At 43.3% G+C, this 288,358-nt stretch overlaps 2 protein-coding genes across 5 annotated transcripts; one reads left to right on the forward strand and one right to left on the reverse strand.

Annotated features, from left to right (window-relative positions):
* The first annotated feature begins 17,298 nt into the window (after positions 1 to 17,298).
* Positions 17,299 to 160,575, forward strand: LOC141133853 (interleukin-6 receptor subunit beta-like). Of its 2 annotated transcripts, XM_073623446.1 has the most exons (16): positions 17,299 to 17,383; positions 18,088 to 18,140; positions 65,773 to 65,820; positions 80,569 to 80,713; positions 92,202 to 92,374; positions 100,783 to 100,901; positions 106,824 to 106,953; positions 109,575 to 109,654; positions 119,088 to 119,295; positions 126,282 to 126,443; positions 126,982 to 127,101; positions 129,010 to 129,162; positions 131,560 to 131,706; positions 149,734 to 149,830; positions 154,845 to 154,926; positions 159,803 to 160,575. In XM_073623446.1, exons 2-16 carry the CDS (start codon positions 18,095 to 18,097, stop codon positions 160,070 to 160,072), a joined length of 1,980 nt encoding a protein of 659 aa, XP_073479547.1. In that variant the 5' UTR covers positions 17,299 to 17,383; positions 18,088 to 18,094; the 3' UTR covers positions 160,073 to 160,575. The 2 variants fall into 2 exon arrangements, with proteins under 2 accessions (XP_073479547.1, XP_073479541.1); XM_073623440.1 differs by lacking the exons at positions 17,299 to 17,383; positions 18,088 to 18,140; positions 65,773 to 65,820 and having other exon boundaries at positions 80,360 to 80,713.
* A 25,926-nt stretch (positions 160,576 to 186,501) lies between these two features.
* On the reverse strand, positions 186,502 to 274,370 carry SREK1 (splicing regulatory glutamic acid and lysine rich protein 1). 3 transcript variants are annotated; one of them, XR_012243129.1, is made up of 12 exons: positions 274,108 to 274,370; positions 261,402 to 261,535; positions 233,557 to 233,684; positions 226,664 to 226,696; positions 225,465 to 225,671; positions 223,436 to 223,614; positions 221,701 to 221,831; positions 220,420 to 220,525; positions 216,080 to 216,199; positions 212,359 to 212,502; positions 204,188 to 204,348; positions 186,502 to 192,529 (listed from the first exon to the last, which is right to left on the reverse strand). XR_012243129.1 is itself a non-coding variant. In XM_073623458.1 (12 exons), exons 1-12 carry the CDS (start codon positions 274,335 to 274,337, stop codon positions 192,514 to 192,516), a joined length of 1,521 nt encoding a protein of 506 aa, XP_073479559.1. In that variant the 5' UTR covers positions 274,338 to 274,369; the 3' UTR covers positions 186,502 to 192,513. The 3 variants fall into 3 exon arrangements, 2 of the variants coding, with proteins under 2 accessions (XP_073479559.1, XP_073479570.1); XM_073623458.1 differs by having other exon boundaries at positions 204,256 to 204,348; positions 274,108 to 274,369; XM_073623469.1 differs by lacking the exon at positions 225,465 to 225,671 and having other exon boundaries at positions 204,256 to 204,348; positions 274,108 to 274,367.
* Between the last annotated feature and the right edge of the window lie 13,988 nt (positions 274,371 to 288,358).

Consider the following 288,358-nt stretch of genomic DNA (forward strand, 5'->3'; position numbering starts at 1 on the left):
CAAGCAGATCTTGTGTTTGTTCTCCCAGGAACAGTCAAAGTGGGTTTGTTCAGCAAGGCAGCTAACAAACATAGGGGTTGATTTACTAAAACTGGAGCGTGCAAGATCTGGTATAGCTGTGAATAGAAACCAATCAGTTTCCAGTTCCAGTCAAAGCTTAATTGAACAAGCTGAAGTTAAAAGCTGATTGGCTGCCATGCACAGCTGCACCAGATTTTGCACTCTCTTAAATACAGGGGAGGGCTGGCAGCCTTAGGCCTGGGGGGCAAGTCTAGTCAAATGGCCCATTGAACCAGCTCACCATCCATCTGCTCCACATTACCCGCACAGAGAGAGAGAGAGACACACACAGGGAGACTGCTCCACAATGCCCGCACAGAGAGAGAGAGACAGTTCCACATTGCATGCACAGAGAGAGAAATCACTCCACATTGCAGTTTCTCTCTGGAAGCAATGTTTCGCAGCCCCTCTCTCTGTGTGGGCAGTGCTGTGCATGTGCAGGCACAGGCCTGGCCCTGTGCACTGGCCCCCCGGGTCAAGATTAAGGGCATTGTGGGCCTGGTGCGGCAGTGGAGCAGGTTTAGGCGTAGCAGGGATATGATGTAAGTAATGTCCTATCCCAGCTTTCATAGTTGCCAACATTGTAAAAAAAAAAATGTGGGACACTTTTGTGGCTGTAGGCGGAGCTGTCCAATAATTAGGGGGCGGGGCATTCGTCAGCAGGCGTGGCCTAGCAAAAATAGACGCCGAAAAATGGGCGTGGTTTACGCTAAATTGTGGGCGTGGCTTAAATGGGCGTGGCTCTAGAGCGTGTGGTTAGAGTCTGAAATGAATGAGGGATGGAGAGGGGGAGAGAGGGGGAGAGAGAGGGAAATGACGGGACAGCAGCCCCAGATCCTACACAATAGAAATATGTGTATTCTAGAAAGTTTAACAATCAGCAGATAAAGATACTCCAAACACCTGGTGTTAGCACTTCAATCATCCCGGCACCATGGTTGTTATGGTGTCAGGATGATTGAAGCGCATTATTTCTATTATTATATTGTAATATAAAATGAAATCATTCAACTCACCATAATGCAGAATCAGTGGGATCCCTGAGCGTGTCACCAGCCACGTCGCCTGCCACCAGCCGTCCGTCCTTGCTTCAGATGTCCGAACAGAGTCCGATCTTGCATCAGATGTCCCCAGCGGAGCCCCCCCTCACACCAGGAGTCCCCGGCGGAGCCCCCCCTCACACCAGGAGTCCCCGGCGGAGCCCCCCCTCACACCAGGAGTCCCCGGCGGCGCCCCCCTCACACCAGGAGTCCCCGGCGGAGCCCCCCCTCACACCAGGAGTCCCCGGCGGAGCCCCCCCTCACATCAGGAGTCCCCGGCGGAGCCCCCCCTCACATCAGGAGTTCCCGGCGGAGCCCCCCTCACATCAGGGGTCCCCGGCGGAGCCCCCCCTCACATCAGGTGTCCCCGGCGGAGCTCCCCCTCACATCAGGAGCCCCTGGCGGAGCCCCCCCTCACATCAGGAGTCCCCGGCGGAGCCCCTCCTCACATCAGGAGTCCCCGGCGGAGCCCCCCCTCACATCAGGCGTCCCCGGCGGAGCTCCCCCTCACATCAGGAGCCCCTGGCGGAGCCCCCCCTCACATCAGGAGTCCCCGGCGGAGCCCCTCCTCACATCAGGAGTCCCCGGCGGAGCTCCCCTCACATCAGGTGTCCCCGGCAGAGCCCCCCCTCACATCAGGAGTCCCCGGCGGAGCTCCCCCTCACATCAGGAGTCCCCAGTGGAGCCCCCCCTCACATCAGGAGTCCCCGGCGGAGCCCCCCCTCACATCAGGAGTCCCCGGCGGAGCTCCCCCTCACATCAGGTGTCCCCGGCGGAGCTCCCCCTCACATCAGGAGTCCCCGGCGGAGCCCCCCCTCACATCAGGAGTCCCCGGCGGAGCCCCCCTCACATCAGGAGTCCCCGGTAGAGCTCCCCCTCACATCAGGAGTCCCCGGCGGAGCCCCCCCTCACAATCAGGAGTCCCCCCTCACATCAGGAGTCCCCGGCGGAGCCCCCCCTCACAATCAGGAGTCCCCCCTCACATCAGGAGTCCCCGGCGGAGCCCCCCTCACATCAGGTGTCCCCGGTAGAGCCCCCCCTCACATCAGGAGTCCCCGGCGGAGCCCCCCTCACATCAGGTGTCCCCGGCAGAGCTCCCCCTCACATCAGGAGTGCCCCGGCGGAGCCCCCCCTCACATCAGGTGTTCCCGGCGGAGCTCCCCCTCACATTAGGAGTCCCCAGTGCCCCCCCTCACATCAGGTGTCCCCAGTGCCCCCCCCTCACATCAGGTGTCCCCAGTGCCCCCCCTCACATCAGGTGTCCCCAGTGCCCCCCCCCACTCACATCAGGTGTCCCCAGTGCCCCCCCCACTCACATCAGGTGTCCCCAGTGCCCCCCCACTCACATCAGGTGTCCCCAGTGCCCCCCCCACTCACATCAGGTGTCCCCAGTGCCCCCCCATTCACATCAGGTGTCCCACAACGGTGCGCGCGCTCCCCCCCCCCACCTCAGAGGTGTGTCTGCAGCATGGCTAGAACCCCCGCCCCTTTCCATATCAGACTGGCAGCGGGGCGGGGGGTAGGCGGGCCGAGGCGGAGCGGGGCGAGGCGGAGCGGGGCGGGCCGAGGCGGAGCGGGGCAGGGGGTGGGCGGCGACGCAGAAGCTTCATCTAGCCCCCCCCCAGCCGTCTTCCTGAACTTCCACAAAATGGCGGCCGGCAGAGACATCTCTAGCGGCGGCGGCGGTTTCGAAAACGGGAACCGGATTTTTCGGGACATTTCCCGGGACACCACAAATCCGGGAATGAAGTCCAAGTCCCGGGAATGTCCCGGGAAATCCGGGACAGTTGGCAGCTATGAGCTTTCCTCTAACTGGCCACCCTCCTGCGTTTCCAGGAGCCTGTGCTGGCTTGTGCCCAGACTTGGTTGCAGCCACACAGGTGTAATGCTAGGGAAGCCTGGCATTTGATTTACCAAGCTTCCGTAAGAGCCATGTGTTGGTGTGTGCTCTAAGGATGAGCTCCGGCGTGTTCGCACAGCCCACGTGCAGAGCCCGCCAGGAAGTCGGCACTGTGCTGCACTAATCACAGGCAGTGAGACATTTCCCGATCTCTGCAGCCGCGCATCGGGAAATGTCTCACTGCCTGTGATTAGCGCAGCGCTGTGCCGACTTCCTGGCGGGCTCTGCATGTGGGGTGTGCGAACACGCTTGAGCTCATCCTTAGTGTGCTCTGAGTGGAACGTTTCCCAGCCATCAGAATACAGTGATCACTGCCGGCAGCTATAGCAGCCAGGAGTGATCAACAAAAAGAAAAAAGGACACGCTGGTTGTACTGAAGTCAATTGATAGATTGGATTTTGTATAACCAGTCTGCACATTGATAGATTGAAATTGATTGAAATTCTGCCGGTTTGCCAGTCCACCAGTCTGACTTTAATAATATTCTAAAATCTTCTGAAAGGGGTGCTCCATTTAGGTGTAGAAATTCACTTTGAACTCCACCTTATTTATGTATTAGATGTGCAAAGAATAAGGTGAGAGAACATCTAATACCCACAGAGAATAATGGAAATAAGGTGGAGTTCGAAGTGAAAGTGATTACCTGGAGGGACTGACATTTAGGAGGTTAAAACAGGGAGGGAGGAAATTAGATATCACCTCCTCACTGCCTGTCAAATGCCTTTGAAAAGTGACCTGAGCTTTGATCACTTTTCAGTGGAGCGGCAGTGCCTGCTAAGAGTGGGGGGGGGGGGCGTGCAAGCAAACTAAAAAAAAAAAAACATCAATTGCAGCCACTATGCCGCACCAAATACAGCCACTGTGCCCATCATATGCAGCCACTGTGCCCATCATATGTAGCCACTGTGCCCATCATATGCAGCCACTGTGCCCATCATATGCAGCCACTGTGCCCATCATATGCAGCCACTGTGCCCATCATATGCAGCCTCACCGTGACACCCCCTCGGGACACGGACACCTAAATAGGGGGTGGGCACGGTGGCCATTGATAGATTCATGCAATGCATGAATCTATCCATTTTACATATAGGGGGTGGTATGATGGAGGGGTGCGCCCTTAATGGACGAGCCGCCACTGTGCTGGCGGTTTTCCACAGCCGCAGTCCCTCAGACTTCTTTTAGGTTGTGCGTTTTTGCTGCACTTTCTGGAATTGCACCAAAGATGCAGCATGCAGGACTTTGTGCACTTTCAGAACATGCAGCAAAGATGTACAACCTAATAGAAGTCTATGGGACGGGGGGGGGGGGGGTAACATGCAGGAAGACTGCCAGCACACCAGCCAAACCGCAGCATGCAGGCATGAACCCAGATCATAAAACCTAGGAGGGCAATCAACTGTCACAGGCTGCCAGTAACATACAGAGAGGGGGAGAGAGAGCAGGAAGGCGGGGAGGAGAAGCTCACTTGACTTACTTAGACGCAATGGACAGTCCCAGGAGGCTCACTTTTTTTTTTTAAGGCTGTGGCTGCCAAGCTTAGCCGAGTCCGACTGCTCAGTTTTAACTTTGCCGCCCACACATCCTCTTTACAGACAACGCACGGGCTGCCCGGAGTGTGGGTGGGGAAAGAGAAAGCAGATCCATCCTCTGATAGAGCGTCGTGTGGAGGAGGGAGGGGCCGTGCTAAACTCTGTAAACAGACTGTCAGCACTGTGACAGAGCTCATCTCTGAGCTTGCAGTACTTAATCCGGCCGTGCCCGCCACCCGAGCTGCCACACTCGGCCTTTGTACAGGACATGAGAGCGGCCCGGAGGGCAATTGCATCCTTGCCCCCTGGCCCAGCCCGCCCCTGCTTAAATAGTAGGTAAGGTTGAAAAAAGACAGTCCAACCTATGTGTGATTTTATGTCAGTATTACATTGTATATCCCTGTATATTGTGGTCGTTCAGGTGCTTATCTAATCGTTTTTTGAAACCATCGATGCTCCCCGCTGAAACCACCACCTGTGGAAGGGAATTCTACATCCTTGCCGCTCTTACAGTAAAGAACTCTTTTCACAGTTTAAGGTTAAACCTCTTTTCTTCTAATTTTAATGAGTGGCTACGTGTCTTATTACGCTCCCTTCCACAGAAAAGTTTTATCCCTATTGTGGGGTCACCAGTATGGTATTTGTAAATTAAAATCATATCCCCTCTCAAGCGTCTCTTCTACAGAGAGAATAAGTTCAGTGTTTGTAACTTTTCCTCATAACTAAGATCCTCCAGTCCCTTTATTAGTTTTGTTGCCCTTCTTTGTACTCGCTCCATTTCCAGCACATCCTTCCTGAGGACTGGTGCCCAGAACGTGACAGCATACGCTAGGTGAGGCCGGACCAGAGTCTCGTAGAGTGGGAGAATTATCGCTTTTTCTTGTAGAGTGGGAGAATTATCGTTTTATCTCTGGAGTTAATCCCCTTTTTAATGCATGCCAATATTCTGTTCGCTTTGTTAGCAGCAGCTTGGCATTGCATGCCATTGCTGAGCATATCATCTACTAGGACCCCCAGGTCCTTTTCCACCCTTTATTCCCCCAGAGGTTCTCCCCCCAGTGTATAGATTGCATTCACATATTTGCCAACCAAAAGCATTATTTTACATTTTTCCACATTAAACCTCATTTGCCATGTAGTTGCCCACCCCATTAATTTGCTCAGATCTTTTTGCAAGGTTTCCACATCCTGCGGAGAAGTTATTGCCCTGCTTAGCTTAGTATTGTCCGCAAATACAGAGATTGAACTGCTTACCCCATCCTCCAGGTCATTTATGAACAAAATAAATAGGATTGGTCTCAGGACAGAACCCTGGGGGACCCCACTATCCACCCCTGACCATTTCGAGTACTCCCCATTTATTACCACCCTCTGAACTCGCCCTTGTAGCCAGTTTTCAATGCATGTACTCACCCTATGGTCCATGCCAACTGACCTTACTTTGTACAGTAAACGTTTATGGGGAACTGTGTCAAATGCTTTTGCAAAATCCAGATACACCACGTCTACGGGCCTTCCTTTATCTAGATGGCAACTCACCTTCTCATAGAGGATTAACCACTTCAGCCCCGGAAGGATTTACCCCCTTCCTGACCAGAGCACTTTTTACAATTTGGCACTGCGTCGCTTTAACTGCTAATTGCGCGGTCATGTAATGCTGTACCCAAACGAAATTTGCGTCCTTTTCTTCCCACAAATAGAGCTTTCTTTTGATGGTATTTGATCACCTCTGCCATTTTTATTTTTTGCGCTATAAATGAAAAAAGACCGAAAATTTTGAAAAAAAATGATATTTTCTACTTTTTGTTATAAAAAAATCCAATAAACTCAATTTTAGTCATACATTTAGGCCAAAATGTATTCGGCCACATATCTTTGGTAAAAAAAATGTCAATAAGTGTATATTTATTGGTTTGCGCAAAAGTTATAGCGTCTACAAGCTAGGGTACATTTTCTGGAATTTACACAGCTTTTAGTTTATGACTGCCTATGTCATTTCTTGAGGTGCTAAAATGGCAGGGCAGTACAAACCCCCCCCCCCCCAAATGACCCTATTTTGGAAAGTAGACACCCCAAGGAAATTGCTGAGAGGCATGTTGAGCTCATTGAATATTAATTTTTTTTGTCCCAAGTGATTGAATAATGACAACAAAAAAAAAAAAATTACAAAAAGTTGTCACTAAATGATATATTGCTCACACAGGCCATGGGCATATGTGGAATTGCACCCCAAAATACATTCAGCTGCGTCTTTTGAGTACGGGGATACCACATGTGTGGGACTTTTTAGTAGCCTAGCCGCGTACAGGGCCCACCGAAAACCAATCACCGCCTTCAGGATTTCTAAGGGCGTAAATTTTTGATTTCACTCCTCACTACCTATCACAGTTTTGAAGGCCATAAAATGCCCAGATGGCACAACCCCCCCCCAAATGACCCCATTTTGGAAAGTAGACACCCCAAGCTATTTGCTGAGAGGCATGTTGAGTCAATGGAATATTTTATATTTTGACACAAGTTGCGGGAAAGTGACACATTTTTTTTTTTTTTTTGCACAAAGTTGTCACTAAATGATATATTGCTCACACAGGCCATGGGCATATGTGGAATTGCACCCCAAAATACATTTAGCTGCTTCTCCTGAGTATGGGGATACCACATGTGTGGGACTTTTTGGGAGCCTAGCCGCGTACGGGGCCCCGAAAACCAATCTCTGCCTTCAGGTTTTCTAAGGGTGTAAATTTTTGATTTTACTCTTCACTGCCTATCACAGTTTCGGAGGCCATGGAATGCCCAGGTGGCACAAACATACCCCCCCCCAAATGACCCCATTTTGGAAAGTAGACACCCTAAGCTATTTGCTGAGAGGCATGGTGAGTATTTTGCAGCTCTCATTTGTTTTTGAAAATGAAGAAAGACAAGAAAAAACATTTTTTTTTCTTTTTTCAGTTTTCAAAACTTTGTGACAAAAAGTGAGGTTTGCAAAATACTCACTATACCTCTCAGCAAATAGATTGGGGTGTCTACTTTCCAAAATAGGGTCATTTGGGGGGGGGGGGGGTTGTGCCACCTGGGCATTCCATTGCCTCCGAAACTGTGATAGGTACGCCTTTAGAAAGCCTGAAGGCGGTGCTTGGTTTTCGGGGTCCTGTACGCGGCTAGGCTCCCAAAAAGTCTCACACATGTGGTATCCCGTACTCAGGAGAAGCAACAGAATGTATTTTGGGGTGTAATTTCACATATTCCCATGGCATGTTTGAGCAATATATCATTTAGTGACAACTTTGTGCAAAAAAAAAATTTGTCTCTTTCCCGCAACTTGTGTCACAATATAAAATATTCCATGGACTCGACATGCCTCTCAGCAAATAGCTTGGAGTGTCTACTTTCCAAAATGGGGTAATTTGGGGGAGGTTTGAACTGTCCTGGCATTTTATGCACAACATTTAGAAGCTTATGTCACACATCACCCACTCTTCTAACCACTTGAAGACAAAGCCCTTTCTGACACTTTTTGTTTACATGAAAAAATTATTTTTTTTGCAAGAAAATTACTTTGAACCCCCAAACATTATATATTTTTTTAAGGCAAATGCCCTACAGATTAAAATGGTGGGTGTTTCATTTTTTTTTTCACACAGTATTTGCGCAGCGATTTTTTAAATGCATTTTTTGGGGAAAAAACACACTTTTTAAAATTTTAATGCACTAAAACACACTATATTGCCCAAATGTTTGATGAAATAAAAAAGATGATCTTAGGCCGAGTACATGGATACCAAACATGACATGCTTTAAAATTGCGCACAAACGTGCAGTGGCAACAAAATAAATACATTTTTAAAAGGCTTTAAAAGCCTTTACAGGTTACCACTTTAGATTTACAGAGGAGGTCTGCTGCTAAAATTACTGCTCTCGATCTGACCTTCGTGGTGATACCTCACATGCATGGTGCAATTGCTGTTTACATTTGACGCCAAACCAAAGCTTGCATTCACCTTAGCGCGAGAGCAGGGGGGGACAGGGGTGCTTTTTATTTTTTTTTTTTTTCTTTATTATTTTTTTGCTTTTTTATCTTATTTTTAAACTGTTCCTTTCATTTTTTTTTTAATCATTTTTATTGTTATCTCAGGGAATGTAAATATCCCTTATGATAGCAATAGGTAGTGACAGGTACTCTTTTTTGAAAAAATTGGGGTCTATTAGACCTTAGATCTCTCCTCTGCCCTCAAAGCATCTGACCACACAAAGATCGGTGTGATAAAATGCTTTCCCAATTTCCCAATGGCGCTGTTTACATCCGGCGAAATCTAAGTCATGAAATGCTCGTAGCTTCCGGTTTCTTAGGCCATAGAGATGTTTGGAGCCACTCTGGTCTCTGATCAGCTCTATGGTCAGCTGGCTGAACCAGCGGCTGCATTCTTAGGTTCCCTGTTGAGACAGGAGAGCCAGAGAAAAACACGGAAGACGGTGGGGGGGGGGGGCATGCTCTCCCACTGCTTGTAAAAGCAGTCTAGAGGCTAATTAGTCACTAGGATTGCTTTTACATGAAAGCCGACCGCTGGCTGAAAAGAACGATACCAAGATGATACCTAAACCTGCAGGCATCATTCTGGTATAACCACTCAAAGTCGTGAATGGCGTACCTGAAGACATAAAAATGGTTAACAATAAAACACAGTAAACGGTAAAGTATAAAAAATTGCATACCTGAAAAGCAAACATGATAAAACATAATAACAATAAAACATTGCAGAATAGAATACAGTAAAAAAGAGCAGATCAATAGAGAGAGAATAGAGAGAGAACAATAAAACGACAACTATTTTTTTTAACTTTTATATATATTTTTTTTTTTTTACACTTTTTTTGTAACTAACTTTTATAACTGTAACCGGTTTCAGGTTCGGGTCTCTCAAAATGCGATGGCATCTTGGGAGACCCTGTGAAAGTGTGCCTAGTCTGTGCAATGTTGTACCCTACGCTAATACTCAACTAGTGTATGGTAGCGTTCAAAACATTCACCAATGCAAAGACCAGAATTGTCAGGACAGGAGGGACAATAATAGCGGGTGTCACGCCTATATCCGCGCTTGCTGCAGACACGACATCTTTTTTGGTGGGGTTCGTTGGGTAGGGGTACTCGGGAGGACATAAAGAAAATGCCTCTCATGCAGCCGACTGCATTTGGTTGGGGATGTGAATGGGGGAAGTACGGGCGCTGCAGAAGTGGTGGGTTCCCAATTAGGATTGGCGAATGCAGCAGGAAGGGCACTATGGGCACAACGGGCCTGTGTTTGTCTTTTTGGTGGCAGCGGGACACTACTTGTGCTTGCCACCCCACCAGCTTGAACTGCACTTATGGGACTCGCCACGTCACCAAGTGTTACTGCGGTGCTGGTTTGACTACGACCGGGGTGTACTAGGCCGCTGGTGCTTGCCAGTTCAACAAAACAATACCAAAAAAACTGTTAGCGATCGCAGGGATCAGGCCTGACTCTGCGAACGCTGCAGTTATGTGTTTAGTGTTTTGTAAGTGACAGTGATCGATTGATACTGCACTTGGGTGGGCTGGGCTGGGCCGGGCGGAGGGTCAAAACGCAGGTGCTAGCAGGTATCTGGGCTGATCCCGCTAACATTGCATTTTTGGGAACCCTAAACTGCTGGGGATGCTAGTATAGATCTGATCCGTTCAGATACTACACCACTAAGGGAGGTGTACGGTGCGTGCATGGGTGTTAGCGGTACTGGCACTAACCTGACGCTGCCTGAGGCTGGTGCTTGCCAGTTCACCAAAACGCTACCAAAAAAACTGTTAGCGATCAGGCCTGACTCTGCAAACGCTGCAGCTATGCGCTTAGTGTTTTGTAAGTGACAGTGATCGATCGATACTGCACTTGGGTGGGCTGGGCTGGGCGGAGGGGCAAAACGCAGGTGCTAGCAGGTATCTGGGCTGATCCCGCTAACACTGCATTTTTGGGAACCCTAAACTGCTGGGGACGCTAGTATAGATCTGATCGGATCAGATATTGATCCGCTCAGATACTATACCACTAAGGGAGGTGTACGGTGCGTGCGTGCGTGGGTGTTAGCGGTACTGGCGCTAACCTGACGCTGCCTGGGGCTGGTGCTTGCCAGTTCACCAAAATGCTACCAAAAAAACTGTTAGCGATCGCAGGGATCAGGCCTGACTCTGCGAACGCTGCAGTTATGCATTTAGTGTTTTGTAAGTGACAGTGATCGATCGATACTGCACTTGGGTGGGCTGGGCCGGGCGGAGGGGCAAAACGCAGGTGCTAGCAGGTATCTGGGCTGATCCCGCTAACACTGCGTTTTTGGGAACCCTAAACTGCTGGGGACGCTAGTACAGATCTGATCGGATCAGATATTGATCCGATCAGATACTATACCACTAAGGGAGGTGTATGCTGCGTGCGTGGGTGTTAGCGGTACTGGCGCTAATCTGACGCTGCCTGGGGCGACGCATATCACCGCCGGGCGATCAGGGGGCTAAACCTTTATTCGGTAATAAACGGCGGGTGCCCTGACACTATAAAAAATAAACGAACTAACCAGTGTCACCCGTAACGGTTATACAGTGATCAGTGGTGAAAGGGTTAACTAGGGGGTAATCAAGGGGTTAAAACCTTATTAGGTAGTATATGGGGGTCCCTGTCGCTATAAAACGCTAACGGCGAACCTAAATATTTACCTCCCTAACTAGCGTCACCAGTGACACTAATACAGCGATCAGAAAAATGATCGCTTAGTGACACTGGTGACGGGGGTGATCAAGGGGTTAAAACTTTATTGGGGGTTAGGGGGGTACCCTAGACCTAAAGGGGGCTAACCCTAACTGCCCTAACACACTAACTGTCACAAACTGACACCATGCAGTAATCAGAAAAAAAAAAAACTGCTTGGTGTCAGTGTGACAGGGGGGGGGGGGTGATCGGGGGGTGATCGGGGGGTAATCGGGGGGGGGATCGGGGTTGTAATGTATGCCTGGCATGTTCTACTGTGTGTGTTGACATTACATTACAGTCTTCTCTCCTCAGCGCTGGAACGGAAAATGCCGAGCCGAGGAGAGATGACATCATTTCCTCTGCCTCTGTGTACAATACAGAGGCAGGGAAATGATCCCATTGGCCAGGAGCGATCGCGAGGGGCGGGCCACGAATGGATGGCCTCCCCCTCACCACCGATCGCCGAAGAGGATTTGCCGACCGCCGCAGGCACCGGGGGGGGGGTCCGATCGTACGTACCTGTAAGTCCTTTTGCCTGCCTGTGCCATTCTGCCGACGTACATTGTCGTGCGGCGGTCGACAACTGGTTAATAGATTGGTTTGGCAAGAACGATTCTTCATGAATCCATGCTGATTACTGCTAATGATACCATTTTCATTACTAAAATCTTGTATATAGTCCCTTATCATCCCCTCCAAGAGATTGCATACTATTGATGTTAGGCTAACTGGTCTGTAATTCCCGGGGATGTATTTTGGCCCTTTTTTAAATATTGGTGCTACATTGGCTTTTCTCCAATCAGCTGGTACCATTCCAGTCAGTAGACTATCATTGCTATGATAAATATCCCCAAAAAATATATTAAAAAAATGTTTTTCCTCAGTTTAGGCTGATACGTATTCTTCTACATAGTTTTGGTAAAAAAAATCGCAATAAGCTTTTATTGATTTGTTTGCGCAAAAGTTATAGCGTCTACAAAATAGGGGATAGTTTTCTGGTATTTTTGTTTTTAATTTTTTCTTTTACTAGTAATGGCGGCGATCTGCGATCTTTATCGGGACTGCGAAATTATGGCGGACACATCGGACATTTTTGACACATTTTTGGGACCATTGTCATTTATATAGCAATCAGTGCTATACAAATGCATTGATTCCTGTGTAAATGACACTGGCAGTGAAGGGGTTAACCACTAGGGGCCAGTGAAGGGGTTAAGTGTGTCCTAGGGAGTGATTCTAACTGTGGGGGGCGTGGCTATGTGTGACATGACACTGATCACCGCTCCCGATTACAGGGAGCTGTGATCAGTGTCCTGTCACTAGGCAGAACGGGGATATGTTTGTTTACATCAGCATTTCCCCGTTCTTCCTCTCCATGAGATGATCGCGGGTATCCCCGCGGACATCGAATCCGTGGGACCCGCGATCACACTTAAGTTTTTTAAGTCTATTCCTAATTCTGTCCTCTGTTAGCCATGAGGGTGCTTCCTGTGATGTGTCATGAGGAAAACACTGCAGTTTTGGTTATTGAAGCCCCCCGATTCCTTCGTGAAGGCTGAGGAGAAGAATAAATTCAATACCTTCGCCATCTCAGCATACTTTGTAACCGGATTTCCTTCCTCCTTCTTTATGGGGCCAATATGGTCTGTCCTCACTCTTTTACTGTTTATATACTTAAAGAATTTCTTGGGATTATTGCTCTCCTCCACTATGTGTCTTTCGTGTTCTATCTTAGTTGCCCTAATTGCACCCTTACATTTCTTGTTGCATTCTTTGTAAAGTTTGAATGCTGATGATGATCCCTTCAGCCTTGTATTTTTTGAAGGGCTTCTCCTTTGCTTTTATATGCATTTTTACATTGGAGTTAAGCCACCCAGGACTTTTGTTTGCTCTTTTAAATTTATTTCCCAATGGGATGCACTGGCTAATGGCCTTATTTAATATGCTCTTAAAGCAAACACATCTCTCCTCCGTGTTCTTTGTTGCTAAGATTTTATCCCAATTAATATCTTCTATCTTCTAGGTTTGTAGTTTAGGGAAGTTGGCTCTTTTGAAATTCAGCGTCTTTGTATTCCCCTTATGTTTCCTATTTGTGTGATTTATACTGAAGCTATTTGACCTGTGATTGCTGTTTCCCCCATTATGATGACACTTCCAATCCTTGCCGCTAATCCTAATTGTGATAGTAGGTCTGTCTCCCCCTCCTACCCCAGGTTACGGGGCCTAAAGCATTCTCCCAGTATTACTTTCCCCTTAGTTTCCTCCCTTTGAAGCTCTACCCATAAGGATTCCCAAACCCCTCTTTTATACACCAGCTCCTCAGCCACTTGTTTACTTCCCTAATCTCTCTCTGCCTTTCTGGTGTGGCTCGTGGTACCGGTAGTATTTCTGAGAATACTACCTTGGAGGTCCTTTTCCTCAGTTTAGCTCCTAAGTCCCTAAAATCGTTCTTTAGGACACTTCATCTTCCTTTGACTTTGTCACTGGTGCCAACGTGCACCATGACAGCCGGGTCTTCCCCAGCCCCTCCCAGTAATCTTTCCACCAGATCCGTGATGTGCTGAACCCGAGCGCCTGGTAGCCGGTAGACACCATATAGTTTGGTGCTTTAGGTCTTTGACACAGATTGCAGTCTCTGTCCTTCTAAGAATTGAGTCCCCTACCCCTAGATTCTGTCTTTCCTTTCTTTCCCTTCGCTCCCCCCCCCCCCCCCCCCCCCGCTCTCACTGGAGGAGTTATTCTCCTGGCAGTGCTGGTCCCTGACTGGTTTCACCAATGTCACTCAAAGGGGCGTACTTATTGGGATGTTCCAGCCCACGATCAGCCTCCCTGGCACTCTCCCCTCTACCCTTCCTGACTGTCACCCATCTACTCTTTTCTAGTGCCTGCACCTCTTTGCCTCCACCCACCTCTGTGCTGACCCCTGTCAGCACCTGCCGGGTACGTTTCCAGTTCTCCTTTAGTATGGTCTTCTCAGTGCTGACAGTTGCTTCCCTAGATTCAGAACTTGGGCTTCCAGGGAAACAATGTGCTTACATTTTGCACAGCAGTATTTGCCCTTGTTCGGATGATCAAGGAACGCATACATGCCGCAAGGTATACACCGAGTCGCATCTCCACACCCGCCAGGCATCATACCTACTAATTGAATAAGGATTGGGGATTATACCCTATCCAAATTAACTAACAACTAGCTTCCTGACACTAATACTCAACAATACACAGGTACTCAACAATACAATACACAGGTACTCACAGCCCACGTACACACACAGCCCACGTGCACTCGCAGCCCACTGCGAGTGCACGTGTTTTAGAAAATCTTGTTTTAGAAAATCAACCCCTATGTTTGCTGCCTTCCGGAGCAAACCTACTTGGATTGTTATGGCCCTGTTTTTTTGCATGGTTTACCGCTACCACTACCAATGGGCCCCATTCCAAAGAATGACAGTTTGCATTCTTAAGACCCACAAAGCATAAGCTAGATGATGTTGCCATTTTTAGTCCTGTCTGGGATTCCCACCTTTAGAAGTAGTTTCAGATTCCATTCATAAGTCCCAGTCTCCCTTACCTATGTTAAAGAAATATATAAAGGGCGCAAAGGCAAATACACTCAAATAGCAAATAATCATATACAGTGTATAACCTAATTAGTACTGCACAATAGAATGAACCATCAGAAATGTCCATAATAAGCATATGTGATCAAATCTTCTTATGTATGTATGCTCCAACACCGTGAATAATAAAGTGCAAATGTGCTTCAATAATCTTATTTAAAAGTGCTTCACCCGAAGTGATAACACAATGCGCTCACCAGATCGCCTCGGCCACAGAGTGACCACAAAGCATGACTTTTTAGAGAGGAATCCTCAATTCAATGGTATATCTCCTTCACGTATCCCATTCCAAACAAGCAATCATGTGTGGAGAAAGCTGGATCCCAATCCAATATGCAGATTGTAAACGTAGGTATTTCCGCCTTTATATTCTCTCCACTGCATATACCAACTTGCTTCAAGTATGTCTGTGAAATAGCTCCACAACAAAGAGCCACAGACGGCAGGATATAGTGTAATACCGCTTAGTTTTTTAAAAGAGCACTTACATAGTCCAGCATGGGATCGCAAACAATCCGCTCAAGGGGAAGCAGAAGCCGGTCTGACGCCGCTATAAGGCTCGCGGTATGCGTGGCATATCTCAGCTGTTCAAACGGAAGTAAAGGGCTCCTATGGTTGTAAGTGTCAGACCTCACTTCTATGCATTTCCACTAGAGCGCGCGTCATCAGAAGTTTTTTCTTCTGATTAACACTGTGGTGCTGATAACTTAACACCTCCCCTTTTTTCCTTATCTATGTAGCTATATATGTGTGTGTCCTCCACCTTCATAAAGATGACACACAAACAAGGATCCAGTTTGTTGGTCCTGTAACATTCTTGAAAGCCTACCTTCAGACAAAGACTCTGACCTCCCATACCATCGACCCATACCTATTCACGAAAAAAAAAAAAACCTCCTCCTGTGATCCGCCAGTCTCTGCAATCAGTCTTCTTGTCATACATTGTGCCACAGGAAGTCTTCACAACCCTGTGAGGGCCCTGCCAAAGATTACAGAATTACAGTGGCGGGGTGTTTTTTTTGAAGCACCTGATTAGAGCCAGAGGTTCTAATAAGCTTTAAAATAGGGTGGCCTCCGAACGCAGAGCATTGCGTCCAGAGCCCACCCAGGTGTGTTGCAATAGCGAATGAATATTCACTGTTGTAACACTGATCCTCCTCCCAGGAAGCAGATCCTCTTCCCAGGAAACCCATCACCCAATCGTCTGAAAGGACAGGCGATCCTATTGGACACCTAGGAGGAGGGGAGGAGATGCACGGCAGAAGCGAGGAGGAGGAGAAGATACAGGAGCCCGATTCCCGTCGCTGCCTGATGCCCGCCAATGCCAGATGATCGCCACTGCCTGATGCCCGCCTCTGCATGATGCCTGATGCCTGCCGTTGGTAGAGTTGAATATTTTTATTTAATAAACCACCCCTACAGGTCTTGTATGTCTGCCAAGAGATTCAGCTTTAAAGTGTTACTATATCCAGGACCCTGCATTCACTATATCTGGTTTCCCACAGTGCACAGAGCATGGAAATGCAATAGTTTTAGTAAATATAAACTGCTAAATACCTTTTCTCATCAGCAGTTAGCGCAGTCTTGTGACTTCTATCAGTATCTGGTTAAAAAGCTTGTAGGAGGAGTTTTCATTTCTCCCTGATTGTCCTATGAGGCTGCAGGACCCCTGACCTTCTGTCTGGACAGTGCTGATTGGCCCTGTGCTGATCACATACACATGTGCAGCTTGCCCCCAAGGCTCTGTTCTATCAGGAGATGGATTGGGGACTGTGGAAGAAGGGGAGGATCAGAGAAGACGGGATCAAATAGCCTTTCTACAGAATGCGGAGGATTACCCCTTAGGTTCCACAGTTAGTATAACAAGCATGCTTTACTGCATATACAGACTGATTTTACTGTTGTGGGTTTAGTAACACTTTAAGTGCTTTTAATACATTTTGGGGTTTTCCATCTCTTTATTAACAGTATTTTGCATGTTATGTTTATCTGTGCAATATCGACTAATAGCAAAAAAAAAAAAAACACTTGTTTTTTATTTAATTTTGTGTGTTTCATTTTGATCTTTGAGATCTTTTCCAGTTATCTCTAGCTTTATTTTTATACCGCAATGGTATACCTTATCATAAAAATGTAAATATGTGTTGTGAAATGAAGCTAGCTCATAGCTGTATATAACCACTGGCTGTTAAACTTCCTTTACAAGATAGAATCTACTACCTACACTGCTTCTCTTTTAGTGATGGCAATCACTACGCTATGTGAAAAAGGAAGATCATCTGCAAAATATATTCCTAGGAGTGGCTTGTAGTTTGATAGGTTGGTCTCTGCCAGTATGTTTTTTATCAGATCGGCAAATGGTTTGTTGTCATAAAGGGGCATTACCAAATTGTCATCTATAAATGCATAATAAATGCGCCTGCTGACAGACTTGTAACATTTGTCACTCGTGTGCACTCATTCACTGGGAACAACAGTGCTTCAGGTAAGGAGGTCTGATCTGTGCTTAGACACAAAACAGCGGGCAGTTCCAGTATATATGTTGTACTGTCCCTAGGTCACTCCTACGTCTCCAGCATCTATCATCAGCAGGGCGATATATAGTACGTAGCAGTTCTGGTGTTTGGTGCCAGTGGAAGAGGATTTTATACTGATTTTCTTTATATAAATTGCATATTGAGCTTTTAGAAGCTTGTGGCCATACAATTAGCCACAATTCCAAAGGTATTTCTTCTCCAAGAATTTGCTCCCGTCTCTGGTTTTATAAGCAAAGCAGAGCCTATTATTATAACCTTTCCCCAGGAAATAATAATTGGGTTGTATAAATGTTGAAAAAACTAAGTTGCCACCTGTGGAAAAAACTGGAAATGCAGTGAAATAATTGTTCTTTCCTCTGTGTAAAAAATGTAACAATTATTGCATAGATTTTCCTACCCCTTGGAAAGTTTATGTGAACAGCATCAAGAATTTCTGACACTAATACTTATGATCAGGGCACATTGCTAATTTCTTTATCAAAATATTGGTCAAGCTACTTACCATATTTATTTTAGGATATGTATATGAAGTATCTTCAAAGCTGTGTGTGTAGCTTTGACAGGTTCTCTTTTTCTATGCATTATAATCTTTTTATCATTTCAGTATTACTGGTTTGTTATGCTGAATTTAACGTTGTATTTTTGCCTTTAGGACAAGCATGATCTGTATTTTTCTGGTCTTACTGACAATATATTGCAAGCCAGGTAAGCCATTTATCCATTTATTATGTCAACTTCTCAACTTATGGTTAGGCAAACATAACCAAAAACTCTTCCTATAAAATACTGAATATGAGTTTAACTCCAGCCCCTGCCACAATCCATCCTTAATTTTTCATCCTCCAAAGCCAGCAACTATTACTTGTAAAAGATCTGTTTCCATCCTCTTGAAAAACTCACAAATTCTACCTAATGGGGGGCCAGTGAATATTCTCCCTGTCTCCTCAGAGCTCTGCTTCTGGCATTACCCTAGTTGACTAATGCCGTGTATACACGGGCGGACTTTTCGGCATCAAAGGTCCGACAGTCTTTCCAACAGACTTTCGAACGAACGGACTTGCCTACACACGATCACCAAAGTCCGACGGATTTGTACGTGATGACGTACGACCGAACTAAAATAAGGAAGTTGATAGACAGTAGTCAATAGCTGCCCTAGCGTCGGTTTTCGTCCGTCGGACTAGCATACCGATGAGCAGATTTTTCGTCCGGACTAGAGTCCATTGGAAAGATTTGAAACATGTTCCAAATGTAAAGTTCGTCTGATTTTCGACTGAAAAAGTCCACTGCAGGTCCGATGAAGCCCACACACAGTCGGATTGTTCAGTCCGACCAGTTCGGTCAAAAAGTCTGCCCGTGTGTACACGGCATAAGGGATTTTCCAGATCACACCAGCCCATTGCCAGGGAACTAGAAAACTTTGTAGGACTATAGTAGGCTATAGAACTATAGCTGTTTTGTGGTATTATTTTTTGCTTGTGATAATACTGGTCTTGAGTTTTGTTTGCGTGCAAAGACCTAGATGTGTTCAGATTAGTGCCAGGCATTGCCATAAAGAGGAACTTCAGCCTCCTCATGAGAGTGACTCTTGCACCGCTCTCCTCCTGCAGCTGCCTCTACAGCTGGCCCCTCAGTGATGCCGTGCCAGACCTCACACATTCGCAGACAGAAATCTGGAGCTGTGTTATGATTTTCTATACATGAAGGATAGTCATTTCTCCAGGAATACCAATGTCACATATCCCAGGAGGCATTAATCTCCTTCATATATAGAATATGTAAACAGACATGGTGCCAGATGCCTGCTCACTTACAAGATCTGCTACTGCCTCTATTTACATAAATGGAAAGTAATGCCTGCGATACATAATGTTGACATCCCAGGAGGCAGCAGCAGGAGTCTTAAAGATAATTCTTGCCTACGGTGAAGAATGGTGGCAGGGTGCAGGGCCAGCAGGTAGGTAAAAAGTAAAAAAGAAATTAAAAAAAGATTAGCATTTTTGAAAAAGAGGAGGGTGAGGATTAGAAATCTGCAGTGTTTTATTTTTGAGTGAAGGTCCGCTTTATCCTACAGGAAATAATGGTTACTTATCCTCCTAAATACCTAACCTACTAGCTGCTGCACTTATACCTTTAAAAAAAGTTTTTATATATAGTTTGCTAATATATATATATATATATATATATATATATATATATATATATATATATATATATATTGTGGCAGAGCAAGGCTCTGTCCCTATGAAAATGGGGTTCAAGTGGACACAGAGTCTGCATATTGGCTGAGTGCAGAGCTACAGAGCGTAAATTTGAAAAAGAGAAAACTGCTCTGGCAGTTCTCTCCAGGTTTTGCTAGTTCCTTATGGGGCTCTGTAGTTTGGAGATCCTTCAGATCCTTGGGTGGGATGGGATCTCCAACCCTGTGTACGGGTTTGTGCCCGGGTGCACACAGCCCATATAACGAAGGGCTGGTGAGAACAGAAGGAGAAGGAAGGTGGAGTTGGAGCAGTGGCTGCTAGTAAGTGTCTCTGTGTGAGGATAGATGCTGTGTGCATTAAGAAGCTTCAAAGCTGTGTGCGTCCAGGGAGCCAGAAGCTGTGTGCGTTGAAGGGCTTTCAAGCTGTGTGCGTCCAAGGAGCCCAAAGCTGTGTGCGTTGAAGGGCTTCGAAGCTGTGTGCAGCCAAGGAGCCTAAGACTGTGTGCATCCAAGCAGCTCATTTGAGGGGCCTGTATCTATAGCAGAAGTACTGCTGAAGAGTAGCCAGGTGGGCTAGCATTTTCATTTGGATTTTGTGTATTTAATTGAAGCTTGGACCCTTGCGTGGGATTCCTGGATGGACTTTTGTTTTGTTTTTCCCTTTTAATAAATGTGGGATACCAGGCCCTTAACTATAAATGCCTCTCTGATGTGGACTCACTGCACCAAAACGCATCTATCCACTTGAGCTGAACAATCCCCAATGCCACTATATATATATATATATATATATATATATATATATATATATATATATATATATATATATATATATATACACGCACAGTGCCTTGAAAAAGTATTCACACCCCTTCAAATTTTCCACATTTTGTCATGTTACAACCAAAAAAGTAAATGTATTTTATTGGGATTTTATGTGATAGACCAACACAAAGTGGCACATAATTGTGAAGTGGAAGGAAAATTATAATTGATTTTCAACATTTTATTAGAAATAAATATGGAAAAAGTGTGGCGTGCATTTGTATTCAGCCCCCTCTACTCTGATAACCCTAACTAAAATCTAGTGGAACCAATTGCCTTCAGAAGTCGCCTAATTAGTAAATAGAGTGTGTGCAATTTAATTTCAGTATAAATACAGCTGCTCTGTGAAGCCCTCAGAGGTTTGTTAGAGAACCTTAATGAACAAACAGCATCATGAAGGCCAAGGAACGCACCAGACAGGTCAGGGATAAAGTTGTGGAGAAGTTTAAAGCAGGGTTAGATTATAAAAAATATATACACAAAAGTTTTAAGAATGCTTTCAGAAATAAAAGTGTTAACTTTTTTGATTAAAAAATAAAAACTATTAACAAAACGGAAAGTAGATGAACAGAAGAGAAATTCAAATCAAATAATTTATTGTGACCACCCTTTGCCTTCAAAACAGCATCAATTCTTGTAGTTTTTGAAGAAACTCAGCAGGTAGGTTGTTCCAGACACCTTGAAGAACTAACCACAGATATTCTGTGAATGTAGGCTGCCTCAAATCCTTATGTCTCCTCGTGTAATCCCAGACAGACTTCATGATGTTAAGATCAGGACTCTGGGGGCCAAACCATCACTTTCAGGACTTCTTGATCTTTACACTGAAGATCGTTCTTAATGTCTTAATGACATTGGCTGTATTTTTGAGGTCGTTGTCCTGTTGCAGAATACATTGGGGCCAATCACACGTCTCCTTGATACTATGGCATGATGAATAAGTATCTGTCTGTATTTCTCAGCATTGAGGACACAATTGATCCTGACCAAATCTCCAACTCCATTAGCAGAAATGCAGCCCCAAACTTGCAAGGAACCTCCACCTGTGTCACTGTTGCCTGCAGACACTCATTATTGTACCACTTTGCAGGGCTTCGGTGCAGTGGCGTCACTAGGGTTGCTGTCACCTGGTAGGCTAAAACATGGTGTCACCTCCCCCATTCCAGTCTAAGCTGCCCATCACCCTGCAGGCAGCACACGGTCACGGGGCGCACCCCAAACCGGCCCCTGTAAATGATAGTATAGTGTGGTATAGTGGCAGGTTATGGTAGTATAAGGTGGAATAGTGGCAGGTTTGGGTGGCATAGGGCAGGTTGAGGTGGCACAGGGCAGGTTGGGGTGGTAGAGGGAGTGTTGGGGTAGTATAGGGGCAAGTTAGGACTCTAGGTAGTGACACTGCACTGCATTTACTTACAGCATGCTTCATGCCTGCAGATGGGCCCTCTTAATCCTCTTGTATTTTATTGCTTTGTAACTGTACTGTCTCCCTTTTTATATTGTAAAGTGCCACGTAAACTGTTGGCACTATATAAATTCTGTATAATAATAATTCTGTACACATGTCCCAAATGGAGCCAACACTAACGTGTTTCAGCCTATCAAGGTCCTACTCATACTTAGTCTGACATAAGCAACTAAACAGATGTATAGCAAGTCAAGCGCCCCCCCCAGCTGGGATCACAATGGGTCATTTAACCATTAAGGACTCTGCTGGGGAGAAAAGGCAAGCCATCATTAAATGCATCTGCCTCAACAAACAATAAACACAACATATACTGAATCAAACAAATATTGAATCAAAATAAAGTAAAAAAGTACATATACAGTTGTGCTCATAAGTTTACATACCCTGGCAGAATGTATGATTTCAATCAACTGTGTTTACTCTTTTTTTAAATCATAATGGCAACAGAAACTACCCAAATGACCCTGATCAAAAGTTTACATACCCCAGGTCTTAATACTGTGTATTGCGTCCTTTAACATCAATGACAGCTTGAAGTCTTTTGTGGTATTTGTGGATGAGGGGCTTTATCTTCTCAGATGGTAAAGCTGCCTATTCCTCTTGGCAAAAAGACTCCCAGTTGCTGTAAATTTTTGGGCTGTCTTGCATGAACTGCACGTTTGAGATCTCCCCAGAGTGGCTCAATGATATTGAGATCAGAAGACTGAGATGGCCACTCCAGAACCTTCACTTTATTCTGCTGTAGTCAATGACAGGTCGACTTGGCCTTGTGTTTTGGATCATTGTCATGTTGGAATGTCCAAGTACGTCCCATGCGCAGCTTCCTGGCTGATGAATGCAAATGTTCCTCCAGTATTTTTTGATAACCTACTGCATTCATCTTGCAACAATTTTAATCAAATTTCCTGTGCCTTTGTAGCTCACACATCCCCAAAACATCAGCAATAAACCTCTGTGTTTCACAGTAGGAATGGTGTATCTTTCATCATAGTTGACTCCTCTCCAAATGTAGTGTTTAACTGTTTATGGTTGTGGCCAAAAAGCTAAATTTTAGTCTCATCACTCCAAATGACTTTGTGCCAGAAGGTTTGAGGCTTGTCTCTGTGCTGTTTGGCGTATTGTAAGCGGGATACTTTGTGGCATTTGCGTAGTAATGGCTTTTTTTCTAGCGACTCGACCATGCAGCCCATCTTTCTTCAAGTGCCTCCTTATTGTGCATCTTGAAACAGCCACACCACATGTTTTCAGAGAGTCCTGTAGTTATTTGTGGGTTTTTCTTTGCATCCCAAACAATTTTCCTGGCAGTTGTGGCTGAAATTTTAGTTGGTCTACCTGACCTTGGTTTGGTTTCAATAGAACCCCTCATTTTCCACTTCTTGATTGGAGTTTGAACACTACTGATTGGCATTCTCAATTTCTTGGATATCTTTTTAAATCCCTTTCCTGTTTTCAACTACCTTTTCCTGCAGATCCTTTGACAATTCTATTGCTTTCCCCATGACTCAGAATCCAGAAACGTCAGTGCCGCACTGGATGAAAGATGCAAGGGTCTGCCAGGAGCCCAGAAACTCATTGACCTTTTATACACACACACACACACACACACACTAATTTACAAGCAAACAGATCACAGGTGAGGATGGTTACCTTTAACCACTTCCCTACACTCCCATTGTCATATGACATCCGCAGATGGGATCTCCCATCCTGGGCGGACGTCATATGACGGCCTCGGCTTCCCGGCGGTATAGGGGGCCGCGATCGCTCGTTACAGAGCAGGACCGTGGATCTGTGTGTGTAAACACACAGATCCACATCCTATCAGGGGAAAGGAGACAGACTGTGTGTTCCTAGTATATAAGAACATCGATCGGTCTCCTCCCCAAGTCAGTCCCCTCCCCCTACAGTTAAATCACCCCCTAGGTAACACATTTAACCCCTTGATCGCCCCCTAGGTGTTAACGCCTTCTAACTCCTGCCAATGACATTTATACAGTAATCAGTGTATTTTTTTTTAGCACTGATCGCTGTATAAATGTGAATGGTCCCAAAATAGTGTCAAAAGTGTCTGATTATATCCACCGCAATGTCACAGTCACGATAAAAATTGCCGCCATTACTAGTAAAAAATTGGTATATTTATTAAAGCAAAAACTTAGTAATCAGTAATTAGTTTTGTTTTTTCAAACTTGTCGCTCTTCTTTTGTTTATAGCGCAAAAAATAAAAACCGCAGAGACAATCAAATACCACCAAAAGAAAGCTCTATTTGTGGGGAAAAAAAATAATGATAAAAATGTCATTTAGGTAGAGTTTTGCATGACCGCGCAATTGTCATTCAAAATGTTACAGCGATGAAAACTAAAAATTGGCCTGGGCAGGAAGGGGGTGAAAATGCCCGGTATTGAAGTGGTTAATAGCCCTTCGAACCCCTTTGTGTTAACTTGTGTGCATGTTATCAGGCCAAAATCACCAGGGTATGTAAACATTCTATCAGGGTCATTTGGGTAGTTTCTGTTGCCATTATGATTTAAAACGAGTAAACACAGGTGATTGATAATAAATGGCTTCAGCCAAACACTAACCATGAGTGAAAGAAAAGTTTTTGTGTTATCATTCATATTCTCTGAAAAATGTCCAAGAAATCATAAATGCTGCCAGGGTATGTAAACTTATGAGCACAACTGTATACTACAATCATAGTGGAATATCAAATAAATCAATTCAATCAAAGAGCTGCAAGAACCTAATATTTTCATGGGGGATACAGTTGGATAATGCACAGTTGGATAATGTACAATTGGATGACATACAGTTGGATAATGTACAGCTGGATACCGTGCAGTTGGAAATTGTTTAACCTGTGACTAAAGATTGAAAACTCTGTGCACAAGTTGAAATGACAATACCTGCATGTGTTCAAACCACAAACATAAGAGCCCATACAAGTGAGCCAAGGGGGAGATTTGTCTTTTGAGGTGAACATACTTGGAGAAAGGAGTGAGTCCAAAGCAGAGAACCTACAGCTAGAAAACCTACAGCCCTGTTGTAAGAGAAGATGTAATTTTTTATCTGTGTACAATATGGTAAGGTTTTTTGTTTTTTTTTTGATGATATGAATAATCTGATGATTATGTTTAGAAAATGTGAGACAAAAGAAACTGTCTGTTTATCTAAAACTTTTTTTCCACACTGTATTTTTTTCTTTTGTTGTTTCCACCTGCTGCTAAAAGTTCACTACGATTCCACTGTCTAACTAACCTAATACCTCGGTCAATGCTCCATGCAGGCCAAGAGCCGAGTAAGAAAGTATTGCAAAAGCTATTTTGGCTGTACTTCTGTTATGGATCACAGGAGTGCAGTTCATTCTGGTAGGGTTTTTCAAGCGTTCTAAAGCTCTTACTTCATATGCTGATAAATTAGGGGTATTAGGTGTCTGACTGCGCTCATGTATAACTCATTTTCTAACACTGATTGAAATATTTCTACAGCGACACTTCTAGCATTTACTGGATAAAAATACTTGTCACCTGAGGTTAAAGCAATGCTGTTTACACCAGGGCTTGACAAATCCCAGGCACCAAGTCGCCATGGCAGTTATAAATAGCCTCCTGACACCTGGGCTTTTGTCAGCTCATTCACTGTTCCGCACCCGCTATCCCGACTCCCAAGTGTGCTGCGCGCTCACACTGAGCATCAGCCTGTCACTCTTTGCACTGACTGCGCTCCAACCAGCACTCTCCATCCATTGGCAGCCTGAGCCTCCCTTGCTGTCTGAGCTCAGTGATGGGCACCCTGTGATTGGCCCAAACTGGTCACGTGCGGCAAGGGACAGTTGGCTAGCTTGTCTGTGATTTTGCTTCTGCCTCACTGTCTTGGCCTCCGCTCCAGATCTCCTCGCCCCTCACAGGAGAGCATGGTAGGCAAAAATAACCCTGCCAGGTGAGCGGTGCCAGGGGACATGGCTGCATCCCCTCCTCTCCTCTGTGCATCTGGCTCTGTCCTCCCCTCCACCGGGCTGTATCCCCCCTCTCCTGTCCATCTGGCTCTGTCTTCTGTCCAACTGGCTCCATCCTTCTCTTCACCTGGCTGCATCCCTCCTCTCCTAGCCACATGGCCTTGTCTTCCCATCCACCTGGCTGTATTCCCACCTCTCCTCTGTCCACCTGGCTGCATCCCCTCCTCTTCAGTCCACCTGACTCCATCCTCCCCTCAACCCGGCTCTGTTCCCCCTCAACACTTTCCTCCCCAGCTGTATACTGCTTAAAGCCCCCCCCTCCACACACACTGTATACTGCTTATTGCTACCCCCTCCCACTGTACATCCGGGTTATAGGCTAGCGGCTGGACACTCCACTGTGATGGATTAGTAAGGGCTCCGCCTCCTCAGTATTCACAGCCGGGGTCTCTGATTGGCGCCCGCAGCCTGCAGCCTTTTATTGGCTAAATCTGAGATAGCTCTATGACTACCATAGTCAAAGAGCTATCACTCAGACTCAACTAATAATAAAAGGTTGTGGGGCCAATCAGAGGCTAAGGCTTTGAATAACGAGGAGCTCTTAATAATCCATCACAGCAAAAATAGTGGAAGGGACTCGGGGAGTGCTAAAAGTCCATGGGTTAAGGGGCGCAAATGACTTGCCTTGCCCCGACGCTGACAAACCATGCTATACCACTGCAGGTATGAGCAATTTATATTGCCAGATGCCCCGGACATGCAGTTTCGGGTGCCTGGCTCCTAACTTTGTTTAGCTGGCTCCTAGATTCAAAGCAAAGTTGTCAAGCCCTGGTTTACACTATATAAACCACCCATTGGTTCAATGTGTAATTGCTCTAAATTTATTTTACTGCAGAGATCAGAAAAGAAAAAAGACTCATTGATCATATGAGAATCTGGATCATGTAAGTCTGGGGGTCTCTCACTTCCCTCCTTCACTTTGAAATATTTCCTAAGAATGAGATTTCTTACAAATCTAATGTCTATAACCCCTGGTTCACACTGACTGCGGGAATGAAATTGTGCGAGTTCAGCTGAACTCGCACGATTTCATTCCCGCATGTCAGTCCCGACTTCGGGGGCAATTTCAGAGACCTCTTTCTGCACAGATGTCAATGGAAATCGCACCCTGAAATCGCCAAAAGTAGTACAGAAACTACTTTTGTGAATCGGTGCGGCCCCACACCAATTTGGACGCTGCCATTGCTGGCAATTGCTGCCGATTTGACATCTCAAATGCCAAATCGCATCAATGTGAACTAGGGCTTAATGTGAAAAATAAATAAAGGTGGTATGTAGGGGAAAATTAGAGGCCATGAGACAGCAAGGATGATTCATGATCGCTGAGAGGAACACCAGATACATTCACCACATTATGAACAAATAACTTCAAGTCTTTTTCCTTTATGGGTACCTTCTCCTCTTCTTATTCTTTTTCAACACCCTTTTTGGTTCTCTTCTTGGGTAACTTGCAGTTACTGGGTGGTGTTGCTTTTTTTGGAGGTAATTCCCTAGTGTCGTCATCTGAAAAGACTGAGGTGACAGAGGCTCTGAAGGTGGAAGGCACCCTGAAATCAGCGGTATCATAAGCCTCTGTGGAGCTGAAGTTAACCCTTTTGTTCAGTTGTTTATGCTTGTGTTTGCCTTTTTGCTTTAAAATGGAGCGCAGTGTTTTCTGAAATGTAGCACTCTTCTGCTCCCACTCATAAACTGACTTCTCATTATAATCCTGTACATCTCTGCGGAATTTTGATCTTTTTGTTTCCATGATATCATTTTCTGACTTTTCCACAATTGCTTGTAATTTTACATTTAAATCTTCATAAAGACACCTGCCTACACACTACTGTTCTTAAAAATTTGGCTTTCAGATGCACTTGTACAGTATACGCTTTGCTCAATTTCCATGAACATTGTTATGTATTTGTAATGAACTTTTCATATGTGTAAATATTTGCTTTGTTGGATGCACTAGCACATTTAGGTAGACTTGGCTATACTTCTCCTATGAATCACAGGAGTGCAGTTCATTCTGCACTCCTGTGATCCGATTTCAGCTGACAGCAGGCTGAAGCCCGCTGTCAGCTGACGTCACTGAGCCGGTCCAGGCTCTGAAAAGATCCCAACCATATGATCGGAATCCATTCAGAAGCCTAGACCCACAGCTGGCTCACCCTCTCCACAGCCCAGCGATTCAGTGAGTGCTGGAGGGGCAGAGCAGAGAGCTGGAGGCTGACAGTCCCCAGCTCTCTGCTCTCAGAATGCTGACTACTGAGCGATCAGTGCAGAGTCGGTGGGGTACAGATGCAGCTTTAGATTGATTCTGCATCCACCTAGGTAAGTATAATTTTTTTTTTCTAAATCCTGTACTTCTTCTTTTTTTAGCAGTTACACCACCGTTTTTTCCCCCTTTGGATAAAGGTTTTACCTAAATGAAACCTGACTATTGTAACCCCTGCCAGTGTTAAAATGTTATCTCAACCCTGTTAACTGCCAACTTTACTGGACAGCTCAGTCTAATAAAAGGAAGTTGAAAGATAACAGACTTACTGGCAGGATCACCAGGTGAAAATAAAGGAATACATTCTAAAAATAGAAAATAATACAGCCGCCACATCTAAGAATTGGTAAGCTGCAATATATTAAGTTTTTGTTTTAGGTTTAATACCAGTTTAAATATATGATTAAAATAATTTTTGTTATACGTGTCCAATAAGTGCTAAAAATACTCACTGAACTTGCTAGAAATCTTGTGAGCTAATAACCTCCTCTGCATAGTGAGAGAGCATTGTCTAAAAAAACGAATGCAGTCTCCACATTTAAGGACTAGTAAGCTACAATATATAAAATGTTTGTTCTTGGGATTAGATATGCTGTTATTGTAAAATACAGCATTTTTACTGTTTCTTTACATGCTAAAATGAATAGCTTAATGTAAATGATTGTATCAGAGTTTTAATATTTAAAATCCTTGTTCTAATATAATTTCTAATTATGTATGTACATGGGACAGCCATATTTGGTTATAACATGTGTTTTTTCTGACCCTTTTATTCTAACTGTAATTCCAATTAAAGTCTAATTAAAAATAGCCATAATGTAGTGAAGTTTATTAATGAAATGACGATGTGATCTAGAAAGCCTAAGCCAGGAACTCCCTTTAATCAGCAGTACGTCACGTCTTGTCTTGTCATTGAAACAGTTGTGTGAAGCTGGAGCGACACTTTTTATTTTAACTTCTTTAGTTATGTAACAGTCCTGAAAACAATGTGTTTGGTGTTCAATGAGGCCTGTAGTATATTTGTGGCTTAGGTATTGGGGAGGAATGCATGGGTTCAGCCACAGATAAGGATGTGGTATTATGGGTGTGTGATACAGGAAACAGGCAGATTTTAAAGTGTAAAATGACATTAACTGCTGTTAAGATAAGATTGCAAAACTACAAATTTTCCCTGCTGGGAACTGCAATTTTTTTAAATAAATGTATGTAAGGTTACTAATTGGGACATGTCTGATCTTTGCATGAGGATTCAGATGAGCTTTATTGACTTCATAAAAATGGATGCTGTGAGGCTGAAAATATGCCCAGCATAAAATTCCGGGTGTTTTCCTGCACCTGGGGAGCTGTGGTTGCTGAGTACAACCTACCATACAATTAAATCACTGAACGCAGCCATTCTCTTGTACTCACTTGGAGCTTGGTTTGATGAGTCCTCTGTTCTCTGCCACAACTCCGTAAACTGCTTTGTATAATTGTGTGCAGCAAGGACCCATGTTAGCTAAGGTATTAATATACTACCACAACTGTATCAGCATATGAAATCAGATACCAGACTACTTAAAGTGTTTGTTTATCAAAAATAAAATAGATCCTGTTCCCTTAAAGCTCCAATAACAGCACAGTGCTTGTGCTGTGTAATTTGGCCCTGCCTAGTTCTGCCCTCCAACCTGTAAACTGACCACGGTTTATCATGGCTGCTGAGCCCTGACACTGTGGTAAGTTTACATGCCTCTGTCATCCGCTGCTCTTCTCTGTCCTCCACTCCCCCCTCCCTCCCTGCCTGTCAGCTCTGATCGCTCCCCCTCCCCTCCTGCTGCAATCATAACTTAGTGTTGGTGCTACAATCCCCACAGTTATAATAAATGATTTGCCCCAGTGTATGTGTTTTGTAAAAAGTACGCCGCCATATACCTTATTTTATAGCGCCACTCGGCGCTCACGTGACCGGCCGCCTCTCTCCTCCTCTTCTCTCCTCCTCCTCCTAGTTGACGTCAGCACGGGAATTTCGGCCCTGCTCGCTTTGCTGTCAGATCGAGAGAGGCAGCCGGTCACGTGAGCGGTGGTATAAAACAAGGTATATTGCGGCGTATTTTTTACAAAACACATACACTGGGGCAAATCATTTATTATTTCAGAGGGGATTGTAGCACTGACACTAAGTGGCTTAACAACCACTTTAACTGTAAACAAAGTAAATATATTATTGCTGCTGCTTGTAGTTTTAAAGAGATGGTAGTAAGCACCACAATACAGATTTGGCCCCACCATAAGCCGGCTAAGGAAGCAAGTCAGGTGCCATATACTGAACAGTTATTTAATATTAATAGCGGTAGATAGGTCTCAGGAGAAAAAAAAAAAAAAAATATATATATATATATATATATATATATATATATATATATATATATTTATTTATATATTCACCTCCCTTGGCTTTTTACTTTTATCGTATTACATTACAGCCTTTAGTTCAATGTTTTTTTAATCTGAATTATATGTGATGGATCAGAACACAATAGTCTAAGTTGGTGAAGTAAAATTAAAAAAATATATCCATAAAACTATTTTTCAGAAATAAAAAACTGATAATTGGATTGTGCATACAGTATGTATTCACCCCCTTTGTTATGAAGCCCATAAAAAGCTCTGGTGCAACCTATTACCTTCAGAAGTCCCATAATTAGTGAAATGATGTCTACCTGTGTGCAATCTAAGTGTCACATGATCTGTCATTACATATACACACCTTTTTGAAAGGCCCCAGAGGCTGCAACACCTAAGCAAAAGGCACTACTAACCAAACCCAAAGGAGGGCATTAATCAGAGAGGCAGCACCGAGAACTAAAGTAACCCTGGAGGAGCTGCAGAGTTCCACAACAGAGAGTGGTGTATCTGTACATAGGACAATAAGCCGTACACTCCATAGAGTTGGGATTTATGGCAGAGTGGCCAGAAGAAAGCCATTTTTTTCAGCAAAAACCAAAATGGCACATTCTGAGTTTGTGAAAAAAGGCACAAGGGAGACTCCCAAAATGTATGGAGGAAGGTGCTCTGATCTGATGAGACTAAAATTGAACTTTTTGGCCATCAAAGAAAACGCTATGTCTGGCGCAAACCCAACACATCACATCACCCAAAGAACACCATGGTGGTGGCAGCATCATGCTGTGCGATGTTTTTCAGCAGTCGGGACTGGGAAACTGGTCAGGGTTGAGGGAAAGATGGATGGTGCTAAATACAGGGATATTCTTGAGCAAAACCTGTACCACTCTGTGTGTGATTTGAGGCTAGGACGGAGGTTCACTTTCCAGCAGGACAATGACCCCAAACACACTGCTAAAGCAACACTTGAGTGGTTTAAGGGGAAACATGTAACTGTGTTGGAATGGCCTAGTAAAAGCCCAGACCTCAATCCAATAGAAAATCTGTGGTCACACTTAAAGATTGCTGTTCACAAGCGCAAACCATCCAACTTGAAGGAACTGGAGCAGTTTTGCAAGGAGAAATGGGCAAAAATCCCAGTGGTAAGATGTGGAAAGCTCATAGAAACTTATTATTATTAAACAGGATTTATATAGCGCCAACAGTTTGCGCATCGCTTTAAAACATGGGGCAGACAGTACACTTACATTACAAATCAATACAGGAGGAATCAGAGGGCCCTGCTCATTGGAGCTTACAATCTAGAAGGGAGGGTCAAGTGGAAACAAAAGGTAATAACTGTGGGGGGTGAGCTGATGGAGGAAATAAAAAAAACGGTTGTTAGGTGTGGGTAGGGTAGGCTTCTCTGAAGAGAAGGGTTTTCAGGGATCGTCTAAAAGCTAATGGAGTAGGAGATAACCGGACAGATTGGGGTAAGGCATTCCATAGGATTGGAGAGACTTTGGAAAAGTCCTGGAGGCGAGCATGGGAGTAGGTGATGAGGGAGCTAGAGAGCAGAAGGTCTTGAGTGGAACAAAGAGAACGAGTAGGTTGGTAGATTTAGAGACTAGGCTAGTGATGTAGCTGGGGGATAAATTGTGGATGGCTTTGTACGAAGTTAGTATTTTGAATTTAATTCTTTGGCCGACCAAAAGCCAGTGGAGGGATTGACAGAGAGGGGCAGCAGAGACAGAGCGATTGGTAAGGTTGATGAGTCTGGCAGCAGCATTCATGACGGATTGAAGAGTTGATAGACTATGTAGAGGTAAGCCAATGAGAAGGGAGTTGCAGTAGTCAAGGCGAGAGATGACCAGTGAGTGAATTAAGAGCTTTGTTGTGTCATTGGTTAGAAAGGGGAGTATTTTGGAGATGTTGCGGAGGTTGAGGCGACAGGATTTGGACAGTGATTGGACGTGGTGCTTGAAGGAAAGTTCAGAGTCCAGGATGACACCTAAAACCTTGGGGATGTGCTTATAGTTGTGCCATCGATTTTGACCGAGAGATCAGGGGAAGGGGTATATGGGGGAGGAAAAATTATAAGTTTGGTTTTGGATAGATTGAGTTTTAGGAAGTGGTGTGACATCCGGACTGATATATCTGATAGTAAATTAGTGATACGTGAAGAGACAGAGGGAGTGGGCTGAGGGTTAGAGAAATAGATTTGGGTGTCGTCAGCGTAGAGGTGGTATTGGAAGCCATGGGATGCTATCAGCTGACCCAGGGAGGAGGTGTAGATTGAAAATAGGAGAGGTCCAAGAACAGAACCTTGGGGGACCCCAACTAAGAAAAGAAGAGGAGAAGAGGAAATAGAGTTGTAGGAAACGCTAAAGGTGTGGTTGGATAAGTAGGAAGAGAACCAGCGAAGAGTACAGTCACGGAGACCAAAGGCGTGGAGTTTTTTGAGGAGGAGGGGGTGGTCAACCGTATCAAGGGCAGCAGAGAGGTCCAGAAGTAGGAGTACAGAATAGTGTCGATTGGTTTTAGCTGTTAGTAGATTGTTTGTTAGTTTTAGGAGAGCAGTTTCTGTGGAGTGTTGAGAACGAAATCCAAACTGAAGGGGATCAAGAAGGCAATTATTAGCAAGGTGGACGCTCAGTCGGTTGTAGACCAGACGTTCGAGGAGTTTGGATAAGAAGGGAGCAAGGAGATGGGGCGTAGGTTGTTAAGATTGGATGGGTCCAGTGAGGGCTTTTTAAGTATGGGTATGATAAGTGCATGTTTTAGAGAGTTGGGGAAGATGCCAGAAGAGAGGGAGAAATTGAAGATGTGGGTTAGAGAGTGTAGCATAGAGCCAGAGGGTGAACGTAGCATTTGTGAGGGAACAGGATCCAGAGGGCAGGTGGTAAGGTGGACATTAGCAAGTAGTTTAGCTACCTCGTCTATAGTGGTGGGGTTGAAAGAGGGAAGTAATGATTGTGCCTGTGGGCATGAAGTGTGAAGCGTGGAGGGTATCGGAACAGTAGAGATCTCCTCACGAATTGTATCAATCTTCTGTTTGAAGTGATTGGCGATCTCCTGGGCAGTAATTGAGTTGGCGGGTGGAGGCGGTGGAGGGCGAAGTAGAGAGTTGAAGGCAGAGAAGAGTTGATGGGGACGGATGATAAGTTGCTAATGAGAGTGATAAAGTAGGTCTGCTTGGCAGTGAGGATGATGGAATTGTATTTTTGGAGGGCAGATTTATATTGGTTGAAATCTCTCTGAGACTTAGTCTTATGCCACTGGCGCTCGTGAGCACGACTACATTTTTTCAGACTTCTAATCACCTGTTTGCCAAGGTTGAAGGGGTCGGGGCCTGATTCTGTGTGTAGTGAGGAGGGCCATGAGTCCAGTGAGGCTAGAAGTGAGGTGTTGTAGACAGAAGTGGCTAGGTTGGTGCAGGTTAGAGGTGAGATTTTGTCGTAGAGGTTGTCGATAGCAGAGAAGAGAAGGGTTGAGATGACGTAGGTTTCTGTGGGTAACTTTTAGGTGGTTGGAGGGAGAGGAGGTGGAGGAGAGGGAGGGAGTAAAGCTTATAAGGTGGAGATCAGAGAGAGGGAATGGATAGTTAGAGAGGTTGCATGGAGTGCAAAGGTGAGAGAAAACGAGGTCAAGGGTATTGCCTTCGGAGTGAGTAGGAGCATGTATCCACTGCTTCAGGTCAAAGGAGGATGTTAGGCTGAGAAGTTTGGAAGTGGCGGGAGTGTTAGTATTAATAGGGATATTGAAGTCCCCGAGAATGATTGTGGGGATTTCAGAAGAAAGAAAGTAGGGTAGCCAGGCAGAGAAGTCATCAAGAAAGGTTGATACTGGTCCAGGGGGCCTGTAGATCCAAAGCGACTTGAGCTGTGATAGCTCTACAAAGTATTGACTTTAGGGGGGTGAATAGTTATGCACATGACTTTTTCTGTTATTTTGTCCTATTTGTTGTTTGCTTCACAATAAAAAAAAAACATCTTCAAAGTTGTGGGTATGTTTTGTAAATTAAATGATGCAAATCCTCAAACAATCCATGTTAATTCCAGGATGTGAGGCAACAAAACACAAAAAATGCCAAGGGGGTGAATACTTTTGCAAAGCACTGTGTGTATATGTATATGTGTAATAAATAAATATATATATATATATATATATATATATATATATATATATATATATATATATATATATATACCGGTATATATTCTCCTGAGACCTATCTACCCCTATTAAATAAATGTTCAGTATATGGCACTTGACTTGGTGCACTTGCTACCATCTCTTTAAAACTACAAGCAGTGAACTACTTTTAGGCTATTAGGTAAATGAACAGTCTCTTGGTGTGCTGCACTTGCTAGAGTGGTGAAATAAGCACAGTTGCAACCGCTTACCAGTCCTCACGCACAGCATACAACAAAAAACTAAAATGCCCATGGGACTTTTAAAGAGCACACCTCAAAACATACCAAGTAAAATTTATAAATGATTTATTCAATGCACATTTAACCACTTCAATACAGGACACTTAGACACCTTTCTGCCCAGACCAATTTTCAGCTTTCAGCGCTGTCGCAGTTTGAATGACAATTGCGCGGTCATGCTACACTGTGCCCAAACTAAATTTTTATCATTTTGTTCCCACAAATAGAGTTTTCTTTTGGTGGTATTTGATCACCTCTGCGTTTTTTATTTTTTGCTAAACAAATAAAAAAAGACCGAAAATTTTGAAAAAAATAAAAGTTTTGCTTTTGTTTCTGTTAAAAAAAATTGTAAATAAGTAAGTTTTCTCTTTCACTGATGGGCACTGATAAGGCAGCACTGACAGGCACTGATACGGCGGCACCGATGAGGTGGCACCAATGAGCGGGCACTGACAATGGGCACTGAAATGCTGCACTGATGGGCACTGGTAGGTGGCACTGATGGGTGGCACTCATATGCAGCACTGATGGGCATTGATAGGCGGCACTGATGGGCACTGATGGGTGGCACTGGTTGGCACTGATGAGCGACACTGATGGGCGACGCTGATGGGCACTGCTAGGCACTGATAGGCGGCACTGATGGGCACTGATAGGTGGCACTGCTGGGCACTGATACGTGGCACTGATGGGCACTGATACGCGGCACTAAAATGAGGCACTGATGGGCATCCCTGGTGGCACTGGCAGTGGTAGGCATTGCAGTGGGCACTGACTGGCAGCTGCCTGGGCACAGATTGGTAGCTGCCTGGGCACACAGTGACATTTCCCTGGTGGTCTAGGGGCATACCTGGTGGTCCAGTGTGGATCGCTTCCCTGGTGGTCCTGGGCGGCTTCCCTGGTGGTCCTGGGTAGGATCCGAGGGGGGGCTGTGCTGATAAACAATCAGCACAGACCCCCCCCTGTCAGGAGAGCAGCCGATCGGCTCTCCTCTACTCGCGTCTGTCAGAGCCGATCACCGGCTCTTCCTATTTACATCGTGATCAGCCGTGATTGGACACGGCTGATCACGTGGTAAAGAGTCTCCGTCGGAGACACCCCGCAACAACGATTGCCGTGATGCACGCCCCCGGGGGCACGCAGCGGCTAGATATTCATGATCACGTCATATGACGTCCGTTCAGGAATATCAAACCACTTTGCCGCCGTCATTCTGTAATAGGGCGGGCGGCAAGTGATTAAAAACGTTATACAGAAAGAAAAAAGTATATTAAATGTCATTATATTGGTAAATTTTGCATTCATGTAATCAACCTTTCCATGAGACCTAGATGTGTCACAAAGATGACTGTCAGTAGTCTGAAATAGCGTGCTAGGTCACAACGCGTTTTGCGAAAAAAGTCTTGCTTCTTCGGGAGAAGCACAGATAGATGGAATTGATGAAACACTCCTGGCCTACTGATGTAGTATAGATGACTCTTTTTAAAGTAGTCAGAGCATTTCTGTATTTGGGCGGATATATCACCCTAAATTATAGAAGCCACTTCAAACCAAAACGTCCATAGAGGTAAAATTATTAATGCATGAAAAGCCAACCATGCCAACAAACTTCCCCCCTGGGAGCTGTGTGAGGGTGGAGAGATGGAAATCAGTAGCAGCCTCAAGAGACTAGAACCTGGGCGGAAGATGTATATCTCACCAAGAAGGTACCCACACCCTCAGAGGGAAACGTATTCCACAGCTGATGGCTGGTATTATGGCAGGCTCACGCACAGCATACCTTGTCCTAGACACTTGTCAGGTTGCAGTCTTCAGGATCCCGATCCTTGGTGGCTTGTCTCCAGAACTCTGTTCCTCACAGGCTCAGTCCCTCTGGTGTAGTCACAGACAGGTCCAAGCAGCAGGTCTGTACTCTATAGTCATCAGCAGCAAGACAAGAGGCTCACACAGCACACAGTTCTCTCCAGCTGTGCTCCCCACACAGCAGCCCTCCATGGTTCTCTCCCTCTGGTGGAGGCACTGGCAAACAGGCAAACAGTTCTCACAAGCTCCAGTCCCCAGCAGCAAAAGGAAGTTCAAAGCCCAGGAGAAAAACTTGCTCATATCTCTTCCTATTACAAAGTGTCCTTTGTAGTTCACAACCATATTCACTTTCACAATGCAGGTCTCCTTCTGAACTTTGTTTCCCAATGTCCTGTGTGGTTGCCTCATCCAGGAGGGAGGGGAGAATCTGCTCCATTAGCAAGTCTCCTTAACCCTCTCAGGCTCACTACTCTGCAAAGTTCATCAGTGATCAAAATAATAGTAAAATAATATACAATAAATATTATATACACAGATATATACAGTATCTCACAAAAGTGAGTACACCCCTCACATTTGTGTAATTATTTTATTATATCTTTTCATGTGACAACACTGAAGAAATGACACTTTGCTACAATGTAAAGTAGTGAGTGTACAGCTTGTATAACAGTGTAAATTTTCTGTCCCCTCAAAATAACTCAACACACAGCCATTAATGTCTAAACCGCTGGCAACAAAAGTGAGTACACCCCTAAGTGAAAATGTCCAAATTTAGCCCAAAGTGTCAATATTTTGTGTGACCACCATTATTTTTCAGCACTGCCTTGACCCTCTTGGGCATGGAGTTCACCAGAGCTTCACAGGTTGCCACTGGAGTCCTCTTCCACTCCTCCATGACGACATCACGGAGCTGGTGGATGTTAGAGACCTTGCGCTCCTCCACCTTCCATTTGAGGATGTCCCACAGATGCTCAATAGGGTTTAGGTCTAGAGAAATGCTTGGCTAGTCCATCACCTTTACCCTCAGCTTCTTTAACAAGGCAGTGGTCATCTTGGAGGTGTGTTTTGGGTCTTTACCATGTTGGAATAATGCCCTGTGGCCCAGTCTCAGAAGGGACACAGTCACAGTACATGTTGGCATTCATGGTTCCCTCAATGAACTGTAGTTCCCCAGTTCCGGCAGCACTCTTGCAGCCCCAGACCAGGATACTCCCAGCACTATACTTGACTGTAGGCAAGACACACTTGTTTTTGTTCTCCTCACCTGGTTGCCACCACACACACTTGGCACCATCTGAAATGAATAAGTTTATCTTGGTCTCATCAGACCATAGGACATGGTTTCTGTAATCCATGTTCTTAGTCTGCTTGTCTTCAGCAAACTGTTTGCGGGCTTTCTTGTGCATTATTTTTAGAAGAGGCTTTCTTCTGGGATGACAACCATGCAGACCAATTTGATGCACTGTGCGGCGTATGGTCTGAGCACTGACGGGCTGACCTCCCACCCCTTCAACCTCTGCAAAAATGCTGGCAACACTCATACGTCTATTTCCCAAAGACAACCTCTGGATATAACCGGGCTTTCATCGTTATTTATATAGATTATCACATCTCTCTCCATGTTCAGCCCACAAGCTGATTGGTTGATGTTGACCCTTCCCCACCTGGATGTTATAGTGGTACCATTCTTTTTAATAACATTCTTTTATATCAGTATCTATCAGTGGCGTCACTATGGGGGTGCGGGGGGTGCGGTCCGCACCCGGGTGACACCCGCAAGAGGGGTGACACCAGGACTTTTTTCAGCTGGAACGTTGTGGAAGAGAGTTCCGCCATCTAAGTTGCTGCCCTGTGCTTTCCGCTCAGTATTGTCACTTCTGAACACGGAAGCCAGGCTTCTGTATTTAGAAGTGACACAGCGCTCCTGTCCGGCCGGATTCTCGGCACCTGTCCACACTCCCGCAGCAAGCATCGCTCGCCGCTGCCTGTCACACTAGAGCCGGGGAGGGGAAGCTTTTGCTAGGTGGCTCCTCCCCAGCTCTGACGTGTCTTACAGGTCATGAGAGGAGCCTGTGAGGAGAGACATCTCTCTGGATTGAGAAGCGCTGTATCTGAGGTCTGTGTTCACAGGGGAAAGTTTAATATGTGCTAATTGTACAGGAAGGGAGATGGGTGTCTGTGCTGGGAGGGGGAAGACAGTTCTTTCCAGGATGGTGATTTAGTGGTGGAACTCTGCACCCTGTACCTACCTGCACCTGCACCATGTACCTACCTGCACCCTGTACCTACCTGCACCTGCACCATGTACCTACCTGCACCCTGTACCTACCTGCACCCTATACCTGCACCATGTACCTACCTGCACCCTGTACCTGCACCATGTACCTATCTGCACCCCGTACTTACCTGCACCCTGTACCTACCTGCACCCTGTACCTGCACCATGTACCTACCTGCACCCTGTACCTGCACCATGTGCCTATCTGCACCCTGTACCTACCTGCACCCTGTACCTGCACCATGTACCTATCTGCACCCTGTACCTACCTGCACCCTGTACCATGTACCTACCTGCACCCTGTACCTACCTCTAACTCTGCACCCACCTGAACTCTGCACCCTGCACTCACCTAAACTCTGCACCCACCTGCACTCTGCATCCTTCACCCACCTGAACTCTGCACCCACCTGAACTCTGCACCCTGCACCCACATGAACTCTGCACCCACCTGAACTCTGCACCCACCTGCACCATGCACTCTGCAGCCACCTGAACTCCTCACCCACCTGAACTCTGCACCCTGCACCCACCTGAACTCTGCACCCTGCACCCACCTGAACTCTCCACCCTGCACCCACCTAAATTCTGCACCCTGCACCCACCTAAACTCTGCACCCTGCACCCACCTAAACTCTGCACCCTGCACCCACCTAAACTCTGCACCCACCTGCACTTTGCATCCTTCACCCACCTGAACTCTGCACCCTGCACACACCTGAACTCTGCACCCGCCTGCACTCTGCACCCTGCACCCACCTGAACTCTGCACTCTGCACCCACCTGAACTCTGCACCCACCTGAACTCTGCACTCTGCACCCACCTGCACTCGGCACCCTGCACCCACCTGAACTCTGCACTATGCACCCACCTGCACTCTGCACCCTGCACCCACCTGAACTCTGCACCCACCTGAACTCTGCACTCTGCACTTGCAATCAATCAAGCAGGTAGTGAGGAGCGTTTACTTCACCGCAGCAGAAAGACGCCCTCTGTCGAAAGTCAGGATGTGACGAAACGCGTCAGTGCATGGCTTACGCGACGTAGGAAGTGACGTGTGCGCTCCAACATAACCAGCCACACAACCAGGTAGTGGACAACGTCTTCTGTATAGCGGTACTGGCTTGTTGCGGTGAAGTAAACGCTCCTCACTACCTGCTTGATTGATTGTAAGTTTATTAAAGATTATTGATGTACGTATATTTATTGAAGGGGGGTGTATGTATGTTTTGGAAGGGACTACAGTCAATAAACAGGATTACGCTATGTGCGCTTCTCTCTTTGTTTTTTTGACTTATTGTGAGCCCTGAACATTTATGATCCCTCCGGAGTGGTGTTAACAGCAGCTGCTGGTGTGAAGTACTATTTTGAATGCTTTATTATTTTCCAGCTCTGGTGAGTTTAACCCCCTGAGGGGAGTGTGTTCGCACTGAGTGGAATCTGGAGTGATCGGTGGAAGGTGCACGTTGAGGAATTTTTTCATGATCACCTGGTGAACGCTTTATGAACTACACTCTGAACTCTGCATCACTTTTCTTTTTAAGGGACTTTCTTTTAAAGGACTTTCTTTTTGCATGTGTAGTTGGCCACATGTTTATCATACTATTGCTCAACATTAGCGCTGTTTAGTGTGACAATTTAGTCTGGTTTTAGATTATTTTTAATACACTGTTTTTACATTTTATGGAGTTATTTTTAAACAGCTGCTCTCCCTGCCTTAGGGCTTTATACCTCTTTACATGTTTGTAGATTGGGTTTTACTTATATATATATATATATGAATTTTATTTGGATTTTTATATATATTAATTCTTTTCTGCATTGAGAATAGTATCGTGACCTGGCGCTGAGTGGTGTATCTGCAGGCCTGGTAAAAACACCTATTTTTCCAATAAATTTTAATACCTACTACACCATCGGAGATCCTCTTCTATTTTTTACCCACCTCCCTCTGGGTTAAGTGGGCTTATCACCCCTCCTCAGGTGGACGAGTTGGTTCACGCCAGGTCGGAGACGCACGGTACACCAGCGGATTCGGATACCATCTACCTACAGTCCCTGTAGAGGGCTAAGTCTGCCTGCACGTAAGACCTCGCCAGAAGGTAAGGCACGTAAGACCTTACCATTGAGGGTAAGGGTCCATCTTCTAATATTGTTGGATTCAGTGAGAGTTTTTGTCTACACATTCCCTCCTTCTCCATTTATTTGTGTGGCTTCTGACCTGATGGATTGTGGATGTCTTCCCCTGCTTTCATGAAGCGGCTATTTACCTATGGAACTTTTCCTTCTGTCATCCATTCTATGGACTACCTCCTTTCCTTTTACAGCTGAGAAGCCTGTTTATACTTGAGGACTTGTTTATTTTACAACTTATTTAGTGCGGGAAGTTCCAAGTAGTGCATTGATATATGGTTTTTAGTACACCGGCACACATTTCACTATATATATCATTCATTGACAGCACTTGGACCTATGTTTGATTTAAGTTTTTTATTTTAATTGTATTGATTTGGATCACTTCATTATGATCCGTTTTGCACATTTATTTCTTTGAATTATTTGTATAGATTGGGATTGCTTCAATACGAGTTTCTTTTTTACACTGATTATGAGCGCACGTTTTTTTGTTTTACTTGATTTAATTTAAGCACAGATATTGGTGTTATATTCGTGCAGCTATAAGTATTGAATATAATTATTTCTTTAGCGCGGTTTTATTTTTTATTTTATGTATATGCTTTTATGACTGCCTTTGCAACCTGTGCAAGTTTTTATCATTGACAGTTGTGGTTTGTTTCTCAGAAGTGCAATAAATTAATTTTATACTTAGCCAAAGGTCTACAAGTACTTATGCTCTACCTATAGAGCTCTGCTTCTTTGTTTTTAACCTCTGGATATGAGGCTGACCACGTGCACTCAACTTCTTTGGTCGACCATGGCGAGGCCTGTTCTGAGTGGAACCTGTCCTGTTAAATTGGTGTATGGTCTTGGCCACCATGCTGCAGCTCAGTTTCAGGGTCTTGGCAATCTTCTTATAGCCTAGGCCATCTTTATATAGAGCAACAATTCTTTTTTTCCGCTCCTCAGAGAGTTCTTTGCCATAAGGTGCCATGTTGAACTTCCAGTGACCAGTATGAGAGAGTGAGAGCGGTAACACCAAATTTCCCACACCTGCTCCCCATTCACACCTCAGACCTTGTAACACTAATGAATCACATGACACCAGGGAGGGAAAATGGCTAATTGGGCCCAATTTGGACATTTTCACTTAGGGGGTGTACTCACTTTTGTTTCCAGTGGTTTAGACATTAATGGCTGCGTATTGAGGGGACAGCAAATTTACACTGTTATACAAGCTGTACACTCACTACTTTACATTGTAGCAAAGTGAATTTCTTCAGTGTTGTCACATGAAAAGATATAATAAAATATTTACAAAAATGTAAGGGGTGTACTCACTTTTGTGAGATACTGTATGTGTATCTATATCTATCTAGATAGATGGATATATCAAAGTGAGTCCATTTTCAGTGCCAGTCTGTAAAGATATATATATATATATGTATAAAATCAATGAATCGTGTAATCCCATACACCAAAAACAATCCTGTGTGTGTCGGCCTATGTTCACCACGGTGCCCTTCACCCCACCTAAGGGTGTCTTCTCACCTGCTTGAGTGGACCCCCCTACCTAAAGGAGGTCAGTATGCGTCTTTGAACTGTAAAAGGGGCACTGCTTCCACTGACAGATCACATCCAGTCCACAGCTCTAAGCATAGTGCCATATATGTAAGAGGCAAGAGGAAAAAAAACATAGTGCAGATCCTCCATACAATGTAATTTATTAAGAGTAAAAATATCACTCACAATTCAGAAGTTAAATGCAGGCATATTTCAGTACTATCCTCGGCTTGCACAGCTCCACCTGGCTCCGTCCAGCGTGATTACGTCAGCGTCCATCTCACGTGTAGCGCCCAGTGGGCTTTCTCAAAGGTCTAGGTCCGCAGTATCGTATGAGCCAACAGCCTGCTGCATCTTACCTCGGCACTATACATGCTGTTTATCATCTGTAAAAAAATACTTTACATTTTTGATGGGCTTCACTATGGCAGTTTTTTCTTCCTAACCTCTTCGAGTCACTCTATGGGATCTGTGATCCATTGACGGGCGCTCTCCCCCTTGGATGTTCAGCTGCTTTTGCCATTTTAACTTATGGTCCTGCAAATCTGGTAAGAGGCTTGCCTAGGAGGGTGCTTCTGGTGACGAATCCCTTTACCTGTTTACATATGCACTGTGCCCTTTCTGGATGGATTGATTTACTTGTTGACTTTTCACTAATTATGGACTGTTCATTGTTGCTTTGTTGATTGCTGGTTATTATTATTGTGCTGCATACTTATTGTTTGCACATGGTCACACTTGCACTTTATTATACATCTGGATGTTTTTTAATGCAGTATATGATGCCTTTTTAGGAGGTATTTCTTGCACTTCATATGGTCTTTATTTGAGCGTTGTTTGCACAATCTTTGAGCGCTGCTTATTTACCTCTTTTTTATTATAAATTGGCTGGTTACACAGGTAAATAAGCGGCTTCCAATAGTTTTCTTTCCTTTTTTTTTTAATATATGACCGAGCGCGGATCTTTCACAGTTTTTTCTTTGTATATATTAATTGCATTTGAACAGGTGGTTGGATGCAGACTGTTGTTCAGCTGCCTCCTATATCATTTAGTTTTCTAGCATGGTGTTCTTAGATTTAGACCCCATTCACACAGGGACGACTTGTCAGGCGACCTAGTCGCCTGACAAGTCACCTCCCGTTCTGTACTATGGAGCCGTTCTAAGGGGAGCCGCTCCGACTTAGAAAAAGGTTCCTGTACGACTTCGGGGGCGACTTGGGGCGACTTGCATAGACTTCTATGCAGAAGTCGTTTTGCAAGTCGCCCGGGCATTCGTTTGCAGGTCGCCTCGCTGAGGCGACCTGCAAGTCGTGTTGCCCCTGTGTGAATGGGGTCTTAGCTAAATGGATAGCGTGGAAGGTTTGTTTATATATACATGTATATAAAATGCACTTTTTATCTTTTAAAAAGTGTTTCTCAAGGCAGATCTTTTGTCCAATGTTTAGATTGCTGCACTTGTAAATTTCAAAAGCCAGTATAAAGGAATAATAGTGGTTAAAAAAAAAACTATTTCTTTTTGTATAATTCTCCTTTAGGGGAACGTGGCAGGAGGAGTATCCTATACCCCCTCTTGATGCAGGGGCTGAGTGAGGTTGAGCAGCTCTGTCATCTCCTTCCCTCGTGATTCTCCCTTTATAATGGTTAAGTCCAGCCCCCTGGGGTCTGGTGGGTTCCCTCTTTCACAGCAGTCTGCGCCTTCCTCCTGTTTCGTGTCCTGGGGTTCTGGGTTTCTGGTCACCTTTTCACAGTGTCTAGTGGATTGCCGCAAAATCCAGGGTAAGGACCGCACTGTCTTTTCTCCCCATCTTTGCTCTGCTCTGCTCTCCAAAACAGTCTCCCTCTTCTTGCTGGCTTCATATCAGCTCTCTCTTCTGCTTATGTGTAATACCACCTCCATTGCAAAGTGACAGGGTCAGGGGCTGATCCAGAGCCTAGTCTCGGGAGGGGCACTGCCATAAAATTTTGCGGCCAATTTGTCGGGGCAATGGCTGGTGTTGGCGCTTCAATCATCACAGCACCATGGTTGATGTGGTGTCAGGATGATTGAAGCGCATTATTTATATTATTACATTGTAATGTAAAATGAAATCGTTCAACTCACCATAATGCAGAATCATTGGGAGCCCTGAGCGTGTCATTTGCTACCGTCGCCTGCCACCAGATGCAGCGTGTCACTTGCCACTGTTGGCTGCCACCAGATGTGGATTGTCACTTGCCAATGTCGTCTGCCACAAGATGCGGATTGTCACTTGCCAATGTCGCCTGCCACAACATGCGGATTGTCACTTGCCAATGTCGCCTGCCACGTGGTGGCCTGTACTTTAGTGTGGACAACATGGAGGGAGCCAGGAGGAGGGTGCCGGTGGGTGGGGTCAACACAGTCAGGGGCGGAGAAAGCCTGTGTTGGATGGGCTGGCAGCCTGGCTGGACGTGTGCTGTGCTGTGCAGTGCACTCTCAGTTGTTATATACTTGTTAGTTAGTACTAGTAGTTACTGCTGTCTGCTGTATTGTAAGGAGGCGCCGCTCCAGGCTGTGTCACACTGTCACCGTCACGTCGGGACCGGGTCGGTCGGCTCTGAGTCTGAGAGAGACTCGAGTCCGACCTCCGACATGACGCCCTGACTCTCACTCACACATGCAGTGTGACTGACGTCACTCATTGCTAACGCCATGGCCGCCTGGCGTCTAGCAATGAGTGCAGGGAAGAGGCTCCACCCACCTCCTTCCTTCAGTGTCAGACAGTGACCGCCGCCGCCCGTACCACACGCGAGTCTCTCTCTCGGCGCCGCTGATCGGCACATGTGAGAGAGAGACTCGGGCCGGCAGCGGAGCGGCAGGAGGAGGATACAATAACATTCAGAGTTATTTCGGGGGGGGGGGGCAATTGCCCTGTTGCCCCCCCCTGGATCCTCCCCTGGACAGGGTAGAGGCTGAAGTTCCCAGGTGTCAATGCAGCCAATCAGAGTCCAACTTACTCTCCTTAACTCCCTTTTCCCCCAGCAGTCTGTCAATCAGTGGCCAAGAAAGCAAAGAGATCTTGCAGCATGGCGGTAATTATGTCTGGACTGTGCTTCTTGCATTCCCTTAAAGGGGATACCCATTATTGTTATCACAATGGTGATAGAAAGTGATCTGGCTTGCTTTAGAGCTGTCCAATTACTTTTACAGTACACTGACCCCCTCCCACCCCACAAGCCAAATAAACAGTGGTGGTTCCCAGGCTCTCCCCTCTTTCAGGGGAGCCAAAAAACCGAGGTAAATGGCTTTAGAATCTGAAGTAGGAGGAGATCAAGGAAAATTTGTTCCCCAATCTACTCTGCAATTAATGAACAAACTATTTTTTTTGTCATTTCCAGGTTCTCCATTGTCATTCACTGGCTGTGGCTGGGGAAGCAGCTAAACAAATGCAATCTGGAGTGAAAGGCAGGGGTGACATTAGGGGTCTAATAGACTCCTGATGTCTCCGAAAAGAGGATCTCTCACCTGCTATCACATAGGGTGCTTGTTAGTCCTCTTGCTATCGCAATAAAGTTATTAAAAGTGGAAATATAATAAAATAAATTAAAATAATATAAACACTTGAAAAGCACCCTGTTGCCCTGCGCATAAACCTGAATGCAAATGCAAAGTATCTCCATGAACGTAGGTGTAATAATTCTAGGCCCATAGTTCACGGTTAACTTTGATAATCTGTAAAGGCTTTTAGAGCACCATCTATAAACAATTTATGGGTACCATAGTTTTTCACCATTTAACAGGCGTGCATAAAATATTATATAGTGTTTTTTGCACTATAATTAATTTTAGTGTACTTTTTCCTGGCACTATGCATTTGATAAACAGTTGCACAAATGTTATGCTATATAAAATTTGCAACTGCCAACATTTTATTCTACAGGGCCTCTGCTTTCCGAAAATATAAAATTGTTTGGGCATTTAATGTAATTTTCTAGCAAAAAGTGCATATTTTAACATGTGTGTGAAAAACTGCTCTGGTAGCAAAGTGGTTAAAGCAGTATTAAACCCAAAACCAAAAATGTATTATCAGGTCACTGTCGCATTTTTTTTTTTGAAGGTAAGCCATTTTTGGCCAGTGTGTCTTTGGGGTCAGCATCAGCATTTTTTTAATGATGGTTTAGAAAAGCACTTGTAGGTTAAACCAATCATTTTTTTGCTTATTAATTCTTCATGGTTCACATAAAACAGGTGTAACAGGGGTTTTACCTTATGATTACTACTTTTTGTTATTAACCACTTCAATACAGGGCACTTATACACCTTCCTGCCCAGACCAATTTTCAGCTTTCAGCGCTGTCGCACTTTGAATGACAATTGCGTGGTCATGCTACACTGTACCCAAACTAAATTTTTATCATTTTGTTCCCACAAATAGAGCTTTCTTTTGGTGGTTTTTGATCACCACCTGGAATTTGTATTTTCTGCTAAACAAATTAAAAAAAGACCGAAAATTTTGAAAAAAAAGTTTTTTTGTTTTGTTTCTGTTACAAAACTTTGTAAATATTACATAATTTACTGATGGGGCTGCACTGACGGGCACTGATAAGGCAGCACTGATGGGCACTGATAAGGCAGCACTGATATGCGGCACTGATATGCGCCATGGATGGGCACTGATAGGTGGCACTGATGTACACTAATGGATGGTACTGATGGGCATTACTGATTGGCAGGCATTATTGTTTGGCACTGATTGGCATCGCTGGAAGCCAAGGGTGGCCTACCTGGTGGTGACTAGTGGTGGGCATCCCTGGTGGACATCCCTGGTGGTCCTGGTGGCGTTCCTGGTTGTCCAGTGTGGGCATCCTCGGGGGGGGCTGCGCTGATAATCAAGCACAGACTCCCCCTGTCAGAGGAGAAGCCGATCGGTTCTCCTCTACTCGCATCTGACAGACGCGAGTGAGGAAAAGCCGATCAACGGCTCTTCCTGTTTACACTGTGATCAGCCGTGATTGGACACGGCTGATCACATGGTAAAGAGTCTCCATCAGAGACTCTTTACCTAGATCGGTGTTGCGGTGTGTCAGACTGACACAACGCAATAACGATCGCCACGGTGCGCGCCCCCGGGGGCGAGCAGCTGCTTGATATCCTGGCGACGTCATATGACCTCCGGTCAGGATATCGCAACCATTTTGCCGACGTCATATTGCTATATGGCGGGCGGCAAGTGGTTAATATTCTTATTAAAAATGAAATGTGGCTATTTTGTGTTACGGGTGGAGCTGGTGCAAGTAATATGACTGTTGTTAATATTATTGTTGTTTAAAGCTGTATTTATCTCCACTACATTTTTTTTAAATGGGCCCCTGGGTGGTTTATGCTATAATGTGCTAGTATGCACCACATATTGGCACATTATGACAGACTTACCTAACAAAAGGTGCGCTCCAGAGCTGGTCCCATCATTTCCATCTTGTAACGCTTACCCCTAATGCAGGTTGTCAGACACTATAGCTGGCTACTGGGCTACTGTGTTCTTCACCTATAGCAGCCCCCTTCCTCATAAGGCAGGCAGGTACTCGGTTGCCCCCAGGACTTATACACAATGCTATAGTGCCTGCAATATGCAATGTCACAAGCATGAGACTGCAGGCCTGGCTGGCTTAAATCAGGTTTGGTCTCCACCCAGAGACTAGCCACATCAATCGCCTTGCAGGTGGACAGACAAGGAGCATGCCACAGCCAAAACCATGAAGCTGGAATGAGGATTAGGTTATGATTAACTGCTTCCAGACCGCCCACCTCACATTTACGTTGTTCGCTCCTTCTGGGTCTGGGGTGTGCGCACGTGCCGCCAGCGACCTGCTCCCGCTGTGATTGGACACAGCAGGAGCCAATCAGCGGGTCCAGCGGCCGCAATAGCTGTCAGGACCCACCGATCGTTCGCTGGAGAGGCAGAATGGTGGTCTGCCTATGTAAACAAGACAGACCGCCGCTCTGTCATAGGGGAAGAGAGAGATCTTGTGTTCCTGCTAATCAGGTTTGTGATTGGACACAGCGGGAGCCAATCAACGGGTCCAGTGGCCGCAACAGCCAACAGGACCCGCTGATCGTTCGCTGGAGAGGCAGAACGGTGGTCTGCCTATGTAAACAAGGCAGACCACTGCTCTGTCATAGAGGAAGAAAGAGATCTTGTGTTCCTGCTAATCTCTCATCCTCCAGTTAAAGCATCCCCCACACAGTTAGAAATCATTCCCTAGGAGCATACTTGCCCTTTGATCGACCCCTGATGTTAGCCCCTTCCCTGCCAGGGTCATTTATACAGTGACAGTGCATTTTTTTAGCAGTGATCACCGTATTAGTGCCAGTAGTCCCCAAAAAGTGTCACTTAGTGTCCAATTTGTCTGCCACAATTTCGCAGTACCGCTAAAAATCACTAAACGCTGCTATTACTAGTAAAAAATAAATAAAAATGCCATAAAAATATTCCATAGTTTGTAGACACGATAAAGTTTGCGCAAACCAATCAATATACACTTATTTGGATTTTTTTTTTAACAAAAATATGTGGAAGAATACACATTGGCCTAAATTGATGAAGAAATTAGATTTTTTTAAATGTTGTTATCGGATGTGTTTTATAGCAGAAAGTAAAAAACATTGTTTTTTTTGTTTTTTGTTTTTTTTTCAGAATTGTTGTTTTTTTTTGTTGATAGCACAAAAATTAAAAACCGCAGAGGTGATCAAATACAACCAAAAAAAAGCTCTATTTGTGGAAAAAAAAGACACATAAATTTTGTTTGGGTACAGCATCGCAATTGTCAGTTAAAGCAACGCAGTGCTGTATCGCAAAAAATGGTCTGGTCATGAAGGGGATGAAACCTTCTGGGGCTGAAGTGGTTAAGTGAAATTTAACCATGCAGCTTTCTGTCTGTATCATGACTGTATTGTAATTACTTTTTGATATTTTATGGAATAAAAGATTCTCATCCTCTGCATCTTGGAGTGCTATCACTCTTTTCCACTTGGATTACATAATCAGACCACAGACTGGACCAGCACCCAGTCGTCAGAGGGAAGATTACTCTCACCCGGAGTGGTGTTACCTTTATCTTCCATTGCATGCTGGAATGAGGAGCAGGAGCATTACACGCTCCTGATACATGTGTGCTAGGTCTTCCAGGTTCCGTCTGTCTGGTCACTTGAATGGACGGGGCATGATGACGTCACTCTTATGCATGCACATCAGCACGGCACAGATCGAGTGCTGTAAAAGGTACACTAAGCTGGACATGCAGTGTATATGACAGCAGACAGGGAAGCATTTGACAAAAGAGACCGATATCTGTCAGCAAGTTTTATTATTTTCTTTTCTTTCACTTCATTTTTTTTTTTTTTAAAGAAAGAAATGAGGTAGTACATATACAACGTACAGCAAGTCTCAGAGAAAAATAGAGAACAATTGTTGTATCCAGTTCATACAAAAATACAGAAAGATAAAAATAGAGACACAACGCAGTAAAAAAAAAAACTCCCTCTCCAGTGCAAAGGGCTAGGAGTGTATTAATCAGACAACCCTGAGTGGTAGCAGTCGAACACAAAAATGCGATATTCATCTACTGGTATGACAACAACTAGATAAAGAATATGCTAGGACGTGATTTCACAAGAAGATCTGCCAAAAAGTGTAAAGTGTAAATGTGACATATCATGATTTAGGGTGGTGGCTTTATAGGTGAGACTGTTATAGCAACTTTTCTGCGGTACCTCTCAGCAAGTTTTACCACTTTTACATACTGTTCCTTATATGGAGGGCAGTCTTTCTTTTTGAACCAAATGCCCCTCCTTCCTCCTCATTAGGGATGAGCTTCGAGTTTGAGTCGAACCCATGTTCGACTCGAACATCGCCTGTCCGACCGTTCATCGAATTGTGAACGATATGGGCCTTTTGCGCCAAATTCGAGTGGCGCGTCACGGCCCATAATTCACTGCGGCATCGCAGTGCATTGCTGGCTGATGCTTGCCCAATCACAGCACCGTGTGTACAGAGAGCTGTAATTGGCCAAAGCCAGGGTGGCTTTGTCCAATTATGGCTCAGGGGGTTTAGTACACGCCCCACACTATATAAGGCCGCTTGCGTGGTGGCCTTGTGTAGTGTGTTGCGGCGGTGGAGAGAGCTAGATAGACAGACAGTGTCATTTGATTTAAGTTAGATAGAGTGGGCAGGTCGAGTCAGTTAGCTGCACCTACAGTGTATTGTGTATATATATATATATATATATATATATATATATGCATCCGTGGTGTGTGTGTGTATGTATGTGTGTGTATGTATATATATATATATATATATATATATATATATATATATATATATATACTGTTTTCAGTTTAGCTAGATCCATTCCTGTTATTCTCTTCCTAATATACTGGCAGACAGGTGTTTTTACAGTATTTACAGTTAGTGTACTGTGTACTCTGCACAGTTGCACCTACAGTATAGCTACCTGAAGACAAGTGTTTGTGTTCTTCTTCTGATCCTATTAATAGCACAGACAGGCTCTTGAAGTATTTACAGTTAGTGTACTGTGTACCCTGCACAGTTGCACCTATAGCTACCTGAAGACAAGTGCTTGTGTTCTTCTGATCCTATTAATAGCACAGGTAGGCTCTTGAAGTATTTACAGTTAGTGTACTGTGTACCCTGCACAGTTGCACCTACAGTATAGCTACCTGAAGACAAGTGCTGGTGTTCTTCTTCTGATCCTATTAATACCACAGGCAGGCAGCTTGAAGTATTTCCAGTTAGTGTTCTGTGTACCCTGCACAGTTGCACCTATAGCTACCTGAAGACAAGTGCTGGTGTGCTTCTTCTGATCCTATTAATACCACAGGCAGGCATTCTGCTAACTGCTGTATAATCAGTATATATATATACATCCCAGTTTTGTGCAGCTGCATCTCACTGCAGTGCTGGCCATTAGTATGTCTGGAAGGCCAACAAGGAGAGGCAGACAGTCACAAGCCAATAAAAGAGGGCAAGCAGGCTCTGTGTCTAGAGGCAACAGTGCTGGTCGTGGACACGGTGCATCCTCATCAGCACGTGGCTGTGGGACACGCTTGTCCTTTTTTTCGGCAGCTGGCCGCATTGAGCCGCAACATGTGGAAGACTTGGTAGAGTGGATGACCAAGCCGTCCTCATCCTCCTCATCCTCTCTCACCCAGGCTCAGGGTACATTGTCTGGCAAAGCAGCTGCCAACGCGGCCTCTTCCTTTGGCTCAATGGCATCAGTCACTCCTTCCCTAGCCCCACCATGTCCTCCTGAGGAGTCCCCCGAACTGTTTGACCACAGTGTTGGGTACATGCTCCAGGAGGATGCCCAGCATTTTGAAGGCTCCGATGATGGTACTCAGCTAGAGGAAGGCAGTAACGTGAGCCCAGACAGAGGGGGTGCCCAAGAAGGACAGCAATCTGGCAGTCATGTTCCCCCAGCTTCAGCATACTGCCAGCTTTGGTCCAGTGATGAGGAGGGAGGGGATGATGAGGTCACTGACTCCACGTGGGTGACTGATAGGAGAGTGGAGGAGGAGGCACATCACCAACGAGGCAGGCCCTCCAGGGGCCAGCTTAAAGGCAGCATAACGACTGCAGAGCTCCGCATGTGCAGGGCGCTGCTGTCTCTGAGCGTTATTCCAAAAGTTCTTTGGTGTGGGCCTTTTTTGAGACGAGTGCATCAGATCCCACTGCTGCTATTTGCAACATATGTCTCAAGCGTATCTCGCGTGGCCAAAACATCACCCACTTGGGCACCACATGCTTGACCAGACATATGTTGACCTGCCATGCAGTTCGTTGGCAATCGTACCTAAAAGACCCACACCAAAGAACAAAGAGGACCTCTCCTTGCTCATCATCAGCTGGGATCTCCAACCCCACTATACCTTCAGTCCTCTTTGAGACCTGCACTGAGAGGAATGAAGGTGTAGAATTAGGTGTGTCACAGCCAATTACTTGCGGGCAATGTACTATCAGTACACCAACGTCAGATTGTACCAGGCAAATTTACCTGCCCCAGCAGCTGCACCGCCGAAAGAAGTTCGCTCCCAGCCATCCACATGCCCAGCGGTTGAATGCTAGCTTGGCTAAATTGCTAGCACTTCAACTGCTGCCTTTTCAGTTGGTAGACTCTGCCCCCTTCCGTGAGTTTGTGGAATGTGCGGTTACTCAGTGGAAAGTTCCCAAACGCCACTTTTTCTCACGGAAGGCGATTCCGTCTCTCTACCGGCATGTGGAAGGCAATGTCTTGGCCTCGCTGGACAGGGCGGTCAGCGGTAAGGTGCATATTACCGCTGACTTATGGTCCAGCAGGCATGGACAGGGACGTTACCTATCTTTCCCAGCGCATTGGGTGACTCTTCTGGCAGCTGGGAAGGATGCAGGACAAGGTGTAGTAGTGTTGGAGGTTGTTCCGCCACCACGCCTCCAAAATGCTACTACTGGTGATTCTGACACACCTCTCTCCTCCACCCCCTCCTCTTCTTCTTCCTCCATGGCCTCTTCCTGTGCTTTGCCCTCGGAACCAGTGGTGCTCCGTAGGCGTTCAAGGGGCTACGCAAGTACGCAGGCCAAAAGATGCCATGTGGTGCTTGAGCTGGTGTGCTTGGGGGACAGGAGCCACACTGGGGCAGAGATTCTGTCAGCTCTGCAGGGGCAGATTCAGAGGTGGTTGATGCCACACCAACTTAAGGCAGGAATGGTGGTTTGCGACAATGGCACCAACCTCCTCTCCGCCCTCCGACAGGGACAACTGACCCATGCGCCCTGTTTGGCTCACGTCCTTAACTTGGTGGTGCAGCGGTTCTTGGGCAGGCACCCGGGCTTACAGGATGTCCTGAGGCAGGCCAGGAAAGTCTGTGTGCATTTCCACAGGTCATATAATGCCAGTGCTCAGCTGGCTAACCTCCAAAAGGAATTTAACCTGCCCAAGAACCGCCTAATCTGTGACATGCCCACCAGGTGGAACTCAACGTTGGCCATGCTGCAGCGGCTGCACACGCAGCAGAGGGCCATCAATGAGTACCTGTGTGACTATGGCACCAGGACAGGGTCAGGGGAGCTTGTTTTTTTTTCCCACGCCAGTGGGCCATGATCAGGGATGCATGCACTGTCATCACCATTTGAGGAGGCCACGAGGATGGTGAGCAGTGACAGTGCATGCATCAGTGACACTGTCCCCCTTGTCCACCTGTTGGAGCGCACGCTGCGTGGAATAATGGACAGGGCACTTGAGGCAGAACAGAGGCAGGAAGAGGAGGACTTCCTTACCTCTCAAGGCCCCCTTTGTCCAGACAGTGTTCCTGCGTGCCCGCCGATCACACAGGAAGAGGACGAGGAGGAGGATTGTGTCAGCATGGAGGTGGAGCCTGGCACTCAGCATCAGCAGCAGTCTTCAAGGGATCATTTACAGTCCCAAGAAATCCATGGACTTGTACGTGGCTGGGAGGAGGTGGCTGCGGATCATGTCATGCTTAGTGACCCAGAGGACCGAATGCCTCAGCAAATCTACGCTGCATGGCCTCCCTGATCCTGCAAAGCCTGCGGAAGGATCCTCGTATTCGTGGTATCAAGGAGAGGGATCGTTACTGGCTGGCAACCCTCCTTGATCCACGTTACAAGTGTAAGGTTGAGGACCTTATCTTGCCGTCGCAGAGGATGAAACCTCTTCGGGAGGCCTTGCAGAAAGGTCTGTGCAACGCGTTCCCAGAGACTGGGAGGTTACAAACTCCTGTTCCTGTACAACGTGTTGCTGAGGCTTCGGTCAGTCAAAGAAGGAGTGGTGGAGGAGGTGGCCGTCTGATCGATGCGTTCAGACAATATTTTAGTCTGCAGCCCCAAGGTATGATCGGTTCCAGCAACCATCACCACCAGTGTCTGTTTTACATGGTGCAGGAATACCTAGGGGCAAGATCTGACTTGGAAACCTTTCCTACCAAAAATGCTCTGGGTTACTGGGTCTTGAGGATGGACCACTGGCCAGAGCTTGCACAGTATGCAATTGAGCTACTGGCCTGTCCTGCATCCAGTGTTCTTTCGGAACGCACATTCAGTGCTGCTGGAGGCTTTGTAACCGATCACAGGGTGCGCCTTTCCACCAACTGGGACGATCGACTGACCTTCATAAAAATGAATCAGTCTTGGATCACCACCAGCTACCAAGCACCTGATGCTTATGTAACCGAATAATTTTTTTTGAAATGTCAGATCCCTTCAAGACTGCCTATGCTGATGCTGAGTGACTATCCTGTTATGCTGAGTGACTATCCTCTTTCTCCTCAATGATCATGCTGATAGCTTGTAAGAATATTTTTGGTTCTGGGCACCGCCACCAGTGGCTAAGGCCCAATTTTTCAGCCCCTGTTTAACAGGGGTGTGTAAGGGGCGTGTAATTACAATTTTTGATGCAATATTTTGCAAGCAGGGTTCGTTGCTGCGCTCAACTAGAGTATTTGTGAGGGGTTGCAGTGTTGTGGCACCAGCACCAGTGCCTAAGGCCCAATTTATCAGCCCTTGTTTAACAGGGGCGTGTAATTACAATTTTTGATGCAAAACTTTGCAGCAGGGCTCGTTCCTGCACTCCAACTAGAGTATCTGTGAGGGGTTGCAGTGTTGTGGCACCAGTGCTTAAGGCCCTATTTTTCTGCCCCTGTTCAACAGGGACATGTAATTACAATTCTTGATCTAATATTTCACAGCAGGGCCCGTTTCTGCGCCCACCAAGAGTAACTGTGAGGACTTACAGTGTTATGGCACCAGCACCACCACCACCAAAGGCCCAATTTTTCTGCCCCTGTTCAACAGGTGCATGTAATTACAATTCTTGATCTAATATTTCACAGCAGGGCCCGTTCCAGCGCCCACCAAGAGTAACTGTGAGGACTTACAGTGTTGTGACACCAGCACCACCACCACCACCACCAAAGGCCCAATTTTTCTGACCCTGTTCAACAGGGGCATGTAATTACAATTCTTGATCTAATATTTCACAGAAGGGCCCGTTCCTGCGCCCACCAAGAGTAACTGTGAGGGCTTACAGTGTTGTGGCAACACCAACACCTAAGGCCCCAATTTCTACATATATAGGGCAGGCTCCTACTTTCAAACATTCAACTTACAAATGACTCCTACTTGCAAACGGAAGGAGACAACAGGAAGTGAGTTGAAATCTACCCCTAGGAAGTGAAATTCTCTCCTGTAAGAGTTAATATGGGAAAAACGTTTCTTCTCTCCACTGATGCTTTATCAACAATCCTTGTTTCACTAAAATCCCCAAATTGTCAAAAAAACATGTCATTGGGACAGAAAGTGAGGTGAAATCTTCTGAAGAGGTGCACAGACAGCATGTCACAGGGGTGATAACCCTTCCCTATGTTTTCCAAAAAGCTTAAAATAGATTTTTTGGTTGGAGCTACACTTTAAAAATGTACCAGTTCAAAATTACAAACAGATTCTACTTAACAGCAAACCTGCAGTCCCTGTCTTGTTTGCACCGCCTGTATACTGCTTTTCAGAGGGCCTGGGGCCCCACACCTTTCGTTTTTTTAATTTGGGTGCGGGATTCCCCCTAATATCCATACAAGACCCAAAGGGCCTGGTAATGGACTGGGGGAGGGGGGGTACCCATGCCGTTTGTCTCACTGATGTTCATCCATATTGCCGGGACCCAACATTACATTAAAGCCGCAAATCGTTTTAAATGACTTTTATTCCTTTAAAAATGTCATTTTGTGCAGGGACTGTTGTAAACACGGGAAACACGCACCACTTTACAGGCATACTATAGACGCCCCCAGGTACGATATTTAGAGGAATATTTCACTTTTTTTTTTTTTTTCACTTTAAGCATCATTAAAATCACTGCTCCCGAAAAAACCTCAGTTTTTAAACCTTTTTTTTGCATTGGTACATGTCCCCTGGGGCAGGACCCGGGTCCCCAAACCCTTTTTAGGACAATACCATGCAAATTAGCCTTTAAAATTAGCACTTTTGATTTTGAACGTTCAATTCCCATAGACTTCAATGGGGTTCTAAAGTTTGCGCAAATTTTCGGTCCGTTCGCAGGTTCTGGTGCGAACTAAATCGGGGGGGGTGTTTGGCTCATCCCTACTCCTCATTGGTCCTCTTTTTATTCTGATTATATAGACCTTTAAAGACAAAATGTATTATTTAACTCCTGAAAATGTGATACACTGCATTTCCTACATTTTCTAAATATTTTAGTTAGTTATTTTCATAAGCCGGCTTAAAGTAAAAGTAGTGCTAAAAAAAACACTTGTGGGTTCAGTTCTTCTTTATTATTTCTTAGGCACTGTTCAAATCTTGCGTAGCGGGAACAAGCACTCCCATTTGTGATTTTTAAAGCATTATTTACATGTGTTTCCGTGTGTCGCGCATAAGGAAGCCTATTTACTATTTGCCTATTCAGTGGACTGCCCTATGTGCTTTTGTTGCCCAAAAGAAGCCCCTGCTCCTTTTTGGGCAACGAGCTTCATGCAATTTTTTTCACACAATTTTTCATTTTAAGGGTGAATAGCACCCAAAAGCATGTTGCACGTTTTAACTGTGATTTAAAATTGCAGGCAGAATTACAGCAATTCCAAATCGCCAAGTGTGAATGGGGCCTTAGTGTTAAGAGGTCTGTCAGGGTTGTGTCCCTTGCTTAAAGTGATATTAACCCCTTGGCAGCGGCTACCATCGGCCCTTTAAGGGATTTGCTATGCCGGGAGGCAGGGCTTATGGCCATGTGACCGCTGCGATTGGCGGTCACATGATGATTGGGAACTTTCCGTGAGCTGTCAGTCACTGTGCGGGAGCGTGCAAGGCGTGCGCTCTTCACACAGCACTGTCGGCGATATTGCACGCAAGAATGCGGCTGCTCGGGTGCCAAGGCTCGGCCGCCAAGAGGCTGCATATTTGTGCAAAGTGGTTAAAGCCTTGCTTTTTTTTCCAAAATAACAAACATGTTATACTTGCCTGCTCTGTGCAGTGGTTTTGCACAGAGCAGCCCAGAGCCTCCTCTTCTTGGGTCCCAGCACTCCTGGCTTCTCCCTCCTTCCGGGTGCCCCCACAGCAAGCAGCTTGCTGTGGGGGCACCCAAGCAGGCGCACTCCCATGCCACGGCTGTATTCACACATGGAGCCGCAGCTTGGCCCCGCCCCAGCCGTATCCTGATTGGCTCACTGGCTGTGATTGACAGCAGCAGGAGCAAATGGCTCCTGCTGCTACCAAAAGCCAAGCAGGAGTGCGAGTCCCTGGAGAGTCAAGGCTCTCGTGGACATTGCTGGATCGAGAGGGGGCTCAGGTAAGTCTTAGAAGGGGTTGGGGGGGGCTGCTGCACACAGAAGGTTTTTTTTATCTTCATGCATAGAATGCATGAAGGTAAAAAAAATTTCAGCCTTTAAAACCACTTTAACCGCTTCAGCCTCTGAAGATTTTACCCCCTTCCTGACCAGAGCACTTTTCACAATTTGGCACTGCATTGCTTTAACTGACAATTGCGCAGTCATGCAATGCTGTACCCAAACAAAATTTGCCTCCTTTTTTTCCCAAAATAGAGCTTTCCTTTGGTGGTATTTGATCACTTCTGCGGTTTTTATTTTTTGCACTATAAACAAGAAAAGAGCGACAATTTTGAACAAAAAACAATATTTTTTACTTTTTGCTATAATAAATACCCCAAAAAATGTTTTTAAAATACAAATTTCTTCATCAGTTTAGGCCCATATATATTCTTCTGCATATTTTTGATAAAAAAAATCACAATAAGCATATATTGATTGGTTTGCGCAAAAGTTATAACATCTACAAACTATGGGAACGATTTATGGCATTTTTATTATTTTTTTTTCTATTTTACTAGTAATGGAGGTGACCAACGATTTTTAGCGGTACTGCGACATTGCGGCGGACAGATCAGACACTTTTGACACATTTTTGGGACCATTGACATTTATACAGCGATCAGTGCTATAAAAATGCACTGATTACTGTGTAAATGTCACTGGTAGGGAAGGGGTGAACACTAGAGGGCAATCCAGGGGTTAAATGTGTTCCCTAGTTAGTGTTTCTAACTGTATGGGGATAGGACTAACTGGGGGAGGAAACATATCGCTGTTCCTACTTACTAGGAACAAACGATATGTCTCCTCTCCCCTGACAGAACAGGGATTTGTGTGTTTACACACACAAATCCCGTGCTGCCTCTCATGCCCATGATCGCCGCCGGCCTCCTGCGATCGCGGGCATGAGAGGCAGCACGGGATTTCTGTGTATAAACACACAAATCCCTGTTCTGTCAGGGGAGAGGAGACATATCGTTTGTTCCTAGTAAGTAGGAACAGCGATACGTCTCCTCCCCCCGCCAGCCACGAGCATCAGGTCCCCCGCCGTGCAGCGGGTGCCCGCGCCTCTGGTGGCTCTTAAAGGGAACAACGTACCCATACGTTGTTTTGCCCAGCCGTGCCATTCTGCTGACGTATATCGGTGTGAGCCGGTCGGCAAGTGGTTAAATATATCTATGTCCCTTGAAACCTCCAATGTACCTGCACAGATATTGTGCTGTACATTCCCTATTCAACACTCAGTCTATACTATGTAAGTCAAGTCAGACTCTATGTAACCACATCTCTTTAAGCCACACCTAATACACCAAAGCAGGTCCGGACCGCAGTCAGCCATTTAGTGATGCCTGTCCTAAACACTTTTGCTATTGAAAAACGGTTGTAAACATTATCAACAATGCTTTTCACATCACAAATCCCTTAGATCCCTGTTAATGTTTTTTGGGCTCTCTAGAGGAAGAAGAATTCCCTGCTGATGGGTGCACCCTAGTTATCAGGCTTGTTGGTGCAAAAATTGATAGCCCAAAATGCTTGTCTCCCAACCCACCAAACTTTATGGAGTGAAGAACCCTAGTCACCTTTCTTAGAGAAAAATTTGTTTCAAGGGTATCAAGCTCTGAGACCCATGGTTGTCTGTTCCACTCCATCACATCACAGCCCCCCTTCACGTCACATTCCTCCCCTTACATCACCATTCCCCTTCACAACACAGTCCCCACTTTTTACATCAAGCCCCTTCACATCACAGTCCTCCCCTTTACATCACAGCCCCCCTTTTACATCACAGCCCCCTTCTACATCAGTGTCCTCAGCCCTCCGTTTTACATCACAGCCCCCACTTTTACATCACAGCCCCCTTCTACATCAGTGTCCTCAGCCCTCCGTTTTACATCACAGCCCCCCTTTTACATCACAGCCCCCTTCTACATCAGTGTCCTCAGCCCTCCGTTTTACATCACAGCCCCCACTTTTACATCACAGCCTCCCTTTCACATCACAGCCCCCTTCTACATCAATGTCCTCAGCCCTCCTCTTTACACCACAGCCCCCACATTTACATCACAGCCTCCCTTTATATCACATGACCCCTTCACATCACAGCTCCCCTTTATATCACATGACCCTCTTCACATCACAGCCCCTCTTTACATCATAGTACTCCTCCACATCTATTCTCTGTGCACAGAATGATAGGCTAAAAATGGTTGTCTCACAACTAACCAAACTTTATGGTGGTGAGAACTCCAGTCACCTTGCTTAGAGAAAAACTTGTTTTCCAATATAGTGGGAGAACACAGACATTTATCAAGCTCTGGGACCCATAGTTGTCTGTTCCAGGCCAAGCACCCATGGTCCTCATCACCCAGAGGTAATTACAATATTCCAGTGATCCTTGGGTACTAGTGGTCGATTAAACATGCATAACACATAAATATGATCCAGGTTCAGTGTAACTTTATTCATGAGACGTAAATAAAGTGCCATCAAACCATAATGGTACTCAGTAGACAAATACTTTGTATGTTACTTTTTTGTTTATCCCAAGGTGCACCCCTGACAATATACTGTATATACTCGAGTATAAGTCGACCCGAATATAAGCCCAGGCACCTAATTTTACCACAAAAAACTAGGAAAACTTATTGACTCGAGTATAAGCCTAGGGTGAGAAATGCGCAGCTACTGTAAGTTGTAAAGAGGGTCAACAATGCCCATTTGCAGCCTCACTGTGCCCATTTGCAGCCATAGGTCCCCCGAACTTCAAACTCGGTAGTTAAGGGTTCCTAGATGCCCTGTAGCTGCAGACAAAATTTGGGGTCTCTGGACCCAAAGGGCCCCAAAATGACATTGCTGCAGATGGACACAGTTGACCGATTTTGGGACCCCGTATCTTGGGGCCACTTAGTGCTAGGAACCCCAAATTTGGTATGCAAACCCAGTGGGGTTCCTAGCACCAAGTGGCCCCGAGATACAGGGCCCCAAAAATCGGTTCAGAAAATGTCAAGCACTTTTCTGCAGCAGAGAATGACATTTTCCGAACCGACTTTGGGGCCCCATATCTTGGGGCCACTTGGTGCTAGGGACCCCAAATATGGTGTGCAAACCCAGTGGAACTAGCACTACATTATATCCAAACCTGGGGTTCCTAGTACCAAGTGGCCCCGAGATACAGGGCCCCAAATTCGGTTCAGAAAATGTCAAGCACTTCTGCAGCAGAGAATTACATTTTCCAAACCGAATTTGGGGCCCCGTATCTCGGGGCCACTTAGTGCTAGGAACCCCAGCTTTAGTTATATTGTGGTGCTAGTTCCACTGGGTTAGCATACCAAATTTGGGGTTCCTATCACCAAGTGGCCCGAGATACGGGGCCCCAGATTCGGTTCGGAAAATGACATTGTTTGCTGCAGGGGGCACTTTCAGCACAAAAAAATGTGCTGAAAAACTCGGCTTATACTCGAGCATATACGGGTAACTTGTTGGCATTGTCTGTCATATGATTGATCGATTTGATTTTTAGATTAATGTGATTGATCAATAAGGTATATTAAAGTGAAGAAACAAAGGATTGGAAAATTGCATACCCAGTAATTAGGCAAATAGTGTCACTGAATATGACGAGGATGATGACCAGTGGTACAAAGCTGAAATCACTGGATTAACCAGACCCCAAGATTTTGACATTAGTTATGTAGACTTTAGCAATGTTTTCTGAGCCAAGGCACACTTCAACTGTACCTACATTTTTTTCAGTTTAAAGGGCAAGTGGTGGCACCCCCTTTACAATAGCTTTTAGACATATTTATTACTGGCTTTGTTACCCCTCATTTTACTCTCTTATGATATGTTACTGGGCAATTTTATATTTGTAAGGGCAGCAGGTGGTAGAATCAGAATGTTCGAATGGTTTTGTAAATGCTTAACTTTTAACTTTGAAAAAACATGCAATCACAACTTAGAATAGAACTATAGGCAAAACTTGTTTTTTTAATTTTGCATAGAGCAAAGAGGGTTAATAACTTCTGTCAGATCTTTTTTGCCATCTGTGTGCCATTGTGGAGATTTCCCTTTACTTCCTGTCCTATAGCCAAACAGTTAGAGGAAATCCCTGAAAATTAAGGGAACTTCTTGGGGACCCCCAGGTCACCAGTACTAGTGTCCGCACTGGAAGATTTCTCTTCTATTATTTTTCTGGGTACAACCCAAAATTTGGAATTTTCTTTTACTTTCACTTTCAATGATAATGGTAAACAGGTCAAATAGAGAATCTCCTTAACGGGGGCACAGACAGCAATAAAAACTGACAGGTGTTCTAAATCCTCTCCACTCTATCCAAAAACTAAAACATAAGTTTTGCTTTTAGTAATACTTTAATATATATCAGTTATGTACTTGGCAATTTATGTATCTCCAAATCTTTGTCAGACCCTGTAACCTGTAGGAGCACACAATCTAATATCTTGCGCACACTAAGGGCACTAGGGGCAGTAAAGGGGGATGCCAATTAACTTACGAGCATGATTTTAGAATATGAATAGAAACTCTAACACCCAGGGAAAATACATCCAAACACAAGAAAAACACACAAACTTTGTGTAAATTATATCCATGTAGGATTCAAACCTAGGACTTCTTTTTTAAGTTATGTATACAGTCAGGTCCATAAATATTGGGACATCGACACAATTCTAATCTTTTTGGCTCTATATACCACCACAATGGATTTGAAATGAAACGAACAAGATGTGCTTTAACTGCAGACTTTCAGCTTTAATTTGGGGGTATTTACAACCAAATCAGGTGAACGGTGTAGGAATTACAACAGTTTATATATGTGCCTCCTACTTTTTAAGGGACCAAAAGTAATGGGATAGATTAACAATCATCCATCAAACTTTCACTTTTTAATACTTGGTTGCAAATCTTTTGCAGTCAATTGCAGCCTGAAGTCTGGAACGCATAGACATCACCAGACGCCTCCCACTTTTTAAGGGACCAAAAGTAATGGGACAATTGGCTGCTCAGCTGTTCCATGGCCAGGTGTGTGTTTTTCCCTCATTATCCCATTTACAAGGAGCAGATAAAAGGTCCAGAGTTAATTTCAAGTGTGCTATTTGCATTTGGAATCTGTTGCTGTGAACTCTCAATATGAGATCCAAAGAGCTGTCACTATCAGTTAAGCAAGCCATCATTAGGCTGAAAAAACAAAACAAACCCATCAGAGAGATAGCAAAAACATTAGATGTGGCCAAATCAACTGTTTGGAACATTCTTAAAAAGAAATTACGCACTGGTGAGCTCACCAACACCAAAAGAGCCGGAAGACCATGGAAAACAACTGTGATGGATGACCGAAGAATTCTTTCCCTGGTGAAGAAAACACCTTTCACAACAGTTTGCCAGATCAAGAACACTCTCCAGGAGGTAGGTGTAAGTGTGTCAAAGTCAACAATCAAGAGAAGACTTCACCAGAGTGAATACAGAGGGTTCACCACAAGCTGTAAACCATTGGTGAGCCTCAAAAACAGGAAGGCCAGATTAGAGTTTGCCAAACAACATCTAAAAAAGCCTTCACAGTTCTGGAACAACATCCTATGGACAGATGTAACCAAGATCAACTTGTACCAGAGTGATGGGAAGAGAAGAGTTTGGAGAAGGAAAGGAACTGCTCTTGATCCAAAGCATACCACCTCATCAGTGAAGCATGGTGGTGGTAGTGTCATGGCGTGGGCATGTATGGCTGCCAATGGAACTGGTTCTCTTGTATTTATTGATGATGTGACTGCTGACAAAAGCAGCAGGATGAATTCTGAAGTGTTTCGGGCAATATTATCTGCTCATGTTCAGCAAAATGCTTCAGAACTCATTGGACGACGCTTCACAGTGCAGATTGACAATGACCTAAAGCACACTGCAAAAGCAACCAAAGAATTTTTTAAGGGAAAGAAGTGGAATGTTATGCAATGGCCAAGACGATCACCTGATCTGAATCTGATTGAGCATGCATTTCACTTGCTGAAGACAAAACTGAAGGGAAAATGCCCCAAAAACAAACAGGAACTGAAGACATTTGCAGTAGAGGCCTGACAGAGCATCACCAGGGATGAAACCCAGCGTCTGGTGATGTCTATGCGTTCCAGACTTCAGGCTGCAATTGACTGCAAAAGATTTGCAACCAAGTATTAAAAAGTGAAAGTTTGATGGATGATTGTTAATCTGTCCCATTACTTTTGGTCCCTTAAAAAGTGGGAGGCACATATATAAACTGTTGTAATTCCTACACCGTTCACCTGATTTGGATGTAAATACCCCCAAATTAAAGCTGAAAGTCTGCAGTTAAAGCACATCTTGTTCGTTTCATTTCAAATCCATTGTGGTGGTATATAGAGCCAAAAAGATTAGAATTGTGTCGATGTCCCAATATTTATGGACCTGACTATATATTGCTTAACCACTTGACATCCGCGCTATGGCCGAATGACGGCCACAGCGGGGACCTGAATTCCCGGGAGCCTGTCATAGGACGGCCTCCCCTGTGCACGCACCCTGCGGGGCGCACGCCAAGCGCGCTGTGATCACCGAGTCACTGAGACTCGGCTGATCACCGATCCGAGTAAGGGGCCGGTCCCGGCCCCTTACCATGTGATCAGCTGTCAGCCAATGACAGCTGATCACATGATGTAAACAAAAGAACGGTAATCATTTTTTTTTTCTACTCACGCTAATAGCGTGAGTAGAAAAAAAAGCCGATCACCGGCTCAGATGCGAGGGACAAAGGTCCCGAAGTGGAAGAGGCACATCTGCCTCATCTGTGCCACCTAACAGTGCCCACAGTGCCACCTAACAGTGGCCACAAGTGCTACCTAACAGTGCCACCTATCAATGTCCACAAGTGCCAGCTATCAATGCCCACCAGTAGTGCCAATCAGTGCCACCTAGCAGTGCTGCCTATCAGTGGAACTGCCGATCACTGCCACCCATCAGTGCCCATCACTGCCACCCATCAGTGCCCATCACTGTCGCCTATCAGTCCCATCACTGCTGCTTCATCAGCGTACATCAATGAAGGAGAATAATTACCTGTTTTAAATTTTTTATAACAAAATATAAAAAAATATATATATATATATATTTTTTTTAATTCAGTCTTTTTACATTTTTTTAACAAAAAATAAAAACCGCAGAGGTGATCAAATACCACCAAAAGAAAGCTCTATTTGTGGGGAAAAAATGATAAAAATTTCATTTGGGTACAGTGTTGTATGACCGCGCAATTGTCATTCAAAATGCGTCAACGCTGAAAGCTAAAAATTGGTCTGGATAGGAGGGGGGTTTAAGTGCCCAGTAAGCAAGTGGTTAAATAGGCATGGTGCACAAATTGCGTATAATTCAGTGGCTGGTCTGTCCAATCTAGCATTTTGGGTGCCAGGAAACTGAACAAACAGATATTTTTTTTAGGTTTACTGCCTACACGGCTCTTATATTTGTTCAGTCCTGATGTAAAGAACCGTGCAGGTCCTAAGGTTGTAGTAAAAATATTTTATTGGTCTTTTATTGCTCTATGATTAGATCTGTACATAGCAATAATCCCTTTAGTTTTAACTTTAGAATGGTATAATAATGTTCTGCATGCCTCTTTCTTTGCTTAGGTTATGCAGATGATTGTGTTGTCCTCCCAAATTGTCATGAATCCCCAGGTAAGTAAGTTGATTTAAAATGTCAGAGACTATTTAGGAATTCATGTTTTTAATCTGTTTTCTTGGGATTATCTCATCTGTAATTTAGCATTCAAACTTGTATGGAATTTTGGCAAAAATTCTGCCAGATAAACCAATGTTATATACATCATGAATCTGTCCCTTTTCATGTTAAAACTGTTATTGAATCATATATGATTTACAGTATCATATGGTATTGGTAAGTGAAGGGTTAGTGTGTGGGTGTGGCGCTGTCCTAATTCATAGAATACTTGGTAGATCGTGTGTAGCCAAATCCCATATGTAAAGTCGCATATAAAGTATAGACCAAAATTGCAAATAAAAAATTCAACGAAAATAAAACCAAACATAAAACAGCAAAGTGACCCCCTTTGGAGTGTATAGGTGTAACGTTGTCCTAGTGGAGAAAAAAGTTGAGAAAATGGAAAAAAATGGAAACAATGGAAGAAATCGCATAAAGGACTGCTGCCTCCACAGATGTGATTTCCACCAAGGTGGAAAAAACAGAAAGTAAGTGAAGGGTTAGTGTGTGGGTGTGGCGCTGTCCTAATTCATAGAAATACTTGGTAAATCGTGTGTAACCAAATCCCATATGTAAAGTCGCATATAAAGTATAGACCAAAATTGTAAAAAAAAAATTCAACGAAAATAGGTGTATCGTTGTCCTAGTTTAAAAAATACTTTATAAGTTGTGTGTAGCCAAATCCCACATGTAAAGTCGCATGTAAATTATAAACAAAATATAAACAAAATCGCATATAGCAAATTTAACGGCTAGGTTGGCCCCCTTTGAATTGGGGGAGGGGGAAGGGGAACAGGGGATGAAATCAAAAAATAACTTTAGCCAAAACTATTCCATCCGCATAAAAACCCCATATAGTGATTGATTTAAAAGTCTTTGACAAACATAACATTGCTGAATAATTACATAGGTTAAATCGTGACTAGTGCTCAGTGCAACTTAAGTGAAAAACTTGACATCTTTGTAAAACAAGGCAGGTATTTGTATTAATCTTGGTGACCAGGTGCTCATGTCTTGTGATCATGCGGACACTCACCAGCTTCTTTAACCCCTGCGGGAGTAATGCGCAGTCACAGTGTATGCCACTGTGCGGCAATCCACAGGCTGTTTCTGGGTCACGGTGAAGTTTTAGGCAGCTTCTTTAACCCCTGTGAGGGTAATGCGCAGTCACAGTGTATGCCACTGTGCGGCAATCCACAGGCTGTTTCTGGGTCACGGTGATGTTTTAGGTATAAGAGAAGAGAGAGGAGATTCCATAGCGTAAAACCATAAAACACTCTTTATTGAATGCAGATGACAGAATGGTACTCACATTTAAGCAGTTTATAATAGGCAACCAAATGTCATCAAAACAGGAGAGCGTCAGATTTAAGTTGGTGATCCTCTGGGAGATGATGCAAAAGCGTCAAAATAGGCCATTCCCTACGCATTTCATCATAGGGACGTCAACTGGAGCGTGCCCCCTTTGTGTCACCTCCCCTCCTTTTATACTGTGCGATGCCTGCACACCGGAAACCTCCGGCGGCCATTTTCCCTTAGGTTTTTGCGCGGCCATCTTGCATGTGGCTATTGCAGATCGGAGCCATGTGTATAAACCTTTAGTGGAATATCCCTAGTGTTGTAAAAACACGAAATAGAACAAAGGGAAATCCGTGGCCATTTTGTGAGAGATTTTGCAGACCGAAGCCCAATAGAGCAATTGATAGGTATATGCTATTTTGCAGGCCGAAGTCCGTGGCCATTTTCTTGTAGGTTCTGCAAGATCTATGTAGGCTATAGGTTATTTAACATGCCTGAGTCCGCAGCCATTTTCTTGTAGAATGCGCGGGGTATGTTTGGATTATACGGTGACCCAGTACGAAAAAACTTCTCCGTTCGAGTATGTGTCACTATGAGGCACAGATTTACTCTTATCAAGATGGAACATAAACCCGTAAAGAATCATCATAGGCAGGGGCAGTATTAATTACTCGCACAGTATAATTAAGTATACCTGACGAATTATACATAGAAATATAAAATATAAAATTTAAAATACATATACATAGAAATGTTTAATATTTATTGCTCCAAAGTACTAAAAATAAATTGCATGTCACTATGTACATGCAATATTGTAAAATAAAAAGTTAACTAAATATGAAAAAAATGTATACAAATTTTTATAATAAAATTAAAATAAAAATGATAAAAAGGGGGATAAAATAAGAGGGGTAGGAAGGAGACCAAGGGAAGATGGTGTTTGTGTCATCATGGAGCCTAAAATTAATGTCATACGTCAGGAACCTTTTTTATTTTTCACGTCAAAAAAGATTAAGCTTACTAATAGTGGTAGTTTACTGGTAGTACTAATAGTTAGTGAGAAAGCAATTTAGGTCGACATCTATATTCATTCCTGATGGTTGTAGTGTGTCTAGCTGGAAAATCCATCTAGTTTCGTTTTGCGACACTTAAATTTTCTTGTTGTCGCCCCTCCAGTGCCCTTTGATTTTATCAATAGCATAAAAAACAAGGCCTGAGGGGTCCCTGTTGTGGTGGTCTCTAAAGTGTCTTGATACACTGTGCTTTTTAAACCCGTTTTTTATATTTGTAATGTGTTCTCTGATCCTTATGTGCAATTTTCTAGTTGTACGCCCCACGTACTGTTTCCGACACGGGCATTATACATAATACATAAGTGATGTGTGTATTATTGCACTAGATCAGGTCCCTGATGGTATATCAATTTCCATTAGATGTCGACCTGAATTTAGTTGTCTTTTTACTTGTTTTCTTACCTACTCTACATGGTAAACATTTGCCACATTTGTAAAAGCCTCTAAGGTTATTCCCTATTTTAATTTGTTTTGGGGGGTCAAGGGCATTGTGCACTAGTTTGTTCCTAAGGGTTGGGGCCTTCCTGTAAATAAAAATAGGTTTGTTTGGTAATATTGGTTTAAGAATCTGATCTGATTGGAGAATTGGCCAATATTTTTTAATGATTGATTCCATAGTTTTATATTGCCTGTTGTATCCTGTCAGGAAAGCAAAGCCTATATTTCTATTCTTTTCTTGTTTTATGTGAATTTTGTGTTCCTTCTATCAGCCCGTTTCTATCCATACTTTTCACTTTTTGTTTCAATAATAATAGGTCCCTTCTTTTATATTCTTTATCGGTGAACCTGTTGATTAAGACGTCTGCTTGTTCCTCAAAATCAGTGATGCTACTGCAATTTCTGCGTATTCGCATCAATTGCCCCTTTGGGATGTTACCTATCCACATCGGGTGATGGCAGCTACTTGTTGCTATGTAGCCGTTTCTATCTGTATTCTTGAAGAACGTTTTTGTATTAAGCTGCCCGTTTTCTTTGTATATCTGGAGGTCGAGGTAACTTATGTCTTGTTTACTCCAGTTACCAGAGAAAGTTAAACCGTAGATGTTATTGTTAATTTCTTCGAGAAATACTTGTAGTTCTTCTGTGCCTCCCCATACTACAACGATGTCATCTATATATCGTCTATATAGCTTCATATTTGGCCTATTGGTACTATAGATTTGTTCTTCTTCCCATTTGTTAAGGAGCAGGTTGGCTACACTGGGGGCATACTTAGCCCCCATGGCCACTCCCTTCTCTTGCGTGTAGAAGTCTCCCTTATGCCAGAAGTAATTATGGCTCATGGCTAACTTTTAACCTTCTAATATGTATTTTATTTGTTCTTCTTTCATATTGGTTTGTTGGTGTAATGCCCATTCTGCTCTGCTAAGGCCATCTGATTGTATGATGTTAGTGTATAGGGAGTTGATGTCAATAGTCACAAGTATGTCTTCCTCCTTTATGTTGAAATTTTTTAACTCCTTAATCAGCTGTTTACTGTCTTTCAGGTAGGATTTCCCTCCGGTTACCTACGGTTGCAAATAGCTGTCCAAATATGCCCCCAGTCTAGAGAATAGGCCATCAATCCCACTTATTATGGGTCTACCTGGGGGGTTAAATTGGTTCTTATGGATTTTTGGGACATAATATATTACATAATATATTACGGGGGTCTTGGCTGCTTCAGGTAATAGAAATTTTGCTTCTTTTTTATTTTATTTTTTTATTATTTTTTATTCTTTTTTTTATTCATTCACACTAACCCTTCACTTACCTTCTGTTTTTTCCACCTTGGTGGAAATCACATCTGTGGAGGCAGCAGTCCTTTATGTGATTTCTTCCATTGTTTCCATTTTTTTCCATTTTCTCCACTTTTTTCTCCACTAGGACAACGTTACACCTATACACTCCAAAGGGGGTCACTTTGCTGTTTTATGTTTGGTTTTATTTTTGTTGAATTTTTTATTTGCAATTTTGGTCTATACTTTATATGCGACTTTACATATGGGATTTGGCTACACACGATCTACCAAGTATTCTATGAATTAGGACAGCACCACACCCACACACTAACCCTTACCTTCTGTTTTTTCCACCTTGGTGGAAATCACATCTGTGGAGGCAGCAGTCCTTTATGCGATTTCTTCCTTTTGGTTCCATTTTTTTCCATTTTCTCCACTTTTTTAATTTTCTGTTCCATTGCGCGGATACACCACTCATATTTCATTACTATTTGACTTGGGCCCTTAGAGTACCAAGTAGTCATCTGCTGCAATGGATATTTTCAAATATCTAAACAATAGGAATATCAATCTCACTGAAGTCTTTAACCAGGAACATGTAGTCAATAAAAAAGATATGGATAGCCTTTTTAAACAGCTCAGACATACCATAGAAAAACAGATCAGAGTTTGGTGGGACATAGCCACGATAGAAATGTATATTACAGAGAAAATCACCCCTAGGAGGCTCAGGTGGGATGTCTCACCTAACGATGCGATTAATGAAAAAGGGAACATCGAATCAGAAATATTACAAATAAAAGACCAATTATTACCATTCCATGAAACCAGAGAATACAAAGACAAAGAAAACAACTTACAAGAAGCAGCAAAGAAATATGATAAGGAAATACAATTAAAAAAACAAAAGAAATTTAAAGAGACGTACTAGATTACAAAAATCAACAGGTATACAAGTGGCAGACCGATGAAACGTATATGGAAGAAGACCTGAATATCTCAATGGTAGATGACACTAATGAGAGCATAACGGAAGAAGACGCAACAATATGGCAAGAAACAGAACCTGTACCAGTAAGAAGTATGAGAGAACCACTAGGGCAGACACCGACATCTGAGTATAGAAAAGGAGGATACAGTCCAAAAAGAAGAAACCATAGACAACAAGATATACATGGAAATAGAACACATGCAAATGCTCCAACACCAAGAACGCCTAGGTATAGGAATAGGTATTCACCTTTAAGGCGTGAACAAGATTACACACCATATAGAGAACCCCAATACAGGAGGGTTTTTTTTCCCAGGGAATACAGAGGGAGACCCCCGGCCCCCAGAAGAAGACCATTTCTACACAGGAAAGACAGAGACCCTCAAGGTTGGAAACCCTTCAGATTCCCAGAAAGGAACCGAAACAACAGATACCCCTACAGGGGGTGGAACCCAAGAAGTACCCGAGACACAGAAGCGGGAATGAAGAACAGAGCACCAGAAGAAATGCAATGGGGAGAGAGAATGGACCAAGAATACAGAATGGAGAGAGGAGGAAGAGAAAACGGACCAGAGGAAAGAGGAGGGGCAAAGAAAAAGAAGGCGAGAGTATTAGGTGGTGGTATCTTCAACTTAAGCGAAGCGACCTTCAACGAAGAAGAAATGAAGACACTTGACCTGGGACTTAAGTATGCTCCAGAAAAATGCCTGGACCCTTTTGAAGCATATATCGACCTGCAAAAATTCATTAGAAAATTAAACATAAGGACATTTTTTGCAATAAAAGGAGAAAATAAATTACTCACGGAAAAAGAAGCCCCAATTTATAAGCACTCGCAGTTGAAGAACAACTCCGTATTCAATCCCAATACTCAACAGAATGAAAGCCTTACAACTTTTAAAAAGATGGTGGAACAAGATATAAGAAAGCTAAAACCAAAGAAGGTAAAAGCAAAAATCTGGAAGACCATCAAAGAAATAAAAAGAAAAAAAGAAAAATACCGTCATACGTCCGGCGGACAAGGGCGGTGGACTTGTTATCCTAAACAAAAAGGATTATGAATCAGAAATGGAGAAACTGCTAGCTATTCCTAACACATACAAAAAGCTAAGGGACAACCCGAAGGCAGAATATAAGAAGAAGCTCAAAGCTTATATACAGAAAGGAGAGAAAAAAGGAATCCTGAATAAAAAAGAAGCAAAATTTCTATTACCTGAAGCAGCCAAGACCCCCGTAATATATTATGTCCCAAAAATCCATAAGTACCAATTTAACCCCCCAGGTAGACCCATAATAAGTGGGATTGATGGCCTATTCTCTAGACTGGGGGCATATTTGGACAGCTATTTGCAACCGTTGGTAACCGGAGGGAAATCCTACCTGAAAGACAGTAAACAGCTGATTAAGGAGTTAAAAAATTTCAACATAAAGGAGGAAGACATACTTGTGACTATTGACATCAACTCCCTATACACTAACATCATACAATCAGATGGCCTTAGCAGAGCAGAATGGGCATTACACCAACAAACCAATATGAAAGAAGAACAAATAAAATACATATTAGAAGGTTTAAAGTTAGCCATGAGCCATAATTACTTCTGGCATAAGGGAGACTTCTACACGCAAGAGAAGGGAGTGGCCATGGGGGCTAAGTATGCCCCCAGTGTAGCCAACCTGCTCCTTAACAAATGGGAAGAAGAACAAATCTATAGTACCAATAGGCCAAATATGAAGCTATATAGACGATATATAGATGACATCGTTGTAGTATGGGGAGGCACAGAAGAAGAACTACAAGTATTTCTCGAAGAAATTAACAATAACATCTACGGTTTAACTTTCTCTGGTAACTGGAGTAAACAAGACATAAGTTACCTCGACCTCCAGATATACAAAGAAAACGGGCAGCTTAATACAAAAACGTTCTTCAAGAATACAGATAGAAACGGCTACATAGCAACAAGTAGCTGCCATCACCCGAAGTGGATAGGTAACATCCCAAAGGGGCAATTGATGCGAATACGCAGAAATTGCAGTAGCATCACTGATTTTGAGGAACAAGCAGACGTTTTAATCAACAGGTTCACCGATAAAGAATATAAAAGAAGGGACCTATTATTATTGAAACAAAAAGTGAAAAGTATGGATAGAAACGGGCTGATAGAAGGAACACAAAATTCGTGTAAACAAGAAAAGAATAGAAATATAGGCTTTGCTTTCCTGACAGGATACAACAGGCAATATAAAACTATGGAATCAATCATTAAAAAATATTGGCCAATTCTCCAATCAGATCAGATTCTTAAACCAATATTACCAAACAAACCTATTTTTATTTACAGGAAGGCCCCACCCCTTCGGAACAAACTAGTGCACAATGCCCTTGACCCCCCAAAACAAATTAAAATAGGGAATAATCTTAGAGGCTTTTACAAATGTGGCAAATGTTTACCATGTAGAGTAAGTAAGAAAACAAGTAAAAAGTTAACTAAATTTAGGTCGACATCTAATGGAAACGAATACACCATCAGGGACCTGATCACGTGCAATAATACACACGTCACTTATGTATTAGAATGCCCGTGTCGGAAACAGTACGTGGGGCGTACAACTAGAAAATTGCACATAAGGATCAGAGAACACATTACAAATATAAAAAACGGGTTTAAATAGCACAGTGTATCCAGACACTTTAGAGATCACCACAACAGGGACCCCTCAGGCCTTGTTTTTTATGCTATTGATAAAATCAAAGGGCACTGGAGGGGCGACAACAAGAAAATTAAAGTGTCGCAAAACGAAACTAGATGGATTTTCCAGCTAGACACACTACAACCATCAGGAATGAATATAGATGTCGACCTAAATTGCTTTCTCACTAACTATTAGTACTACCACTATTAGTAAGCTTAATCTTTTTTGACGTGAAAAATAAAAAAGGTTCCTGACGTATGACATTAATTTTAGGCTCCATGATGACACAAACACCATCTTCCCTCGGGCTCCTTCCTAACCCTCTTATTTTATCCCCCTTTTTATCATTTTTATTTTAATTTTATTATAAAAATTTTTATAAATTTTTTTCATATTTAGTTAACTTTTTATTTTACAATATTGCATGTACATAGTGACATGCAATTTATTTTTAGTACTTTGGAGCAATAAATATTAAACATTTCTATGTATATGTATTTTAAATTTTATATTTTATATTTCTATGTATAATTCGTCAGGTATACTTAATTATACTGTGCAAGTAATTAATACTGCCCCTGCCTATGATGATTCTTTACGGGTTTATGTTCCATCTTGATAGAGTAAATCTGTGGCTCAGAGTGACACATACTCGAACGGAGAAGTTTTTTTGTACGGGGTCACCGTATAATCCAAACATACCCCGCACATTCTACAAGAAAATGGCTGCGGACTCAGGCATTTTAAATAACCTATAGCCTACATAGATCTTGCAGAACCTACAAGAAAATGGCCGCGGACTTCCCTTTGTTCTATTTCCTGTTTTTACAACACTAGGGATATTCCACTAAAGGTTTATACACATGGCTCCGGTCTGCAATAGCCACATGCAAGATGGCCGCGCAAAAACCTAAGGGAAAATGGCCGCCGGAGGTTTCCGGTGTGCAGGCATGCAGCACATCGCACAGTATAAAAGGAGGGGAGGTGACGCAAAGGGGGCACGCTCCAGTTGACGTCCCTATGACGAAACGCGTAGGGCGTGGCCTATTTTGACGCTTTTGCATCATCTCCGAGAGGATCACCAACTTAAATCTGACGCTCTCCTGTTTTGATGACATTTGGTTGCCTATTATAAACTGCTTAAATGTGAGTACCATTCTGTCATCTGCATTCAATAAAGAGTGTTTTATGGTTTTACGCTATGGAATCTCCTCTCTCTTCTCTTATGCCTAAAACGTCACCGTGACCCAGAAACAGCCTGTGGATTGCCACACAGTGGCATACACTGTGACTGCGCATTATCCCCGCAGGGGTTAAAGAAGCTGCCTAAAACTTCACCGTTCCCAGAAACAGCCTGTGGATTGCCGCACAGTGGCATACACTGTGACTGCGCATTACCCCCGCAGGGGTTAAAGAAGCTGGTGAGTGTCCGCATGATTACAAGACACGAGCACCTGGTCACCAAGATTAATACAAATACCTGCCTTGTTTTACAAAGATGTCAAGTTTTTCACTTAAGTTGCACTGAGCACTAGTCATGATTTAACCTATGTAATTATTCAGCAATGTTATGTTTGTCAAAGACTTTTAAATCAATCACTATATGGGGTTTTTATGCGGATGGAATAGTTTTGGCTAAAGTCATTTTTTGATTTCATCCCCTGTTCCCCTTCCCCCTCCCCCAATTCAAAGGGGGCCAACCTAGCCGTTAAATTTGCTATATGTGATTTTGTTTATATTTTGTTTATAATTTACATGCGACTTTACATGTAGGATTTGGCTACACACGACTTATAAAGTATTTTTTAAACTAGGACAATGCTACACCTACACACTCCAAAGGGGGTCACTTTGCTGTTTTATGTTTGGTTTTATTTTCGTTGAATTTTTTATTTACAATTTTGGTCTATACTTTATATGCGACTTTACATATGGGATTTGGCTACACACGATTTACTAAGTATTTCTATGAATTAGGACAGCGCCACACCCACACACTAACGCTTCACTTATATGGTACTGGGTATCACCACCATTGAAAACGAATGTTGTGCTACAATGTTGTATGATCGATTGATGTTTTTAATATATTGGAGCCTCATGGAGGTTCTCTTTCTTTTTTTAATGATGAACAATAATAAAATTTATATTTTTATATAACAAATGTAGTAGTTTGGTTGCCGTATAAAAGTCCTACAAAAGAGGAATTTTAATTATTTGGACATACTGATCAGGATGATGGCAACCTTTGCCCAAAACTAAGTAAACATATTTTTTCTATTAATATACATCATGTATCTGCCATGTATAGAATCATGAAACACACATGCTACACTCCTTTCTTGCCATCCAGTTTTGTAATTTTTTCATTGTACGGTGGTTTAATGTAATGTCTTATAAAGATAATCTGATATAAATAAGAATGTGCGCTGGTGCCTTATAATATCATGCCTCCCTCCCCTATTGTTCGCACAAGAGTAGAATTTATGTTTTGCTCAACAAAGGGCTTTTTCAGCTTGATCAGTGGCCAACAAGTCCAATTCCGCTACAAAGGCATCTCGAGCCTTTTAGAGTCGCAATTGGAGAGGATTTCCAGGCCTCATCCGCTGCCCCCAATTGAGTATTAAGGTCTCGAAGCCTCTCCTCCAGTTTTGAGATGTAAGAAGGGACTCATTAACCACTTAAGCTCCGGACCATTTGGCTGGCAAAAGACCAGAGCGTTTTTTGCGATTCGGCATTGTGTTGCTTTAACTGACAATTGCACGGTCTTTCTTTTGGTGGTATTTGATCACCTCTGCGGTTCTTATTTTTTGTGCTATAAACAAAAAAATAGCAACAATTTTGAAAAAAACGCATTATTTTTTACTTTTTGTTATAATAAATATCCCCCAAAAAAATATATATAAAAAAAGAAAAAAATTTCCCCAGTTTAGGCCGATACGTATTCTTCTACATATTTTTGGTAAAATATGCAAATATGCAAATTGCAATACCCGTTTATTGATTGATTTGCGCCAAAGTTATAATTTCTACAAAATAGGGGATAGTTTTATGGCATTTTTATTAATATTTTTTTTTTTTTACTAGTAATGGCGGTGATCAGCGATTTTTATCATTACTGCGACATTATGGCGGACAGATCGGACACTTTTGGCGCTATTTTGGGACCATTCACATTTATACAGCGATCAGTGCGATTAAAAATGCATTGATTACTGAGTAAATGTGACTGGCAGTGAAGGGGTTAACCACTAGGGGGCGCTGTACGGGTTAAGTGTGTCCTAGTGAGTGATTCTAACTGTGGAGGGAGGGGCTATGTGTGACATGACACTGATCACCGCTCCCAATTACAGGGAGCGGTGATCAGTGTCAGTGTCACTAGGCAGAACGGGGAGATGCTTGTTTACATCAGCATTTCCCTGTTCTTTCTCTCCGTGAGACAATCGCGGGTATCGAGTCCGTGTGGACCCGCGATTATGGTCACAGAGCTCACGGCGGCGCGTGCGCGCCCGCAAACCGCTTCTTAAAGGGCCACGTACAGGTACGTTAATATGCCTGTACGCGCCCTTCTGCTGATGTATATGGGCGTGAGCCGGTTGGCAAGCGGTTAAGTCTCCAATGGAGGGGGGGGGGACGAGGGGAGCAAGCAAGCGAAAAAAACAAGGGGGTCATGATCGGACCAGGGTGAGGAACGAATCAAGGTGTTTCCAATACAGGAGAGGAATCGGAGAGGGACCAGTACATGGTCTATTCTACAGAAGCTCTTATGTGGGTTGGAAAAATAAGTGAAGTCGCAATCGCGTGGGTGGTGTTCCCGTCAGGCATCAACAAGCTCATGAGAGCGCAACAGTGTGCGCATTTGTTCCTCCACTGATCGATTGTATTAGGGACAACCCAGGGGCATATGCCTGTCGACCGACAAGTTCAAGGCCACGTTAGAGTCTCTCATGAGGAGCAGGGTTCCAGAACTATGACGGGCTACAACCCGAAGTAGGAGGGAGAAGAACTTATGTTGGAAACGATTCGGAGCATAGTACGTCACTATAGTAATGTCATGACCATTAAGGGTGCCCTGAAGGAGTAGGTATCTGCCTGTTGGATCTGCGATTTCCTTAACATAATCAAAAATCAGGTGGCGACGAAAAGCAGTGAGGATCCCCCTATGTTTCTCAGGGGCTGAGGCTAGATAAAAGGTGAGGTTGTGAGACGAAAGGTATTTGGGGGCCGAGAAGGAGGAAAACCTGGTCTCTTGCAGGCATACAAGGTCAACCTGGCTGGACCTGAGGAAATGAAACACTTTAGATCGCTTGTTCAGGGCATATGCAGATGACATGCTTTTTTCACTAACAAACCCAATGATATCCCTCCCTAACCTCTTTCAGGAAATAGAGAAATATGTTTTTTTATCATATTTTAAGATTAACTTTTCAAAGTTAGAGGCAATAGGAATAGCCGTCCCTAATACTTTAATAAAAACACTAAAATCTAGTTATAAATTTAATTGGACGGATCAAGCATTGAAATATCTGGGGACTAAGATGCCAGTAGACCTTACACGCACATTTGAGCTTAATTTTCCACCACTTCTATGCAAAGTGTGGATACTTTTGGAGAAATCGCATAGAGGGTTCCATTCCTGGTTTGGGAGGTGCAGTATTATAAAAATGAACATCCTACCAAAGCTCTTGAACCTGCTCCAGGCTTTACCTATTTAAAAGTATTTTAAACAGATACACAAATTGTTCACTAAACAAATATGCTCAAATACAATCCAGCATTAGCAGCGCTCAAAATCATGAAAGAAGCCGTCCAAATATTTAAAGGACTTAATCATATATGAAAAATAAATAAATGAAAGTTCATCCATGTGCTTCCATGCGATCTGTATCTTATATTTCGACCGTCACCACATCTCGTGCATTAACACCCCTATGGTCATGAACTCACTAGATGAATGGTGATAGTGAGCCCGTATGATGATCCCTTCACGGAGCAGCAAACAGCGGTCCTTCCATCTATGTGTTACTTCTATATTGCAGCCATAACGATTGGTTAAACATTTAGGTCATTCCTGCTATCATGCTGAAACAGGCATGTGATCCATTAGGCAGATAGTTGATAATTAAAAAAGAAGAATCCTTTCATAGATTTAGTTTGGGCTCCACACAGTGGGTCTCTTGATCTGGTGCCAGCTCAAATTTTGAGTTTACCCTCACTTTCTGTATCACCCTGGGTTCACACCTGAGCCTCCCTGTGTTCCAGCAGAGCTGAATGATCACACGGGAGGACCTGATCGGACCTTGCAGTCTCCCCTATGGAGCGGCGGATTTCAGCACACACGTCCGCTGACATCTGCAGCTATCTGATCCGATCCTGTCCTCAAAATCCAGAGGGATGGTGGTCCTATTTTCCATCCATCTAGCGGATTGGATGAAAACATACAGGCAGTCCGTTTCCATCTAATTTCCCCATAGAGGAGAGCAGGTCTGTGTCCATGTCTGCCCTGCACAAGGTCCTTTCATCCGCCTGCTCAGCGGGGATCAGCCGAGCGATCCCCCGCTGAGGAAGTGGAATCCATTGCACAGAGGTGCCCGTGTGAAAGAGGCCAAAGGGTGGAGTGGATGTGGTATATGTGTGTGTGTGTGTGTGTATATACAGTATGTCCATTAATAGAACAATACTTACAAATCAGGTATATAGCAATCTAAGATAACACCTCCAAATGGAAACCGCTTACAGGTGTCTGGCTCGGGAGTTGTGGGAGGAGGATATGACACCTAAATATACCTAAAATTATATCCATGGGATTAGAAAGCTAATACCCATCAGGAACAGATGAAGAATCCTATTAAACATGGACAAAACAATATACATATATATATATATATATATATATATATATATATATATATATATATCATCTGTGTCTTTTTTTTTTTTTTATTAAAACAAGGAGCCAACAAGCTGGCTACAGTCCCTGGGGGTGCCGTCCAACAGCATAACAGCCTACATCTTGTCAGTATTTCCAGCAGCTCTCTTCTGGGGCACTGAGAGGCCCCTTTTATGTGTATATGTGGAAAATTGGCGGGAAAATCTAGCCAATCAATCCCTCAGATCCACCACACATCTACAGTTTCACAGGAAAAACTCACATAATTGAAGAACATGAGTCAGCACAGGAAAAACGACCCTTCTGTAGGCACCTGCCTACATGCAGCATGGCCAGGAAGGGCTGGGAGCCCTCCTGGCTAAGAACCTCTCCTACAGACAAAAACCATGTACTCTGGTGCACCAAACTATTTATGCCCTCCCCAGCCACCATCTGGGCACACCTCTTCAGGTATTGGCTGGAGCTGCATAAATATTCTGGCTGCTCATCTGACTCTCCCACCCACTATGCTCTGGAAATCTCAGAAAAACAGGAAGAAGCAGTGGGACTTGCAGCCTGAAGAGCCCAGAACAGCCCAAAGCAATCATACACACACAGCTCTGCAAATTATAGGAGAGCCCATAAAAAATTAATCTGCCTAACCAAACCTAGTGGCCTAACAAGGAAGGTGCTACATCTGCAAAAAATATACATGAAATTCAGCTTTAAGTGATCACTATCATTGCCCAATTCTGACAGGTATTGCCTAGTCAAAGTCTGGTACCGCAGCTCAGCAGTCTAATAGCAGAAATGATAACTACGGTTCTCCTGGGCACAGGGAATCTGATGAGAGAACGATAATATACAGCTTGCAGTTGCAAATGGGGTAATACACCACTGCCATTGTTATTGAAGTAAGGTAAATTGAAGTTTGTACAATATGAACAAATCTGGGTTATCTTTTATTTTTTCTATCTCTCAAACTCTGAGGAACCATGGAAAAAATGTAGAAATAAAGGTCTATGCATCTGAAGGTAAATCTCTTCTTACAGACAATACAGACAGAGAATGGCAAGATGGGATCTTTTGTTATCCAGTGTTATCCGAAAGCGGTGTGTCTTTGAGATATGTGAATTGCTCTTGGTTACCTTATCAATCATTTCCCTCAAAAGAGTACAAGCAACAACTAGTGTGGTGGTGAGTCGATCATTCAATGGTATCCTTATAACAATGTCATAGATTACAGTGACACTGTTGTTATCTGAAAAATGAAACTAGCAGCAGCTTGCAGACGAATACTTAACTTCTACAGTGGGTGGTGAATCTTTGCTGTCTTGCAGAGCTACAGTGAGGGAAAAAAATATTTGATCCCCTGCTGATTTTGTATGTTTGCCCACTGACAGAGAAATGATCAGTCTATAATTTTAATGGTAGTTTTTTTTTAACAGTGAGACAAAATAACAACAAAAAAAAAAAAAAAACGGATATCAAAAACGTTATAAAATTGATTTGCATTTTAATGAGTGAAATAAGTATTGAACTCCTTCACAAAACATGACTTAGTACTTTGTGACAAAACTCTTGTTGGCAATCACAGAGCTCAGACGTTTCTTGTAGTTGGCCACCAGGTTTGTACATATCTTGAGTGATTTTGTCCCACTCCTCTTTGCAGATCCTCTCCAAGTCATTAAGGTTTCGAGGCTGACATTTGATAATTCGAACCCTGAGCTCCCTCCACATTTTTTCTAGGGGATTATGGTCTGGAGACATGCTAGGCCACTCCAGGACCTTAATGTGCTTCTTCTTGAGCCTCTCCTTTGTTGCCTTAACCGTGTGTTTTGGGTCATTGCCATGCTGGAATACCCACCCACGACCCATTTTTAATGCCCTGGCTGAGGGAGGGAGGTTCTCACCCAAGATTTGACGGTACATGGCTCCGTCCATCGTCCATTTGATGCGGTGAAGTTGTCCTGTCCCCTGAGCAGAAAAACACCCCCAAAACATAATGTTTCTACCTCCATGTTTGACAGTGGGGATAGTGTTCTTGGGGTCAAAGGCAGCATTCCTCCTCCTCTAAACACGGCGAGTTGAGTTGATGCCAAAGATCTTTATTTTGGCATCATCTGACCACAACACTTTCACCCAGTTCTCCTCTGAATCATTCAGATGCCCATTAGCAAACTTCAGATGGGCCTGTACATGTGCTTTCTTGAGCAGGGGGACCTTGCGGGTGCTGCAGGATTTCAGTCCTTTACGGTGTAGTGTGTTACCAATTGTTTTCTTTGTGACTATGGTCCTGGCTGCCTTGAGATCATTGAAACTCCACGAGGTGAGATCTTGCTTGGAGCCCCAGACCAAGGTAAATTGACAGTTATTTTGCGTTTTTTCCATTTGCGAATAATTGCACCAACTGTTGTCACCCTCTCAGCAAGCTGCTTGGCGATGGTCTTGTAACCCATTCCAGCCTTACCCAGACACTAGCACCGGGTACTTTTTTCTTTTTCAGCCTTGTATAGGTCTATAATCTTGTGCCTGACATGCTTGGACAGCTCTTTGGCCTTGGCCATGGTGGAGAGATTGGAATCTGATTGATTGCTTCTGTGGACACTTGTCTTTTATACAGGTAACAAGCTGAGATTAGGAGCATTCCCTTTAAGAGAGTGCTCCTAATCTCAGCGTGTTACCTGTATAGAAGACACCTGGGAGCCAGAATTCTTGCTGATTGATAGGGGATCAAATACTTATTTCACTCATTAAAATGCAAATCAATTTATCACTTTTGTGAAATGTGTTTTTCTGGATATTTTTGTTGTTCTGTCTCTCGCTGTTAAAATAAACCTACCATTAAAATTATAGACTGATGGGGAGCATGTCCGGATGTAAGCGGCGGCGGACGTGTCAGAGAGGAGCTCCGGGTATCCTGAACTCAATCCTTCGCCATCCATGCACATAACTGCCTAATAAAGACAAGCCAACCTTCCTACCCGTTCCTCCTGAGTCCTGAGCTGATATTGAGCAGAGATTCCGCCATGGTGGTCCGGGGGGCCATGCATCAATCAAGCCTTTAGCTACCGCCATTTTGCCGGCCTGTACCTGGATGGAGCAAGCTGATCCCAGCCTGCCGTGCGGTAAGAGCCCCTCATCCATTCTCCTGCCTGCTCCTCCACCTGCCTGGCGCGGTCTGGCAGCCTGCTGGTCCTCTGGGAGCGCTCGCGGCGGCCGCGGCCTAACGGAGCCAGCCCGATACCGCTGTTTTCTGAGCCGCAGCCGGCCCAGCTTCACATCGAGAGCGCGGATCTTGCTGCCCTCACCTGCCTCATTACCCATCCACCTCCCTGCAGTGGCCTGGTGTGCTGAACAATGGAGACTGCCTTTGCGGGCTGCTGAGGGTGCCCAGGGGCCTGGTATCTCTGCCATCCTTCCACCTGAGTCCCCCTGCTTTGGGCCTTCCCTAATCTGACACTCCCAGCCTACCACCCTTACTGGACTGCCTCTGCTTGGGTGATTGCTGAAAGGTGGGGGGCTACGGGTGATCGCTGTCTGCCAGTCTGGACTGTGCTCACCCTGGGCTCAATACCTGCTGCTCATTTGGGCCACCCCCAGCTGCCTCCTGGACACTGATCTGGGCACGAGTTGTGCCTCTGTTGGGGTCCCCTTTAGAGATTCATCTGATGTCCCCCCCTTCCAAAAAGTGGAAGAAGAACCCCAAGTTCGCTGGGACCGCCTCATCGCCCCGGCAGCCACAACTCCCTTCACCGCAGTCAGACCCCATACTGATTGGAAGACTCCGGGCTTTATTAGCTGAATTTGAGATGGGTCCTGGAGAGGTTCCAGTGATGGAGGAGTCAGCCCCGATATTGCAAGATAGTACAGCCATGATCCTCGCTGCAATGGAGCAGAGTAAGACCTCGCTGCTTGTGCACATCGACCATCTTGCTGAGGCGTGCAATCGTATAAGGAACGACCTCGACAAAATAAGGGGAAGAATGACCGAAACTGAGACCAGAGTATCCGCCACCGAAGATCTTACCGCAACTCATGCCTCCTCCATTGCTGAGTTGCAGCACACAGTACAGTCCCTTGTCGCAAAATCTGATGACGCTGAAAACTGACTCAGACGCAACAATGTCAGAGTCCTGGGGCTACCTGAGAACTGAGAAAGAGGAAGGGACAGAATTTGCAGAAAAGTTCTTTAAAAATCTCCTGGGCCTTACAGATGTCCCTCCTACCTATGTGGTTGTAAGGGCCCATCGGGTGTCCACGGGACACGCCAATCCAGGGAACCTTCCCAGGCCTTTTATGGTCCGCTTCCTTAATTATCGGGACAGGGACAAGATTCTCTCTGAAGCCCGCAAACATCCCACTGTCAATTATAGTAACACCTCTGTTCTTCTTTTCCCCGACTTTCGGCTGATTTGCAGCCGAAGAGAAAAACCTTCAACGATGTTCATAGACGACTCAGAGATAAGAACATAAAATATAGCATGCTTTACCCCAGCTGCCTGCGGATCCAAAATGATGGAGCAATCCGATTCTTTGCCAACCCAGCGTATGCTGACCACCTTGCATTGAAGACCTATTCCCATAAAGTTATCAGATGCACGGATTCCCCACATCCTTGCCTGTTGTATCCTACTAAAATTTCCTGTAAATACCGGAGCCACCTCAAAAGTACCTTGACAAGTGACCCGCATTCAACCCCCACGGTTTGTTTGGTTTACAAGAAGCGGGAGACCTGGTGCTCTCCATCTACCTGTAGGAATTATTGCCCGGCCCCTTTTACCGTGAGGGGATACACGTCCCCCCAATCTTGCCTACTGTTTTTGGTCGAACACGAGCTGGGAATCCCCCTGGGAACTCTGAATCTCAAGTAGACGCTCTATATTATCAAGTTTCGGGTTTGAAACTGCTTTGGCGACTGTTGGGGTTATGTCAGGCAGTAGGGAATTATATGCACCTTTAACCGGTTACCAAGTCTACCCAGGTTTTCTACACTGTTTTTGTTGCTAGACTGTGTGTTATGTTTTTCCTATTTTATTGTTTTTTTATTATTATATTTATTATTATTTTTTGGACGGCAACATCATCTAGACTTCAGGGCAAGATTGGGTATGGGCCTTCTATGCTCCTAGGGTTACTAAATGTTTCTTTCTTAAATGGGTACAGATCTGAAGCTGATCTCTTGGAATATAAGGGGACTGAACGGCAAGGGGTAAAAAAAGCTTTGCTGTTTAAGTTCCATGCAGTCTCATAAACCTCACATTCTGTTTCTACAGGAAACCCACCTCATAGGCAGTCAGATCCTAACTCTTAAGAGGGCATGGGCTAAACAAGGATTTCATGTCACATACTCCTCCTATGCGAGGGGGGTTACCATTCTACTGAACAAGTCACTACCTTGCTTGGTGGAACAGGTTTTCCTTGATCCTGGGGGACGTTATGTCATTTTAATTCTTGAAATGTATGCTCCACGCTGGGCAATGGTTAATGTGTATATCCCTCCTCCGTCTGATCCCACCATTCTGTATAACATTTTTACAAAACTCGCCCCCCTCCAGATCAACAAAATTATAGTTGGGGGGGACTTTAACGCCATCCTAGACCATACTAAAGACACTTCTAACCCTTTTAGGTCTGCCCACCCTGAATTGGTACTATGGGCAGACACTCTTGGTCTTCAAGAGCTTTGGCGGTGGAGGCATCCGGAGGACAGGACTTATTCGCATGTCTCAGCTACACATAAATCGGGATCACGCATAGATTTGTTGTTTGGGTCTGCTTCAACTCTATCACATGTTGGGGCGGCCTCCTACCTTCCAACAGGCCTTTCCGACCACTCCCTGACTCTGGGAGTCTCCCGTGAGCCGGGATGCTGGAGGCTCGCGTCACATTGGATACACAATCCTCAAATCCAGGAGGTGGTGGGGCCCGAGCTTACAGAATATTGGACGCTTAAGGAGGGTTCATCTTCCCTTGAAGTGGTTTGGGAGGCAGGCAAGGCTCATGCCCGAGGAGAGTATATCTCCGCTCTTAGGGCTGTGAGATCTAGCTATGCAACACAGACCACTCAACTGGAACAAGATGAAAAAATGGCATTGGAGCTCTTCACGGCGCATCTCACACCTGAAAACTTTTCCTCCCTGGCCCAAACGAGGAGAGATTTGAAACTCCATTACACCTGTCTAGTGCAATCTGATACGCGGAAGTTTGTTGCTAAACTTTTCAAGTCAGGAGACAAGAATGGCAAATTATTGGCCAACTTGGTGGCAGAACCCTCACTCCAAAACAGTAATTCCAAGGATCCAGACTTCCACGGGTGGCCAACTTACAGACCCTTAGGGTATACTGAGGGAATTTCATCTTTTCTATAGCAAATTATATGATGATCCGAACCCGGTTGAAGCCATACTTGAGGAACTGGGGGGGAATCACCTTGCCCTTTCTTTCGGAGGACAGGGACACACTAGATAAGCCCTTAACATGCCAAGAGATATCAAATGCAATCTATCTACTCTTTACCCAACAACAAATCTCCGGGTCCGGATGGACTACCCGGGGAATGGTATAAAACCCACGCAACTCTACTGGTTCCCAGGCTAACTCAACTCCTTGCAGAGTGCCTGGAAACTGGGAGGTTGCCAGATAGTATGTACCAGGCACACATTGTATTGCTACCAAAGCCAGGGAAGGACCCCCCTTTGTTGTTCATCATATAGACCCATATCGTTATTGAATTATGACTTTAAGATACTTACCAAGGTGCTAGCCAATAGGATTATGCAGGTGTTACCATCCCTTGTCAATATAGACCAGACTGGCTTCATGCCGGGCACATCTACGGATATAAATCTTAGACAAGTCTTCACCTATCTCCAGCTCCCAGTCGAGGAGAACGCCTCTCGGGTCTTGGTAGCCCTCGACATAGAGAAGGCCTGCGACACAGTCCGATGGTCATATATGATGCAGGTTCTTGAGGGTTTCGGCCCAAACTTCTGGAAATTGATTACTTTACTCTACAAATCCCCTATGGTCTATATTAAATTGAACGGGGAACAAGGCAGGGGTGTCCTCTGCCCTGCACTGTTCGCCCTGATGATGGAGCCTTTGGCAGAAGCCTTACGGAAGTCAGATGAGGTATCTGGGGTCCGGGTTGGCTCAATAGTTGAGAAACTAGCACTATACGCTGTCGAACTCATCCTCTCTTTGCAAGAACCTGGCCCCTCACTTTCTGCGGCGCTCCAGATCCTGGATCGCTTTGCAACTCTTTCAGGCCTCCACGCCAACTGGAACAAATCCCTCATTCTTCCCATAGATCCAGGGGCAAAGCAGCTGAGTAATTCTAATTTACCTCTGCAATGGGCAAGTACCATTAGATACTTAGGGATCAATATCTCTGCCAACACTAAGGACTTCAGTAAACTTAATTTGTCTCCGGCACTGCAATGGTGTAAATCTAAGTTAAAGGCCTGGGCAAATATCCCCCTAACCCTTATAGGGAAAATTAATTTAATTAAAATGAAACTGCTTCCAGTTCTATTGTATATTTTAAGGCAGTGCCCTGGTCTGGATACCTAAAACCCTCTTTCATCAACTTGATTCCCTAGTAGCTTCATTCTTGTGGCAATCACATCCAGCCAGATTTAGTAGGAAAGTTCTGCGCAGGCCCTGGACGCAGGGGGGACTTGATTGCCCCGACTTCCACACGTACTATTTGGCGGCTATGCTTACTCACACCCACAATTGGCTGGTCTTGAACGATGCCAGTGCATCAGTAGTTCTAGAGGCAGCGCCTTTGGGATCCTTTGAGGCCCTTCAGAACGCCCTTTATAGGGGGGATGGGAGGCTCTCTGATACCTTTAACACAGGCTATGAAAGAGGTCATTAAGGCTTGGCATACAGTAGTAATAAAACCCAACCTGGTAGAAGCCATATGGCCCCTAGTACACCGCTATGGTGTAATCCCAGATTAAAGGAATTTCACTCTTTACAAGACCCCGGACTATGGGCAGGCAGGGGCATCAAATACTTGAAGGATATCTGCGATGGTTCTGGGTTGTTCACTTTTGACAGACTGAAAAACAATTTTCAACTTCAAAAATTCTTTCTTCTTCAGGTTCCTGCAGCTCCGTCACGCCTTTGACTCACAGTTTAAATTGGTCCAGCTCCGGATAGAGCATGACGACCTCGAAACCCTGCTGAAAGCCGCTGTCTCAAATATACTGAGCACTGCTGCCGTCCATTCAGGTTGGATTGGATGGGTTGCGTGATCTGTGGTGCGTGGAGGTGCAGGAACTGGACAGTGAGGACTGGGAGGACATGTGGGATTATCCGCTTCAATCATTAGTTGCAACTAGGGACAAGCTAATCCAATTCAAAATCCTGCATAGAATATACTATACGCCCCATCGCATTAACCGCATATACCCAACCTCATCAGCTGCTTGCTGGAGATGCTCTGGTATCCTTGTGGGCTTTCTACATATATTCTGGGAGTGCCCACAGGTCCAAGAGTATTGGAGGGAGGTTTGTCCAGGGGTTAACTATCATACCTATTCCTTTGACAATCAGCATCTGTCTCCTCGGCCTTGTGGAACAACTGGCATTAGCTAAAGCAATCCGCACTCTAATAGGTATCCTATTTTACGCGAGGAAAGCTATTGTACTAAAATGGAAGTCAGCTGTCCCCCTACCCTGTCCTCATGGAAAAAGTTAATCAATACAATGATACCCCTCTATAAAACAACATATTTGTCCCAAGGATGCCCCCAAAAATATGAAAAAGTCTGGAACCTGTGGACAGACTCTTGAGTCTACTACGGATGGCCAGTCCATTGGGGATCGCCCTGGTTAGATATCCTCCATACTTACCTGGCCCTGTTGAGTGCTGAGGCCCATGCCCCAGAGTGGTGGTGTTAGTCCAGAGGTCATATGTTCACACTTAATCCTAACTGTTCTTGTAAAGTCGAACTCAGACAGAAGAGAGAGAGAAGTAGTCCCGCAGGGACAGATATCTCCTGCCGTCATCCTACTATGCGAAACCTGTTTTTTTTATGTTTTTTTGTTTTTTGTTTAGTTAGAATGTTTAGTCTAGTGATGCATGGTGAGTTGTACACTTTTATGCACATGGCTATGTGCACCAATTGGCCGGGGTATGCCCCAAAGGCCGTTCTGTACTTTCAATAAAAAAGAACTTTCAAAATAAAAAAAAATATATTATAGACTGATCATTTCTTTGTCAGTGGGCAAACGTACAAAACCAGCAGGGGATTAAATACTGTTTTCCCTCACTGTATGGCTGCCAGGGCACAGTAGTGACATAGGGATCAGCAGATGGAATCACAGCGAGGAGCGCAGGGTACAAGGTATCCAACACCCCTGGAATTGTTGTATACCAGCAGCAGCCAGTGTTTGGACCTGTGCATTGGACAAATAGGTTTACTGTTTTACAGGCTGCTTCCCAGTAATTTGTTTTTCAGATAATGACAGGGTTAAGGCAGTGCTGGAAAATAATGGTGGCCACACAAAATATTGACACTTTGGTCCCAATTTGGACATTTTCACTTAGGGGTGTACTCACTTTTGTTGCCAGGAGTTTAGACATTAATGGCTGTGTGTTGAGTTATTTTGAGGGGACAGCAAATTTAGACCCCTTTCACACTGAGGCGCTTTGCAGGCGCTATAGCGTTAAAAATAGCGCCTGCAAAGAGCCCTGAAACAGCGGCTCCATTCACTCCAGTGTGAAAGCCCAAGGTATTTCACACTGGAGCGGTGCGCTGGCAGGGCGTCAGAAAAAGTCCTGCTAGCAGCGTCTTTGGAGCGGTGAACTCACCGCTCCTAAAGCGCCCCTGCCCATTGAAAACAATGGGGCAGCACTGCATTACCGCTGCGGCAGCATTTTGCGTGCTGATTTAACCCCTTTTCGGCCGCTAGCGGGGGTTAAAACCACCCCGCTAGCGGCCGAATAGCGACGCTTTACTGTCATTTTAGCGACGCCTGCAAAACGCCGCTTTACAGCTGATGCCCGGGGCGGCTCAGTGTGAAAGGGGTCCTATACAGTTATGCAAGCTGCACACTCACCACTTTATATTGTAGCAAAGTGTAATTTCTTCAGTGTTGTCACATGGAAAGATATAATAAATCATTTAAAAAAATGTGAGGGGTGAACTCACTTTGTGAGATATATATATATATATATATATATATATATATATATACACACCGTATGTGTGTGTGTGTGTGTATATATATATATATATGTGTGTGTGTATATACACACACACACACACACACACAGTTGAGCCATAACATTATGACCACTCATTATAACCCAGCAAGGCAGGCATTAAAGAGATTGTAAACCTCCAAAAAAAAATTCAAAAAAAAAATAAAAAACAACCTGCAAGACGTTCTAAGGTGAAATACTTACCTTAGAACGATGCCCTCCAGTGCCGCCCGCACTCTGCTCACGACATCTTTTCCAGAGTTACTTCCGGGTTCATGGGCTGCGGCGCTGTGATTGGCTGGAGCCGTGATGATGTCACTCCCGCACAAGCACATGGGTGCCGCCGGTCAAGGCACGGGTCCTGAAGAAACGGCACGAGCGCGCGTTTCCTTCAGTGTGCATGTACTGATGACGTCGGCGGCAGCGTGTATAGTAAATATCTCCTAAACGGTGCAAGTTTAGGAGATATGTACAGTACCTACAGGTAAGCCTTACTATGGGCTTACCTGTAGGTACAATTAAAGAGGAAGACTTTACTTTCTCTTTGACTCCAATAGACCTCTGAAGGTATGCTGTGGTATCTGGCACGAAGCTGTTAATAGCAGATCCTTTAAGTCCTGTAAGCTGCGAGGTGGGGCTGCCATGGATCGGACTTATTTTTTCCAGCACATCCCACAAGTTCTTGATTGAATTGAGATCTGGAAAATTTGAAGGCCAGCTTAACGCCTCAAACTCATTGTAGTGTCCTAGTGTTCAGATGTGGTGTTTACAAGTTAAAAACATTTTTTTTTGCTAGAAAATTACTTAGAACCCCCAAACATTATACATTTTTTTTCGAACCCCCTAGAGAATAAAATGGCGGTCATTGCAATACTTTCTGTCACACGGTATTTGCGCAGCGGTCTTACAAGCGCACTTTTTTTTAAAAAAATACACTTTTTTGAATTAAAAAATAAGACAACAGTAAAGTTAGCCCAATTTTTTTTATTGTGAAAGATAATCTTACACCAAGTAACTTGATACCCAACATGTCATGCTTCAAAATTGCGCCCGCTCGTGGAATGGCGACAAACTTTTACCCTTAAAAACCTCCACAAGCGACATTTAAAAAATTCTACCGGTTGCATGTTTTGCGTTACAAAGGATTAAAATTACTGCTCTCGCTCTACCAATCACGGTGATACATCACATGTGTGGTTTGAACATTGTTTTCATATGCGGGCGTTACTCATGTATGCGTTCTGCACGCGAGCTCGGCGGGACGTGGTGCATTTAAAACATTTTTTTTCTTATTTATTTTACTTTTCATTTTTTATTTTTACACTGTTTTAAAAAAAAAAAATTGTGTCACTTTTATTCCTATTACAAGGAATGTAAACATCCCTTGGTGGTTAAATTCATCAGACCAGGCCAACTTCTTCCATTGCTTCATGGTCCAATTCCGATGCTCATGTGCCCAATGTAGGCACTTTTGGCTGTGGACACAGGTCAGCATGGGCACTCTGACCAGTCTGCGGCTACGCAGCCCCATACATAACAAACTGTGATGTACTGTGTGTTCTGACACCTTTCTCATGAAACCAGCATTCACTCTTTCAGTAATTTAAGCTACATTAGCTCTTCTAATGGATCGGACTACATGGGCCAGCTGGCTAATATATTCCACCCACATTCAGGTGCCATTGTAATGAGATAATGAATGTTATTCTCTTTACCTTTCAGTGGTCATAATGTTATTGCTAATTGTGCGTGTGTATATATATATATATATATATATATATATATATATATATATATATACACACATATATATATATACACACACACAGCGGGTAAAATAAGTATTGAACACATCACCACCATTTTTCTAGGTAAATATATTTCTAAAGGTGCTATTGACATGAAATTATCACCACATGTCAGTAACAACCCTTGCAAGCCATACATACAAAAACCAAAACAAATGAGTTCAGAAATGAAGTTGTGTAATAAAATGAAATGACAAAGGGAAAAAGTATTGAACACATGAAGAAAGGGAGGTGCAAAAAGGCATAGAAAGCCAAGACACCAGCTGAAATCTATCAGTAATTAAAAAGCAATCCTGTCTGTCAGTGCAAATTAATATCAGTGTATGTAACAATCAGCGCCACCACTAACTATTAATAAAGTGCTAATATATATATATATATATATATATATATATATATATATATATATATATATATATATATATATATATATACTCACACAGTATATATAATTACTTGGACATATTTTACACACTTATAAAACATAGTTTAAAATTATTTACACTTGCCTGATTGTACAGATTTATTGTTTTTTTCTGTGTCTGATGCAAAAGCCGGTCATTCACGTGGAAATTTACTGGCAGTTTTGATCACCTTATTGACATCAGACTCTGTCATGAAGAAATACGCTAATATTTTTCTTTGTTTTATCAAGGAACGACATTGATTCTGGTTGCATGGAGCTTGATGCAGGAGAAACCACAAAACGCATATCAAATACCATATTTAGTGGAAAGGAAGACAAGCTAGTTCACAAGATTTGGGTGTCACATCAAATCTCTGAACATGAGTGTTTGAAGACAAATAATTTCACTATTATACCTTGGGGTCAGTATATAATTTACAGGGTTAATCATCTGTTTGTCTATCTATCCAAGCCTGCCTGACATACAGATGTGCAAATTAAGAGTATATTTGCACCACATTGTGCACTGACATGCATTTTAATTGAGTGTTGTGGTACATTTTTAGTGTATTTCTTCCTTCCTGATTTTATCATTACACAAAGATCCAAGATGCAGTTTTTAGATTATTATTTCATTTATTAAGGGGAAAAAAAGCTGTTCAAACCTGCTTGGCCCTATGTGAAAAAGTAATTTTTCCATGCTGAATCATAAATGAACTGTGATTAAGCACAATTTTTTGGATAGCTGAGTTAAATTTCACTTGCCTCACCCAGGCCTGATTGCTGCCAGACCTGTTGAATCAAGAAATCACATAAATAGAAGCTGTCTGACAGAGTGAAGCACGCTAACAGATCACAAAAAGACACACATCATGCCACAATCTAAAAAAAAAAAATACAAGAAAAGATTAGAAACAAACATGTATCAGTCTAGGAAGGATTTCAAAGCTATTTCTAAGGCTTTGGAACTCCAGGGAACCACGGGGAGAACCATTATCCACTAATGGAGATAACTTGGAACAGTGGTGAACCTTCCCAGGAGTGGCCGGCCTACAAAAATTACTCCAAGAGCATGACGATGACTCATCCAGGAGGTCATAAAAGAACCCAGAACAACATCTAAAGAACTGCAGGCCTCACTTGCCTCAGGTAAGGTCAGTGTTCATGATTCAACAATAAGAAAGAGACTGGGCAAAAATGGTATCCATGGGAGAGTTCCAAGGCCAAAGCCACTGCTGACCAAAAAGAACACATTTACCAAAAAAAATCTTGATTATCCCTAATGCCCCGTACACACGGTCGGATTTTCTGACGGAAAATGTGCGATCGGAGCGTGTTGTCGGAAATTCCGACCGTGTGTGGGCTCCATCGAACATTTTCCATCGGATTTTCCGACACACAATGTTTGAGAGCAGGCTATAAAATTTTCCGACAACAAAATCCGATCGCGTCAGTTCCGACCGTGTGTGGACAATTCCGACGCACAAAGTGCCACGCACGCTCAGAAGAAATTCCGAGACAGAACGACTTGGTCTGGTAAAATTAGCGTTCGGAATGGATAGAGCACTTTTGTCACGCTGCAATGTTTTAAATTGTTTAATACAGCACACTCTCTTCTTCTTAATAATGTGAGAAGAATGAAGTAGTTTTGCTGCTCATATTCACACAGACTTCTCACAAACTTCTTTCTTTATTATTTATCGCGATTCCCGCAATATATTTTGATTTGTCACATCTGACCAAATTTCTTTGTTGTTGTTTTATTTTTGTTTTGTATTTTTTTCAAGGCTGATTTTATTTTAGTTTTGTTTGTTTTTTTTTTTTTCAAGCCTGATTTTTTTTTTGGGGGGTTTTACTCCATAATATTTGTGTGTGTGTTTTGTGTGTCAAGTTACCACAACACCACTGATATCTTGTATTATTTAATCTCAAGGAGGTTGCTTGGTGTTGGTGTCTCTTGTTAATTTCACATTGTATTTTTGAAATGTACCTGCCTCCAGTCCTCACAAATAAACTGTCCTTTTTGAAGGAAAACACACATAGGCGAGTATAATTGAAACAAAAAATCCTTTATTAAGGGCTCAGAACCAAACAAAGAGGGAGGCAACACTGGAGAAACAGCAGAAATTGGCGAAGCCTTTGTCCCCCAGGGCACACATCAATTCTTTTCCGGCAAAATTGGTGGCCTGAGGAGTCCATATCTAAGGGAGTGCAGTCTGGTCCAGAAGTCCCAGAGATCATGAAAGCAGCAGATGATATGTATGTCCCCAGGCTGTGGTACTACAAGAGACTGCATATTTTGCCAGACCAGACTGAGCCCAGGGCCATCACTCTCTGGTCTTCCTTCCACGCTTCCTTCCCGGCTGTGGCTCTGGTGTTGGAGATGTGGCAGGAGGAGGGGTAGGACCTGGAGGAGGAGGAGGAGGAGTAGGACCTGGAGGAGGAGGAGGAGGACTATGTGTGAGGTCACAAATGTGGGTAACACATGTTATTTGGCCCCTCAACCCCTTATTGAGAGCTTCCAAAATTAAGGACTCACACAGGAGTCGTTGTCCCTCCTCCATCTGCATCATTTTGCAGGCAGTTATGCCAGCAAAGTCCTCCTCCACACTGTGGGGGGTTCTCAGGGCCTCTGTAGCCTTCCAAAATAGGCCTATGGCAGCCTCCTCCAGGTTACTCCTCTTCCTGCCACTTTGTCTTTGAAGGTGTAGGGGAGGGACCTGGATATCAGGCAGCCTGCTTGGCCCAGCCACCTCCTGGCTGAGACTTCCCTGTGTATGAAAAAGGGACATGGTTTTATTTTTTGCATCATCAATCCCAATCATACATTAGTACTCCAAACTAACATCTAGTTAACATCATTGATTGGACAACCATGAAGATTTAGAGGAATGCTATACCTGGCTCAAGCTGGGCTCCTCCACATGTTGCTGCCTGGAAGGCCCAGGTTGGGCGTCAGAAGCCTCAGCTGGGGGGGAAGGAAGCGTGAAAGGAGGAGTGGAGAGTGCTGACCTGCCAGAAAATGCAGTCTGTCATAGTACCACAGCCTGAGGACATAAATGTCATCTTCAGCTCCTGATCTCTGGGAATCCTGGACCTTCTTGTGCTCCCTTAGATAAGTGCTCCTCAGCCCACCAATTAGGATCTTCAAATAGGTGATGTCTGCCGTGGGGATCACCGACTTCATAAATTACAGCAATTTATCCAGCGCTGCCTGCCTCTTTGTTTGGTTCTTATATTCAGGGTGGTTTATCTCCCATAGACAGGGCAGCTCCCTGAACATATCAATGAAGATTGGTATAAAGTCCTTATCTTTCAAGATATCCATTTTCACTGCAAGACACAACACAAGACAAACCCTAATGTCAGCCTAAAGTCTTCTAAACTTGTGCAAATTCAGGCCTCAATCTAGAAGCAGTATAGGCCCAATGTTAAATCTTACCCTCGCAATCACGATCGGCACCTTCGTTACTCCTTCCTCAGCTTACAGGTCGTACGTACTACGCACGCATGTTACGCTTTATAGACACTGCGCATGCGTGAAACTCCGCCCGCCCCTGACGTTCCTTCTAGTCTATTCCCCGCCCCTTCTCGTTCGTCGCAGTGGGGAAGAGCACATGGTGGAGACACAGCAGGTGTCAGATAATTACACCAACGAGGAGGAGAAGGAAAGCCCGGAGGCAGAAATGTCCCGATCCAGAAGGAGACCATTTAAGGCATCAAATATTTCCTTTGGGGAGATGTTGGAGATGGTCATCATCCTGAAGAAGGCGGACTATGACGGGAAGTATGGACCTTACCCACACCCCAATGTAAGAAAGGCTAAGATCATGGTGAAAGTGGTCAAGAGTCTGCACCGGAATTTCGGGGTATGACGATCGAAGGATCAGCTCAGGAAACGGTGGTCGGACCTCAAATTAAGAGAGCCCGAGCAGTACAGAAAGATTCGGAGAGTGCTGCAAAAAAGTAAGTAGTTGTGCTGTGTTCCTATTTTTTTTATGTTTATTAAGTTCGTGCTGCTCCATGTGCTTTTCTTAACTGTTATCCAGTTTAAAATGTCAACTTTCATGTTCATGGGCACATTATTCGTTCATATCAAACATTTTTCGTTCGGCCTAGAAAACACCATTGTTTTGGCCATATGCATTTGCCCACATTTTTTAGGGCCTACTTGTCTGAAAATAATTTGGTTATGTAGATGGGTTTGTTACTAGAATGAAATGCAAACTAGATTCTGTGTAAGGAGAGGACACTCGGCAGCTGTTTACACATCTGGACGCTGGAGCACTAGTGTGGGACACAAGAACACCCTTTTTATTAGGGGGCCCACACAGGTGCTCCAGTGTATACTATAGGGGTGTCTCCATCTGTGAAGCTTGTACAAAACAGGTAATGTATTGAAGCTTGACAAAGGACAAGAAAAATGCAACATCTTGGAACTCTGCCAAAACAGACAATTGTACCCCACTTCCAAGCAATGTTTCATATTTATAGTTCTGCCATCAAATATCTGTGTGCTAATTATACCTATTTTTTTTTACATAGGGGGTAAAAGACTCAGAGGACACCCCTCATCCGAGGAGACCACAGACCCCCCACCTCTGGAAGAAGGGGAAATCCACCCAAGCCAAGCAGAGCAGGAGGAGGAAGACGTGGTGGAAATTGGCACCACAACAGGTGAGTGTCTGCGATCACAGGCTCAGGTAAGAGATGGATGCCGGCATATTTATAATACATGGTGTTTTTTGGTTTCTATCTTTTTAGGTGATCGTGATGTTGTGGATCCTGATCGGGGAGATCATGGGGTGTAATAGGGACTTGGAAAACATCCTTAAAAACATCAGTGATGTTCAACAAAAAATGAAGAACATCATTGATGTTTTAGGGAGAGTTTAAAACCCCTCCAAATTCCTTTGTTTTTTTTGTATGCTAAAAATTATTGACATTTTTTTGACAAATTTGAGAAAAGCCAAATTTTGAAGATGCACACAGTGTGTCAACATGTGCTATCTGCCATCACGGGAGATCAATGTAGGCGTTTTGGGGGTGCAACCCCTTCCTCAATAATAAAGTAGCTGTGAGGAAGGGGTTGCACCCCCAAAACACGTTCCTTGATCCCCCATGATGGCAGGTAGCACATGTTGACATTCGGAAATTTGTGTGCATCTTCAAAATTTGGCTTTTCCTGGGGTGACTTCACCCCATCTGAATGCAATATCAAACACAGTTTGTAAATACTCATGTCTGATATTGCCTTCAAGTTCTACCAAATGTGAACTTTCTAAGTTCAAGATTTGTGTCTTTCTTGTTGCTTTTAAACATGCCTGTTTTATCTTAAATGGACATTTTTACTTTTTCTAATGTGACCCCAAAAATTGTTATACAACAAACATGTTGTTTTGTTTTAAAAACCTTTTCTAAATGCACATGTGCTGGTATTAAAAAGATTGATAATCAAGAATGTGTGGATTATTGTTTCAACGCTCCAACACTTTTGTGGTGCTCTAATTGGTGTTTTCTGTGACAATGGGTGTTATTTCCTAAGGGCAAATCCACTTTGCACTACAAGTGCAGTTTCAACTGCACTTGTAGTGCAAAGTGTCTTTGCCTTTAGTAAATAACACCCAACAATGCTTTGTAAGGTTACACAATCACGCCATTTTCAGGACTCATCACATTTCTGTCAGGGTCAGCTAAAACAAACACAAGCAGTAAAAGTCACTAAAGATTTTAGTAGTTATTTTTTTTTTATTTGAAAAAGGTTTCAGACATTGTCTGGCATATTGATAGCCCCCCTACCCGCAAAGAATTCAAGGTATCTTAGCCGGACATCACGGGCACTCAGGGGGGGGCAAGCCAGAACGGCCACTTTCAAGCGCCGTCAGGGTTGTTTCATTTTGAATTCCAGCCTCAGGCCCAACTGAGCCAGCATAGTTGGCAGAATGTTGCCGTAAAAAGTTGTGTAGAACATAGCACGCCAGGATTATATGAGTCAGTTTATACTCCGCCATATGTATGGGTGTAAGAAATAGGCAGAACCGGCTGGCCATGGTTCCAAACGTGTTCTCCACCACTCTTCTGGCTCTGGCCAGCTGGTAATTAAAAACCCTGTGGTCCGGGGTGAGGGTCCTCATCGGGAATGGCCGCATAAGATGGTCCCCCAGCGCAAACGCTTCATCCGCAATGAAGACGAAAGGGAGTCCTTCCACATTGTCTTCTGGAGGTGGCAAGTCCAAGCTGCCATTCTGGAGACGCCTGTAGAACTCCGTCTGGGCGATGACTCCACCATCGGACATCCGGCCATTCTTCCCCACATCCACATACAGGAACTCATAAGTAGCCGACACCACCGCCAACATCACAATACTATTGAACCCCTTATAATTATAGTATGACCCCAAGTTGGGTGGTGGGACGATGTGGACGTGTTTCCCATCAATTGCCCCTCCGCAGTTAGGAAAGTCCCACCGCTGGGCAAAGTGGGAGGCCACAGTCTGCCATTCCTGTGGCGTGGAAGGAAACTGTGGAGTCAAACAAAAAAAATGTAGTCATTTTGCACATAAACAGGGAAAGCTGATTAGACACAAACATTCTTAGCCAACATCAAGATAACATTTATTTGAGGGAGTTCTTAAAGACCAAAGTATAAGGTACACCTATCAGATGAGGTGGGTATAGTGTGTATGGGTTTGGCAAAGTCAGCAGATAGATGATTGAGGATAGATAGAGAATTGTTATCAGCTGACTTAGCAGTTGGGGGGAGGGAGGGTTCAAAATGATTTGGGGACCCCCCAAAAAAGCCTCTGGCACTCTGCCTGAATTTAAAGCACAAATCACATTTAAAAACATTTTAGGGGGTGTTTGGGGTAAAGCACTACTATGGAGCTGATAAAATACATTGTTAAGTGACTACACAAGATGAATATAGGACCAGGAGACCATGCTGGGGAGGTAAGTGAAGGCAAATATGTATGAAGGACAACAAAAATAATTACATAAAAATCCAGCATGCATGAGGACAAAGGGGACATTCACAGCATATTACAATCATGGTAATTAGGGAATGAGGAAAGAAATACAATACATTAGCAAACATTCCATACAATAACGTGATATTAAAGGATAAAAATCTTAGCTTAATATACTCCTTCTGCGGGACCTGGATGATGGCAGAACAGGTCTCTGGGATAATGATTCCCAGAGCCTGGGGGGAGATGCCTGTCGAGAACCTCAAGTCCTGCAGGCTTCTCCCAGTCGCCAAGTACCGCAGGGTGGCGACTAACCTCTGCTCCGGAGTGATGGCTTGCCTCATGCAGGTACCCTGCCTGCTAATATGGGGGGTAAGCAAAGCCAACAAACGGTGAAATACGGGGTCCGTGATCCGGAGAAAGTTCCTGAAATCATCAGGATTATTCTCACGGATCTCATGGAGCAAAGACATATGACAGAACTTGTCACGCTGAAGCAACCAATTCTTGGTCCATGAACTCCTCCCCACCCTGTTCATGGACTGGACTTGTGTCAAGGTAGGGACCCCAACACCAAGCCCCCGCACAGCACGAACTCTACGAGGAGTACGTATACACAACATGGCTAGAAAACGGTCGGCTGCTCAGAGCAATGTAACAGAACGCACTGAAGAACAGCAAGGTCTGTGAAAAGCGCCCTGAAAAACAGTAACGAGCGGACAAGATCGCACTGAATAGTAAAATACGAACTGACTGCACGCACTGAAGAGCAGATACAAACCCACAGCACAAACTGTACAACAGAAAACGATCTGAAAACCACGAGTCTGAAAAAAGGGTGAATCGTCTCTCACCAAACTTTTACTAACACGAGATTAGCAAAAGGAGCCCAAAGGGTACCGCGCTTGGTTCTGAACTGGCCTTTTCTAGTCTCGTCATACGTGGTGTACGTCACCGCGTTCTTGGTGATCGGAAATTCCAACAACTTTGTTCGACCGTGTGTACGCAAAATAACTTTGAGCCAACATCCGTCTGAAAAAATCCATGGATTTTGTTGTCTGAATGTCCGATCAATGTCCGATCGTGTGTACGGGGCATTAGACTTTTAGGCAAATATTCTGTGGCCTAATGAGACAAAAATGTAACTTTTTGGAAGGTGTGCATTCCAATTCAGCATTTCATAACAAGAACATCATGTCAGACATGATGGTGATAGGGGGTCGTCTGGGACTGGACGACTTACCATAATTGATGGAACCAGGAATTCTGAGCTCTACCAGAAAATCCTAAAAGAGAATGTCCGGCCATCAGGTCCTGACTTCAAGCTAGTCTATATAGATTTATAAGTACCGAAGTTTGGCGCCATTCCACAAGTGTGCACAATTTTAAAGCGTGACATGTGAGGTATCTATTTACTCAGCGTAACATGATCTTTTACATTATACAAAAAAATTGGTCTAACTTTAGTGCTTTGTTTTGTTTAATTCATGAAACAGTTTTTTTTCCCCAAAAAAATACATTTGGAAAATTGCTGCGCAAATACCATGAAATAAAAAGTTGCAACGACCACCATTTTATTCCCTAGGGTCTCTGCTAAAAAAGCACATATTTTTATTATTTGGGGGTTCTGAGTAATTTTCTAGCAAAAAAAAAATATCATTTTTACATGTAGGAGAGGAGTGCCAGAATTGGCTTGGGCTGGAAGTGGTTAAAGAGTTGCATCTTTCTAAAATAGAATCCGTAAATTGTGAGCATAGCTAGGCGCATTGAATATTCTGTGTTCATTCAGTATGTTCTTTACCTTTTCTCCGATTTGAAAAGTTTGGGGTTTATCATGACACTTATTAAATGTTCAATTCTAGTGAACTGCCCAACACCTCGTATCCAATATGCAGCTCAATCAGCCAATGTATTCAAATTTCAGCTGGATAACAATGGACAGCTCAGGTACAGAGAAATGGAAACAAATCACTGGTACACTGTAAGTAAAAAAAATAAGTAAAAACTTTTAATTCATATTTTGTTTTTTTTCTTTTCAAGGAATAACTTGTACTCACTTACTGTGGGTAAATTGTAATGTTATTATCATAGTTTATCACTCATTATTTGGTAAAGTGACCCATTATTTGAGGAAAGTTTATTATGCTAAGTTTTTTAAAACTGTCACTGTTGCACTTTGTAATATTTCATTAAATTTCTTTCTTTAAAGTCATATTTACACTTCAGTGAAAGTCTTTTCTACTTTCTAGTAAATCACATAAGGAGCGTGATATTACATTTATTAACCAAAAAATATTTTCCTATGCCCCTTTTTTTTGGCTTAGGGACACTTTATCATTGGGGCATGACATTTCCTGATTTCATGGTTAAGGCCTAGCATTTTCCATTTTTCTATCCAGCAAGACTGCCTCAGTGGTAATCAGGGTCACTGTCAGAGGATTTGGACAAAAGGAGGTTACCCCAGCTCCACTGCTAATATATAAGTCCATAGACTGGAGTCCGGTGCTCAAGCCAGGGCGTTCAACTCCCATAGATAGATAATCTGAACAGAAGGGTTGGCGACTTGGAGTGCTCTTGAATAAAAGTACTTTATTACTGCAAGTTACAGAGTATATATACTGACGCGTTTTGACTAGAGCCTTCATCAAAGCATATCAAATTATTTAATAACTGATAAAAAAAAGTATAACAAATCCTCTATATACAAGGGGAGATAGCCTCACTAATTAAGAACAAATTAATCCATTAAAAACACATGGAGAAAAGACAACTGCACAGAAAAAAAACAAAAGGAAAATGACATATAAGATGTTGTTCAGTGTATATCATACAGGCCAATATAGCAGTATATTATTTATTGAACAATATTAACTCAAAAATTCTGTACTATATATCAGTTTTTAAATAATTTTGCATTCTTTGATGAAGGCTCTATAGCCGAAACGCGTCAACTTTATACTTTGTACCTTGCAGTAATAAAGTACTTTTATTCAAGAGCACGCCGAGTCATAAGCCCTTCTGTTCAGAGTGTGAGACGATTTGATTTCATAATCTAATGACAGGGCTGTTAATGGCAATTATGAAATAATATAGGGACGCGACTCCAAATCTTTAAAGTGGTTCTAAAGCCTTAAGGTTTTTCACCTTGCATTCTAAGGTGAAAAATCTTTTGTGCTGTAGCTTCCCTGCAGAACCAGCCCCACCTCCCCGGCTTCTGCTGGGCACATCCTTTCGCTATTCAGTGCATCCAACAGATGTGTGTGTGTGTGTGTGTGTATAAATGTATGTGTGTGTGTGTGTGTGTGTATATATATATATATATATATCCCCCTGCTTCCTCAAAGCACCCCACCAATCTCATGTGCCCTTTGGAACGCCCGCTCCATCTGTAACAAGCTAACATCTGTACATGACCTCTTCATCTCTCATGGCTTGAACATACTCGCCATAACAGAAACCTGGCTGCAAAATTTTGACTCAGCTTCTCCTGCTGCCCTCTCCCATGGTGGTCTCCATTGGACTCACTCCTCCAGACCCAACAGACAGAAAGGAGGTGGAGTTGGCTTCCTTCTGTCCCCACAAAGCACCTTCCAAGTCCTTCCTGTCCCTCCCTCTCTATCCCTCTCTTCTTTCGAGATGCACTGTATTCGTCTGTTTTCTCCCATTTCTCTGAGGATTGCAGCAATTTATAGGCCTCCAGGACCGGTATCGCGCTTTATTGATGACTTTGCTGCCTGGCTACCCTACTTTCTCTCCTCTGAAATACCCACCATTATTCTTGGTGACTTTAACATTCCTGTCAATGTTAACAGCCCAACTACAGCTCAACTTCTCAACTTAACCTCATCTTTTGACCTAACCCAATGGACACATACTTCCACTCACTCCAATGGTAATACCCTTGACCTTGTATTCTCCCATCTCTGCAACCCTGGCAACCTCACCAACACCCCCTTTCCTCTATCTGATCACAACCTCATTACTTTCACTGTATCCTTGCCTCCAACCACCCATCCCTCCAAGCAGCAAACAATTACTTGTAGAAACCTTCGCCACTTTAACCCTTCTCTTCTCTATTCTGCTACTGACCACCTATATGACATAATCTCTCCCCTGTCCTGTCCTGACCTGGCCACTTCTGTCTACAACAGTTCACTCTCATCATCACTAGATGCACTTGCTCCCCTAACTACACGCAGAATTAGGCAACGACCGTTACAACCCTGGCAAACTGACAACACTAGAAATCTCTAGAGACATTGCCGTGCTCTTGAACGACTGTGGCGTAAAACCAAATGCCTGCAAGACTTTACCCTATATAAATCTGCCCTTCTAAAATACAATTCATGCCTCCATGCTGCCAAACAAGCCTACTTTGTCTCTCTTATTAATTCCTTGTCATCCAGTCCCCGTCGGCTCTTCTCAACCTTTAACTTTCTGCTTCGTCCACCACCCCCTCTACCCACTAACTCACTCACTGCCCAAGAGATTGCCAATCACTTCAAAGACAAGATCGATGCAATTTGTGAGGACATCTCCACTGTGCGTACGTCTTCCCCACCCATCATACCTTGCCCAGCAGCACATTCAACACTCTCCTCTTTTGAATTGGCTACTACGGAAGAGGTAACAAAAATTTTCTCAGATGCCCACCTAACCAATTGTCCCTTGGATCCTGTTCCCTCACAACTACTACGGTCACCCTCTTCTTCTATCCTATGCTCCCTCACCCACATCTTCAATCTCTCCCTTTCTAATGGCATTTTTCCCTCCCCTCCCCTCTAAAACATGCGCAGATCACTCCCATTCTTAAAAAGCCCTCACTGGACCCTACCGACCTGAACAACTTAAGACCCATCTCATTACTCCCATTCACCTCTAAACTTCTAGAACGCTTAGTCTACAACCGTCTTAGCTCCTACCTCAATGAAAATAACCTTCTTGACCCCTTACAGTCTGGCTTTCGCTCGCAGCACTCCACGGAAACTACCTTACTAAAACTCACTAAGGATTTACTAACTGCTAAAACCAACAGCCAGTACTCCATACTCCTACTACTTGACCTCTCTGTGGCCTTTGATACTGTTGACCACCCGCTCCTTCTCAATAAACTACATTCCCTTGGCCTCCGAGATTCTGCTCTATCCTGGTTCTCTGGCTATTTATCACAGCGCTCCTTCAGTGTCACCTACAACTCTGTCTCCTCCTCTCCATTGCCCCTTTCTGTGGGGGTCCCCCAAGGCTCGGTTCTTGGACCCCTTCTCTTCTCTATCTACACCTCCTCCCTTGGTCACTTAACTGCCCAAGGCTTCCAATACCACTTATACGCTGATGACACCCAAATCTATCTGTCTACTCCTCACCTCACTCCTTCAGTCTCCTCTCGCATTACTAACTTACTAACTGACATATCAGCATGGATGTCGCACCACTTCCTTAAACTAAATCTCTCTAAAACTGAGCTATTAATATTCCCCCCCAACCGTGCCCCCCTCCATGACTTTTCCATCAAAATCAACAATGCAACCATCAGTCCCTCCCCTCACACCAGGGTACTAGGTGTAATCCTAGACTCTGACTTGTCATTTCAGCCTCAAATCCAATCGCTGTCAAAAGTTTGTAGAATTCACCTCCGTAACATCTCTAAAATTCGCCCTTTTTTAACACATGAAACCACCAAGCTCCTCATTCACTCCCTTGTTATCTCTCGCCTTGACTATTGCAACTCCCTTCTCATTGGCCTACCGCTCCATAGGCTATCCCCTCTTCAGTCTATCATGAATGCTGCTGCCAGACTTATCCACCTTACCAACCGCTCAGTGTCTGCCAGCCCTCTACTTCAATCCCTACACTGGCTCCCAATCACCCAGCGAATTAAATTCAAAATTCTAACCACAACATACAAAGCCATTCACAACTCTGCCCCAAGCTACATCACTAATCTTGTCTCCAAATATCACCCAAATCGACCTCTCCGCTCTTCTCAAGACCTCCTGCTTTCAAGCTCTCTCATCTCCTCCTCCCATGCTCGTCTCCAGGATTTCTCCAGAGCCTCTCCCATCCTCTGGAACTCACTTCCTCCATCTATCCGGGTATCCCCTACTCTTGCTACCTTCAGGCAATCCCTGAAAACTCATCTCTTCAGGAAAGCCTATCACGTCTCCAACTAATCTCCTACCACTTCCACCAGCTCATTCCCCACAGTTACAACCTTTTGTACCACCTGCCCCACCCTATTAGATTGTAAGCTCTTCTGAGCAGGGCCCTCTTAATCCTATTGTATTGTATTATAACTGTATTGTCTCCCTTTTATATTGTAAAGCGCTGCGTAAACTGTTGGCGCTATATAAATCTTGAATAATAATAATAATAATAATAATAATAATATATATATATACACACACACACACACACATCTCCACTTGCCAACCGCAATACGTATATATGCGTTGCGACTTGCAAGTGGCCGGTGTTGGGCTTTCTCATGAAAGTGGTTTGCGTGGCTAATTAGCCACTGGATCGCCTTCAGAAGCAGGTCCCCCTCTCCCGATGCTGTTTCCCAGGCTTACCATTTATACCGGTGAGCCCGGGAAATGATCTAGCGGTTTGCTCGACTGACCATAGAGGTGAAAAAACACCAGATCGTCTCTGATCACCTCTATGATCTTGGAAGACCGTAGCAATGTCATGATCTACGGCAGAAGTAAACCCTTTTTTTTTTTTTTTTTTTTTTTTTATCTTTTGCTTTTAAAGGTAGAGGAGAGATTTGGGGTCCATCTCTCCATAAGGGGGACCTCTTATTCCTTACTTCTATTACAAGGGATGTTTACATTCCTTGTAATAGAAACAGAAGTGATGAAAAATAAATTAAAAAGGAAAAGTGTAAAAATAAATAAGAAAAAATAAATTGAAAAGCGCCCCTGTCCCCCCTGTGCTCACGCGCAGAAGTGAACGCATACATAAGTCGCGCACACATATGTAAATGGTGTTCGCAACACGCGTGTGAGCTATCACCACAAACATTATAGCCAGAGTAATAATTCTAGTGCAAGACCTCCTCTGTCTAAACAGGTAACCGCTAAAAAATAAATGTTGTCTATGGAGATTTTTAAGTGTCATAGTTTGTCAGCATTCCACAAGCTCACGCAATTTTAAAGCGTGACATGTTAGGCATCCAATTACTCAACATAGGATCTTTTATATATTACCAAAAAATTGGATTATATATTGTTTTTTTATTTTTTTGCTTTGTGCACTAGTACGCAGTCTTGTTGGAACAGGAAGGAGCCATCCCCAAACTGTTCCCACAGAGTTGGGAGCATGAAATTGTCCAAAATGTCTTGGTATGCTGACGCCTTAAGAGTTCCCTTCACTGGAACTAAGGGGCCAAGCCCAACCCCTGAAAAACAACCCCACACCATAATCCCCCCTCCACCAAATGATTTGGACCAGTCCACAAAGCAAGGTCCATAAAGACATGGATGAGCGAGTTTGGGGTGAAGGAACTTGACTCGCCTGCACAGAGTCCTGACCTCAACCTGAAAGAACACATTTGGGATGAATTAGAGCGGAGACTGAGAGGTAGGCCTTCTCGTCCAACATCAGTGCTATAACTCACAAATGTGCTTTTGGAAGAATGGTCAAACACTCCCATAGACACACTCCTAAACCTTGTGGACAGCCTTCCCAGAAGAGTTGAAGATATTATAGCTGGGCTATCTCAATATCGAACCCTACAGGCTAAGACTGGGATGCCATTAAAGGCAGACGTCCCAATACTTTTGATAAGTGTGTGTGTATGTTTATTTATACAGCTGGAGTTTAGTTGTAACACTCAAATGCCTTACTCGTTGGAGTGGAAAGAAATACAGGATTTAAACACTTAGATATTAAAATTTTTCAGATTAATGCAACAAATCGCCCAACCAACGTATCACTGCCAGAAACATCAAAGCCATTTGTATTTCAGCAAAGATGTTTAAGTGAGTCGTGTTTTCACTGCAGATGGACGCAAGAGAAACCAATTCCACGTGGTAAGCCTGTGCATTCATCTATTTCATGTTATTGTTGACTGCAACTGAAAACCAATTTCTAATGAGCTGAATTGTTAAAGAAATGCATATATTTCTACACTGTCTCTGCTTCCTTGTTGCTGTTATTTCTGGTATAATCTTAGCAGAACTTTTAGGCCGGGTTCACACTGGAACCGGCTGCAGATCGCACAGGAGCACTGTGCGTCCCTGTTCCCCGTTTCAGGGACGATCCAGGGACGAATATATATGCCTGAATTCGGCCCTGAAACTGAGCCAAAGACGCACTGTGTTTTGTGCAGTGCGCTCCGCAGTCGCAAAGGAGATATGTGAACCGGCTCCATAGGGAGTCAATCACCTTCTCCTGCTATGCAAATTGGATGCGGGTAAACCCACATCTAATTCGCATAGGTGTGAACCCGGCCTAAAGGGCCTACTGACCAGAGGGTAAGTAGACATTGACAATGCTTTTTTTTCAAGAACAAAACAAAAAATGAATTAATGGAGTTATACTGCCATCACTGACATCTCCTTTGGAAAATTAGAGTCTACCTGCTGTCATTTTGATGCTGTAAATTCTGAAATGACGTTGGCACATGTTTACAAGGAGGCATCATTGACAGCCCTTGTACTTTCTCTTGACTGAGTCACTTTAAAGAGAACCTGTGAGCCAGGGGCGTAGCTAGGTCTGCAAAAGATCTGCAGCTAGAGCCCATAGCAGCAGTCACCAACCTTTTTGCATGTCCGGGGGGGGGGCGAGACAGGGTGATTGAAGTGCATTATTTCTATTGTTACATTCTAATATATAATGAAGTGGTTCAACTCACTATACTGCAGAATCAGTGTGAGCCCTGGGCATGTCACTTGCCACATCTCCTGTCACCAGATGCAGTGTGTCACTTGCCACCATCACCCGTCCACAATTTGCAGATTGTCACTTGCCTGTTCTCCTACCACCATTTGCAGATTGTCACTTGCCTGTTCTCCTACCACCATTTGCAGATTGTCACTTGCCACCGTCACCTGCCACCATTTGCAGATTGTTACTTGCCACGTCACCTGCCACCATTTGCAGATTGTTATTTGCCTGTTCTCCTACCACCATTTGCAGATTGTCACTTGCCACGTCTCCTGCCCCTATTTGCAGATTGTCACTTGCCACATCTCTTGCCACCATTTGCAGATTGTCACTTGCCACGTCACCTGCCACCATTTGCAGATTGTCATTTGCCACGTCTCCTGGCTCCATTTGCAGATTGCCACATCTCCTGCCACCATTTGCAGATTGTCACTTGCCATGTCACTTGCCAATTGATGTGGATTGTCACTTGCCATGCCAGCCAGTGCCACCAAATGTGCATTGATGCTGCATTGGTGGCAGGCTGACAGCACTTGTCCATTTAGTGAGAGCAGGAGAGCGGTGATGCGGGGGGCGGGCAGTGAGAGATGATGTAATCTCGCTGCTCCCCGCCGCACCCGGTCTGGCTGCAAAGTGCTCCACGATGACAGGAAGCACGTGACCTCCACTCCACTGTGCTGTGAGGGCGGAAAAGTGCTGATGTGTGGAGGACAGTGAGAGATGATGTCATCTCTCTGCTGCTCGCCGCACCTCACTTCCAAATTGAAGAGGCCTGGCTGTGAAGAGCGCTGATGTGGAGTGGGCGAAGAGAGATGTCATCTCTGCTCGTCCATCCGCTCGCTTCTCTCCTTTCCTCTGCCTCTCTCATGCAGCTAGCCCATCCCGCCGTAGCAGTCGCAACCCGCTGGTTAGGCAGGGACCCTGCAGCAATAGACTCGGGGCTATGGCCCCCAGATTCAGGGCTATAGCCCCAGTAGCCACCCCCTAGCAACGCCCCTGCTGTGAGCCATCACAAGCTTTTACACTGACCCTGGATTCTCTACTTAGCAAGTCAATAATCCAAAATGCACAAGCAGGATTTCATTATTTTGCATACTTCAGTGACTGCATACTTGTTCCAGATAAATGACTAACTAGGTAGTAAAGCTAGGATAAGTTAGCAGCCTATTTAAAAACAAACCGCTAATGGAAGTTCTTTTCTCTGTGCTTTTCCTCTAAGTTCACTTTGTTATGCAAGAAAAGTTGTTTGGAATTCCAGAAGTTCACTTAAGCCGGCCATAGATGGTTCAAATCTTGGCCAGTTCAGCAGGCTGATTATTCCCAAGTCAATCCATTGATCAACTTGGGTACAACCAGTATTTTTACATACGATTATTGCCAGTGGCTAGAGTTGCTAGCAGCAATCAATACTCAATAGCTCTGTGGGAGGGATTCCCCCATCAATGCTGACTGTACTGATGGAGGAATTAAGTGATTTTCTTTCCTGCAACCCTTTGGTTGCAGGCAGGGCTGGGACAAGGGGAGGGCAGGAGCGGGCGGCTGCCCTGGGCACAATGGTTTATTTCAGGGATGGGGTGTCTTGACGCTAACTTTAAGGGAATGGTGCAGTTTGACATCTTTGCCCTGGGCGCTGGATGACCTTGTCCCGGCACTGGTTGCTGGAAAGAAAATTGCATCAACTGTGGCCAGCTTTAGTTGCGGGCATCAATAAAGCATCACATGAGCACTGATCTAATCAATCCCATTTATACTTTATTTGTTTTAGAACTGACTGGATCCCCTGAAGTTGCCGTTATCACAGAGAAATTATCTCCTGGCAAACAAAGAGTTTTCATTGAATGGAAGGTATTTTTTTTTCACAAGTAAAAATGGAAGGTATTTTACCCCATAATGTAAAGCCTAAAACTGACCATAGACATGAGATTAATATCTCCATTTCTGGCCATTTTCCTTCTGAATTGGGCAACCATCAGGCAGGTTAGAAAACCTTGTTTAGAAAGTAGTAGCTTACACATCTTGGTATCCTAATGCCGTGTACACATGGGCAGACTTTTCGGCATCAAAGGTCCGACGGTCTTTCCAACGGACTTTCAACAGACTTCCGATGGATTTTCGAACGAACGGACTTGCCTACACACAATCACACCAAAGTCCGATTTGTACCTAATGACGTACAACCGGACTAAAATAAGGAAGTTGATAGCCAGTAGCCAATAGTTGCCCTAGGGTCGGTTTTCGTCCGTCGGACTAGCATACAGACGAGCAGATTTTTTGACCGGACTCCAGTCCGTCGGAAAGATTTGAAACATGTTACAAATCTAAAGTCCATCTGATTTTCGACCGAAAAAGTCAACTGCAGGTCCGATGAAGCCCACACACGGACGGATTGTCAGACGGATTCGTCCCGTCGGACCAGTCCGGTCAAAGTCCGCCCGTGTGTACACGGTATAAGGCACAGGAGGTCTCAGCCACATTCCTTTGCCCACTGTTAATTATTATTTTTCGCATCTCTGCCTGCACAAGATTGATTTTCTTAGATTATAGATAAAAGCAGTACATATTATTGTTGTATATACATTTTGGCTTCAACTCTTAGCTGCACTTTTGCTCTGTGACAACGACTGTATGTCTGTGACTTTTCTTTAAAAAAAAAACTTGTTTAAAGGATAAGTTCACCTTTCTGAACATGTTACCCCCATAGTTAGGGTGTAACATGTTCAGCATCTGACCCCCTCTTTGTTGCAGTGAGTACAGGATCTTCTCCCCGCACTTGCTGTCAAAATTTAAAGAGAGTGTGGCCGTGCAGGGCTCCTCCCACACAGCTGCATCATTGATTCACAGATCCTTGTGAATCAATGAACTACAAGCACCGATATTCTTTGCGGCTGTCGGCTTGTAGTTCTCAATGAACAACCAGGACTCTGTTGAGAGCTCCCAGGTAGTTCATTGATATTTCCTCCTGGTGTGTAACTGCCTGTACGAGGTACGAGCAGACAGATGCACTGATATGCCCCGTACACACGGTCGGACTTTGTTTCGGACATTCCGACAACAAAATCCTAGGATTTTTTCCGACGGATGTTGGCTCAAGCTTGCCTTGCATACACACGGTCACACAAAGTTGTCGGAAAATCCGATCGTTCTGAACGCGGTGACGTACGTCAGGACCATAAACGGGGCAGTGGCCAATAGCTTTCATCTCTTTATTTATTCTGAGCATGCGTGGCACTTTGTCCGTCGGATTTGTGTACACACGATCGGAATTTCCGACAACGGATTTTGTTGTCGGAAAATTTTATATCTTGCTCTCAAACTTTGTGTGTCGGAAAATCCGATGGAAAATGTGTGATGGAGCCTACACACGGTCGGAATTTCCGACAGCAAGGTCCTATCACACATTTTCCGTCGGAAGATCCGACCGTGTGTACGGGGCAATAGTCTGCAAAAGCCCTATATAGCACCCATGATCTTCCAGGCTGCTAACAAAAAAATGAATAAATGCAGATTTTTTTTACCTGCAAAAAAAAAAAAATGTACATTATTAATATATATATTTTTTTTGTAAAGGTGAATTTATCCTTTAATAAATATTGTTCCCAGGAAAAGAAACCATGTCAGTCTTCCTGCTCCTTCATCAATTTCCCCCTTCCTTTTTCTTAGGCTGAGCCAAGCGTGCATGTTTATATGCAAGCTGTTTGGTGTCCTTTGACATCTGTGGGTGATTGGACATGACCTCATGTCTATTAAACCAGAAAAAAAACGCGCTTAGGATCAGTCTATATGGTATATTTGCTTAGGTTGCGGCCTCCCTTAAAACAAAGACACTCCTAGGGGTGTCCTACCTAGTAACAATCTATTTAAATAATATTATAGGGATACAACGGCGCTACCTCAAAAACCTGTATGCCTAAGCATATACAGGAAACATTAAGTGGAAAACGTTTTTTGTGAGCTTGTATGTGAACACGTTTTTCTATATGTAGGGAAAATGTGATGTTGTCACGGATTAGTAGAAGCTGACTAAATCACATAGATGTAAATCAGCATGGGCTTACGTACAGCCTCCTGTGAGATATATAAAACCTATCACCAAACACCTATCTAACAGCCCATATATTCCTGATAGGTCAGTATACTATCTCTAGATCAAAAACTCCAGACAACATATTCTATGCATAAAAAACCATATATCAGCACATATATATTATGTCCTGTAAGAAAAACACAGATTTTTCCTCATACATCAATAACATATATATCTCTATGTTTCAGTGCATAGTCCGTATACTATGGAGATCAAAATATATTTTTGTGACAGTCCCATGCAGTTCGTGCCGCAATCAGGTTGTTCACAAGGTGACTTTCGTGCGTACAGCGTAAGGTGGTGACTTCTGTGACCCCCCTCAAAATGCTCACTCACCAAAGGTAGGAACCCCTGCAGGGGTATCAGACCTGTAATCCTAATCAAGGGCTTTCCTGTTCACTGCTGTCACATCTCCAGTTGTGTCCCGGTGGGTCTTAATCCTCATATAGCAAAGAAAAGGAGACTTCCATAGTGTAATAAAGTCTCAAAGGTGTCTTTATTTTATAAAATTGTGTATATAATAATCCGAAAATATTCCCAAAATAAGATAAAAAATAGTTTAAAAATGGTTTAAAAAACACATCCAAGCACAGTACTCCGCTATTCCTCCCTTGACCACTGGGGGGAGGATGATGCTCAGATACTGTCTTGTATGGTATCCACCATCACTGTAAGCACAACAGATACCAGTGGGGGAAGTGGCGATCAGCTGGACAAGTATCTGATTCACCCACAGGTCTGTCAAGGAAGTGATGTGGGAAGCGTAAGTCCGTCGTGCGCGCTTCGTCCTCTGATACGAAGCGCGCACGACGGACTTACTCGTCCTCAGATACTTGTCCAGCTGATCGCCACTTCCCCCACTGGTATCTGTTGTGCTTACAGTGATGGTGGATACCATACAAGACAGTATCTGAGCATCATCCTCCCCCCAGTGGTCAAGGGAGGAATAGCGGAGTACTGTGCTTGGATGTGTTTTTTAAACCATTTTTAAACTATTTTTTATCTTATTTTGGAAATATTTTCGGATTATTATATACACAATTTTATAAAAATAAAGTCACCTTTGAGACTTTATTACACTATGGAAGTCTCCTTTTCTTTGATATATGAGGATTAAGACCCACCGGGACACAACTGGAGATGTGACAGCAGTGAACAGGAAAGCCTTTGATTAGGATTACAGGCCTGATACCCCTGCAGGGGTTCCTACCTTTGGTGAGTGAGCATTTTGAGGGGGGTCACAGAAGTCACCACCTTACGCTGTACGCACGAAAGTCACCTTGTGAACAACCTGATTGCGGCACGAACTGCATGGGACTGTCACAAAAATATATTTTGATCTCCATAGTATACGGACTATGCACTGAAACATAGAGATATATATGTTATTGATGTATGAGGAAAAATCTGTGTTTTTCTTACAGGACATAATATATATGTGCTGATATATGGTTTTTTATGCATAGAATATGTTGTCTGAGGTTGGTTGACTGGAATAGAAACGGAGCTCTAAAACTATGGACTCAGATTGAACAGAATCTGAGCTCCATCCCCTTGACTAGAGCACCTTGGTGTTATGACTCCCTACCTAAAGATTTGAAATACCACCCCATCATCGGTCATACGACGAAGGTATGCTCTCTCTTGTTCAAAAAAGGGTCCATTTCGACCGAAAACTCGCCACTCTTCCCAATTTTGGGGAATCCCCGTTTCACTCCGGGATATCAAGAAGATCAATTTAAACAACTAATATCTACGGGCTATATCCAAGCTTCACATTTTCTTGTACAGGAAAGATGGCCCTTACTACAAGAACTTACAAACCCGACGGGTACATTTAGACTAAAGTTCTGGAATGCCCTGCAAATCACACACTTCTTTAGATCCCTCCCTCCACCGAACAAATTTGCTCGACCCCTCACGACCTTGGAAGAAATCTGCTCCACAGAAGGAACATTCTCTCACACACTCTCATACATGTATAACCTTTTAATTACTCCTCCAGACACCTACTCACTTAAACACATTGCTGACTGGGAACGAGACCTGAATTACACCTTTAGTCCTCAGCAGAAACAACGGATTATTCAGCTTACATACAAATCCTCTATCTGCACGAAAACACAAGAAACTAATTTTAAAATCTTGACCAGGTGGTACAGGACGCCTGAAAAACTACACAAAATATTTCCGGCATCATCAGATAGATGCTGGAGATGCCAGGAGGAACGAGGTACATTACTTCATGTGTTCTGGTCATGCCCGAAAATTAAAAGATTCTGGCTAGAAGTCAAAAACATTACACAGAAATTTACAGAACAGCAAATACCAGACGACCCAGCCTTTTTTCTCCTCCATGTTTCAGATAGATCAGTGAAAGCCTATAAAAAATCCATTATTTGTCATCTCCTCAACGCCGCCAAATCCTGCATCCCGCTTATGTGGAAATCCTCACAATCTCCGACGGTTGGGATGTGGCTTAGAAAGGTAACAGAAATCAATAAATTCGAAGACCTTATCCTTTCGGCTCGGAACCAACAAGAGAAATACTCTAAGACGTGGTCACTCTGGAACATGTTTGAATATTCAGATGAAGGCCAGACCTTACTTAGCTCCCCAGATGCAGATCAAGGTTAAGCACGGTAGGAGCCTAAAAGAAGTACAGACTTCCACCCCAGAGGTATAATATATATATACTCCCAATAGTAAACAAGAAGAGATAGGTTCAGATGTCACATTACCCTCCCCCCCCCCCTTCCCTAATTCTTTCCTCTTCCCCACTATTACCCACCTATGCACTCTATTAAAACAGAAAAAATTCCGCGCTAGAAATACAAAAGAATAAGCAGCAGTAAACAGTGCGACAACACCAACAAAACAAATAAAAATAAATAAACTGCGCTAAAACAAAAGTTATATGTGTTGGGTGAGTTAATAGTGTGACCTAACACCAACAAAAATATAGAAAACAAGTCCAGTAAATAAAAGTCCAAATTCCCAAAGTAGTAGGTATTCAGTATAAATGTGGATGCTGTTCCAAATGAGCTATGATTGCTCTTACCAGAAATCCAAAGATATAAGCGGATGGCAAAAAACCCTTGCCAGGGTCTCTGAGGTATTGGACCAATCAGCACCGTCCGTGGTCAGATCAAAATCCCCTCAATGAATGCAGGAGAGAAGCAAACACAAGAAAAACTGGCCATAGTGTAGTATGTTAAATGCAACTCACGATGATAAACAGGTTCTTAGCAGGTTAGGAGCTGACATAGAGCACCTTGATACGTCCTCATTAACCCGAAGTTCACATCGTCAGTAAACCACCCAGAATATAAAAAATAAACTCTCCATGGTGAAGTACGTTTAAAAACGAATTTAATAAATAAAATATTGCACTCACAGAATAAAAGCACTTATATCGCATAAGTATATGTCGCCGGCCGGCATACAAGCATGGAAGCGAAGCTCGTCCTACTTCCTGGTCTCGTGGTAGCGTCGCTGCGTGCGTACCCAGACGCGTTTCGTCATCAAAAGGACGTTCTCATTGAGCCCCATTGAGAACGTCCTTTTGATGACGAAACGCGTCTGGGTACGCACGCAGCGACGCTACCACGAGACCAGGAAGTAGGACGAGCTTCGCTTCCATGCTTGTATGCCGGCCGGCGACATATACTTATGCGATATAAGTGCTTTTATTCTGTGAGTGCAATATTTTATTTATTAAATTTGTTTTTAAACGTACTTCACCATGGAGAGTTTATTTTTTATATTCTGGGTGGTTTACTGACGATGTGAACTTCGGGTTAATGAGGACGTATCAAGGTGCTCTATGTCAGCTCCTAACCTGCTAAGAACCTGTTTATCATCGTGAGTTGCATTTAACATACTACACTATGGCCAGTTTTTCTTGTGTTTGCTTCTCTCCTGCATTCATTGAGGGGATTTTGATCTGACCACGGACGGTGCTGATTGGTCCAATACCTCAGAGGCCCTGGCAAGGGTTTTTTGCCATCCGCTTATATCTTTGGATTTCTGGTAAGAGCAATCATAGCTCATTTGGAACAGCATCCACATTTATACTGAATACCTACTACTTTGGGAATTTGGACTTTTATTTACTGGACTTGTTTTCTATATTTTTGTTGGTGTTAGGTCACACTATTAACTCACCCAACACATATAACTTTTGTTTTAGCGCAGTTTATTTATTTTTATTTATGCACTCTATTGTTTGTGTTTTGTTTCTCAGCTTCTCTCTATACTAGTCTCCTCTTTTTCTACCTTGTGCTGTGTTACACAGTGACAGGGATACTTTTTGATTAAAATAAATGATAAGGGATGTCTATATGGATCATTTAACTAGACATTGTACTCCTCTTTGACGTTTGACAGATTGCTACATACTGGTACATCATTTACCTTTACTTGACTTATGCTGAACATATGTTTGTAAATGTATTCTGGGTCCATGGACCTTTCCCTTTGAAAAAAAAAAATAAAATAAAATTTGTAAAAAAAAAAAAAAAAAAAAAAAAAAAAAAGAATATGTTGTCTGGAGTTTTTGATCTAGAGATAGTATACTGACCTATCAGGAATATATGGGCTGTTAGATAGGTGTTTGGTGATAGGTTTTATATATCTCACAGGAGGCTGTACGTAAGCCCATGCTGATTTACATCTATGTGATTTAGTCAGCTTCTACTAATCCGTGACAACATCACATTTTCCCTACATATAGAAAAACGTGTTCACATACAAGCTCACAAAAAACATTTTCCACTTAATGTTTCCTGTATATGCTTAGGCATACAGGTTTTTGAGGTAGCGCCGTTGTATCCCTATAATATTATTTAAATAGATGACCTCATGTCTGGCACACAAACATCACAACTTGGCTTAGCGAAGTAAAAAGTTTGTTTCTGGAAAGAGGAAAATAGTGAGCAGGACAGCGATGAGCTATCAGCAGGTAAACGACTGCACAAAACACACTCCTGTATCAACAATACGAAAAAAGTAAAACAGAAAAGTTGAAACAAAAGAAAGGTAGAGCAAACAGAAGAGAAAAGGGAGAAGGAAATAGAACGCCCAACTGCCAAGGCCCCCAGTGCACCTCAAGGCTGGACTCCATAGTGTGCCCTGCTGCAGGATCTGCACAACACAAGGTTGTCAGGTTAGTGGAGTCTCCAGTAGGTTCCAGAATTCTCAGACTTGGTTGTATTTGTCCAGGGAACTGATCAGAGAAGCTATAAGGCATTCCATTCTCTTTGCACCTCGGACCTTCATTTGCAGTTCAAAGAGGGAAGGTTCCTCTGTTTCCACTTAGGGGCTGTGATGCAATTTTTATGTGTTTTCAGTGCGATTATGTAGTACGAATTTGGATGTGGTTAGCGTATTCTATGGAGCCATATTGCACTGAAATCGCACCAAAGTAGCACAGGAACCTTTTCCAAAATCGCACTGCATAGATGTGTATGGGCACCATTGAAAATAATGTGATTTCCCTTGTCATACAATTCTGTGCAACTCATTGCATCAGAAATCGTCTCAATGTGAACCAGCACTCAAAGTCAGATTGCAGCAGTGTGAACTTAGCCTTAAAATGCAAGCTGAATGCTCCTGAAACCATGCTGTATTTGCTTACTTACCCAAGCCCTAAGGCTGGCAGGTCATCCTGCATGTCTGACTGCCCTCTTAAAGGGGTTGTAAACCCTCATGTTTTTTCACCTTAATGCATCCTATGCTTTAAGGTGAAAAAACCTCTGGCGATGACCTGCCCTCCGTTTTACTTACCTGAGCCCTGTAATTCCCGCGGCGGAATACTCGGTCTCCCTCTCTGCACGGGGTCCTAGTTCTTGATTGGATAGATTGATAGAAGCACAGCCATTGGCTCCCACTGCTGTCAATCAAATCCAATGATGCGGGGCCGAGTCTGGCATTCGTGTCTATGGACGCAAATGCTGGACTCAGGAGCGTGCCCGTATGGTAACCCCCTGGGAGAGCTCTTCTCCTAGGGGGTTATCTGATGAGAGGAGGAGCCGCGAGAGCTGCCGAGGGACCTCAGAAGACAAGGATCGAGGACACTCTGTGCAAAACGAGCTGCACAGTGGAGGTAAGTATAACATGTTTGTTATTTAAAAAAAAAAAAACAGGAAGGTTTACAATCACTTTAACCTCTCATGCAATTTAAAGGTATCAATACATGGGCTTCTTATTCCATAATCTTCCATCCATTTTTCATGTAACATTGGACAAACTTTACAGATGTGGTATGCTGTTGGCAATCTCTCAATACACAGAAGATATTGCCTAAGAATTTCCAGTTCATCCAATCAAGGACTCAAGGGTCCATTCTTGTGATTGTATGAAGGATTGCCACATAACTGCATTGGAATAATTCGGATCAAAACATTGCTGGGATATGAGTTTAATTACCTTATAATTAACCAGGCAGGGTATCAAAAACAATTGAGCACTGTCCGCGATACCTTTTCCATATTTGCACTAAAATTCTAATTTTCAGGACAAAATTTTGGGGTGCGCTAATACACAAAGTTCACTGCTTGGATCTTAGAAGAATGGGGTACACCCTAAAATGCTTGCCCTGAGAATTTGAATCCATCTAGCTATTGGCCAAAATGCAATATCATTTTCTTAGTGTGGTATTTCAGATAACTATACTGTATTTTGGCCACTAGATGGAGGGTGTAACATGAAGGTGAACTTACCCTTCAATAACATGGTCCTGTATAAGATAAGATGAGAGTAGAAACTTTAACTTGCCTCAGATTTCTGGACATACATCAAAGCAAATGTTTTAGGTAGGCAATGACAGCTTCAGATGCCTTAGAGAACAATGATGTCTACACATTAGCATGTATGTGGCCTTATGTAAATATCTGGGAAAATACTAGATACTATGTTTCACACCGGAAGATCTGGAATCCCTTTTTTTAATTTTATTTTTTATAGAATTAGGAAATACAGGTTGTACTGCTATCATAGTGGAGGTCTGCAGATCACTGGTATGCCAATTTTGAGAGACTTGTATAAGGTCATAGACATTTTTCATGAAACATTCTTATAATATACAATAAATAAATAAATATATTTGAGATAATATGGTTGTTTCTTTGGCAGCTCTGATTGCCCTTTTGTTGTCCATTGTTTTCATCTTAACTTTCTTTTGAATCCTTGCAGTATGCGATGCATGTCTATGTGGATAAATACAATGTCATGATTCAGAGGCTACCAAACAGCTGTGGCATTAATATTTTCCACCAAACAAATAGCACGAATTTCCTCGTCAACCTCTCTGTCGCTTTCTTCAATGTGTCTGTAACTGCTTTCAATGAAGCCGGGAATACCTTGTCAGCCAGCACTCTGGTCCAACCTTTGACTTCCCCTGGTAATGTGCCTGTTTAGATTTTGCATTCATTTCTATCTATCTATCTATCTATATATATATATATATATATATTAAAATTGTTAAAGGTTACATGAAAATAATGTTATACAAAACATAGCTGTATCCTGTATCACATCACATTTTCCCCATCATCCATATCAGAGTAGGGGTATAGATAACGTGCTATAACTTCAACGCGTTTCACGGGTCAACAGCCCGTTTCATCAGGAAGCCAAGCATAGTGAGGCTCTGTTATGGATACATGATTCATACTGAAAACAACTAAATTCTACAGCCAACGACTGTGGTATCATGGAAGGAGTGGATTCCAAGCAACTGACATGTATCTGATCATATCCTGGAGAGAATGGTAGCCTTGGAAAAGCCAATTGGTCCTCTGATTATGATGGAACTTCTAAAAGTCCAGCATCATCTAGCCCGGAGAGGTCCACATCAGGTCCCTATAAATATAAAGTGCCCCCTCCTTCGTATGAAAGGCTCCTGTCCACCATTGGTCACCCATCTCTGATATAGATGATGGGGAAAATATGATGTTATACAGCTATGTTTGTATGTGATTGCTTTCATGTAACCTTTAACAATTTGAATATAAATGTTTTAACATTTGTACAAGTAAAACTTTTTGCTTATTTTTTTGGTACCGTTAAAGTCTTGATTTTCTTAGGTGTTTCGCAATTAGTGGACCTCCAGCTGTTGCAGAACTACAAGTCCCTTGAGGCATAGCAAGACTCTGCCTCTGGGTGTCAATGCTTGTGGCTGTCAGAAGCATGAGGGGATTTGTAGTTTTGCAACAGCTGGAGGTCCGCTAATTGCATACCCCTGCTATATAGGATGTGGTACCGGACAACACACTAAGTCCAACATTTAGAAGGTTCTCCTTAGGGAGATTCCTTCCTCTTACAAATTAATGAGCATTTAAAAAGAATGCTATGCCATCATATGAAGATGTCTGAGTATGTGGAATCTGTAATTGAATCATTAACATATGGAATATAGGTGTGCGCACAGGGTGTGCCTGGGCACACCCTAATCACCCTGTGTGGCACGGATTCTCCTGTTTAGACCCCTGATTATTCACCAAACCCCCCTAATGGGGCTCCTGAAAAAATAAATAATTAAAAAAAATAAAATTGTAAAAAATAAAAATAAAAACTGACACCGTCCACTGCCCTACTGACACCAATCTGTGCCCTAAAGACACTGTCCACTCTACTGACACTGATTTCAGAACTTTTTCCACCTTTAATTTGACCTATAAACTGTACAATTCAATTGAAAAACAAACCAAAATCTTTTAGGTTGGGGGAGTAAAAGTAAAAAATGAAAATAATGTGGTTGCATAAGTGTGCACACCCTCTTAGAACTGGGGATGTAGCTGTGTTCAGAATTAAGCAATCACATTCAAACTCATGTTAAATAGTCAGTACACACCTCCCATCATTTAAAGTGCCTCTGATTAACCCCAAATAAACTTCAGCTGTTCCAGTAAGTCTTTCCTGACACTTTCTTAGTCGCATCCTACCGCAAAAGCCATGGTCCACAGAGAGCTTCCAAAGCATCAGAGGGATCTCATTGTTAAAAGGTGTCAGGAGAAGGGTACAAAAGAATTTCAAAGGCATTCAATATACCGTGGAACACAGTGAAGACAGTCATCATCAAGTGGAGAAAATACGGCACAGCAGTGACATTAACAAGAACTGGACATCCCTCCAACATTGATGGAAAGACAAGAAGAAAACTGGTCAGGTCGGCTGCCAAGAAGCCTACAGCAACATTAACCACTTCTGCCCCGGAAGATTTGGCTGCCCAATGACCAGGCCATTTTTGCGATACGGCACGGCATTGCTTTAACTGATAATTGCGCGGTCGTGCAATGCTGTACCCAAACAAAATTGACGTCCCTTTTTTTCCCACAAATAGAGCTTTCTTTTGGTGGTATTTGATCACCTCTGCGGTTTTTATTTTTTGCGCTATAAACAAAAAAAGAGCGACAATTTTGAAAAAGAACACAATATTTTGTACTTTTTGCTATAATAAATATCCCCAATTTTTTTTAAAAAAGCTAATTTTTTTTCTCAGTTTAGGCTGATATGTATTCTTCTACATATTTTTGGTAATAAAAATCACAATAAGCGTATATTGATTGGTTTGTGCAAAAGTTATAGCGTCTACAAAATAGGAGATAGATTTATGGCATTTTTATTATTTTTTTACTAGTAATGGTGGTGATCTGCGTTTTTTATCGAGACTGCGTCATTATGGCGGACACATCGGACACTTTTGACACATTTTTGGGACGATTGACAATTATACAGTGATCAGTGCTATAAAAATGCACTGATTACTGTATAAAGGTTACTGGCAGGGAAGGGGTTAACACTAGGGGGTGATCAAAGGGTTAACTGTGTTCCCTAGTGTGTGTTCTAACTGTAGGGGGAGGGGGCAGACTATAGGAGATGACAGATCGTGGTTCCTAGATATTAGGAACTCATGATCTGCCTCTCCTCTCAGAACAGGTGTTTGTGTGTTTATACACACACGTCCCTGTTCTGCCTCTCGTGCTCACGACCGCCGGTCACGAGCATCGCCAACCCCGCAGTGCAGCGGGCGCATGCCTGCTATCCTGCTTAAAGGAGCCGACGTACAGCTACGACTGCTCGCAGGATCGTGACGACCTGCCGCAGTACAATGACGGTGGTTGGTCGGCAAGTGGTTAAAGGTGCTGCAGGAATATCTGGCTAAGTAATGGCTGTGTGGTACATGTGGCAACAATCTCCCTTATTCTTCATAGGTCTGGGCTATGGGGTAGAGTGACAAGACAGAAGCCTTTTCTTACAAAGAAAAACATCCAAGCCCAGCTAAATTTTGCAAAAACACATCTGAAATCTCCCAAAAGCATGTGGGAAAATATGTTATTATAAACAAAGAGAATTTCTCCTGCGCTTGTGAAGGCGTTGCTAGTATAGAGTGGTAGTACTTTCAAAGGGAGGGAATTAAAAGATTATCATGCGTGTCCCACTGCCTAAGCTCACCAGGGGTGGTCCGAAGAGAGCCAGGTGAAGGAAAGTGATCTGACGCTTTGATCAAATTGATACAGTTTATTTATATACAGAAACAAATAAATGCATATAAAAAGTAGCTATGTATTCATAAAAACAGGGTTACAAAATAAACACATTAAAATTTTAGAAATTGGACATGCCCATGCAAGGGCAAGTGCTAAAAGGTGGCTGACATGTTTCGAGGGGTTCCCTCTTCATCAGATCTTTGAAGAACAACAGGAGAAGTCTGTACAATATGGTAGACCAACATAAAAGAGTGGCTAGTTGGGAGGTATATCACATGGTAAGTGATGGATTCTCCTTAGCTTTAAAGCTGTCCACATCCCAGCACTCTAAATAGAATAGATACCAAAAATATATATAGTACAGAGCACATATAAAAAGAAAAAATCGTATACTACACATTGCAGACCAGGAGACGTATAACAATTAAAAATAAGGGTTAAAAATAAAATATAAACATGTTAAAGTATTAAAATAGTTGAAGTGTTAGAACATTAAAAAGCCTTTAAGGAGCCAAAAAAAAAAAAGAAAAATTAGTGTTTCTTTCTTATCTTATGGTATTGCTCAGGAAGTGTAAAAAACATTGCTACTTGCTGAAGTGAGTTAGCTGTACACAATTACAGGTAGAGTACAAGTGTGAATAGATAGTATGCAAATATACATATATATAGAATTGTGCAAATTGTATAGATGAAAAATTATTGATGAAGAATTATTATTATTATTATACACACTGCACATGTACGTGTATACAGCATGCACAAACAAGTGTGCAAGCACACAAGTGCATACGTACAGGCATGCATGCACATGTGAAAGAATACACACGTTCTACAGTGTGAAAGTCACAGAATTAGAGAAACTGTTGTGTGGAACGTCAGCATTTCATGGTCTGATGAAACCAAGGTTGAACTTTTTGGCCATAATTCCAAAAGATATGTTTGGTGCAAAAACAACACTGCACATCACCAAAAGAACACCATACCCACTGTGAATCATGGTGGCGGCAGCATCATGCTTTGGGGCTGTTTTTCTTCAGCTGGAACAGGGGTCTTATTCGAGGTAGAGGGAATTATGAACAGTTCCAAATACCAGTCAATATTGGCACAAAACCTTCAGGCGTCTCCTAGAAAGAACTTCATCTTTCAGCATGACAACGACCCAAAGTATACATCCAAATCAACAAAGGAATGGATTCACCAGAAGAATATTAAAGTTTTGGAATGGCCCAGCCAGAGCCAAGACCTGAATCTGATTGGAAATCTGTGGTGTGATCTGAAGAGGGCTGTGCACAGGAGATTCCCTCGCAATCTGTCAGATTTGGAGTGTTTTTGCAAAGAAGAGTGGGCAAATATTGCCATGTCAAGATATGCCATGCTGATAGACTCATAACTAAAAAGGCTGAGTGCTGTTATAAAATCAAAAAAGTGATTCAACAAAGTATTAGTGTAAGGGTGTGCACACTTATGGAACCATATCATTTTAGTTTTTTATTTTTACTTCCCTCCACCTAAAAGATTTCAGTTTGTTGTTCAACTGAGTTGTACAGTTTATAGGTCACATCAAATGTGGAAAAAGTTCTGAAATTATTTATCTTTGTCTCATTTCTCATTTTTTTACATCACAGAAACCTGACATTTTAACAGGGGCGTGTAGACTTTTTATATCCACTGTATGTGGCTTGATGATGCGGTTTGACAAATATGGTTTTTACAGGCATTTTTTTTTTAACTATAGCTGTGCAAACTTATTGCAGATTTATTTCTATATGGTATTCACATTGAAAAAAAATGCCTAGAGTACTTAGACTCCAAAACAGTAGAGAAAATCCAATTTTGGGCATCCTGCTGATTAAGTGGCAAACAGTATGATTCTACAATGTGCATACTATGTAGTCTAGGTTTTTTTTTTTGTCAAATCTTAATTGAACAAGCTGAAGTTAGATGCTGATTGGATACCATGCACAGCTGCACCAGATTTTGCACTCTCCAGTTTTAGTAAATCAACCCCATTGCGCTTGTTTCCAGTGACTTAAGATCCAGGCACATCCCCATGTTCTGATGGTGGCTGCATTTGTTGTTTTTTTTTTATTATTCGGGCTTCCTTTCCTTTATTGTCACCTGCTGATCCTACCAGTAACTTTCCTTTCCTAAGGTGATAATGCTCACTTATGTACTGTATCTATGTAGGAACTTTGACATCCTAGGCCGTTCACCTCATTTGATCTACAAACACCCACCCCCTACTCCGTTACGTAATAAGGAGGTGTTCTTTAGTCCACATAATACACAGTAGCTGTTTGAGATTTCAGTTTAGTACACAGGAAGTTACAACGATAAGTATTTCCCTCAGGATCAACATTTTTTCTGTACTTGCAGAAAATATACTTGTTCTGAAAACAGAAAACAAATGCAGCCACCAGATTTATATAATATATTACATTTTGGGCTCTTAGTGATACTAATATCACTATTTATAGTCATTCTGAATAATTATCTGCAGTTTCTGGGCTTGCGGCATCAATATGAGCTTACAACTCTACACAGTTTTCTTCTGAATAAAAGACTCCAATCCCCCTCATTTTACATTGCTAATTATAGAGACATACAAAAGTTGAAAAGTTACAGCAGAAAAAAGACCAAGTGGTCCATGGAGTCTGCCCGTGTATTTTGTTTTTTTTTTTGTTTTGTTTTTGTTTGTTTTTTTAATTTATACATATTTTAGGGCTTTTTTTTCTTTCTTTTAAAATGGTTCTAAAGGCAGAAGTTTTTTTATCTTAATGCATTCTATTCTAAAAAAAAAAACCTTCTGTGTGCAACAGCCCCCCTCAGCCTCTCTACTAGATAAACGCAAGCAAAACAGTTAGTGAGCCAATGAGGAGAGAGAGGGGGCGGGGAGAGCTGCGGATCTGTGCCTGAATGGACACACAGAGCAGAGGCTCGGGTGCCCCCATAGCAAGCTCCTTGCTGTGGGGGCACTCAACAAAAGGGAGGGGCCAGGCACGCCGGCGAGGGACCCAAGAAGAGGAGGAACTGGTCTGCTCTGTGCAAAACCATTACACAGAGCAGGTAAGTAGAACATGTTTGTTATTTTTAAACAAAAAAAAAACAAGACTTTAATATCACTTTTTCATACGTTTTTCAAGCATCAACTACCCTTCCAGTAAAATAATGCTTTCTAAGATTAGTTTTAAACTTTCATCCTGTTTAAGGTCATGTCCCCAAGTTATTGATCATGGTTTCAGATCGAAAATACTGCCCTCTTGAACCCAGTGTTAAGTTTTAGTCGTCTACTAAAACGACTAAACCATTTTAGTTGACTAAATGAATACTATTTTAGTGGATTAAAATTAGACTAAAACTAAAACAATTGAGATGGCTAAAATATGACTAAAACTAAAATGGCATTTTAGTCAAAAGACTAAGACTAAAACTAAATTTAAATTTGACTTCAAAATGGTCATGGTCTGTAGTGCATGTTCATACCGCAATACCATAAATAATAGCATATTAGATTTTTCACTCCAACAGTATATAATGAGTTTGGAAATTGTAGAGAAATGTTAACTAATGCATTACAATTTAATTAGTTTTAGTCAACTAAAATGTACTGGAGATTTAGTCGACTAAATACGACTAAAACTAGAACAATTGCAGAAGACTAAAATGGGACTAAAACTAAAATGCCATTTTAGTCCTAAGATTAAAACAAAATCGAAATTTGCTGCCAAAATGAACACTGCTTGACACTTATTCACTCCATTGATGTATTCAATTATTTAGCAATGGTAGCATTGTATAGTAAATGATCTTGCTGAAAAATGTAAAAGACTGGCTCTAAAGAAATATTCAAACAAATGTAATGTTAAGAATGTTTTCTACCTTTGTGATTTCTTTATAGAATTACCTGGAAAGATATTTGCTACATATAAAAATGATAAGATTTTCCTCACTTGGCTTCCATTGTTTTATAATGATTTCTGTGTGATCAGCTGGGGAACAAATTACATGCAAATGAAGTCTAATATAAGCATGACACGAATCCACAACTATTCTATTCATGGTAACAATTTGCCAATAATTTTTGCACTAACAACAAAAGTATTCATAAAAATGAATTGGGGTTTGCTGCCATAAAGGTAAATCTTCTTTAACTATGGATTCCAGACATTGCAGAATGCACAAAACTAGTATAAATAACTATATGAGCATCACAATAGTACAGCTACTTAAATACAAGTAATAAAATAAAGGGAATATATCACATGTATACTGTGACAATGACAATTGATTGCATCCATTGATTGACAAACATTTTCCAACTTGTCTGCTCATTAGAAGTCCACCTAATGAACTGGCCAAATTTCACTCTGTCTATGGCCAGCTTAAGACATGCCAACAATTCAGATTTCCCATGGAGACCCACACTGCTTTTTCTCCATTCCACATTTGCTGTGCATTCTGCAAAAAACGCTGTTAAGCTTAAAAATTCCTAGCAAATACTTCTGGGGAATAGCCAGAAGACTATTCCCCAGAAGTATTTCTGAAAAGTGTTGCTCTTAAAAAAGAGCTGCAGGAGTAATGTTTTTTTCTGCTTCCAGGGCCTTTTGATGGATTAAAACGTTACACAATAATGATACACTTGCATGATTTAAATAAATGTATGAATTCCACACGTGAGACAACATTTGGAATCACCTACATCTATGTGGAGGAAGGAGGTATGTAGCATGTTGTGCTTGTGCCGATACTCTACATGGCCCCGACAACATATTTACTTGGAAATACTGCAGATACTTGGAAGCTCATGATGAGCCGTACAATTTAGTTCACCACAGTGTTCAGTCATTTATACCAAGTAGACAATCGAATTGAGAGAGAGAGACTTTTGGAAGTTTTAGCTTTGTATCTACCTTTGGATTACTGAGAAAAAAGGGTTCAGGACTGTGTTTGTGACAACTGCTTCTATGCAGCTAAATAGTAAATTATTATATTTCTTCTTACTCATAATATAATTGATAAAATTGGTAATTTATGGCGAGGAGTAATGACCAATGGAAAAGCCATTCCTCTAAAGCACTGCAAAGTACAGCATGTCATCTTTGCTAACACACCCAAAAAAGCAAGGGTTTACATTATAAACCCACTGTGTCCTACAGGCAATCAATGCTCAAAAAAGGTGCCACATCCCCAAGCATATAGTAGCAAGGTATTTGTATATTGGATGGGACTTTAAAGGCACCAAAACAGACAAACATATATAAAATACAAAAGTTTATTGTACAAATATTAAAAACAAAGAATGGGGTTCTAGTATGAGGAACCCATATACATTACTATCGCATTAATGACATAGGAATAACCAGTTGACTTAAAAAAAAAAAAGACCAAAAAGGTCACTAATGCATGAATAAAACCCCAATGCATTCCAGCTTCCATTATCTTCTTCAGGGGGTTGGTGTGATGGGTAGCCTAGTGTTGGTGATAGAGATGAACACAGTCAAAGATTCTCTGAAGTCAGATCAGGCAATTAGTCAGGCAGGAAAGAGCCCAAGGAACTGTTGACTATTTAGCCAAAAGGGTATAACAAGGCTCCTAAGTCAAAATGTAGTATCTTTGGAAGTGGTATAGGTCCACCACAGGTGATCTACAGGTGATAAACAGAAAGATATGTTTTTTTTCAATTCAAAGTCAAAATATGTGGATGCTCACAAAGGTGTTCCTAGAGTGTCCCAGAAAACCCACAATCTCAGCCAGTAAGCCAATTGGGCCAAAGGTGCCTCAGGACATGATGTTGGGGACATCCGAACAAGAAGCAAGAATACAGGGTGCTTGGTAAGGCCATTAGCATCCACAAGTGTGCAGTCATGTAAATCAATATTTTGTAACCCTTTCATCATATGTACATCCGTACACTGCTAGTGTAGAGCACAAATACAGTATCATTTAAAGTGTATGTATAGCCAAAACCTTTTTGCTTTGAACAGAGTAGGGAAGAGTTAAAATCCCCTTTCAGATTTTTTTTGTATTTTTTTTTTTGCTTGGGGATATAGTTCAATTTTTGTCCCAGAAATGCAACAGGAAATTAGTGGGAATCTCCCAAAGTTAGAGGATTTCCCCACTCAGACAGTTGTCCCCAAAACAAAAGATTTCCTTTAAGACCCCATTCACACAGGGACTAGGTCGCCTGACAAGTCGCCTCCCGTTCTGTACTATGGAGCCGTTCTAAGGGGAGCGACGCAAGTCGCTCCGACTTAGAAAAAGGTTCCTGTACGACTTCGGGGGCGACTTGGGGCGACTTGCATAGACTTCTATGCAGAAGTCGTTTTGCAAGTCGCCCGGGCAGTCGTTTGCAGGTCGCCTCGCTGAGGCGACCTGCAAGTCGTGTTGCCCCTGTGTGAATGGGGTCTAACTCTTGTTTCGATGACAACTGTGGATTTCACTTTCTGTCTTGGTGACAATGATCAGAAGTACAAATACAGGGTGACCAGAACTAAAATATATATATATATATATATATATATATATATATACCCACACGTTGATGCCTAGAGATTATCTTTAGGTATTAAAAATACTTGTTATTAGTGTGTCAAAACTCACAAAGTGAGTGATATTATTATTTGAAGTTCCCAGGACTGGTTCACCTAATGTGACTATAAAAAGTATCACCAAAACCTCAGCTGTGGTTGAATGGAAGGAAATTCCAGAAGAGGACTGTTTGGGCTTTTTACTGTTCTATAGAATATTCTGCACAGATGTTGTAAGGAACATCACTCAAGGTATGGATGAAATGTAATTTACCAGCAAAACAATATGTAGTAAATGAGATAAGGGATGACCGATCTTTAGGTGAGTACTCCCCTCTTTTCCCAGATCCTGTTGTTTTTTTAACTACTGTTGGCTTAAATGACTATATAATATATAATAGCATTAGGAACTGTTTAAGAAATTCTGCAAGCACCCCTACCTTTTGAAATCACGTGAAAACACACATATAAAACATATTTATATAAAGACTGACTGTTCCATACATGCACTTTGCTACCTACAACATTCTTGTTCCACAGGAGGAAAAAGTCGATATAAACTCCAAAGCACAGGTATCATACTCACCTGAAAGAAAGTCGACCCCATGGTTCCTCTTAAAAGGATACAAACACCATTCCCTTACACTAAGCTATTTCTAATCTACAGCCAACAACTTCTACTCAACATTATCCACACATACAATAAAACTGTTCAGTGACTCCCCTCAGTCTCAAGCACCTTCTGAAAAGGAACATGACATCTCCACTAGCCTTACGGTGGAACCTCACCCATGTTAAGCAGTATTAACATGTTCTCCAGCAGCACCCAAACAAAGCTCTACATTGCAATACATTCTTCTTTACATTGCAACAGACCTGTCCCTGTAAAGACTGGCCTTTTTTCTTACAAAAAAGAACAGTGTAGCGCTGAACTAGTGAAAAAAAAAAAACACATGTGTTGATATATATAAACAAGACCCACAAACTTATCATGAGTCAATATGTGATATTAGATGATGTAAAACCATGACTAAAATAAGTGTAAACAAAACTGAAAATAAAAAATATTTCTATATAAATATTAACGAAATATTATCAAAAAGTTCATATAAGTGACCAAAATTACGTGTCAAAAAATACTTTAAAGAAAAAGTTCAATGTGACAAAGTGAAGATATTGGATCCATAAATGAGCCCGATGAAAGGACCGGAGTTACATAATCCACCATCAGTGTAGCCCACCACCAGATGATAAAGTTGGAGGCTAACCAGAAAGCCTGCGACCGCCCTTATTCAGGGGGGTCAAAACAGGCTTAGTAGTGGGAGACATATGTATCCCTCAGTGGACGATTAGTGGGTCCTACACGATCCATAGATTGGGAGATCATGGATCGTGTAGGACCCACTAATCATGGGGTACTTTGTCGCAGGATTTGTGGCTCCCATTTATGTACCTTATTTGGGAAGAAATACCGGGAGGAATTTTGAGGATTTTTTCCTCCATATTGGTGTTTTTGCCACTGCGGACCAGCCGTGGAGAGAGGAGACCAGTAGGATAACGTGAGGAGTCCATTGAGGGATACATCCAGGAGTTCACCTCCCACTACTAAGCCTGTTTTGACCCCCCTGAATAAGGGCGGTCGCAGGCTTTCTGGTAAGCCTCCAACTTTATCATCTGGTGGTGGGCTACACTGATGGTGGATTATGTAACTCCGGTCCTTTCATCGGGCTCATTTGTGGATCCAATATCTTCACTTTGTCACATTTATGAACTAATATTTCGTTAATATTTATATAGAAATATTTTTTATTTTCAGTTTTGTTTACACTTATTTTAGTCATGGTTTTACATCATCTAATATCACATATTGACTCATGATAAGTTTGTGGGTCTTGTTTATATATATCAACACATGTGTTTTTTTTTTTTTTACTAGTTCAGCGCTACACTGTTCTTTTTTGTATTTTGTATGTGCCCATGTATTGGGGTTATTGTGTTTTAGCTGCAGGACTTCCTTCATGGTCCCCCACTTCAATTTTTATTATTACTTATGTTTAGCACCTAGCGCAATTTCTTTTTCTTTTTTGGCTCTTGGCCTTTTTTCTTGACAGCCTTTGTGCTCCCAAAAATTAATATTTCAGTTGTATTAGCTGCTGAGGAGATAAACAACCCAACAGTTTTACTTTTTTTTTTGTTAATTGCACTTGAGTTCTCAGGTTTGCACAGCTGAAATTTTCAATGAAAGTGTCCTACATCCAAAACTTTTATTTTCTTTCTTCTATGAAGAATTCATCAGCAGGAAAGGAAGCACCATAGGGTGGGTGGGATCAGAACTAAGAGCCAAGGCAGAGTCACAGAGGCCCCACTGGTGATTAATCATGTTTTTTGCTCAATAGAAAATATAAGCCTGCACTTGCAGACCTGCAGTCCTTGGATTTGGGTGCAGTCATCTCTTTTTGCTTAAAAAAAAAATATATATATATATATATATATATTTTTCCAAATCCTTTGAATATGGCCACACTTTGGAGTTGTGTGGATACTTCCTTTTTTAGGAGGTCATTCTATGTTTAACCAGGTACTGTACACATTAGATAAATATATCAGCTTTGAAATTATTATATTGTTTTATTTTATTTTTTATCCTAGAAATTACTGTAAATTCCTCAAGTATTAGAAGTTACCAGATAGAGGACCTGAGAAGCGGTCAAGAATATCATGTGAGAGTCTCAGGAGTGACAGTTAAAGGGACAGGACCACCCAGTGCCACCGTTATTTTCAAAACACTCTATTATGGTATTAGAAACCATTCACTCTAAAGAAAAGCATTACTGTGTATTAAAATGAAAGGTTTTACTATATTAATTGTCGGTCCAAAATGGTTGTTTGCCTACCAAGCCATTTTTTAAAGCTGATTATTATTCTTGCTCTCCCTGGACAGCAGCATTGTCAATCTGGGGAGGGGGTATTGGTAAATTCACTAGCCGATTTAGATGTACTTGGCTAACAAATTAAAGCTGAACTCTGGCTAACACATTTTAAAGGAGAAGTTCACCTTAAAAAAATAATAATAATTGCATATCTTTTTGCAGGTAAAAAAAAATTGCATTTATTTTTTTTTTATTTGGAACCTGCAAATCATTGCACACTTGATCAGCAGATAACGGGTGCAATCTCAGGATCCTGCAGACTGTCAGCTGACATCGTAAGGCAGGCAGTTACTGAATGACAGGAAGAATCAATGAACTACCAGAGTGTTCATCAGCACTATGGTAGTTCATTGAGAACAATCAGCCGCAATGGTAGTTTTAGTTCTCCCACTCACAGAACTCCGTAATGCATGTTGCGGCCTGGGTGGGCGAAGCCCCATGCGGCCACTTTTTTTTTTATTGAGACAGCGAGTGCAGGAAGAGGTTCCCTGGTCTGCTGTCATGACAGGGTCTCTGAGGGCTTCTCATTTAGTAGCATGTTGCACCCTGGATATGGGTGTAACATGTTATGAAATGTGAACTTATCCTTTAAGCAGTTACAGCAAAAGTTTTTTTTCACCATTTGGGATAAAGGTTTTATATTCATGAATAAAAGCTGTCCTTTGTAAGCACCCCTGTCAATGATAAATGGTTAATCGCAACACTCTAAATGCCATTTTTCCTGGACAGCTTGGTCTGTTACAAAGGAAGATAAAAAAAATAACAGCCTTATTAGCAGGATCACCAGGTCAAAACTAAGGAAATATGGGGGCGTGGCCTAGCGATGGAGGAGTAGAGTTGCATACTCTGGAGCTTTGCACGGACCGCGATGGTCATTTTACATGTTGGGAGACAGGCGGCTGACACAGACTACAGGGGAGCCGATGAACGCAGAAATCACCCACTACTTTTTCCGCCAGCACCCGGCTCCTTCTCCCTTGGCCTCCACTAAGATGGCACCGCCACGCACCAACCCCACAGGTACAGCTTCCATGAAGCTTACACAACTGCAACTGGGGATGCCGCAGTGGCTCAGTCACAGCCACGTTCACCTATCCTGTCCCCTGCACTCCCACAGACTGGCTCTGAGTTAACACAGGGGCTGGGTAGTTGTAATGAGGAAGCTTTGAGGGAGATCATGGCAGATTTCCCCACTAAGCAGGACCTGCAAGATATGGCCTCCTCTATTGTACATGCACTTTCCAAGGAGCTGCATGAACTCCGTAAGCAAGTGGACACTGTTGGGGAGAGGATGACGGACATTGAGTCAGCTTCCACCTCCACAGTTACTTGGCTCACTGCTCTGGAGGCTGATCAACAGGCCTTCCGCTGTCATCTCACTGATGTCCAGCTGTGGTGAGAACCATAACCGATGGAACAACTTGCGCCTGAGAGGGATTCATGAGGCCACCATGGGCCGCGACCTGCACGTCACAGTGGTGGCAATTCTCAACTAAATTCTGGGGAAACCGCCCACTGCTGAGTTGGATCTAGATCGTGCCTACCTGGTGCTAGGGGCCGTGTGCCCCGCCATCATCTCAGGAGGCTCATGGCCCCACTGCACCACCACGCAATGTTCTCTGCAGGGTCCATTTCTTCACTGTAGAAGAGGAGATCCTCCGCCAAGCTTGGGATAGGGGTTCCATTGACTTTAACGGTGCCCTTGTTCGTGTCTATCCAGATGTCTATAGGCAAACCCAAACCATGCGGGGGATGCTCCATCCCCTGTTGGAGGTAATTCATGAGGCAGATACAACCTACCACTGGGGTCACCCCTTCCACCAGATTGTTCGGAAACAGGGGTCTGAATATTATATGCGCACCCCCGACTAGTTACCTGCTCTCTTCAATTTCTTGGATAAACCCGCTGTAGAAGTTCCTAACTGGTTTGACGTTTTGCTGTGCCCAGAGGCCTTCTCCTTTTCCCTGCCTTGACCACAACCGATTTGTCGATCCCGAGCCTCCAGTAAAGAGACTCGCAAATCCACACCAGCTACATCTGAAGACTGACTGCAAGTTTTTCTTGTTCCTCTAATTGACTCGCTATACTTGGCCCAGTTATATATCCATTTTTTATGGAGATACCCCTGGCCTGAGGGCTCTATTTTTGATATTTTCACTTTGTCATTTATTTATGTATACAGTTGGTCTGTTAGCATTAATATCTGCTGCCTATGACACTCCTGGGCTAGTATTTTTTCTCACCCTGACTTATTTTTTTGGGACCCGGATGGTCCCCACACTCTCTTGGCTGGGTCGTAGTTCTGTCTGGTGGCCTTCCTGGAGGCCCCTGAGCCATGTCTCCTGGCTTTTTTGCCTCAGCCTTTGGGATCGGGGGAGACCAGCCTGGTCTGCTTTGCTTCAATACAATTTATTGCTCTGCAAAGCCCGGGACTGTCGCAATCAGCAGGAGTCAGGTTATAGTCAAAGGGAAATAGGGGGGAAAAGACATGATGGCAGTTGCTGCTACTGTCAATTCCCGTCTAGATCCCCCAAAAAGAGAAGGGGGGTGGGACTATTCCAGTACTAGGTAAAAAAGTACAGTGATAGACATAAGAACAAGTTAAAACTTATATAAATTCATATTTTAATAGTAAAAAAAATACACAATTACAGACAAAGTATCTACATACAATCATAAAATGAAAAAATGTTTTTATGATTGTATGTAGATACTTTGTCTGTAATTGTGTATTTTTTACTATTAAAATTTGAATTTATATAAGTTTTAACTTGTTCTTATGTCTATCACTGTACTTTTTTACCTAGTACCGGAATAGTCCCACCCTCCTTCTCTTTTTGGGGGATCTAGACGGGAATTGACAGTAGCAGCAACTGCCATCACGTCTTTTCCCCCCCTATTTCCCTTTGACTATAGTATTTTGGGATGATGGTACCTATACCTGCTACATATTACATTGTAACTAAGGCCTCACTAGTTTTGTAGGAGTCAGGTTATGTTTGCTTGCCCTCTTCCCATCCCCTCTTGTTTGGTGGGGGTGGGCAACTGGTGCTCATACTAGGTCTATATTACCGTGAATGGTCATGGGCGGACCCCCTTCCCCTTGCATTTGTGCCCTTATTCACCACGGGTTCCATGGGAGAGAGTATCAGTTTTTATGTCTCTCTTCCTTTACATTTTTCTGTCCCATTTACTCTACTCCCGCCTTGATCACCAACATTGTTATAACTCTACTGCCCTAGTTACTTTACATTTTGCGGCTGTAATGTGTTAGATTATTACTGTGTTCCCGCAGGATCCTTGCTCCGTGCATCTCCACTTTCTTGTTTTCTCTGCATTTTAGACATCCCCCGATAAGGCGGTTCCCTGCCTAAGTACCTAGTGTGCTCTGTTAGGGGCCCAAGTAATACATGTGTTTAGACTCCTTTTCTTCCCCCTGTACCCTTCTTCTCTCCATCTCTCTCTGCTCCCCCCTCTCTTTTTCTATGTTCTTTGTGGTCTTTGTCTCTCTCACATGGGGCTGAGTGGTGAAGTCCTTATCTTTCAGCTCTTCATCTATCTGACTCCATTGTAGTCCTCCATTGGTTCCTTAAAGGTCACCTCCCTCAATGTCCAAGGTCCGAATGTCCCAGAGAAATGCTCTCGGCTGATCTCAATATGACCTTCTTCTTGACAGACCCACTGGTATCTTTACACAAAATGCTTCAATCATTGCGTACGTATGGGAACTTTTCCTATTTTCAAATTAACCTGTCAAAGTCCTCTTCTCTTTCTATTTTGTTAGACCGGGCAGTGGTTGCTAGTCTTCGCCCCTCTTCCCCGTTCCGATGGGCATCTGATGCCATTCGTCATTTGGGAGTTAATTTCATGCCGGACCTGGCCGCTCTTTATGCAGCCAATTTTGATCCTTTGCTTCTTCGACTGCGGTCAGACCTGCTCTGTTGGCATACCTTGACCTGGGCATACCTTGACCTGGTACGGATGCTGTAATGCTCTCAAGATGACATTTCTGCCTAGGATCCTGTATCTGATGCAGACTCTCCCTATCCGCTTACCCCCTTCTTTCTTTAAGCTTATAAACTCCCTATTCCGAGGGTTTATATGGTCCCATTGGAAACTGCGCCTTAGATTCCAGCTTCTTCATCTCCCCAAAAATTCGGGGGGGAGTGGGCCTCCCAGATGTGCGGGCATATTATAGAGCAGCTCACCTCACTAGGCTGGTTGACTGGCATTGTCATGCTGAGGCAAAGCATTGGGTGGCCATGGAGATGGGGGACTCAGATGGTAAGGCGAAGATGGATTGCCTCTCCACTGCCGAAGGTTCTAAGTGACCACCCCACTCTGGGAAGCATTTTGCAAGTATCTAGGGACACCTTCCGTAGCTCTTCGATATCTCCACTGCCTTCCCCCATGGTTCCTATTTTGGGTAATCCGGAATTCGAACCAGGCCTCCAGAATCCTCAGTTTCTCCGCCTGGAGCAGGACGGTCGTCTTCATCTATGTGACTTCTTAGAGTCAGATGGAAAACTCTCATTTGCGGCACTTGCCATCGCTGTGGATCCCCCCTTGGACTTTTGGAACGGTCTTTAGCTTCGGCACTTTCTTCGTCAGTGTTCTCGTTCCCCAGGCGTCTCTCCTCAGCTCACAGAAATGGAGAGTATTTTCCATAAGAGGGAACCGATTCGCTACTGAATTTCTACAATTTATGCTGCCCTTATATGACTGGAGACGAGTTTTATCCCCTCCTTCCTTTTCTGATGGGAAATTGACCTTGCTATACAGCTTACCGATTCACAAAAGCAGAAAATCTTTCACTTTGTCCAGAAATCCTAAATGGCCACTAAGGTTCAAGAGACCAATTATAAGATCCTGATGAGGTGGTATAGGGTTCCCATGACCTTAGACCGTATTTTTCCACAAGTATCCGACACATGCTGGCAGTGCAGTGGAGATTGCGGCACAATTATACATATTGTCGGCTTAGACTGTTCTGGCAAGATGTGACTAGTACTATCAAACACTTGACTAATGTCAAACTGGCGGATGACCCTGCAGCATGTTTGCTGCAATTCTCTCAACGGCCTACTGAAAAATACAAGACCTCTCTTACTATTCAGCTATTAAATGCTGTGCATTTCCTTGTGTTGGAGGTCTGTGCACCCGCCTTTGAGGTCTCTCTGGTTTACCAAAATTAATGAACTCAGGGACATGGAAGACTTTACAGCTACACTCAACAGGGAGGAGTCCTTTCATGACACTTGGAGGCCTTGGCAACACTTTGTCTTTACGGATGCCTATTTACAGGAAGTTTCGGACCCTGGTTAATTTCCCCTGGGACGTGTTATGAGGCCCCAGGTGAATCTGCTTTTTTGTTTCTTTATTGTCCTTTCCCTTTTTGCTCTGGGCCTAAGCCCGGTCCCTCTATGCTGTGTGTATTTCTTTTCTGCAATATTTGTTTTCCCCTCTTATTCCCTTCTCTTTCTCTGTTTTTCCCCTTTATATACCCTTTCAGTCAGTCTGGAATCTTTTCCATGCAGTTTTTGCTGCTATTATGTATCTGATTATGTTACATTTCATGTTTTTACTGGGATATACTAGCCACCGGGGGTTCTTACCACCCCGGGGTATTTTCCATAAGGTTGCTTCAACGAGGTCGGGGCTATTATTTATTTATATATATATATATATATATATATATATATATATATATATATATATATATATATATATATATATATATATATATATATAACCTTGGAGATGCTTGTGGGTTTTTTTTTTTTCTTCACTGCATTTTCTCTGATATATTCCCATCCACCCAATATAGACCTCATTCTTGTACATGCTCCATTTTGTCAAGCTACTGGTGTAGCTCTGATGCTGTGTATGTTACCAGCATAACTATGTAATTGTATTTTTGAAATACTCTTGGTTTGGTATGTATAATGCAACTTATGGTTCAAAAAAAGGAATTACAAAAAAAAACAAAGGAAATGTTTGTTTTGGGGTTTATTACTGCTTTAGGGCTGGGTGTGCCTTCATTCGTTGTCCATACTCTGTCCCAGCCTCTCCCAGTTAGGCTTGGTTCCTGGCACATAGTAGTGTACTCAGTACCGTTTAAAGATCATTGAAACAAATAAGTTGCTTCTCTGGGAGTAGCAAGGGCAGCTGATTTACTGTGGAAATAAGTGCAGCGCTGCACCAAATAGTATATATAACTATATATACTATACACTATATTTATATTATCAGCTGATTTACTGTACACAGTAAAACAACTATGAAAATACAAAGAGGTTTGTTTTTTTTTCCATTTACTTCCTTGGGTTTAATAATCACTTGACCAAATAGTTATAAAATCATTTTTCACATATCTTTATTCAAAATATTATACAATGTCTTATGCCCCGTACACACGGTCGGACTTTGTTCGGACATTCCGACAACAAAATCCTAGGATTTTTTCCGACGGATGTTGGCTCAAACTTGTTTTGCCTACACACGGTCGCACAAAGTTGTCGGAATTTCCGATCGACAACCACGCGGTCACGTACACCACGTACGACGAGACTAGAAAAGGCCGGTTCAGAACCAAGCGCGGCACCCTTTGGGCTCCTTTTGCTAATCTCGTGTTAGTAAAAGTTTGGTGAGAGACGATTCGCGCTTTTTCAGACTCGTGGCTTTCAGATCGTTTTCTGCCGTTCAGTTTGTGCTTGTGGGTTTGTATCTGCTCTTCAGTGCGTGCAGTCAGTTCGTATCGGAGTTTTCTGTGTGATCTTGCCTGCTCGTTGCTGTTTTTCAGGTCACTCTTCACAGGCCTTGCTGTTCTTCAGTGCGTTCTGTTACTTCGTTCTGAGCAGCCGACCGTTTTCTAGCCATGTTTCGTATGCGTACTCCTCGTAGAGTTCGTGCTGTGCGGGGGCTTGGTGTTGGGGTCCTGACCTTGACACAAGTCCAGTCCATGAACAGGGTGGGGAGGAGTTCATGGACCAAGAATTGGTTGCTTCAGCATGACCAGTTCTGTCATATGCCTTTGCTCCGTGAGATCCGTGAGAATAATCCTGATGATTTCAGGAACTTTCTCAGGATGACGGACCCCGTGTTTCACCGTTTGTTGGCTTCGCTGACCCCCTATATCAGCAGGCAGGATACCTGCATGAGGCAAGCCACCACTCCAGAGCAGAGGTTGGTCGCTACCTTGCGGTATTTGGCCACAGGGAGAAGCCTGCAGGACCTCAAGTTCTCGACAGGCATCTCCCCCCAGGCTCTTCTTTGTGGACATTTACTGCTTGTGTTTGTTTGAGCTGACCCTGACAGAAATGTGTGGAGTGCAGAAAATGTCATGATTGTGTAACCTTATACAAAGCACTGTTGGCTGTTATTTACTAAATGCAAAGACACTTTTCACTACAAGTGCACTTCCAACTGCACTGAAACTACACTTGTAGTGCAAAGTGGATTTGCCCTTAGAAAATTACCCCCATTTTCTCATAAAACAACAATTACATCACCCCAAAAGTGTTGTAGCGTTGAGACAATAATCCACACATTCTTGATGAACAATCTTTTTAATACCTGCACAATCACATGTGCATTTACCAAAGGTTTTTCTGACAAACCAACATGTTTGTTGTATAACAATTTTTGTGGTGTCATTATCCAAAATCAAAATGTGCATTTTATAGAAAACAGGCCTGTGTAAAACCAACAAGAAAGACACAAATCTTGATCTTACAAAGTTCACATTTGGTAGAACTTGAAGGCTATATCAGACATGAGCATTTAGGAACTGTGTTTGATATAGCATTCAGATGGGGGGAAATCACCCCAGGAAAAGCCAAATTTGGAAGATGCACACAAATTTCACAATGTCAACATGTGCTATCTGCCATCAGGGGGGATCAAGGGACGTGTTTTGGGGGAGAAAGCCCTTCCTCACCGCTACTTTATTATTGAGGAAGGGGTCGCACCCCAAAAACACGTCCATTGATCTCCCGTGATGGCAGATAGCACATGTTGACACACTGTGTGCATCCTCCAAATTTGGCTTTGGGAAAAATCACAAAAACATTTTGCACATTGTAGCACACAAAAGAAGAAAGTGATTTGATATAGTTTTGATATGGTTTTAAACTCGCCCCAAAACATCAATGATGTTTTTATATTTTGGAATAACATCATTGATGTTTTGCTTGATGTTTTCCAATTGTAAATTACACCCCATGATCTCCCCGATCAGGATCTGGGCACTTTCGGATGTGAAAGGATCTTCATCCACAACCTCACGATCACCTAAAAAGAGAGGAAACCCAAAATAAATTAGGTCTAAAAAATATGCCGCCATCCATCTCTTATCTGAACCTGTGGTCGCAGACACTCACCTGTTGTGGTGACTAGTTCCACCACGTCTTCTTCTTCCTGCTCCTCTTGTGTTGGGGGGATTTCCCCTTCTTCCAGAGGGGGGGGGACTCTGGTCTCCTCGGATGAGGGCTGTCCTCCGAGTCTTTTCTCCCCTATATAAAACAAAAATGGTATAATTAGCACACAGATATTTAATGTCAGAACTATAAAGATGAAACATTGCTTGGAAGTGGGGTACAATTGTCTATTTTAGCCGAATTCCAAGTTGTATATTTTTTAGTGTCCTTTGTCAAGCTGCAATACTTTACCTGTTTTGTACAAGCTTCACAAATGTAGCCCCCCCTATAGTATACACTGGAGCACCTGTGTGCCCCCCCCTAATAAAAATGGTGTTCTGGGGTCCCACACTAGTGCTCCAGTGTCCAGATGTGAAAACAGCTGCTGAGTGTCCTCTCCTTACACACAATCTAGTTTGCATTTCATTCTAGTAACAAAGCCATCTACACAACCCAATTCTTTGAAGACAAGTATAGGGCGTCAAAATGGTGGCCAAATGCATATGGCCTAAACAATGGTATTTTATCGTCCGAAATAAAAATGTGTGATCCGAACGAATAATGTGCACATGAACATGAAAGTTGACATTTTAAACTGTACAACAGTTCCTAAAAGCAAATGGAGCAGCACGAACGTAATAAACACAAAAAAAATAGGAACACAGCACAACTACTTACTTTTTTGCAGCACTCTCCGGATCTTTCTGTACTGCTCATGTTCTCGTAATTTCAGGTCCGACCACCGCTTCCTGAGCTGATCTTTCGATCGTCGTACCCCGAATTTCCGGTGCAGACTCCTGACCACTTTCGCCATGATCTTGGCCTTTTGGATATTGGGGTTGGGGTAAGGCCCATACTTTCCATCATAGTCGGCCTTCTTCAGGATGTCCACCATCTCCAACATCTCCCCAAAGGACATATTTGAGTCCTTTAATCTCCTTCTGGATCGGGAAGTTTCAGGCTCCGGCCTTTCCTCCTCCTCCTCGTTGCTGTAATTAGCACGATCCTGCTGTCTATCCGCCATGTGCTCTTCCTCCACTGCGCCGAACGAAAAGGGGCGGGGAATAGAATAGAAAGAATGTCAGGGGCGGGCGGATTTATACGCATGCGCAGTGTGCATAAATCGTAACGCGCGCGTCTTACGTACGATCTGTGAGCGGAGGACGGAGCATCGGAGACGCCGATCGTGCTAACGAAGGAAGGATATAAACTTGGGCCTATACTGCTTCGAAATGGAAGCCTATATTGTAACAAGATTAGGGGAGTTTGGCCTGACATTAGGGTTTGTCTTGTGTTGTGTCTTGCAGAGAAAATGGATGGGTTCAATGACCACAATTTCCTGCCCCTGTTTATTGACAAATACAGGGAGCTGCCCTGTCTGTGGCAGGTGAGACACCCCCACTATAATCACAAACAGAAGAGGCAGGCACCGCTGGAGAAACTGCTGGAGTTGGTGACGCCGGTGGTCCCCACAGCAACCATCCCTTATTTAAAAGCTAAAATTGGTGGCCTGAGGAGCACTTATCTTAGGGAGCGCAAGAAGGTCACAGATTCCCTGAGGTCCGGAGCTGCAGCAGATGACATTTATGTCCCCAGGCTGTGGTACTATGAGAGACTGCGATTTCTGTCAGACCACACTGAAGTTGTGTTCCTAATTTTTACAGACAGTCTATTGACTGGAATGGTACCAGCTGATTGGAGAAAAGCCAATGTAGCACCAATATTTAAAAAGGGCCCAAAAAACATCCCTGGGAATTACAGACCAGTTAGCCTAACATCAATAGTATGTAAACTCTTGGAGGGGATGATAAGGGACTATATACAAGATTTTAGTAATAAGAATGATATCATTAGCAGTAATCAGCATGGATTCATGAAGAATTGTTCTTGCCAAACCAATCTATTAACCTTCTATGAGGAGGTGAGTTGCCATCTAGATAAAGGAAGGCCCATAGACGTGGTGTATCTGGATTTTGCAAAAGCATTTGACACAGTTCCCCATAAACGTTTACTGTACAAAATAAGGTGCGTTGGCATGGACCATAGGGTGAGTACATGGATTGAAAACTGGCTACAAGGGCGTGTTCAGAGGGTGGTGATAAATGGGGAGTACTCAGAATGGTCAGGGGTGGGTAGTGGGGTTCCCCAGGGTTCTGTGCTGGGACCAATCCTATTTAATTTGTTCATAAACGACCTGGAGGATGGGATAAACAGTTCAATCTCTGTATTTGCAGACGATACTAAGCTAAGCAGGGCAATAACTTCTCCGCAGGATGTGGAAATCTTGCAAAAAGACCTGAACAAATTAATGGGGTGGGCGACTACATGGCAAATGAGGTTCAATGTAGAAAAATGTAAAATAATGCATTTGGGTGGCAAAAATATGAATGCAATCTATACACTGGGGGGAAAACCTCTGGGGGAATCTAGGATGGAAAAGGACCTGGGGGTCCTAGTGGATGATAGGCTCAGCAATGGCATGCAATGCCAAGCTGCTGCTAATAAAGCAAACAGAATATTGGCATGCATTAAAAGGGGGATCAACTGCAGAGATAAAACGATAATTCTCCCGCTCTACAAGACTCTGGTCCGCCCGCACCTGGAGTATGCTGTCCAGTTCTGGGCACCAGTCCTCAGGAGGGACGTACTGGAAATGGAGCGAGTACAAAGAAGGGCAACAAAGCTAATAAAGGGTCTGGAGGATCTTAGTTATGAGGAAAGGTTGCGAGCACTGAACTTATTCTCTCTGGAGAAGAGACGCTTGAGAGGGGATATGATTTCAATTTACAAATACTGTACTGGTGACCCCACAATAGGGATAAAACTTTTTCGCAGAAGAGAGTTTAATGAGACTCGTGGCCACTCATTACAATTAGAAGAAAAGAGGTTTAACCTTAAACTACGTAGAGGGTTCTTTACTGTAAGAGCGGCAAGGATGTGGAATTCCCTTCCACAGGCGGTGGTCTCAGCGGGGAGCATTGATAGCTTCAAGAAACTATTAGATAATCACCTGAATGACCGCAATATACAGGGATATGTAATGTAATACTGACACATAATCACACACATAGGTTGGACTTGATGGACTTGTGTCTTTTTTCAACCTCACCTACTATGTTACTAAGTCAGGGAATCCCTCTCTACTCTCCCTTCCACGCTTCCTTCCATACCAGCTGAGGCTTCCGATGTCCAACCTGGGCCTTCCAGCCAGGAAGAAGTGGAGGAGCCCAGCTGGAGTCAGGTATAGCATTCTTCTACAGATTTCTGGGCAATGAATAAATGATGTTTACTAGATGTTATTATTGATCATTAATTGCCGATTAAAAAAAGTGTTTTACATATCAATAGACAGTAGTGGGCACCCAAAATTGGGACAAGAATGCAAAATGCTGGGCTCAGAATGATAGTCTGTTATATTTGTTAACATTCAATTTGCAGCAGTCAGGAGGTGAAAATTGTGTGTGATTGATGTAAAAAATACTAAAACTATGTCCCTTTTTCATACACAGGAAGACCTCAGCCAGGAGGAGGCTGTGGAATGTGGCAGTCAAGAGGAGGCGGGGATTAGTGGCAGCCAGGAGGAGGCAGGGCTAAGTGGCAGCCAAGAGAAGCCTGGGACCAGTCGCAGCATGACTGAGTCTCAGGTTCCTCCCCTCCACCTGCCACATAAACGAGCCAGGAAGATGACTCCCAGTCCTGTGCAGGATTCAGCATACAGGCTGATCCAGGAGGCTTCGGTGTCCCTCAGAGCCTTCCCCAGTCCTGAAGAGGCCTTTGCCTGCATGGCTGCCACCAAATTGCAGGGCATGCAGGAGGGCCAACGCAAGATCTCTGAGGACCTGATTTATAAAGTCCTACATAAGGGGGAGAGTGGGGAACTGACACACAAGACGGATGTCATTGAGATCAACGATCCTCCTCCTCCTGCTGCCACAACTCCACCACCACAGCCAAAGGCTGGAAGGAAGCGTGGAAGGAAGACCAAAGAGTGATGGCCCTGGGTTCAGTCTGGTCTGACAGAAGATGCAGTCTCTCGTATGACCACAGCCTGGGGACACAGATGTCATCTGCTGCTTTCCGGATCTCTGGGACTTCTGGACCAGACTGCACTCCCATAGATAAGGACTCCTCAGGCCACCAATTTTGCTTTTAAATAATTGATGTCTGCCCTGGGGGTCCAAGGCTTCACCCACTTCTGCAGTTTCTCCAGCGTTGCCTCCCTCTTTGTTTATAGTTGTGACCCCTTAATAAAATTTTTTTAGGTAAATTCTACTCTCCTGTGTGTGTTTTCATCCAAAAAGGACAGTTTGTTGGTGACGATTCAGGTACATTTCTAAAGTACAATGTGAAATTAACAAGGGACAACAACACCAAACAATCTCCTACAGATTAAGGTGTCCGTTTATGAAGCAGTGATCAGCGGTGATCCCGAGGATCACCGCAGATCACAGTCCATAAACAGTTTATGAAACAGTGATAATCGGGGGAGAACATGTTTGAACTTGTTCTCCCGCCGATTATCTCTACACACGGAGAATCCTCATTGAATGACACAGGAAGGGCCAGTTTATGAAGCGGTGATCTCACCGCTTCACTGGCGATCTGTGTCAGAATTCACACTCCCAGGTTCACCATCTCAGAGGTGGTGAATCGGGGAGTGAAGAGGAAATCTGGGGGGATCTGAGGGGGAAGGAGGAAGATTTTTAACTTCCTTATGCCTCGTTCAGACCCCCCAACACTGTAAGCATGTCCCCCTGTCATATTTATGTGTATACATATTTATACATATATACATATAATGTGTATATGTATATATATATATCATGTGTGTGTGTATACATGTATATATAGTGTGTGTGTGTGTATACATATGTGTATAATGTAGGGGGACACATTATTTTATTAACATTAATCCACGCCGTTGAGCGGTGATAATTTATCACTGCTTGATAAACTGACATCTGGTGCTGTAATCTCGTAAAGTCTCACGAGATTCCAGTATAAGGGGACGTTCTCCACTATTTGAAGCATTTGTAGATCACTTCACTCCTCCAAAGGTGAAGCGATCTACACCGCTTCATAAACTGGCACACAGAGGAGAAGATTCTTCACTGTGAATGCCGGAGAACGAAGCAGTGAATAGATTTCACTGCTTCATAAACGGACACCTAAATAGAACAACATATCAATGGTGTTGTGGGAACTTGTCACAAAAAACACACAAACATTTTCGGGAGTACAAATCAAAATCACCAAAAAACTAAATTAAAAAAGAGAAACACAAAAAAAGAATCTACATTAAAGTAAAAAAAAAAAAAAAAAAATGTTGTCAGATGTGAGAAATCAAAATATATTGAGGGAATCCCGATAAATAGTAACGAAATAAGTTTGTGAGAAGTGTGTGTGAATATGAGCATCAAAACTACTTAATTCTTGTCACATTATAAAGAAGAAGAGAGTGCGCTGTATTAAACCATTTTGAACATTGCAGCGTGACGAAAGTGCTGTATCCATTGCGAACGCTAAGTTTACCAGAACGAGCTGTCCCGTGTCGGAATTTCTTCTGAGCATGCGTGGCACTTTGTGCGTCGGAACAGGCCACACACGGTCGGAATTGACGCGATCGGATTTTGTTGTCGGAAAATTTTATCTCCTGCTCTCCAACTTTGTGTGTCGGAAAATCCGATGGAAAATGTCCGATGGAGCCCACACACGGTCGGAATTTCCGACAACACGCTCCGATCGGACATTGTCCATCGGAAAATCCGACCGTGTGTACGGGGCATTAAAAAGAGGTTTGTTTTAAAAACAAATTGACAAACTGGTTGTCCAGGGTGATGTTGTCCTGGACTTGAGATCCGATTTTTTTTTTTTATGGCCAATGCCTCAGATCTTGTTATATACTGTAACAATAAGCAGAAAAAACATTTTACATATAGGACAGTCAATATCTAACACTTAACAGGTCACACGTTATATTATACAATATTTAGTTACAAAGAACCCACTTCCTGATTGTCCGGGAGGAGAATCAAGAAGGCAATAGCGAATATTCGCTAATGTCACACAACTGGGTGAGCTCAGGGCGCAGTGCTCTGCGCCCCGAGCCCACCCTTTTTTGAAGCCAATTAGAGCCTCAGGCTCTAATCATGTGCTTCTAAAAACAAAACAACCCCCATTGGAATCCATGTGTCCGGTGCCCTGCATGTAGATTAGGAGCCGGGCACATGGATTATGGACGGGCCGCCACTGCATCACTTTGTGATTTGCAAATTATATCCATCCAATGCATATTTCTGCATATTGTTACAGTATATAATAGGATCTGAGGCCCTGACAAAGCGAACCAGCCTGCAAAATGCTTTGGTCATAAAAAAAGTCGGATCTCAAGTCCAGGACAACATCACCCTGGACAACCAGTTTGTCAATTTGTTTTTAAAACTAACCTCCTTTTAAGAAATTGTAAAATTGTTTTGAATAAAGATATGTGAAAAATTATTTTATAACTATTTGGTCAGGTTATTATTAAACCAAAGGAAGTACATGAAAAGACCCAAATTTCTTTGTATTTTCATAATTGTTCCCTAAAGGATGGTACTTCCTGAGGGCCTTAAATCGATTCACACTCTACCCCCACACACAAAAAACTTTGTACACAGTAAATTGCACACACTCTTATCTACACAACAAAACACAAGCAAGACTACCTAAAAGAAAGGGATTGAGAGCAGTAACTATAATATGAGGGTTTTCTCACAAAGCCCCAGAACAATAACCGTATATAATAAATGAGCCAGCTTTGCTCTGGTTTTTCTGGTCTTTAAATGTGCACAATTAGCAGCGTTACTGATTCAAAATTACAGACCATTGTAACCTTAATGCAGAACTAAAGAGAAGATACTCTATTGCCCCGTACACACGGTCGGACATTGATCGGACATTCTGACAACAAAATCCTAGGATTTTTTCCGACGGATGTTGGCTCAAACTTGTCTTGCATACACATGGTCACACAAAGTTGTCAGAAAATCCGATCGTTCTGAACGCGGTGACGTAAAACACGTACGTCGGGACTATAAACGGGGCAGTGGCCAATAGCTTTCATCTCTTTATTTATTCTGAGCATGCGTGGCACTTTGTGCGTCGGATTTGTGTACACACGATCGGAAATTCCGACAACGGATTTTGTTGTCGGAAAATTTTATAGCCTGCTCTCAAACTTTGTGTGTCGGAAAATCCGATGGAAAATGTGTGATGGAGCCCACACAGGGTCGGAATTTCCGACAACAAGGTCCTATCACACATTTTCCGTCGGAAAATCCGACCGTGTGTACGGGGCATAACTCCCAATGCTCGCTTGCTAGTAACTTCTCTTTTGTGCCAGGTTTCATTGGCCGACGCAAGAGAACATCAATCCTGTGCATGCATATGAGCTAGTCATCCCGGCAACTGTAAAATGAGCTGCGCAGTCCAAGGATCACTGTGAGCAGTCAGGTACGGTAGGTATGTTTTATGGCAGATGAGACATTGCATGGCCTTTCTGCAATAAAATGCCTGCCTGGTAGACATTGAATGGCCTTTCTGCAATGAAAAAGGCTGCCTGGTAACAGTATATCATAGCAGAACTTTAGTCCCACTTTAAAGTGGTTGTAAACCAGCCTCAGGTGATACACAGAAATTAAACAAATCCTCCTACATAAGTTGTACCCGTTTACTTGCCGCCATTTCTCCTATACAGCCATTTAAAATACAAAATTTAGACAGTATTTCTAAGCTCCAGAAGTTGGGGATCTGACATCACATACCGCACAGCACAGAGCAGAAACTTGAGTGTAATCTGAAACCTGAGTGGAGAGAATAGACAGGACACACCCTCCTCTACACAGTCTCATAGGGAAGCATGCACAGCTGAGGCTGACAATCACCAGCTGTGTGCTGGAAGGTGGACAGACCTTTTCACAGGTTTTCTGGTGTTGGCATACACTGTCAGAAGTGATTCATGCAGATAGAGGAATGAGAGAGAAGGCGGAAATCACACTTGGTGCTTTAGTTAGAGGCAAGTACACACTATAGAAGGATATGCTTTATTTTTAATTTCAGAGATTTACAACCACTTTAACCGCTTGCCGACCGCCTCACGCAGATATACTGCGGCAGAAGGGCTCGTACAGGCAAAATCACGTACCTGTACGTTGCCCTTTAAGAGGCGGCCAGCGGGCGCGTGCCCGCCGGCAAGCTCCATGAGTCGGGTCGCGGGTCCCGCTGACTCGATCGCCGCGGGGATACCCGCGATCGCCTCATGGGGAGGAAGAACGGGGAGATGCTGATGTAAACAGCACAGCATCTCCCCGTTCTGCCTAGTGACAGTGTCACTCGATCTCTGCTCCCTGTCATCGGAGCAGAGATCAGTGACGTCACACAGCCCATCCCCCTGACAGTAATCACTCCCTAGTACTGATTTAACCCCTCCCCACCCCCTAGTGGTTAACCCCTTCACTGCCAGTGTCATTTACACATGAATCAGTGCATTTTTATAGCACTGATCGCTGTATAAATGACAATGGTCCCAAAAATGTGTCAAAAATGTACGATGTGTCCGCCATAATGTCGCAGTCACGATAAAAATCGCTGATCGCCGCCATTTAAAAAAAAAAAAATATTAATAAAAATGCCATAAAACTATCCCCTATTTTGTAAACGCTATAACTTTTGCGCAAACCGATCAATAATCACTTATTGCGATTTTTTTTTTACCAAAAATATGTAAAAGAATACATATCAGCCTAAACTGAGGAAAAAAAATGTTTTTTTTATATATTTTTGGGGGATATTTATTATAGCAAAAAGTAAAAAATAATGCGTTTTTTTTTCAAAATTGTCGCTCTATTTTTGTTTATAGCGCAAAAAATAAAAACCGCAGAGGCGATCAAATACCACCAAAAGAAAGCTATATTTGTGGGGGAAAAAAAGGGTGTCAATTTTGTTTGGGAGCCACGTCGCACGACCGCACAATTGTCAGTTAAAGCGACGCAGTGCCGAATCGCAAAAAGTGCTCTGGTCAGGAAGGGGGTAAATTCTTCTGGGGCTGAAGTGGTTAACATGGGCAGCCCTTGGCCAGACAGGAGAATTGTTGTTCTAATCAACAGGAAGCAGGAATAAGTGTTTTATCTTTGCCCCATTCATCTGCCGTGGCAAGGTAGTGCTTTGAAACAACAATACCATTGAGCTAGAGAAGGGCATGACTTATGGAGCCTCAGGTGGCAGGTATGAAATGCCATCTTAGGGTGGATTGCAGGAGGAGAGGAGCAGCACTGAATCGAGAGAGGACTCAGGTAAGTGTTTGCGGGGTGGTGGGAGACAAGTAGAGGTAATGCATTAAGTGAAAAAAAAAAAACATTTTAGCTTTAAAACCACCAAAAAGTAAAGCAAATTAAACCCCACTCACTCCTTTCCCATGCCTGTTCTCTCTCCTCAGCTGAAGGTGAATTTCAAGTCATCATAATATCTGCATGTGTTGGATTGATGGTTGTAGTAGTGATTGCCATCTGTGTGTGTGCCTATATACTGAAAAGGTAGGTGCCACACATCGGTATGTAAATGCCATGCTGGCCTAAGCCACTTGAACAATAACATCCTTTTGTACAATTTCTGACCCCTGTGTTCTGTCTTTATTTGGCTAATGGTACTATAGGCTACTGGAGACAGCATGCAGTTTGATATATATGCAGAACTACCTTTCATTTAACAGACAAGCAATCAAGATAAAGAAGTCATGCTTCCTGAACAATGAAAAGTCTTCTGACTCCTTTCAGCATCTCCTGCAGACCCTTCCCTTATGTATTTCCAGAGGTGGATAGAAAGGGAAAAGAAAAATAGGGGGAAAAAAGTTATTGGTCATATAATCATATAGTTGGACATATAATCACAAACATAGGTTCTACTTAATGGACTTGTGTCTTTTTTCAACCTCACCAACTATGTAACTATGTCTACAAATTTTGTGGGTTGGTACTGCCTCCCCTAACCCTACCATCCTAGGAACTTATTAATGAGTGTCTTAAGCCTAGCACACGATGAGAATATCTGACGAATTATCTTTTTTTTTGTTTTGCATGATAGTCTCATAATGAAAAACAATAGGTTACTAAAGTTACAAAAATTATTATACAACAAAATACAACTTTGAAAGCGATATAATGTGCTGTATTGTAATGTTATCTTTCATTCCCAAGCATGCACGGTCTTGTTCTTCCAATTTTTTTCGGATGAATACTGTACTGATTAAACGAAAAATTTTTATTCTGGTATCGTACAAGAAATTTTTTTGTTTGTTCCTTTCGGATAATTTGATGAACTATCATGATCGGCTCTCAAAAGCGGTGTACTAACGATCAGATTATACGATCGTGTCAAAAGCTGTATTTTTTTTTTTTGTCCAATTTTCTCATTGTGTGTAGTAGGCCTTAAGGTATATACAGCCCTGGATGAGGATTTATTTACCCTAGGGCAGTGCAGTAAGATTTAGAAAGTTAGTTTATTTTCTTTTAACTTCATATAGGCACCTCTGGACACTTTTAGTAAAGTCAGTAAAACTGGATGCAGTCATTGAATGGCAGGGAGGTATAAAGGTTGCTGAGGTGTTACAAAACTCTCCAAAGCTCAAGCAGCGTATGGCCATCTCTTTTTTGCTTCTATGTCTGCTGATATTGGTGCACTGTGCAGTACAGTGGTAGATCTGTATTCATAGGAGCATGCTGGCCCTGGTAGCCCAGTCTTGTCTTAATTACCACCATCCAAAAGAGGATCTTGTCATCTGCTTTGCCTAGGTAAGCATTCAGTCTACTGATATATGTGTAAAGAAATATTTGATGTCAGTTGCACTGTTTTCTTTATACAAAAAAAAAAGGCTTTTCAGGTATGCAGAGAGGGGAGGGTTGCAATGCTGCAAAGCTGTCTTTTTGCCATGAAGGTCTGGTTAAGGCGAGATTGAGAGAAGAGAGATCGCATATGACCTCTGAATATCTGTCTGTTGACCACCATGAGGTCAAGGAAAGTAGACCGTCATACAGTAGCAAATCACATGGACAAGGCCAACACAGTATATTGCAGTGACAAAGGAAAAATCAATTGGCTCCAGGGGGAACTGAGGCTTTTGCAAGACAAACTATAAATACCACCAGTACAATGTACTTTCTGCGTAAAGGGTGACAAATGCACCTGCCATAGTGTAACAGTAAATTATACTCATGACAATTACAGTGCCTTGAAAAATTATTCATACCCCTTGAAATTTTTCACATTTTGTCATGTTACAACCAAAAACAGAAATGTATTTTAAGTGGCACATAATTGTGAAGTGGAAGGAAAATGCTAAATGGTTTTCAATTCCTTTTTTGCAAATAAATATCTGAAAGGCGTGGCATGCATTTGTATTCAGCCCCCTTTACTCCGATACCCCGAACTAAAATCTAGTGGAATCAAATGCCTTCAGAAGTCACCTAATTAGTAAATAGAGAGCACCCGTGTGTAATTTACTCTCAGTATAAATACAGCTGTTCTGTGAAGCCCTCAGAGGTTTGTTTTATAGAAGCTTAGTGAACAAACAGCATCATGAAGGCCAAGGAACACACCAGACAGGTCAGGGATAAAGTTGGAGATGTTTAAAGCAGGGTTAGGTTATAAAAAAAAAAAAAAAAAAATACATTCCAACCTTTGAACATCTCACAGAGCACTGTTCAATCCATCATCCGAAGATGAAAAGAGTATGGCACAACTGCAAACCTACATGGTTGGCCACCTAAACTGACAGCAGGCCGGGCAAGGAGAGCATTAATCAAAGCAGCCAAATAGGCCATAGTAACTCTGGATGAGCTGCAGAGATCGACAGCTCAGGTGGGAGAATCTGTCCACAGGACAACTATTAGTTGTGCACTCCACAAATTTGGCCTTTATGGAAGAGTGGCAAGAAGAAAGCCATTGTTGAAAGAAAGCCATAAGAAGTCCCGTTTGCAGTTTGCGAGAAGTCATGTGGGGGACACAGCAAACATGTGGAAGAAGGTTCTCTGGTCAGATGAGACCAAAATTGAACTTTTTGGCCTAAAAGCAAAACACTGTGGTGGAAAACTAACACTGCACATAATTCCCACCGTGAAACATGGTGGTGGCAGCATCATGTTGTAGGTAAGCTTTTCTTCAGCAGAGACAGGGAAGCTGGTCAGAGTTGATGGAAAGATGGATGGAGCCAAATACAGGGCAATCATAGAAGAAAACCTGTTAGAGTCTGCAAAAGGCTTGACTGGGGCGGAGGTTCACCTTCCAGCAGGACAACGACCCTAAACATACAGCCAGAGCTACAGAAGAATAATTTAGATCAAAGCATATTCATGTGTTAGAATGGCCCAGTCAAAGTCCAGACCTAAATCCGATTGAGAATCTGTGGCAAGACTTGAAAATTGCTGTTTACAGATGCTCTCCATCCAATCTGACAGAGCTTGAGCTATTTTGTAAATAATGGGCAAAAATTTCACCCACTAGTGGTAAATACATACTCAAAGACTTGCAGTTGGTAAATGATTTAGACTAATCATCTGGTGAGTATCTGTCCCTGTCCTAATTTAGGTCTTTGTAATCTGATGCATGCATCATGAAGCACCACACACTGAGACTGTGTTCAGATACGTGATACTTCTTTATTATGATTATGATTTATTTATGATTACACAGGGTTTTATATGTGAGTGAGTTATGCTACGTGGGAGTACAGCACTAACATAGCGTTGTCTAGACATTAGTAGTTTGTGATTGGCCATGTCCATATAAGGTGAGCCTCTTCCAGACCCTTAGACCCCATTCACACAGGGGCAACACGACTTGCAGGTCGCCCTTAGCGAGGCGACCTGCAAACGACTGCCCGGGCGACTTGCAAAACGACTTCTGTATAGAAGTCTATGCAAGTCGCCCCCGAAGTCGTACAGGAACCTTTTTCTAAGTCGGAGCGACTTGCGTCGCTCCCCTTAGAACGGTTCCATAGCACAGAACGGGAGGCGACTTGTCAGGCGACTAGGTCTTGGAGTGAAGGCGCCATCTTGATTATTGTAAAAATATGTAGCGCTACTTTAGTCACAACGTGAAAAAATGAATAAATATAAATGCAATAGAAAGGTCCAAAGCCTAAATAGAATGCCAAAAAATAAGGACAGCAAACCTGTGTGCAACAATGATGTGTAAGTATGAAAGTGCAAAGTGTACACACTGAAAAATAATCCAATCTCCCGTAACAAGTAAGTGGAAAAAATCAAGTGTGAACAATGTCACATGATAATATGAGTGTCCAATCACTCGATTGTGAACATCTAGCATAAAAAAACATAAAAAAAATATTGCTAATTAAGAAAGTAATAACAATGCAATTCACAGGCATGCGATTCACAAATGCGATTTTTCAATGCGACTTCCAAAAAGATTCTTGCAAAGTGCAGTGTGCATATAATCAGAGAATAATATGCAGGCAAATAAATAATGTCAGTGATACCATATAATAAAATAAGTATCCAATCAACTGTGAGCTATTAATAAAAATTCACATCAAACGAAATAAAGGTGAAAATATATAGAGTGCAGTCCAAACGCATGCAATGCGACTTCTAATGCAGTTCCCAATGTGAACAAACGGGAATCTTCTAAGAGTAAAAAAAGTGCTGGTGCAGTGGTAGCAAAAATATCTATAAACAGGGCGCCCCCTCCCCCAAAGCACCCACCCCTCATGTTAAGGGCATGCGGCCTGGTACGGCTCAGGAGGGGGGGTGCTCGCTCGTCCCCACCCCCTATTCCTGACCGGCCGGGCTGCATGCTCAGATAAGGGTCTGGTATGGATTTGGGGGGGACCCCCACGCCGTTTTTTTCGGCGTAGGGGGTTCCCCTTAATATCCATATCAGACCGAAGGGCCTGGTATTCCCCCAGAGGAGAATTCCCTCTCGCGCTCGTCGCAGTAGGAAAATGTGTTTTTCCTATTGCAGCCAGGGCAAGATGTACAGTGCACTGTCGCCGAGAACCAGCGCGATCGGATCGCGCTGGAAACATTCTCGCGGCTGCGTACTGTAGTTCGTACAAAAGTCCGATGCTTTTGTGTACACACGATCGAACTTTGTTCCATCGGGCTTTTGTTGCCGGAAAGTTTGTCCGTTCGCACAGCCAACAAAAGTCCGATGGAAACAGAAAAAGTTTGTCCGATGGAGCGTACACACGGTCGGATGTTGCTCCAAAACAGCTAATTTGCATGTTTGTTGTCAAAAAGTCCGATCGTGTGTGTACGGCCCTTTAGAGTGTTAACAATTACAACCTCTGCCAGTTTGCTGCCTATACTCTAAAATGTATTGAAGGTGCCATCATGCTTTAAATCAACAGGTCTACCCTACTATGGAGGTAAACCTCCAGGGGTGGAGCCTTAAAATGCTACTTGTTGCATAGCAGCACCGCTTCAGGCAATAAAAATGACTCGTTGAGCTTATTTGCTGGGGCAGACTGTATATATCCTAAAGAACGAAGCATGTTTATTAAAATATGCCCTGTGTTGTTTTGCTTTACAGAACAAAGAACTGGTATTTTCCACAAATCCCCAACCCACGACACAGTCACCTCAGCAGGATCAATGAAGAGGCCGGTACAAAGGTACATCACAGTGAATAAATGACCTTTGTCATAAATAATTGGTCATCATATTTAGATGCATTAGCAATATGGAGTTCTTACAAGCTGTAGTCTAATTGGGCCCATGTTCATACTGACATCTCCAGGGCCGCTGATAGGGCAGTACAACCAGCCCTGTTGTACAGGCCCTGCCCCCATCAGCTACACAGTGGAGCCCGGGCAACATTACAGTTTGTTACTGCATTTAAAAAAAAAATGTTTTCTAGACTCCTCTCCCGCTCTTACTTGCTTACAGGGGAGTATATCATTTTCCTGGGCCCCATCAGGTCAACACAGGGGCCCAGGAGGGGAGCGCAGCGGAGGGACTATTTCTTAATTTTCGGGCGAATGTACATCATGCCGCCCCACTATTCTATTAGTCCCGGCTAGCGGAGCGATACTGTGATTGTCCGTTCGTCTACCGGTGTTCTGCCGAGAAAGTTCCTCTCGGCGGATAAGGACCCCCCCTTCTACTGCGCAGTAGGATCCGTCGGAAATAGCCGAAGCGAAATAGAGAAGAAATCAGCTGTACACGGCGCCTGTAAGAGGGCCCCTCGCGGCCTCGCTGCGCTTGGCACTTTTTTATTCTCCCTCTAGGTCCACTTGGATGGTGGGGCTTGAACCTGGACCTAGGGCGCAGGCGCCGTGTACAGCTGATTGAAGTTTTTCTTCTTCGGCGGGTCGTAGTCATTCGTACTGCGCAAGCGCGGCGCTTGCGCAGTACAGGGGGGTCCTTATCCGCCGATGGAACTTTCTCGGCAAGACACCGGCTGAGATGTGAAGAAGTTGAGCGGCTGACAGGGGAGAGCAGGAGAAGAGCGTGGCTGCACTGGACACAGTGAGTGGGGAATAGAGCATAGAATACTCACTGTGTCTTACTATGTATCTCACAGCACAGCAGGTTATCAGCTCAGCATTACAATTATTACATATGCAGCACAATAAGCAGGTGCTCTATAATGGTTCTATCATGGCTCTCTGTCACTTTGCTTTTGGGTGCTGACTTTGTTATGGCTGCGCTTTGTTACAGTCTGTTACATACAGTACAGCCGTAAGTTAACAAAGTCAGCACTCAAAAGCAATGTGACACAGAGCCATGACAGAGTACCTGCTTACTATCATATCATATATATGCTATATATTATCATAATGCTGATGATCATAAGAAACAGTGAGATGCTACTTTACACCTCAATTGGGGGAGCAGTAAACGTGCAGCATTTTTACTGCCCCCCCAAACCAATCCCCTTTAACTGCTTCCCGTCCAGCGACGTGCCAGTACATCGCTGAAATGGAAGGATGATATCTTGGTCATCACTAAAGCAATGATCAAGATATAATATTTTAGCCCCAGCAATTCTGCACAAAGTAAAAGTAATCCTAGTGGCTAAGCCACTGGATTACTTTTACAGGCAGTGGAAGGGGGTCCCATCACCATCTTTATTGCATTAAAGATGTGACCAGTAGCATCCCCATAAAGAGGACCTGTCATGGCCCATGCTATCACAAGCAATGCTGTTCATCAAATGTAAAGATACAATGTAAGATTTTTTTTATTTGTAATAAAATACAATTTAAAAGAAATTTAAACTGCCCCCGCTCTTTCATGCTTATTAATTGCAAACGCGTGCATTGGCTCCGCATGCATATGTAAATGGCAACAAACCTGCATTTCATTTCAAGCCGGGGTCAGGGGCAGGGCCAGGGGTGGGGGTGGGGTCAAGGGTGTGGTTGAAGGGGGCCCTGTCAGGTAGGCTGTAGGAGGACCCCATGATTTCTAACAGAGGCCCTGGACATCTCCGATGTGTATATATAGTAAAAACCCATTAAAACGTCTCTTCCTATTCTGAGTTGATTCTGTATAACCCATTCTTGGGGGTTTAATCTTTCCACATTCTGACTCATTTATTTTAGAGAAACTCCAGTATACATTTGTCTTATCATGATATAAATGTTATATTTTTCAAATATCAATATCCAATTCAGCTCCTTGGGTGTACTATGTACGTCCAAAGAGTGAACCTTTAATCACAAGCTGATGGCTGCAGCAGCCAATAGCCTGTGTGTTTTGTTCAGCCGGCGACCGGCTTCAAAGTAAAAAATTGGTGTGGCAGCTCCATAGCTGCCAATCACTTTCACACAGCCGGCAGCGCGGTGCCTCCCCCCCTCTTCCCATGGTTCCTGGGGCTGTCCCCTGCTCACAGGAGCCCAGGAACACAATCGGCAGCTGGGGGAGAGAGATTGCAGTGGGACCAAGGCAAATCCATACCTCAATATCACTTGCAAATAGTGAAAGGAAGTGATGTCAGTTCCAGTTTCAGATGCACCCTTTCCTGGCCAGTATAGCCAGGGCACACTTCTAACCAAGTCAATCTGTGCTTGGTTAGATGGTGTGAAGGGCAGGGGAGACATTGGGGTCTATTAGATCCCTAATGTCTCCATAAAGAGTACCTGTCACCTGCCTAAGGCCATTGCATAGGGCAGTGGTCTCCAAACTGGGGCCCTTGGCATGCCTTTATCCGTCCCTTGGGGCACTATTCCTCCCACTGACACCAACAATAGGAACACAATTCCTGCACTGACATCAACAATTAAGGACTATTCCTCTCACAGACACACAGACAACAATGGGGCACTATTCTCTCCACTGACATCAATGATATGGAGCTACTGCTCCCCGACACCAATGTTGGGGCACTAATAATTTCCCTAATACCAAAGATGGTACATTGTTTACTCCCACTGATGCTGGGACATTTTCTACTCCAATTGGCTGCGGTCAGGACCCCCCTAAATTCTGAAGCACAGTAAAGTGGCCCTTTGTTTGAAAAGTTTGGAGACCCCTGACATATCAAGTAAAAATAAATATAAAAATAAAAGAAAAAAAAGTTTAAAAAAAAAATGAAAATAATAAAAAAAATTGAAGAAAACTCATGTAACCCGCACGAACGCGAGTCCAGGGCGTGTACGCGCATGTAAACCGCAGTCGCACCCTATGTGTGACATGTCTCTGCAAACGTCAGAGTGAGAACAAAAATTCTAGCACAAAAGCTATTAGCCAACGCTAAACTGATGAGCTGTAAAGGCTTTTAAAGCGTCACCTATTGGGATCTTTGGGCACCATTGTTTTTGCCGATATTACAGGCGCATGTATCTATTTACTCGCTGCAACCTTATCTTTTATATTATACCCAAATCAGTATTATATGGTGTGCTTTTGCATTAAAATTAATTTTATTATATTTTTTTCCTGAAAATTTGCATTTAACAAATAGTTGCGCAAATATCACGAGAAACAAACATTTGCAACTATTACCTTTTTAGTCTACAGGGCCTCTGCTTTTGGAAAATATATAATGTTCTGGGGGTTTATTTTATTGCCAAAAATTAAAATTAAAAAAATTGCTCTGGAGCCCAACTGGATATGGTTAGTTGAAGGCATCTTTACTAATCGTTTATTGATTTCTGAGCATCAAGAAGTTCCTGGATCCCAGTCGCACTCATTATGCAAGAACATACTCTGTCTAGCTAGTGAAGATTATCACATTGATTTGTTAAAATTTGTGGGGTAGAGATTAGTTCAAGGTGGTGGGGGGTAGGGTGGTTTACCTTTAAATCACAAGTCCCTGTATAAACAATAAAATTATTATAGTATTACCAACAGTACTTGAAGGTTACCACAATGTGCCTGCACTTTATCATTAGTGTTAGCTTGGACTCACTTTTGTAATGGTCACATTCACTTTAAACTTGACTGACTCTGTAAAGCACTACTACTTCAATATTTCTGCTGTATCGGTAGCCCCCAGCCAGAGTATAAACTGTAGGAAAATGGTACAATCTGGCATTTTATGGATTACACTGGTCTACAAGGAGAAAGCCTTGGAAACTAAAGTAGCTAAATTTTACTAGGATTGGGTCACTAATAAAAGGAAAATTAAGTCCTGAGTATTAATTGGCTCCAGTTTCCAAGAAACAGCTTGAGGACAAAATGGCATCAAAATAATTCGAAATTACGAGGGGATGTGCGATTATGCACTGTGGGGTAAAGGACGCAGTGCAGATGGAATTTGGATATTTCACGGTTCACTTCTTTCTTGAGATCCTTTTTGCAATTTGGGGAACCATGCAAAAATAGCAGTCACTACTATGATTGCTGGGTTCCCACCACACCACTGGGACTGCAAAAGGCATGGACTTTTCCTTCTTGTTTAGCCAATTATGCAGATAAATTGCACATGTAATGCAACAATGAGGGGCCCAACTCTTGTCCTGATCCCCTATTTTACATCCAAATATTCAGAACAAGGGGCATCCAGCAGATATTTTATATATCCAGTTTAATGAATATAGAATCACTACAATGAATACTGTAAAACATTGCAAACAGTTAATGTTTTATTGAATTATATAAACAGATAGTAAAGCCCAAACTCCAGTTTTTAAAAAAAGTTCCCTCAACCCTCCTCTCACCTATCCGCCATACCCTGTACACTTCCCTATTACTAATCTGGTCACATGATTATCCTTGCAGCACTCCAGCAGCCTCTCTCTGTCAGAGGAGCTGAAGCTGCTGAATCACGTGACTAGAATGGATGGGATTAAAAATTGGTAAGAACACTTTTTTTTATTTATTTATTTTTTTAACAGGGTATGCATGGACAGGTAGGAGAGGGGGGGAGTTAGAGTTGGGCTTTTCTTCCACTTAATTGCTTAATTTTCAGTAAATGATATAATACTTTATGTACTTTTTTTTTACCTTGTGGTATAAAAAAAAAAAAAAAATCTAAAATGTTTGGTACTATGAATGTGTAAGGAAGAAAAAAATGAAGCCGTAACCAAATGCATGTTTCAACAGATCAAACTTGGCCAGTTGCTTCAGACCCAAGAAGAAGTGAGCTGTGGAAATATGGATGTGGAGGTGATTGAAAAGGTTTCTGTCTTGTCTACACCACCAGGCTCATGCACCCAGCTGATGGAATTCAACATGTACAGTGATTACCAGAACCAATGGTGTCCTCCTGCCCACACCCTTCTCACACAGGGTGATACTACTATGTCTATGCCACAAACTGCTCATCATATTAATGAAGGAGGCTCAGAGGCTATACAGCGATCAGAATTGTAAAGTGCAACATGTTTGTCTGTTTCGGATGTCACCAGGTTTGGACCATTGGACTGTAGGAACAGTAGTGTTAAACTGCCCCCAGCTTTGTATTGGTGGTGGGAGTTGATAACCTACATTTATCTTATTTTGATGCTTTGCCACTTGCTATATCCATTTTTTGTTTTTTTTTCTTATGTATTTTATTTCTTATTTTTACACTGTCACTTTAATTTTTTTTATCACTTTTTTTCCTATTACAAGTGTAATGGAAATTTGTACGTTCTGTATATAATTGTATTCTATTTTGTATGTATTGCACATTGCCCTCACTGTGCACACGGCACTAATAATGTTTTCAGTAAATGTTTACATTCTTTCGAGTCCTGATTAGAATAAGCCTGCCTATGTAACGCCCCTTGTTACCATAAATGTACAATTGTAATATTAATGTGATACCTACGTAATCATGTGTATGAAAACCTTCAATTGCGTCATAATAAAGCAGAACAGTAATTTGGAAAGATGCTGAGCGTATCTTTTGTGTCTGTTCCCTACTGCAGTAGTTATTATTAATTTGGAACCACTAATCAATATGAGGATAGGAGTTGCCTATCATCAATTTAACCGAGTCAGCATGGCGAGCCAGCCAGAAGGGAGATTTACAGGTGACCCTGAGTATCTGATACAAGGAGCTTGAGACGATCCGGGAATTTCTGATAATCAGCTGGCTGAGGTAAGCCTTTTGCTTACATTTGACTTATCAGACTTCCTTGATCGGTAAGGCATTTTCGGGACAAAGGGTACCTATTTTACTCTCCTTAATCGAACTGTATTGATTGGTGGTTATATGTTATGTTGTCCCTGTCTATTGTCCATCGGAGTGTTATAGATAAGAAAGGGAAGAATAGTACTGTTCACAGGTATATGTAGTACATCTGCTAGATAAAGTCGTTTAGAGGCAAGAGGGTATAGGCACACGTAGAGAAGAGAGAAGACTGGCCAGTCATTATGGGCATTGAATTAAGTAAGGGAATGAAGGGTAAGAGACCCTCAAAAATGCCCAGCGTAAGAGGAGCGCTATATATGAACCGAAGGTGCGGTTCCGCCTATACTGAGCCCCTAGATTAATGGTTAAAGTGTACAGGGATCCACAATGGGTAACTGGGTTACCAAGGTCCACAGGGACTAAGAATCATGCAGGGTAAACAGCTAGAGAAACAGCTATCTATGTGAGCAGGATGGATGAAGGGTGACATTAACACTAGACAGAAAGGGACATTTTCATGTTGAGTTGTGGGATGAATTTGGGGTCAGGCACTACAACTAGTAAAAGTCAGAAACAGAGAAATGAGAGGTAAAACAGAATACTTTATATGTTATATCCCTTGTAATAGGAAAAAAAGCATGACAGGGCCTCTTTATTCAGGGATCTGGGGTAAAAAAAATAAAATAAAAATGTAATTTTGACTTCACTACCTCCCGCCTGCTGTATAGACAAATGACAGCAGGCGGGATGCTCCTGGCGCCCCAGTCTCGGCGTGCAGCGCAGCAATCACGCGGTGTCACTGGGACATGGCCTGACCCCGTACTTGGTAAAGAAGATCAGCTCCATTTCCTCACAGGGGAGACTTGTACAGATAATTGGGGCCCTGATTATTAGTGCAGCCCCAACAGTGATGCCAATCTGTGCTCAACAGTGATGCAAGTCGGTGCTGCCTTTCAGTGCCTGCTCATCAGTGCCACCCATTAGTGCTGTCTCAATGCCCATCAGCAAACATCAGGGAAGGAGAAAAATTACTTATTTACAACATTTTCTGACAAAAACTAAGAAAACCTTTTCTTTCTCAAAAGTTTTTTTTTTTTTCTTTTAGCAAAAAACCCAGTGGTGATTAAATATCATTAAAAGAAAGCTCTATTTCTGTAAAAAAAAAAAAAAAAAAAAATACACAATTTCACTTGGGTACAGTGTTGCATGGCCGCGCAATTGTCATTCAAAATGACAGTACTGAAAGCTAAAAGTTGGCCTGGGCAGGAAAGCCTGACTGAAAAAAATATACCAGGGTTAGGTTATGGCAGCTAGCTGCTGCCATAACCCCAGTGCTTGATGTCAAAATAATGATGTACATTTACAGTTCGGCGATCGGCAAGTGGTTAACAAAAGTGAAGTTGCATGTTGCATAGTCTATTTGCAATAATATCATTTTTGGGAGGAGCTGGGTGACATCAACCCCCGAGTCTCAGCCGAATCGGGAGTTTCGCAGTGTATAGTTACCAGATTGGGTGGTTTAGCCTTTACTTAAATGAGAGTGTTACTATTAAATTTTTCAATAAATATATAACGATTTTATACTATGAGAGATTCCTTTATACATTTATGATGGAACGTGGGAGTAAATCAGAGAGGAGCAGCCTAGAATGACACACACGGGCAGACCTTCCTTGGGACTTCCTTCTATATTTTAATATCTAATCAATTTCGGGACTATTCCACACTCTGAATATTATCATATTTACACCAAGGTTGTATTTACTGGATGCATGCTATTTAAATTTTCCCATTTTATATATGAAATATATATGTAGGTTTATGATTTGAAGGCACCTTATATTCATGAATTTAATTTAAACATTTATATCAATTATAGAGTTTATTTTATTTATACAGTTGTGCTCATAAGTTTACATACCTTGGCAGAATTTCTTGGCCATTTTTCAGAGAATATGAATGATAACACAAACTTTTCTTTCACTCATGGTTAGTGTTTGGCTGGAGCCATTTATCATCAAGCAACTGTATTTACGCTTTTTAAATCATGGCAACAGAAACTACCCAAATGACCCTGATCAAAAGTTTACATATCCCAGTCAATACTGTGTATTGCCCTCTTTAACATCAATGACAGCTTGAAGTCTTTTGTGGTATTTGTGGATGAGGCTCTTTATCTTCTCAGATGGTAAAGTTGCCCATTCCTCTTGGCAAAAAGCCTCCAGTTCCTGTAAATTCTTGGGCTGTTTTGCATGAACTGCACGTTTAAGATCTCCCCAGAGTGGCTCAATGATAATGAGGTCAGGAGACTGAGATGGCCACTCCAGAACCTTCACTTTATTCTGCTGTAGCCAATGACAGGTCAACTTGGCCTTGTGTTTTGCATCATTGTCATGTCCAAGTACGTCCCATGTGCAGCTTCCTGGCTGATGAATGCCATTGTTCCTCAAGTATTTTTTGATAACATACTGCATTCATCTTGCCAACAATTTTGACCAAATTTCCTGTGCCTTTGTAGCTCACACATCCCCAAAACATCAGCGATCCACCTCCATACCTTTCATCATAGGCCTTGTTGACTCCTCTCCAAAATGTAGCATTTTATGGTTGTGGGTGGCCAAAAAGCTCAATTTTGGTCTCATCACTCCAAATGACTTTGTGCCAGAAGGTTTGGGGCTTGTCTCTGTGCTGTTTGGCGTATTGTAAGCGGGATACTTTGTGGCATTTGCGTAGTAATGGCTTTCTTCTGGCGACTCGGCCATGCAGCTCATCTTTCTTCAAGCGCCTCCTTAGAGTGCATCTTGAAACAGCCACACCACGTTTTCAGAGAGTCCTGTATTTCACCTGAAGTTATTTGTGGGTTTTTCTTTGCATGTCAAACAATTTTCCTGGCAGTTGTGGCAGAAATTTTAGTTGGTCTACCTGACCGTGGTTTGGTTTCAACAGAACCCCTCATTTTCTACTTTTTGTTTAGAGTTTGAACACTGCTGATTGAGAATCCAGAAATGTCAGTGCAGCACTGGATGAAAGATGCAAGGGTCTGTCAGGAGTCCAGAAACTCATTGACCTTTAATACACACACACACACACACACACACACACACACACACACACACACACACACACACACACACACACACACACTAATTACAAGCAAACAGATCACAGGTGAGGACGGTTACCTTTAACAGCCATTCAAACACCTTTGTGTCAACTTGTGTGCATGTTATCAGGCCAAAATCACCAGGATTTGTAAACTTTTGATTAGGGTCATATGGGATAGTTTATTTTGCCATTATGATTTAAAAAGGAGTAAACAAAGTTGATTGATAATAAATGGCTTCAGGCAAACATTAACCACGAGTGAAAGAAATGTTTTTGTGTTATCATTCATATTCTCTGAAAAATGGCTCCTGCTGCTATCAATCTATCCAATGAGGACCCGAGACAGCGGCTGGAGCTGCTGGGCTGGCTCTAGTCGCTGGAAAGATCGGGTTCAGGTAACTAAAAGGGGGGCTCTGGGGGGCAGCTGCACCACAAAAGGTTTTTCGCCTTAATGCATAGAATGCGTTAAGGTGAAAAACCTCAAGACTTTACAACTCCTTTAATACCTAATAGAATTGTTGTCTTTTTAACCCAAGTTCAATAAGAAACAGCTAGATTTCACAGGAGGATAATGCTAGGCACACTAAAACAGCAATGTATTTGACTTTACCACCCAGTGGCTACATTGCACCCCACAGCCATGAACAGGTCTTTGTGGACTTGATGGTTGCACTGGGTAGACTAGAGGAATCTAGAATATCTAGCTTCTTGCACAGGCAGTTGTTGGTTAAAGATGTTCAATTCAGAAAATATACTGGAACAAAAGCCAAGTGGATGTAAACCCTCTCCTATACCCAGTGAAGTGAACAGCCTCAGATGATACACGGAGATTAAACAAATCTCCCTATATAAGTTTTACATGTTTATCTGCTGTCTTCAGCTTTCTAGGGTCTTTATAAAGTGCACATCGTGTTAGAAACTTTTCTTCCTGTTTCAGCAGTGGGAGGGAAGTCTGGGCACACACTGCGTGACAGCTGATTGGAGGAACCCCCCCCCCCCCCCCTCCACTCTAGGAACGAAGAAACTTGCAAAGCTGCAGTCTGAATAGACAAGCTCTCTGCTTATATATTTCTAAGTTCCTTCCCCAACGCAAATTTCCAGCTGCTTTTAAACCAAGGGGCTGGCACTCTTCCTTTTTAAATGTCTGGACACACTGGGGTTGATTTACTAAGAAAACCAGGAAGTAATGATTACTCTACATTTAGTTACTCCCAATTAAGCCTTCCACTAGGTTACATGTGAGTGAAAAAAAGAGTTAATCCTAGAGAACATGCCTTTGTAAATATCAAATCGCGCATTTGCAAATGCCAAATGCTCCTGAGTTTATTATATGGAACTGCACTGCAGCCACAATAAGATGAATGTGAATAAAACATTTTTATGTGAGATATGCTGTACCTTGTGTGCATCTATTTATGTATATTCCAATGAGTATTCCTAGTTTGTTTTCTTCTTTTGCTAACGAATGCAGTTATGACTAAGCATTACAGAGTAATGTCTGCTATTCTATAAAGTTACATGTATTGAACATTTACAGGTACATATCTGTTTTAAGAGGTACATGACAATGACAGTTATCAAATGCGCTCAACATGAGCGAACAAAACAACGCGGTACATCTTTCAGTGCAAAAATTTCAATGTCTTTACAAGTACACTGCATTTCTCAGCATATTGATCCCGATACACATATTAGGAAACACCATAGAAACACTAAAGCACAATAGCTATTTCTCAAATCTTTTAGTGCTATAGTTACGTATTGGTTACAGTAAGGGCAGAAGAACACCAAGCATCCCACACTTTATTATACTTAGTTGGGCAACCCCTGTGTTCAAATATGAGTTTTTCATAGGGTAATACCTGATTCACTAACCAAAGCCATGTATGTATAGAGGTGTGGGCTGGATCCACTTAAGTGCTACAGCTTTACGGGCCATAAAATGGAAAATTGAATACTTACCTTTCCGTAATTTTCCTTTCCTGGTGCCTACCCATGGCAGCATACCAATGGTTGATTGCTCCGCCCCCGACCAACCCACAGGACCACTTTAACTCTATAAATAAAAGAGTTGTTCCTCCCCACCATCATTCTTGTAACTAGATCTCAGAAAACTAAGGATTATTGAAGGGAGGGTGTATGCTGCCATGGGTAGGCACCAGGAAAGGAAAATTACGGAAGGGTAAGTATTCAATTTTCCATTTTCCTGGTGCCTCCATGGAAGCATACCAATGGTAAATAACTCGCTTACAGGGAGGGTACTGCAATAAGAAATATATTGAAAAACTACAGCCTTGACATCTGTAAGGTTCTTTCCCAAAATTCCCAGGAAGTAAGAACCGCTGGGTCTACACTATAGTGAGACATGAAAGTGTTAAATGACGACCAACTAGCTGCTCGGCAAATTGTCTCAGGGGAGACCCGCGCCAATGCTGCCCAAGAAGAGGCCATTCCCAGAGTGGAATGCGCGCTGACCGCATCTGGAACTGCCAGACCACTAGCCCGACAGGCCCTTTGGATTAATTTTACGATCCAGCTTGCCAAGGTCGTCTTGGATGCTGCCATTCCCTTTCTGGCACCTTTTGGGATGACAAACAGTCTTTGATCTTTGCGAAACTGTTGTGTTGAGTTTAAATAGTGTCTCAGGGATCTGGCTAAATCTAGCTCATGTAATCTTGAAGACTCTGGATCTTCTCCAAATGTTGGGAGAACCCATTCCTGATTAAGATGATAGAGAGAAGGTACCTTAGGAATGAATTGATGGATGGGTTGCAAAACCACCCTGTCCGGGAAGAAGGTGATGCAAGGTTCCCATGATCCTAAAGCTTGGATTTACGATACTCTGCGAGCCGAAGTGATGGCAATCAAGAATACTGCTTTTAAGGAAATGTCCTCTAGGGTGCAATCTTCTGTGGGAGCAAAGGGAGGATTTGATAGGACATCCAGCACAATCGTCAAGTCCCATTTGGGGTATAATGCTTTCCGGGGAGGTCGCAATCTCGGGACTGCCTTCAAAAAGCGTTCGACCAGAGGGTTCAAAGCCCATCGTGTATCTGTCAGGGCTGAGAGAGCCGAGACCTGGACCTTAAGAGTGTTTAGACCTAAACCTAGATCCAAGCCATTCTGTAGGAAGAGAAGCACATTCTGGACCCCAGGGTCCAGGGGATCGAAATAATTAAGCTCTGCCAGTTCTGTAAATTTTCTCCATATTCTGTAATAGGTGGAATTAGTGGAAGACTTCCTTGCCTGTAGAAGTGTTTGAATAACATTATGTGAGCACCCTAAATCATCCAGCCTTTTCTGCTCAATTTCCAGACCCTCAAGTCTAGGATTTCCGGATGCGGGTGAGAGAAGTCGTTTTGAGACAGAAGGTCGTTCAGGTGTGGAAGAGGAAGCGGTCTGCATACAGCCAAGTTGATTAGGAGTGTGAACCATGGTCTCTTGGGCCAGTATGGGATTACTGCCAAGACTGTGACTTTCTCCGTCGTCAGGCGCTGAAGAAACCTCAATATCAGAGGAGTCGGAGGAAATGCGTATCCTTTCTGAAAATTCCAAGGCTGGGCTAGAACGTCTACTCCTGCTGACCCTGGGGACGGAAACCTTGAGAAGAACAGAGGCGTCTTCGCGTTATGTGGAGAGGCAAATAGGTCGATTTGGGGGGTGCCCCATTGTTGGTATATCCAGTCGAAAACCTTGGGATTCAGGGACCACTCGTTGTTGTTGACGAATGATCTTGACAGATGGTCGGCTAACTGGTTCTCGGACCCTGGGATGTATGAGGCCCGCAGGTTGATTAAGTTCCTCTTGGCCCAGGTCAGAATGGGTGTCACTTCGCTGAGTAGAGACCTGCTGTGTGTTCCCCCCTGGTTCTGGACATAGGCCACTGCCGCTTTGTTGTCCATCTGTAGGAGTATGGATTTTCCTCTGAGGTAGGTGGCTAAATGTAAGATTGCCATCCATGCCACCCTTAGTTCCAGCATGTTCGATACTACCGCCTCCGAACTGAACTGCTAGTTGACCTTGGAAGTGCGCACCGCAGCCCAACTGACTTGCGTCTGACATAAGAATGGTCCATGAAATGGGCCCTAGGGAACAGTGAATCTGCAGGTTGGATGGTCTCGTCCACCACCAGAGACTGGACTTCATTACAGATGTGACTAATATCCTCTGATCCAGGCGATTCTTCCTCCACTGTGCCAGAAAGCCCAGTTGGAATCCCCGCAGATGCCACCTGGCCCACTTCACCATGGGTATACAAGAGGAAAGGGAGCCCAGGAGACTCAGACAGTCTGATGCCAACATGGAATGGCTTGCCAATACTCTCTTTAGCTTCCTTATCAGGACAGGAATCTTTTCTAGGGGACGTGAAACTGCCCTCTCTGGAGTGTTGAAAAGTGCTCCTAGATATGTCATCTTTTGTGTAGGTGTGAGCTGGCTTTTCGAGTAATTGATTAACCACCCGAACTTGCTCAGGGTGTCTAGGACCAGCCGTACATGCATTTCTAGGCTCCTTTTGTGCTGGGACAGAATGAGGATGTCGTCCAATTAGTGAAGCACTCGAATCCCTTTTTCTCGAAGAGGAGCCAGGATTGCCACTAGCACCTTGGTAAAGGTTCTGGAAGCTGTTGAGATCCCGAACGGCAGGCATTGAAACTGTAGGTGTAAATCGCCTACTTTGAAACGTAGGAAAGGTTGAAACTGCTGCAGGATAGGTATATGGAGATATGCGTCTTGAAGGTCTATAGAGACCATCCAATCCCCTGGCTGTACTGATAGGATCACTGTATTTAAGGATTCCATTTTGAAATGCTCTGTACGGATGTATCTGTTTAACCTCTTCAGGTCCAAAACGGGCCTCCAGCCGCCCGATTTTTTGGGGACCAAAAAGACTGGGGAATAGAACCCTGAGTGTTTTTCCAAGTCCGGAACTGGAACTACTGCTTGCTGCCAGATAAGAATTTGTACATACTGAAGAAGGACCTCTTTCTTCTCTTTGGAGGTTGGTATCTTCGTTGGCTGGAATGAAAAGGGTGGGGGCCGTTTTCTGAATGTCCAGAAATGCCCCTGAATGACAGTGGAGACTGCCCATTGATCTGTACAATTCTCCACCCAAACCTGGGCGAACGCCCTGAGTCGAGCTCCTACTGGAGCGGTTTGGGTGGATGGGGAGTCAAAAAGACTTCTGGCCCTCCACCGTGGATGTTGAGGTTTTCGGCTTCCCCACCTTCAAGAAAGTTGCCTGCGAGCCCTTCCAGCCTCTTCTGTACTCCCTGCCCGGGCGGTACGTTCTGGAGTCTCTTGCTCTCTGCTGACCAGCTGGACGTGACACAAATCTTTTCCTCCTGCTTCTGTCCTGGGGAATTAGACCACTTTTCCCTCCTGTGACTCTGGTAATCGCTGCATCCATTTTGTCACCGAACAGAGCTTTCCCATTGTATGGTATGCAACACCACGATTGTTTTGAGGTTGGGTCGGCTGACCATGGTTTTAGCCACAATACCCTACTGGCAGTGATGGAATACAGCATAGCTCTGGAGGAACACTTGAGGACATCAATGGCGACCTCCGCCATGAAATCGGAGGCCAACTTCAGCTCATCTAGTGCTTTGATGATCTCGTTAGACCCCACCCCCTGTCTGAGGGCTGTCTCAATATTGTCTGACCATACTCTAGTAGCCGGAGAGATTGAAGTCAGGGCTACTGCTGGCTTACATGCCCCTCCTGCAGCTTGATAAGATTTTTTTAGATCTGAATCGATCCTTCGATCAAGTACATCCCTGAAAGAGACCGCATCCTCTAGAGGCAGAGTTGTATTCCTGGCTAATCTCATAATTGAAGCATCTACCGTTGGAAGCGAATCAAAAAGCTGGGCATCTGCTTCAGCAAGTGGGTATAATTTGAGAAAACGATTGTAAGCTAAGGGTCTTTTATCCACCTTCTGCCATTCATCTGTCACAACTTCCTTTATTTCTTCCATTAAGGGGAAGGTTGATAATTTTTTCTTCAGGTGTGGAAAATATTTCTTTGCTTTAGATGGAGGCTCTGGATCTTCCTCCCATTGGATTGCGTCCTTTACCGCATTGATAAAGGGTTCCACTAGAGCAAAATCAAAGGCTGAAGCATTCTCTTCTCCCACATCCGAATCGCTTTCAGAAATAACCTGTGTCTGGCTATGGATTGGGTGTAATCACTGCCGCTTCATCTGCGGGTGGGGTTGCTTGATCTTGGGATAAGGCTAACTCCCGGATAGTGTCTTTGATCATTCTTTTGATTGATTCCATTGACTCGAGTTTCTCTCTCTCTTTGTCTCCTGTAGCTTCCAGGAGGCATTGACCACATACCAATTTATCAGGGAGGGCTTGTTTGCCACACACCCAGCATGCTTTCTCTTCTGGATACACAGGTCTGTGCTGGGAGTCCTGTTTACTAGAGGTATGTCGGGACGATCTGTTCCCACTACAGGAAGTATGGGCCGAGGACGAATGAGAATGACCCGAGCTCCTATGGTCCTTTGATCTTCAATCAGCCCGGGGTGCTCTTTTCTCTTGATAAAAAAATTTACCTGAAAGTTGCAGCCCTTACCTAGTGGTATGTTGAGGATTTTTTTGATGCGGCATTATAGTACTAGGGACAGCTGAAAAGGAACAATTAAAATTTAATATAAAAGTAGTTAAAAACAAAAAATAATTTTGCAGAGGAGGGAAGAACAAGAAAATTTTATATATATATATATATATATATATATATATATATATATTCCCATTCCTCCCTGGTACCTTGGCTGGGCTCCATAGCACAGAGTCAAAAAGGATAAAGGAGCTGGAGAGGACACCTCATAGATGCTTCCTCTAAGGCAGCTGCTCCTCTACTGACAGTAAGCTCTCTTATATACTAGAGAGCGGTCTGGGAGTCCCAAGATGCCCGCCGTCGGCTTCACAGTGCTACTGAGCATGCACCGTGACATCACGCCGAGGCCCCACCCCCCGCCAGGAAAGCAGAGCCAAACAGCGCGCGCGAAGCGCTGCACACTCAGAGGAGAGATACACAGGCACATGAGGCATGCTGTGGAGGTAGGCAAAAACCTCATAACGTTTTTGTAAAAAAGCACAAGCATTCAGGGTTTTAGCATGCTGAATAAGGGACTATATAGGAGAGAAAAACTGGCTCCTGTTAACCCACCAAGCCCCAAAAAGATCCACAGAAAAATGGGCTCCCATACTTATCTGGCGCTTTTAGCAGCCCAAGCAATGGGACTCCATACTGCAGGAGAGCATGAACCTGCAATGGTCACACCATAAAGCGGTGAGGTAGGGCTGAGCGCTTGATCCTGTAGGAAAGAGGACAGAGAAAAGAATGATGGTGGGGAGGAACAACTCTTATTTATAGAGTTAAAGTGGTCCTGTGGGTTGGTCGGGGGCGGAGCAACCAACCATTGGTATGCTGCCATGGGTAGGCACCAGGAAATAATGTCTCCAGTTGCATGGTCTTAATATGTCTTGTCCATTGCTCCTCGTCGAGGACCCCCCGCAGACACACCAGTGGGGTACATGGAACAGGACTGGATAAGACCGCAGACAATATCTCCGTCACCTGTTGCCAGTATCTCACTATAACCGGACAGAGCCACATAACATGCGCAAAATCCATGTGTGGACCTAGGTATACCGTGCATTGCGTGCAGTCTGACCGGGGTCAGGTATGTTTGATGTAGCATATAAAAGGTGGATTAAATTATTGTTGACTGCAGGAGATACAGATAGATGGGTGGAGCATGACTCCTCCCAATCCTCATCAGACAAATCAGGGACAAGTTGTTGCCACTTGATGCACACCTCCAGTGGAGCCCCACTAGTCGTGTTCGAGAGCAAATGTAGATACAGAGTTGAGATAAGTCCCCTAGGGCCCTGAAACCAAAGCACTGCTATCAGTGGATATTCAGAGAAGTCAGTGATACGAATACAAAATTGAGTATGTAGCACATGTTGAAGTTGTAAATACCTATAAAAAGGTGCAATTCATATTTCCTTTGCAATCCCTCAAAAGAAGCCAATACATTTCCATCATAGATGTTGTCCAGAGAAACCATTCCCCTAAGCTCCCAGAATCCACAAATTGCTTTAAATAGGGGAACATTGGATTGTGCCAGAGTGGTAGCGCCTCGTTAGTACCCTCAAAATTTGTAATTTTCTTAGTCTCCTTCCACACCATATGGGCCAATGTCAATATTGATATATGTCTTCCCCCCAATGCAGCCATAGGTGCCTCTAGTGCTATCAAGAGTTGTTTGATGTTAAGGACATAGGCGAGATATGACTTAACCACCGCCGGCGTAGCCAGCCCCAACCAGTCTGTCAGATGGCATAGCTGCCCAGCCAAATAATAATAGTATAATCTAGGCAATGTCATGCCAGCATCAGCCTTAGGGCGCTGCAGAGTGGAGAATTTAAGTTTCCACCTATGGGTGGCCCAATTAACCACTTCCTGCCCGCCCACCGTCATATGACGGCAGGAGGGTGCAGCTGTTATCCTGGTCCGCTGTCATATGACGTGACGGCCTTCCAGGCCCCCCAGGGGGCGCGCGCCCACCGCATCACTCAGGTCCCGGTGACCGCGATGTCCGCTGGGCACCCGCGATTGCCCGGTAACTGAGCAGGACCGTGGATCTGTGTGTGTAAACACACAGATCCACGTCCTGTCAGAGGAGAGGAGACCGATGGTGCGAACCTTGTACAGAAGAAAACCGATCAGTCTTCTCCCCTTGTGAGTCCCCTGCCCCCACAGTTAGAATCACTCCTTAGGAACATAATTAACCCCTACAGCGCCCCCTTCTGGTTAACCCCTTCATTGCCAGTCACATTTATACAGTAATCAATGCATTTTTATAGCACGGATCGCTGTATAAATGTGAATGGTCGCACAAATGTGTCAAAAGTGTCCGATGCGTCCGCCACAATATCGCAGTCACAATAAAAATCGCAGATCGCTGCCATTACTAGTAAAAAATAAAAACAAAAATGCTATAAATCTATCCCCTTTTTTGTAGACGCTATAACTTTTGCGCAAACCAATAAATATACGCTTATTGCGATATTTTTTTACCAAAAATATGTAGAATACGTATCGGCCTAAACTGAGGAAAAAATTTGTTTTTTTTTTTTTTTTAAATTTGGATATTTATTATAGCAAAAAGAAAAAAAATAGTGTTTTTTTCAAACTTGTCACTCTTGTTTTGTTTATAGCACAAGAAATAAAAACCGCAGGGGTGATCAAATACCACCAAAAGAAAGCTCTATTAGTGGGGAAAAAAATGATAAAAACAGCGCTGAAAGCTGAAAATTGGCTTGGGCAGGAAGGGGGTGAAAATGCCCTGTATGGAAGTGGTTAAAAGGTGCTAAGTAGCGTGTCCAGGGTTTTAAAAAATGATTTAGGTACTGAGGTAGGCATGTAAGAAGTCACATACAGACACTTGGGCAGAAGGATCATCTTAATGAGATTAATCCTGCCTGCCACAGACAGGGGAGGTTTGGCCCAGACAGTAAGTTTAGCTTTAAATCATGGTAACCAGAGGGTCCAGATTCGCTTGGGAAGCCTCTGAAGGAGACAGGGTAATAATGATTCCCAAATATTTAAACTAGGTCACTACCTTAAAAGGGCATGGAAGGGCCTGCGAGGAAAAGGGCATCAGGGCTGACTTCTGCCAGTTAATTTTAAGGCCCGAATACGTGCCAAATTTGTCAATGATTTGCATTGCTATTCCTAATGAGGCAGAGGTATTCTGCATATATAAAATAATGTCATCTGTGTATAGTCCTATAGTGTCTACTCTCTCACCCATAGTGATGCCTTTAAAGAGAGAAGACTGCTGAAATCTCAGTGCCAGTGTCTTGATAGCGACCGCAAACAGCAGAGACAAAGGGCACCCCTGCCTGGTACCTCTTCGAAGCTATATAGATGGGGATAGGAGACCATTGACTAAAAGGTTAGATGCGGGATCCCTATATAGTATAGTGACCCATTGTTGGAATTTAGTGCCAAAGCCAAATGAGCACAGCCCAAGCCATAAGAAAGGGCCATTCTATTGAGTCAAAGGCTTTTGCGGTGTCTAGCAAAGCCAGCGCACAAGACTCAGGCAGAAATTTTCTAAGTTGAGCTATTAGTTGCGTCCTACGTATGTTAATGGAGGTAGACTTTCCTGGCATAAAGCCAGTTTGGTCTGGATGAATTATGCTAGGAATGACTGCATTGAGAAGTTTGGCCAGAATCTTTAATATCAAAAAATGAGAGATAGTAAAGCTATGTTCAATATCCCTCCCTCAGCGCACACAGGAAGAATATTAGTTAAGATAATACTCAGCAGCTGCTATACTAAAACAAAATGAATCAAATATATGTCAAAGAAAAACCTCTAAGGCTGGATTCACACCTATGCATTTTTAGTGCTTTTTGCATTTTGCAGATTTGCACTACAGAACGTGTTCCATAGGAAACCATGCTTAATGGACTGTAGTGCAAATCTGCAAAAAGCACTAAAAATGCATAGGTGTGAATCCAGCCTAAAACATTAGCATCGCTAGTGCAAAAAGAAAAGGCAGGTGAGTAAAAGCTAGACGATCGTGGAAGAAACTATTAGCAACGATCCCAGGTATCCTTCACCACACCACTTCTGCCACAGCCCTGCCTTTTCTTAATGGACTTTCACTGAGTGGATCACTATTTGATATTTTGTTTAAGTGGACTCTTAAGCAAACTCACTGATATTTTTAAATATTTGCTATTTTTGCACTAGCGCTGCTAATGGCCAGAATCTTTGTTAGTATTTTATAGTCATTATTCAATAAAGAAAATGGCTCATCTACATGGGCTTGTTGGACCCACTTCACAACCACCAAACGCTATCGGCAATACATCTCTTAAAGAGGACAGTTGGCTATCAGCTCTTCTCACGGACTCACCTCGGATGGCGGAGAGTGGGCCCACTGATGGGTGTCAACTGTGGCACCCATTCGTCCTTTTCCTTTCCCGACCCCTCTTACCTGGCCCCTTCCTTCCCCTTCTCTTTTCCTTCCCTATTCGTTCCTCCCTCTCCCTCCGCTCCTGGCTTGCTTTCCCTCTTCCGCCCTTTTTTTTATCCCTACCCCTTCTGTTTACTCCCCCCCCCCCTTTTTTCTTTCTTTTCTCTCTTTCTGTTCGGCCGCCTACAAGTTGGCTGTCCCTGTTAATCACAACGCTCTGACTTCCCACATACCTACTCTTTAGGATACATCTCTGTTGTTTTGACCTGGATCAAACCCTTCAACTACTTCCTTCCTTGGTAAAATGTTTAACGGGTGGGGGGGTGGGGGGGGGCAATGAAAAAGTGATCCTCCACCCCACCTTTGCTATAATTGGTTATCCTGGTTTACTCCCGGCTATTTTATTCCTGCTGTATATGCAAAATGTGTCCTATATTATGCCCTCTCAAACCCTGCTTGTTTAATGTTATATTGTGACATATGTTGTGATTTGTCTACATGCTTCTATTTTGAATAAAAAAATTTGTGGAAAAAAATAAAGAAATTGGCCGATACGACGCACAATCAGCTGGGTCCTTCTCAGGTTTAGGAATAAGGACCACCGTGGCAGAGTACATAGATGGTGGCAGTCTCCCCTCTCGAAACGCTGTAGAATAGACCTGTGCCAAAACCGGGGCAAGAGTGTCCAGATATCTGCAATATATTTCCAAGGGTAGACCATCGGGCGTTTCCCTTAGCCATAGATGCTACTGCCTCCCTGACCTCATCATCCGTGATTTCTGTTCCTGAGTTAATGTAGGGAATATCAAATCGGAAAGGTATGCCTCAATGTCTTGACTGGTAAATGTAAGGGTAGAGTCATACATACTTGTATAGAAGTCGTGAAAGCAAGTATATCTCCAGCCAAACGGGCCTCCGTACCGTCAGGACATGTTATTTTATTCACTACAGAGCTACCAGACTGCTGTCAAGCCACATGGGCTAGTAACTGACTTGACTTGTTCCCACATTCAAAATATTTCTGCTGGGTATAGAATGATTTCCTTTTTGCAGCGGCAGACACATGGTCTGAATATAAACAAGACAAACGCCCAGTGGATACGGTTAGTTAGTTGGGGCTGTCAAATAAGTCACTTGAGCCGTTTGGTACTTTTTTGCTAGATCTTCCTCGTCTTGTTGGGAAGAACGTTCAATAAAGGATATAGTGGAATTAAGAGCCCCTCTCAAATAAGCCACCAAGGCGTCCCAAAACATTAAACCACTTTTAGAGCCGTGGGCTTCCAGGAAAGCTGCTAGTTGATCCGGTATCCTGTCATTGAATCAGTTACAGCCAAAAGGGCTGAACCCGCCAGGGTCTGCGGATTCCAGTAGCCCCAGTATTAATCGACAGTGACAAAGGTGAATGGTCTGACACGCCCCTAGGCAGATATGCCTATAGAGGACAATTTGGTGAGAAACTTATTACCTAATGCCAAATAAATTCTTGAGAGAAGGCCGCTGCTGGGGATGGACCATGAATATGCCCTTGTATTGGAAACCCACCATAAGTCACTCCAACTGAACTCAGAGACCAAGGAACCGAAAGCAGTCAATGTCTGGGACTGCGTGGCCGGAGGGTCACCATATCTATCCATGACCGGGTCCAAGAGCAGGTTGAAATAACCTAAACATAGGATTCTGGATACATTGCAGCAAAAACCATCGCCTCTTTAACCACCTGTAGGTTAGCAGGAGGGGGGTTGTAAATACCCATAATCACAAATGGGAGTGCATGTAGCTGTGCCCAGATAAAAACATACCTCTCATGGGGGTCTGCCTGAACCTTCACATACTCCCATGAGACCGAGCAGTGCACCAATACTGATACCTCCCTAGAATAAGAAGAATGACAGGAATGGCCCATCCACTGCAGCCAAGGATTCTTGAGGTGATCAATGTGTTTAGGCGTCAAATGAGTCTCCTGAAGTCATATCAGGGGAGCATTGGATTTAACTATCGTGGTAAACACTTGGGAACACTTGTGGGGGGTACCCAGACCCCTCACATTCCATGACAAAAAGGTACTGAGATTAGCCATCAGTCGAAAAAATGATGTTCAGCATATCAGGAAATAACAATGAGATAGCATGTAATGAGATAAAATGCATGGAGGTAAAACTATATATGTACCAATAAACAAAACGGCAAGTGGCGTAACAATTGCAACCCAAAGTCAACCCATAAATAATTGGTGTAGCTAGTAACTGTTGACTGATTATGTAGATAAGTATCAATGGGGCATTACCTGCACATTGCAACAGGTAATTCATGGTAGTAGCCATCCCCTTAAGCTCTCACAAAAAAAAGGGGGAGGGGGTACATTCTACATTGCTATTTTTAGATTAAATAAACAGCGTCAGACTGAACAGTGTCAAATGCACATAATACCGGTATTGCAGTGTATATATTACTACCAGAGTTCGGAGCCTTCCCCCCCAATGGTTAGTAGACAACAGAAGCCATTTGGATAAGGAATTCCAGGTTCGTCCAGAAGAGGGCAGCAACACACCAGGTATGACTAGAATAAGTCTAACTCTGAAAATCTACTGAAAAAAGGGCAATGCAGAAAAAAAAAAAACCTGTGGTGAAAAAAATAAGAACCCAGTGTTAAATTGAAATGGTAGTCTGCGTAGTTCAGTATTATGTTTGCTCTAAACAGAGGAAATAGAAAAAAATTGCAGACATTCACTGCCAGTGCAGCAAAGGCAATTACTTGAAAACAAAAGAAACAAACAAAAAGGGAGCTTTCATGTAATAGGATTACTATCAAGCACTTGTTGCAGGAAAAAATGTAGATCTAGGGCAAGCAAGGTAAAGGAATCTCCCCAACAGCAATACTATTCCAGAATAATCAGGACGGAGACAGTCAACCACTAGAGCTGCATCAGGGGTAGTGAATAAGAGCACATGACTACCATCAATCACTCGCAACCGAGCAGGGAAAGTCATAGAGTAGATGATCCCATCTTCCGTTTAACCTCTGTGAATTTGGCTCTTTGCTTCTGCAATTCGATCGAGAAATACGGAAAGATAGAGATCTGCACATTTTCAAAGTTGATTAGACCTTTGTCAGGCCGTACGAAGCACCAGGTCACAATCTTTACAGTTGAGCATTCTGGCTAGCAGTGCCCTGGGAGTTGCAGGGATAGGGGGTTTTGCTGGGACTCTGTGAGCCCTCTCAACAGCAAAGGTAGCAGAAAACTTGGCATCAGGAAAGGTAGTTTTGAGCCACGTTTCCACAAAGTCCTCTTGATTCTGGCCCTAAGCCTTTTCAGGGAGCCCCACTATTCTGAGGTTTTGCGTCTATGGCGATTTTCAAGGTCATCAGCTTTTTGGGACCAGAGATTGGTTTCTCAGTAGCTGTCACCCAACCAGGGAAAGGGGAGAAATCATCTTCCAAGGTGGAAATTCTCCTCAGTTTCTGCCACCCTTTCCCTAACATGCTGCAAGTCATGTCTCATGAGGCCTATGTCTACTTTGATCTCCTCCATCCTGCCTGTCAGGGAGTGTGATCACCTCAAGAAGCTGGGCATGTACTTGAGCCAGGGTCAGCTTACCCATTTCCTCTGCTGCCGATGTACCGTCTTTCAGGGTAGCTCTGGTAGCCACCACGGTGCTCCGCGTGTGAGGGGGGCCACTGATGCCATCCTGTCTCTCCATGCGGGCAAATTCTTTAAGACGATCTGCTGGTGTAGAGGGGATAGCCTTGCTCATAATATAAGCCTGTGGTACAAAGCAATTTGTGGAATGAGAGCAGGGTTTGCCAACCGCCAGTAAATTTACTGACAGTTTGTAAAAATCAGTGATTGTTTTACAACTGCCAGTAATTATCAGGGGCTGATAATGTAAAGCTGTTTTGACTTTGTAAGTTTAAATCAAGCAAATTACTTTGTTATTAGGTATTGTCAGCGTTTATATTGTTTAAATATTCACTGCGATAGTTTTCAATTTGAGTTCTGTAATTTCTCAGGTTGCCAGTAAAGCATGTGCTCCGCCAGTAAATTTTTCATGTTTTGTCATTAAAAAATGCAGCAGGAGGTTGGCAACCCTGAGTGAGAGCGGCTAGTAATATGCAGGATTGATGCAGATTCTATGGGTGGCTGGCAGAGCTCTCCTCAGACACATCCGGCCATGTCGATGGTAGTCACGCCCCTCAAGCAGTAATAATTTAATCATACTACACTATTATGCAGGTCTCAGCATACTTAGCACTATGGCTTGGTGGTCTGCTCAGATGTCTCCAAAGCAGGTTATGAGTTCCAATCCCAGCCAATCTACCACCCACCTAAGGCAGCTGTGTTTATTTTTCCAGTGCACAAGCAAATTAAAATAACAACAAAACAAAAAATGTAAACTGCCCGTTAACTGGTGTGTGATATTTGGAATTCCACACCATATTATTATTGAATACTTACATACCATTGCATAAATTTGAAGCGTTAATAAAATAGAATCAACCAAACTAAAGTGCATTAGCTAATTGGCTTTCGCCTATTTTCAGCATATGTAAAAATATATTATATATATATATATATATATATATATATATATATATATATATATATATATATATATATATATATATATATACACAGTGGGGCAAAAAAGTATTTAGTCAGCCACCAATTGTGCAAGTTCTCCCACTTAAATGATGAGAGGCCTGTAATTATCATAGGTATACCTCAACTATGAGACACAAAATGTGGAAACAAATCCAGACAATCACATAGTCTGATTTTTGAAAGAATTTATTTGCAAATTATGGTGGAAAATAAGTATTTGGTCAATATCAAAAGTTCATCACAATATTTTGTTATATATCCTTTGTTGGCAGTGACAGAGGTCAAACGTTTTCTGTAAGTCGTCACAAGGTTGTCGCACACTGTTGCTGGTATGTTGGTCCACTCCTCCATGCAGATCTTCTCTAGAGCAGTGATGTTTTGGGGCTGTCGCTGGGCAACACGGACTTCCTCCAAAGGTTTTCTATGGGGTTGAGATCTGGAGACTGGCTAGGCCTCTACAGGACCTTGAAATGCTTCTTACAAAGCCACTCCTTCGTTGCCCAGGCGGTGTTTGGGATCATTGTCATGCTGAAAGACCCAACCACGTTTCATCTTCAATGCCCTTGCTGATGGGAGGTTTGCAAAATCTCAAGATACATGGCCCCATTCATCCCAATCCTCTTCTGGATCATCCAAATGCTCTCTAGCAAACCTCAGACGGGTCCGGACATGTACTGGCTTAAGCAGGGGGACACGTCTGGCACTGCGGGATCTGAGTCCCTGGCGGCGTAGTGTGTTACTAATGGTAGCCTTTGTTACGTTGGTCCTAGCTCTCTGCAGGTCATTCACTAGGTCCCCCTGTGTGGTTCTGGGATTTTTGCTCACCATTCTTGTGATCATTTTGACCCCACGGGGTGAGATCTTGTGTGGAGCCCCAGATCTAGGGAGATTATCAGTGGTCTTGTATGTCTTCCATTTTCTAATTATTGATCCCACAGTTGATGTCTTCACACCAAGCTGCTTGACTATTGCAGATTCAGTCTTCCCAGCCTGGTGCAGGTCTACAATTTTGTTTCTGGTGTCCTTCAACAGCTCTTTGGTCTTCACCATAGTGGAGTTTGGAGTGTGACTGTTTGAGGTTGTGGACGGGTGTCTTTTATACTGATAAGTTCAAACAGGTGCCATTAATACAGGTAATGAGTAGAGGACAAAGGAGCCTCTTAAAGAAGATCATACAGGTCTGTGAGAGCCAGAAATCTTGCTTGTTTGTAGGTGACCAAATACATATTTTACACCATAATTTGCAATTAAATTTTTTCAAAAATCAGACAATGTGATTGTCTGGATTTGTTTCCACATTTTGTCTCTCATAGTTGAGGTATACCTATGATGACAATTACAGGCCTCTCATCTTTTTAAGTCGGAGAACTTGCACAATTGGTGGCTGACTAAATACTTTTTTGCCCCACTGTGTATATATATATATATATATATACATACGTACAGGTGTGTATGTATATATATGGTAGGCGATACCCTCTGTGGGATTTGAACCCATGAGTCCTTCAAGGGCCCCACTGTATATGTGTGTGTATATATTTATATTTTAGGTGATACCCCCTGTGGGATTTGAACCCATGAGTCCTTCAAGGCCCGAGTCTTTCAAGGTAGAAGCGCTGACCACTAGCCTGTTGGGCTGAGGACAATCCTACATAGATAATACATGTACTAGCGTTTGATGTTTTTAATTCTATACAATAATGTTTTGCAAATGAGCCATTAATATTATGGAAACAACCATGTTAATGCTGATGTGGCATTGGCTATTTGGACAAAAGATTGGAAAAAATGGCATGGGGGTCCCCCCCCCAAAATCCATACCAGACCTTTATCCGAGCCTGGAGGCCAGGATAGCGCACCCCCCTCCTGAACCATACAAGGCCACATGCCCTCAACATGGGGAGGGTACTTTGGGGAGCCCCCAGATCAGCCGCCCCATGTGAATGGGTATTGGGTAAATTGTACCCCTACCCATTCACCAAAAAAAATGTCAAAAAATACAAACCACAAGCCTTTATAAAAAAAAAAAAAAAGTGTCCTGCAATGTACATCCATCGTCGATCATGGTGCCCGACGGACACGAAAAATAGAACAGAAAGAATGAAACCGCTCCACCTCGATGGAAGGGCCCCCGCCATATGCGCTCTTTTATAGGCAAGGGCGGGGCCACCCAGGTACATCACTCGGTGGCCCTGCCCCCTCTGACGTCATGTAATGTCAGAAAGGGCAGGGTCAACCGATTCAGTCACTCGGTGGCCCCGCACTTGCCAATATAACACCTGTCAAAGCTTAGAGACAACAGTCGTCGAAAGCCCTCCCATCGAGGCGGAGCGTTTTGGTTTTTTTGCTACTTTTTTGGTCCATCGGGCACCGTGATCGACGATGGATGTACATCGCCGCACACTTTATAAAAAATTTTAATAAAGGATTTGTCAAAAACTGTCTATTCTGGTTTGTATTTTTTGGTGAATGGGTAGAGGTACAATGTGTGCTACACCCTTTACAAAGTTTTTTTTACCAAGGAATGAGACGCAATAGATCTCTGAAACAAGGCTGATGTCTCAACCCCTTTCCACCGACGTAACACATATATGCGGCCCTACCGCTCTGGGCTTTTTTCCCTATATATGCGTATCTCCCTTTGTGCTGGGAGTGTGCCAGAACAGCATGCTCCCAGCACAGACTGGGGTCCGGATCTCACTAACGACCTGGACCCAGAACTCCCGATTCTGGGTCATCTGATCGCTGTAGTAGCTTCTGATTGGCTACCACAGTAATAAGGCACTGTGAAGCCCACCCCTGTGTTTCTCTCTGTGAATGGAGAGGAGAAAAACAATGTACCTTTGTCTTTCCTTGCAGGGAGGGAAAATACAAACATAAAATAAAAAATAGCTAGATCTAGGTTAGCGTTTGGGTCAAGGCCAGGGTCAGTATATTTTGATTTTTTTTTTTTTTTTTTTTAATTAGCATCAGTGTCTGTGTTCTCGGTAGGACAAAAAAAAAAAAAAGAAAATTGGTTCCAGGCTGCACCACAGGTACAAACAACAACAGGTACAAACAGTATCGCTGCAATTGTCAGGAGCAGGAAAATTTATTTTGGGTTGATCTTTGGTGGTAGGTTATGGCTGTATGAATATACAGTTACATTTAGAGCTGCACGGTTCTGGATAAAACGAGAGTCACAGCTTTTTTTGCTTAGAATAAAGATCACGATTTGGGCGCCATTCATCTTTCACACTATACAAAAAAAATTGGGCTAACTTTACTGTTTATTTTTTTAATTCATTGAAGTGCATTTTTTTTCCAAGAAATTGCGTTTGAAAGACCTCTGCGCAAATAACGTGTTGACATAAAATATTGCAACGACCACCATTTTATTCTCAAGAGTTCCTGCTAAAAAAAAAAAATATACAGTATAATGTTTAGGGGTTCCAAGTAATTTTCTAGCAGAAAATACGGATTTTAACTTGTAAGCAACAAGTGTCAGAAAAAAGGCTTAGTCTTTAACCACTTAAAGACCGGATGAATTTTCCCCCTTAATGACCAGGCCTTTTTTCCGATATGGCACTGCGTAGCTTTAACTGACAATTGCGCAGTCATGTGCCGCTGTACCCAAACAAAATTGATGCCCTTTTTTTCACAAAATAGAGCTTTCTTTTGGTAGCATTTGATCACCCTGTGGTTTTTATTTTTTGTGCTACAAACAAAAAAAAGGGGCAATTTTGAAAATATACATTATTTTTACTTATTGCTATAATAAATATCCCAAAACTTTATTTAAAAAACAAATTTTTCATCGGTTTAGGCCAATATGTATGCTTCTACATATTTTTGGTAAAGTGTATATTGATTGGTTTGCGCAAAAGTTATAGCGTCTACAAAATAAGGGATAGATATATGGCATTTTTATTTTTTTTTACTAGTAACGGCGCGATACACAATTTTTAGCAGGACTGCGACATTGTGGCAGACAGATCGGACACGTTTTTGGGACCGACATTTATACAGCGATCAGTGCTATAAAATTTCACTGATTACTGTGTAAATGTCACTGGCAGGGAAGGGGTTAACACTAGGGGGCAGTTTAAGGTGTTAACTGTGTTCCCTCATGTGTGTTTCTAACTGTGGGGGGATGGAACTGAATGGAGGAGACAAATCACTGTTCCTAATTACTAGGAACAGCAGATCTGTCTCTCCTCCCCTGTCAGAACGGGGTTTTGTGTGTTACATACACAGATCACCGTTCTGGCTCCCATGCCCGGGATCGCGGGTGGCTGGCAGACATCGCTGCTGTCGGTCACACACAGCGAGCGCCAGCTATGGCTCTTAAAGGTGCAGACGTACAGGTATGGTGATTTGTGGGAACGAGCTGACCTGCCGCTGTATAACTGACCTCATTTACAGCTCGAAGTTCATCCCTTTGATTTAAAAGAACTAAGACCCCTTTCACACTGAGGTGCTTAAAAACTGCCTACAAAACGGCGAGCGCTTTTGAGGAGTTAGTGGTGCGCTTCTTTTTAAAGTCACGTGACTCAAAAAATGCTGCAAGAACCATTTTGAGGCGATTCCCATTCATTTCAATTGAGAGGGGCGCTTTTGAGGCTTTAGCCCTCCAAACATGCTCCAAAGATGCTGCTTGCAGGAGTTTTTTCAACTCCCCGCCCCAGCGTGAAAAGTATCTATTGATTTTAATGGGAAGCAGTTTTCGTGAGCTTTTCAGGCGCTTCAATGCAAAAGCGCTTGAAAAACTTGTGTGTGTGTGTGAAAGGGGTCTAAATGTTACATCGCATCTCTTTTCTATCTCTCAGCACTGACCAATGTTGATAACCATTTGCTGGCCTTTTTCTTTCAGCTCTGGAGCAGAGAACGGCTCTGCACTGTTTACATAAAATCGTGGAAATGCCCGATTAAGATTGTGAGGGGGGTAAATCCAGAGCGTGATTTTTTTTTAATGATAGATCGTGCAGCTCTAGCTAAATTTAAAAAAAAAGTTTTACTATTATGGGACAGTTTTCCTTTAATATATATATATAAAAAAAAAAAAAAAGAAAGGACATCTCCATAACCAATTACTACAAGGTATAATGCACCTGAATGCACAAAGTAGTTGTGATGATATCTATGGTCAAAGTTGCAAAATTGTGTTTAGGCATTAAGATTTGTTTTACCCTTCGGCATGAAGGGGTTAAAGCCAGAGAGATCTCCACGCCAGATTAGAGAAAAGCCAAAATGCACTCCACAACATAATGTCAAGGATGAAACTAACAAGCATTACAGCAGGCGAAACAGGCTTTCCTTGTACAATGGTAAACCTTTTTGGAGATCAACTTTCTTGCCTTAAAGCTAGAGTTAACAGAGTCGAACACCCCTCTCCATCAAGATGTGGGCTTTAACAGCCATAAGCAGTCTTCCAAGGCATCCACCAAGAAACTCAAAGCTCTCGAAAAATCTACCAGGATGCACCAAATGGCAGGATCGCCCAAGTCCAATTCACTGTGCAATGTGATGCTCTAGCAAGGTGCGTTGGGGTGCCACCCAATAAGAAAGTATAATTTTGAGTCATTAACAGGTGCATCTCTGCAAAACACAGAGACTGAAGATGACTGAATAATGCCCATGTCTTCTATGGCAGTATTTAGTGTGCCAGTGAATCAGAGGACTCAAATCTTCTAGTTTATCTGATAAAAGTGGTAGATGGACAGACCAGCTACACGCATGGGTGCTCAGCCCATGGCCCTTCAGCTGTTGAGGAACTACAAGTCCAATGAGGCACTACAGGGATGACAAGCACAAGCATGACCCCCAAAGGCAGTGGCATCTTAAGGCTTGTAGTTTCACAACAGCTGGGAGGGCCACAGATTGAGCACCCGTGTACTAGGGGTGTTGAATATAAATCGCAGCATCACGATTCAGACATTTGCGATTCTGCAGCGATGCTGAGAGTCAGTCGACTCGATCTCGGATGACATCCGGCACTCCGTGCAGTGCTCTTCTTCTCCTGGATAAACGCAGAGGCAGACCCTGCCTGGTAGATAAAGCCCCCTGCCCCGCCCACAGATGGACACTAAAGCAGAAAATCAGCTGATTGCCAGTAGAGTGCAGGAGGACCAAACGTCAAGAGAGGCATCGCTGGAGGCACCAGAAGGGAGAAGAGAGGCAGAGACACACTGAGCATGGTCGAGGGGGAACAGACTGACAGAGCAGGTGAGTGCCAGTGTCACTAATCCCACCATCCCTGCCACCCCACTATCCCTCTGCCACTGAGCCCTTCCTTCCATCCTATCCATCCCTCTGCCACTGATCCCATCCCCACCATCCTTCTGCCACTGGATCCCTTCCATCCCTTGTCACTGATCTCATCCATCCCACCATCTCTCTGCACCTGATCCCATCCATCATCCTTCTGCCTCATCCCATCCCCAACCACCATCCCTCAATCACTTATAAATGCACAAAATATGACAGGAATGCATTACAGGTCTTTGTTAAAACAATCTACTGAGCAGCCCAGACCTAGTTTGTGAGAAAGTCAGCCTATTCCACATTTTCACAGCTCTTACGGCAAAGAAGCCTTTCAGTTTTCCGCTAGGATGTAAAAAATGCCCCTTTGTTCTCTGTAATGAACTGAAAGTGAATAACTTGTAGCCCTTGCATGGTTATGAAAATTACCCTCCCCAAATAGAATATTGCACTAAGAGTTCTTCTGACTGCTTCAAATTTTGCCTAAAAACCATGGGCAGTAATTGTGATGCATCATAGAATCGAATCGTGAGACCAGTGAAGATGCACACCCCACTGCGTACAATCATATTGCCTCTCTAAAGTCCATTACTATATGTTGCAAAAGCAATAGATACAGACAGCCCGGATTTATCATACTCCTCTTATCTGACCAAACACTAATAGCCTTGCCAGATCATTTGTAAAGTATGACTAAATCAAACAAACCCACTAAAAACACACACATTTGTATGACAGTTCATTTATTAATATTACACTTCAGACATATAGCTGTTTTAATGAGGAAAAGACTCACATTAACAGGGAAATAACAGTTACAGGTGTAGAAACATCCACCTTTTACTTACTTGCTACGTTCCACCAATTTCAGTGTTCTGAGCACTTTTTCTGACCACTCTGCATAAAGTAAAACTCCAGCCAATACTTTAGTTTTGGATAGTGTGGGGAAGAGCGAGAACCTCTACAGCCTCCATCTCCACTGGGGAGGCTATGACGGCTGCAATTACAGGTCCATAGAAGAATTCTATGGCTGTCACCGAAACTGGAAAAGATTCCCATTAGAAGGTATATCCCCTCCTTGACTCCTGAAACAACTTTAAGAGGTTTATATTTCCCTCTACTTCAGGTATATTTCCACTCACCTCCTGTCCCTTTGGCCCAGAAAGCAAAAGGACATATTTAAAAAAAATAAATAAATAAAAAAAAAAAGCACTTGACTTAAGTTTTGCTTTAAGGGGTCTATTTATTCAAACATTTTTGTGCAAATGCCTCAAGCATTTACACACCATCTCAAAAAAATCCCTGTATTATGTGTATTTCCCATCCATTGGCTATGATGTAGTTTTTCAGGAAAATGACACATTATTGCCACTGGATGGAGTTGACAATAGGAAATGCACATATTACGTGACATTTTTTTTTAATAGACAGGCCCAATAGTGTCAGAGGGAATCCATACTCAGTCTGAAACTGACAGATTGCAATAACAGAGCAGCATAGCCAAGTAACCTCTTTGCAGGTGTTACTTTAAACCATTTTGGTGGAGATCTTTTAATGTCCCTAATTAGCAGTCATGTAAGACTCTGCACTGTTAGAAGGCACTGAAGCATTACTTGTGCTTTACAGTGAAGCATATTTTTCACACAATATCCTATCCTGTTTATTGAACCTGAACATTGCAGTACAATAGTAGTGTTTCCTGGGCCTTAAAATATAAAGGCAGTTAATCTTGTTCCCTGTGCCTCCCCCCCACCCATGCTGTTCCCGTCATTAAGGGACAGACAGCAAACCATAGAAGACAATGCCTGGCATGTCCAGGACCATACAGTGCATACAAGCCTCAGCACTGCAGTATGCAGCAGCTTGTTCTCTGCCAGCACTTTGAAACTCACACACGTGCAGTGGGCTTCCACAAAGTAATGCAGTAACTAATAGGAGGTTAGTGGTCTATAGTAAACATCAAAAGAAAGCACCACATCGACTGTACAGGCTGCACAGAGCACTACCACTGCACAGCCAAAGCATAGACCGAGAACCCCGGCAAGAAGCAACCGGGCACCTTAGGCAGGGCGACAGTGAGTTGCAAATCCAACAAGCAACCCAATTAATATGCATACCATTTAGTTTAGAGCACTTGCCATATTTTTATGTTACACCATACAGTCAGCTCCTTGAAAACCTGTTGTAAGAAATACAAGGCTACAGTCTTCATAAAAATCTCCACTGTCTCCAACTTCAATACTTTTTAGGTGACTGAATCTGATCAAATATGTAGATAAAGAAAACCAGAAGTCTTTACGTACATACTTATTCTGCTCAGTTATTTAAAAGGATTGAAGCTAGACAGTTAGCACAGCACCCAGGCAACTAGCATTTTCAGGAGAGGTCAGTAATGGCAGCATTAATGGTTCTCTCATAACAGATGTCCTTTAAAGCCTCACTGTTGCTGTGTTGAAAAACATGTAAAAAAGACATACCCTGTAGAAGCAGCTTTATACTTTCGCTTTCCAAAGGTGGTATATTTAATCTTTGCTGTTTTCAAGAGTAATTGCTATCCAACACTTCCAGGGCTGTCAGATCATATACACAGCAATTGGTGCTGTGGTTTCTTCCGGGGGACCAAAGTGGAAACTGCTGTTCAAGGTTTCTAAATGTAAGATAATGCACCTAGGGAAAAAGGATCCCTTGAGAGAGGACATTAGGGGTACAGTGTTGGCCAGCACTACTGAGGAAAAATATTTGGGGGTACTTATTTCGGATGATTGCAAAATGAGCAAACAGTGTGATCAGGCAGTGAGGAGTTAATAGAATTCAAGGATGCATCGCTAGAGGGATCCCCAGCAGGAGGAAGGAGGTCCCAATTCCCCTATATACATTTTTGGTTTTCACTAGAGGGATTACCAGCAGGAGGTCCTGATTCCCCTATATAAATATTTAGTTATCACTAGAGCAATTACCAGCAGCAGAAGAAGATACCAATTCCCCTATATAGACCTTTAGTGAGACCTCATTTAGAATACTGTGTCCAGTTCTAGAGACCTCACTTTCAAAAAAGATATTGATTAAATAGAACGAGTCCAGAGACGAGTAATAAAAATGGTGAAAAGTCTGAGGAATAAAACATATCAAGAGCGATATCAGGAACTTAATATGTACAGTCTGGAGGAAAGAGGAGACATGATTGAAACCTTTAAATGCATCAAGGGGTAAATAAGGTTCAGGAGGGCAGTTTTTTCAATATGAAACCAAAATTAAGAGCACATGACCTCAAACTAACTGGAGGAAAGTTCAAAACTAATCTTAGAAAGTATTATTTTACTGAAAGCGTAGTTGATGCTTGGAATAAACTTCCAGCAGAGGTAGTGACTCAATCAACAGTAAATGGCTTCAAACATGCTTGGGACAAATACTATACTCAGGCAAAAGTTAACGGGAAAAAAAAAAATTACAAAACGTATAAGAAATAAAATGAAAAATGGGCAAACTCGACGGACTACTTGGCATTTTTTTGCAGTCACTTTTCTGTTTCTAGGTTTAAATAGTACACATGGATAGAAGACCGATCTGATAGCAGCTCCCACAGTTCTTCAAGAGAGCAAAGATCCCACGCTAAATTTGCCGGAAAAGAAAGTATAAAACCCCTTTTACAGGGTGGAACATTTTGAATTGTTTTAATGCAGCAACAGTGTTCCTTTAATACTTATTTAATTCTGAAAATTCCATAATTCTCAGTACGTTTAGGCTCTCACCTTTCACATTGCTGCTGTTAAGTTAGTGCGTGCCATGTGTCTATGCAATGCATTACAGTAAACCTGATCTAGCCTTAAAAGCACCTAAAGGTATCAGAGCTAAAGTATCTGTGTCGATCTTTAAATAAATCTTTATGGAGCCCCTTTGATTCTAGACCTTATAGGCCTAAAATTCTATTCAGGTTGGGACTAAAGCATTACTGGGAAAGGGTTAGAACCTCTGTCACGAGTGGAAGTCTTCTCAAAGTGATGGGAAATTCTGAAACAAGTTTCTTCATTTGAAGGTATTCCCTCTACTTCTGCTCAAGTAACTACTGTAAAACCCAGGGAAAATTGCAAGGAAAAAAAAAAAAAGAGGTTCTAACCCATTATCTCTCAAAAAAAAAAAAAACTAAAGAAAAAAGATAAGCTAGAGTTTTACTTTCTGCCCCTCCCAAGTCATTTACTGTCAAATGCCCAAAGTTTCTACTGTCCACCAAGGCTCTGACAGGTGAATGATGGGGCATGAATCTTACAGAAAGACCTAAAGTGTTTAACAAAATGCTAACGGGTAAGCTTTTATAGCAGAAGAAACTGTGTATGTCTCATCTGTCATAAAAGCTTCTACCTTACTTGTCAGCTTACCTATTGAATGTACACCAGCCACTCATGTGGTGGATGCTGGGGAAAATTAACTTTCACGCAGATGCGTAGGAATAAATGTCAGCACAAGCCCACCAAGCAAGATGACCGAAGATGCTGAACCTGGAAGACAAAATCAACGGTGGCAAAGAGGGAGATGGCTCCCATTGAGTCTCTGAAGGATGGTGCTTTGGCAAGCAATACTATCAAAATGTGTAAATATGCTCTGCATACCTGCACATAATGTAACCTGGGGACCCTTAACTTTTGAGGGAGCCTGAGGCTCTTTCTGCAGCCTAAGGCCTAGGATCCATTTGAATACTAATTGCTTGCACTTCAGCATCATAGTTACTTTAAACTAGCTTACCTTGAAATATTAGGGCACTTGACAATAGCCCAAAAAAAGTTTATGAATGAGAAAAATCACAATCTATTAAAGGATCTACCTAATCTCAAAATGTTGCAAATGCTGGAGGAACAAGATGTACGATCAAAGAGCCTAAACCAGGCATGTCAAACTAGGCCACATGCAGCCCTCAGTTGCTTTTTCCCTACTTTTATTTAATTTTTTGGAGCAGTACACATTAGCGACATGTAATGGTGTGTATCCTGTGTCCTGCAGGCAGCTCCTCCTTGTAAATATCCTCCCTTCATGCCATCTTCATGATGTTTCCCTGAGCAGCTGTCCTAGAAGCCCCAAGGCTTTCACACTGGAGCGATGCGCTGGCAGGACTGTAAAAAAAAGTCCTGCTAGCAACATCTTCGGAGCGGTGAAGGAGCAGAGTGTATACCGCTCCTGCCCATTGAAATCAATGGGACGGCGCGATTATACCGCAGGCAAATCGCCCCTGCAGAGGCGCTTTGCGGTGGTTTTTAACCATTTCTCGGCCGCTAGCGGGACGGTAAAGTGCCGCTTACAATAGCGCCGCTTTACCGCCGCCGCCCGCCCCAGTGTGAAAGGGCTCTAAGTGTCCCGATTTTAAGCGTTTTTTCCTCAAGCAGAATTGCATGTTTTTTCCAGCTTTTGCCAGGCGTTTCTCAACTAAAAGGTGTGGAGTGTTGCTGAAAAAGGGGCAGGGAGCTGCTGTTTAACCAGAAAACGCACAACAAACCGCTTGAAAAAAGCGCTCAATAAATGGTCATATCGCACTTTTCAGGCATCTCCATTGAATTCTAGTGGGCCAAAAACGCCAACCTGCCTGGAAAGTAGCTTGTGTACTTTTTTTGAGCAACAATCGTTTTGCTACAAGCGACAGGACGCTCAGATGTCAACAAGGGCTATTGAAAACAGTAGGTTATTGCTCATTGAGCGTTTTTGAGCTTCGATCTACAAGCTACAAAATGCTCAAGTGTGGGGCCTCACTGTGTTGATGGGTGAAAATCGAGGGATTTTCTTTCCTTCCACCAAAACTGAATCACGTATGAGCTGCCTAAGAGTTCTAAAATTTAATTAGACTCTGTTATCAGCGTGAGAATGGTTATACTCCATTTCATAATTTTGCAACAGAACACTTCAGTTTAAAATGTTTTATGGCATAAAAGTGTAATTTGCAATAACGTTAATTACTGACGTTATGTTGGTGTGGTCCTCGGGAGACATAGTGCAGCCATTTGAAGGATTTATTCCACTCAATTTGGCCCACTGCTTCATGCCTTGACAAGCCTGGTCTACCCAAATATCATGTGGTCAGTCCAATCAAAAATTGGTATATTTTATGGACCTAAATTGAGTAAAAAAGGTCACAAAAAAAAAAAAAAAAAAAAAAAAAAACACACAAATGACATCCTCACATGGTTATCTGCAGAGCACACATTGTCCCCAAGGTCAACATGTACATTGCAGCTTTTTTTGTACTAAAATCCCAGAGGGAACAATTATTGGTCAGTTGCAGTTGTATGATTTGTGAAAATAATGAGCAGATAAAATAAGAAAACTTTTATATACAACTTTCTTAAACCTCGATTCTTTGCCTCACAATGATTGCACCATGGCGGTTTAAAAAAAAAACAAAAAAACAGGCCGACTGGGCTCACAGGGTGGCTGTCATCATTAGCACAAATTTGGTTTAAAAACTAAACATGTTGGAACATGAAGAAGAGTCCTGTGATCCAATTCATAAGTTCATACGCTTACCATCACACTGTGGTAAACAGTTACTAAAGAAAAAGACGTAGAGAGTGTTGTGGTAAAGACATCATATAATGCCCACTCAGTGAAACCAACCGAAGAGTCCTTAGAGGAACAGTGCCCACAGTTGATTTAGTCCACTTTGGCTTTCCCTTCTGCACTGTCCTCATTTAGTTTATAGATCCCAACGTACTGAGGGATCCCTTCATTTTTGTCTTCTACATTCCCATTGTAGAACTGCTATGTGCTCCTTTTCCTAAAAATTACAGGAAAAAAAAAATTATCTTCAAAATTTTTCATAAAATAAACCTTTTCATCAATCTGCAGGTGCCACTGCACTATAAAGATGGCAGTGCGCCTCCTGTTAATGCTATAACCATCATACAAAATTACAGTATTTAAAAAAAAAAAATGAAAATGTAAAAAAAATAAATAAATAAAATCCCAGCACAAGACAGACTTGCCCAGCTGTTTCAGAAACAACATATGAAAGAACAAAAACATGACAATCTAATCCTTGTTCTTTTAATCAGCATAAGGGTCAAATTACACCATTTTGCTCTCTCTCTAAGTTTACTTACCCTGGTAGAATTTATGATTTCTTGGCCATTTTTCATAGAATATGAATGATAAACACAAAAACATGTTTCACTCATGGTTAGTGTTTGGCTGAAGCCATTTATTATCAATCAACTGTGTTTACTCTTTTTAAATCATAATCACAACAGAAACTACCCAAATGTCCCTGATCAAAAGTTTACTTACCCTGGTGATTTTGGCCTGATAACATGCACACAAGTTAACACAAAGGGGTTTGAATGGCTATTAAAAGGTAACCATTCTCACCTGTGATCTGTTTGTTTGCTTGTAATTAGTGTGTGTGTGTATATAAAAGGTCAATGAGTTTCTGGACTCCTGACAGACCCTTGCATCTTTCATCCAGTGCTGCACTGACGTTTCTGGATTCTGAGTCATGGGGCAAGCAAAAGAATAATAGAAGGATCAGCGGGAAAAGGTAGTTGGTAGGTATAAAACAGGAAAGGGATATAAAAAGAAATCCAAGGAATTGAGAATGCCGATCAGCAGTGTTTAAACTCTAAATCAAGACGTGGAAAATGAGGGGTTCTGTTGAACCCAAACCACGGTCAGGTAGACCAACTGGAATTTCAGCCACAACTGCCAGGAAAATTGTTTGGGATGCAGAGAAAAACCCACAAATAACTTCAGGTGAAATACAAGACTCTCTGAAAACATGTGGTGTGGCTGTTTCTAGATGCACAATGAGGAGGCACTTGAAGAAAGATAGGCTGCATGGTTGAGCCACCAGAAGAAAGCAATTACAATGCAAATGCCATAAAGTACCCCACTGACAATACGCCAAACAGCACAGAGACCAGCCTCAAACCTTCTGGCACAAAGTCATTTGGAGTGATCAGACCAAAATTGAGCTTTGGCCACAACCATAAACGCTTCAACAAGGCCTATGATAAAAAGTACACCATTCCAACTGTGAAACATGGAGGCGGATCGCTGATGTTTTGGGGATGTGTGAGCTACAAAGGCACAGGTATTTTGGTCAAAACTGATGGCAAGATGAATGTAGTATGTTATCAAAAAATACTGGAGGAACATTTGCATTCATCAGCCAGGAAGCTGCGCATGGGAGTAAATATATCAATATATCATTGAGCCACTCTGGGGAGATCTCAAAACGTGCAGTTAATGCAAGACAGCCCAAGAATTTACAGGAACTGCCCACAGGAATGGGCAGCTTTACCATCTGAGAAGATGAAGAGCCTCATCCACAAATACCACAAAAGACTTCAAGCTGTCATTGATGTTAAAGAGGGCAATACACGGTATTAAGGACTGGGGTATGTAAACTTTTGATCAGGGTCATTTGGGTAGTTTCTGTTGCCATTATGATTTAAAAAGAGTAAACACAGTTGATCTGACAGTTGACAGATTGATAATAAATGGCTTCAGCCAAACACTAACCATGAGTGAAAGAAAAGTTTTTGTGTTATCATTCATATTACCTGAAAAATGGCCAAGAAATTAAATTCAATATATATTTTTACATCATACCTGTAAAATCCTTTTCTTTGAGTACATCACGGGACACAGAGTCAGGCCGATATTCATTACCTGCTGGGACGTCCCAGAGCAATAGCCTTGAGGGGAGGGAGAAACCCTGCCAAACAAAATCCATCAGAACTTATACGGCAGCCCACAGTACACTGCGGCCGAAAGTCGAATCCTCGGCTGCTCGAACATCCACTTGACAAAATTTTGTTAACGTATGCACTGAAGACCAGGTAGCAGCCTTACAAATCTGATTCACAGATACCTGATGGCGAAAAGCCCAGGGAGGTTCCTACACCCCTGGTAGAATGAGCTCTCACCCTAAAAGGGAGGAGCTTTATGTTTCAGACCGTAGGCCTGAATGACCAATTGACAGACCCAATTGGCAATGGAAGCTGCCTGTCCCTTCTTGGGTCCTTTTGGTAAAAGAAAAAAAAAAAAAAAAAAAAAAAAAAAAAAGAAGGTCTGATCCTCGGATCTCCACAGATCTAGACAAATAAACCTTGACTGCCCTGACAATGTCCAAAGAATGCAGTAGTCTCTCTTCCGCCAAATGAGGCTGAGAGAAAAAAAGACTGATTTAAAATGAAAGGCCGACACTTTTAGCAAAAAGGATGGAACAGCTTGTAACACGACTGTCATGGTGAAGGATCAAGTACGGTTCCCTGCATGAAAGGGCCGCCAACTCAGACACCCTTCTAGCCGAGGTGATATCCATCAGGAAGGCTAGCTTGCGTGACAGAAAGTCTAATGCAATTTCCTTAATAGGTTCAAATGGTTGTTTCTGTAAAACAGACAGCACCAAGTTCAAGTCCCAAGGACACATAGGTGACCTAATGGGGGGGTGGGGGGGGGGGGGGGGGGGGGGTGGTGAGCAAGCGAGTTGCCCCTTGCATAAAGGTTCAGATCAGTGAATTGGACGGCTAAAGGCCTTTGGAAGAATACCGATAGGGCTCAAAGCCAATTTGATTTCCACAGCTGACTGTAGAAAAGAGGGAATTCTCCCAATCACATTCCCGAGGATGCCATTTTCTGGCTTCACACCAAGCAATACAAGTCTTCCAGACCTTACGATAAATCTTCCTATACCTATAATAGCTTTTCTAGCATTCACTAGAGTAGACACCACTGGTCCCGAGATGCCACGGTCCTTTAACACCCTGGCTTCAATAGCCATGCCGTCAAATTTAGAGACTGTAAATTGGGGTGGAATATAGTATAGGACCTTGAGACAGTAGATAGGGGTGACGTGGAAGCGTCCATAGCCCGTCTATTGTCAGTCCCACAATCTCCGGGAACCAGGGCCTTCTGGGCAAGGCTGGTGCCACCAAAATGACTGGAATCCCCTCTTTCCGAATCCTGCGCAACAAATGTGGCAGAAGGGGGATCGTGGAGGGAAAGCATAAACCAGGGAGTACTGGCTCCATGGAACTATCAGAGCATCTGCTCCAATTGCCAGAGGATCTCTTGTTCGAGACACAAACTGCTGTAGCTCGTTGTTGAACCTGGATGCCAGTAAGTCGACTTCTGGAATTTCCTGGAACACCTGGTGTAGGGGCCATTCCCCCGGGCAGATCTGCTGGCGGCTGAGATAATCTGCCTTCCAGTTCTCTACTCCCGGGATATGGACTGCCGACATTATTGGCACATGTCCCTCTGCCCAGGCTAGTATGTGGTACACCTCTTTCAGAGCTGAACGGCTCCTGGTACCACCTCGGTGGTTTATATTGGCCACTGCCATAGCATTGTCGGACTGAACCCTGATGGGGCAGTCCTGAAGCTCCACCATCCAGGATCATAGGGCCAGACGTACTGCCCGTAATTCTAGGACATTGTGGGCAGGGTCTGCTCTGTCCCTGACCATTTCCCCTCGGCTGTGAGCCCGTCTGGGGTCGCTCCCCAGCCTGAGAGACTGGCATCTGTAGTCAGTACTCTCCAAGTTACCAGGAGAAAGGATTTTCCCTTTCGCAGGTTCTGATCCTGCAACCACCAGTTCAGGCTTAAGCATGCCTGAGATAAGCACACTGGATAATCCAGGACTTTTCTTCTTCTGTTCCAAGCCAACAGAATGTCTTGTTGTAAAGGCCTGGAATGGAACTGGGCATAGGGCACTGCCTCGGAGGATACCATCCTCCCTAGAAGACTCATACAGAGCCGAATGGAGGGTTGTCTGGTGCCCCATATCTGACGCACCTGATCCTTCAGGGCACAGATCCTTACGGGTTGCAAGAACACTCTTGCTTGGACCGTGTTTAGAATCAGACCTAAATATTTTAGACTTTGAGCTGGTCTCAAGGCTGACTTTACGGTATTTATGATCCAGCCTAAGCTTTTCAAATACCTCACTGCGTATATTATGCTCTGTTCTAGAGCCTGTACTGAGTGATCTCTGAGCAGGAGATCGTCCATATACCCCAGCACCAGGATCCCTTGGGTCCTTAAAACACCCAGTACTGGTGCTAGGACCTTTGTGAACAGCCGGGGAGCTGTAGCAAGCCCGAAGGATAGAGCCACAAACTGAAAATGACGTTCCTCTACTGCAAAACGTAGGAACCTCTGATGAGGCTGAAAGATAAGTACGTGTAAGTAGGGCTGCAACTAACGATTATTTTCATAATCGATTCATTGGCAGATTATTGTTTTGATTAATCGATTATTCGGTTAATAACCTTAAAAAAAAGTGTGGTGTATAATTTAGTTAATATGTAAAGTTTTAAAAAAAGGTAATTTATTCTTAAATATCTCTATGCAGTGGTAAATATAAATAACCAACTATATGGTTAGGGAGCAAAATATCGAATCCACTCTGAGCATAACAGACAGAAGTGATATACTGTATAAACTATTAGAGGAGAGATGTACTGTATATACTATTAGAGGAGAGATATACTGTATATACTATTAGAGGAGATATACTGTATATACTATTAAAGGGTGAATCTGGTAAATATCAGACTCAGTGATCACATTTTTTTTATTAAAAACAAAAACAAGGTCTTCCTTCAAAAAAAATATAATTTTAAGAACGTTCGTTCTTTCATTCAGTGAATGAACAAAGATTTTTCGTCTGAATATTCTTGTCTGAAAATTGATCCGTGTGGCCAGCATAAGGCTCATTACACACCTATGCAGTTTGCTTTTCATCTATTTCTGCAGTGTTTTTTGCTGAGCGTTTAGATTTTTGTGCACCTGATTTTTCAGCGATTTGCGTTTTTGCATTTTTTTGGCCAATTTGTTGTTGGGCAGATTAAAAAACACATTATTGCTGCAAAAACGCATTACATGCTTTTCTGCAGCTTCTCTATTGAAGTATATTGAACCAAAAAAGCACCGTTTTGCGTGAACATGTCCCATAGGAAACCAAGTGAATGAACTGTAGTGTGTTTCTGCAAAAAGCACCAAAAAAACACATAGGTGTGAACCAGGTCTAAGACGTTTAGTAACACAATGGGGTGAAAAAAACTAAAATTAGCCCTTTATGGTACAAAAAAAAGCATATAATCGCTACTGTAAGGGGTTAATTTTTTTAGTGTAGAACTGTGAAAGTAATATTTGCAGTAGCGATTATTTGCTCTTTTTGTACTATAAAGGGCTCATTTTATTTTTTTTTTTAACCCCATTATGTTACTGGCCGATTAATCGATTATGAAAATAGTAATCGATTTCATAATCGATTAGTTGTCGATCAATTAGTTGTTTCAGCCCTACGTGTAAGTATGTGTCCTTTATATCAACGGAGCCACAAAAGTCTTCCCTCTGGAGTGAGGTTACTACTGAGCGGACAGACTCCATCCAAAAGGATTGCATCAATAGATACTTGTTCAGGGACCTTAGGTCCAAAATGGGCCTTGTGTCCCCGTTTGGTTTTTGAACCCTAAACAGGTTTGGAGTAAAACCCTGTGCCCCTTTCGGATACCGGAACCTCTACAATCACTCCTTGATGCACTAGATGATGTAATGCCTGAAACAATAAGTTTCTTTTTGAAGGATCCGAGGTAACGCTGGATCTTAGAAACCTCAGAGGGGGCACCCCCCGTAACTCCAGCTTGTAACCGCGAGATATAATTGAGGTGACCTAATCGTCCTGAATTGTTTTCCAAACGTCTGCAAAGTGCAGCAGCCTTCCCCCAACCCGATGGAGTGGGGGCGTCCCCTCAAAAGGAGGGCTTGATGCTGGGTTTAGAAGAATTTTGGACACAGGGCTTTTTCTGGCCATGGCCTTGCGGCTTGCCCCTGGCGCCGTGTTGGCGGCAGAACCGCCCTGACACAGACATTTGAGGAAGCAGTCCCTGGGTTTTTAAACGAGAGACGTTTGGTGCTTTTCTTCACAGGAAGTAGAGAACGCTTCCCTCTGGAAATATTTTGGATATATTTGTCCAAGTGATCACCAAATAAACGTTCCCCATGAAACGGGAAACTTGCAAATAACTTTTTACAAGCAAGCTCGGCTGACCAGTCCTTAAGCCATAAAAGTCTGCGCATATGTACAGACAAGAGCCAGAGGAGAAACCTGCTGTATTGAATCCTTTAAAAGCATCAACAGCAAAACACAGCGCTCGAGGAATATCGGTCTTACTTTCAGGCAGATCATCCTCCTGGTTAGGCCTATCCGGCCGTTTGACTTGATCATTTATGGATTGGCAAATAGAAATTGTTGCAACAGCTGGCTGATTGGCTGAACTGGCCAAAGAAAAGGAAGCCTTTAATAACTCCTCCAATTTCTTGTCAACAGGGTCTTTCAAGCCCTGTGCGTTATCTACCGGACAAGTTCTTATTTAAGGAAGAGACTGCTGCATCTACGGTTGGCATGCTCCATTTTTTAACAAACTTTTCATCCATGGGATATAAAAGGGAACACCTTTTAGGAGGCAAAAAAGTCCTGTCAGGATGTTCCCAATTAGCATACACCACCTGTTCCAACAGGGGGTGTAGCAGGAAAGTCTGTGCGACCTGAAAAGGTCTCAGAGATCCCAAAGAGGACCAGGGGGGCTCAGTCACCTCTGCAAGAGGCAACTTAAAGGCAGAACGAACCATTTCGGTCAGGGTCAGGATCGAAAACCTCTGCAACTGAAAGGCAGGCATCGAGTGGATATCTTCTTGTCCAGATTGCTCGGAAGCAGACTCATCTGCAGGGTACTCCACCAAATCCTGAGCTTTAAGCTCTTCCCCATCCTCAACCTATTCCTGATCCAGACGAGGAGACTCCGGGGAGGGGGATCTGTCCTGCTTCCTGCCACCCTGCGGGATGGAGGCAATCATGTCGGCAATTGTGTGCTCTAACACGGCTAGGGCTGAGGACAGTTCATCCTTAGTAATAAAGGGTGAAGCAGCAGCGTTGACTGTAGGCACAATACCAGATAGGCGCAGCGGCTCAGATTGCCCAGGAGCCTCTGGTCTTTCAGGGGATACAACACTAGGGCTACGACTAGGTTCATCAGAAACTGATGACATAGGTGTGTCCTTCCCTGTGGTGTTAGTCCCACTCGTCTTTTTGGAAGACATTCAATGCCACAAACAAAGAATACTGGGGTGTAGTTAAAACACCTCAAAAGGGAGACCCTTTAATAGGGCTCACCAAGCCCCTATGCAACAATCCTGCTAAGCACCTTTACCCTGCCAAGCAACACATGTTGTCGCACGTGATCCAGGTAAGGAGAAATGAACCACTGCAAGTGTCTGTTCAGAGCCTGCTCTGCGTCCCACAGCTGCCTTCTGGAAGAACCACATGCTTGGCATACACAGCTTATATAAGCTGGGTGTGCGCCGGAACGTTCTATGTATGCGTGGTACCGGCGAGGGGGCGTGACTGTGTTAGCGTACGACTCAAATCTTCGTGCGCCCAGATAAAGGTTACGGCGCATGTGCGGCGAATCCGCATGCGCCATGGCCGAGAAACATTAACTGCTGAGCCCAGCAACGCTCTTGCAAACGCACGTGCGCCATGGCAAACCAAGGCGAAATGGAGCAACGTAGTGCGCCATTGTACAGGTAAAAAACAGCCAGACACAAGCAAAAAGGGTACACTTTGCAAACACGCACAGCTAGCCCAAAAGTCCCCTGTATGGTCACCGCACACAGGTGTCTAGCCTTTAGCTAGCTTGACTGATTGTTAGTCACTGGGACACCCCACAATAAAATAAAGGGGTTTCACTTACCTGTCCAGGCGCAGGGCCACTTAGGAACTAAGGGCCCAATCTTCACCCTTCATGGTGGGTTCCTGTCACTTGGACCTTCAAGGACTGGGTACCCTTTCATGTTTAGGGTCCACTCCCTTGGACATGTACAGCAACCTGCAGGAAATGCCTTAGCAGTATCCAGGATTTCCACTCCGCAGGGTCCAGCGCCCGGAGGCCACATTACAGGCAAAACCTCGCAGTATCTTAAGTCTTCTTTGAGAGGCTCAGGTACCATTTATCTAAGCAGAAAAGCCTGTGTCAAATGGATCCGATTGGTCAATCCCTTGACTCGTTTTTGGAACCGTTTGTGGGATTAGAGAACTGGAGCTCAGAGCGCTCAAACAAACCGTGCCATCCACCTTGCAGATACTGGTAAAAAAAAAAACTGAAGTGCTTCCTGTATGGGAGGGGTTATATAGGGGATCACTTCCTGGTCTACCAGTGTCCATTCACCTGGAGATGAAGTATAAGCCAGCAGGTAATGAATATTAGCCTGACTCTGTGTCCCATGATGTATGAAAAAAAAAATTATATATATTATACACACACACACACACACACAGTATCTCACCAAAGTGAGTACACCCCTCACATATTTGTAAATATATTATATTTTTTCATGTGACAACACTGAAGAAATTACACTTTGCTACAATGTAAAGGAGTGGAGTGTACAGCTTGTATAACAATGTAAATTTGCTGTATCCTCAAAATAACAACACAGAGCCATTAATGTCTAAACTTCTGGCAACAAAAATGAGTACACATTGAAGATGTCCAAAAGTGTCAATATTTTGTGTGGCCACCATTATTTTCCAGCACTACCTTAACCCTCTTGGGCATGGAGTTCACCAAACAGGTTGCCACTGGAGTCCTCTTCCACTACTCCATGATGACATCATGGAGCTGGTGGATGTTGGAGACCTTGCGCTTCTCCACCTTCCATTTGAGAATGCCCCAAAGATGCTCAATAGGGTTTAGATCTGGAGACATGCTTGGCTAGTCCATCACCTTTACCCTCAGCATTTTTAGCAAGGCATTGGTTGTCTTGGAAGTGTGTTTGGGGTCATAATGTTGAAATACTGCCCAGTGGCCCAGTCTCCAAAGGGACGGGATCATGCTCTGCTGCAGTATGTCACAGTACATGTTGGCATTCATGGTTCCCTCAACGGACTGTAGCTCCCCAGTGCCAGCAGCACTCATGTAGCCCCAGACCATGACACTCCCACCACCATGCTTGACTGTAGACAAGACACACTTGTCTTTGTACTCCTCATCTGGTCGCCGCCACACACGCTTGATACCATCTGAATCAAATACGTTTATCTTGGTCTCATCAGACCACGGGACATGGTTCCAGTAATCCATGTCCTCAGTCTGCTTGTCTTCAGCAAACTGTTTGCATCATCTTTAGAAGAGGCTTCCTTCTGGGACGACAGCCATGCAGACCAATTTGATGCAGTGTGTGGCGTATGGTCTGAGCACTGACAGGCTGACCCCCCCACCCCTTCAACCTTTGCAGCAATGCTGGCAGCACTCTTATGTCTATTTCACAAAGACAACCTCTGGATATGACGATTAGCATGTGCACTCAACTTCTTTGGTCGACAATGGTGAGGCCTGTTCTATCGCTGTATTGTCTTGGCCACCGTGCTGCAGCTCAGTTTCAGGGTTTTGGCAATCTTCTTACCAGGGCTCAAAATTTCAAGTCCTGAGCTACTAGCCAAGCCTCAAGGGTTACTCGCCACCAGTTGCCCCTACCATGCCCCACCCCCATAAATTATCTGATGAAATTACACTTAAATGTTTTATACAGAAGTTATAAAAATAAATATTAACAACAACTTTCTGTGCCCATCAGTGCACCCTCACCTGTGCCCATCAAGAAGAGGATTAACGGCCGGATCATCAGAGAGCGGGGAACATTGCTTTAACAGCTTTTGTTTAAATTGCTGAGTGCTCCCCGCGCACGCCGTCACATACAGCCCCGCGTAATAGCCCAGGTACTTTGACATACGTCACACATTCCAGAATTGGACGGGTGTTCTGTCTATTAAAGTACCCGGGCCAGGAGGTGTGACTGTGCGACAGCGAGTGCGGAGAACACTCAGCAATTTAAATGAAAGCTGTTAGAGCGATATTCCCCGCGCTTTGATGATCCGGCCAGCTCTCTTCCCCTCTTCGATCACTGGGAAAACGGCTCCCTTTCAACACCTGCTGGCGGTGTTGTCACATGAAAAGATTTAATTAAATATTTACAAAAATGTGAGGGGTGTACTCACTTTTGTGAGACTGTATCTCAAATATATATATATATATATATATATATATATATATATATATATATATATATATATATATATATATATATATATACACACACATACATATACACACACACACACACACACACACACATATATACATATACACACACACACACACACACACACATCTCCATTACTGCACCAGAACATGAGAAGCTGGTCAAAAGCAGTGTAAAGAGGGAGAAATTCCCACTTCCTCATGTCTGCAGACGAAAATGTTATTATCTTATGTACATTACTTTATACTGAATAAAAGGATGGAATTGCATCCACTATGAAATACAGAGAGTCTCTTTTTTTTTTTTTTAATTAGTTCCGGGGGGGGGCCAAAGGCAGTAAGAAATACCTAACCCTTTCCAAAAGCTGTGCAAAAACTAGCCCTGTACTATTAAAACAAATGGGGGTTGGTGCTGCGCTATTTAAGAGTGAACCAAGTAATCAGAGAAAGAATACTGCTAAAGGTAGCAGTACAAATAAATCAACAGTGTTAATAACCACAGTGTGTGCTAAAGTGACTGGTAACAAATTGCAAAATAGAGGGATGAAGTCACGATGACCGTGACGCCACATGTAGGGACGGAAAGGCACCTGTATTGACGCTGGCAGACGAGCTCGCCGCTCGTGGAGTTCTGTGCATTATCCTATGATTGTATGTGAGAACCCTCATGGTTGTTATCAATAAAAGTTATGTTTATTCAAAATACTACACAATCTGGACACCCCTCTTTTCTTATATCCTCTTGCATCCACTGAGAGACAAAGACATTTCTAGATCTACAGTGGCCCAGCACTATGGTAGAAGGAAGAAGTGAATCTTACAGATTTGTATACACAAGCGGTTACCTCATTACCGCAAGGTAAGAGGCCATTGCTACCAGTGTGTGTTTTTGCACGAAGAGGAGTGAATTATTCCTTGGCACCCTGTGTTTGCACCTCAACGTCCTTTGCACACAGAAGGACTGTATTGCCGTTTTGTACTAACTTATTTGCACTCTGCATTGAGAGACTGTTTGCTGGTTTTTGCACCTGTATATTTCCACTCATCGTATGTACGGAAGTAATATTCTCGTGTTTCAACATAATATTATTATTTTGCACTTTGAAATCAGTCACTTTAAAACCCACTGTGGATACTGTTTGCATTATTTGTTCATTTATTTCTTCATTTGCATGTGCACTGCTACCTTTAGCAGTACACTTTTTTTTTTTTTTATCAGAAGAATTATTGTTGTGTTTTCACAGCGCAGCACCAACCCCCATTTGTTTTAATATTCTTACGGGTATGGTTTGACCCTTATTCGGCGTTTGCAGCAGTTTTTTATATACCTTTCATTTCCAACACAAAATGTTGCAAACACGTGTTCAGTCAGTGACAAGTAGAATCCGAGTACTACCTTCTAGGAGTAGGGGACCTAGAAACTCCTTTTGCGGTTTTGGAATTTCGGGGTGATTTGGAAACACTTCGACTCCTCCTTTTGCGCTTTTCTCTGCAAATAAAAAATTACATCCTGAAATAACGAATTGTGAGGACAGACCTAATAGATGTTTAAAATGATCTATAAATACAATTTCTATCACGCTAAACAAGTCAGATTTGTGTCATACATAAGTCTTTTTACAAAGAAACAAAACTTCAATAACATAATGAGTAAATCTGCACTATGGTATGCAAGTGGACATTACCTGGCAGGAAAGGTACTAAAGTCATAGATAAGTAGCGCAGTGTTTCCCAACTCCAGTCCTCAAGGCGCCCCAACAGGTCATGTTTTCAGGCTTTCCATTATTTTGCACAAGTGATTTGATCCGTTTCATTGCTTTAGTAACTACCACAGCTGTTTCATCTGAGGGAAATCCTGAAAACATGACCTGTTGGGGTGCCTTGAGGACTGGAGTTGAGAAACCCTGAAGTAGCGTTTCCCGAAGATGGGCGTTATGGTCAGCTTCTAGTACAAGACCCTCAGGTATCACTGACCGTACAATTCCTACATTCACTGGACCCAAAATTTTATAATAACCATACTTTTATTGTAGAAGAGACATAAGAGGTTGATTTACTAAAACTGAAGCGTGCAAAATCTGGTGTAGCTGTGCATGGTAGCCAATTATTATAGCTTCTAATGTCAGCTTGTTCAATTAAGCTTTGAAAAAACAAAAAAAACAAAATGGAAGCTGGTTTCTGTGCAGATCTGCACCAGATATTTCACTCTCCAGTTTTAGTAAAACAACCCCAAAGTGTATCTCTAACGCCTTAAATAGAAACAAAAAATAAACCTTCCTGAAGGCAATTTTTTTTCTCAGAGAAATGTTTGGCTTTAAGTGGTTTAGCCCTGCAGTCCTGGGTTTGAGTTTCACCATAAAGGACTCCTAAGACAGCGTTTTTCAACTTTTTTCCAGTCTGGGCGTCCTCGAAAAAGTATTTTAACTTTTAAGGCACCCCAGTCTAAAGTTCACACTACTGCGTAACACAAAATGCACGCAAAATCATGCACGTTCCTAACACACAGTGCTCTTTAGCATACATGCAAGGGTGACATTACTTCTTAATGGTACCCCCATGCATTGAAAAAAAAGTGGCAAGTTTTCAGCGCGATTAAAAAAAGTCAGGGAACCCTTTCCCTGTATTTCTGCAAGGCAGCGCATTGAATTTAATGGGCTGCCCTATATGCAGCACGCAACCGCACAGATGTGAACCAAGGGCTTGTTCACATGTGAGGTTGGAGAGTGGAACCACAAGCTTCAGACGCGTTTTTACAATCCCCAACTGCCACCCCTTTGTAGAGGCACCAACTGGGGGTGTACACATGCTTTGGTTGCTACTGAATGTATACCCCCAAGGTGAATAGGGCTGCGCTGCAACTGTGTGCATTGGATGAAGTTGTGGAGTGGTGATGTTGCATTTAGGGGTTAAAACAGGCAGTGAGGAGACAACATATTGCCTCTTCACTGCCTGTCAAATACTTCTAAGAAGCAATCTGTGCATGGATCACTTTTCAGAGGAGTGTCGGTCCTTGCTGAAAATAATAAATATATATATACACACACACATATATATATATATATATATATACACACACGCACACCTCCACCCTAAAAAATCAGTTCTGTTTCTACAGGAACAAGGGGTCAGGATTAAACGTAATGTACATACATGCACATATAAACAAGCATATAAGTTAACCACTTGACGACCGCCTCACGCCGATTTACGTCGGCAAGGTGGCACGGACAGGCAAAATCACGTACATATACGTGATTTGCCTTCCGCGGGTGGGGGGTCCGATCGGACCCCCCCCCCCCGGTGCCCGAGGCGGTCGTCTTTTCTCCCACGGCGATCGGAGATGAGGGGGAGGCCATCCGTTCGTGGCCCCCCCTCGCGATCGCCGCCAGCCAATGAGAACATTCCTTTGCTGCTGTATGCTAAACAGCAGCAAAGGAAATGATGTCATCTCTCCTCGGCTCGGTAATTTCCGTTCCGGCCCGAGGAGAGAAGACAGGTATGTGAGTGCACCAACACTACACACACACAGTAGAACATGCCAGGCACACTAAACACCCCGATCCCCCCCCCCGATCGCCCCCCAATCCCCCCCCCCCCCCCCTGTCACAAACTGACACCAGCAGTATTTTTTTTTTTCTGATTACTGCATTGGTGTCAGTTTGTGACAGTTACAGTGTTGGGACAGTTAGTATTACCCCCCTTTAGGTCTAGGATACCCCCCTAACCCCCCCTAATAAAGTTTTAACCCCTTGATCACCCCTGTCACCAGTGTCACTAAGCGATCATTTTTCTGATCGCTGTATTAGTGTTGCTGGTGACGCTAGTTAGTGAGGTAAATATTTAGGTTCGCCGTCAGCGTTTTATAGCGACAGGGACCCCCATATACTATCTAATAAATGTTTTAACCCCTTGATTGCCCCCTAGTTAACCCTTTCACCACTGATCACCGTATAACTGTTACGGGTGACGCTGGTTAGTTTGTTTATTTTTTATAGTGTCAGGGCACCCGCCGTTTATTACCGAATAAAGGTTTAGCCCCCTGATCGCCCGGCGGTGATATGCGTCGCCCCGGGCAGCGTCAGATTAGCGCCAGTACCGCTAACACCCACGCACGCAGCATACGCCTCCCTTAGTGGTATAGTATCTGATCCGATCAGATCTATACTAGCGTCCCCAGCAGTTTAGGGTTCCCAAAAACAGTGTTAGCGGGATCAGCCCAGATACCCGCTAGCACCTGCGTTTTGCCCCTCCGCCCAGCCCACCCAAGTGCAGTATCGATCGATCACTGTCACTTACAAAACACTAAACGCATAACTGCAGCGTTCGCAGAGTCAGGCCTGATCCCTGCGATCGCTAACAGTTTTTTTGGTAGCTTTTTATTGAACTGGCAAGCGCCAGCGGCCTAGTACACCCCGGTCGTAGTCAAACCAGCACTGCAGTAACACTTGGTGACGTGGCGAGTCCCATAAGTGCAGTTCAAGCTGGTGAGGTGGCAAGCACAAGTAGTGTCCCGCTGCCACCAAGAAGACAAACACAGGCCCATCGTGCCCATAATGCCCTTCCTGCTGCATTCGCCAATCCTAATTGGGAACCCACCGCTTCTGCAGCGCCCGTACTTCCCCCATTCACATCCCCAACCAAATGCAGTCGGCTGCATGAGAGGCATTTTCTTTATGTCCTCCCGAGTACCCCTACCCAACGAACCCCCAAAAAAGATGTCGTGTCTGCAGCAAGCGCGGATATAGGCGTGACACCCGCTATTATTGTCCCTCCTGTCCTGACAATCCTGGTCTTTGCATTGGTGAATGTTTTGAACCCTACCATTCACTAGTTGAGTATTAGCGTAGGGTACAGCATTGCACAGACTAGGCACACTTTCACAGGGTCTCCCAAGATGCCATCGCATTTTGAGAGACCCGAACCTGGAACCGGTTACCGTTATAAAAATTAGTTACAAAAAAAGTGTAAAAAAAAAAAATATATATAAAATAAAAAAAAATAGTTGTCGTTTTATTGTTCTCTCTCTCTCTATTCTCTCTCTCTTGTTCTGCTCTTTTTTACTGTATTCTATTCTGCAATGTTTTATTGTTATTATGTTTTATCATGTTTGCTTTTCAGGTATGCAATTTTTTATACTTTACCGTTTACTGTGCTTTATTGTTAACCATTTTTTTGTCTTCAGGTACACCATTCACGACTTTGAATGGTTATACCAGAATGATGCCTGCAGGTTTAGGTATCATCTTGGTATCATTCTTTTCAGCCAGCGGTCGGCTTTCATGTAAAAGCAATCCTAGTGGCTAATTAGCCTCTAGACTGCTTTTACAAGCCGTGGGAGGGAATACCCCCCCCCACCGTCTTCCGTGTTTTTCTCTGGCTCTCCTGTCTCAACAGGGAACCTGAGAATGCAGCCGGTGATTCAGCCAGCTGACCATAGAGCTGATCAGAGACCAGAGTGGCTCCAAACATCTCTATGGCCTAAGAAACCGGAAGCTACGATCATTTTATGACTTAGATTTCGCCGGATGTAAATAGCGCCATTGGGAAATTGGGGAAGCATTTTATCACACCGATCTTGGTGTCATCAGATGCTTTGAGGGCAGAGGAGAGATCTAGGGTCTAATAGACCCCAATTTTTTCAAAAAAGAGTACCTGTCACTACCTATTGCTATCATAGGGGATATTTGCATTCCCCAAGATAACAATAAAAATGATTAAAAAAAAAAAAAAAAAAAATGAAAGGAACAGTTTAAAAATAAGATAAAAAAGCAAAAAAATAATAAAGAAAAAAAAAAAAAAGTACCCCTGTCGCCCCCTGCTCTCGCGCTAAGGCGAACGCAAACGGCGGTCTGTCGTCAAACGTAAACAGCAATTGCACCATGCATGTGAGGTATCGCCGCGAAGGTCAGATCGAGGGCAGTAATTTTTGCAGTAGACCTCCTCTGTAAATCTAAAGTGGTAACCTGTAAAGGCTTTTAAAAATGCATTTATTTTGTTGCCACTGCACGTTTGTGCGCAATTTTAAAGCATGTCATGTTTGGTATCCATGTACTCGGCCTAAGATCATCTTTTTTATTTCATCAAACATTTGGGCAATATAGTGTGTTTTAGTGCATTAAAATTTAAAAAAGTGTGTTTTTTCCCCAAAAAATGCGTTTGAAAAATCGCTGCGCAAATACTGTGAAAAAAAAATTTGAAACACCCACCATTTTAATCTGTAGGGCATTTGCTTTAAAAAAATATATAATGTTTGGGGGTTCAAAGTAATTTTTTTGCAAAAAAAAATAACTTTTTCATGTAAACAATGAGTGTCAGAAAGGGCTTTGTCTTCAAGTGGTTAGAAGAGTTGGTGATGTGTGACATAAGCTTCTAAATGTTGTGCATAAAATGCCAGGACAGTTCAAAACCCCCCCAAATGACCCCATTTTGGAAAATAGACACCCCAAGCTATTTGCTGAGAGGCATGTCGAGTCCATGGAATATTTTATATTGCGACACAAGTTGCGGGAAAGAGACAAATTTTTTTTTTTTTTTGCACAAAGTTGTCACTAAATGATATATTGCTCAAACATGCCATGGGAATATGTGAAATTACACCCCAAAATACATTCTGCTGCTTCTCCTGAGTACGGGGATACCACATGTGTGAGACTTTTTGGGAGCCTAGCCGCGTACGGGACCCCGAAAACCAAGCACCGCCTTCAGGCTTTCTAAGGGCGTGAATTTTTGATTTCACTCTTCACTGCCTATCACAGTTTCGGAGGCCATGGAAAGCCCAGGTGGCACAAAACCCCCCAAATGACCCCATTTTGGAAAGTAGACACCCAAAGCTATTTGCTGAGAGGTATAGTGAGTATTTTGCAGACCTCACTTTTTGTCACAAAGTTTTAAAAATTGAAAAAAAAAAAAAGTTTTTTCTTGTCTTTCTTCATTTTCAAAAACAAAAGAGAGCTGCAAAATACTCTCCATGCCTCTCAGCAAATAGCTTGGGGTGTCTACTTTCCAAAATGGGGTCATTTGGGGGGGTTTTGTGCCACCTGGGCATTCCATGGCCTCCGAAACTGTGATAGGCAGTGAAGAGTGAAATCAAAAATTTTCACCCTTGGAAATCCTGAAGGTGGTGCTTGGTTTTCGGGGCCCCGTACGTGGCTAGGCTCCCAAAAAGTCCCACACATGTGGTATCCCCATACTCAGGAGAAGCAGCAGAATGTATTTTGGGGTGCAATTCCACATAGGCCCATGGCCTGTGTGAGAAATATATCATTTAGTGACAACTTTTTGTAAATATTTTTATTTTTTTTTTGTCATTATTCAATCACTTGGGACAAAAAAAATAAATATTCAATGGGCTCAACATGCCTCTCAGCAATTTCCTTGGGGTGTCTACTTTCCAAAATGGGGTCATTTGGGGGGGGTTTTGTACTGCCCTGCCATTTTAGCACCTCAAGAAATGACATAGGCAGTCATAAACTAAAAGCTGTGTAAATTACAGAAAATGTACCCTAGTTTGTAGACGCTATAACTTTTGCGCAAACCAATAAATATATGCTTATTGACATTTTTTTTACCAAAGACATGTGGCCGAATACATTTTGGCCTAAATGTATGACTAAAATTTAGTTTATTGGATTTTTATTATAACAAAAAGTAGAAAATATCATTTTTTTTCAAAATTTTCGGTCTTTTTCCATTTATAGCGCAAAAAATAAAAACTGCAGAGGTGATCAAATACCATCAAAAGAAAGCTCTATTTGCGGGAAGAAAAGGACGCAAATTTCGTTTGGGTACAGCATTGCATGACCGCGCAATTACCAGTTAAAGCGACGCAGTGCCAAATTGGAAAAAGACCTCTGGTCCTTAGGCAGCATAATGGTCCGGGGCTCAAGTGATTAAAGCTGCACGATTCTGGCTAAAATGAGAATCACAATTTTTTTGCTTGGAAGATCACAATTCTCACAGCATAACATCTATCACATTATACGAAAAAAAAAATTGGGCTAACTTTACGGTTTGGTTTTTTTTATTCATTGAAGTGTATTTTTTCCCAAAAAATTGTGTTTGAAAGACCACTGCGCAAATACAGTGTGACATAAAACATTGCCATTTTATTCTCTAGAGCTTCTGCTAAAATATAATATTATGTTTGGGGGTTCTAAGTAATTTTCTAGCAAAAAATACTGATTGTAACTTGAAAGCAACAAATGTCAGAAAAAGGTTTAGTCTTTAAGCGGTTAAACTGACCTCATATACAGACCGAAGTTCATTTCTTTGATCCTAAGGCCCGTACACACGATACAAAAATCGGATGGAAAAATTCGGACGCCGAGCTGTCTGACGATTTTCGCATCGTTAGTACAGTGCTTTCGACAGCCGATTTCACTTTTTCGGCAGCCAAAGCTGGATGTGCAGGCTATAAAATTTTTGTCAGATGTGAACTCAACGTCTGATTTTCGTTTCATTAGTACGGTTTTTGTACGAAAAAAAATCCTAAGAGCAAGACCATGCATGCTCAGAAACGAAAGGATACACACAAAACTATTCAACACATTACGTCACTTCTGATGTTGTATTCTGTCGTACGAAAATTTTCTTATTGCAAGTAACCTCTTCACTTTCGACATGAGACTAGCCTGCCACAAAAAATGGACGTTCGGTCATCTAAAGATCTAAGCGCGTGTACAGGCTTAAGAAAGAAATGTTACTTGGTTTACAGTTATCTCCATGTTGAGATAAACTTTGCAGGCTGCCTGGATTTTTTTTTTTCGTGTCAGCAGTCAGAAGTGAGCAGAGAACTCTCTTCACTTGTTACATAGATGGAAATGCTGTTTGTTTTAAGATCGGAAGGGGGGTTGGGTAGAATTGCAATTTTGATTCTTTAACGATCGTGCAGCTCTAATGCACGTAAGTACATACACTCCTGTACACACATACAACCACACACACATATAAACCACACACACAGTAAACACATATACATAAACACAACCTTTTTAAAAATCAGTTGTATCAGTAGTGTGCCACTTCCCCCCGTCCCAATACTTACCAGAGCCTCATTCTCGAACGAGCAATGTGGCTGTCCAAGGACTCCATCTTCTTACTGGCTGAGACAGCAGGGGGAAGTCATTGGTTCCCACTACTATCAATCACATCCAGTGAGCCAATGAGGAGAGCACGGGGGCAGAGCCGTGGCTCTGTGTCTTATGGACGCATAAAACGTGGCTCTGGAGCGAACACGCACCAGTGCCCTCATAGCAAGCGGTTTGCTATTGTGGGCACTAGTCAAGGGGGAGGAGCCAGGACTGCCAGATGGGGACCACAGAAGAAGAGGATTGGGGCTGCTCTGTGCAAAACCATTGCACAGAGAAGGTAATTTTTTTTTCTAAAGCTGAAACTTTAATACCACGTTAATATTTCCATACACCTGTAAAGCACCACTGTCTGCATCACCATTATGTAGAGGAATACAAATAAATTAAATAAATAAAGAGCGATGTCATACCTGCTAACACTGCGGGACCTTTTGACAGATGAGTGGCCCTTTGAGGGGCTACGAGACCTTTTCTCTTTTTTTCTTTTATCATTTTTCTCTTTTGTTCGCTCCTTTTCCCTACCTTTACTTTTCTCCTTGTCCCTCTTCTTCTCTCTAAAACATCAAATGAAATTTAGAATAAAAGACTTTACAATACGATTTTTAAAGTGTTGTAATCAACTAAAGTGTTAGTTTAGTAGCAAAGAACATTCAGCGGCCACTTTATTAGTTACACCTTCTCATTCACACAAACAGCCCAACAGCAAATCATATGACTGCAATTCAGTACAGAAAACATGCAATGAGGTGCGATACATGACTTTGACCATACAATAACTGCCGATTCCAGACATTGTATTTTCCTCTTAGGCAGGCCGTATACGATTCTCTCATCCACACATTTGATGTGGATGGGGGAATCACTCCCATTGAGCTGTTGTATTTTTACAATGATCAGCGTTTCTGGCTCTAGCCAGCGGCTGATCGTTCAGGAAAAACCCGACAGGGTGATTGTACAGAAGTCAAACGATAGTCTTCAGTACAGCCAGCTAGTCCATACATGGATCAAAATTCATCCGGTCCTTGCTGAACTGGCCAAATTTTAATCAATGCATGCCTGGCTTTAGAAACTGATGTCGTTTTTACACACTGGTCTTTAGAGTTTACAGAAAAAAAACTGTATGAAATGTACACCGATCAGCCATAATATTATGACCACTGACCGGTAAAGTGAATAACCCTGGTGTTCTGCCTCTTCTCCCGGGCCCCTCCGCTATCTTCATCCAGCTCTTTTGCCAGTGGGGGACCCGGTCTGCTGCACTGTCTTGTCCCATCTTCTCTTCTTCCGATGTTGACACGACGCTCTCTCCGGCTGGAATGCTGTGTGCAAGCTGCGGAGCCATTTATATAGGCGGTGATCCCGCCCCCTTGTGAGGTCACGGTCCCAGCATGCGCAGGGACTCTGGGGTCACGCCCGCTTATGACGCCAAAGTCCCTGCGCATGCTGGGACCGTGACGTCACAAGGGGGCGGGGTCACCGCCTACATAAATGGCTCCGCAGCTCGCAAACAGCATTCCAGCCGGAGAGAGCATCGTGTCAACATCGGAAGTAGAGGAGAAGATGGGACAAGACAGCGCAGCAGACCGGGTCCCCCGCTGGCAAAAGAGCTGGAAGGAGATAGCGGAGGGGCCCGGGAGAAGAGGCCGAACACCAGGGAGAAGTCGGAAGAAGACCCCGGAGCTGCCTAATAAATTACTCTTAAAACCCGTGTACTGTATTTTTTTTTTTATTGACACTTTTTTCCCTAGGTGAATGGGTAGGGGTACGATGTAACCCACACTCATTCACATAGGGTGGGGGGCCGGGATCTGGGGGACCCCTTATTAAAGGGGGCTCCCGGATTCCGATAAGCCCTCCGCCCGCAGACCCCGACAACCAACGGCCATCAACATGGGGACAAGGTGCTTTGGGGTGGGGGGACCCCCACGCCAATTTTTAGGCATAGGGGGTTCCTCTTACAATCCATACCAGACCTAAGGGGAACCCACCCCGTTTTTTTCACTTAAAATTTTGCGCAGCGTTCCCCCTCAGGATTCATACCAGACAACTGTCAGCACTGCCTGTCGCTCATCGCGAAAGGAAAAAAAAAAAAAAGTTTTCCTTTCCTGATGAGTGAGCAATCTTGGCGCTGGCTCCCGCGACGGGGGGCTCGCAGGTGTCAAATCTCGCAGTTATCGGCGAGATTGACACAATATCGCGGTCACCTATTGTACCAATTATGACTGACAATGCGGTCATACTCAATCACCACAAAGCAAAATCACCAGAGGTAAGCATTTTTTTGTATAAGATCAGACTGAAATTCTATATGGTCCACCAACTCATAATGGTGTTTGTATTATGGATGAGCTCCAGCGTGTTCGCATACCCCACGTGCAGAGCCCGCCAGGAAGTCGGCACTGCGCTAATCACAGGCAGTGAGACATTGTCCTGATGCACGGCTGCAGAGATCGGGAAATGTCTCACTGCTTGTGATTAGCACAGTGCAGACTTCCTGGTGGGCTCTGAACGTGGGGTGTGTGAACACGCCGGAGCTCATCCTTAGTTTGTATCTAAGAGACTTTGGTAACTGCAATATGAAGAGTTTGCAGGAAAACTATATAAAGGGACATGATTGAGAAACCATATAATTTTCCAAATAACTCCACTTGAGCATTGAACACTGCATTAGGGTCTATTTACACCTGTCAGTTTTGTCACACTCTCAACTCAAATCAATTACAATGCATCAAAATGTGCATCAACACTCAATGCATAAGCCACACTGACATGTTCATCCATGCATTGTTCCTATACCTTTGTGTGTTTTACCAATCATTTTAAAGTCCAGTACAATGCAGTTTGACCTGTATTTTGATACCTTTTCACTGATCTCAACAGAAGAGAATCTATCAAATATGGACAAGTGTGTAATGGGCTCCTTGGAGTTTCTAGATATTTTCACATTTTGCACACATTCTGATGGTCTAAAGAGTGCGTGACAGTTCTTTAACTAAGATAATTGTGTTTAAGATATTGTGGTGCCAGTAAGTACCTATAGTATTCTACAAATTACATTTTTAAACCTAAGATTGCAGGGTCAGCCTGCATAAAGGGCACCATCTGAGAAAACATTCAGATCAGCATACATTCATTTGTCTAGTCATTTTGACATGCAGCTTTCACTCAAGCAATCTAAATATTTCACACAGCAACACTCAGACTAGAAGGGAGGGAGTCCGCACTGCATCAATCAGGACTACGGTTTTGCACAACTCTTGCCATCATTCTCAAATGCTTACAAGAGAGAAGAGCAAAGGGATGGCCTTGACAAGGTGCTGCACTTTTACTGTTCACACCCTTGGGTGGCTTAGCAAAGGCAGCCCCACATCTCTCTCAGCACAGGAATTCTCTAACTGTAATCTGCAGGGAAGTTTAAAAAAACAAAAAAAAAAAAAAACTGGCTATGCTGACTGGCAGACATGCTTGGGTCATCAGAACAGAAATACAAATCTTAAAGTGGAGTGCCACTCATTTTTTGTGTTTATTAAAAGTCAGCAGCTAAAAAAAGGTGTAGCTGATGACTTTTAATAAACACACACTCACCTGTCGAAAAATCCAGCGACGAGGCCGCCCAAAGCCTCGCCTCTCCGCGGCGCCGGTATTGCAAGTGTAGGCACCCGGCTGTGACAGCTTGCTGCTTCAAAGCCGGGTGCACACCGCGCATGTCGCACAGTGCCTCCCCATTGGTCGGCCAATCTTCTGGGACCTGTGACGTGTCCCAGAAGATTGCAAGGAGGGAGGGGGAGAGGAGCTTGAGCCTAGGCGGCTTGAACGGAAGAGGGAGCAGGTACCTATACTCCTCCTCCTCCCCCCCAAATGACAACCCAAATGTGGCATATTTGGGGGTGGGGGGAGGGAGTGATGCTTAAAGCGGAACTTCCCTTTTTGGGTGGTGCTCTGCTTTAAGGTAATAAAAATGGTTCACATAAACATGCATCTCAGCTTTGTATTCAGCCATTTGCCTGAAAAGATGTACTTTAAGCCAATCATATACACGTATGTATATTAAAACATAAGTGAAAAATGTAAAAGACTGATCTGTCCTAAAAAATCATTTTTTTTAGTGTCTTAGCTCAGCATTTCAGTTACCTAGAACGTGATCTGCTTTTTGATCTGCGTCGCTCTCTAGATCTCGAGCGTTTCTTGTGAGGACTCTTAGATTTCCGTCGCTCCTTGTGTCTGGACCGAGAACGGTTATGTGATCGACTTCTAAACAGTGAGGAAAACAATAAAAAGCATTAAAAGTACTTTAGTACATTATTATTGCCTTTATACCTAATAGGGCAATTATAAGGTAACTTGTAAAGAACATCAGAACTAATTTATCAGAGTATGAAAAAAAAAGACAGCTAGAATACAGCAATGTATTCCAGAAACTCCAATAAATGAGATCCAAACAAAAATGATGTTGTTTGTTGTTTTTTTTCCCCCTTTATTTCTGTGCCGTCAACAGCCAAATTTGAAATAGTTTGCTGATTTTACAAAATACCACACTGTATATCTGTTATATCTAAAAATCACATTTCTGGTATCTGTGTCTGGCAATAGCTAGAGCACAATATGGAATGAAACTAGCACACCATAGCGAACCCTGCCTTTACTTCTACATAGGGATGGATATGTTCTGTTTAAAAAGGAAGGTACGGTGTTATAGAGAATACATATATACACACACACACACACACACACACATACATATATATATATATACATACACAGTGGATATAAAAGTACACAAACACACACACCTGTTAAAATGTCAGGTTTCTGTGATATAAAAATGGGCAAATATTGCCAAGTCAAGATGTGCAATGCTTATAGACTCGTACCCAAAAAGACTGATTGCTGTAATAAAATCAAAAGGTGCTTCAACAAAGTATTAGTTTAAGGGTGTGCACACTTATGCAACCATATTATTTTTATCCCCCCCCAAAAAAAAAATATTTCAGTTTTTCAATTGAGTTGTACAGTTTATAGGTCACATTAAATGTGGACAAATTCTGAAATGATTTATCTTTGACTCATTTTTTTACATCACAGAAACCTGACATTTTAACCGAGTCAAAGATAAGTAATTTCAGAATTTGTCCACATTTAATGTGACCTATAAACTGTACAACTCAATTGAAAAACAAATATTTTAGGGGGGTAAAAATAAAAGACTAAAATAATGTGCTTGCATAAGTGTGCATGCCCTTAAACTAACATTTTGTTGAAGCACCTTTTGATTTTATTGCAACACTCTTTTGGGTTTGAGTCTAATCAGCATGGCACATCTTGACCAGGCAATATATGTCTTTTTTTTTTTTTTTTTTTTTACAGAAACCTGACATTTTAACAGGGGTGTGTGTGTGTGTGTGTGTGTGTGTGTGTGTGTGTGTGTGTGTGTGTGTGTGTGTGTGTGTGTGTGTGTGTGTGTGTGTGTGTGTGTGTGTGTGTGTATATATATATATATATACATATATATATATATATATATATATATACACACATACACATACATACATACACACACATATACATACATACATACACATATAGTGGGGGAAAAAATGATTTGATCCCAATCCCCTGCAGATTTTGTAAGTAGGGTATATAAGGTTTATCATGTGTATTTTAAATGAGAGACATAATATCAACCAAAATCTAGAAAAAACACATGATAAAAATGTTATAAATTGAGTTGCAGTTCAGTGAGTAAAATAAGTATTTGATCCCCATCAAAACGTGACTTTGTACTTGGTGGAGAAACCCTTGTTGGCAAGCACAGAGGTAAGACATTTCTTACAGTTGGCTACCAGGTTTGCAAACATCTTAGGAAGGATTTTAGTCCACTCTTCTTTACAGATTGTCTCTAAATCCTTAAGGTTTCTTGGCTGTCACTTGACAACTCGAAGTTTCAGCTCCCCCATAAATTTTCTATAGGATTAAGGCCTGGGGACTGGCTAGGCCACTCTATGACCCTTATGTGCTTCTTCTTGACCCACTCCTTTGTTGCCTTGGCAGTATGTTTTGGGTCATTGTCATGCTGGAAGACCCATCCACGACCCATCTTCAGTGTTCTGGCTGAGGGAAGAAGTTTCTCATCCAAGATTATACAATACATGACCCCGTCCATTGGCACCTCAATGCGGCAAAGTCGGCCTGTACCTTTAGCAGAAAAACAGCCCCAAATAATCTTTCCACCTCTGTGCTTCACAGTAGGGATGGTGTTCTTAGGGTCATAGACAGAATTTTTCGGAGCGGTCGAGTTAATGCCAAGGAGCTCAATTGTGTCTCAACTCTCAACTGTGGCTCAACTCATCTGACAACAGCACTTTCTCCCAATCCTTCTCTGAATCATTTAGATGTTCATTGGCAAACTTCAGACTAGCCTGTACATGTGCCTTCTTGAGGAGGAGGAGGAGGAGGATCTTGTGCGCACTGCAGAATTTCAATCAATGGTGGCGTATTGTGTTACCAATGGTTTGTTTGGTGACTGTGGTCCCAACTGCCTTGAGATCGTTCACAAGCTCCTCCCGTGTAGTTCTGGGCTGATCCCTCACTTTTCTCATGATCATCCTTACCCCATGAGGCGAAATCTTGCATGGAGCTCCAGACCGAGGGCGATTGATGGTTACATTGCATTTCTTCGATTGGCGAATAATCACTCAAACAGTTGTCTCCTCCTTACCAAGCTTCTTGCTGATGGTCTTGTAGCCCATTCCAGCCTCGTGCAGGTCCACAATCTTGTCCCTGACATCCTTTGACAGCTCTTTGGTCTTGCCCAGGATCGTGAGGTTTGAATGGAAGAAAGATTCTGTGGACAGGTGTCTTTTATACACATGAGTTGTCATTATGAGCACCTTCTTAAATTGAAGGTGAGAACTTACTGTAGGCACTCTATGGGAGGTTTGCTGGTTTGTGGGGGACCAAATACTTATTTTACTCACTGAATTGCAAATTTATAACATTTGTGACATGTATTTTTTCTGGATTTTTAGTTGATATTCTGTCTCTCATTTAAAAATACACCTATGATAAAAAAAAAAAAATTATACACCTTTCATTTCTTTGTAAGTAGGCAAACTTACAAATTCTGCAGGGGATCAAATAATTAATTTTCCCCATTGTATACATATTTAGTATCTCAGAAAATTAGAATATCGTGAAAAAGTTCAATATTATAGAGTCATGGTGTCATTCTAACCAGCCAATAAACTCAAAACACCTGTAAAAGGTATCCTGAGCCTTTAAATGGTCTCTCAGTCTGGGTCAGTAGGTTTCACAATCATGGGAAAGACTACTGACTCAACATTTGTCCAGAACACAGTCATTGACACCATCCACAAGGAGGGTAAGTCACAAAAGGTTATTTTTTTTTTTTTTCTTCTTACATATACTGTCACCATTGCAGTGTCGTCATATAACTGGTGTGGCAGTGATCAGGGACACTGACTGCCGACAGTATGAAAATTTTTTTTAAAAAGTTAATATTTTTTTTCTTTTTTAAAACACACTGTACCACTCTGGGGAAGTGATCAGGATTTCCTTTTTTAAAGGTGTGCTTATAGCAGTGAATTACATTGCTATTAGCAAGCATTTTATGGAATAAAACTGAATGTTTGTTTTGTCGTGATTAGCTGTGATTGGTCAAAGCTAATCACATGGTAAAGATGGGCTGTGATTGGCCCTGTCTGTACCATGTGACCAATCACAGCTAGCAACACAATGGATGGCAGGAAAGAAAGCCATCGGTTGTGTACAACTGTCATGTGTCCTGCTGTGATTGGTCCCGGCGGTCACATGGTCTTAGCAGCAGGCCGATACACTGATCAGTCATCGGCTGTATCCCATGGACACAGCCAGTGGCAGATTGGGCCGCTACACGGCCACGCAATCGGCGCTTCCTGACAGGATGTCATATGACATCCAGTCAGGATTGGAAAGCACCCGCCCCGCCATCAATTGACTATAGTCTGGGTGGCAAGTGGTTAAAGAAATGCACAAGATATGAATGTTTGTCTATCCAGCCCTGTGATTTACACTGCTTTAATGTCTTTCTGTTAAAGTTTTACTTTCACCCACAAGTCTCCTCCTGAACCCCCACCCTGTGACTCAACAATGCAAGGAGAAGCAGATGAATGAACTGGAATTGCTCCGTGTGTTGCTTCTCTCTCCCATTCACCAAGTTCTGTTGTAAAGGGGACTAAAATAGGCTAACACCAAGTCAAATTTAGACACTTAAACTGCTTGCATTTAAAAAAAAATTACATATAAAATAGATATTATAATCATTAGAGCTGCATTAAAGTTGAGCCTTTTGCATCTACCTGGATTTCAGCTTTGAAAAAAAATAAAATGTAACAGCAGTTAGGTGTTAAATTATGATGAATATGTACATTATCATAAAACTAGTCCAAAATCATTATGTCTCCACATTAATCTACCTGTGCTTTGAGTGTGAACGTTTCCAACTAGATCGGGATCTAGAGCGGGACGGCGAGCGCGATCTGGAGTGTTGCTGCAATACCTTGTCAACTGGTTTACCAGGCTCTATTATTCAGAATAAAAACAAATATAGAATGCAAAAAAGAAAAAAAAAAAACAGCATTCATAACATTTGATACTAAGATGATTCACGTATACATTTAAAAGAAAGCAAAAGATTAAATTAAATACAAGTCCTTCATACTGCGGGTTCTGTATCAAGTGAAAACTGATTGGCTCTCACAGCAGTCACATAAGTGGAAGCCTGTGACTCCCAATCAGAAGACTTGACCATAAGCGGTCAGTGAATGCTTGGTCAATGTGCTGAAAGCACACAACCTCCTGTTGCCCTGGACACATATGTCCGGTGGCTAGGCATTAAAGTCCACCTATCTTGGTGCCACATATATGCGTTACACACCCAGCAAGTGGTTAAATGAATAGCAGAATACTGTTATAAAATGTGGAGCTGCTGAAATTGCTAAATAGAACACCTCTGCCTTTTAAAATGCAAAAGGAGAGCTGCCAATATGTCTCCAGCATATGGCACTCTGCATTTTGCATGTCTCCAACTCTTAGCCCCCTGTCATGAGCAGCCACAACACAGTTCATGCAGGGCAAAATAGGGGAAAGCTATCTATACTGCATCATGGGAGACAAACTTTTTCTTGGGTAAAACCATTTACGAGTTTTATACAGGTTCCCAGTTTTTAAATTTGTCAGTGCAAAACTCCTCTTAGAACCCGCTAGTTTTGTTTTTTTTTTTAAAACCAAAAAATGCTGATAACAGCCTATGTGTGCATGGACACATAGGATAACATGATAGGGAGTTTATGAACTGTAGAAAAAAAAAAAAAAATGTCTGAAGCCAAAAACAACTGCTGTAATAACGTCCAGTGTGCATGAGGCCTAAAGGTTATGCCATCATTGCCAAATGAAAAGCAAAGATGAAAACCTTCCATAAGGTGTGAATGCAACCACACTCCGGTTAGTTGCAGCAGGGGTTCCCACGATTAGCTATAAGAGGCAGTCAAAATTAAAGCAATGGGGAGCTGTTGGCTCCACAGCTAATCATGGCCACTCGCATGTAATCTCTAATCCAGCTATCACATGCGAGTGATCAGCCCTCGACACAGGCAGTCTGTGGGCCAAGAACCAGGTTGGACAGCACACGCTTGCACAATTCATTTTTCAACACTGGAAAATACAATTCACCCAGGTGTGGAAGTAAAGTGACATACCTGGCTCAATGGCCTCAGAAATCAATGACTGTGCTTCTCGTACCCGCTTCATCACCTCTTCTAACTCCTTTGCAGCAGCTTGTGGGGTCAATTCAGGGGGTTTCACAATTGCATTATTAGAATGATTGATTCTGAATGAAAAAAATAGGATATTTGAACTCACTGTAAAATGTTATTTTTTGGAGTCCATTGAGGGACACAGAAGTCTTAAATCTTTAGATTATAATGCCAGATACAAGATGATTCAGCTATGGCATAAAATAAAAAACACGAGACCAGGCCGCCAGTTTAGGTTTTCCAGTCACTTAAAATTTTTTTTTTAAAAAGTCAACATCTACAAATACTGTAGCTGCTAACTTTTAATAAAAAAGATATTTACCTGTCCAAGGATCCAGCGCTGTCCTTACCAAGGTCAATTCATAGTGCTGCCATGCTGAGTGGGGGAAGCCAGCCTATGCGATTTCAGTAAACCTGGGGAGTGTGTACCTGTCAAAACTAGGTACCTGCTCCCCAATAAAAAAAAAAAAAAATGTATGCTGGAAAAGTAGAAGGGGCAGTGGACAAGGAGGGAGAGCGGAACTTCCATTTTTCAGTGAAGTTCTGCTTTAAATACTCACCTGAAAGAGGTAATGGTGACAAAAAACACCACCATGTTGTTGAGAGCAGAGAAGAGGCGGTCTCTAATAGGTTCAAATAGCAGGTTTTGAAGCACAGAGAGAACAAGAGTCAGATCCCGTAAAGTCACAAAGGAGTAAACAGTGGGAGGTGCATGAGCAGAATTCTGACCCTTAATGCCAACACTGACCTTTAAAGCCAAACACTGGTCCAGATGCAGCTGTTGGAGCCAAAGGAGCACATGGGGGGGTCGGGAAGCCAAATGAACAACTAGGACAGGAGGAGCGACATTTATTGTGACCAACACACTTTACTCCTGCACTTGCAAAAATGCCAGTGGGAGAGAGAGAAGAGGCGGCTTTCAGCGGGTGCAAGAGGAAAAAGGGATTGGTTACAGTAAATGCCACTCCTGCTGCCCCTCTTGTCTAAGTTCTGGGGTCAGCATGAAAAAATAAATAAAAATCGCAGTCTACCTGTTACCTAGCCATGATCAAGCAGATCACGATCGACGGGTTGCCAACCCCCACACTAGAGGATTCCTGTAAATGGAGATGAACCGGCCCAGTTTTTCTTTGAACTTGCAAGTCAGTCAGCCCACATTTGGCACCCTGTTATAGAGGTCCTGGAACACCTCTGATTGCAGAGACAACTCTGTTGGATCCAGACACTGCTGTAGGGACAGCCAACTTGTCCGAAGCTCTAACATGTAGACTGACTAGAACCTGAGAGGGATTAGAACACCTGTCAAGTTTTTATTGCTGTCTGTGCCTTTGGGAAGAGTCATCCTCTGTTGTGTTTACTGTTACAATCGAAAGTAAAAATAAAAGAAAATTCCAAATTTTGGGTTGTCCCAACAGTAAAAGGGGATATCTTCCCAAGGAAACACTAGTTCTGGTGATCACCAGGGATTCCCTCTCTTTGGACAGCGTGAAAACAAATTCTGCAGTAATTGACTATTTTAAATTATAACTAAATAGAGGACACTGCCCTGAGACAGGATATAGAATATTGAATGTATCCATTCTGCCCATTTCAGCATTTTCCACATAATAGAGAATACTGTGATTTCAGAAAACAGCCTATGAGAAATTTCTTTTTAACTCTAGGCAAAGTCACTTACTTAAGGGGTCTGTCACCAAACATAACTCCATTGAATGTGAGCGCTCGCGTCACTGAATTCTGGTCAGAAAACTCTACGAAAGCAAATCGTGTTGGCTGAGTTTCATCACCAGCCATACGAACAAAGCGGACATCCCCAACTTGCTTAAAGAATTCCAGAAGTTGCTCAGCTGTTGTAGTCTGCAGGATAAGTGAATGACAAAAATAAGTTGTCAACACAGACTCAAAAAACTTTTGAAGAATGAGCACAAGTAATTTAAAGTGTAAATTCACGCTTGCCTGGAACAAAAATAAATGCAAATTATAGATACAGGAGGTGATGTATTCTATTTAGATACCAAGTGTGAAAACTACATTGACAGCTGTAGACAGCATTTCTCTCCAGTTCAGGTCACTTAAGAAGTCATGCTGGGTCACATGACTCACAGTAGTGCTGCATTGTGGGCTCTTCAGAAGAGTCCTCACCCACTGTGACTAAAGACTTAAAAAAAAGTGTCATTAAACCCAGGACCCTGCATTCACTATATCAGTTTTTTTTAGCAATGTTAGTTTTTTGGCAATAGATGGTGCTAGTTAGGTTTTTTTTGTCTTTCTTCAAATGCGCCATATCATTCTAATGTATTGAGGACAAGTTGCCAATGCTCAGTATGGCAATCTTGCTGGACTCATAGATATTTATTGTGAGCAGTGTGTGGCGTCCTCCTGTGGCCCATACCCAACAACGTCATCGATGACGAAACGCATCAGACGGGGTCTAAGTAAAGTCACCACACACTAAGATCAAATGGAGGAGTGGGACCTCCCGTTGCACTGTCTGGAGGATTTCACACTTCAGTCGGACTTTTTTTTTTTTACTTTGCACCGGCAAAAGTTTTTTTTTTTTTTTTTTTTTTTTTTTTAAAGGTCTTCAGGGATTTTCCTCCTTTTTATCAGCACATCTATTTTTTTTTTTTTTGGATACACTGATTAATGTCAGGACATTTTGGATATTAATTTATGTTTAAAATGTATTCATGTTACATATTTATTAATTTTAAATCACACAGCGCTGCACTATTTACTTGATATATATGTGAACCCTTACCATTGACAAAATAATTTTTCTCCATTTCTCTTTTTTAAAAGGCAGAGTGACAGCAGTACAATGAATTTCCTGAAGAGCTGTGCAGGGGGGCGTGTTAGTAGAAGTCTGGCCACGGATGTACAAGCAAGCTGTGCTTGGGAACAGCATCCTTTAGCTTTCTTTTTTTTTTTTTGTTTACAAACTTTTTTATTTGGTACAAAGAAATATCCTTTAGCTTTCATGCCTTTGTGTGGTCTTTTCATCAATAGGAAAGCAGGGGGACTGGCAGGATCACCAGCTACTTCACACAAAGGAAGCAATACAAAGAGAACAGGATACTTTTTCATGCAAGTACATGGTACAGCAGGCTCATAGAAATATAAAACGTTGGGGTAACACACTTTAAATGTGTCCCACCCGCTGTACGTATATATATGTCCTCGGCAGGAAGCAGTTATAGGATGCCAGCCATGATCCTGGTATCAGTTTTTTCACCTGGCAATGGACTTTCCTGTAGAAGTGATCTGAGCGGCTCTACAGTTGCTCAATCACGTCCAAAAGGTGCAGAAGGGACATCCCCCACCACTATTCCCAAGCTCTCCACTGCAAACATGGAGCCGGGACCACAGAATCGTTGGGCCTGGTGAACACAAAGGAGGTAGTGGTAAATTTGTACCCATCCCTCCTCTGTGACTAGTGAAAAAGGAAACCAGGAGGATTTAATTACTTCTGGTTTCAGCTTGTAAAGCATCTGATCAAACCGATTTAAAGTGCCTCTGCCCCCCACCCGCATTCACACGCAAATGCGAACCCATACGTAGGTCCCACGCACATATGTAAACGGTGATAGTGTATCGCTGCAAACATAAATCTAAGAAAAATGAATGCACGGCAAATATTCAACATGTAAATATAGACAGACAGACATGAAAGCTGTGCAACCGAGACTACATTAAAACAGAAATACCTGCGAGTTTAAATTTCCGACATAAATCGTTCTTCTGATTTCGTCCACTTTTGTGGGGTCTACATTTCCCATTAATGGTGGCTGTTGCAGATCAGCGAGTGCTGGTATGGCAGGTGTGAGAGCTGGCAGAACTGGGGCAAGAGCTGGAATAACCGGTTCTAAAGGAGTGGGCAACGTAGCTGCCAATGTGGTAAATGGCATGCTGAGCTGCACAGAAAAGTGTATAGTTTGGGTTAATAAAATGATCTGCAAAGTCTACAGAAGGACTTACTGAACAACAAAGCTGCTGATCACTTAGAGTGGTAGTAAACTTGTTTCTTCTACTTTTACCCACAGGTAAGCTTATAATAAAGCTTACCTTAGGTAAAATGAGTATCTCCTAAACATACACCGTTTAGGAGATATTCCAATGTGCAGCCGCCAGTGACGTCACCAGCGTATGCGCTCTGAAGGAATGGCATACCCGTGCTGTTCCTTCAGCGCTGTGTTCCGTGGCCAAGACTCGACATCATCGCAGCACGGCCATTCAGGTGGCCGCAGCCTGCGAACCCGGAAAGAGGAAGCCCTGTCAGCAGCTGGAGGGATTCATTTTAAAAGGCAAGTCTCTCATAATGTGCATACTTGCACATTATGACATTATCTTGCAGGAGGACTGGCCTTTTTTCAATTTTTTTCTGCGTTTACTACCGCTTTTAAGTTCATAAACCAAAAGTCTGAAATGGTTTCCATATTTACAAATTATTAAATGATGCTTCTGTATAATAAATATTACAGAATAATTGCACATCCAACACAACAAACATTTCTCCCGAATCTCTCCTCCCCCTACCCTTTTATACATAAAAATTAGTTCAAAGATGGCTGCACACACTTCTGACAAGTCTCAAAGTCTAGGGAGGATTGTTATTTTTTTTTTTTTTTTTTTGGTGCTGTGGTATGTGCTGGATAAGTTCAAGCAGTTTTTAGTAAGCTGCCCTTTTTTTAATAACCATACAGAACCTGCTGCTGCCAGGGCATCCACCTTTAGAAAGCCACCAACACCACAGCCTGTCCTGGCTGCACCTTTCTCAGTCACAGGTCCATGAAGCAATTCCAAAAACAGAAGTAGATATATACTATATACACATACGTGCTATAAATGACACAAAAGCATTTCAATACAACACCAAATGATAGAAGAAAAGGTAAAAGGCACTTACCAAGGGTACATCCACTTTCTCTCTTCTTAGAACCTAGGAAGTCAAATAAACGAATGGTAGCTACTATAGAAAAAAAAAAATCTGACAACCAAATACACATTCTGCCTAGAAGCATAACATACTGATATAAATGGCCAGCCAAAATGGAAATACTAAATGTAGAGATACAACAACTGTAGCCCGACCTCATAAAATATACAATTTTTGGACCAAATCCAGTCATTACATTATGCAAGGTCACTAAAATGGAATTTTCGATTTCCCTGTAAAATTCTTTTCTTGGAGTACAACAAGAGAAATAGGGCATCTTCTGTGACAAGGTGGTTCTACAGCCTCAGCCGTCATTTTTACCTATGGGGAACTCTGTCTTTCCGCTCTAAGCCTCAGATGCCAAGGGAAAAAGTTATTCACACTATGGATGTGGTTTGTGCTATTAGGTGTTACCTGAAGTCAACTGCTATTTGTCAGTTGGATTCCCTTTTTGTGCTTCCCGAAGGTCCAAGGAAGGGTCATGCAGCTTCCAAATTTATAATTTCTTATCTTGGTGGATTAGTCAGCCTGTTTCTCAAGCCTACATTCTAAAGGGCACTTTCCACCATTTTCACTGATGGGTCATTCTACTAAGAGTTGGTGCTTTCTGAGCTTTGGTAGCTCAAGTTTACAAAGCTGATAACGGGTCTTCAATTCATACTGTCACAGTTTTATCGAGTAGATGTTAGAGCCACTGGGGATGCTGCATGAGGTTCTAACCTGTTCTGGTTTAGTTGTATGGGGGCAGTTGGCTTGTTGCTGTGTTGCCTTCCCCTCATGTTCAGTGCTTCGGGACATCCCTATGGTAATGGATATGAAAAGGTCTGTGATGGACAATATAGAGGATACAATTTCTGGTTTACCTGTAAAATCTCTCTTGGAATATATCATGGAACACAGAGATCTTACTCCTCTGTCTTAGGCCCCTTTCACACATACGGACAGTTTGTCTGTTTTTCATCCATCTGTTGACAGATGAAAAACATACATCAATGCATTCCTATGGAAAAATGTATGACAACGGATAATCTATTTTCATCCGCTTCCATCAACATCAGTTTTTTTGAACGGATGAAAGCCCTATTTTTCATCAGTCAAAAAAATGGATTTAAACCGACAAATGGTCAGTTTATCATCTGTTTTTGCATTGGTTGTTAGGGGCAACCAGTCACTGTGGGAGGGAAGGGGGTGGTGGCAGAGAAAGGCAGGAGAGCAGCATACATAGTGAGGGGGCAGTCTGTACAGACAGGCTCCCTCACCTGCCGGCGCTGACCGTCATTGTCAGCTTTTAAATGCAATTGCCGGCTTTTTTTTCTGTAGGTTTTGGAGCTGTCATTTGGGGGGGGGGGGGGCAGTGTGTGCAAGGAAAGAAGAGATGTACATACAGTGAGGGGGCTTTTAAATCTAATGGCCGGCTCTTGCTTTTTAGATTTACTAAAACTGGAGAACTTAGAATCTATTGCAGCTGTGCCAATCAGCTTCTAAACTCAGCTTGTTCAATTAAGCTTTGGGAATAAAACCTGGAAGATGATTGGTTTCAATGCAGAGCTGCACCAGATTTTGCACTGCCCAGTTTTAGTAAATCAACCTCAATGTATCTCTCTGTTCTTAGATCAAAGGAATGAACTTTGGTCTGTAGATTAGGGCAGTTCACTTAAAGACTGAACCTTTTTCTGACACTTGCTGGTTACAAGTTAAAAATCAGTATTTTTTTTACTTAGAACCCCCAAACATTATATTAATATATATATCCATACATATATACTCGAGTATAAGTCGAGGCCCTAATTTTCCACAAAAAGAAAAAAAAAAAAAAAAAAAAAAATGGGAAAAATGTATTGACCCGAGTATAAGACGAGGGTGAGAAATGCACAGCTACTGTAAGTGGAAAAGAGGGTCAACAATGCCCATTTGCAACCTCACTGTGCCCATTTGCATGCTTCACTGTGCTTATTTGCAGCCATAGGTCCCCGAACTTCAAACTCGGTAGTTAAGGATTCCTAGATGCCCCCTAGCTGCAGCCAAAATTTGGGGTCTTTGAACCCAAAGGGTCCCGAAATGACATTGCTGCAGATGGACACAGTTGACCAACTTTGGGGCCTCGTATCTCGGGGCCACTTAGTGCTAGGAACCCCAAATTTGGTGTGCAAAAATATCCAAAGCTGGGGTTTCTATCACCAAGTGGCCCCGAGATACAGGGCCCCAAAAATAGGTTCAGAAAATGTCAAGCACTTTTCTGCAGCAGAAAATGACATTTTCCGAACCGATTATGGGACCCCGTATCTCGGGGCCACTTAGTGCTAGGAACTCCAGCTTATGTTGTGGTACCAGTTCCACTGGGTTTGCACACCAAATTTGGGGTTCCTAGCACCAAGTGGCCCTGAGATACGGGGCCCCAAATTCGGTTCAGAAAATGTCAAGCACTTTTCTGCAGCAGAGAATGACATTTTCCGAACAGATTATGGGGCCCCGTATCTCGGGGCCACTTAGTGCTAGGAACTCCAGCTTATGTTGTGGTACCAGTTCCACTGGGTTTGCACACCAAATTTGGGGTTCCTAGCACCAAGTGGCCCTGAGATACTGGGCCCCAAATTCGGTTCAGAAAATGTCAAGCACTTTTCTGCAGCAGAGAATGACATTTTCCGAACAGATTATGGGGCCCCGTATCTCGGGGCCACTTAGTGCTAGGAACTCCAGCTTACGTTGTGGTACCAGTTCCACTGGGTTTGCACACCAAATTTGGGGTTCCTAGCGCCAAGTGGCCCTGAGATACAGGGCCACAAATTTGGTTCGGAAAATGAAATTTTTTGCTGCAAAAAAGGGCTTGACTCGAGTATAAGTTGAGGGGGGCACTTTCAGCACAAAAAAATGTGCTGAAAAACTCGACTTATACGAATATATATTACATGGAGGAGTCTTATACAACATATATATTTATATATATTTTAGCAGAGACCCTAGAGCAGGGGTGTCCAACCTTTTGAGAAGCGAGGGCCACTTTAGCGACTTGGTAACCGGTTGCGGGCCACAATGAGCGTAAAGGGTGGATGGCAGGTCTGTGTCCACTCTGCATATGTATTGCAGACACGGACGCAGCCCGCTCTTTTTTTTTTAAGCATATCAGATTGCAGATAGATGGGTGTAAACGGACACAAGACTGTTTACATCTGCCGCTCTACAGAGGTGAATGGAGAGTCCGTTTGAGTTCACCTGAAAAACAGACAGGCGGACCCAATCGGATCGATCGTGTGAAAGGGGCCTAAGGTTGCTTTCACACTGATGCACAGCGATTTACCTGCACCTCAACTGACTTCAACTTCTACTTCAGGATTCCTGCAGCTGTCTGCTGCTGTCCCCCCAGGCGGTTATAGCTGGTGGCTGCCCTCCAGGGCTGGTACTGCTGGCGGGAACCGGTACTGCTGGCGGATACTGATGGCAGGTACTGGTACCAGGTACTGATACTGCTGGCTGATATCTGGTACTGGTCGCTGATACTGATGGCGCGTACTGGTATTGCTGGCTGGTATTTATACTGGTGGCTGATACAAATACTGGTACTTCTGGCTGGTACTGATGGCCCGTGTCCTGACCCACCATCCCTGAGCATCATTGTGACAGAAGCATGCGGCTGCAGTAGAGAGCAGAGCTGATGCTTCCTGTCACAGGCGGAGTACATTTGGGATCACTTCGCCTGTGAAGGAGCCAGCGCTATACAGGAAGCATCGGCTCTGCTTCCTCTAGCTGCAGCTCCGTTCTTCGTGCTAATGCTCAGCTTGCTGACCCGCCATCCCAGAGCAAGACGCAGTGGTCCACATCAGAGGGTGCCACGGACCAGTTGCAATATTTTATGTCACATGGTATTTGGACAGCGTTTTTTCAAACAATTTTTGGGGAAAAAATACACTTCCATGAATTAAAAAAAATAAATAAAAACTAAACTAAACAGTAAAGTTGGCCCAATTTTTTTTTTGTATGATGTGAAAGATGTTACGCTACGAGAATCATGAGAGAATCACAATCTTTATTCCAAGCAAAAAAATAGTGATTCTCATATTATCCAGAATCGTGCAGCTCTAATGTAAACCAAAAAATTGACTCAAGTGGTTCAGTGGATGTAAAGAACTGATGTAAACTGATCCATTTTTGAAAAAACGTGACTGAACTGATGAAACAAACTGAAGGCATGTGTGAAAGGGGCCTTATGGTTTATACTTGTAGCTTGCTACAAAAACTGGGAAGCCTTGCCCAATAGGGAGGGGTTATAACTAGTGGAAGGTGGCAGAAAAACTTTTATGTTGCAAATCCAGTCATCACATTGCTTGATGCAGGGATTACTAAAAACGGTTTTAAAGTGTTACTAAAGTCTATCTTTTTTCTTTTATTAACCACTTTTCAGCTTTCAGCGCGGTTGCACTTTGAATGATAATTGTGTGGTCATGCAACGCTGTACCCAAATTTTTTACGATTTTTTTTTCGACAGATTTCTTTTGGTGGTAATCACCCTTTTTAAATTTTTTGCTAAAAAAATTTAAAAAAATAAATAAAAGACATTTTTCTTTGTTTCGGTTACAAAATTTAGTAAGTTTTCTCCTTCGCTGATGTGCAGTGATGAGGCAGCACCGATAGGCATCACTGATAGGGCTGATCTGATAACCACTGCACTGATTATCAGTACAGATCCCCAGTCAGGAGAGCCGCTTATCGGCTCTCCACTACTCACGCTCTGTCAGCGTCAATAGAGGAAAGCTGATAACCGACACTTCCGAGTTAAGCTATGATTAGACACAGCTTATCACATGGTAAAGAGCATATGCCATAGGCTCATTACCGTGATTGCAGATGCGGTGTGCCAGAGCAACACACCACCGATCGCCGAGCAGCTTGTTGTGAAGGACGTCATGACATGTAGTCAGAACGGGAGAGCCACCGTCCGGCCGTCGTTTTGCTATGGCCAGGCAGGATGTGGTTAAATTGACATGTTATACTCACCTGCTCTGTGCAATGGTGTTGCACAGAGAGGCCCTGATCCCCCTCTACTAGGGTTGTCCACCGGCAATCTTGGCTCCTTCTCCTCGAAGTGTCCCCCCCATAGCAAGCTGTCTGCCATGGGGGCACATAGTGTCTGCTTGCTCCCAAGCTGTGCGTTTATGGAGCCCCATAGACACACACAGCGCGGGGCCTTGCCACGCACCCCCCCCCCACTTCCTACTCACTGCATTTGATTGACTGCAGCAGTTGCCAATGTGCGGTTCCCTGTGTGAAGAGGGGTGGGGGGGGGGAGAAGAGATGCAGTCGTGCACAGCGCTGAATTTCTTCTCCCCTCTTCCTCTTCACACACGGAAGGAGGACAGAGAAATATAAAAAATAATGTTTTACCTTAATGCAAGAAATGCATTAATGTAAAAACATTTGTAGCTTTAGTATCATTTCAAACTAGGGATCGACCGATTATCGGTGCGGCAGATATTCACTTTTTTGGAATTATCGGTCACAAACATACCCGATATTACCGAGATTGCTTCAAGGGGTTTTACCAGGGTGATGCATGCACCTCCATAAAGAGTACTGTCACAAGAGATGTTTACATTCCTTGTGACAGCAATAACAGTGATAAAAAAAATAAAAAAATTTAAAAAGCACAGTGTAAAAATAAAAAATTTAAATATATATGTATATTATGAATATCGTCAGAGAATATTGGCTATCGGCATGAGAGGTGGCCGAAATATCGGTATCGAATCGGCACCGAAAAAACGATATCGGTTGATCCCTACTTTAAACATCAAGAAGCCACTTCACAGACCTAAGGATTTGTGCCCATCAAGGGCTAATGAAGCTTGCATTCAGGTGTGACCTGCTAGCATTATATATCAAAATAAGAAGCTTCTGAGATCATTCTGAGTTTACTGACAGATGCTGCAGCGGACATCCTTCTAAGCTACATCAACACACTTAAAGCTGCTTTTGTGTTCCTATCGACTTGAGTAGCAGTATAGAGTAGCAGTTCTCTTGTGAAGAAAAGCTTGTCAACACAGATTCTTAAAACAGAGTCTATTGAGTTTCCCTCTACTAGCTTAGGCTCAGCTCACATATGTCCAATCACGGTTTCCCTGAATTTTTTTTTTAGAGTCTGGTGCATTTTTTTCACCAGTTCAGGTGTGAATTTTTACTTAAAATCGCAAATGAACCAGATTAAAAAAAATGCACAGGACTCTTTAAAAATGGACCACGGCCAGCCCACAGATATGTGAGCCAGCACCATGGAGAAGGCTGCTGGTTCACGTCATGCGAATTGGATGCGATTCAAAACACATCAATTCACATATGTGAACCGAGCCTTACCTGCATCAAATGACCATATTAAAAAAATACGCCATTCAGTAATATAGTTGTCTAGAAGCTTTCACATGTAAACTGTCTTTACTTTCCAATTGCTTGACTACTGCCAGTTACTTTTGACACTCAGATTAGCCTTTGCCAATAAAATCGTATCACACCTAAACTGGCCTAAAAATGAATAACAGACTCCAACGTACAGATCTTTTCAGTAGCAATACAGCAGTGAAACTCCACTTTAATTTTTAGGCCTAGCCATATTACAGTTCCACCCCAATATACAATGGGAGATATATATATATATATTATATATTTTACACACACTACTACATTTTATGATCATGATAATTCCATAATTAACCTGCAAGGTATTTTGTCAAATTGAAGCCCAAAGTTCAGGAAAAGCTTTGCTCTGCACAAGGAGAGAATTTCCATTTGTTAATTAAAAAAGTTTTTTTTTTTTTTTTAAACAAAAAAGACATTCTTCGCTCCACCAACCTATTTTAGAAACACAGTGAAATACTCACAGAAGCTAGCGGAGATGGGGTTGGAGTAGGCGTAGGTATAGGAAGCAAACCAGCTCCAGGAAGAAGGTTAGATAATGAAGGAACAGGGGCCAACAGAGAGAGAGCCTTAGATTCTTCTGGTATTTTACCTGTAGAGGCAAAAACTTAATATTACCAAAAGACAAATGTAAAATCCTCTACTGCCTCATTTTAATTGACTACATAAATCAAACCAAAAAACAAATGCTTAGTAAGAAAGAATAAGAACTTAAGGTATTTTCTCCCCCTCTTGTTCATTACCCTGATCTACAAGGAAATTAAATAAAAAAAGTGAGGGAAACTGGAAAGACTAAATCTCATCAATGGAATATTACTTATAAAATTGTATAGACAATGATTGAACACTTTGTGCTATGGGTCACCTGTACTGGAAACTTATGGTTCATGAACCAAACGATATCAAGCATGGAGCCTTTTCCCAGGGCGCTGTTTTCACGCTGATCGAAAGTTGTGTTACACATGACAACCGTTCGTGTTGGCTGCATCACTAATAGCACACAGAACATCAGATACAGAAAAGAAGAACATTTTTTAAAGTTTAATCCCCAAAAATTGCAAGGTTCCAAATTTGTTCAAATAATGAAAATAAAATTGAAAGAAAAGCATGGAAGAATAAAAAAAAAAAAAAAAATACATGTTTTAACAATTAGTAGCAATCTACTGCAAGCTACAGTTCTGTCACTGCCCCTACAGTACTAAGGCTTACATGTGTTGGTACATTGGCTAATAGCATGCAAGGCAAATAAAGGGTACCATAGCCCCTGGGCTTAAATCGTGAACAAGAAACGAAGTGCAGTAATGGTTCCCTGTTCATTTTCTGTGTCTATATAACTTACATCCATGCTAGCTGTTGCAGTGCACAAAGATCTTTTGGAGTAGCAATAACATAGCTAATGCTGAACTAGTAGCAGTTAAAATCAGGACTTTTTTGAACCTGTGAACAGGTTGGACTCTGGGTAGAAGACTTTAAAAAAAAAATAACATGGGGTCTATTTTATAATGTTTTTCACCCAAAAACCAAACACATTTCACATCTCTGCAATACATGCAGCATTTTTCATGACACAAAAAGGGGAATTATGCGAGTACAAAAAAGATCTCCTGACATGCAAGAATACAATGTGCTTTTAAATTGCCATTGACCTGACAACACTGTCTCTGCTACACTGAAGTCCTAAGCAGTGTTTTCAGCTTTACTCAGTTCCTTTCCATTTGGCTTAAAGTGATTGTAAAGTATTAAATTTTACCTTAAAGTTGTTGTAAACCCTCTCATATGCCCAGTGAAGCGAATAGCCTCAAATTAAACATAGAGATTAAACAAATCCTCCTACATAAATTTTACTTGTTTATCTGCAGTCTTCTCTTCCCTACACCCTTCAAAAGGGCAGATTTGTGATAAAATCATTCTGCATCTGTGAGGAGTAGAGAGGAGGATGTGGAGAGCTGCAGTTACGGTGTGAGAGCTGATTGGACGAAAGGGACAGCCCCCCCTCCACACACTGCAAAGGAACGATATAAAGCTGTGTTATGAATAGACAAGCTTTGTGCTGTGCTTTCCTCCCAGTTACCAATTTATCTCATGTGTCGGGAAAACCTCTCAGAAGTGACTCATGGCGACAATAAAAGGAACGAAGCACCAGAGAAAAACGACCCTTAGAGATTTGGAGATAGACAAGTAAACAATACAGATATACGTGCTTTGTTCAAGTTTCATGAGTGAGGTTTACAACCATTTTAATGAATTCTATGCATTAACAAAAACACACACTCCTGTGTGCAGCTTCCCCCTCCCCTAGACTCCCCCTTATACCTACCTGAGCCCGATCTCGATCCAGCAGCGCCTCTCCATTCTCTCACCTTACTGTAACTGGCTCCTGCTGTTGTCAATCACGGCCAGTGAAGAGGGAGTGGGGCCAAGCAGTGCTCTGTGTGTCAATGGACAGAGCACAGCTCGGGATCGAGCTGCACAAGTGCCTCTATAGCAAGCAGTTTACAATGGGGGCACTCGGCAGGGGGGGGGGGGGGGGGGAATCAGTGCTGCCTTGTGCAAAAATATTAAACAGAGCAGGTAAGTATAACATGTTTCTTATTTTAAGAAAACAAATAACATTTACAATCACTTTAACCACCTGCCTACAGGGCACTTAAACTCCCTTCCTGCCCAGGCCTTTTTCAGCTTTCATTGCTGTCGCATTTTGAATGACAATTGCGCGGTCATGCTACACTGTACCCAGATGAAATTTCAATCATTTTCTTCACACAAGTAGAGCTTTCTTTAGGTGGTATTTAATCATTGCTGGGTTTTTTATTTTTTACTAAAAATGAAAAAAAAAAAAAAAAAAAAAAGTGAAAAAAAAAATTTTTTTTTTACTTAGTTTCTGTCAGCAAATTTTGTAATTATGTAATTTTTCTCCTTCACTGATGTGGCAGCACTAAAAGGCTGAACTGGTGGGCATTGATGAGGTGGCACTGATATGCCACACTTATGGGCACTAATAGGCGGCACTGGTGGGCACTGATGGACAGCAGTGAAGGGCCACACGGGACTGATAGCCAGCACGGATGGGGCATCACTAATGGGCACCCATTGGTGGCACTATTGTAATCGGGGCACTGATCAGTGCCCCGATTACATGTGTAGATGTCTCCTATGAGGAGATGCCGCTGATCGGCTCTCCTCGCACTCTGTCAGTATGAGGCGAGGAGCGCCGATTACCGGCATCTCCGTGTTTATATGTGACCGCTGATTGGCCACAGCCGATCACATGGTTAAAGAGCCGCTGACGCAGAGATCAGGGTCGCGCCGCGACCTAGCAACATGGCGTGGCCGCGATTGCCAGGCAAGAGAGGCTTTTCTGGGACGCCGTCGTATGACAGCGTCCCAGAACGAGAGCCGCGCTGCCCCTCCATCATTTGACAGTGGGAGGGTGGCAACTAGTAAAAAGCACCTCCACTCTCCAATACATAAAAAAGGTAGATGTCCTTTAGTGCACCTTAACCGGTTCAATACCGGGCATTTTCACCCCCTTCCTTCCCAGACCAATTTTTAGTTTTCAGCGCTGTCGCACTTTAAACGACAATTGGGCGGTCGTGCGACATTGTACCCAAACAAAATTGACGTCCTTTTTTCCCCACAAATAGAGCTTTCTTTTGGTGGTATTTGATCACCTCTGCAGTTTTTATTTTTTGCGCTATAAACAAAAGAAGAGCGACAATTTTGAAAAAAAAAAAAACACAATATTTTTTACTTTTTGCTATAATAAATATCCCAATTTAAAAAAAAAAAAAAAAAAATTTTTTTACCTCAGTTTCGGCCGATATGTATTCTACATATTTTTGGTAAAAAAAAAAAAAAAAAAAAAAAAAAAAATCGCAATAAGCGTATATTGATTGGTTTGCGCAAAAATTATAGCGTCTATAAAATACGGGATAGATTTATGGCTTTTTTTTTTTTTTTTTTATTATTTATTTATTTTACTAGTAATAGCAGCGATCGCGATTTTTTTTCGTGACTGCGACATTATGGCGGACACATCGGACACTTCTGACACATTTTTGGGACCATTCACATTTATACAGCGATCAATGCTATAAAATTGCATTGATTACTGTGTAAATGTGACAGGCAGTGAAGGGGTTAACCACTAGGGGGCGGGGAGGGGTTAAAGGTGTTTCCTAGGGAATGCTTCTAACTGTAGGGGGAGGGGACGCACAAGGGGAGGAGACCGATCAGTGTTCCTCCGTTCTGGGAACACAAATCGGTCTCCTCTGAGCTGACAGGACGTGGATCTGTGTGTTTACACACACAGATCCACGGTCCGGCCCGGTTAACGGGCAATCGCGGATGCCCGGCGGACATCACGGCCGCTGGGCACACGCACCGGGTCCCGAGCAACGCGCGCGCCCCCTAGGCGGCCGGGAACCCGAGGCCGTCATATGATGTCCACCCAGGATGGGAAATCCCATCTGTGGACGTCATTTGACAATAGGCCGGTGCTGAAGTGGTTAAAGCAATTGTAAAGTCTCCTTTTTTCCCATAAAAATAACAACCCTGTTATACTTACCTCCCAAACGTAAGTAGAAAAAAAAAAAAAAAATTACTTTAGGGCTAAAACAGCCACTTGTTTCTGTCTAACCCCAACACCAGTAAAGGTGGTGGTCCAGCAAAAGGAACAGCGTTGCCTTGATTTGCTTTTCAAATTCTGCCTAAAATCCCCCCTTTTCTTCACATAGAACATGCTGCAACAGTCATTCAAAATGAGTTCCTACTTCTAGAATTTGTCCACATTGGGTACAAGCTAATCAGGCAACTCATGGGTAGCACACTTGGGAACAACCAATACTAACATTTTCGTAGTTAGTGCACTTTAATAAATATGCAAAAAGATGTAGTACACTTACATACATGTCTGATTAGAATGGTAGCAGATTTGATAAGTGAAAAAAGCTTAACAGTTGAAATAAGTAGTGTAAAATATTTTATATTGGGAATCATCATTTGGAGCTAAAAGTGATACTAAACACACACTGCCTAATTTACATTGTCCCTTCAATTTCTGTATATGGATGATGGCATTGTAATTATTTTAATTACAAAAAGGACTTTTTTCCTAATCTATGTACAGCTGTCACATGACCCAGCTCATTCCCAGTCTCTCTGCAGGGAAACATAAGCAGGAGGAGCTTCTAATCCTCTGCTGCTGGTCACATGTTCAAAATGAAAAATAAAAAACAGCCTTAGGAAAACAGAGTAAAAATAAATAAGATCAATAAACTGTTTGAAATGGTCATACAAATATATATTTGAAATCAAATCTTTATTATTTTTTTGGGAACAGCACGGTGTGGGTGGATTTCTGCCAGTCACAGGCTGTGTCACACCCCTCCAGCCAGTGTCTTGGAATAAGAGGGAGGTGAAGCATCCATCAATCAAAAAGTAATATCCTGCCCCCATTGTATTTAGCTGGTTAATGGGCAGAGGGGAGGGAGTGGGCTGGCATTTACACTGTGTATTAGGGATCGACCGATAGTTTTTTTGGTGCCAATACGATACCGATATTTCGGCCGATAGCCAATATTATGTGCCGATATTCTGTACATTTAAAAATTTTTACACTTATTTTATCACTGTTATTGCTGTCACAAGGAATGTAAACATCTCTTGTGACAGAAATAGGCAGTCACAGGTACTCTTTATGGAGGTATTGGGGGTCTACAAGACCCCCAACCCCTCCTCTGCACTTGAAAGTATTCAAGACGTCAAGATGGACATTTTTGAATATTTTTTTTTCTATAAAACTGGTGCCTTTAAGATGCCAGTAATCCCGGAAGTGATGTCATGACATTGCTTCCGGGTTACTAGATCCGAGACCCAAACTAAGCATAGGCTTTGTGCGGGTCTTCGGCCAGCCAGCGAACGTGCTGGCTGGTTGCTAGGGCCTTCCAGTGGGACGGAAGAGCCCGGGCAAGCGGCGGAAGGAGGGGGGGATCCCCTCCCACTGCTTGTAATAACAGCCGAGTGGCTGCTGAGCCGCATCGGTTATTACAATGAAGCCGACCGTCTGCTCTAAAGAATGGTACCTGCAGCTGCATGCATCACCCCGGTAAAACCCCTTAAAGCAATAAATCGGTAATAGTCAAGTTTGTAACCGATACCAATTTTTTTTAGAAAATGCTGATATCGGCCTGCAATAATCGACCTTACCAATAATCGGTCGATCCCTACTGTGCATACAAGCATGTGTGACTCTATAGTCACATGGGCTGCTCAGATGTGATAAGGAGAAAATTCTCAGCACTGAAAACTGAGCATGTGCAGAGCTGCCAACACGGCTCTGCTAAATTCATAGCTAAATTAGGGACATGGACAGAAGAGGGAGATGAAGAACAGTAGGATCAACCAGTTTTTTTTGCAGAATATAGAAAATTAATCTCATAGTGACTGAGTGTGAGGTTTAGTGACACTAAGTTGTTCATTACTAGATCTTTGCAAGAGTTAGCATTTCTTTTACTACTGGCAGATGCTAAGGAGACAGCTGCTTGAAGTTGCCAGCCTGTTGGCACCATGTATGGACCTCAAACCCTAATTTCAGGTGTGGTGACCACTTTGAAGCATCTTATTTTAAAGAGGAGAATAAAACCTTTAATTTCTTTAGAAACCTGACTGTTTCTAAAGCACATACAGAACATAGAATATTTTATCAATGATGAAAAAAAAAAACTGATTCCATAAAAAATTCCCATAAAGAAATTACATAGTTTCAACTGATAGAAAGAGGAGATACTGTACAGGTGCTTTGACTAATGCAGAATTTGTTTTGCACATCAATACTGCAGCAAAACAAAAGCTGGCCATACATTATACAATTTCTATTAGATTTACCTGCAACTATGTAGTGCAAGGGCCTGCCTGACTGCATACAAATTGAAAGTGTTTAGGTTTGACCTTACAGTGCCTTGAAAAAGTATTCATACCTTTTTTTGTCATGTGGCAACCAAAAATGCAAATGTATTTTATTAGGATTTTATGGGATAGATCAACACAAAGTGGCATATAATTGTAAAGTGGAAGGAAAATGATAAATGGTTTTGAACAGTTTTTACAATTAAATATATGAAAAGTGTGACGTGCATTTGTATTCAGCCCCCCAAAGCCCCCCTGCCCCACCACCACCACCACCAGCTTTGCACATCTAAAGTGACATTTTTGCACATTCTTCTTTGCAAAATAGCTCAAACTCTGTCAGATTGGATGGAGAGCGTTTATAAACAGCAATTTAAAGTCTTGCCAGAGATTCTCAATTGAATTTAGGTCTGGACTTTGACTGGGCCATTTTAACACATGAATATGCTTTGATCTAAACCATTCCATTGTAGCTCTGGCTGTATGTTTAGGGTCGTTGTCCTGCTGGAAGGTGAACCTCTGCCCCGGTCTGAAGTCTTTTGCAGACTCTACTAGGTTTTCTTCCAAGATTGCCCTGTATTTGGCTCCATCCATCTTCCCATCCACTCTGACCAGCTTCCCTGTCCCTGCTGAAGAAAAGCATCCCCACAACATGATGCAGCCACCACCATGTTTCATGGTGGGGATGGTGTGTTCAGGGTGATGTGCAGTGTTATTTGGACATAGCGTTTTGCTTTCAGGCCAAAAAGTTAAATTTGGGCCTCATCTGACCAGAGCACCTTCTTCCACATGTTTGCCGTGTCCCCCACATGGCTTCTTACAAAACTGCAAATGGGATCTCTTATGGCTTTCTTCTTGCCACTTTTACATAAAGGCCAGATCTGTGGAGTGCACGACAAATAGTTGTCCTGTGGTTAGATTCTCCCACCTGAGCTGTGGATCTCTGAAGCTTCTCCAGAGTTGCCATTGGCCTCTTGGCTGCTTCTCTGATTAATGTTCTCCTTGCCCGGCCTGTCAGTTTAGGTGGACGGCCATGTCTTGGTAGGTTTGCAGTTGTGCCATTCTCTTTCCATTTTTGGATGATGGATTAAACAGTGCTCCATGAGATGTTCAAAGCTTGGGATATTTTTTTTTTTTTTTTTTTTTTTTTATAACCCAACCCTGCTTTAAACTTCTCCACAACTTTATCCCTGACGTGTCTGGTGTGTCCCTTGACCTTAAGGATGCGGTTTGTTCATTAAAGTTCTCTAACAAACCTCTGAGGGCTTCACAGAACAGCTGTATTTATACTGAGATTAAATTACACACAGGTGAACTCTATTAATTAGGTGAATTCTGAAGGCAATGTGTTCCACTATGTAGAGGTATCAGAGTAGAGGGCTAGAAACAAATGCACGCCACACTTCTCAGATATTTGTAAAAAAATAAAAAAATTGAAAACCATTTATCATTTTCCTTCCACTTCACAATTATATACCACTTTGTGTTGGTCTATCACATAAATATATTTACATTTTTGGTTGTAAAAAGAATGTGGATTTCAAGGGGTATGAATACTTTTTCAAGGCACTGACTGTATATTACATGGTTTTGGTAAATCTAAAGGAACATTATAATTGTATAATGTATGGCCAGCCAAACAAACTAGCAGGAACTGGAAGGCAATGAACATCCATTTTTCCAGCATTTTCATGCATTTTAATGCACGTTTATGTGTGAACAGGACCCTAACGTTACTTTTCAGTGACCCACAAGAGACTTTTAAAGACAAATACAAAAAAAAAAAAAATGGAAAGAAGAATTTGCCAATAATGCTAAATCGGTAAACAAAATACAAATATTAAAACGAACTGAGCATTTAACTCTGCCAACAGAAACAGCATGTATAAGTGCCCACTGTAGACAAGGCAAAAATGTGCTATCGCTGAACACAGCATGTTTGTCACATTTCTAAAGAGACATTCATACTTTCATTTCGATCCATCTATGGACGGCTTTACATTAATAGACATCGGAGGTACAGAGCTAGTAGTACTTTTACAGTAATTTTAACCAACTGTTTACCCAAAAACACAGGTCATATGTTTGTGCTCATGGGCCTGGGCAAGTCAAATGCAGTATGCCTCAGGCACTTCTGTTTAAATTGTCTCAGTTTCTAAAGCTGGTCATGCAATAGAATTTTGTTCAATATTTTTAGTTTTAAGAACGTTTGATTTTTCTAATCATCAGATCATTTTTGGTTGGAACGTCAATTATTAAAAGTTAACAAAATTCTGAAGTACTTTTGAAAGACATGTTAAATGTAAAGTACTAATGCGCCGCTAAACGTGTAAACGATCTATATGGTAAAGTGCTAAAGTGCAAAAAGATAAACATAAAGCAGCTGGCTTCTGAAGTGTTGCCAGCACGAAAAATATGAGCGATATGTAATGAAGCAGCGCTAAATATCTCTTCAGAAATACTAAATAAGGATAGCTGATAATAAAGTTCCAATAACGTTCCCAGGTAACTCTGAACTAATGTTAAGGTATAAAGTGCTAATAATGTAACAATATAAAATGCTAATAATAAAGTGCTTAATTTACAAATTCTCAATGTGCAAAACAATGTAATAATAATGACATCAAAACAAAAATTTACAGGGATGACTGATGTAGCTTCGGATGCTAGGCAAATAGTCTCTATAAGGGTAAATGCACCAAAGAAAGGAAAAAGTTCTAATGCAGATAATATAATGACTAGTAGAAATCCTTCTCCAATCCACACCCTGTGTGCGCTAGCCTCTGACCTCAAGGGAAGACCCCAAATGGGTCTAGTCGTGCATCAACAGATCCTTTTTCTCCTCCTTGGGTGTATCTCAAACGAATGGTCACTGCAATCTCCAGGCTATTTCTCCACAAACACAGAGTTCCACGACCAGCTCCTTTTAAAAATTTTTCTTATAATCACAATGAATTTATTTCACAAAGTTTGCAGCCAGCCAAATCACGAAGCTGTACAGATTTCCTCCTGGACCATCGTAACATCACAGCACTTGTAGTTTTCAATGTTGCTCCTGCTCTCAGTGATGACACTCTAAGCCTAAAGTGATTGTAAGTCAACCTTTTTTTTCCCAAAGCACGTGTGCCAGGAACTTTCCCACAGCACCACGCCCCGCCCACAGCCGGACCCCACCTCTGGGGAGAATCCCAGACAGCCTGAGCTGTCTGCTGCTGCTGGAGTGATAGGAAGAGCGGAGGGGTGGAGAGAAGGAGGATTTTGCCTTCTCTCCACCCCTTCGCTCTTCCTATCCCACCAGCAGCAGCACACAGCTAAGGCTGTCTGGGATTCTCCCCAGAGGTGAGCGGGGCATGGTTCTGTGGGAAAGTTCCAGACACGTGCTTTGGGGAAAAAAAAAGGAGACTTTACAATCACTTTAGGCTTAGAGTGTCTGAATACCGGAACTTCAGGGAAGCATCACTGAGAGCAGGAGCCAGCAACATTGAAAACTACAAGTGCTGTGATGTTACGATGGCCTAGGAGGAAATCTGTACAGCTTCGTGATTTGGCTGGCTGCAAACTTTGTGAAATAAATTCATTGTGATTATAAGACAATTTTTTTTTAAAAGGAGCTGGTCGTGGAACTCGGTGTTTGTGGAGAAATAGCCTGGAGATTGCAGTGACCATTCGTTTGAGATACACCCAAGAAAGAGGAAAAGGACATCTGTTGATGCACGACTAGTCCCATTTGGGGTCTTCCCTTGAGGTCAGAGGCTAGCGCACACAACGGTGTGGATTGGAGAAGGATTTCTACTAGTCATTATATTATCTGCATTAGAACTTTTTCCTTTCTTTGATACATTTATCCTTACAGAGACTATTTGCCTAGCATCCGAAGCTACATCAGTCATCACTGTGAATTTTTGTTTTGATGTCATTATTGCATCATTTTGCACATTGAGAGTTTGTATTGTTTTAAGCACTTTATATTGTTATATTATTAGCACTTTATACCTTAAGTTTGGTTCATAGTTACCTGGGAACGTTATTAGCATTTTATTATCAGCTATCCTTATTTAGTATTTCTGAAGAGATATTTAGCGCTGCTTCATTACTTTTGAAAGACATTTGCCAAGTCATCAAGCATACTGAGAATTTTCAAACAGATTTTCGTATGAAAGTTCGCTCAAAAATTTACCAGTGTATGGCCAGCTTAAGGCAGTAGCTTTAAGAGACTTGTGGATTTCCATAGTCATGTAAAATGATGCAATATAGGTCAAACAAAAGGAAAGGGCCTTGTACATGATCCCTTAAATATCTCATAAATGTGCAATGTTTAAGAGATATCTACTTGTGAATGGGCCGGGGACGTCAGGACTCTGAAGGAACGGCATTGCCTGTGCAGTTCCTTCAAAGTCCTGTGCTGTGAATAACAGCTTCTGCACGGCGTGGCTAATGAGACAGCCGGAGGACACGAACTAGGAAGGAAGACCAGGTGAAGATGGAAGCCCTGGCAGCAATGACAGCGCGCCGCTAGAGGGCTTTGTTTTAAGGCAAGTTTCATATAATGTGCTAATATGCGATACTAGCACATATAACTTTAAATAATTTCATTTTTAACCTGCAAGGTAATCACATCCCACCTTGCACACTGGTTAAGTGTAATTAAAAAAAAAAAAAAGTTGGTGCATAAAAAGGTGCCCACTGACACTCCTCTGAAATATCCAGTGTTGCAAAATATTCATGCATTTTTAACTAGTATTTTTTAAAGCAGAGGAATCCTGCTAACAGTATAAAAGAGCAGGCAGAACTATGTATATAGGTAAAAAAAAAAAAACACAGTAACTTGTGTTTAGAACATGTTGGTTGCATCTTAGGCTCCTTCCACATGGCTGCAAACATCCATATAGCATACGCTATACCCAAATTTTCTTTGCCGAGAGTGACAGGTGCAGTATACAACAATGGCATGTGGCAGCTGCACGCATATATTTTAACCCCAGCAGCTACATGCTTACAGGGCTGTATACACATATAGCTGCTCGATATCAACTAAACGATATATATAGATCTCGATCTCTCTCTCTCTCCTCTGTGTGTATAGCCATTGATCTCTACAGGCTAACTAGCGACATATGTACAATGCAGCTGTTCATCCCAGCAGAGAAAATATAGCTGCATTGTACATCAGATGGCCTTAAAATGTATTTCCACTTTTGCAGTCAAACCTGAGCAAATCTCATGTGTCTGTTATGTGTTCCCATTTACACAGCATGTAGATAGAGTTAGTTATGATAAACATAGCCCCCTCCTTAGAATTCCAGCTTTAGCCCTTGTTCACACCAATGTGATCTGACAGTTCAAAGTTTTCAGCAATAGAACCGTACAAAATTGTTGCGACTTAGGTCGCAGCGACTTTGAAAAAGGTTCCTGCACAACTTTTCTGCAATTTCATCATAACTTGCATTGTCTTCTGTTAAATGAAGTCACCAACTGCCATTAGATCAGAGATCCAAATCGCACTGATCTGCCGCTTTTGAACCGTGCTGAAGTAGCATGATTTCAAAGCCACACTGGTGTGAACAAGGGCTTAATATCACTTCAAAATAGTTCATTTACATAGAAGAGTAAAGCTAGGTAGGATTTTTCAGCATGTAGAAAAGCAAGTAAAAAGGTATGCAGCAAATTTTTTTTTTTTGTTCAGTTACGCTATGTGAATGGGAACACGTAACAAAGTAGATGTAATCCCAATTTGGCTGCAAAAGTGGAAGCAATTTAAAACCAAATTAAATCCTTTCACTTTATTAATGCAATGCAGCCAAGGTTGCCTTTGCTAGGTGCTGCAGCAAAGGTTAAAAAACCCTGCCCTGGCAGTACTAGGATAGTCAGGCTTCTGCACCCACACGCAAACAGGAGCCCAGCTCTTTAACATGCCTTCACAACCCTCCCAAATACTGCTCTAATCAACAGCAATTCTCCAGGAGTGAGTGTGATATTGATTAGAGCAGTATTTGGGGGGGGGGGGGGGTTCTATATTCAGGGGAGCTGAGGTCTCACTCTTTGAAGGGCTGATAGCAGAAAGTTTTTTTTGTTTTGTTTTTTAACCCTTGCTGCAGCACATAGCTGAATAAAAGGCATATTTCTGTATTTGCAGCCCAACTGTATTACAGTAAGAAAGAGGGCTCAATTGGGGGGCTGAAATGCAACAACAGATATTATAGCCTATATGACTAGTACAGGTGAATACTGTTCAACTGAGCAAATATTAAAGATATTATTTAATATGTTTCACTCAGAGTGTTAAAAGGATGAGCTAGTCATTAAAAAAAAAAAAAAAGTTTTAAAAATAATAAGCCCACCTAAGTAATATTTGAGTTATGAATCCTGGCAGGCTATCACTTTGGTTTTTATGTTTTGGGGACTCCAGTGGTGGTGGCATGATCTCCCAGCCATAATTCATGCCTCTTGCCACCTACCTTGGAGGTTTGGCTGTTCCTGCCCACCTAAAAACTGTTTTAGTCCACCTTTACAGAAAAAATGTAAAGTTGAACACACACACACCAGACACCCTCACCCCTGTACTTACCTTGAGGGGGTCCCAAGATGTCAGCAACCACACAGCCTCTCTAGTGGTCCAGCGATTTGGTTCCCACTTTTCTACCTCTTCTGACAGTGCTTCCAGGACAGACCAGATGGATTCCGATTGGTCAGTGCCGTCACATTGGCAGCACTGCTGACCAATCATATACATTCTGGAAGGGTTGATGATGAAAAAGGGGGAATTTCAAATCCCCAGACTCATAGAGAGGTTGCAGGGGTGCTGGCATCTTGGGACCCCCAGAGGTAAGTACAGTGGGGTACATGGAGGGAGGGGCGATAGGGAGGTTTGACCAGTGTTTAGTTCACCTTTACATTTTTTCTAACATGTTCCTATCCTTATGTTATTTTATCCATGGGAAAAAAATGGGCACAACAGGTTTGCAGATCTTGAAGCTCGTGTGCAACTATTTGACTATTGAACCACGAAGATACAGGAAGCGATTACATAAGTCAACACTTCAGAGAGTCTAGCAAAAAAAATTATATCAGCCTTCTAGATGGCTTACACAGTATGAAATGATCATAAACAGCAGTGCATAGCCCAGCCCCTGCAGTTCTCGGTGTTCTGTAAGATACTGGCAATCCTTAATGTCCAGAAGTGCCTAAGATTCTGTGTAGCTCTAAGGGCAGAAGCTAGGCTTGCCATGCAACATGTATATTAACAAGTCATGCTTATTAAACTATCAAGTCCTAAACTATCAACCCACCAAGCACAGCTTAAGCCAGCCATAGATGGATCAAATCCCAGCCTTTTAAGTAGGTGACTGTCCGAGATTCGACCCATCTATGGGAGGCTGATTGTACCAAACTGTGTTGATGGGGGAATCAAGCAATCTTCGAAATAAAATTGAATAATCTATGGCCCGCTTTAGCAGAAATAATGAGTTATGGCAAACACTGCGGTTGGTCAAATCTTTGGGTTAAGTTGTAACTGTTCCAGGGCAGCTCCTTACTATAGTAAAATCTATAGTGTATATAATGACAAACTGCAGAAAAAAAAAAAAAAGAAGAAAGAAAAATTGTACAGGACACTAGAGAACAGGTCAAGCACACTCACAATAACATTGAGAAATACAAAAACAAACAAAAAAAATAAAAATAAAAAAGGTAAAAAAACCACTATGCTCAATTCTTAAAGAGGTGTTACAGCGCGAGGCATTATAATATTACTACCTGAACGATGATTTCTTTTGTTAAATGAAAGCAAGTCTTCATGATGACAACACTTGTACAGTGTAAAATCATTCAATAAACATGTAGACATCCTGGTAATGTTAAACACCTAATTATAAATGCATAGGGAAAGAATAGAAAGTATGGAAAGTAGTAAACAAAAAAAACTGGGAGAAACAAAAGAAAAGAAAAGAAAAAAAAAATTAAAAAAAAAATAAATAAAAAAATAAAAAAACACAGAGACAAGGCGTCCATCTTCGGTAGTCAGACTCCGAGCTCATCCTCACATGAAGGTTCCCTTTGACGGCAGGTTTAGTGGCATGGCAAACAGTGCCCTACTCAGGCATGTGTAACAGGTCTGCCTTGGCCAGGCTAGTCATCTAATAATGCACATATAAATCACACAAAGAAAAGAAAAAAAGAAAAAAAAAAAAAAAAAAAAAAACATACAAAACCAAATTGTTAAAATCCATCTACTTTGAAATATGGACATAAAAAAAAATGAATGTTTAGTTGTTCTGATTAGTTTGTATTGCAAACCAAACATCACCCATGAATCAAGTGCACATTTGAAGCAGCAGTCAACACTAACAGCAGTAGCTTAGACCAGTTAATTTTTTTTCCTGGGCAACTGCAAGACATTTAAATAAAAAAATTGCAGTCAAATGCACCCTATTAGACATAACCACAGGTTTGCTTTTCTTTATCTTTGTTACTTGATCAACGTGGAACATTTTAATTTTTTTTCGGAGCCATTTATAGAGATCCTATATATGTATCTACGTACAATTTGGAACTATGCCAAAGTGCACCAAAATACACCCCACACTGGCAGTTGGTGTTACAGTACAAAGTTACCTCGGCAGTTCTGCAGGAAATAACCAGGCGTGAAGGTCCCACACCCTTACGTACTCCAACCACATTTTTTCCTCCTTTACTAGACAAGGGGGCAGTTAGGAGTATAGTTTTCTATTTCAATCAGAACAGTCTTAATGGCCAAGCAGGACATTTAGGCCTGCAATACCTACCTTTACCAAAGATAAACTTCAATCAAATTTTTTTTTTATTTTTTATTGTTGGGTAGGCTTTAAGGGGAAATGCTTATTGCCTCATTTCAAACATTACACGATGTTAAAGCAGTATTAAACACAAAAAAATATATAATAATAATAATATAGCAGCTTACCAATCCTTAATTGTTATAGCTGCATTTTTTTTTATGTTTTTCTTTAGGCCTCGTTCACATTGGTGTAGTACAGCCTTCACCCATGTGAGGTAGTCCCACTCAAGGCAATTGGGACACAGCAGCTGCAAAGACATTGCTCCCACTTTGACAGTCATGTGGGTGCATGGCCCTGAATGCACACTGTCTGTGCTTGGGGCCATGCACTCTCACAGGCGTCAAATAGCAGTGGCTATGTCCATGCAGCAGCTGCAATCCCAACTGACATTAATGGCACTTCCTGCACAGAACACGGAACATTTAAGCAGTTACAGCAGCAGTTTTTTTTCCTTGTTGGAATGAAGGTTTTAAATAAATGGCAAATGGTTTGTCTCATGCCTCTAACTGCCACTTTTGCTGGATAGCTTGTTCTGCTATAGGAAGTTAAAATAAATAACTTATTGGCTGGATCACTAGGTGAAAATGATGGAAGGAGTTAGGCCTATCAGTAACTTTTTCCAGAAGTCTTCCAGGACAGCCCTTGAGAGAAGGGAGCTTCTCCCATCAGGACAGAAAACACATTGCCCTGAAAGTTCAAAAGGTGGTTTCTCCAGCACATGGTCAGTACATACACATAGGAAGGGCGGGATCGTGCTGTCCTGGAAGACTACTAGAAACAGAGTTACTGTAAGCCTAACTCTGCATTTTCTCCAAAAGTCTTCCATGACAGTCCTTGAGAGAATACTCACCTCCTAGGAGGGGACCACTGCTTGGAGGACCTTCCTATCAAATGTCTAATACGGACTAGAAAGAAAATCAAGCCAGTGATCATTCAGAAATTGTGGAGGATGAACTCCCATGATCTTGTAGGATTTTGAAATTGCAGCCCAAATCCACCTGGCTAAGGTAGGTCTGGAGGACTGCTGGCCATTGTGAGTACCTGAATGGAGTACAAACAGAGCATTAGAAACTCAAAAGTCCTTAGTAAGCAGGAAATAGGACATCAAAACATTTTTGCATATCCAGTAAATTTAAAGGAGACGTACAGTCAAAGCTCATTTGGCTGTACTTCTCCTGTGGATCACAGGTGTGCAGTTTGTTCTGCAGACATGTGAATCCTGCTGTCACAGAGTCGGGCCAGGCTCGGGCAAGATTGCAAAAATGATGTCGGGATCCGCCCACATGCCTGGACCGACACCCAGCTCAGACTCTCAGTGAGCCACCAAGAGGCTGAGCCGGCCACTCCTGCCCCTTCCACAGCCCAACGTTCCAGTGAGCACAGCAGAGAGCTGATGACTGACAGTCCCCAGCTCTCTGCCCAGGGAGCCCTAACAACCGTTTGATCGCTCAGTTCTCAGTGTTGGAGCCGACGGGGGACTGATGCTGCATCCACCTAGGTAAGTATGATTCTGGAAAAACACAAAACCTCATACTTTTAACTTTTTACTCATTTGAGGGCCTGTTACAGAAGGAAGGGAGTACAATATCCTGAGATCTGTGAAATAATGACCTTTGAAAGAAAGCTTGGCTCAGTTTTAAGAATAACTCAATCCTCTAAGATCATCAGGAAAGGTTCTCAGATGGATAACGCCTGGATCTCACTGACTAGACTAGACGTCTTAAAGAAGCTTCCAGCAGAGATTCAAATGGAGACGCCACTATGCCTTTTCCTGGTTAATACTTTGGAAAGCCTGGATATTATAGGATCATGTTGCAAAGATACCTGGAGAAATACGCTTAGGGCTGCTATCTGGACTTTAAGAGTACTCAAGGCAAGACCCTTGAGTGCCACCTCATGAAAAAAAAAAAAAAAAATCCGAAATGGCTGCTGTATCTGTAGAAGACTTATTTGTGGATAACTAGTAGATAAACTTTTTCAATATCTTCTGATATATGGCTCTTGTAACTGGCAGAGGAGAGTATGCACAATCTTCTCTGATAAACCTTTCAATTTCAGGATCTCTTCCTCAGTAATCAAGCAGTTAGCTTTAGTGTCTAATCAAGGATGCAGCACTGGTTCCTGGGAGACTAGATCCAGCTTGGCCGGCAGTATATAGCAGGGAAACCCTCACCCTCTTTGGCCAGTAAGGGGCGATTAAGGTTAAAGTTGTGTTCCCCTGTAGGAATGTCTTTAATACATGTTAAATCAAGTGAACCGGAAGAAAAAGGCATGGCATAGCCTGAACTACCAGGGAATTAGAAGAGCGTCCAATGCCAACAATGGACCCCTTGGAATCAGAGAGGGATAGCTTTGCATTTTCTTGAGACACAAAAAGGTCTACTTCTGCAAATCCTCAATGAAGCGTGATCTTAGAAAAAAAAACCTCTGGGTGGAGAAACCATTCTTCTTGAGACTTCTCACAAGCTCAGAAAGTCTTCCAAAGGATATTTCTTCTGCAATTGGTATTAGGGACACGGGGATGCACTCCTTCTGCTACCGTTTGTTCAGATACATGGTAGTGGCATTGTCAGACAAGACCTGTAGGTGGCAACTCTTCACCTGATCCCAAAAAGCCACAAGGGCTCTCACCACTGCACTCAACGCCCTCTGATTGGATGAGGCTCTGGATTGTTCCACAGACCAGCGTCTCTGGGGCAGCTGTGAACCTAGATAGGCTCCCCAGTCCCATTATTAAGACCAAATTTGATGAATTCCTCCAGCACCACAGAGCTCTTTTGACTCAGTTTGGGAAAAGGACAAGCTTGTCTAAATATCTTTAATTCCGGACCTGGAGAAGAAATCTCTAAAATGGGCCGGTGACGGAAAAGTGCCCACTTGACAGCAGGGGTGGTGGAGGTCATGAGTCCTATGGCAGACATTATGCCCTTTATCCAGACTGACTGAGAAAACTTCCAAGCCCTTGAGAGGACTCTCCCCCACAAACTACAGTTTCTCTGGCAACATGTCACCTCCAGACGGAAGAACACAAATAGCCAACCGTGTGCTGGACAGACTGCCTTTTGGGCTTTCTGGGCAATGTATTTCGTGTACTGATGGGATGAGCTCCAAGAATTGGTAAGCTGCAATAGAACACATTTGTTTTTAAGTTTAATACCGCTTTAAGTATGTTTGCCTATGGTGTATATGGACAAGCAATATTTTTCCTGTTATAAATAATGAAAATTTAATAAAACATGTATTTTCTTTAGACACCTGTATATAAAGCATTCACATTACAAATACCCCTTTTGCTTTACTTCCTTTAGTTGGATTTGTTTTTCTCTATTGAGCAGCACAAGTCATTTCAAAAGGTAATGCATTTACTGGAAAAATGCATTTACTGTCCCCTTGCACTTATCTCAGCAATTGAGGCAGCAATTTCTCATCGCTAGTGATCAGCACTTTTGCAGAACAAAACTGTACCTTTGTGGGGGGTGGCTTTGTAACTTCAGTAATTCTATACAGATATGTGCATTGCTTTAACTATTTTAATTTCAGCCACAGGAAATGATCATGCTGCAGCAGCGAACCTTCTAATATGAGAAGCTGCTTCACGGCTAGGTGCAGCCAGCCCCATTCACTAATCGCCGTTGTGAATGTAGCCTAAAGCCTGGTATACACAAAATATTTTCCTTTTTGTTCAACCCATCGGGCTAAATGAAGAAAAAACAAAAACAAAAAAACCAAAAACACTGAATTGCTTGGGAGGAGCCACTATACTAACTATGCCATGTTAGTACATCGATCTATCCCCCTGAGCTATTGTGTTCTGACAGCACCAACAGTGCTAATTAGATGCCGTTCGGCAGACGGTTTCTGGTCATGGCCAGCATCTGTCGGACTGGCTGCCGTACACACGAGCCAAAGCTGCTCCCCAATATTTGGCCCGTGTGTACAGCCCTTTAGGGACAGATGAGTGGCACTGAACACAAACACCAGCAGCTACCTGAATACCAAAACAATAACCACATCTGACAGGACAGGATGCATTCATTGTTCGGCTGATCATTTTTCACCGGCTTATTTTTAAATAGACTTTTGTCAGAGTAGTGCCAACAGGGCCACCAACCGCTCAAATTTCTGGCAAAATCAGCTAAAATGTGTACAGTGTATGGCTAACTTATACAGTGCATCCAGAAAGTATTCACAGCACTTCACTTTTTCCACATGTAATTTTACAGCCTTATTCCAAAATGGATTGAATTCATTATTTTCCTCACAATTCTTCAACCAAAAATACACCATAATAACATGAAATAAGTTTGTCTGAAATCTTTACAAATTTTTTAAAAAATAAAAACAAAAAACCCATATACATAAGTATTCACAGCCTTTGCTCAATACTTTGCTGAAGCACCTTTGGCACCAATTACAGCCTTTTTGAAGGCTGTAATTTAAAGTCTTTTTGAGTATGACACAACAAGCTTGGCGCACCTATTTTTGGGCAGTGTCTCACATTCTTCTTTGCAGGACCTCTCAAGCTTCATCAGGTTGGATGGGGAGTGTCGGTGCACAGCCATTTTCAGATCTCTCCAGAGATGTTTAATCAGGTTCAAGTCTAGGCTCTGCCTGGGCCACTCAAGGACATTCACAGAGTTGTCCTGTAACTTCTCCTTTGTTATCTTGGCTGTGTGCTTAAGGTCATTGTCACGTTGGAAGATGAACCTTCGCCCCAGTCTGAGGTCCAGAGCGCTCTGGAGCAGGTTTTCATCAAGGATGTCTCTGTACATTGCTGCATTCATCTTTCCCTTGATCCTGACTAGTCTCCCAGTTCCTGCCGCCTTGATGCTGCCACCACAATGCTTCACTGTAGGGATGGTATTGGCCAGGTGATGAACGATGCCTGGTTTCCTCCAGACATTGAACTCTTTGGTCATCTTTGTTTCAGCAAACTAGAGAATTTTGTTTCTCATGGTCCGAATGTCCTTCAGGTGACTTTTGGTGAACTCCAGGCGGGCATGTGCCTTTTACTGAGGTGTGGCTTTCGTCTGGCCACTCTAGCATACAGGCCTGATTGGTGGAGTGCTGCAGAGATGGTTGTTCTTCTGGAATATTCTTCTCTCTCCACAGAGAAATGCTGGAGCTTTGTCAGAGGGACCGTCAGGTTCTTGGTCACCTCCCTGACTAAGGCCCTTCTACACCAACCACTCAGTTTGGCCCGGGGTGGCCCGCACTAGGAAGAGTTCTGGTGGTTCTAAACTTCTTCCATTTTCGGATGATGGAGGCCCATGTGCTCATTGGGACCAATGCTGCAGAAATTCTTCTGTACCCTTCCCCAGATCTGTGCCTCAATACAATCCTGTGTCGGAGGTCTACAGACAATTCCTTGGACTTCATGGCTTGGTTTGTGCTCTGACATGCACTGTTAACTGTGGGACCTTAGAGAGGTGTGTGCCTTTCCAAATCATGTCCAATCAAATGAATTTACTACAGGTGGACTGCAATCAAGTTGTGGTACGATCTCAAGGATGATGAGTGGAAACAGGATGCACCTGCGCTCAATTTTGTGTGTCATGGCAAAGGCTGTGAATCTTTCTGTACATGTGATTTTTTCTTTTTAATACATTTTCAAAAATTTCAAACAAACTTTGTTCACGTTGTCATTATGTGGTATTGTTTGAAGAATTTTGGGGAAAATAATTAATTTAATCCATTTTGGAATAAGGCTGTAACAAAATTTAGAAAAGGTGAAGCGCTGTGAATACTTTCTGGATGCACTATACAATAAAACAGTTTTTTTTTTCTTCTTTAAAAAGGCATTTAACGGACACTAGATGAAAGTAATACTAAAAACAAAACGCAAAAATTAAAACAATTTGGGAGCAACAACAATTCATAAAAAAAAATCTATTAGCAGAATAAAGCAAACTTGTTTCAACAATACAAAGTGAGGGGAATTTATCAAAACTGGGAGCAGCTCTGCATGGGAAACCAATCAGCTTCTATCTTCAGATTGTTCAATTTAACTTTGAAAATAAAAGATAGAAGCTGATTGGTGGTCATACACAGCTTCTCCAGATTCTGGTTGCTTCAGCTTTGATAAATTCCCCTCTAGAATGTGTGCCACTTTTCTAAAGGTATGCCTATGGACTTAAAAGGTCCTACGCCAGATTCAAAAAGCCATGCTTGCCAGCCTCGGTAGCTTTACTGAAACGTGCGGCAGATTCAGGTAGTCCTTCACAGTGCCACTTTTACTGCACCAAATTCAAAACCAATTGCCTCCAGTTGGTTTATAATAAAACTGGGAGGTAATTAAGACCAACTGTAACTTGGCGTAGGGACAGAGTGCCTGTCTCTGTACACTGTGTAGCAGAGCAGCATGTTTGTCCTGGCCTCAAAGTGATTTCTCAACAAAATCAGTTTGCAGTGCTCAGATATAGGTGTCCGTTTATGAAGCAGTGATCAGCGGTGATCCCAAGGATCGCCGCTGATCACAGTCCATAAACAGTTTATGAAACCGTGATAATCGGGGGAGAACATGTTTGAACTTGTTCTCCCGCCAATTATTTCTACACATGGAGAATCCTCATTGAATGACACAGTAACGGCCAGTTTATGAAGCGGTGATCTCACCGCTTCACTGGCAATCTGAGTCAGAATTCACACTCCCAGGTTGACCAGCTCAGAGGTGGTGAATCAGGGAGTGAAGAGAGAATCTCGGGGGATCTGAGGGGGAAGGAGGAAGAGTTTTAACTTCCTTATGCCTCGTTCAGACCCCCCAACACTGTAAGCATGTCCCCCTGTCATATTTATGTGTATCTATATATATATCTATATCTATATATATATATCTATATATCTAATATGTGTGTGTGTATATACATGTATATATAATGTGTGTGTATACATATGTATATAACATTAATCCATGCCGTCTGTCCGTGTATTGAGCGGTGATAATTTATCATTGCTTAATAAACTGACATCTCTGTGTTTCAGTGAATTTCTGGTGCTGTAATCTCGTAAAGTCTCACGAGATTCCAGTATCAGGGGCCATTCTCCACTGTTGGAAGCGTTTGTAGATCTCTTCACTCCTCCAAAGGTGAAACGATCTACACCGCTTCATAAACTGGCACACAGAGGAGAAAGATCTTCACTGTGAATGCCGGAGAATGAAGCAGTGAATAGATTTCACTGCTTCATAAACGGACACCATAGTTAAGTTCACCTTAACAGGAAGTAAGGGTTCCTCATGGTGATACAGGAAGCAAAATTCTGACAGAGATTTTACCCCTTTTACTCCAAATGGGACTTTGGTCATTTGGGGAGCTACACTGGTAGAAGTGGTTTAGTTACCTCTATCATTGCTCACAAGCACTCGCATCTTACCAGCGCATCTCTGCAGCAGCAAAAAGGGGGTTAGAACCAGGAGACAAGAACAAACACTTTTTCCTTTCATTGTGATGTAATGGTGGTCAAAGATAACATCACTAAAATTGTCAAGACACAAGCTGCAAAATCAGCCTTGATCTGACACCATATTTGTCCAAGCTTGATTTGCAAACAAATCATTACAAACCTTTTTCATCATGCCTTTAAGGGCCGGTTCACACTGCTGCGATGCGGGAACCCTGCAAATCTACTGCGGGTTCCCACATCACGTCTCCCGGTGGCAGTTCACACTGCTCTATGCAAACTGCTGGGAGTGTCAGTTAAAAGTTAATGACATCCCCAAATCAGTTTGCAGATTGCAGTGTGATCTGCAAACTCGGACAGGAATCAGATAACATGGGTGTGAACACCGATTCCATGCAAACAGATTCAACTGTAGACCAAAAAAAAGGTCCTGTGTGAGTTTGGTCCAAATGCGATGCAAATTCAGCCATACTATCTGTATGGCTAAATTTGTATCCCATGGACATTACATGTGATTTGCAGTGCGAATTACATGCGATCTCGCACCATGCAGCAGTGTGAACCAGCACTTCAGTGGAAGATTAGTTAAAATCTAACTAAGGCTAAGCCTACTCCCCCCCCCCCCATTCTAAGTCTATTCTATTTCTACCCTGTGAAATAAAAAATGCTTATACTTGCCTATTCTGAATACGATTCAGTCTGGTCACATGATCAGGTCCCAGTGGCGGCTTCAGTGAAGAGGAAGGGCAGCCAACAACCAATGCCACTAATTAAGCCTATGGGTGATGTCACTGCTCAGGTATTTTCAGCCATTGTCAGGGAGCTTTTCTTTCACATGGTAGCTAGAATAATCTTAGCATGGGGGTGGGAGTAGGTTAGCCTTGATTAGATTTTCACTGAACTTTAGAAGGTTAGGGCTTTATCTCTTAGGCAGGCCATGGTGCGAGTTTCTTTTCTACAACCTTTGGTTGCAGGAAACAAATTTGCACCAATCCCCCATCAACATAGACAGTGCTGACATGGGAATCCCCACTGCTGAGCAATTATCTGCTCCCGGTGAGGGGGCAGGGGAAGCCAGTGATTATTGCTGCAACCGCTAGCGATAATCACAAGGGAATCCAGCGGGCTAGTTGTACCCAAGTTAAATCGATTAACTTGGTACATTCAGCATGCCCACACACAGTTAGTATCTCGGCTAGTTCCCGCTGAACCGTCCGAGAGTCAAACCATCTATGGCCAGCCTTACTCTCTGTAATGATCAGATATGGATATAGCCGGTCACAACAGTTTTCAGCCAGTAAGGTCTAACATGGCAGGAACTTGTTAAGGTGTTGTAGGACTGCACTGCACATGCTAACATTAGAAGCAAGCTAGCAACAAAATTAATTTATAAAGCCAAATCTAGCAGTGAGAAATGAAATACAGGCAACCTAAACTGTCACAGATTAATACACTACAACAAAAGAGATACATATTTCACAATCACTCATCCTAGAATTTCATCTGTAAGCATTTAGGCTACTTTCACACTGTAGCCACGCTGCGTAATTTTAGCGGCACTTTAACATTGTTTTAGCAGTTTTCCGGCCGCTAGCGGGGGGGCGCCTTTAAAGAAAGGGTTGAAACCGCCCGCGTTGCGGTGCTTCAGAAGCGCTGCTCATGCATTCTAATGTGCAGGGGTGGTTTAGAAGCGCTGTATACAGAGCTCCCAAAACTCCCTAAAGATGCTGCTTGCAGCACCGCCCCAATGTGAAAGCACTCGGGCTTTCACACTGGGGTGGCAAGGGAGACGGTTTTCAAGCGCTATTTTTAGCGCTAAAACACCTGAAAAACTCCTTCAGTGTGAAAGTAGCCGTAAAGCTGATGTCCATGTTTTAAGTCACTATACAGTAGTTTGTTTGGACCAAGCTTTAGACCAAACTATGTGCTTCCCCAAGTGCTGCAGTGTCTCTAAGCACTGTATTTACTGCTTGTAACTTCAACTGTATACAGTACACAGTGCTGGGTTCTGGCTGAGACAGACTTCCCATCTCACACCCGGAACAAAAACAGAGTCTGGCTGAGCAGCACTGTGAATGAATACAAAGCTTCCTCTAACTGGCTGAGTGGGGGGGGGCGTGATGATTTCACGCTCTCAGACTCGGCTAATCAGAGGAAGCTTTGTATTCACAGAATACAAAACTGAGAAAGAAATGCCACTCACAAAGCTACCACACCTGATTAAGTGCTCCCACCCTACTACAAACTCTCAGGTGCTGGCTGTGCACAATTGTGTAGAAAAAGGAAGGAAATCCTGGACTGCCACACTCCATGAAAAAGGCATCTTTATTGGCAAAAATAGGTAAAAATCCAGAAACAGTCACATCAAAGAGTGGATAAAACAGGGATCAAGCTAAGGCGTTGAGTAAGCATCATTTGTTGTGAAACGAGTTAGCCTTGATCCCTGTTTTATCCACTCTTTGATGTGACTGTTTCTGGATTTTTACCTATTTTTGCCAAGATGCCTTTTTCATGGAGAATACAAAGCTGCCTATGAATGACTGAGCGTTGCCCGCCTCGGTTTTGTTCCGGGTGTGAGACGGGAAGTCTATCTCACAGCCAGAACCCAGCACTGTGTACTGTATACAACTGAAGTTACAAGCAGTAAATACAGTATAGTGCTTAGAGACACTGCAGCACTTAGTGAATCAAATAGTTTGTTTGGACCAGCTTGGTCCAAACAAACTATTTAAAGTGACATGAAACATGGGACATCAGCTTTAACAATACTGAGTCCAATTTACCAAAAAGTATCTGAAAGAACTGGTTTCATCTCCATACAGCAATGGCAGGTGAGAATGTGAATGGTAGCAATCGGCATCATGCATTTCTTCAGAGACATAGATACCGAACCCATTTGGGTGAGAAAACCACAGGTTATGCGGTACTCCAATACTGGCCACAAAGATTTTGTCAGGCAAACTTTATTGGCGTCTATGGGTCTGACACTTATTTCCCCATCGTACACAATTCTATCCACACCTTTGTAGCTCTCCAACTGTCATTTTGCAAGAAATATTTACTCTGACAGGCACTGTGGGGATATGATGACCATTTTTATTACAGAGCTGTTGGTCTATTAGGGCCCATGTTGCCGTGTGTATAAAAAAATCAGGGCTTGACAAATCTGTTTTGAATCTAGGAGCCAGCTAAAAAAAGTTAAGAGCCAGTTTTTGTGCGAGTCGATATGTAACGTGTATTGCAATTGACTTTTTTTATGTGTAGGCTTTGACATTTGTACGTGCATTTCTCCCTCTGTGCTCCACTGAATATAATGCAGTGCAGATCGCACTGCATTACATTCTTTCCTGGCCATGCTGGCCGGGGAAACTATTAACAGCATTCAGAAGTGACATCATACACATCGCTTCTGGGTCAGGAACAAGATGGGGGAAGAGAGCGGACGCTCACCTGTGCCCTGCGTTGCTATGCCGGACACGCAGATCGGAAAGCAGAACCCAGGATACATAGCGGGGGCGTCACTTTACTCAACACAGCGGAAGGTATGTGGACCATCCCCAGTAGGACACAAGACAAGGCAGAATCACAGCCCGGTGGTCACCTGATGCATTTAAAATCTAGTACACACACACAAAAATAAATAAAAACAGCTCAGGTCAGAGCCACTGTACTAACAACCCAGTGTTAGTACAGCTATCTCCAGTGTTGAGCTATTGTGCTCTGACAAGGGGACGCCCCACCCCACCAGAACACTCTGGTCAGTGCTCTCAGTCATTGGCTGACAGAAGCCGGTTGAACGGCCAGCTTCTGTTGGACCAGCTGCCATACACAAGGGCCAATGTCGCCCGGCATTTGGCCTGTGTGTACTAGGCCTGATGGGCAGCAGTTCACTAGGGAAGGACAGTGCAGCAAGGTGGGAGCGATAGGAGATCCAGTGACTCATGCCAGCTTAGGCCCCTTTCACATGGGCACCTCCGCTAAGTGGAATCCGCTTGCTCAGCGGGGGAACTCTCCGCTGTTCTCTGCCGAGCAGGCGGATGACAGGTCCGTGTCCGCTCCGCTATACAAAGCGAACACAGTCCCTCTCTACTCTATAGGGCAGTCGTATGGAAACGGACCGCCTTTAGGTTCCCATCCGATGTGCCAGACGAATGGAAAATAGGACCACCATCCGTCTGTTTTGACGGATTGGATGATGGTGGGTGTCCACAGAGGAGACTGGAGGTTCCAATCAGGTCTGCCTGAAAAACTGACAGGCAGACCTGATCGGACAGCCTTTGTGAAAGGGGCCTTTGGCTGTGGCATGACAGGGAGAGAGTGCAAAACTGAAGAAAATGAAAAATGTATTTTAAAGAAAAATAAATAAATGGAATTATTAAAAACTGTTTCCATCTTTGTGGGGGTGTAAATGGAACTGAGGTCATTCCAACCAGCTGCCCCACACTCCCTGTCCACTCACCGTTAAGGAAAGGGTACCAGGTCAAGCCTGTAACACTTTCAACCTCTCACTCTAGGCACAAGGAGATGTCAGAAGTGGACAGGCAGTGAGAGCAGGCAGGGGAAGCCCTCACCGCCATCAATGACTGCTTGTCGCAGCCCCGGTCACCAGAAGAGGACGCCAGTTCCCCAGCCAATGTAAGCATCTCGCTCCAGCAGGCCGCATTCTCAATTACCGGCTGGCGCGGCATCTTCATTCGTGCACCAGCGAGGTGAGTTGCCGCATGGGGAAAAGACACCTGCTGCATTGTAGCCCAGGCACGAGGCCGCTAATTCTAGTCGCCAATGAGACCTGGCACCTGGGGTTTGTCAAGCCCTGAGAATATATAATATAATATATAATAAACAACAACAATGTAATACAAGGTCCTCCCCAAATTATATCCATTCAGGAAGACCCTAGCAGTAGACAGTCCTTAGTAAGGGTTATTTATCTAAAAAAATCTAAAATAAAATCTTTGTGTGGCCAGCATTACTGTTGGATGGAGAAGTGTTCCGACTGTACCTAATGTGAGAACCTCCATGCAGGAATTGTTTCGAGAAAACATATACAGCCACTACACAGAATATTTCATAGAGGAAAACTAAAGGTCCGGCTAACCAAGAAACTGCACATAAAAAAAGATGCTACCAATATATTAACAGCACAAAAACATAATTCTATTAAAGGCACAGAAAGGATCATTAATACTAACCTTCAGCACAGGGTACTACTATGAGAGCTCTGTCAATAAATACTGTGTTTGTTAGATGCTGGGCCACACCGACGCTTGATGGCTCACGATACTTAATGTAACATACTTTGGAGGAAAAAGCAAGCGGTGCATTGCTGTAAAATAAAGGGATGTAAGAATTAACACTACAGCGGATCCTTTATCAAACAAACATTTCAAAAGTGCATCAAAATATAATCAGCTAGTATGGCACTTACCCAGGAACAAATTAGGGCTAAAACTAGGCCGAAACAACTAATCAATTAATCAGCAATCAATTATGAAAATAGCTGTCAACTATTTTCATAATCAATTAATCGTCCAACCGATTAGTTGGCCTGCATGCAGAATGCATTATTTGTTTACATATCAGGAAATACAATGCAGCACACAGAGCTCAGTACGCCGTCCATACATTTCAGTTAATGCCTGAGAACTTGTGAATATGTGAGGAGCAATGCCTCATGGGACATGCAGTCCTGGGCAGAAAGTGAGTGCTTCTAAAGGCAAAAGTTTTTTTTTTACCTTGCTATAGGGCAGGGGTAGGCAATCTGGGGCCCTCTAGCTGTTGCAGAACTACAAGTCCCATCATGCCTCTGGGAGTAATTGTAATTGCCAGCCTTGAAATGCATCATGGGAAATGTAGTTGCACAAGAGCTGGAGGGCTCCAGGTTGCCTACCCCTGCTATAGGGGCACTCAGTATTATGCTTTTTCAGCTTGCTTTAGGGACACTCTCAAGACAGGAGGAGCCAGAAGTGTCGGTGGGGGATCCCAGAAGAGAAGAATCAATGCTGCTCTGTGCAAAACCACTACACAGAGCAGGTAAGTATAACAAAAAAATAAAATAAAATAATTTTAAAAAAAAAGAACACTTTAACCACTTCAATACCCACCCATAGTCATGTTGTCTGCAAATGGGATCTCGCATCCTGGGCGGACGTCCTACGACATCCTCGGCTTCCCGGCGGTATAGGGGGCGCATGCCCGCCGCGTCACCAAGGAGCCGATGTGTGTGCCCGGCGATCGCTCGTGACAGAGCAGCAACACGGATCTGTGTGTGTAAACACACAGATCCAGGTCCTGTCAGGGGAGAGGAGACTGATCGTGTGTTCATAGCATATAGGAACACCGATCGGTCTCCTCCCCCAGTCAGTCCCATCCCCTCAGTTAGAATCACTCCCTAGGTAACACATTTAACCCCTTGATTGCCCCCAGTGTCAACTCCTTCCCTGCCAGTGACATTTATACATAATCAGTGCATATTTATAGCACTGATCGCTGTATAAATGTCAATGGTCCCAAAATAGTGGCAAAAGTGTCTGATCTGTTTTATAATCTTCCCAACAACATATTGGCCAAAACAAAGCATAAAAAAAATGCAAAATGCAAATCACAGCAAAATCACATGTACAAAAACGCACAGCAAAAAGCAGTGCAGAAACAGATCAAAAGCAAACTGCATAGGTGTGAACCGAGCCTAATGCTTTTTGCCACACACGTATCGATTTCGGGACGAGAATATTCATACGAAAAATCTTTGTACATTCGCTGAATGAAAGTGTGTCGTTTGAAAATTTCTCTTGCTTTTAACATTGTTTTAAAATGAATGTAATTTCTGAACGAAAACCACATACACTGTCTGAAAATTCCTATGACCAAGTAGTTTTCTATTCTGCTCCTTCGAATTTTCCCATCACTGTGGTTGAAAACCAACGTCAATTTGACCCCAATAACGATTAGAAAACCGAAAAAAAACTTTCTTAAAATGAAATTTGTTTTGAAGGAAGACATGGTTTTTGTATGGCCAGCATAAGTGACAGCAAGAGCAGGTAACTTTTATCAAGCCATCTGCCTATGACAAAGGAGTCTGTCATACATAATATATTACAGTTCTGTCTGAAAATCTGCAAAACAGTATTTTTCATTAAATAAAAAATGTGATCTCTGAGTGTGATGATATTTACCAGATTCAATCTCTAATAGTATATACAGTATAGTGCAAAATTTTTCACTGCTCCATTCTATGTATATATATATATATATATATATATATACACATATACATATACACACACACATACATTATATATACAGTGTCTCACAAAAGTGAGTACACCCCTCCACTTTTTGTAAATATTTCATATCTTTTCATGTGACAACACTGAAGAAATGACACTTTGCTACAATGTAAAGTAGTGAGTGTACAGCTTGTATAACAGTGTAATTTTGCTGTCCCCTCAAAATAACTCAACACACAACCATTAATGCTAAAAGAACCCACAAAGTTAGAGCGAGTGAGTAAAAGGAAAAAAGATTGGGAATCTTTCTGGTCACCCCATCTTCACTGTCACCTTTTCTTTCCCCCTACCCCCCACTTTCACTTCCCTCACGTTTTCTCTCCTCCCCCTTAATCTGCACCCAGCTAATCTTTTCACTTTGGTTCACCTGCCGCCCTTTTCCTTAGGGTGCCTCGTGGTCCTGTGTCTCCTCTGGGGGTGCCTGTGTTTGTCGCCGCGGCGGGGGTGCCCCCTCAGCTCCCAGTTGCAGTGTTTTTGGACGGCTTGCCATTTCCGGCCTTTCACTACCTACCTATGCTTTTAGTGAGTACTCTTTATTTTCTGGGGGATTATCTGCCCTCCTGTACCCACTCCAACGGTTTACCTATCCTTATATTCTTAAATTTCAGCAACATGACGTGTCCGCTCCTGATGAGTGGTCGTGAACCATGAAACGCGTCGAGCTACCAGTCCCTTCTATCGACTTTTTGAGTATATACACGTTATTGTTTTTAACAGGATTTCGATGCCAGAAATCAGGCAGACTTTACCCCATTACTAATTGTTTACCCACCCTGACACTGGTGGTCCTTTGTTTTTACTCAGCAATGTTGTTTGTACCATTGTTATTATCTATCTTATCTGATGTAACAATTGATGTTAGTAACTATTATGCTGGTTTACGGTATCAGTGTTATTATGCATCTTATGATATTTTACCCAGTGTTAACCATACATTGTTGGATACCCATGTTTGTATTTTACTTTTAATAAAGTGTATTGACCCACCGCTCATGTGTCGGTTTGCAAACCATTGGCTTCATTTAAAGTCCCAACCTTTTTTCCTTTTACTCAATCGCTCTAAGCTTGTGGGTTCTTTTAGCATAGTCATAGGGATGGAAATACGCGACCTTACCAGGCGCAATTTCATTTAAAGTCCCAATTTCCCCTTCCCCCTTGTCGTTACACAGCCATTAATGTCTAAACCGCTGGCAACAAAAGTGAGTACACCCCTAAGTAAAAATTTCCAAATTGGGCCCAATTAGCCATTTTCCCTCCCCAATGTCATGTGACTTGTTAGCGTAACAGGGTCTAGGGTGTGAATGGGCAGCAGATGCGTTAAATTTGGTGTTATCGCTCTCACTCCCTCATACTGGTCACTGGTTCAACATGGAACCTCATGGCAAAGAACACTGAGGATCTGAAAAAAAGAATGGTTTCTCTACAAAAAGATGGCCTAGACCATGGGTGTCCAAACTTTTTTCAAAGAGGGCCAGATTTGATGAAGTGAACATGCGTGAGGGCTGACCATTTTGCCTGACATTCTTTGAGCCAATAAAATTTGGTCTAAGTGTGTTCATTCGAGCACTAATACACAGTCCAACAAGAATTCTCTTGCAGCTGTGTGTGAGTAAAGAGATGAGCTCGGGCGTGTTATTTGGACATACTGTATTTATTGGCGTATAACATGCACCTTCACTTTAAGAGCAAAGTTTCAGAAAAAAAACTTAAATTTTAAATAAAGAACTGTGAAGCAAAATAAGGGTCAGTGCCCATCTGCAGCCCCACAATTGCCATCGTGCAGCACCCAACATTGCCAGGAATGCAGTGCCTACCATTGCCAGGAATGCAGCCTGATTGATGCCTATCCATCAGCCTTGGAGGGAACAGGGAGGGGGCGGGACGAGTGTCAAAAGATTATATCCAGGAAAAACTCCTGCTTTCTCTGCAGCCTCTTTAATACAAAGTCCCGCCTCCTATGATGGACAGAACAGTCATCCAATGGCAGTGCAGGAGACGGGACTTCCTATTACAGAGGCTGCCGTATAAACCGGAAACTCGCCCCGCCCGCCCCCCCCCCCCTCCCCCTCCAAGGCAGCCAGAATATATATCTTTTGTAGCCGCGGCGCTTGGAGATCGTTGGGGCCACAAAAGATATATGTCCAAATAACCAGGCGGGCTGCTCAAAACAGGAACGCGGGCCGGACTTTGGACATGCCTGGCCTAGACTATAAGATTGCCAAGATCCTGAAACTGAGCTGCAGCACGGTGGCCAAAACCATACAGCGGTTTAATCAAGACAGGTTCCACTCAGAACAGGCCTCGTTATGGTCGACCAAAGGAGTTGAGTGCATATGCTCAGCATCATATCCAGAGGTTGCCTTTGTGAAATAGACATATGAGTGCTGCCAGCATTGCTGCAGAGGTTGAAGGGGTGGAGGGTCGGCCTGTCAGTGCTCAGACCATACGCCGCACACTGCATCAAATTGGTCTGCATGGCTGTCGTCCCAGAAGAAGCCTCTTTTAAAGATGATACAGTTTGTTGAAGACGAGCAGACTAAGGACATGGATTACTGGAACCATGTCCTGTGGTCTGATGAGACCAAGATAAACTTATTTGGTTCAGATTGTGTCAAGTTACTGTCGCGGCGACCAGATGAGGAGTACAAAGACAAGTTTGCTTTGCCTACAGTCAAGCATGGTGGTGGGAGTGTCATGGTCTGGAGATGCATGAGTGCTGACGGCACTGGGGAGCTACAGTTCATTGAGGGAACCATGAATGCCAACATGTACTGTGACATAATGAAGCAGAACCTGATCCCTTCCCTTCGGAGACTGGGCCACAGGGCAGTATTCCAACATGATAACGACCCCAAACACTTCCAAGACGACCACTGCCTTGCTAAAGAAGCTGAGGGTAAAGTGATGGACTGGCCAAGCATGTCTCCAGACCTAAACCCTATTGAGGATCTGTGGGGCATCCTCAAAAGAAGGTGGAGGAGCGCAAGGTCTCCAACATCCATCAGCTCCATGATGTCGTCATGGAGGAGTGGAAGAGGACTGTAGTGGCAACTTGTGATGTTCTGGTGAACTCCGTGCCCAAGAGGTTTAAAGCGGAGTTCCACCCAAAAGTGGAACTTTCGCTCATCTGATTCCTCCCCCACTCCGGTGCCACAATTGGCACCTTTCAGGGGGGAGGGGGGTGCAGATACCTGTATTAGACAGGTATCTGCAGTGCACCCACTTCCGGGAATAGACTCCCGCGGGGGTCACGCCCCCTCCCACAGCACCCCCCCCCCCCCCGCTGTCTCCTGGGAAACACACAGGCCCCAGGAGATAGCGGGGACCACTTAGGACACGCAGCGTAACTCGCGCATGCGCAGTAGGGAACCGGGAAGTGAAAAAAGCCGAACGCTTCACTTCCTTATTCCCTCACCGAGAATGGCGACGGCAGCAGCCGAGAGCCGAGCTATTGCTCAGTTTCGGCTGCCAACATCGCTGGACTCCTGGACAGGTAAGTGTCCGTTTATTAAAAGTCAGCAGCTGTAATATTTGTAGGTGCTGGCTTATAATAATTATTTTTTTTAGGTGGACTCCCTCTTTAAAGGCATTGCTGGAAAATAATGGTAGCATCACATAATACTGACACTTTGGCCCAATTAGAACATTCTCACTTAGGGGTGTACTCACTTTTGTTGCCAGTGCTTTAGACATTAACGGCTGTGTGTTGACATATTTTGAGGGGACAGCAAATTTACACTATACAAGCTGTACACTCACTACTTTACACTGTAGCAGAAACGATATAATAAAATATTTACAAAAATGTGAGGGGGGTACTCACTTTTGTGAGATACTGTACACACACACAGAGACATGGCAGAAAGACATGGTGATGGTCTTGGGGGTCTAATCGAGGGAGGAGGAAGTCAAAAATCTTCCTCCTTCCTCCGGGATTCTCATTTCACTCCCCGATTCTCCACCTCTGAGCTGGTGAATCGGGGAGTGTGAATTCTAACACAGATCGCCAGTGAAGCTCTGGGATTGCAGCTTCATAAACTCGCCGTTTCTGTGTAAGACAATCACAACGTCTCTGTGTGTAGAGATGATCGGCAGAGAACATGTTATATATATATTTTTTTACTTTTTGCTATAATAAATATCTCCAAATTAAAAAAAAAAAAAAAAAAAAAAAAATTATTCATCAGTTAAGGCCAATATATACTCTTCTACATATTTTTGGTAAAAAAAAAAAAAAAAATCACAATAAGTGTATATTGATTAGTTTGCGCAAAAGTTATAGTGTCTACAGACAGATCTGAGACTTGACACTTTTTTGGGACCATTGACATTTATACAGCGATCACTGTTATAAAAATGACCTTACTACTGTATAAATGTCACTAGCAGGGAAGGGGTTAACACTAAGGGGCAATCAAGGGGTTAACTGCGTGTCCCCTTGGTGTGTTTTAACTGTATGGGGATAGGATTGACTAGGAGAGGAGACACACCGTTTTTCCTACTTAGTAGGAACAAACGATATGGCTCCTCTTCCCTGACAGCACAGGGATTTGTGTGTTCACACACAAATCCCGGTGCTGGCGCTCGTGCACGCGATTGCGCATCGGGTCCCCCGCTGTGCGCCCTCTGGTGGCCGCTAACGGGATGGACATACCCCTACGGGATTTTGCCCAAGGGAACAATTCTGCCACAGTATATCTGCATTAGCTGGTCGGGAACCGGCTGAAGCGTTTGTAAACCCCCCCCCCAAAAAGTTAAAATGTACTATATACACTTTTCCTTTAAAGCATTTCAAATAGCACAGTGCTTGTGCCAGGTCATTTGTCCCTTTGTATGATGTGAAAAAGCTGGCTGATCCTGCCTGTTTCTGTGTCCCCCTGTCTCTGCTGACCACGATAATCAGGGCTCCTGATCCAGGATATTGCCTCTGTCTGTTCTCTACTCTCCCCCCTTCTCCTTGCCTGTCAGTTCCAATGCCTGTGTGTGAGAGCGATCTCCTCCAGCCCCCCCCCCCCCCCCTTCCCTGTCCCTTGAAATACCTTAGAAAAATAACTTGCATCCCCTCTGTTTTATCAAGAACTTAACTACTAGGTGTCCCTTCTTTTAAAATTCTAATCATAAATTCCTTTTCACACAACAGTCACATGACATTCCTCTGCTGGCCAGCTGATGTCAGAGGGTTATCTCAGCCCCTCTCTCTGCATTCTTTACATCAGGAAGATCTGGTGACAGGAATGTCACTGACAACAAGTTATTGCTGTGAGATAATGTATTTACAATTAGAATTTAAATTTTAAAAAAAATGGACACATAGTGCTGTAGCTCTTAATAAAACAGAGGGGATGGCAGTGTTTTATCATCCTGACTTTACAACCACTTTAAGGTACTTATATAAGCGCTGTCAATTTACACAGTGCTATACATTGTACATTCAGCATTGGGTAGCACAGTGGTGTAGTGGATAGCACTTCTGCCTAGCAGCAAAAGGGTCGCTGGAAATCCCAACCAAGACACTACCTGCTTGGAGTTTACATGTTCGCGTGGGTTTCCTCCAGGTCCTCTGGTTTCCTCCCACACTCCTAAGACATGCTGGTAGGTTAATTTGATCTTGTCCGAATTGCCCCTAGTATGTGTATGTATGAAAAATGCAATAAGGTAAAAAACTAAAGCTAGCCATACATGTTATGGGTTCTGTCGATTGGCTGTAGTCACTGTTTGGCCGAGAATTTTCCTTTTTCCTTAATTTTCAGAACAAAGTGTGTTTAGATGAATGCCTGCTGGGCCACCCACAGCTCAAATGCCAGCAGTGTATGGCTGAAATAAGTCACAAAGGGAGCAATTTATAACAGAGGGTAGGTAACACTGTCCATTCTCCATTATATATTCTGCTCCCATACTCAACCACAAAGCCTGCATTTTGCAGCCCATTCAAAAAAAAAAACAAGCCTCTTCATTGAAGTGAATGGAGTTTCACTTGCATTATGCCCTGTACACACGATCGGACTTTCTGCCAACAAAACCGCTGATTTTTTGTTTGAATACACACGGTCACACAAATGTTGGCCAACAATTACAAACGTGGGAACGTACAACACGTACGACGAGCTGAGAAAAAGGAAGTTCGATAGCCAGTGCTCCTTCTGCTTGATTCCGACCATGCATGAGCTTTTGTGCATCGGACTTGCGTACACACGATCGGAAATTCCGACAACAAAGTTTTGTTGGTGGAAAATTTGAGAACCTGCTATCAAACATTTGTGGGCGGAAAATCCGACAGCAAATGTCCGATGGAGCATACACACGGTCGGACTTTCCGACAACAAGCTCACATCCAACATTTTCCCCATTGGAAAATCCGATCGTGCGTACGCGGCATTAGAGTCCCAAACCAGGCAGAGCCTAGTGCACATTACTATGCTTAATACATGTTAGTGCAGAGCAGACCAAACCTTTAGTCTATTGGAAGGGCGTGTTCTTGAAGATTTGGACTGCTCTGAATTCCCCAGCATGCCAGATTTTTAAAGCGGAGTTCCACACAAAAATGGAAATTCCGCTTTTCGGAACCCTCCCCCCCTCCGGTGTCACATTTGGCACCTTTCAGGGGGGAGGGGGGTGCAGATACCTGTCTAAGACAGGTATTTGCACCCACTTCCGGAATAGACTCCCATGGGAGTCTATGCCTCTTCCTGTCAGTCCGCGCTGTCTCCTAGGAAACACACAGCTCCCAGGATATAGCGGGGACCAGTTACGATGCGCAGCGCGACTCGCGCATGCGCAGTAGGGAACCAGGAAGTGAAGCCGCAACGCTTCACTTCCTGACTCCCTCACCTAGGATGGCGGCGGCAGCTGCCGAGAACCGAGCGGGTTCTTGGCGTCGCCTGCCGACATCGCTGGACCCTGGGACAGGTAAGTGGCCATGTATTAAAAGACAGCAGCTGCAGTATTTGTAGCTGCCGGCTTTTAATTTTTTCTTTTTTTTTGGCGGTGTGGGTGGACCCCCGCTTTAAATGCGATTATTGCCAGCAGCAGGGACCACTCACTCACCACCACCCCCATGCTGGATTGATGACATCACAAGGGGGAGGGGGTCACCCCATGGCCCCGCCCCTTAATTTATTTAGTAGCCGCTACCAAGTGGAACTGTCAAACGGTAGGAGCCAGCGCCATATGTGGACCTCTTTTTCTTGTTAATGCAGGTCGGCATTCATCATGATTGCCAATGGATCTACACCGGGGTACAATTTTTTCTAATAAAGGACTTGCCAAAAAGTGGCTCCTGTCTTTATATACATTACTCTTTTTCTTGTGAATGAGTGGGGGTACCATACTCATTACCATGGGAGAGGGGGCAGGATCTGGGGGCCCTCTTGTTAAAGGGGCTTTCAGATTTTGATAAGCCCCCTGCCCAGGGTTGTGGGGAAGAAGCCTTTGTCCCCATTAACATATGCTTTACTGAATGTAATGCAAAACGCGCTGCATTACATTCTTTCCCAGAAGTGACGTCATGTCCGAGTCAACGACTAGAAGGGGAGGACAGCAGACATGTGTCTGCTCTCCTCTCTACCCGGCAGCAACTGCAATGCCAGGCCCGGCCCCGCAGATGGGCAAGCATAGCCCGGGATACATAGCTGGGAGGGCACGTGGGGAGTATTTGGGGGGCAGCCCAGGTGCCAGGGCGAAACTTCTTTGCGCCGCGTCAACCTGGGGTTTGTGGAGCCCCGCTGTACACCATCCTGGGGTCTCACCACTGATGTACTCACTATTTCCATTACCTATACACTCAGCACATCTTGCTCTCAGCACTTATGCTGCCCATACATGGATCGAAATTTCAGCAGGAACTGGCCAAATTTCAATCCATGTATGGACAGGCTGATCATATCCAAGTTGGGTACAACCAGCCTATCAGATTCTTCAACCTACAATTACTGCTGACGGCTATAGCCGCTAGCAGTAATCATTGTATTCTTCTGGCCAGAAAGTCTCCCTGCACCCCACCTCCCCTGAATACAAGAGTGCTGTGGGAGGGACTGAATATGTTGATGGGGTAATCAAGCGATTTTCTTTCCTGCAGCCCAAGGTGGAAGGAAAGAAAATCAAGTCATCTACGGACCCTTTCACATAGGTGGACTGATCGGGTCTTCCTGTCAGTTTTCCAGGTGGACCCAAATCGGATCATCCATTGCCCTCTATGCATTGGCACAGACATGTGTCCATTGACACCCGATCAAAACAGACATTTGGGCATCCATTCCCCATCCGTCTGGTAAACTGGATCGAATGGCCGTCGTATGTAAACGAACAGGTGATCCATTCACATGCAGCTGCCCATAGAGGACAAGTTGGCTGTGTCCACTCTGCATCTGCCTGCACAGTGGGGGGGGGGGGGGGGGGGGGGGGGGGGGGGGGTCACCGGACAGATCCCCTGCTAAGCAGGCGGAGACCACTCTGTGTGCAAGGGGCCTTACACATGGGGCGGGCTCTGCTGGAAGTCCGCCTGTTCATCAGGGGATCCCCCACTGTGCAGGCGGATGGCTGGCCTGCTCTGCTGATGCAGACCGGACACAGTCCACTCTGCTCTATGTGCAGTTGGTTGTCAACGGATACATATGTCTATTTACACCCGACTGCCATCCGATCGATGGAAGGAGAACAGATCACCATCTGTCCTGTTTTTAGTGGACAGGATTGGATGTCAGTAGCTATCGACTGACACATATCCATTGACACCCCGCTGCTCCATAGAGGGGCCTGGAGGGCCTGAATAACTGACAGGCAGACCTGATTGGTCCATTCGTGTGAAAGGGACCGTAGGGATCGAGACAGCACTGTGCACCTCTCCACCAATAACCCACTAGGCCAGTGATGGCGAAACATGGCACCCCGATGTTTTGGAACTACATTTCCCATGATGCCCCCACTACACTGTAGAGTGCAGGAGCATCATGGGAAATGTAGTTCCAAAACATCAGGTTTGCCATCACTGCACTAGGCCATCCCAATACCCACCACTGATGTACACAGCACTGCACCCCCACTGATCCACCTCTCATGTACACAGTGATGTACATCCCAACTACTCCATACATGATCTACACAAAGATGACCCCCCCAATCATCATCACAGATATATACACCATGAAAACAACCCCCCCCCCCCATTGCTCTGTCATTGATGTACACAGTGCTCCCCCTCCCAATACTCCATCCCTGATACACAGAGCTCCCCACCCCACCCCGCTATACACAGCACAGTGCTCCCCACCCCCCACTGCTATACACAGCACAGTGCTCCCCACCCCTACGCACAGTACAGTGCTCCCCACCCCCCTACACACAGCACAGTACAGTGCTCCCCACCCCCCTACACACAGCACAGTACAGTGCTCCCCACCCCTACACACAGTACAGTGCTCCCCACCCCCCTACACACAGCACAGTACAGTGCTCTCCACCCCCCTACACACAGCACAGTACAGTGCTCCCCACCCCTACACACAGTACAGTGCTCCCCACCCCCCTACACACAGCACAGTGCTCCCCACCCCCCTACACACAGCACAGTGCTCCCCACCCCCCTACACACAGCACAGTGCTCCCCACCCCCCTACACACAGCACAGTGCTCCCCACCCCCCTACACACAGCACAGTGCTCCCCACCCCCCTACACACAGCACAGTGCTCCCCACCCCCCTACACACAGCACAGTGCTCCCCACCCCCCTACACACAGCACAGTGCTCCCCACCCCCCTACACACAGTACAGTGCTCCCCACCCCCCTACACACAGTACAGTGCTCCCCACCCCCCTACACACAGCACAGTACAGTGCTCCCCACCCCCCTACACACAGCACAGTACAGTGCTCCCCACCCCCCTACACACAGCACAGTACAGTGCTCCCCACCCCCCTACACACAGCACAGTACAGTGCTCCCCACCCCCCTACACACAGCACAGTACAGTGCTCCCCACCCCCCTACACACAGTACAGTGCTCCCCACCCCCCTACACACAGTACAGTGCTCCCCACCCCCCTACACACAGTACAGTGCTCCCCACCCCCCTACACACAGTACAGTGCTCCCCACCCCCCTACACACAGTACAGTGCTCCCCACCCCCCTACACACAGTACAGTGCTCCCCACCCCCCTACACACAGTACAGTGCTCCCCACCCCCCTACACACAGTACAGTGCTCCCCACCCCCCTACACACAGTACAGTGCTCCCCACCCCCCTACACACAGCACAGTGCTCCCCACCCCCCTACACACAGCACAGTGCTCCCCACCCCCCTACACACAGCACAGTACAGTGCTCCCCACCCCCCTACACACAGCACAGTGCTCCCCACCCCCCTACACACAGCACAGTGCTCCCCACCCCCCTATACACAGCACAGTGCTCCCCACCCCCCTATACACAGCACAGTGCTCCCCACCCCCCTATACACAGCACAGTGCTCCCCACCCCCCTATACACAGCACAGTGCTCCCCACCCCCCTATACACAGCACAGTGCTCCCCACCCCCCTATACACAGCACACTCCATCCCTGATCCACAGAGCTCCCCTCCCCCCCATAGAGGGCGGTGGGCGCACTCACTCGGGTGGGTAGAGTCTCAGCTCCTCCACGTCCCCCAGGAAGGAGAAGAGGGTCCGCATCTGGTCGCTGGTGACGGCGGCGGACAGGTTGGTGACCTGGATGACGGTGGTGGGCCCGCTGCTCATGGCGGAGGGGATGACGGTGGCGGCTGCCCGAGCCGGACGAACACTGGAGCGCTCCCGCCTCAACGCCTCCACCAGTAAGTTGAAACAAGCCCGAGTATAGAACATCCTCCCAACTAGCGCCCCGTCCGCCACATCCAACCAGCGCCCTCTGCTGGCCGCACGCTGAATGACAAGCACGGGGCGGGGTCCTACCCTACCTCTATCCTGACGATCCGTTTCAGACGCTCTGTGCAGATGGAGGACCACCCGTCTCTATGGTGTTTGAGAAATCACATGCAGTTCACGCTGACACCGAGGGTCCGATCACACCAGAAACTGCGCATTGATGTGCGCAGTGCAGTGCTGTGTATTTCATTCACATGGATTCATGCGCAATTCTGAGCCTGAAAATGCAGCTTGTACTTTTCTTCACTGCACTGTGATAGTGTGATGTCTATGTAGTTGGCGTTAGACGTGCACAACAAAAACATTGTTTTTGTTTCAATTCCATATTTAAATCATTTTGATTAAATTTGTTTTCAGAATTCGTTTAGTTTCATTTATTCGTTTTCACATTTGATTCTAATTTTCCAAATTCGGTCCAATTTAATTCATTTCAATCAAATTTGGAAAATTCTAATTTATTCTATTCAATTTTCAGAAGACAGTTATATTCTTTCAATTTAATTTTACTCTATTGTATTTTCTAAGATATTCCCTTATTTTCTATTCTATTCTTTTATTTTCTATTCTTTTATTTTCTATTCAAATTTATTCTATTCTCTTACTTTCTATTACTTTTTTATATTCAATTTTATTCTATTCCTTTATTTTATATTCCTTTATTTTATATTAAATTTTATTCTATTCTTTTATTTTCTATTCAATTTTATTCTAGTCTTTTATTTTCTATTCCTTTATTTTATATTCAATTTTATTCTATTCTCTTACTTTCTATTACATTTTTATATTCAATTTTATTTCAATCTTTTATATTCCTTTATTTTCTATTCAATGTTATTCTATTCTTTTATATTCAGTTTTATTCTATTATTTTATGTTATAATCCTATATTTTCTATTCTATTTTATTTTATTCTTTTATTTTCTATTCCTTTCTTTTCTATTCTATTTTATTCTATTCTTTTCTATTTGATTCTACCCCGTTCTGTTCTATTCATTTATTTTCTATTTTGACAGGTGATAAGGTGGTTTGAACCCTATAAACTCTGCACCACTGTGTCAAAACCCCACAACTGCCCTCTTCTGTCTGTATTTGTACTTGCTGCTTATTACAGAATTTAAGAGGAGTTCCACCCCACTTTAGACGTTCAGCCCCCGGGCTTTGCTAATCACAGTCCGATTAATATTCAGAATGTTTTTTTGGGGTTTATTTTTTGTAAAGTTTATTACTTTTTTTTGTCATTAAATAGCTCCACTTCCTCTGTGTTGAGGTACGTCATATCTGGCCACCCATTGGCTCCTGGATACAAGTGTCATCAATCCCAGAAGTCAGTGTAGGAATTATCAGGGTTGCCGCAGTCACACTTGTGACTGGGCCCTGGAGTTCCGGAACTTCAGGGGGGCCCGCTCGTCTAGCCAGTGTGAGGGGCCCATCTGCCCATGTGAGGGGCCCGCTCGCCTGTCTGCCAGTGTGAGGGGCCCGTCCACCTGTTTATTCTTGCTGTGCTACTGAGGCCTGCCTGTCTGTTCGTTCCACCGTGGGGTGGGGGAGGTTTTGCCCGCTGACCACTGAGGGGAGAGAAGGCAGAGCTGAGACTCTGCACCACCCCGCCTATCCAGAGAGAATGTAGGGAGGCAGGGGCGGACACTGGAAAAGAAAGTCAGCTGACACCAATCGAGTGAAGGGGGAGGAGCTCTCCCCTCTGCAACTGCGAGGAGTCCCTATGAGGCAAAGGCATCCCTGGAGGCACGACGGAATTCTGAGGGGGAATCAATTGATTGACCTAAGTGAGAAAATGCCAGTGTAATCGATCCCAACCTCCACCACCTCTGCCTCTTACTGATCACACCCCACCACCACCGCAGATCTCATCGAGATCTCAACGGAGATGAGGGGGGGGATAGGAATGAGATCGGTGGTGGTGGGGTGGGATCAGCAAGAGGTGGTGGTGGAAGAGGATGGCACCACCACTGCCACTGATGCCACCCCCCTCAACACCACCGCTGCCACCCCCATCAACACCACTGCTGCCACCCCCCTCAACACCACTGCTGCCACCCCCCCTCAACACCACTGCTGCCACCCCCCTCAACACCAGCGCTGCAGCCCCCCCTCAACATCACCACTGCAACCCCCCTCAACACCACAGCTGCCACCCCACATCAACACCACCGCTGCCACCCCCCTCAACACCACCGCTGCCACCCCACATCGACACCACCACTGCCACCCCCCTCAACACCACCGCTGCCACCCCCCCCACACCACCGCTGCCACTGATCCCGAACCCCTCACCATCAACGCTGCCACTGATCCCATTCCCCTGTCCCCACCAGCACTGCCACTAATCCCATCCCTCCTCCCCACCAAAAAAAAAGTATCAAAATCATGCTTTTTGGGGGGGGGGCCTTCATGATTTCTTGCACCGGGACGCTGAAGTTTCTAGTTACGCCTCTGCCAGGAGTCAATGGGCATCCTCTGCTTCATCGAGTGTGCCGCACTTTGTATGCACTGCGGGTGCGTGAGATGGGGAGGTACATGCTGGGTAGGCAGCAGCACCATATCCCGGAAGAAGCTATGAGTGGGCTTCAGATGTCCACACTGAAGATGGGAGCATTTTTGTTACAGAGATTACTGTGAGTACATTTCATAAAAATGATATAACAAAAAAAAAGACTACGTTTACAACATGCCTAAATTGGATTAGACAACCTAAGACTATCGCAGTGGTGTTTTTAAGGAACAAATAAAAAAAACTGACCGGAACTCCGCTTTAAACTGTAATGCCCTGTACACACGGTCGGACATTGATCGGACATCCCGTCGACAAAATCCATGGATTTTTTCAGACGGATGTTGGCTCAAACTTGTCTTGCATACACACGGTCACACAAAGTTGTCAGAAAATCCGATCGTTTTGAACGCGGTGACGTAAAACACGTACGTCGGGACTATAAACGGGGCAGTAGCTAATAGCTTTCGTCTCTTTATTCTGAGCTTGCGTGGCACTTTGTGCGTCGAATTTGTGTACACACGATCGGAATTTCCGACAACAGATTTTGTTGTCGGAAAATTTTATAGCAAGCTTTCTAACTTTGTGTGTCAGAAATTCCTATGGAAAATGTGTGATGGAGCCCACACATGGTCGGAATTTCCGACAACAAGGTCCTATCACACATTTTCCATCGGAAAATCCTATTGTGTGTACAGGGCATTAGAGTACAACCTACACTAGGGGTCACTGTAGAAAACAGCGGCATGGTTTACTAATGTGCATTACACTCTACTCGCTTTAGTATTCTAGGGAGTTCCCTTTACTTCCTGTCTTGTGGAGCCCTTTAGGGGGGAAGTGAGAAATGGCCTTCCCCATACAGAATATTGAGCTAAACCTGTAGGTAAATAAGAGAACTAGAACCTTCATTAAGTAGAGGAGTGGGTTTGATAATAAAATTTTAAAAAAGTGGGTGGTGGCCCCTTTAAATATAAATATACTAAAGGAGCAATCATCCCTACATATTGATCAAATGCAAAAAGTTTTCTTGGGACTATATATACCTTCAAAAGTAACTACACCTTACTTTAAATCATTCAATCTTATTGTATACCAAAGAGTATAACATCTTAGTTAATCCATATATGATAATAGGCATTACATATCATGTGTACAAGGTCAATTAGTGATGCAAATAAAGCATCTCAAGGACACCCCACATTTATTGTCACAAGAAGGTTGAAATTTGTTTGACTCGTTTCATGGGACTCGCGCTTCTTTGGGAGCTTTTTGACCTCTCTTGTATCCACATATGACAAAATGTTTGGTTAAAACTAAGAATGTAGTACATGTAATATTACCTCAAATAAACTCATCAGACAACACCCACAAAAAAGTGGGGGAAGTGCTGTGTTCCACAGAGTAGGTCCTGTGTGGCCTATGGGGGGGGGAGTGGTCGGGGTCCTCGCAGGAAAAGTGCATAAAAGCTATCCCAATCAGGCAAAGCTAAAGATAATGATACCAAAAGGTCTGTCATGTACCTGGTGGGTAGAGCCTGGTTATGCAGAGGAAGGCCTCTCTTGCACCTCTGACTCGGGGCCCCTGGTAGTGTATACAGGTAGAGTAGGAGTGCAGAGTTGCACGAGTGCCGGTTAAACGTGCTTGCTGTTGGGCTGCTGATCCAATAGTTTGCCAGATGGCAGCTGGTGTCCGTGGGCAGGAACAGGCTGGTACTTAGCCGAAGGGCAGGTCCTAAAGGTAGCTGGATAGATGCTAGCAACTTGGTAGCAACTTGGTCATACACAAATGATCAGATCAAGTACAGATGAGGAGGTAGGAGAATGGTCAAAGGACAAACCAGGGTCGATGCAGGTGGAAAACAGGAATAGTCAGAAACAAGGCGGGTCAATACTTCAAGAGCAGATACAGGTAACAGTCAACAGGATACTCGCAGGACACTGTAGACGAGACAGAACTGATCCTGGGTGCTGATCAAGCTTAAATAGCCCATTTGCTGCCCCTATCTGTCATGGAATGCGCCGCGCACATTCACACATGCGCACGCATGTTCACATTTATGCGTATATGCGTTTGCACGCGCTCCTCTTCTTCCAGGCATTCGGGGAACAGGAATTCTTCTGCGGCTATTATTCTGTCTTCTGACAGAGCCTTCCTGACATTGCCCCCTCCCAATGGGCAGCCTCCAGCTGCCCAACTGGGCCATCTCCTCTGGGTGGGCCTGGTTGAACGCTTAGATAAGTCTTCTGGCGTGGGTGTTGTTTTCAGGTTCCCAAGAATTTTCTTTAAGACCGTACCCTTTCCACTTGATTAGGTACTGGGTCTGATCCCTCCTTTTTCTGGAATCCAGTATCGCCTCAACCTCATACTCCTCTTCCCCACCCACCAATATTGGCTCGGGTGGGCCTGTATTCCATTCGGGAAAAGGATCAGGAATGGCAGGTTTAGTAGGGTTACAGGAAAAACCGAGTGGATTTTAAAGGAGGCTGGTAATTCCAATTCATAAGCCACATCATTGATCTTCCTTTTCACCGGGAATGGCCCCACAAACTTCGGCCCCAGTTTCCTTGATGGACAGGGTAATTTCAAGTTAGTTGTGGATAGTCATACACGAACACCGGATTCCAGAATTAATTCCCCGTGTCTTTTCCTGTCAAAAGCTCCTTTATTGTATTCCTACGTCTTGGTGATTGCCTCCTGCAATATTTTGTTGTTAGATTCCAAGAAGGTTACTGTTTCTACCACAGCTGGAACAGAGCATTTAGAAATTGTATTTGGTAGGAATGATGGATGGAAGCAATAGTTGGAAAAAAATGGAGATTGCTTGGTGACGGAGTGTTTGGAATTGTATGCAAATTCAGCTAGTGGAATTAATGATACCTAATCATTCTGAGAAAAAGAAGAAAATCAACGTAAGAATTGCTCCAGGGTCTGGTTGGTCCCTTCCGTTTGACCGTTAGTTTGGGGGTGGTAGGCTGAAGAGAAGGATAATTCAATTTTTAGGGTTTCTGAGAGAGGTGAATTGCACCCCCCGGTGAGATTCAATGTTAGCTGGGATCCCATGCAGCCTCACTATTTCCTTGATGAAAATCTGTTCTGTTTCCGGAGCAGATGGTGTGTGCCTTTCATGGGTAGAAAGTGTGCCATTTTTAACAGCCGATCAACTACTACATAGATGGCCATACAGCCTTCTGATGGGGGAAGTTTCACAATGAAATCCATTGAAATCATCTTCCATGGCCTGTCTGGGATTGGTAGCGGTTTAAGCAGACCCCACGCTTTGATCCTGTTACTTTTATTTCGGATACATGTGGTACATGCCTCCATGTATCTCCTGCAGTCTTTCTCAAGATGGGGCCACCAAAATGTACATAGAACTAACTCAGTTGTTTTACTGACTCCGAAGTGTCCTGCTAATGCATGGTCGTGGCATAAGCTCAGAACAAAAACACGTATTTCTTCTGGTACAAAAATTTTATCTTGGTGCCATAATAGTCCATCCTTCATTTGTAAGGATGTCTTGGGAGGTGAGAGAACTCCCACAGAGGCTTGTTTGATTTGAGAGATTAAATCTTCTTGCAACAAAAGGAAGTTTCCAGAAGACAGAATGGTGTCAGGGAGCCCAGATTCCCCAGGCTCACCAAACATGCGGGAAAGAGCCTCAGGTTTAGTATTTTTTGACCTGGGCCAGTATGTTATGTGGAAAGAAAACCTTGAAAAGAACAATGCCCACCTGGCTTGATGTGGCCTCAAACATTTTGCTGTCCTCAAGTATTCGAGGTTCTTACGGTCAGTGAAAATGAGGATTGGTTGGGCTGCCCCTTCCAGGAGAGATTTCCATTCTTCTAGTGCAGCCTTTTTTTTTGCAAGAAGTTCACGATTTCCCACATCGCAATTCCTCTCTGCCGGTGAAAGTTTATGAGAGAAGGACGCAACTGGGTGTAGAAGGACCTTGGCCCCTGGCGTTGCGAGAGCACTGCCCCTACTGCTGATTCTGATGCATCGACCTCCAAGACGTATGGTAGAGCTGGGTCAGGGTGCCTTAGAATAGATGCAGAAGTGAACAACTCTTTTAAGGTTTTGAAAGCAGACTGGGCTTCAGGAGTCCAGGAACACCGGTTGCTGTGCTTGATCAGTTGGGTGATGGGAGAATAGATGGCTGAGAATCCCTTGATGAACTTCCGATTAAAGTTGCGAATCCTACGAAATGCTGTATTCCTTTTTTATCCGTGGGAGCTGGCCAATCCAAAATGGTAGTGACTTTTTGGGATTCATCTTTATGCCCACTGTAGAGATTATTAATCCCAGGAACTGGATGCTCTGAGGCTCAAACTCACATTTTTCCGGTTTGGCATATAAGCCATGTTGTCTAAGTTGGGTCAACACCTTTTTCACATATCCATGATGAATCTCTAGTGAAGAGGAAAAAATCAGAATATCTTCTAAGTAGACGATAACAAAAAGGTCCAAAAAATCATGGAAAATGTAATTGACAAAATGCTGGAATGTAGCAGGGGCGTTGCACAGGCCAAAGGGCATCACTAGTTATTCGAAATGCCCAAATCTAGTACAGAATGCTGTCTTCCATTCATCCCTGGTCCCTGTGCGGACCAGATTGTATGCCCCTCTGAGATCTAGCTTTGTGAAGACCATTGCTGACCTAAGCCTTTGGAACAGTTACATAGTTACATAGTTACATAGTAGGTGAGGTTGAAAAAAGACACAAGTCCATCAAGTCCAACCTATGTGTGTGATTATATGTCAGTATTACATTGTATATCCCTGTATGTTGCGGTCATTCAGGTGCTTATCTAATAGTTTCTTGAAACTATCAATGCCCCCCGCTGAGCCACCGCCTGTGGAAGGGAATTCCACATCCTTGCCGCTCTTACAGTAAAGAACCCTCTACGTAGTTTAAGGTTAAACCTCTTTTCTTCTAATTTGAATGTGTGGCCACGAGTCTTGTTAAACTATCTTCTGCGAAAAAGTTTTATTCCTATTGTGGGGTCACCAGTACGGTATTTATATATTGAAATCATATCCCCTCTCAAGCGTCTCTTCTCCAGAGACGATAAGTTCAGTGCTCGCAACCTTTCCTCATAATTAATATCCTCCAGACCCTTTATTAGCTTTGTTGACCTTCTTTGTACTCGCTCCATTTCCAGTACATGCTTCCTGAGGACTGGTGCCCAGAACTGAACAGCATACTCTAGGTGCGGCCGGACCGGAGTCTTGTAGAGCGGGAGAATTATCGTTTTATCTCTGGAGTTGATCCCCTTTTTAACGTATGCCAATATTCTGTTTGCTTTGTTAGCAGCAGCTTGGCATTGCATGCCATTGCTGAGCCTATCATCTACTAGGACCCCCAGGTCCTTTTCCACCCTAGATTCCCCCAGAGGTTCTCCCCCCAGTGTATAGATTGCATTAATATTTTTGCCACCCAAATGCATTATTTTACATTTTTATACATTAAACCTCATTTGCTATGTAGCTGCCCACCCCATTAATTTGTTCAGATCTTTTTGCACATCCTGCAGAGAAGTAATTGCCCTGCTTAGCTTAGTATCGTCCGCAAATACAAAGATTGAACTGTTTACCCCATCCTCCAGGTCGTTTATGAACAAACTAAATAGGATTGGTCCCAGCACAGAACCCTGGGGGACCCCACTACCCACCCCTGACCTTTCCGAGTACTCCCCATTTACCGCCACCTTCTGAACTCGCCCTTGTAGCCAGTTTTCAATTCATGTACTCAACCTATGGTCCATGCCAACGGACCTTATTTTGTACGGTAAACGTTTATGGGGAACTGTGTCAAATGCTTTTGCAAAATCCAGATACACCACGTCTAAGGGCCTTCCTTTATCTAGCTGGCAACTCACCTCCTCATAGAAAGTTAGTAGATTGATTTGGCAAGAACAATTTCTCCTGAATCCATGCTGATTACTGCTAATGATACCATTCTCATTACTAAAATCTTGTATATAGTCCCTTATCATCCCCTCCAAGATTTTACATACTATTGATGTTAGGCTAATTGGTCTGTTATTCCCAGGAATGTATTTTGGGCCCTTTTTAAATATTGGTGCTTTTCTCCAATCAGCTGGTACCATTCCAGTCAGTAGACTGTCAGTAAAAATTAGGAACAATGGTTTGGCAATTACTTTACTGAGTTCCCTAAGTACCCTCGGGAGCAAGCCATCTGGTCCGGTGATTTATTAATGTTAAGTTTCTCAAGTCTCAAATTTTAATTCTGTCCTCTGTTAACAATCGGGATGCTTCCTGTGATGTGTCATGAGGATAAACACTGCAGTTTTGGTTACAGAAGCCCCCCGATTCCCTCGTGAAGACTGAGGAGACTGAGGAGAAGAATAAATTCAATACCTTCGCCATCTCCCCATCCTTTGTAACCAGATGTCCTTCCTCATTCTTTATGGGGCCAATATGGTCGGTCCTCCCTTTTTTACTGTTTACAGAATTTAAGAATTTAAAGAATTTCTTGGGATTTTTTTTGCTCTCCTCCGCTATGTGTCTTTCATGTTCCATCTTAGCCATCCTTATTGCACCCTTACATTTCTTGTTGCATTCTTTATAAAGTCTGAATGCTGATGATGATCCCTCAGCCTTGTTATTTTTTGAAGGCCTTCTCCTTTGCTTTTATATGCATTTTTACATTGGAGTTAAGCCATGCAGGACTTTTGTTCGCTCTTTTAAATTTATTACCCAATGGGATGCATTGGCTAATGCCCTTATTTAATATGCTCGTAAAGCAAACACATCTCTCCTCCGTGTTCTTTGTTCCTAAGATTTTATCCCAATTTATGCCTTCTAGCAAGGTTCGTAGTTTAGGGAAGTTGGCTCTTTTGAAATTCAGTGTCTTTGTATTCCCCTTATGTTTCCTATTTGTGTGATTTATACTAAAGCCAATTGACCTGTGATCGCTGTTACCTAAATTTCCACATCCATGATCAGGTCTGTATTGTTGGTAAACAGTAGATCCAGTAATGCTTTATGTCTAGTTGGTGCGTCTACCATCTGACCCATAAAATTGTCCTGCAAGACATTTAGAAACTGGCGAGCCTTAGATGAATGCGCAGCTCCCTCCGCCCAGTCTATGTCTGGATAATTAAAGGCCCCCATTATAATAACACTTCCCATCCTTGCTGCTAATCCAAATTGTGATAGAAGTTCTGTCTCCCCTTCCTCCCTTGGGTTAGGGGGCCTATAGCATACTCCCAGTATTAGCTTCATCCCTTTGGAGCTCTACTGATAAGGATTTCACCTCTTCCCTAGCTCTCTGAGTGATGTCATCTCTCACATTCGCTTGTACATTATTCTTGATATATAGGCATACCCCTCCCCCTTTTTACCCTCTCTATCCTTGCGATAAAGGGTATACCCTTGAATGTTTGCCAGCCAATCATGAGAGCTGTTGAACCAGGTCTCTGAAATTCCCTCAAAATTCAAATCCTCCTCGTACAACAGTATATCTAGTTCACCCATCTTGTCCGCCAGGCTCCTGGCACTGGTGAACATGCCACATAGTTTAGACCGGTCGCATATTATCCTCTTATTGGGTGTTCCGAGATTGCAACTAGGACTTGCTACTATACTTACCTTGGGTTTATGTGCTTTGGTCAACCTACCATTAATGCCCCCAATACTACTCCCTGGAATGTGTTCCGCGCTATCTCTACCTCTGGACCCTCCCCTCATCACCTAGTTTAAAAACCCCTCTAACTTTTTGGCCATCTTCATTCCAAGCTGATCAGCGCCCTCCTCATTTAGGTGCTGTCCGTCCCTTGACCGAGAAGTCATCCCAGTCCTCCAGGAACCCAAACCCCTCCTTACCACACCAGCTCTTCAGCCACTTGTTTACTTCCCTAATATCCCTCTGCCTTTCTGGTGTGGCTTGATGTACCGGTAGTATTCCTGAGAATACTACCTTGGAGGTCTTTTTCCTCAATTTAGCTCCTAAGTCCCAAAAATCATTCTTTAGGACACTCCATCTGCCTCTGACTTTGTCATTGGTGCCAACGTGCACCATGACAGCTGGGTCTTCCCCAGCCCCTCCCAGTAATCTGTCCACCAGATCCGTGATGTGCAGAACCCGAGCGCCCGGTAGACAACATACTGTTCGGCGCTTCAGGTCTTTGTTACAGATTGGCCTCTCTGTCCTTCTAAGAATTACATAGTTACATATAGTTACATAGTAGGTGAGGTTGAAAAAAGACACAAGTCCATCAAGTCCAACCTATGTGTGATTATGTGTCAGTATTACATTGTATATCCCTGTATGTTGCGGTCATTCAGGTGCTTATCTAATAGTTTCTTGAAGCTATCGATGCTCCCCGCTGAGACCACCGCCTGTGGAAGGGAATTCCACATCCTTGCCGCTCTTACAGTAAAGAACCCTCTACGTAGTTTAAGGTTAAACCTCTTTTCTTCTAATTTTAATAAGTGGCCACAAGTCTTGTTAAACTCTCCTCTGCGAAAAAGTTTTATTTCTATTGTAGGGTCACCAGTACGGTATTTGTATATTGAAATCATATCCCCTCTCAAGCGTCTCTTCTCCAGAGAGAATAAGTTCAGTGCTTTTCAACCTTTTCTCATAACTAATATCCTCCAGACCCTTTATTAGCTTTGTTGCCCTTCTTTGTACTCGCTCCATTTCCAGTACATCCTTCCTGAGGACTGGTGCCCAGAACTGGACAGCATACTCTAGGTGCGACCAGACCAGAGTCTTGTAGAGTGGGAGAATTATCGTTTTATCTCTGGAGTTGATTACCTTTTTAATGCATGCCAATATTCTGTTTGCTTGGTTAGCAGCAGCTTGGCATTGCATGCCATTGCTGAGCCTATCATCTACTAGGACCCCTAGGTCCTTTTCCATCCTAGATTCCCCCAGAGGTTCTCCTCCCAGTGTATAGATTGTATTCATATTTTTGCAACCCAAATGCATTATTTTACATTTTTCTACATTGAACCTCATTTGCCATGTAGTTGCCCACCCCATTAATTTGTTCAGATCTTTTTGCAAGGTTTCCACATCCTGCGGAGAAGTTATTGCCCTGCTTAGCTTAGTATCGTCTGCAAATACAGAGATTGAACTGTTTATCCCATCCTCCAGGTAGTTTATGAACAAATTAAATAGGATTGGTCCCAGGACAGAACCCTGGGGAACCCCACTACCCACCCCTGACCATTCCGAGTACTCCCCATTTATCACCACCCTCTGAACTCGCCTTTGTAGCCAGTTTTCAATCCATGTACTCACCCTATGGTCCATGCCAACGGACCTTATTTTGTACAGTAAACGTTTATGGGGAACTGTGTCAAATGCTTTTGCAAAATCCAGATACACCACATCTACGGGCCTTCCTTTATCTAGATGGCAACTCACCTCCTCATAGAAGGTTAGTAGATTGGTTTGGCAAGAACGATTCTTCATGAATCCATGCTGATTACTGTCCCCTACCCAGTGGCGTCTCCAGCTTTCATATTTAGGGGGGGCACATGGGGGGACAGGGACAAAAGTAGGGGGGCAACTATAAAATGCATATATATATATATAGATATATATATATATAGATATATATCTATATATATATATATCTATATATATAGATATATATATATATATCTATATATATAGACATATACTGGGGCCCTTTACTACGATCCCACAACGGCCCTTTCACATGTTCTGCAGTGAGCTCCCTTCCTACTGTATTGGGGCCCCCCAGGGTGGCAGAAAACAAGATATATATGTCACCAGCATACCAACAAAATATAAGGATCCAAAGCAGTGGGAGAACTATCAGGGTTGCAAAGGATTTCTTGCCTCCGGGCCCTGGTGTTCTGCCACTGTGGGGTTCCCCAGCCTCCTCTTGCTGTCCTGCCCCTGCTATTGACTGCTCTGGTCTGGTATCTCTTGGAATTTACAGGCTGGTTCTCCTGTCCTAAGAACGGGAGAAATCAGTCTGTTTTTTCAGTAACTGAGAGTCCTGGTGGAGTCCTTCCTGCAACTCGCTCTTCTCCCTGCCAATGAGGATGCAGGGGAAGGAGCAGATCGGGCGGCCGTGGTTGTGTGAGCGCTCGCATTATGCAGTGTCAGCAAGCAGAGGGAGGGGGGAGGAATCACCCGCAGGAGCTGACTGGGGACTCTCTCCCTCTTAGACATTGATTTTTTGTAAAAAAAAAAAAAAATTTTTTTTTTATTGGGGGGGCACATGGTGGGGCACAGCATAATGTTGGGGGGGTCAGGGCCCCCTCTGGCCCCCCCCCAGGGACGCCATTGCCCCTACCACCAGAATCTGTCTTTCCTTTTCAGTTCAGGTACCAGAGGTAGGGGGTACCGGTTCTTGACTGTGACCCTATTGAGCTCACGGTAGTCGACACAGGGTCGAAGAGGGTCGAAGAGAATGGTCCTTTTTCTCCACAAAGAAAATGCCTGCCCCAGCTGGAGAGGTAGATGGATAAATGAACCCCTTCTTAAAACTCTCATCAATGTAGTCTTTCAGAACTGTGAGTTCTAGTTCAGATAAGGGAAAGATTCTTCCAAAGGGGCACCTCGGCCCACAGGAGTATCTTAATTGGGCAATCGTAAGATCTATGAGGAGGAAGAGTCTCTGCCCCTTTCTTACTAAAAACATACAGAAAAACCCGTAGCGGGAACGGATGTGGGTGCTTCAGGGTCAGAGTCCATACATAACAAGGATGGTATGGAACATTGTGATTCCAGTAGGTAATGTTGATGGCAGTAGGGTGAATGAAACTGGATCTCCTGTGTAACCCAATTGATGTGCGGGTTGTGCGCCTGCAGCCAAGGCCTAGTATAATGGGAAACAAGGGTGAGGCAATGGCATCTAGGCGTAATAGTTCTAGTAGCAATGGTGGCAGTTAATGGGGTGGTCTCTTGAGAGACTAATCCAGACTTGATGGTGGACCCATCTGCAAGATGAATGGAGAGTCTTTGGGCCTTGGGTTGCAGATGTATTTGGTGTTCAGTGGCAAAGGATAGATCAATGAAGCAACTGCAGGCCCCGGAATCAATTATAGCTGGTGCTTGAATTGTTCTTCCTGGAAGCTGTAACAGAATAGAGATAGCCAGGTGAGAAGAATTGCTTGGCAAAGCTGGAGACTTGGAAGAAGAAATAGACAGGCACTTATGGAGTTTGGCTGGGCAGGTTCTCACATAGTGGGCTGTTTCTCCGCAGTACAAGCACAGATTATTCTGGCGATTGCGTTAACGTTCCTCGTTAGTAAGTGAAGGGCGAAGTAGGCCAGGCTGCATGGATTCAGAAGTGTCAGGAGCAGGTGCTGTGCGTTCAAAAGGAGCTGGGCCTGGTGAACTGGCCACCCGTGGTAACATCCATACAGGGCGAAAAGGTCCGGCGGATCGTTCAGATCTGCACTCTCTCAATCTCTGATCAATCTCCGATCAATCTGGATG

Source organism: Aquarana catesbeiana, linkage group LG01, assembly GCF_042186555.1.
Source record: "Aquarana catesbeiana isolate 2022-GZ linkage group LG01, ASM4218655v1, whole genome shotgun sequence".
Lineage (NCBI taxonomy): Eukaryota > Metazoa > Chordata > Amphibia > Anura > Ranidae > Aquarana > Aquarana catesbeiana.

Coding starts and splice junctions, on each gene's coding strand:
- LOC141133853 (XM_073623440.1), top strand. CDS start 80,457: ATGAACAAATCTGGGTTATCTTTTATTTTTTCTATCTCTCAAACTCTG. Junction 100,902..106,823: donor AAACAAATCACTGGTACACT/GTAAGTAAAAAA, acceptor AAAATTTTTCAG/ATTAATGCAACAAATCGCCC. Junction 127,102..129,009: donor CATCTATGTGGAGGAAGGAG/GTATGTAGCATG, acceptor TATTATTTGAAG/TTCCCAGGACTGGTTCACCT.
- SREK1 (XM_073623458.1), bottom strand. CDS start 274,337: ATGTTCTATACTCGGGCTTGTTTCAACTTACTGGTGGAGGCGTTGAGG. Junction 221,832..223,435: donor TTTGGTGACAGACCCCTTAA/GTAAGTGACTTT, acceptor TTTTTCATTCAG/AATCAATCATTCTAATAATG. Junction 204,349..212,358: donor AGGTCCCGCAGTGTTAGCAG/GTATGACATCGC, acceptor TTTTATTTGCAG/AGAAAAGCGCAAAAGGAGGA.